The 244,367-nt window shown below is 43.5% G+C and overlaps 6 protein-coding genes across 8 annotated transcripts; 3 read left to right on the top strand and 3 right to left on the bottom strand.

Moving 5' to 3' along the window:
• Positions 1-219: 219 nt before the first annotated feature.
• Positions 220-158,179, top strand: unc5b (unc-5 netrin receptor B). The gene is made up of 17 exons (XM_069659025.1): positions 220-397; positions 138,005-138,235; positions 138,515-138,658; positions 139,039-139,142; positions 141,053-141,233; positions 142,227-142,394; positions 142,852-143,016; positions 144,960-144,992; positions 149,728-149,922; positions 150,288-150,656; positions 151,185-151,272; positions 151,692-151,866; positions 151,946-152,185; positions 154,026-154,175; positions 154,648-154,812; positions 155,734-155,912; positions 156,508-158,179. The coding sequence occupies exons 1-17, from the start codon at positions 220-222 to the stop codon at positions 156,671-156,673; spliced, it is 2,931 nt and encodes a 976-aa protein (XP_069515126.1). The 3' UTR covers positions 156,674-158,179.
• A 5,401-nt stretch (positions 158,180-163,580) lies between these two features.
• Positions 163,581-169,716, top strand: slc29a3 (solute carrier family 29 member 3). Of its 2 annotated transcripts, XM_069658283.1 has the most exons (7): positions 163,581-163,667; positions 164,766-164,877; positions 164,969-165,389; positions 166,030-166,112; positions 166,985-167,211; positions 167,389-167,551; positions 168,053-169,716. In XM_069658283.1, the coding sequence occupies exons 3-7, from the start codon at positions 165,066-165,068 to the stop codon at positions 168,675-168,677; spliced, it is 1,422 nt and encodes a 473-aa protein (XP_069514384.1). In that variant the 5' UTR covers positions 163,581-163,667; positions 164,766-164,877; positions 164,969-165,065; the 3' UTR covers positions 168,678-169,716. The 2 variants fall into 2 exon arrangements, with proteins under 2 accessions (XP_069514384.1, XP_069514385.1); XM_069658284.1 differs by lacking the exons at positions 163,581-163,667; positions 164,766-164,877 and having other exon boundaries at positions 164,964-165,389.
• A 237-nt stretch (positions 169,717-169,953) lies between these two features.
• psap (prosaposin) lies at positions 169,954-180,025 on the bottom strand. Its single transcript, XM_069658286.1, has 14 exons — positions 179,928-180,025; positions 176,473-176,606; positions 175,932-176,006; positions 175,696-175,821; positions 174,303-174,524; positions 174,069-174,212; positions 173,930-173,986; positions 172,820-173,008; positions 172,610-172,699; positions 171,828-172,011; positions 171,344-171,507; positions 171,177-171,257; positions 170,894-171,001; positions 169,954-170,754 (listed from the first exon to the last, which is right to left on the bottom strand). Exons 1-14 carry the CDS (start codon positions 179,959-179,961, stop codon positions 170,719-170,721), a joined length of 1,644 nt encoding a protein of 547 aa, XP_069514387.1. The 5' UTR covers positions 179,962-180,025; the 3' UTR covers positions 169,954-170,718.
• A 1,290-nt stretch (positions 180,026-181,315) lies between these two features.
• Positions 181,316-183,303, bottom strand: mrps6 (mitochondrial ribosomal protein S6). The gene is made up of 2 exons (XM_069658287.1): positions 182,862-183,303; positions 181,316-181,431 (listed from the first exon to the last, which is right to left on the bottom strand). Exon 1 carries the CDS (start codon positions 183,198-183,200, stop codon positions 182,868-182,870), a length of 333 nt encoding a protein of 110 aa, XP_069514388.1. The 5' UTR covers positions 183,201-183,303; the 3' UTR covers positions 181,316-181,431; positions 182,862-182,867.
• Positions 183,304-183,870: 567 nt separating this feature from the next.
• nolc1 (nucleolar and coiled-body phosphoprotein 1) lies at positions 183,871-191,145 on the top strand. 2 transcript variants are annotated; one of them, XM_069658504.1, is made up of 15 exons: positions 183,876-183,987; positions 184,326-184,381; positions 185,134-185,291; positions 185,403-185,515; positions 185,621-185,744; positions 185,850-185,965; positions 186,120-186,234; positions 186,858-186,995; positions 187,107-187,181; positions 187,271-187,590; positions 187,621-187,672; positions 188,101-189,540; positions 189,751-189,881; positions 189,975-190,058; positions 190,155-191,145. In XM_069658504.1, exons 1-15 carry the CDS (start codon positions 183,877-183,879, stop codon positions 190,311-190,313), a joined length of 3,192 nt encoding a protein of 1,063 aa, XP_069514605.1. In that variant the 5' UTR covers position 183,876; the 3' UTR covers positions 190,314-191,145. The 2 variants fall into 2 exon arrangements, with proteins under 2 accessions (XP_069514606.1, XP_069514605.1); XM_069658505.1 differs by having other exon boundaries at positions 183,871-183,987; positions 187,271-187,672.
• Positions 191,146-195,554: 4,409 nt separating this feature from the next.
• Positions 195,555-238,467, bottom strand: micu1 (mitochondrial calcium uptake 1). The gene is made up of 12 exons (XM_069658455.1): positions 238,360-238,467; positions 232,887-233,051; positions 230,600-230,792; positions 227,808-227,970; positions 225,212-225,255; positions 211,262-211,376; positions 208,562-208,644; positions 207,573-207,773; positions 204,430-204,567; positions 201,469-201,577; positions 197,629-197,718; positions 195,555-196,425 (listed from the first exon to the last, which is right to left on the bottom strand). Coding segments are annotated over exons 1-12 (1,467 nt in total). The 5' UTR covers positions 238,362-238,467; the 3' UTR covers positions 195,555-196,261.
• Positions 238,468-244,367: the final 5,900 nt, after the last annotated feature.

Genomic DNA, 244,367 nt, shown 5'->3' on the forward strand with positions numbered 1-244,367 from the left:
TTGTGCCTGTGCCCTTAAAGGCTGGAGTTACAAGTCGGACTAAAAGTAGGTCTGTCCTTTCAGAAGTGAGTTCGTGCCTGTGCGTGCGCTTATTTCTGCATTCATGTGTCTGCTGTGTGTGTCCAAGTGTGTAACAGATACAGAGGGAGATATTTTATTTATATATTTAAGAGTGGAAGGAGTGAACAAAAGGCCTGGCTAGCTTTGCCCGAGGTAACCATGGATCTCCATATGCAGCATGCCCATCTCCTGGCCCTGCGTCCCCGGATCACCTCCACCAGCAGCCTCTTGGGTCCAACTGACCCACCTCCCTCCATCCTCAGTCCCTCCATCTCCGTCCACAGCAACGCTACGCGCAGCACACTCCTGCCCGAGGCCACGGCTGACTTTCTCTGCAGTTTGCCGTGATATAGCACGCAGTGCAGACAAGCCATCTCCTCCTCTCCTCCGTCCCCTCGGAGAGGGGGGTGTGCTAAGGTTGACCGATTTAACAGCTGCTGGGTAATACACAGAAAGTCATTTGTTAAAATCTAATTGATCGCTCCATTTCCACCTCTACACTCTGTGGATGTTCTATCTGCTGTGTGAGCCTGGCTGAACAACAGATGCTGTCTGTCCTATGGAGGCAGGAAAAAAAGAGCGCAGAGGTGGTAGGGAAGCAGGCTGAGATGAGATGAGACACTGTGTATATTGTAATCCTGCGTGGCTTCATAATATGCAGAACCCAAAGTATGAATAGTTTTTATGAATGCAATAATAAAGCTGATGTTGAACAGCGCGCAACAAAAGGCTTGTAGAAGCCAGTCGATGTAGAAAACAATAAAACAAAGAAAAGACAGAAAATTGCAGCGATTGCACTTACCTCTGAAGTTTGCTTTTTCAGCCCAGAGCTCTGCTGTTTCTTGTACCAGTTAATTTGATCTTATCATGTTTCCTACAGTCGCTCTGTGCTCTTTTCACTCACAGTGGAGGGACATTTCCTTCAGGGGCTGAAGAAGTGCCCTTGCTAACCCTTGTCAGGGAGACAGGAGACCTTTTCTCCCCATTTTCATTTCTTCTTCGCCGTTTCATTTTCACCTCCTTGCCAGGACCAGGCTCTTTTATCTCGGGGCATTACCTGCAGCTGAGATCTCACTCCCCTTAACAAACATATGTACCAACAGCTTCACCTGCCCCTTGGGAGTCAGTGGGCTGCAGCAGCACTGGCTAACCTAACCCTGCCTGACCACGTGACAACGAGGCCAGAGCCACACCTGTGGTCTGTGCACCTCAGAGCCATGCAATTATTTGATATCAAAGCAATCAGCCACCGGCCCCGGGTTCCATTCTCACCTGCTGAGCAGTGACATGGCGAGCGGTATCTGCACACAATCCCAACACCGCCCACCTCCGTCTCTCACCTTGCTCCATCCTGTCACCGTGACCTCACTCAACATATACCACACAACACCTACATATCATCATCAGCGGTGGCTTACACATGTTGAGTGCCTGGCAACCATACACACTCAAAAGGAGGCTCCTGCTCCCCGAACATTAGTGGCGGAGAGCAAGTAGCTAATTATAAAACCACTCTGGGTGCCTGGTTGTTCCTCGGCATGGCTGCTGTGCAGCTCCATGCAGAGTGGGGAAAATGAGCCTGTCAGCCCAGTCCCAGGTTGCTGTGATGAGTGCAAATGAGGTAAGGCCCTGGAAGCCTCTGGGGGAGCTCCATGAGGGAGGGTGGCGCTGGAGGGTGTAAATACACACACACACACACACACACACACGCACACACACACACAGACAGAGCTCATAGACCGACGGCTCTGATTTGTAAGCTGTCAGGCAAAGTGGGTCGATATGTGACAAACAAGAGGGACTTTCAGATCCTCGTGCCAGCCTGCACAGTGTGATCACCCAACAGGTCTGTGGCACGCTGGGGGCTGAGTTCAGTCACCCAAATACCCACAAAACATCGAGAGTTTTCGGGCAGAAATGAGAAATGAACGTCCCTGCTGAATGCCTCTGCTGTGCTACTGTTGATACAAAAGAAAGGAGCGTCTGCGGGATCTGATTAAAAAAGTGCAGCACTTTGAGTTCCTGTGTGAACAGTGCTGTGTAATGATGGTCAGGGGCAGCTTGTCATTATGGAAACACACAGGAAGTCCCAACACTGTACCGAGAGGACACACTGGTGACAGGAGACAGCAACATGCCTCTGACGACGAGGAGCACGGGGCCCTTCCTGTCATTAACTCACGTCAGTGTCGGAGCTCATTTCACACAGACTGCCCGCCATGATCACAGCCTCACATGAGCGCAGGCCGGCCGCCTTTGATTCCACACTGCTTTCATTGCTCCTCTCTATACCTCTCTTTTCCCTCTCTCTCTGCATCTGCATACCCCCGCCCCCTCCCTCCCTCTGGCGAGGTATTATTAGCGGCCTTACAGAATTTTTTATTTCATTTTGGTGATTGACAGCCAAGGTGATACCTTCCCTTCATTTGCATATTGTGCCGTTTATTCTCCATACCTGCCACTAATGGTGGTGATTCCCAGACTGCCGCTCCTGAATTAGTATGCTCCAGCCTGGGAGTCAGGGCTGCTAATCAGACGCTGCGGTGAGACGAGAAGGACGGCTTCAAATTACATCCTTCACAGTCAACAGGAGGTGCACATGAAAGTGCGACATCCCGCCGTTTTTCTCCGAGCTGAGGAAGTTTGCAGATCGACAGTGACAGCACCCCGCTTACCTCTGAGACACCCACTAGAGCATCTCCAATTAAAAGCCTCCTATGATTTCCTCCATTAATAATAAATGCCTGTGAGCTCGGCGGAGCTGTGATTGGTATGTGTCTGTGAGGCTTTTTAGCACACGTACACATTTGTGTGAGCCGTATGTTAGCTCCAGTCTTATCTGTGGTTGAAATTGCACACATGCTTTTTTCTTTCAGGACAGCGTACGTGTGCTGTGTCTCTTTGATGTGCATTCACTGCGGTGTTTAGTTTCATGTGGTCTCCACCTCCTCTCTGTGGTGGTGGTTACCTAATAATCACGACTGAAAAGCCATAACGCGCCTCTCTGGAAACTGAAGATGCCACATTGGATTTCAGCAGGAAATCCGAAGAGGTGCCTCTCTCCTCGCTGCTGATGTAGATGCCAGGAAGCCAGAGACAGATTTCCAGGAAAAATGTGTTGTTGCGAACACTGTCTGTCCCTGTGACTTCTGCACAAACATTGGTCCGCTTCCAGAACACCTGGAGCGCTGAGGATCTTTATTAAAGCCATGACTTTGCTATTGTAAGCATGATTACAGATTATGGGGTTTGTAACCAACTCAGACTTGAATAAAAAAAGGCATCATACTGTAGATGGAAGCTGCAGAACAGCACTGCACATCATAATAACAATAATTGAAGAGACACTGACATCTAAGTGGAGGGCAAGCCTTTTGTTCAGGGTAATTTGCACAGAAGAAGGGAGCCGATGGAATAAAAAGGAAGTTCTCTTTAAATAAGTCTTGCAAATGTTTTCACAGAGGACAATGAGGCCGTCTGCGAGGGCACGGCGTCAAAATGACTCATCTACCTGGTTGCACTGTTTCTCATTTAACAATCACAGTCCATCACAGTGGTGTATCGTAGCTGCTCAGGCTGAAGCTAATGCATCCTGATTGCTGGTTTATTTACGTCTCCTATCACTACAGCACAGCCCTTTATATTCAAATGTCTCTAAGTGTCTTTCACTCACTCCTCCACCTCTCCATTCTGCAGATTCAACTGATTTCACTAATGCCTCCAGGACTTGATCAATATGCATGACTTAAGGTGTCAGTTATCAACACGCGAGTGGTTTTTCAGGCAACATTATCCTTCCCCGGCTGCTGATTTGTACCTGAATAATGTCGTCTATGGATCGGTGGCGAGTGCATGTGGCGGGTAATCAACAGACATTCACTGTGCCTTACATGCTAACGGAGAAATTCGTCCCAGAGGCACAGGGGGCAAGATGCACATTGGTGACCATAGCATGCTGCAGGACATGGGGGCTGCTGTGACAAACACTGGTGATAAATGGAGAGGGTGTGACCTTGGAGGAGATCTTTGTGTTTTGCCCTTCTCCTCCTCTCTATGTTTGACAGCTCCCCCTTTTATTCTGTATTCCTAACATTCTCCTTTTCCAGCTCCAGCCGGGAGAAAATATCCTTACCTTTCCTTGCATCATTTGTCACTTTCATCAGATGAATATCATAGTTAGCTCCAGCCAAGTGCAGGGCAAAGACACATTATGCAGCTACAACACAAACAAAAATCTACCAAGAAAAATTCGACCTTCTTTCCTGCCGACATTCACTCTTACAGATGCACCACGAGGAAATGTGACTTCCAGACCTCAATTACAGAGTCGGATACGGGCAGAGAAGTGTAGATATTGCAGATCAGGATATTGCTGCTTGCGTTCATTACCAGACGGTGTGTTTACAGACGGTGGACAGGTTGAATTCTGAGTGTCACTGCTGATCTGCACTAACAGGAAAACACTCTAAGCACTGCGACGCTGCAGTCAGCTGGGATCTTTGTCAGTGCTGTGCCAGACCATGTGGGTCAAACTGCCGTATGTAGACTTAAATCAGTGCACATTGCACAGTAGGATTGCACAATGAATTGCCCAAACAGAGGAAACTGCAGCAACTGAGCTGAAGCAAAATGTGTGATCAAGTATTTCCTCGACAGATTAAGATTTTACAGTTTAGAAATAAAACTATCCTGTATCATAAAATTTAACATATTTGAATGCGTTTTATGCGTTATGCAGCCTGACACACATCTCCAGTTAAAGGAGCATCATTCATTAATGTCACACCTTAAAATATCCCTTTCACTGATGACAAATGTCCTGCTGCAGCTGTCAATGACAAATTAGGCTACGCCCTACTTTAATATCTTCAAGGAAAGTGAGCTTGAAGTCTCCGCGGTTCTGTCCAAGAGTAAAGTCTGCACACGCCAAATATTCTGTATTAACACAAGATGTTGAGGCTAAGAAAGCTGCCAACCTGCAGTTTGGACGTATTTACTGACCACTAATTTCTAAACTGATGTTGTCCCCAGTGACCACACAAAATACATCACGCTCACATTCCCAAATGTCAGCTCAACATTAGCAAACCAGCGAAGCCACAACATTTTAAACGCACACCTTTGGAATAAAGGCTTTTCTTCTCTTTTGAAAAAGCCCCAGAGCAAGAATGAAAGTGATAAATGGAGCCAGTTCTGGTGGATTATTTGCACGTGGAGAGACAGGCCCTGGTATTAAAATGATGTTAAAAAGACGTGTACAAACATATCTTGATCAATCCTGCCTTCACTCTTGCTCTGAAGGAGCTCTCTGGACATATGTTATACAAGACCAGGTCAAAACCTCGTATGTGGCTGACCGCATCAGGTCGATGTGCGCTTTTGTGGGCAATGTGATACAAGTACTGTCCTCCTGAGGCTGATGACAACGTGTTGGAAAACAGGTGCGCGCTGCGGACGTAGGTGAGGACAGCAGAGGAGCAGCGGAGGAGCAGCCCCGCCTACTCCCCAAAAAAAAAATTCAGAGCCATATAGACAGAGAGAGAGTCGCGTCAGTGGAGGTCCAATATGCTCCATGATCAGCCATTGCGATGTTGCAACTCTCAATGGCTGTGAAAGTACCGTCAGTCGCTCATTCACTCGCTCACTCAGTCTCATGCAGACCTGTGTGTGGGGCTGACCCCGGCGGTCAGCAAACAACAGAGCATTTAACTCCTCCTGAAATTTGGCTTGAAATAGTAAAAATGCATTCATGATATCTAGGTTGAGAGTCTCATTATCCTCACAAATCTCAGTAAAAATCACAGTGCAGCTCAACGGTCTGTCTGAATTATCTGATTAAGAACCAAATAAGGGCCTGTGTCTACTAACTTGGATGCAGGTTTTTGCGCTGGCAGTGTCCACAACCTCAATTTTAAAGCGCTTCTGTTGCTAGGTTACGAAAGCTGTCGGGCGGCACTTCCGCTTCCCTCAGTAGCGACCGTTAAGTCTGTTTCATTGCTCTGTATGCTTAATATTTGCTGTTATTTAAGGAAATTTTACAAAGAAAACATAAAAACTAAGGAAAGGAATCGTATCCTGGTGTTAGCAGCAGATCTAAACCTGGAAATTGTACCCTAGAAAAAAACGAAAGGATTAGCTTCTCTTCCACCACTGTTGTTGACAAACTTGATATTGTAAGTCCCGCCCCTTCTTGATTTTGATTGGTCAACGAGGGACAAGTGACATTGACGAGTGTGGTTGTGTTCCAAAAGTTCACATATTTCTAACTGAGAGCGCGAGTTGAAATGCGAGTTACAAAATGCTTTGCCATCCATATCACAGCAGTTAGCACACACCTGTAATGTTAGCTGAGACGCCCCTATTTGTCTAAAAGCTATAAATGCAATGCTAAATGATTGCTCTGTTGCATTACAGTGTGCTTTACTGTTCCAGAGCTAAACTTCCCCACGCTAACTCAACACCCAGTGCTGTAAATGGATCAGCAACGACACACACGGTTGACATTCAACAACTGTGACACTCGGCCGTCTTTGCCATCGCTGGGTGTAAACAGCTGAATAGCAGCCGTGTGACTAAATGACCGTAACAAAGCCCATTCCAAACCCAATATCAGTACATTTTACAGAAACTTAAATGACAATATTTCAATTTAGGGCTGAAACAAATGTACTATTATTTTCACAAGGCCCAAAGTTAGTTAAGTCATTAGTTAGAAGGCAATCAGAAGGTGGATCAGGAAGCTCTCATAGCTGTGTGTGGATCTTGGATGATGTTGTGGTTGTGAAATAGTAACATGCAGATAACAGAAGGGGAGGAGGATTGACGTATACGCTCAGTCTACATCCTGTGAGTCAGACTCATTGCCTGCACTCACATTGTATTGTGCAGAGGAATCATTCATTAATGGACAAATATCACACATAAAGTCTGAACACTTCTAGCAATGTTCTTAACCGACAAAGTGAGACAGGACGTTTGTCATTCATAGATGATGTAACATCACATTAAGTTATTCCCAGAAAACCCGTATTCAGGTTAACATTAGAACAGCGTGAGAGCAGGAGGGTTTGATGACTGTGCCTGAGAATAAAAGCTGCTGCACTTTGCACTAATTTTCAACAGCGAAAGTCTACTGTGGAACAAGCAGGGATACATTTTCTGAGCTGACAGGAGCCTCGACAGAGCCGAGCCACAGGACATGAGTGAGGGCCGCGGCTCTCACAGCTGCTCTACCGCTGAAAAAATGTCTTTCCACCTTCAGTAGATGTGCTGAATACACAAGGTTCACCCTCCAACGTCGGGGGATTACTGATTTACTTTGTCCAACACTAGTTTGAGGGGAAGAGGGTACTCCAGAGAACTTAATAACAACACTCATCATAAAAAGCCTCCTGGAATGAACCCAGCAGACAACACTGATAACAAGGATCGTTACTAGGACACGTTTATAATGAAAGTCTGTCCTAAAACTTCCTTAAACTCCTGTTTCAGCTCTAAAAAAGAATTAAAAACGTCAGAGCTTTATCTTTTCTGTCCTCAACATAATAAAGACAGAAAAACAGCAGTGACGTTGGAAAGCTAGAGGTCAGTTTGCTGTTTTTCAGCGCTCAACTACACAAATACGTTGCGTTAATTGGTTGTCTGAGCCTTCACAATGCTGCCGAGTTCCCACAAGCTACAATAGATTAATTAAATTTGTTTCATTTCTTAATTAGCTCCTTTTTCTCCCTGCAACAAAATGTAAATGTCAAAAATAAAAGCTTTAAGATTTATCTGATTCCATCCTATAAAATAACATGTTCCGGACAACTGTATTTATATTAACATCATGAAATGTCTGCCTTTATATACACTTAACATCTATTTACACAAAAATGATATAGTATGTCCTGTACACAACAATACTAACAAGTGAGCAGCAAAAACAATGGAACAGATAAAAAGTATTCTGTTGTCAGCATGTTATGACACATTTAAATAGACTATTATCAGCTGTTAATTAAGGGCCTGTGTCCACTGACACTAATTACATAAAACCAATGCACTCCAGCGTCCTCAGCATAATAACGCCCTCGGTGTCAACTGTTTTTGGTCGTGCGCTCACTGTTGAAAATAGCTCAACTTTTGAAACACCGGCATGCTCATCAATGTCACTGACCAATCAAAATAAAGCAGAGGCGGGACTTCCGAGGGTACAAGTGTAGGTACAGGTGTAGAGTTCCTGCTAATGCCAGGACATGATTCCTTTTCATCGTTTTTATGTTTTTCTTTGTAAAAAGTGCATAATAAAACAATATAAAACAGACTCACTGGGCACTACCAGAGAAGTACCGTGAGGTAGCGTAACCTAGCAACTGTTAATTATGCGCCTGTGTCCACTAACTACATTTTCAGTGCTCAGCATCCTCAGCACAATAACGCCCTCAGCGTCAGAAAATAGTTTTGGAACACCGCCGAGCTCGTCAATGTCATATTTCCCTTACCGACCAATCAAAATCAAGAAGGGGCAGGATATCAACTTTGTCAACAACAATGGCGGAGGAGAAGCTAATCCTTTTGTTTTTCGAGGGTCCAACTTCCAGAGCTGCTGCTAATGCCAGGACACGATTCCTCTCCATTGTTTTGTCTGTAAAATGTCTTAAAATAAAATACTGAGCTCACAGAGCGATTTAAAACAGACCTAAAGGTCACTACCAAGGGAAGCTTAAGTGCCTCGCAGACAACTTTTGTAACCTAGCAACAGTAAATGCCGGTGAGAAACGCTCTGAAATTAAGGATGTGGGCGCTGCCAGCACAACAATTGCTGACACAGACCCTTATTATTGGAAACAATTCATCAAGAACTGAGCTACAAACTAAATGTGGACGCCGCTTTAATTTAAATAGTTTAAAAGGCTCTAGGGGATGGTAGCTTCCTTTTCCTGAAATACCTCAGACGCCCCACGTAAGGCCACAGTCTTAGATGCATTAATTGCAGGTTCGACTCCTGTTCTGACGATCTTTTGGTGCGTGTCATGCCCCACTCTCCACTCCTTACATTTCCTGTGTCTCTTCAGCTGTCCTATCAAATAAAGGCAAAAGCCAAAAAATAATCCAAAAAAAGAAAGAAAAATACATCTTTGGTTTCAAGTGTTGATAGAGATGTACTCTTATTACCTCAGTAAACATTTACTTAATGGGTGTATGGTCTCAGTTGCTTGTTTAAAGTTTTCTTCAATACAGCACGATGTTCATTTTGTAAATTATGGTCCCATTAATGATAAAATAGACGATAAAGCAGCAGCAGATGTAACAATGTCCATCTGGATGTACAAATATGATCACTTTTGGTTAAGAAAAACAAGATGGCGACGGCCATGAGGTCCCAAAAGGAGTGAATAATGGCTACGACCACTATGCTCTAAACATGATGTACCTAAGAAATAATTATCTTGTACAGGTTTTTAAAACAAAAACTAGCTTGATTTTTTTCATTGTAGCTGAAGTTATTTACTTCCTGGAAAAATTTAAAGGCATGGCTGCAAATTGATTTCATTGATTAGTTACCTCTTGAGCTTTAATCATCTTCGTGGCTGTAGGATAAACCTTTATATCAGCAGAACTCGCTGTGAGCTCGCTGTGAATTTGACAGCATGGAGTAGAATAGAAGTGTCCGCTCTTGTGGCCCTTGTTAGATAAAGAATGGTCCCCTCCACACCGAGCCCTTTGCCGTCTTTCTGTCGGCTGGAGAGTGGTATGATGTGACCTTTAATGGCTGGCAGGCCAGAGCAGAGCACAGGACTTATAAGAAATGGCAGAACTGCAGCTGACCTTTAAAAAACCCTCATATTGCATTAAGACCCTTTGATCACTTGGATCATCCACTTCTGTCTGGGACCAGCCAGTCTTTGTCTAGGTGCTAATAAAAAGAACATTACACTCATCATAAAAAGGACATGTATGTTTGTAAGAAAATACTTTTCTAACTGTTTTTTGTGTCTTTGTGTCTTTGTTCTTGTGAGGGAGCTGACAGATGACCCAGTCTGATCACTCTATAAAAAAGTCCTGTCAGAGTGACGGAGATTATACAAGATTATCACAGAAAAACAAAGATAAAGGTCACTGTTTATGATGTTTTTGTCAAACACTTAACATGTATTCTGCCAGTTTTAACGTAGATGAGAGGAAAATATGTCAACTCGTCAGCAGCCCCGCTTTCCGTACTGACATTTATGTTAAAGACTAATACATTGTTATTTCAAATGTACAGAACATTATATTATTGTCTATCATGAGGGTAATTAATCTAAGTGCATGATAACAGTTTAATTAAATATAAAGTCTAATCGGAGAATAAAGAATGTTTTACTCAGTGTCCCAGTTTAGATCAAGAAAGTTCAATGACCCTAACTTGTGTTCGCTTTATGTGGCAGCTGCAGGCTATCAGGATGTGTGCATTCATGGACCTTGGATTATGTGCATGCAGCCTACAATGAAATGCAGAGGACACTCAGGTCTGACCTGTTTTTAATATCTCACATGACATACAGTACGTGTTGACTTTGGGAAATACTGCGTGAAAGGCGAGCCAATGTGTTGTTACCTCAAGATTTTGGTGGGACAGTGTCCATGTGTGTTTTCTGCACAAATATCATAGGCTGTATAAAAAGATGGACAACATGACAGCTCCCTAAAAGTGAAGCCAAACCCTCTCTATCGCCCCCTGCTGACTGGCTGCAGTATAGGTCATAAAGCCCGCCTCCTCCATGTTAACAGACGGGACATGAGTCAAACTCTAAAATTAAAAATGCACCTCAAATAAATTTTTCTCAAACAAGGTTTCTGTCATTATAGTTATTTCTTATCATGCTGATTTATGTCCAAGTGTTCATTTTTCTGACAAGTTTACTTTTAATAAGTTATTTGATGCTGTAAAAAGGGGGTGTGACCTCATGATTGACAGCTCTGTAGACAAATGGGGCTCCTGCAGCGTTCTGTTCCTGAGTAGCAGAGTAGAGGAGGAACGGCGAGAGGATACGTAACTAACACTAACACAACAGTCATTGAACTTTCCATAAGCGTGAATATCTGCTTCAGACGGCACAAGAAGCTGTTCTGCTGCTAAATACGCTGACATGAGGGATCTTTGCCGTTTTTACTACCCACTGTGCACCGAGGGTCATACTTTCAGGACTGATCTGTGAGCAGGAGGGACACATATTAAGAGCTTAGAGGTAGCTTTATTCTACCGTGTTTGCCAGAATCTTGCAGGTGGGGGGTCAGCATAAACATCACAAGTTAGAGGACTGTCAGACTGTCCTTTTCTTCTTGAGCGTTGACTCCCACATTGTTACCGCGGCTCCACCTGCCGATCTTTACTGCACAGACTCCGGCTCCAAGAACACGCCACCATCACAAGATGGCAATGCCCGTCTGGGGGGTCTTTTGGCTTCCCTTTTGTACAATGAGAACAGATGGAGATGCGTCGTCCATCTTTGTATTGACAAATATCTCCTCTGGCATTTTGTTAGCAAAAAAGCGTGATAAACTTTTCAGAACCTAAAAATGTAGCAAACAAGGAGCATTTAACAGCAACTATTAACAGCACATATTGCCCTTTGAGTTTGCTCGAAACAACAACGGACCCAAAACAGAATGATTCCAAACAATGAGCTGAAAGAAGACAAAATGCTCTCACTTTAAGAGAGATCTCATTCACGTTGATTAAAGGAACTTCAAATGAACCTTTGAAGAGTTAAAATGATATCAAACATTTGGAATTGAACAGTTAAATTTCAGTTGCACAAAAATATATTCTTGGTTCCTAGAAGATGAGATATGATGAGATAAAGCAACACACTCTTACTCCTGACTCATCAAATAAAATGTGCAATGTCCACTTAGATTTTCAAAACAAAACTTTCCCTTTCTATGACTTTTCGACATGAACGAATCATTAACAATGTTGCACTTTGGTTATGTTTAGACACCAAATGTTCTGGGTCAGGTTTAGGAAAAAGATCCTGGTTCAGGTTTGAATTATTTTACATAAAGTATGTTGCATAATGATGTAATAAACATTTCTTATGTACGATGTGAGAATCGAGCCCAGTTTCCTGGATAAAAGGCTTGTGTTTGTTTGACCCATCCATCCCCTCTGACTGCCACCTCAAGACTTCAGCGCCACATCAAAACAAGATGACAGCGTCCATTATTATGCCTGAGGGATGCCTACAGCATCATATTTTGACGCATTCTGCCAAAGACTTGAAAGTAAGAAGGGGTTGGATAGGTATGTACTTTCCTGTGGATATCTATAGGCAATATATACCTATGTATATTTCTAACGTGACTAAGGAGTACACTGGAAACACTGGTTTCCCCATGCACATTTTTTTGTATCCTTATGTTGATCCTTAAAGACCGGCTCCAGTCATGTTTTAAAACATATAAAAATGCTCTGCTTTATATAATAAATTGTGTCTGATAAGTTTTTTCTGCAAAATACATTTAATTACTGTTTTAAAATTCTCCCAAGGCATCTCCTCCTTCTCCCTCATTAAAAAATCCTCAATCTGTATAGGCCCCGCCCACTACGCAAATTTACAACCGCCCACTACTACTACTAGTAGCCCTAGTAATTAGTAGTAGTAACATTACCGTTAGTAGTCAGTCATGAGTTTGCAAAAGTTATGATGACGGTTACATCTGGCTCGAGCATCGCCGAAGCGGTTGCCATAGGTACGTTATGATATGCATAGCATCACTCCTTCCATTAATGGGATTGTCTCCTTAGGTTTGTGACATCACAAACTCTGTCAATCTGAAAACGTGTTGTTCAGCCTGTCCTTGGTACACTGCAGTTTAAAAGCAGACATGTAGATGACTGCTTATGTTGTTCTTGATATGTCTTGTAGAACATGAGAAACACCACATGGAGATGTTTACAACGTTAAACACTGAATTTTCACTGGAGGGGGGCTTTAAAAATAACCTATCCTACTAGTTATGGACACAATATTTCTAACACTTCAGACGTGCATATAAATATTAGACATTGGTGTCATTTTGCTGCCAGACACAACTGAATCCAAAGCTAATTATGAGAGTCCCTGGAGATGTCATTGGTTGTTGCTGGACCAGGTGCTCCTTCTTCCATCTCATTGCAGCCTGATGTTGCTGCCAAAGCTATCAGAACCAGGGCAGCCCGAATCAGAGTCAGTCAGGTGTTCATAAGTACGGCCTTAAGGGACTTAAGATAGACCCCTTTGATACAGCCCCTTCGCTCTCAACTCCTCCCGTCTCTAATATACAAATCACCGCTGTCCCATATGGACGAGGTAATTGACTCGGTGATTTAAAGGCAACCTGTCCACCTCTATTCTGTGTGTGCGTCCCGGAGATAAAACATAAAAGATTGTTCTGTTAATCTGTGCACGGACCTCTTCACTCTCTCCGTAGAAATCCAGCGACCCGTCAGCAATTCTAGGTGAGTGTAATGTGAAAATCTTCCCATGTGCCATAATTACCATGTTACAAAGGCCTGTCTTAAATTACAACAGGAATAATGGCTTTGTGCAATGGGAGTTAGAGTGTGTGTGTGTGTGTGTGTGTGCTGATGTGGACACAGACAAAGATAGAGTATATACGGAGACGCACACAGTGCTGATTTAAATGATGAGCCAATTTTACTGCAATAAGTTCAGATTTTAAACGCTGAAAAACACCAGAAGGGACATTTATGTCTTCACGTTTTGCTATTAAAAGCTGATGGATAGAATCTGTCAGGATGATGTGCAAAAAGACCTGTTTTGTAAAGCTCAGAAAACCCCTGCATTAATAATAACAGTGTCATTAGACTGAAATGGGTGACATCTGACACTAACGTCTGTCTGACTTTAACACAAATCAATTCTTCTAAAGCTAAAGGCCTGTGATTACAGAGTCTCTGTCCGTCGTTCGTCCTCCACCAGTGATTTACGTGCTCCTTGTTTAATTGCAGGTTTGGGAGATGCCCGGTGCTCGTGGCAATCGGCATATTCTGACCTGGACAGAAATTACAGCCACTTACAGCCATTCAAAGGAATGCATTTCATTTGATTGATTAATTGAGTCCTCGTGAACGATGTCAACACCCACTTTTTGTGGAATGTTTGGGTGAGCCTAATGACAGTTTGACACAGAGCCAATCATTCCATACAAGGTCAAACTGGAAGAGGAGATACATATACAGACACGATGCTCAGTGGAAGACGTGCACAAGAACCATTATACAGAAGTGTGAGGGTATGCTTGTATGTGCCTAAATGCATGTAATTAAAATGCAATTGTAGCATATATTGTGTTTTAAATGACTGGTTTAAGTGTTGAAGCAAAATGATGCTATAAAAAGATGCTTTTGAAATGACACAAGTCCCAAATAACTGCTGAACATGATAAACAAATAGAGGCTGTACTTTGAGCTCAACATCGGCACATTCACAAGCTCAAAATTAAGCAACATCACGACCTCGACTGTGATATTGCTTTAATACAACAAGCGACAAACAGTAGTAAACAGTAATAATCAACAAGAGACTTTTTGCTCTGCCAACTCAACTAGTTCCACAACTTAACTGAAACTGCACTCTTGTTGCCTAGCAACCCAAACATTCTCCTGCACTCTGTGTCTCCAGGTTACCAAAGATCAGCTGTTTTTTATCACATACATTTATCTGTAGGTTTTAATTTATCATCAACCAGTGAAATAAGAGTCCGCTGTGTGATTCAGAGGAAGCAGCTTGATCAGTGTAGACATACACGGTCTGCTGTAATGTCAAATAACATTATGCAGAACACTTGGATGAGACGGAGTGATACACAAGCTGTGTCCCAATCCACGGGCTGCAGCCTTCGAAGGAGGCGGTCTACTGAGGAGGTGCCATTCAGAGCCTGCGTAGACGCTAAAGCTCAACTAAAATGAGACGGTCTGCCTAACATTTGTATCACCAGCTATTTGATTGAGTTGAACCCAAAAATGTTTACACTTAAAGTGTATTCCTCGGCCACATAAGATTCTGCCATATCGTATGAGTTGGCAAGCAATGAATCTCCGGAAACGTTAGGCCGCGAAGGATGCCCCTGATGGATCCTTCGCGGCCACATCTGAAGGAGCCTGCGAAATGGGACAGCCTTCGACGTGCCGCTGTGACGCAAACAGCCTTCAAATACATCCTTCGAAGGAAGCAACCCCTGGATTGGGACACAGCTTTGATCCCGACTCATGGAATGCCTATTATACAATCAGATTACTTGGTCGGAACTAACTGTTGTATGATGAAATTTTTAATATGCTTCTTATTCTTTTGTTTTCCAAGTTGCTGCCTAACATGCTAACAAGATAGTTAGCACAAAACAAAGTACAGAAGAGAACACAATATCAATAGAAACACAGTTATTTACTTATAGACCAAAGTACTGGACACATTAAAACTTTGTTGTCAGGGTATTACCAAATTCATGAGGGTTCTTCCTTTAGGAACAATGAATATTGATGCCAAGTTCCATTATAATTCATGTAATGGTGGTCAAAGTATTTAGTGATAAATGAGAGCCAAGGGACAGTCAGGGCCTGCTAAAGGGGTAAACTTGTTTGCTCTAAAGTTAACGGCTTCCATCATGAAGTAGTTTAGATATTTCTCGCCAACAAACTGAGATTGCCACTGCAAAGGCCGTGCTGCCAGCATGGCCAAACATGTTTTTTAAAAAAGTAGTAAAAAAAGTATAAAGGAAACAGCTGCAGACAATGCACATCATCACCTTAGTTTAAATCAGTTGGTGGTCTGATGCTCTCATGTCTGCTTCCAGCAGCTACAACACAGTTTACTTCAGCAACTTACAAATTCAATTATCTAAAGCAATGAAGAAGTTTTTAATAGAGTCATAATTATGTACCAATGTTCAAGAATCATTAAAGTCTGTCGTAAAAGAAACGGTTTGTACTTCACTTTGATAGTATTAATGATAACAGCACCGTGCAGCCACCAGACATGCTGCGTGCTGATTCAGGTAAAGTCACTTCAGCTTGACTCTCTTCTTTGCCCTTGCTGTGTTTTATCACTGCAGATATCATTCTTTCTACATAAACATGAAGTACAAACTTCTTTAACTATATCAGGATTAAGAAAAATGTGCCCGCTCCTCGAGGAACTCCAGCTTTGAGGATCATTTTTTTTTATCTTTCCTTAAAGAGAGAAGGGAATCCTCAGCTCCAACTTCAAAACGCAGATCCTTCTTCATACAGACGGGGAGATTTTGCAGAAAGAGTCTTAATTTGAATCACAAAGCAGCATCCTTCAGTGAATGTATACTGTGTGCAGAATCTGCAATGCAGTATGTTGCACATGCTGAAAAAAGCAACAGATCTATAATGGCTGTGGACTACTGTCGCATTTAAAGCTTTACTTTTGTGTCCGCTGTGCATCTGCACAGCTGGGAGTCGACGCTCAAGAAGAAAAGGACAGTCTGACAGTCCTCTAACTTGTGATGTTTATGCTGACCCCCCACCTGCAAGATTCTGGCAAACACGGTAGAATAAAGCTACCTCTAAGCTCTTAATATGTGTCCCTCCTGCTCACAGATCAGTCCTGAAAGTATGACCCTCGGTGCACAGTGGGTAGTAAAGCCAGGAGGAAATCTCTGCCTCGACTGTTAATGACACTGCTTAACAATCCCCTGTGGAGCTCTGTATGTTCCTCAGTCTGTCCATCTTCTCTTTCTATCCCTGCCTTGCTTGATTCCTTGTCTACGTGCGACACACTACAAAAATGTGTTCCTCCTGAACATGTCGACCTGCTCTGTCCTTTTTGCTGTTTGCAGTTCCTTTAAATTACAGCGGGTCTGTCTGCAGACAAATCGAATCGGCCAGCTTGTCTCTCTGACTGTGTGCAGTGCTGATCGATCGATGGGCATCACAGTTAATACCCTCTCTTGTTTTTGTCGAGTTGTGGAATGTTTGTCTCTGATGGACACGCCCATCGGCTGCTTTTCTCATCGCCAGATCAAGACTTTGCTCCGCCTGGGGACGGCTCGTCGATCCCAGGCTGTTCAAAGTGATCAGAGTCACTGTCCACAAAATCAATAGGCTTCTCATACTGGCCCTGCTTCCCCGTTTACTACCGCCTTGCAGGAGGGAACAAAGTTTTCCTGTACGTCTTAATGGAAAGAACATTGGTTGGATCAATAAATCAAATAATCAATGAGCTCGGGGGAGCGGGCAGGATAGAGTCCCAAGGAGGAACAACCAACACGGATCAGGTTCTGTGTCTGGAAAGTCCTCAGGATGGCAGGTCATTAGAGATAACAAGATCATTATTGGCAAACGAAAGGAGTGTTTTCGGAAGTGATTCACGTCTGCTGGGGGAAAATTTACATTTGATTTGTCTGATAATTTTAATAACTCAAAAAGAAAACCGAAACCATGCTGCAGGCTGTAAAACTTTCCCCTTCGGACATTTTAAACATGTATCGTCAGCCTCTCGCAGTATGGATTTAATCACTCCTAACGCAGACATTATCAGTTTTGATGAAACAACAGCAGCATGTCCACTGCCCAGTTTAATATCTATATTTGACAAATCATCCTTCCCAGTTTCTAATTAATTTTTTGAAAGATAATCCATTAGCTCGTGTTGATGTCGACAATATTTAAGGCATGCATTATCTTGCCAACCACACAAACACACACACATTAATCTGTAAAGAACAGGGCCAGAGAGGCTGCGAGGGAGAAATAGAACTGTTGATACCAAAGTGATAATGAATGTAATCGTGAAGTAAAGCAGAACAGGTTCATTATGTCGTGCTATTTATCGACACTGCTATTCAAACACAACAACACCTTACATGTTAATTGTGTTTATTTCTTGTGAAATCTTAACACAAGGTGACTCATGAATTTTCTAACAAGGGGGGGAGGGTCCAACGGGTGCACCTGACCCCAAACCACGACGTCTGCCAGAGTCGATCCATCCCAGCTGCCCGCTCCGTTCTGCACATGCACGTGCTTATTCCTGCCTGATTTGTTCCTCACATGTTTGAACATTTGACGACAGCGAGTTTTTTTTTTTTAACTTTATTACCAACACAATATTAGACAAATACACTACAATACAATACAAATAACATTAGTGGTCGTTATTAGCCAACATAAAAGTTCGTGCTCGTTTTATTAAAATTGATTGTTAAAAGTTTTACTAAAATTACGTGGTGATCAAAAGACATTTGTGATGGACTTTACTGTTCTGGGGCCCGACTGTCACTCTGTCGCCGAGCCCTGTCACTCATAAGTCATATATAAGTAAGCTGTGTAAATACATAGCTCTCGAGTTGTGAGTGTATTTAGATCCGAAAACGCACCATGAAACTTTCTAGGCAACCAAGCAACATTTCATGGAGTATTTTCAGTGGTCTGTGGTGCACATTTAATGAAAGCAATCAAGACTCATTTCACCAGATTTACTATATATTAACATATAAAACAGACAATACTTACTCTCTAATCAATTTGACCGCAAACACAACGTAACAAGTCGAGCGATGCATGCGTGGAAACAATCGGGCAGTGTCATAAGACAGGTACAATTCTGCGCATGCGCCGACTTATGCGCATGCGCAGAACGAATCAGGCAGCGCGACGGATCGGGTACTGACAAAATCTACATCTCTTTTATTATGTTTCAATCGAGCAAACTACAGCCCTCTGCCCCTGCACCGTCTCTGCTAGTATAAGGACGGGGGTGCAGGATTTCCAGAAGTACATTAGCCAGTGAGAAAAAAGTAGCTAGCAAGAGGAAGAGCTACGAAAAAACTAGCTGTTAAAGGCCAAACTTGGCGGCTCCATTTTTTTGCCACTTTTCCATCACAAACACTGATCTCTGTTATTGCTTGTGTTATCAGTTTGCCTACCTGATTGTATGAATGTAGAGAATTATAATAAAGCCCACACCGCCTGTAAATAGCTGCTAATATTTGCAACCGTGCCGTTTCCTGACTGATCTAAACCTTTACTTTTATACAACAAAGCCTGTATAATTGTGTTTGCAATATGTTGTAGAGATCACTCTGCTGTTAAAAGCACGGTGTACATTTGTATTTGTATTTATTTATTTTTCATCTGTAGTTTCCAGGCAGGCAACAGTTAAAAAGCACACACATTTAGAGTTAGAGTGTGAAAATACAATCAACGATAAAAGCAACGAAAATATGCAGACACGAACAAAGCCTGCGCGACAAAAGATCAAGAAAGACAGCTATTAGGACGCACAGCTAAGCAAAGTAATGACAAGCAAGACATAAAACATCGCCAGAACACCTCACTGTTCCAGTGTTCACAAGTCTGATGACTTATAAACCATGCTTTTAGTGTCGAGACATACAGGTCATTATAAGTTTGTTTATTTAGCAGTTTGAGTCCCCCTGGTGTCAGATGAGAAAAAAAAAAGAGCCATGTTTAAATCTGTACTCTCGGTTTAAAAATCCGCGCGCACAGATCAATAATCCGTTCCCGCTGATTTGCAATCTGTAGGCACAGATTTGTAAACACTTCTTTCTTCAGAGAACAAGAGAATTTCCACGGCAACCGCATCCGCCAAGTGAACTGAAAGGTCGGTTTTGGAGGGAAAAAGAACAATAAATAAAACGTTACACAGTGAACGCTGTGAAAAGTCAAATGCAAAATACAATATAGATTAAATTACCCTTAACTCCAGATAAATTGGACTTAGTAGCAGATGCGGTCGCCGTGGAAAAGGTCCATTCCTTGTTCTCTGGAGAAAGAAATGTGGTTTAAATTTGTGCCCGGATTGCAAATCAGCGGGCACAGATTATAAACCGTGGGCATGGAGTTGTAAACCGAGGGCACAGATTTACACGTTTTCTCGGCTGACACCAGCGGTGTAACTTTATCGTTTAGTCATCAGTTATTTTAAAATGAATTGCGATACACTGACGATGACTCTTCACTTCTCTCCGGGATGTTTCTTCATCATGATGCTTGAAATATTTTCACGCAAATGCTAGTGATCATAAAAAAATGTAAACGTAACAGGGATCAAAAGTTTTACCAACTTTTTAAACAACTTTCATGTTTTTATTTATTAGATAAACAAATTAATACAATCAATCAGCTGGATTTAAATGAGATGTCGGCTGTTTAGCTGGAGGCCCGCACTTATGTCAGGTTAACGAGGGGGACGCATTTTGTAATTATTAAAATAAAAACATCAGGGAGGAATGTTTTTAATTAAATTAGTCAATTAAGTTTGTTCTCATCTTATTTTTGTCTATTTGGACAAAACATCAAACAACAACTGTCTGTGCATCCCTAACACAAGGCATTAACAAGGTGACCTTTCACGTTTAACTACCTTTAATGAAGCACTTATAAAGAGCCCCATTAGGAACTGAAAGCTTCCTAATCAATACATCTACACATTTAGGCCTTTGGTGAAACACTCAGCAGTCATCACGGGGGGCCGGCGACAGCTCAGCACACAACAGAGGCTATTTTTACTCTGAGGAAAGAAAGTATTGTCTTACGCTGAAACTGCCCACAAACTTAAAAGTCTCTTTGAGCTCTGCAGGTTAAACCATCAGAAGGTATGTGGGGCGAACTCCTGCAGACCTACTGAATGGTAAGTCACTGTTCATTTAAGGTGTGAATCATGATTATCAGATTAATGGCAAGTTATTTGTGTGAATGTTTTTGCTTCTATGTTATGTTTCTTTATTTGAGCAGAGACAATTAAGGACATTAACCATAAAACAAGGGAAGATGTGTTGCACTGGGTTTTAGCCCCTGGGCAGGTAAGTCAAATAAAAGAATGGTAAGACGACACAGACATTATAAGAGGACTAGACACTGAAATGGTATAAAATACGTAATCCACCCTCCAAACACACATGAGATTACACGCAAAACTAGACATTAAAAGAGCACCCTCACCCATACCCACACAGAACTAGACATTATAGTGCAATCATAAGCCTGATGATGATGTTTGAGAAATGGTCCACAGCATCAGCATCTTTGGTTTATCAGTACTCCAAGTAAATTCTAAGGAAACCAGGTGATGAGATATTTTGGAATAATATGTTGGCATGACAAACACACTGAAAAATACAGTTTTTTACCTTGATGCAAAAAACCTTCCCAGCTTGTTCTCGGGAAGTAACAAAGTACGAATAGTTTGTTTCCGGTCTCTAATAAATACTTTGTTGAATCACAAGCAGCGCCCAGTTAGTGACGCGTTTTCCATCAGCCAGCAGTGGTTGGTCTGCCAGAGAGGGTAGGCGGAGCTAAGCGGCTGCTTTTCCGCTCTCTGCAAGTGTTACGAGTAAACAGTAATCTACTATGGCTGAACAAACAAAGAAAAGATGGATGACTACAGATACAAGTTCAACAAGAAGTGAAAATCCAAAGAAAAAGAAACAAACTCGACGCTCAGGTGAAGCAAACAGTCTGAAAAGGAAAGCGACCGTCAGCCAGGAAAATCAAGAGTTACAACCGGAGCCAACCGTGGACGTCACACATGCAGCACTGTCTGGATATCTGGGAAGTGTGCTCCTGCAATTACCGTTTAGATCTTTGAGATCTTTGAGATTATCACTTTAAATGAAGTATTCTGGTATCTATACTTTATTGAAGTATTTTTCTGGAACCCTTTACCCTTTACTTTTTAATACAAATATCTGTACTTTCTACTCCTTAAATTTCCAAAACAGGCTCCTTACTTTGGTACTTTGCCAAGCTGCCTTCCTCAAATCAAGACAGATTTCAGCCTAAATAGATGGAACAATAACACCAGGAAAAGACAGTTAATTTGCGTTTCCATCGGAGCAAATCAAGCACTACATAAGTGTCATGACAGAAAAGACAGGAAGACTCCACGCAGTGCAGACGTCTGGTGACTGTGATGTCTGTGACCGAGAGTGAGACCGTCTAACGACATGGCTGGAAGTAAAAATAACATCATCCACCATATGGTGATAGAGTTAGAGCAGCAAGTGAGGCCCCACCCAGCTGATTGTGACATTGGAACAAAGTTAATGTTTGTTATTTTCTGTATGTTTTAACTTCTTACTTTTATACGTGAAGACATTTCAGAGCTGGGTTCAGAGGGCTTTATCAGAGTCGGAATCAGAATCAGAAATACTTTATCTGTCCCCTGTAGTTCAATCAGTACGTTTTCCACAAGTATTTCAACTGAGCTAAAGATTTTTATGTTCTTTTGCCACCATCTGCGAAGAATTTCTGGAAGCTTGTGGGCATAAATATGATTGCCTTAATGGAAGCGACCCAGCCGGCTACATATCCAACACCTTCCTCTTCAGGCCGCGACTGGTGGGGCAAATAATCGAGACAATACGAGGAACAGTTGTAAAACAAATACACAGGATGTCTGCTGAAAGGGCCTCATTAAAGTGATCAATATCTCGGCCATTTCCATACGCCATAAAACAGACAGTCTTTAAATTCCTCATCTCACTGATTGTGCTGCCTTCTGTCTACAGGCTGCTCTGCTCTCTGTCTCTGGCTGCGCTCTGTGCAGGCGTGCAGATTGGTACGTCGCCGCAAGAGTAAAGAAATCAAGTTAAATGGAGAGGAGTGACAGGAATGAAGGTCAAACTCTATCAGCTGATAATTAAACAGCAGCCGGTGGAAGAAATACTCACACAGATCATCTTCTATTTGGATTCATAAGTGTTAAGTCTGTTTACAGTGCTGTTGGTACATGTGGTAGTTTGTTGACTTGCTGTGAGTGATGTGTGCAGTGTGTAATGGAGTAAACACGGTTGGGTTTTGGAGCTTTGAAGCCCTCGATGAAGGTGCATGTAAATGAACGAGTGAAAACTGTAAGTATTAAACTTCACTTTTCTTATTCATTTTTGCTAAACTCCTGTTGTGCCAATACAACAACATGTCCCAGTCAGGGGTGCAACTACCCATTTTTTGGGGGGTAGGCAACATCAACACTGGTGCCCCTCTTTGCATAGCGCCCATATGTGCTGCATAATTTGCATACCCCCTTTTTGCGCCACTGGTCCCAGTAGATGTACGGGTACAACCAGGTGGCAGGATCACCTACGGATTATAATATTACCGAGATGCATAAACACATTCACACCGACGCTCTGTCACGTCCCCTTTGTGTCTCATACAGATGCCCGAGGTGGTGTCTGTTTGTCATACAGAAGCACATGGAAGTGTCGTCCTGGCTGATTTATGTTCAACATCAATCGGTGTTTTTGGATAAAACAAAACATGGTTTAAGTTAAATCATGGAGATAGGTTTAAACTAAAACACAATGTCTTCAAACGGTTACACGTGGGACTTGATCTCCAGTCTTTTTGGTGAAGGTTCTGTGTGTAGGTCATCCATCATCCCCCAACCTCTGCCCAATAAGACTTTAAAAGTCTTTCGACTGCATCACTTGCGGCAGTATCTCTGAACGTCTTAAGCCAGAGATAAACTTGCCTTTAACTTCTCGTAGACGAGCACATGATGGCAGCCCCGCGTTTCCTGCATTTGTTTGGAGCATCGGCTGTGCACGTCATCGAAAATGAACGCTACATGTGTGCGAGATGCAGTCTGCACATGAACAGTAGGGGCAGTGAAGAGGCAGAGGGGATGTGACAGAGTGGACACAGCAGCAGGGACAACAATGGCCGAAAGTTCTGAAGACAAGACAAGACTGCACAGAGACGAACAGGCCAGTCAGAACAACTGGAGACAGATAAGTTCCATTCCAAGTCGAAGTGGAAACCTGCAGGAGTAAATGGAAACAAGCCCGGGACCGTTACGTCTGTGCACAGTGTAAACTGTGGGGGCGGTGCCGACGGTGTGTTCTGGCCTGATCTCAGAATGAACATAACAGTATCCTCCTCGAGTGTCGCCATGTCTGTTACATCCTGCACATACAGTAGTTGCATAGCCAAGTAAGTGAACAATTACGTTCATGATGCAGACGGTTGTGTACACAAATGCAAGGTTAAAAAGGAAGTACATCTCCGGCCTTATAATGCTGGACATGAGTTTGCATTACAGTTGAAAGCCTGGTGTGTCTCGTACAGAAGATGAAGGGTACCTTGTGCGACTGTGTGAGAGGCAGAGCGCCGTGACGAAGCCTTCTGTCTGCAGCTTTCCTGCTGCAAAGAAGATCTGCAAAGAGTCTCCATAACCTGTAAGTTCATTTACATTTTAGGTCAATTCTGTCCTTGTTAGAGTTTTGTTAAGAGCTCAGCTACAATTACAAAGTCTGTTGTGACACTGAGCTCATTGAAAGACTCACAACAATTAGCTGAAAAGACTGAATAAAGTAAAACCAATGACTTTGCTCTACAGTATGTGAAAATGTGAGTGACACTTTATGTTGTTCTCTGTTTGCTGAATCACAAGCTTACGTGTCACTGATGACTGACACCTTCCTGTGACAGACGACTTGCTTCCTCACCTTTGACATGACGGAGAGTGTTAATGGTGTTGACATGGAAAATGATACTCCAACAGATGTTGAGTTAATTATTCATCAGTACACATGTTCTGCAGAGTAAATCTACACACTGCTTTGCTCTACTTTTCTCTTTACTTGATCTGCAAATTGCATAAAGTGAACGGAGGTGCGGTGATATAAAGGGCAGGATTTAAAAAGTCTTATAAGCCTGAGAGGTTTGACAATAACACGGGACCTCTATGTCCTTATTAGAAGGAAGTAAGGGCCGCTAATGCATCAGATTAAAGAAAGCAGCGGAGCCTGCGAATGCTAAGGGATTTAGGGCACACACTGAACTTTACTCTGCAAAAACACATTATACCTCCACAAACAAACAGCAGACACAACATCATTCCCATCAGCTTCTTTCCCACAGGCTTTACTCTTTAATTCTTTCATCCGTTATTGGACTTTAACATCTCAGCAGCTTCATTGTTGGTGTAAAAAGAGAATCCATCTTTGGTGTTTTGGATGTGAAAAGCAACACGGCTCATGCTCGTGCAGCTTACCTTGCCGCTACCTTTCTCCACAGTCAAACATTACTCACGCTAAAAGCAGCTTAGAGAAATTAAATCACCATGTGTTCTGACAGCTCAATAGATTTGCGTCTCCACTTGGATACACAAGAAGACGCGATTAATCCTCGGGTGTTTGGGCACCGCGAAGAACTCTAAATCACAGTAATTACTATCATCTATGCCAATTTGCACATGACAATAGAATTCCCCCAAAATTAAACAAGTCAAGGAATTACAGCACACAAGTATTCAGAGTCATTTTGTGTAAATGCTCGAGCCTGTTAGCCGTTCTAGTGTTGCTGTTATTTTAGGGTTTGTGTGTTATGTGTTCATTGTGCGGTCAGTCGCCCTCCCTCAGATTCATTCTCAGTGTCAGCGCTGTAGTCATTCTGGCTACAGGCATCCTGTCGCTGCGGTGGATTTACTGGCAACATCCCCCCTCCCTGCGCGGCCAGCTCTTTAATTACCCTGGCCTATTGATCGTCCCAGGGACACGGCACTCTGGAGCTGAAGCTGGGCCTGCACCAGTTAATGACTGATTATTCTTCCGTGGGCCCTCGGGAGCAGGCAGCCGGTGTGGGGACAGAGGGAGCCTGAGAGCACCGGGCCTGTCCTGCTCTGCAGCAACATTCGCACTTTTCACCGCCTCACGTGATGCAGAAGAGGCTCGAAATAGCATTTTGTTCTTCTTGTGCTCACAACTTTAAGATTTTGCCAAAGTGGACAATAAATTATTTTTGTGTAAGTTTTGATACCTCGACATAACGGAAGTGTAGACTAATCTTTTTTTTTCCTTAAGCAGGTTTAAAAAGAAAAAACTTCAAAATGCAAAATTTATCTCAAACTCTTCTTTAAAAGTCTTTAGTAAAGTTACAAGAATCTTGTTATCATTATAAAGGTTAATAATACACATTACAGCAATTATACACTTGGCAGCCAGCGAGCCAAACCCAGTCTGTTAACGACTTCAATGTGGCTCTTTTAGTTTGTATTAAAATATAAATAATAATAAAAAAATACCTAAAAATATCTTAATAGAGTATGTTAAAAAAAATACAAGGCAAAAAGATGGCAAATTTGAGATTTCAAAGGAAGATTTAAAACTTTCAAAGGAAATGTTCGAACTCACATACATGGAGAGAGTTTTTTATCACCCCCAAACAGAAATCACACCACAGGAGACGATCCAAAGTGCGGAGACAATTTGGATGCCAGTCACTGACACATATTTCAGGAAGGCTGAGCAATAAGACATTTTTGGTCAAAAATGCACAAAATACTGGAAGAAATATTCAATTAGAAAATACCCTTTGAGATTTGCACACATAGTTTTGGAAACGTTGACTTCCACGCACGTCAGTGTTTATCTATGTGGCATCCTGATAGCTGGTAAGAGAGCTATCACTAGACACTGGCTGCATCATGAAGCTCCACAATAGAGGAAGTGAAATATACATTTTATTCTTATTGCCTATTTTCTTTATCAAATTCTACTTTCTTATTTTTATTCTAGTTCTGTTTTAATTGTTCTGCACCAAAATCACCAAAACAAATTCCTTGTATGTGCAAACCTGGCAATAAACCTGATTCTGATACATTATGTAAAAAATTACCTTCTCACTTCACCTTTGGACACATTTTCTCACTTATGGTCTCATACGTTGCTCAGTCACCGACACATTATTTGAATTGACAAATTAACAGATGCTTTAACGTTTTGGGTGTTGCTGTTCTTTTTAATAATTTGAATCACGGCGTTATCGCAGAAGGATTTGGCACATGTGTGTGCATGTATATATAAGGACCTGTATCTGTGATTTACTCGTTACAGCAGCTCACCAAACAGCAAATTAAATAAAGTACTCAATAAAAAAAGACAAAAAGTATGTAATAACATTTTTTTTTTAAATGACAAAATAATAAATAACAGGAACAAAATAATTATAAAAGAGTTTGTTTCTTTGATTGACTTATCTTTGCCCTTTTTTGATCTTCTGCTTTGAAATGTAGAAAACGTATTCAACTCCCTCCCAACATGTTGATGTACATTTTTAAAACTACACATCCCTCTTTACGGAGAGTAAAAAGTAATTGAGCATTTAATAAGAATCATATTGTTTAAAAAAAAGAAGAGAAGACCGTGGATATTGAGATGGAAAGGCTTTAAGAAACAGTTTATTTGCAGCAAAGCGTTACTTATTGCAGACCCTTTGTGCTCTCTGTAACCACGCAGATATTTCTCTGTAAAATGTTCTCAACTATCCTCCAAATAAAGAACTGGGGAAAAAAGAAACATCTTAATAAAAGACCCTACCTCTCGTGATGTTGACACATCTATACTGAGCTAATGTCAGTTTATTAATCAGTGCATTTTTTATTATTAGTTCATTCACTAGTTGTGTCAGTCGTTCAGAAGGAATCATGTAAAAATGAGTTTTATTGATGGTATAAAGCAAAGTTTCAGGAGCATGGCCACACCTCAACCATGCCTCTTCCAGCATTCCCATAAATTTAAACCTCTTCTTTCGCCCCTGCATTCTGTATCCCTCTCTCCCACCCCGGCTCTTTGTCGGCCCTGAGGGGGTTCGTCATGCCCGGGTGGTACGAAGGATCCCCAGTGAAGCTTCCCCAAAACGCTGACTGTAAGAAGTTTGTCCTCTTAAAGTCCAAGCAGAGCAGATTTAGGAGAGTAAAACTGCATGAAGAAATATGTTAAATGCAACATTTTGTTTATAAAACAACAAACCATAACTCGTCAGACATGTGAAATGTAAATCTCCGGCCCCTTGGCATTTTTCTCAAATCCTTCCTAATAAAAGTAGTTGAATAGACCGGGTATATAGCCGAGTGAAATGCATCGGAATAATGCTGGTAAATAAGCAAATAAATGTAAGACATAATAAGCGGCAATCTCTTGGAAAAAGGTGCACAAACAAACACTCTTGTTTCTGTTGCTGCAACTCTACAGGGACACAAGTGAGACAGAGAGACATGTCAGCTAATCTGATGACAGGAAATCATGTGAAAGAAGGAGAGAAGGCTGTCAGACAGAGAGGTGTGGATGTAAATTTAAAGCGCCCTCAGAGGCCATAATGTTAATTTACTTTTTCCTGATAATCATCTAACACTGTTCACACCCCAAACATCGTCATTCTGCTCTTGTCGACGCACCGAGACGCACAGGCTGCATTTGAAACCAGAGAGAGCGCTAATCGTTGGCTGCATCTTTAATGTCCGGCAATATTAAAGGCCATTGCTTTATGTTCTCTTCCTCGCTCATTTTCTCCTCTCGACGACTCATATCAGACTGATGTGTCCAGAAAAGAGAATGAATTGGAGTTGTAAAATTAAAGGAAGCAGTATTGCTCATCAGAGGAAACTGAAAGACGTCCGTCTAACAGAATGGGCGATAAAGTCCATCCCTTCTTCCCCTCTTCCTCATCTCTCACTCATTCTTGTCCATTTCTTTTTTCCTCTTTCGGACATCGGCCATCTTTATTCTGCAACTAAGTCCTTTCTTCCCCTCTGAGAGCTGACCCGAGGGGACATATGCAAGTGTTCTTGAGGAGTGATCTTTACCCCTCCCTCCTTTGGGACTGACAGGAGTCAGAAGGACGAAGGGACGAGTGCTGAATATTTCAGAGAAGAAGGAGGAAGCAACATAGGAGAGATAGAGGAAGGGCAAGATGAGCCTCTGAGCTGACCTGATCCCATTCTCTGTAATCCCATACACTGTTATGAAAGCAGGGACTTTATTCAGAAGCTGCGTCACATCATGTTTGTGTTACATCCAGAAATATGACTTTTAATGTTTTCTCTATATAAAATGTTAAAATGGAATCTCTCTATTCTTAAATGTTTGTTTTAAACCCTTTTATGTCAGCAGTGAATAAAAATGTTCTTTATTTTTCTTTATGTTTCTTTTCTAAGCTGAGAAACTGTTTGTTTTCTCCACCGAAAATATATGAATGTTTGCTGCAAAATCTCTATCTCTGGTGTTTGTTTTGACTAGTGTACAAATCAATTTATGACCAAAGAGAAAAACGTTTGATTATCATTATTTTTCTGTATAAACAGCTTCAACATTAACGCTCTCCAGTGGGTGGGAATAATTAGTAGGATACGTGACTCTATCAAAACAGGAAATTTGAATATGTCAAAGATCTTAATACAACTAACAATCTAACAGCATGTTCCTAACAGGAGTCAACCAACAGGGCTGAGAAATAAAGCCAAAGCCTAAGTGCCAAAAAACGCAGTTCCTCTAGTGGCCACTTGGGGCTGGCTCCAAAAGTGAGCCAATCCCCATTAGGTCCCATGTTAAAATGTAAAACTTTACAGCAGAAGCTAATTTCTCTCTTCATGACAACTGTGCTGGAGGTGAACTTTTACATGTCACCTCTTTCATTTAATGAAGGTTTAAATTTATTTATGTATAATTCAGGTCGTCTTTCCTTTGATTGAAAGGTTCGATGCTAGCTGTCTGCAGGGTGTCACCTCCATGAATTCACTGAATACACTGAACTGCACTTCAGGATTCAGGATTTTTTTCATGCAAATATCATACAAATAATCTGTCTTGCTGTGTGGTTTAGTGTAGCCTACTAACCAAACGTCCAAGATGTCTGTGCTCCAGTTTATTCAGGATGAAATTCCAGTTTAATTCCTTTACATTTTAGCTATAATTATCAGGTATAATTAGCTGCGTCTCAGTTCGGGGGCTGCATCCTTTGAAGTACGTGGCCTATGAAGTCATTCGTAGCCGGCGTAGACCGCTATAGCTGTAGCTATCATAACTAACGACCAAAAACCAAAAGCTTTTGCATTTAAAGTGTTATTCCTCAGCCACTTGAGAGTCCGCCATCTCGTTTGAACTGGTGCGCAATGAATCTCGAAGCACAGACTGTATAGTTTAGATAACTTAGCGTTTCCCAAACCCCTCCCTCCTCTCCAGCGACACCCTCTCGTCCTAATAAAAAAAAAACATGGCGGCGGACAACATGCCGAACTTGAGGCTTCAACATCTCATTCGACATACATGTGGGCTACGTCCATTTTTCATGAAGTCTAAGCTGCACTCCACCGTTTTGTCTTTGGACTGTGAGGAAACCAGGACACAGAAACCAACAAGATATCACAGAGGTATTGATCATGGGAGCTTCTTGCTGAGAGGCTACAGTGCGTCATATGTAAGAGGCATCAGTTAGAAACCACAGCGATGGTCTCCTGGGGTTTGGATGACATGAAGACGTCAAATGAACCCGGGTCAGCGTCTTAATGTAGGCAGGGAGCCAGATCACTGCGACTGTTCCCAGCATGGGTGAGAAGTCAGAGGGACAGCTGTGGACTTCCATTCATGCGACATATCTATTTAGAGACAGAATCATGAGCAAAGTGAAGGTAAGATTTATGGATATATCATTCCCAATATAAAACAAGGTCGAAAAGGCAGAAGCTCTTATCATTGCTTTGAGGCATTCCTGCTTCATTGTCGTGTTTGTTCTCTTCATTTCATGCTGAAAAATGATGCAAATCACGTCAGAATGTAAGTGTGAACATCTGAGGGTTCATTTGGCGAGCTAGCTGCTGACTTAAGTACCGTGCTGCCCTTGTTTCGTTGCACCTCTGCTTGCCTTTGACTAAGAAGCAAAAGTAAAGCAGGCTTAGCAGCCCCGCGGCACAAACAAAAGGAGAACATTTTGCAAACACATGCATATGATTAATGTTCCCACACATATCATCCATCCCTGCTTCCTGCTGCTGGATGCTATATTACCAGAAAACCAAGGCCTCACAAGATGGAGCATTCTGTGGAGGAAATACATCTGAGTCACACACCAGGAGAATATCATTAAAGTAAAGAATTAACCAGCTTTAAACAATTACTTAAACACTCAACTTTTTCATTTAGTCATAACGCAGGAGACTATGAAGTGCACGTTCTTTTCATCTGCTGGCGCAGTCTGTTAGCAGCGCGTTGGGCAGCGCTGTGAATTATGTGATAAGCAAACAGTGGTTCGCTGTGCTGCTAATTGTTGATTACAAGATATACACTGCTGTGTTCATACGGTTTGTTTTCTCCCATGTCTATGAATTTGTAATTATTGTACGCTATTCCTCATCATCATTAGCTGCAAACAACAATAGAGATTAAATAATTGGCTGTCTAATCTTGCTTTTCTTCTCCATCTCTCTTTTTCAAATCCCTCTCCTTTTATACTCACGCTCTTCTTTGTCTCCCGATTGTGTAAAATATTCATCAAAATAATTAATCTACTATCAATTCAGACAAATATTTTCAATGTTTAGTTTTACGACCTCCTGAATAGAGCAACAGTTTAATTCAGCTGTGAGAGCAAAGTGGATAAACGAGCCGCTGAATGAAACACTTTGCAGATCAACTTGACGTGTTTGGCAAAGTGACTCATAAAATCTATTTTGCCTTCTCTTTTATTTGTAGACCATCTGACAAACCTATAATCAGTTTGACAGATTGATTATAAAGAAAACAATTTGTCATTGTATATATACGTGTAGCTTTATCATACACAAGGATGCAGCAGTGACTTTCTGCAAACATGAAAACAACAGCAGGAATCCAAACTGAGTGAAAATATGAATCCAAGAGCAGACGACTGTCAACAGAATACATGTAAAGTCTATTTCAATTTTCAAATTAATTTACAGAATTACAGGAGTATGAGGATTTAAAAAATTATATTAAATGATCACAGAAAACTTTGCTCCCCTGAGGTCTGCAATGTTTTATATATCGGAGGGCATTTTTTGGCTGACTGCCGGGGTCAGCCCTACACATGGGTCTGTATGTGACTGAGTAACTGACTGACTGAGTGAGTGACGCTACTTTCAGAGCCGTTGAAAGAGAGAATTGCGACATCGCAATGGCTGATAATGAAGCATGTTTGACCTCCACTGACTATACGGCTCTGGATACTTTGTTCGGGGAGTAGGCGGGGCTGCTCCTTCGCTTCTCGTCCGCTGTCCTCACCTACGTCCGCAGCACGCATCTGCTTTCTAACACGTTGCCATCAGCCACATACGGATAGTGCCTCCTCTTCACTCATTTCCTTTTAAAGGTTTTTCACGCTGTGGATGGATATCCAACTTTTTGTGAATAATACAACTCAAGAGCAAGGTTATTTTGCTGCTCACAGCTGCAGACTTCGTGACTGCACAGCGACTCTCTGTCTATACGGCTCTGGATACTTTGTTCGGGGAGTAGACGGGGCTGCTCCTCCTCTGCTCGTCCACTGTCCTCACCTATGTCTGCAGCGCGCACCTGCTTTCAAACACGTTGTCATCGGCCTCATAAGGACAGTCCTTGTAACACATTGCCCGCAAAAGTGCACATTTACCTGATGCGGTCAGCTACATACGAGGTTTTGACCTAGTCTTGTTACTGTATCATTAATATCTCTGGAACGCTGCATGCTAAAGACGTTCTTTGTTTTTGCCGTTTTTATTCTACACTGTACAAAGACTGTTAACTTATTCATTCACTTTGGCTAACACTGTTTACATATAATTTATCTGCCGTAAAAAATAAAGGCTGATCCGAAATGAACGCAGAGTCCCTTTTACTCGCCTGGTGTGGCTGCACGTTTGACTAATTAAGTGTTCGGTCTCAATTAGAAGCCAGTTTACATTAATTGTTTGTGCCGTGACACACTGTTTTTTTCCCCTTCACTGAATCGCCACACGTCGCATTTACAGGTCGCTGTGGCGGCAAGGAGAAAACAGTCGGACCTGAATACTGTCGGGTGTCAAGTTTGCAGAACAAAAACCAGGAGAAGCAGCAGTAAGACTTTTCTCCATTGATCCCAAGAGAGAGACAGAAAAAGTAAAGCTGAACCTTTGTCCGAAAAAGACGGTAAAATGGCCGATATGCGTAGTGGCGGGAGGAAGAAGGTGCACGATCAGCACTAATACGTGATCGTGAATCCACAGCACGCCAGCACCTCAGAGTCTCTGTCAGATTATCAGGATGAAGCATAAAGATTTACACCACAGTGAGTGACAGGAGGGACAGGAAGGACTGTGCTGCTTGGGCTGCTTTATAGAAGGTAATAAAGTTTGAAATAATGATGATAACCAACGTATTTTCCCCGTCTCTCCAGCGACGTTTTTATAGTAAGCAGAGCACTCCTAAGTCCTGATTTAGAGTCTCTCCCTGTCTGTCAGTGCAGCACGAAGGGTTAGACGCGCTGTCACGCAGAGCAGGATCAAAGTAGTGATTTGCAATTGATATGTTTGTCGAAAGCCTGATTTTGTATTCAGGTTAACATTCTTACTGGTTTGAATCAACATTTTTTGAAGCCTGGGCTATTAATTGAAGTTTTACGGTGACTCAGATGGTTTCGTAATGCTGCTGCGCAGGATTGCCACTAAACAAAGCTTTGTTGTATTCTTTAATGCAATGACAATAAAGTTCCTGTCTTATCCTAATCCAGCCTGGAACTACAGTGGATCTAGGAGAGGCTGTAAGGAGACTCTATACAGTGCTTCCATAATGAGAAATCAAACACTTGATGTCTTCTTGTGGTAATTTTTCCATGTTTCTGTGCTGAAAACTGTTAACTGCCCAAAAAAACAGTAGAAGTAGAGTAGAACAGCGTAAATGTAATAACTTTATAATGTAGTTTCTCCTTTGCGCATATGGACAGCACTGAATCTGCACATGCAGCGCAACATAAGCATTTTGTAGTTATTGACTTAAAGGTGTAATGAGTAGGATTTTTTCCTTGCACTTTGTCAACAACATAATCAAACTGGGCCCCTCCTCCTGGGCCCTTCGTCACCAGAAGCTCACTCTCACTCACTCGTGCGAGAACACGGCCAGAAAACAGAAATAAGCCTCAAAACAAAAATCAGGCATTTTCAGAAATCAGAAAATGCTCGTTAAATCCTGGAGGGACTCTTTTGTACTTTCTTTCACCAGACAGTAAAAGCTTATTAACAAATCAGTGGATTTCTTCTGTAATAATAATAATAACAATAAAGTTTGTTTGTATAGCACTTGTGAAAACATAGGTTACAAAGTGCTTTACAAAATATAAAATTAAATATTAAAATACATAACAATGAAGGCGTAAGGAGTCTGTATATATAAAGCTTTGTAAAGGGAAATTATTGCTGTGTTGCCTGATAAGATGAAGAATTGCACTTTTGTTGAGTCAACAGTAGAAACGGGTTAGCTCAGTCCAAGGTGATTCAGCGTTTTCATCACTCTAAGGTCAATTTACATGAATGTTATCCCTCTGTGACCTGTGGTGAATGTTAATCAAGTGTTGCAACATTTTTTGGGGGGGTCAGCGCAGCACTCTCTCTCTCCTGACAGGGCCCTGAGTCTTTCTGGATGCTCAGAGGATTCTTATTTTTAAGCAGTTTTGTTGATGATATACTTGCAAAGAAAATGTACTCCCAAAGACACCAACTTAGAAACAGGTTGCATGAACTTGTTTCGGTTATTCACATGAAGAAACTCACCTTAAATTGTCAGAATAAAAAAGGTAATTTTGGGGTCTCTTCTTGAAGTATTTGGACTCAATTTTGACCCTGACCCCAGCATCTTTTTGTCTTTGTTTTACTCCCATGTATGCCTATTCTTGGCAGGAAATATTAGCAATTACATGTTGATGATGTGTTCTGCTATTGTGTCTTTTTTCCAGTAACTTCAGTCCCTTTCCCCTGAGTGCATAAGATTGTCTGCGTGAGTGTGCGTGTGTGTTTAAGTAAAGTTTTTCCTGTGCAGGGATTTTTGTTCGGTTTATATGTTGTTAAAAAATGATAAATCGATGCAAAATGTCCATTTAATTCTTTAACCTATTGAGCTCTATTTTGAGCTCTCGGCAGACAGCTTAACAGCAGTATGTAAAACCTTTACAGTCTGTCTGCCTCTCTCTGCGGCCTCTGTGATTCACAATGACCCGTGGGGGAAGCGATGCAGACAGTCGGTGCAGATGGATGGACTTTTAACGATGCTGTGTGTCTGCACTCTGAAGAGTGATGTGCTGCTTGACAGTGTGTGCCGGCGACCTTACTGAGGCTAACTGGAGCGTCCTGGGCCACAATATGTGTCAGTGCTCAATAACAGCCCTCAGCCTGAAGTAGTCACAGAGTGAAGTACAAATACAGCACCAGTGAAGTAGATTGTGGATGTTTTTCTGAAAGTAGTGCTTGGATATCTGTAGCTGATGGATTACACATGAATTGTTGGACACTATTCGTCTTTACGCCACGTTACCACAATGTCAGGATGTCCTAATGTCTGTAATACATGAGGAGAAATATTAATAAGTGGAGGATATTGTATTGTCAGGAGAACCTCTTTGTTCTGTCGCTTCTCTCTCACCTTGTTGAGATGATAAACAAGGACAAACGGATACAATAAAAGAAATGTCACGTCAAAAGTTAAATGATCATTTCAAAGACAGTGAGCTACATAAGAGTCAGTAAACAGTAAGTGCTGCTTTCAAAGACGAATAAGTTGTCAGGTGGCTGAATAAGCTGTTAAAGGGCCAGTTCGACGATTTTCAACCTCAGTCCGATCATGCTATAAAGGGGAGCTAATGCCATTATGGTAGAAAGAACTGCATTTTCACTCTGTGCCTTTGGAGGACGCTATCCGCTTCTCCAACAGGCCCTGGAAAATCTCCACCTGACTACGTAAAACACGCCATCTGGCGGAGGCCAGGGAGCTCGCTAAACTACACTTCCTCAATCTAGGACGCCGCCTCCGATGTCATGTCTCGTTCAAAAGCGTCAGGTTTGAAATGTAGACTGCAGACCTGGAGATTCATTAGACGATCCACCGGTATGTTCTCGTCTTATTTCAGATTCTGTTCCGCTCTGAGCCGTTGCCTGCAGGGAAACAGTAGTATTTCACTTTAGCATCTCTCGCTGGGCCATTCCTTTCACAGGGAGGGGTGCAATGCATGCTGGGTGTTGTAGGAATATAGAATGGGTGAAACCACAAGCTGTTTTTACAACTTTCTCCACAGCTATGGCTCCAATTTCAAATATTATTGCTTCTATCGATTACAGAGAACACCAGCTTTGACTGACAGCGGCTTTTTCCGGGGCGAACTGCACCTTTAATGAAAAGAAATCTGCTCAATAGTTGTTTGTGTCTGATGAAGCCGTCTTTAAAAACAACATTCTCCCAAATAAACTGTAAGAAGAAAGGTGAATGTGGATTAGTGTGGCCAGTTCAGGCAGGCAACTCGAGCTGCACTGATTTCACACTTGACATGCGTCATCCTCCACAATCACCTGATAAACACTTCCTCCCAAATTGGCGTCTATTTGAGCTGCAACATTTCCGCTCTCTCTCTCTGCTCTGTCATTGCCGCTGCTGCCCTGCACCAGCACTGCGCTCAGCCCCACCACCATCCCTGCATCCACCTGCAGGCTCCGGCTGGGGGGGTTTAAGATATCATCTCAACACATTTACACTGCATGTAAAATAAATCTGTGAGGAGAGATGAGGTTGGAGCCCAGACACCAAACACAAGCTGTGTTCTGCTGCTGCAATAAACATTTCAAACTATCACAAACTTCAGTTGTCTGACTGAAATGAGATAGTTGCTAAATACTCGGGCTGTCACTTTTCAATAGAAATTTGTTATATCGTTCGAACCTGGAGAAATATTAACAGTTTGAACTGCAGATCGAATTCAAAATTAAAGCACAGCAGAAAACGCTTGCAAGTGAAAAAATGAGTGATCTGCTTTCCAGAGTCGCAGAATGCTTCACGTTTAAAGTTGTGTGCCTTGTATTCCAACAGATGGCGATAACACGCTGCCTGCCACAAACCAATGGAGGAAGCTAATGATTCCTTTCCTGCCTCAGCGCCCCAACCGTAGTCAGAAAGCACAGGGGAGACTTATTGTTGTTCTGCTCCAGGGCCGAAGTGGTAGCTAGCTTTGGGGCTTTGGGGCTAACTCCCGTCACTTTAATACGCCAGCAGCATGGAGCAAGCGAGACACGGGAGCACCGCTTGACTCGTAGACTTTATTATGCACATAACAGCCTGCTCCGGCTCCCTGACACTTCACGTAACTTGTGCACACACCCTTCCTTTGTCTCTCACTCGCTCTATCACCCCCGTTCTGTCCTACGTAGAACAAGGTCATTTTGAACTGTGGAGTTACGTTTTGTTTTTATACTGCCCCCTCCTGGTCATTTTTAAGCACGAGCTTTGAGTAGAGGATTTCACTCAGTATCAGTTCAGTGCGGTAGAGAACAGGCTGCTTCTGCTTCTCCTGCCGCATTATTGTCGTCAAGTAGTGTGGTTTTGATTTCTTTCATGTAAATAAGAGTCTTTGAGTTTGTTAATGTGAACGTAGTCATTTAGTAGCAGGCAGAGCTGTAAGCTAGCAGTGTGACTCAGCATTTTTAGTTCTGAAGATTTGTGGCCTTACATTGTGCCTTATTGTTTGTAATCTTTACTTTTATAAATTAAGTATGCAATTTGTGTTTTGCTGCAGAAAAGTTACGCCTTGTGCTTTTTGGAGGACTCACAGCTGTACGCTAACTGTCTCGCTTTGAATACCAGCAAGTCAAACGCAAGTACAGACAGTATGAACCCACTCTCACGCACTTAGCTCTTCCCAAAACAGAGCTACACTTCTGTATAAGACCGTGCTACAGCACAAACACCAACAAACCTCAGAAGGGCTGCATGTCCCACTACATACCTAAAAAGTTACTGTGGGGGGGTTGACGTTAGTGTTCGATATAATTCGAAGGAATTCCATATCACGTTGAGTTTGTTCGAACTTGATTTTTGGAAAAGTAACAGCCCTACTAAATACTGCTGAGCTGCAGCCTCAAGTATGACCTCAGTATTCAGACACAGTCTGTAAAAACTGAATCAGAGTCTTTGGAAGCAGGTGTTTAGTTTTTGTTGATGCAGGGATGTATCAAGTCCAACAAATTAAGGTTTATAACCTGCTGTACACCTGGACCCTGAGCAGCAGTGAGCAGCTATATCATCTAATGACTCATCTTTCATCCTCTTTACATTCTGAGGAGAGCTAAACGATGCTTCCAACCCACAACGTCTGCTGTCGACTGTTAAACATGGCAACAGAGCTGTAATAGTAGAGGCAGCATTCTTCTGGGGATCATTAGGTCTGATGATTGCTTTGCATGATTGCATAACAGCCAAAGGATATGAAGCTATTTTACAGGAGCAAGTGCACCCTGTGGTGCAAACGCTCCTCCCTCGTGACGTTCCCGTATACACCGAGATGATAACGGCAGGATGCATGCTGCTAAATAAATTTAAAAAGGGCTTTAATGAAAACTAGCAGGAAGTCACACATCTTTTAATTTTAAAGATCTCAACATCATCGGACCGGTGGGGTTTGTTGTTGAAGTGCAGAGTGTGAAGCGCGTTTTCTTCCATCCTTCAACGGCTGGATCCTGTCGTTGTTGAAGTATGGTTTAATATCACAATGTACAGTCAACGTGACACAACTGTAAGGAGGTGTTAGGCTGCTCTGACGTCCAGCTGCCCTCTTTAAAAGGTCCTGTGTTTCCTTTCCTAACTTCTATATGTCTGAGGCATGTTATAAGTCCCCGTCTGTTATTGAGTCTTTCTTCCCCCAGAGTCTGGATATGAGTAGGTACCTGTCTGCTATAGGTGCATGATTTATGATGGTGAAGTCTCGTTTCTGCTCTCCATGCAGAACAGGTGCGCTTTGTTTGTAGCTCTATACTTCCCTGGACTTGTCACTTGGCAGTTCTATTCTTTCCTCTTTTTTCCAATAAGTGTATGAAAAGCTGCGAGTCGCCCGGCAGATTTATATTTCTGTCTGCGTCTCTGTGGAAGAAAGCTCGAGGTTACCCAGAGCGAGAACTCTCAACCTGTGGGTGTTACTATAAACTCCAGTACTTCTTTATTCCTTTTATTTAAAGACATTACTAACTGGAACCTGTCGTTTTCATCTCTATAGATAATTGTTTAACAGTGATCTAAACATTTTATCACTTATGGAAGTTAAATGCATGTCTCAGAAACTGCAGGAGCTCATTTCTCCCGCTGTTTTCAGGCGGAACTGAGTTACTGGAAAACCCCATTCAGCCAATGAGGCTCAAGGTGTGACTGCTGATATCCATCACCCCCGGCCAGATGTGTTCAGGGATGGAGCCATAGGAGGAAGAATCATTACTTTGAATTTCAGATAACTTTATACAAGTTCCATTTATTTCCACTGATGACCCAAGTCTTACAACACATTTGCAAATGCAAAGTTTCAGCTTTAAAAAAAAGCTGAGAAAATGTTTCTAATAATAATGCTTCTCATGGGGACTACTTTCAGCCGCGGACTAATACACATTTAGGGGGGAATTCACTCGGAATGAATTACGGCCGGTGATGATGATGATGCTCCGTCTGAAGGTGTGATTCACAAAGCAAATTGCACTGAAACTGATAGAGCTCAACTCAAGATCGATGATGCGCAGAGAGAGGAGGGGACGGCTCTTTAACAGTTTATTGTAAAGTCCAGACTCGACAGGAGTTTTACTAGTTTCACTGTCAGTAACGCAGCTTCATTTCTCGAGCAGCTCGTCCATATGATAATCCCCATCCTGCGTAACGGCTCTAGACTGTCTCCACATGTGGACAAAGTGTGCCCGTGTGCCGGGGTTGAGCCTCGGACTGATTGATCTCCCGATTAATTTAATAAAGATAAAATATATTTTACTGATTGTATTTACAGACATTTTAGTTTAGTTTAGTTTTTTTTATCTCACAAAAGTGGAATTGTCGTCATGATCATAATAATAATAATAATAATAACTTTATTTATTTAGCACCTTTAAAAACAAGAGTTTACAAAGTGCTTTGACAACCAAGCAAGCAAAGTAAAGCAGAGAACAGGCAGAAAACCAGGAACTCACAAAACAAGCAAAGCACAAAACACAATACCCAATAGGCAACAGGAGATCAGTGTAAACTCAGAGCGTAGCAGCCCTTATAATGCTGCGCCGCACCACCAGCTCTCTGCATGTTGCGCGACCGTTTGTGAATAGACGCTTTTTGCCACGAGGTTCATTTGCATGGAAAGGGGGCGAATTTGACTCATTTAAATACATGCAAACAGCACCGGCGCACAGAGACGCTGTTTGCTCTGCAGCGCAGTTTGGGGTGCAGTTAACCCTCTGCGTGTGCTTCGAGTATTAGGCGACAGTCTTTTTGTGTCATTTGCAGGTTTAGCGAGCGCAAAAGCCGCACAATACTGAAGTAAATCAGGCCCTCAGTGTTCTTGTGAGTATTAAAGCGGTACACGTGGTAAAGCTATCACAGGGCACATAAAGCTATCACAGGGCACATGTTCATAATGATAAAAGAACGTGTTGACAGCCGCAACAGAGGGTTGATTCACAACAAGGACATTTAAAGAAGTAAGCTAATGGCTACACCGACAACGAAGTGCAATCAATGTATTGGGTTTTTTTTGTATTCATGGAAATCGTTGATGATAAGAAGAATATTTAAAGTCTCACTGGTTCACGCTCTTGATTGATATGTTATTGTCATAACTGGAGCACAGTAACAAACTCCTCAATCCTGAATGTTGAGTCGTTATTCTGCAGAATTTTGATAATGTGATAGATGGAGCTACTTTTTGGAGGTCTCTGCTGCTGTTCATTGCAGGGGGCATGCGCTGTACCATGGCAGCATTGCCTCTTAACAGGAACTTATCATGTTCAGACAAAGTGCCGCTGACAGGCAGTTCAGGGTTTAGCTGCAGCCTTGCTGTGCCAGGTCTCCCCTGGGGTATTTCATCAATGCCTCCCATAGAGACACCCAGCGCCACACAGCCGATCCCATTCTCTAATGATGCCACACACTGCGCTCTGATTGGCTGCAAGGAGGCTGAGGTGAGCTTGCCAAGGTCCAAGATAGAGCAGCGTGGGCGCGGTGAAGGGTTTGGAGGAGGGGAGGGGGGTGACGTTGGGAGTGGGCATAATTAGACTGTTGGGAGCCATGGTGATAATGGCCGTGCTCAGAGCGAGGGAGCACAGGGAAAGCACTTTAATTGAGATATAAAAGACTTGGTTCCAAGGGCACTTCACAGGGAAAGAGATGCCAGCTCCAAATGCTTGCTCTGTGTAAACAGCAAACAATGACGCACGGCCCTTTGCTCTGCATTTAGAACACTGTTTACAAGACTCTTTGTAATTAATTCCTAATTGATGCTAACGACTAATGATAACTTTCTTAATGTCTCAAGAGGAGACGGAAGCAAATAAAAGATGATTCATTGAAGCTTGTTCGCATAATTTTCCTGCATTCTTAATCAAAACATTTGTTGCCCATGGTGCATCAGCAGCCTCTCAAGCCCGCTCTGGATTTGACTGAGAAAGTCATAAACGTCTCCGGTGAACGAGTACGAAAGGTGAACCAATAAACGAGTGTGTCCAGGTAGCAGAGGGTGGGGTGTACTTCCTGGGCTTCCAATTCCTCCTCCTAAACAGCTTCAGTCTGTCAGAGAGTCATGACATGATCGAGTAGGTACACCTGCAATTTCAGTCTGTAATTCAAAATACATCCAAATCAAAGGATTTTGCGAACACTAATGAGAGAAGTTTGCTTGTGTAGCTTCAGATATTTGCATCTGTCTCCAGGATGAGTGAAAACAATCATTACTGCGACCTTGTTTAACATCTCCAGGCAGTGACGTTTTGTTTTTCTGCATTTGCATACACATATTGCGTTGCCCTGCCTTGGCACAATTTTTGGTAATCAAAGCACAATATTACTTAATTTCTGAAATAAATGTTTGCCGTCTGTATTCCAGCTGAGCTGATTTGTAATTCAAAACACAGGAGACGAATGCAGCCGAGTATCGGAGAGTGCACAAAGCTGTTCTCAAATGTTGTCAAATAAGGCAGCTTGGTCGGTGGCCAAATTCAGCAAAATATGACCCATAGGTACGGAACTGATCGATCTTTGGAACAATGACGGTTAAAAGTAAAAACCTCTGACAACAAAACATTAAAGTCCTCGATTGTTGAGTGTGATTGATCAGTGTGCTCTCTCTCTTTGTTTACTTCAGGGAGTTTTCCCACGGGGTAATTCTGACCAATCAGAGAGCAGTTTCCTCACGCATCAAAACTTTTGGTCCGCTGGTAAAAGCTGTCGGTGAACTCGAGGCAAAATGCAACAGTGTAATAATTTGGTCTTTGATTCGGATCAGACATATGGACTTTAGGTGTGAACGCGCCCCCAGAGTCTGCCAAAGGTAGTACATGACATGTCAGACGACGCAGTTAAAACAAGTCAGTAGATTTGATGAGGAGAAATAATTTTTTTACATAAGGATGTGATGGCAGTTTTGATGGGTGTTGGTTCTGGGACATCAGAGCTAAGTACTGAGCCTCCCCGAGGTGTTGTGGGCCTAACTTGACTAAACACTGGTGAAGGGAGGCGCCCACTTGATAACCTGTTGATGTGCTGCCTCTTGGCTCCTGGGTCTGTTGAAGTTGGCAATGCTGCATGCGTAGCAGTGGTAGATGAGGTTTATTATAAGTAGGGATGCGCGATATTATTGACATATTGGCATCGGCAGATATGTTATTTTTCTGCCGATATTTTCCACTGATAAAACACTTTAAATCTGCCTAAATGCTCGATGATTCCCGAAAAAGCTTGACGTAATGCTACGACATTAACTCTGCACGAGTGTGTGCACTCTGCGTGCACCACGCCTCTTCCCTCAAGCATGAGGAAGGGCGCAAGATGTCGGCGGTACGGCAGTTTGTCAAAGTTTCATAAATGGACAGCAAAGTTGCTATTTGCAATGGTTGCTCAGCATCGGTCATGCGAGGAGGGGCCAAATCTCATTCATTCAACACTTCAAATTTAATCGCCCATCTCAAGAATCTGCCAGCGGGCCACTACAATAAGAGTAGGCATGATATCAATTACACTACAGGGGAGACTCGATGTTCTAGCTGGAGACTCGATGTTCTAGCTGGCTGAACGAAACGTGCCTAATATATCGGTATCGAAATCTCCAAAAAAGGGTTGAAAAATATCAGCATATCGGCAAAAAAATCCAAAAACGAGCACAAGGGGAGGGGTTTCTTCGCTTATCATTAGGGCACAAGTATATTGTGTTTAATCCAACGTTTTTTGGTGCCTAAACTGAACCAAACTGTTACCGTGTGTTCATGATTTCTGCAAAAGCCAGCTTTATTTTCAAACAAAAACTAGATGATTCTTAGAAATTTGGCTTTATTTTGAAAGCGTATCCACAGACTTACATTTATTTATAAGCTAACTTGGCCCTGAAGCCCCTCGTGTGCCATATTGAGTTTCGAGTGGAACCTCGATCGTCATGTTTTGAAGCTTAGGGCCACAGGCCGAGAAGTGGAAACGTCTTGATGCTAATGTTGCTTAGATACAAACATGGAGGTTTGGTACGTTTCCAAGCCAATATTAGAAGATCAAGTCTCAGAGGTGTTCTCGGTTTCTTTCTGTCTTCCTGCACACACACACACACACACACAGACTTTAAACACCCCTAAAACACATGCCCTTTTAAACGAGCATTAACACAAAGCAATCACTAGCTCCTTCTTTTTCTCCTCCGTCTTTCCTTCACACACGCACTCACACTTACCCTCACTTTCCTCTGAGTCACTTTGGTTCAGGACTTTGTTGTTCCATTGATTGAACAAGGCCATCAATAGCTTTCAAATACAGCTACCTGTCTGAAGAGGAGCTATGGAGCATGAACAGCGGCACCTCAAAAGATTTCCTGCTAATACTCTCTTTCCCCAGGTAGCCAAGGCGCCCTGCTATTATTTCCAGCCTTTTGCCTCTGGCGCTTTCTCTCTGTTCAGAGGTGAGAGGGCTTTGTCGCCACACGAACCAGAGCCACCAAGACACCTTGCAAAGTGATGGGAGAAATTTTCCATGGTACCTGGCTCAAGGTCATCCGGACAACAATATAAAATTAGCCCTCCCGGGACCGAGCCTCCTCTGACACCTCCACTTACGAGCCCCATTTTGCCACCAGTGCTCCTTCACATCTCTGTTCCTCTCTCTCTCACACACACACAGGAGGACGGGGTTGACTGGATAGATTTTTTCAGTTTGCTCCTGTGGGATCTGGCTGAGCAGAAGAGTTGGCACCTGCAGGGGAAAGAGAAGAGGAGTAGTCTGAAGCTTGAAGGAGAGTGGAGCAGCTTGGCAGTGGTGGCTGCACGGGTCTCCCAGGCTTGGTCTAATGGCCCCACTTGGCCCAACCTACTGCTGGTGGTCAGATGGCCTGCTCCGCTACTAGGCGACAAGGCCAGGGGCTCGCTTTCACATTCACTTCAACCTGTCTTTGTCAAAGACTCTCAATGACTTTCCAAAAATAGGCAAGTGGGAATTGAACAGAGGGGGAGAAGAGCGTGCAAGAGTGGAGAAAAGGGTGAAATAAAAGCAAGCCGCGAGTGCGGAGGTGCGAGGGAGCAGCATATGTTGTTTTAATGTTCTCATTACAGACCCCCTTTTCTCTCCCCAATGCCCTCAGAAGGGTCCTTCAATTTACAACAAGCTCCAGAATGACAAAGAGGCCTGCTTTTGTGTGGGCGGCAAAAGGGAGCATTTACCTACTACACTTTCAGCAGCAGCAGCATCAGTGACCGGCGCCGCGGCCAAGGATGCAGAATGAAACAGAAGGAGATAAGCAGCAGGATATCCTTAAGCCAGTCACATGAAACAAAACAGTCTGAATGCTGCGTCTCAAACTGTGCTTTTTAACTGTGCATTTGAGACATCTGATATTTAGTATTACATTTGCCTGGCAGGCACTGTTTATCTCAATGTGGCAGGCCGGCGTTCTAAATGAAGACATTACCCTGGTGATGTGCCCCCCTCCTCCGCCTCAGGACTCCCTGTCCCCCACCGGGCCCACATCCCTGGAGCACGAGGCTGATAATTGTTAGAATTCCCAGCAGGTGATGGTGCTGGTTTAATCTAGTGTGGGTGTAATCCTCGTGGCCTATCTGGTACTGAAAGGTCCTCACTACACCTGCAGCACCCGAGAGCTTTGGCAGAGAACAGCAGGAGGGAGAAGGCTTTCAGATAAAATGGATCCAGAGTTTTAGTGAGTAAACAAGATGAAGAGACATAAGTTGATATAACGGTCATAACGGAAAACGATGGTTATATATGCAAAGGTTGAAAAAGTATGCACATATTTTACTAAAGTAGAGATATTTCTGGACAGGAAGGACAGAAGGTAAAAGTAGAAGTGCTGAGAAAGTGGAATAAGTACAGGCTAGTAAAAAGGGTCCCTTTTTCTGTGCGAAAATAACTGAATCTTACTTCATATTTGGGAGGCTATTGGAATTAAATCATTCTAACTTCAAATTAAATACAAATAAACTTAAGAAAAGAAACATTAACTTTGCTTAAATGTGCCAATCAACTGGATGGGGAACATCGTGCTGCTCTGAGACTCTTCCGATGTCGTCTACAACTCTGGCTGGTTCCCAAACATCCCGTTCACTAGAATCCTCTCCTCTGCAGTCGAGTTTACGTTGTTACATTGTTCTCCTCATGCATGCTTCATTTGTTGTGTGTAAATATGCACTTATGGATACACCAAGGAACTTTCCTATGTGCCAATGTCCCATCCATTTGGGTTGAAAGCTGTCTATATGTTGGGAAGGTGGCGTGGATTGATGCAAAATAAAGATGATCAGTTCCCCTCAAAAGTGTGCCGCAAAGAAACATGACTAACTTGTTGAAGCAGCTGAAAGAACAGCAAGAAGTGCAGCATGATGAGTGTGTGAAGGCCGAGAGGAAGAACGGGCTGCTCCCCGTCCTCCAGCATCAAGTCAGACAGAACAGAGATGCTGTCCACCCAACTCCCAAAGACACACTAAAATTACCCATGATGCACCACATTCTGATTTTAGGTTTTAGTTTGATAAAAAAAAATTGAGCATGAGCGGATTGTAGCACAAAATCGATCTGAAAGTGTTGCTTTGTTTATTTAAATGTGAAATTGTGTTTCTAAAATTAATAAATAACCGTCATGATCATTTTGGACATAATCGTGCAGTCCAAGCAGAAATTATAGATATTTCTTAAAAATTAAATGGTTAGAAAAATCAACCCAAATAAAATACAGATACCGGAAAACTCTACTTCCTCTTCTTTCAGCAAAGACAGGAGTGTGAATCCACTCCAGCAAACCAGAGAAGAAGGCGCTTGTCATGTCGGGAACAGTTGGAGACGAGGTGCATATTTTGCCTACGGATACGATGGGATGTGACCTGTGTTAACTCCATATTCCATCCGGCTTGGAGCCAACCCCCCTCCAGGCTCGGCCCTGAGGGCTGGATAAATGTTGGCTTTTGAGGGCTCAGTGGATAGAATTATTGTCAGTATCACCAGATAATAAATGACTTGTTAGAAGAGCTTCACTTTTTCTAATCTATGTCAAATATTCAACACTTTTTGTGTGCGTGCTACAGAGCACGGCCCCACACTGTGTGGAGAAATTGACTGCTGGCATGGAAATCACACAGGCTTCAGTTGGATACACATGCATACACAGTCACCTCAATCAGCGTGTCGGTTTCCTTCTGCAGTCACAAGCAGTTAGTGTTAACAAGCACGAGGGAACACATCTCCACTCCCCTTAAGATATTCTGTTTAACTGGCCACAGTTTGCTATCTGTTACAACCCGTTTTTCTTGTTGACCTTCAAATCTCCTGTGGAGACCCTGCACCGTCATTGTGTCAGTGTGGGCAAGCATTAGCTGGACTCTTTCCTGGAGCCTGCTTTTCTAATGAGGGATATCAGCACTTTGGCACAGCTTACTGGCAGCGTGCATAAAAATGGACGGGGATGGGGTGCAGCTCAACAGAACTGTCCCACAGTCTTGGTCCAAGAAAATGGTGCCCAGAGGGATTGTGTTGCATTATCAAATTTTAAAATATGCCCATTATTTCACAGTTATATTTAATCCAAAAGCACCTTCGGGATTCTGGGTATTTGTAGATAATAGGGGCCACATTGTTTGCAGAGAGGTATTTTTTCCAATGTCACGGTATGCACTGGGTATCATTTTCTGTTCAGTTTTTTCTCCCCCTGTGTCAGACGGCAGCATATTCACAAATAGCCTCTCTTGGTTTTGGACATCATCACAGCTAAAATAGAGGTGCCTTTAAATGGACGTTGGTGACATTGTTCATGGTGAATCTTAAGAGAGAATACACTCCTCCACAGAAGAAATACACAGGGATAATACACCCATGGGGGATATTTTCAGGGGTGCTACAGAGACTCATTATCTTGTCACGTATCATAAAAAAGACAGCAAAGGCCGGCATCAGGGGGCCTCTGTGAGTGTGTGTCCACACTCCCCCGGCTCTTCCTCAGCCTGTGTAGGCAGCAGCCTCCCTCGACGCGCATAACGAGAGAGCGCTGCAGCCGCACACCTTGGTGAGCCGTATCGATTCTTCCCCCAGCATCGTCTGCAGAGAGGTCTCATTCTGTCTGTCACACCCCCACACAGCACGCAAACAAACCTGCACATACACAAAGATGCACACACATAACTTAGGCAACATATGCCACCCTGGAGGGCTCTGCTGTTTGACATCTCGCTCACCGGGTGCTCAATTAAAGTGTGAAGGTGTGACGTTAAGGCCTTAAACCATTAACAACACTAGATTCTGTCAGTGAGCGATCACTCTGTGAACCCGCACACTCTGTCCTGGATGACTTTGGGCCTTCCTGGCAGGCCTCTCCGGCGCCCAATCTTTGTCAACACCGAGCTGAGAGGCCGTAAAACACAGCGGCTTTATTGGTCTCTGCCACTCAGAGCGAGTGCAAAATATCCCCCTGTTAAATAGGGAAGAATGGAGATGATGGAAAGTTTACCACCCATTCTCTCTCACTCTCATTTCATTGGTCATGGCTCTGCGCATATGCATAGAGGTGCTCTCATCTAATGACAACTGAATCACTGGAATATATTTTTTTTAGATCCTCATCGAGCTTCCTTAGCTTTCACTGTAACCTCTCAAATTAAGCTTTTACTGCTTTTGCGGCCTCATAATTCCGCAGCACGTCAGGCTGAATGAGTATGTAACACACACTGCTCCCTTTGTCTGATGCACTAATATCCCGCCATGTGATTTGCATTTCTCTGATGCGTGCGGAGGAAATCGTGCAAAGGAAAGAAATTAACACCTTTCTGAACCGCTATATAAAGGTACAACGTAAACATGTGCATGCAGATCCAAACACGTGTGGGGGGAAAAGTGTTAATTGACCAACCTGCCAGGCAATTATTGTCGGTTGACCTCATAACCAAAATGTGTTTCTGATTATCATGCTTCAGAGGGCCTGTTGTCAAGGAAGCCGTGTTTTAAACTGTTAGGACAGCACCTTCCACAGACCGCGGGGGACTGTTCTCAATCAGGCGAGAATGTAATCTAAGCTACAAACTAATGGAAAATAAAAATGAATATTTTTTTATATTTGAATTTGACTACAGAAAACTAATTATATAAAGCGCAGGGAATAAAAAGATGATTACCAGTAACAAAATCATCGCCCAGTGGACCACGGACCTCTGCAGGACGCTCACACTTCATATCCAGATTCTTATGCAGAACATTTCCCCTACTGACAATCATTTTTTCACAAGTCTGTGTAAATGTCTAAACAACTGTGTGTTAAAATTGAATGAGCTACGACTCAATCAAGTAATGAAACTGACGGCTCGGTCTGTATTCTTTCACTCCCAGTGGAGAGGGGTTTTTTAGGGCGGTGGCTCCGCAGCACGAGCCGAGCTGTCAGCGGGCGGACGGGCAGGGGTTGAGCTTTGTGAGATGAAGATAGCTCGGGCAGAGCAGGGGGGTGAGGTTACAGTTTGTTTGTCCAGGAGATTATTATCCACACACACACACACATCGCCCAGGGATAAACACAGGCGTGACAGCCTTCTAATAATGTTTCACCTTTATCAGGACGCACAAATGTGCACTTTGTGTCCGTTTGCTTTCCGAAGCTCAAGTCATACCACAAACGAAGACAAACATCAAGTGGTGCAGTAAATTGGAAATTCCTTTTTTCCCGTATCTAAATCCTTTGAATTCTCCAGGTCCCCAAAGTAATTAGAGTCTCAGGCGAGTGGGGCTCATAGGGGGTGCCCAGAGTCCCTCTACTCAAATAGAGGGAATGCCCTACGCCTGGCCATAAGAAAATGATGTCCCGGCCCTTTTCCATCAATTACCCCCTCACAAGTCAAATTTACATTAGGAGCTACTCGCCGCAGCACAAATTTGCCTTCAGGCGCTCAACCAACTCAACTAAATGCATGCTTGTATATTCTAGATTAACCTTACTTTGCAGATAGTTTATATTTTCTGAGTAAGTAATATTCCCATCTTGTACACACGCTGGTGACAAGGTGTGAACGACTGTGGCCAAAGCCGAGATGCCCTGCAGGGTGAGTGTTATCTGCTGGGCAGACGACGGGTGTTTAACAGGACCCAGATAGCCTCTGCTCACCCGGCCTGAGGCGCAGATCAAACTTCCTGTCAAAGGAAGATGAAGTCAACACAGGCAGTTTGATTGGGGGTTAATAGCACTAAAAGGAAGGGTCAGGACTTCTATTACGGACTAGGGCCTTATCAAACTCAAACAAGTCACCTGTCAATCAGCTGACTTACCTGGTACCCATCTGAGCGAGTCTTCAATTAAGAATGACACGCGTGTACAAAGGAACGGCGTATCTGCGAAGCGCAGCCGGTCATTTTTCACTTTTCTTTGTGACAATTTGAAGATGCAACGTGTCGAGGGGAGCTGACAGATGAAATTAACAAACGTCTATCAGACAAAGATTTTCAAAGGAAAATAATAAGGTAGAAAAAACAGTAAAGAAAGGATGTTGACCTTTAATAGCACTATTTTATGCTGCATTGTTCCCTTCTCTGGACCCGGCCACTTCACCCCTCTCTTCAGCCCGTTGTTTCTCCATAGATCGGCACGTTATCAACTCATCGTGACTTCCTTTTGGTCTCTCACACCCTCCTGCCTCTTATTATCCCCATCTGCTTCTCTTTCAATAAGAAAAAGCTCAATGTACATTCAAGTGGACCATGAGCATATTTGCTTTCTTCCACCTCTTTCATCCCTCCTGTGCTCTCTTCACCCACCCCTCACTCCTTCGCCTCTTTGTTCTTGTTTTCAATTCTTTCCTGGCCCCATCCCTCTTTTCCTATTTTTCCTGTCAATGGACTGATTTCTTTTTATCCAGGAGCGCAGCAGATTAACAGATATTGTATCATGGCCAAGACAGGCAAAGCCCCTCTCTGTCCCTGACATCTAATTAATGGTAATCCTTTAATCTGCTGCTTGTAGTGCAGACCCCTTGGTCGCCGTCCCATTTGCAGCAACAGAAGTGAGTCTGAAGAAGGGACAGAGATGGAGTGGGGAGAGAGTGGGTTTGCTCACTCAGCACGTCGAACTCCTGGGCTGCTTTGGACAAAGACACATGAAACACAATGAGGGACGATGTCTTTTTCATTATTAGGGATTACTCATATTTCATTATTCTGTATACCTCAGTTACTTTGTGTCCAGGCTGCTGCAGAAATATTCATTATACACCATGCAATCTTGCACCATACACCTGTATGACATTTAAACCTGTGCTTGCACACACACACATGCATGCTAACATGCACATGCAAACACATGCTGAGCTTAATCTCCAACATTGGCAGCGCAGAGATGACATCTGTATTTACGGCATCAACCTTGCGCTGTAGACACAGATATAATTAACAACGGGGGCGAGGGAAGCAAATCCTCCCATCTTAATTAACGTAATTAATAGATATAAATAATCACCTTCAGCCTGTCTTCATTTGTCAAGCAATAAAACTGGGTATTAAAAACCTCATCTTGGTTCTGTCATAAACAATATGCAGCCTCTCTCTCTGACAGTGACACCGCAGATGGTGTTTGGATGTCATCTAACGAATTTGTAGTGTAGCCTTAATGCGGCAGCACCGTCTTGGACTTCCAAAAGAGACGCTGCGGCTAACAGCCAAGTCGCTGTGACAAACTTATGTACAACCAGTCTGCAGTGAGTAATCCGCCAGAGAAAGTCTCTAACTGAAATAAATATATAACACTTGTACCATCTGCATTGTTTTATTTCTGTGCTGAGCAGACAGGCCAAGCCCTTCCAAGATGGAACACAGTTTTCAGTCTCTCGTGTTTGCTCATTATCAGACAGGTTTGATTAATCAATTAACACCAAAAGTTAATGAGCAGTAGGAGAACAGCTTCTTGTATACATGCCAAGTCCAAGCCGAGTGTCTTTTACTGGCAGAGATGCAAAGGTGGTGGACCGCATCCAAGGGCAAACACAGAAAGGACAGTAGCACCTTCTGGATGCCGCAGGTATTTCCCTAACAAATACGCATCCAGTCATAAAGACCGGCCTGTGGGTGCGTGTGTATCCACAAACACTCACACACGCCCAGGCATGCACAACAGGCATGTTTGCACACATACACACACACACAGCAACAGAGCGGGTTCAGATACCCGCAGACAGCGGCTGTGATTAATGTGTCAGGCTGGGGGCCCTGCTGTAGTAGGTGTCTGTGTCTTAATCACTCTCTCAGTGTGTTTCATTAGCTCCTGATGGTCTCTGATGAATGGACTTGCCCTGGGTGTCCCGCCGTCTCTGGTGGTGTTGTCACCCAACAATCGATCCCGCCACCCGTTAAACAACCCTCCTCCCCCTGCAGAGCCCCCCGCCGCAGATTGGCAGGTGTGTCTGTCAGGTTGTTAAAGATATGATGATCATGAGCACAGCCTGCGCCTGAATTCATTAACCTACATTTGAAGGATAATTCAGGCACCAGTCGACGGCCATATGTGCTTTCATTGCTGGATTCTGTCCCACTGTTGGGATTTATGTGAGGCGATGGGCAGTTTAATAACACGTGCAGATGGCCTCTGGTGTTTCTTCATTCTTACTACTAGTCTCTTATCCTCTACTCATCTGGGAATGCTGAACTCATGTTGCACTCTTAAGTTGCTGCTCTTGCTTCTTCTGTAATATACTGTAATCCCCACAAATATTCTAATGAAGCTGTGCTTCCAATTATACTGCACGGCTCACATTCCTCCGCAGCTCCTACGCATTATGTTGTTATGTAATAGGAGTAAAACACAATTGCTAATCTGCTTGATGTGCATAACGTTAGAAGAAAATAGTTCAGGGGGAGGAAATAAAAACACACTATGCCGCCTTCTTTCCACCTGACGGGCTGCATCGTTGTTCGATGCCTTCTTCCCTTCACTATTTGATTGTAAACATGGCACCTGAGGAGTTTACAGGCTGTGTCAGCAATAAAAGCATACGGACCCGAGGGCCGCGCAATGACTTAGAAATCTGGGAAAAGACAGAAAGAGATGTCATTGTGTTGCTGTTTCATTGCAATGTGCCGACATTATGTGATTAAATGCACTGTCAGGGTATGTTGTGGGCTATTACCTCCTGTTCTAAATGCTGTTGCAGAGATTGTTGCTGAGGCAGGCAGTGCAGGGTTGGGGCTCGGCGTTGGCACATGTGCAGAAGAGTTTGCCAACTCTTTCTCTCTCAGCGCTCTCAGCGCATCGTGACGATGTGGGCAGCCAGAGCGGGGATGGAGGGAAAACGGAAGCGGCTGGTTGGGCCGAAGAGAGGCTGTCTGGACTCTCTGGACGCCTGCAACATGTTTCAAATGAACCCTGTGCGGCACCCAGCTCCGCCCTCAACAACGGCCTCACAAGCTGCCACGATCCATAACTCAAGGCTGGGACGAAATGAGGACAAATAGTTGATGTATAATACCACACACGACTGTAGTGTAGTGCGTTTTTCTAGTGATGTCGCTCTCAACCAAAGCAGATTTGTCCGTTGGATAATCAAATCACGGAGTCACCACAGACTGTATTAATAAATGACATAGTTGGTTTGTCTACTGCAGTTTTGAATAATCTTGTTCAGCATTTTGGCCGTCACCATGTTGTTTTTCTGGAGCCGGAAGTGACCATATTTGGGTGAGAGGGTGGAGCTAGAGAGGAGCAAGGGGTTGTCAAACTTATACACTATCCATCTGGGCCTGTTGCTAATTCATCAGCAGGCTAACAGGCTAGATAACGGTTGAACTTGTGGTGGTAGCTGAACACAGTTTTATTTATTAGAACAAAGGAGCTATGAGAGCAGAAGAGAAGTTGCCGCTCGCTTGCCTAGGAGAGCAGGCAGGTGGTGAACAAACACGAAGCTGGTCAATTAAATCAACAGGTCTTCTCATCATCATGACCGGCCATCATCTCTGCAGGGGAAAGCCAATCTGCATGACCCCACAGTACCTACATCCACACACTCTACAGCTCCGGGAAAAATTAAGAGACCACTGCAAAAATCTGTTTTTCTCTGGTTCTACTAGTTATAGGTTTGTGTTTGTGTAAAATGAACTTTTGTTTCATTGTAAACAACATTTATCCTCCTTCCAAATCAAATATTCTCATTGAGATCTTTTATTTGCAGAAAATGACGATCAAAGGATGCAAAAGAGACGTTTTTCAGACCTGAAATAATACAAAGAAAACAAGTTCATGTTCATTAAAGTGCCAGTCTCAAACATCTCAGTTTCGTTCTCTTTGGCGGCACCTTTGGTGACACACAGTAATTGCGGGAGCACACTTCCCAGATATCCAGACAGTGCTGCATGTGTGACGTCCACGGTTGGCTCCGGTTGTAACTCTTGATTTTCCTGGCTGACGGTCGCTTTCCTTTTCAGACTGTTTGCTTCATCTGAGCGGCGAGTTTGTTTCTTCTTCTTTGGATTTTCACTTCTTGTTGAAGTTGTATCTGTAGTCATCCATCTTTTCTTTGTTTGTTCAGCCATAGTAGATTACTGTTTACTCGCAACACTTGCAGAGAGCGGAAAAGCAGCCGCTTAGCTCCGCCTACCCTCTCTGGCAGACCAACCACTGCTGGCTGATGGAAAACGCGTCACTAACTGGGCGACGCTTGTGATTTTTTCCATGAAAGTCGCCACAGACACCCAGTCTGTAATAAAATGCAAAGGCTTTCATCAGTGGGCCATAGGCTCAATCACCATTGTGTGACCTCATTCGGCGATAGAGACTTAACAGACATTTACTTAAATGAAAATCTTCAAGATTACATCTTTAACTCAGGAAGAGTTCAGAGATCAGTGTTTGGTGGAATAACCTGGTTTTTAATCACAGCCTTCATGCATCTCTGCATGCTCTCCTCCAGTCTGTCACAGCGCTGTTGGGTGACGTTAGGCCGCTCTTGGAGCAGCTCGTCTTTGTTAGACGGCTTGTGTGCGTCCATCTTCCTCTTGATCACATTCAGGAGGTTTTGAATGGGGTTCAGATCTGGACTGGGCTGGACATGACATGAAGAGAGAGATGCTGATTCATTCGGAGTGGTCTCTTATTTTCTTTTGGCTGTATGTGATGCACCAACAAAAGCAATGAAGAAGAAAAGTGCTTGGTAGAAAACTATAAAAGTGTTTTTGTGAGAAACACTGAATGTAAACATCACTTGTTTGCTGCAGTAAAACTCCACCTTTAGGAGGCTTTCAAAGCACCAGGCTGTGAGGTTCAAAACATGTCACCTTAGAACACTGACGTGCAGTGATCACGTGTGAACAAAAGTTATGGGTTGATGTGAGTCAAGATTTAACATCAGAATGTGTTTTAATTCAGTTTCATATGAAATGTTTAGAGCTGCACAGTTGGCTTTTTTTGGCTGTGCTTTCTCGCGCATTAGTGTTAATCTATCATTTTGCAGCTGACCCAATAATTACATCAGAATACTGTTGGATGCATTTGATTTCAGAGCCATTAAAATGTTAGAAGATCTTTGAATGAGACACTTAAAAGATTATCTAGTTTACAAGACGGACAGAGTCGTACATTAGAAGGAAAGGCTGCGGAAACAAAGTCATGTAAAATGCTCTCCGTGCGTCCCTGTCTTCTCCCCCCTTCATGTTCTCTCCCGCTTCCTCACCCCCGTCCTCTCGGCTCGTTTGTTTTCTCCGTCTCTTCCTTCCCTCCCCTTCTGTGCGCGCTCTGCTTCTTGGAGTCTCACCAATCCCTCGTGTTGTTTCACACCAGACTGTGTAGAAAAGACTAAAAATATATGTGTTTGGTCCTGGGCGTCCCAAAAGGCAACTTTATAGAGAACAAAGGAGATAGCAGGGCAGCTCAAATAACTCATGAAGAGAGAGCGGATGCTGCTCTTGGGGCTCTGTTGCCCCACTGAAGAACATTATTACTGGATTATTGATTTACAGCACGAAATGGATGGAACATAAGTAGCGTTAAGCTCATTAATCCCTCTGCCGCCTCTTTTATGAAAATGGACTTGTTATCGGTGATTATTCTAATGGATTGTTATGATCGAACACTTACTGTGCTGCGCGCCGGATGCCTTAGCACAAACTCAGAGCGCAGGGACAGCAGAGGTGAGGTTCAGGGACGTGCTGACAGGATGAGACGGGGAACACAGGTATCTGCTCAAGTGAATGCACCAAAATAAAAGCTCAAACAGCAGACGGTGGAATTGCTGACATTCTGGTGACATTTGGTGCATCAGTGGCATTTCGCAAGATATACGAGCAGGTAGCTCAGTCCACATCACTTCTAGCATGAGATGGTAGCATGCACTTTGTGAAATGTTCAAGCTGCCACACGGAATTACTTATTAACACATTTAAAATGACTTTTTTACCTCACGTTAAATGTAAGTGCGATAAAATGATCGCCATGATCTTTTGTTTTGATGACTTTTCCTCTTATGGAGCTCAATGAGGACTCTAATTTACTGTAATGGAAACTGTAAGACCTCTATCTTTTCTCTTCCTCCCCCTCTCTCTCTCTCCGCTCTCCATCCATCAGGGAGTGCTCCAATGGAGCGCGGCGGGCCCGACGATTGTCCTCATAAATTGTGTGTGTGTCGGGGTGCACGGGGGCTAAGTGAGCAGTAAATAACAAAGGGTCCTGCCGCCATCCGCTCGCCATCGCCACGTTTCCGGCCACGCAAGATTACCCAGGATGCCCCTGGAGGAGTGTCGTCTTCCTCTTGCGTGATGAATGGACAAGAGGCGGGAGCGACCCGCCTTCGCCACCCGGCGCCTGACAGAGAAAAGGTGAGGTCCAGGAACCCTGCCGATTTAAATTGATGAGTGTCTTTATTTCACCGTAAAAAAAAGAAAGAAGCTGTTTGTCTCCCTCCTTCTGTAATAACAGATCGCTCGGCAGATATCTTTAACTGCCTCCATTCTTCACTGTCAGTCTCTTTTCTCTCTATCCCACTCACTTTCTGCTGCTCTCCTGTGCCCTTTTCGATTTTTCCTCTCTCGCCCATTCTCTGCCTCTCTATTGACTATGAATTCATAACAGCCTCTGGTCACTTATTTCTACTCTGGGTGTCTGGACTTTTTCTGCGAACCCAAATGACTTTACATACCTGCTACTTCCTGTAAATGTTCCTCCGAACTTCTCCAGGGGGTCGAAAAGGCTATCAAAAACTCGCCTAACATGGAGTGCCACTCACAGTGCTTCTATCGAAAAAACTCTGTGATTGACGTAAGTGTGTATCAGGTTCTAGTTCGGTCTATAATTTCTCACACTTTACAGTGAAGCTATATATTATCCCGAGTAATAACACTTTACTCCGGTTCATCTGAAACCTCCTGCTGACTTTTTCTGGCACCTGCTTCTTGACTTTCTGCCTCGCCTTGCATTTTCCTCCGAGCTCCTGCGTGCTGTACCATTCACCTTGATACTCAATGTCACTCCATCCATCTATCTTTGTCGCCCCTTCCTCTCCCGTTCGCCACATTTACACCCGGCAGACTCAAACCCCCGTCCTCAACAACACCTGCTTTTGTCTTTTAAACTCCCATTTCCCAGCTAATACAGACTGTGACAGGTTTATTGTGCATTTTGTGATTTCTCTGCAGCTGCTGCGTTTAGTTGAATGACATGTGGCTGGCGTAGGGGAAAAAAAGTTAATGTAGGGTTTGAGATCGTTAGGTTTGATGAGAGAGACGCTGTATGGCTGTCTCTCAGCTAGAGGAGTTCTCTCTGCAAACGTTGACAGCCGTAAGAAAAGAGATGAATAGGTTCAAAATGGGATGTTCAGCCTGTTTTGGGAGATATTCTTAACATAGCTTATGTAAGGGATGAGTTATAGGTTGCCCTGTTAAATGTTGCCTTGCCTTTTTTCTGTTTTGTATGAGAGAGAACATCTTGTCAAAACAAGTGCCGGAAACATTAAACTGTCAAATTTTGGCATTGAGTTTGATGTTCCCAGGGAGAGAGAGAGCAGCAGATATCACGGCATGTGGCCAAGTGAAGCAGAATTATTTGCCTCCCTCCCACACCTTCTTTGTTAAATGATACTGTAAGAAACAGGAATAACGAGAGATCATTTTTACCTCGTAGGACGGGGATAACATACCTATAGATTTCTATATGTGCTCTACATATTGCATACGGATCGATAAAGTATTTAATAGTTTGACGTGCAACCTTTTTAAGAATATCGACTTGTGCAGCGTTCTGCATGAGGGCTCAATTTGGAGAGTATTGACTGTGGTGGTGTTGTGATACGGCGGGGGAGGGCCTCGGGCTCCGGGCAGACGCTCGCTACGCCACAGATATTGACCCTCTTGACCTTCTCCCTACAAAGACAATGTAGGAATGTGTGGAGCGGTCCCAGTATATTGTATCAACACTGCAGAGTTATATACAGAACCACTCAGTCTGCACTTATAACTAAAAACATGTTTCTGCTAATAACCAGTCAATAGTGTTACTGGTGGAGCTGTGTATCTAATCGCAGCACTTGCCATTTCATGTACCGTTCCACAAACTATTGCGATCATATTGTTTCACCAAATACAGCCTGATTTATAGAAATCATCGTCCTAATTGACCAGATTTTCACAGATTCTCCTGACGTCGAGCTCAGGTAAGTTAAAATGCCATCATCATGATGTCCGACTGTGTTCCAGTTTTCAAGAAGATTTGATGAGCAACTGAAAAGACAATGAACTGAAAATCAGGAGGGATCTTTCGAATTAAAACAACATACTTGATCACCTATTCAGTTATCTACAGTGACTGTATATATAGATGGACGACGCGTCTCCATCTGCTCTCATTGTACAGAAGTGATGCCAAAACAGCTCCTGTGATAGGCGCTGCCATCTTGCGATGGTGTTGCATATGGAGCCAGAGTCTGCGTCTTGCCGGCGTGTTTAACAGCAGAACAGCTTCTCTGTGTTGGTCTGAGGTTAACGTTCACAGGTATGGAAACTTCAATGACTGTAGTGATTGTTTTTGTTACGTCTCCTCTCGCCGTTCGTCCTCCACTCTGCTTATCCGGAACTGATCGACTGCAGGAGCCGTATTGGTCAACAGAGCTGTCAATCATGAGGTCACACCCCCTTTTTAGAGCATCAAATCACTAATTAAAAGTAAACTTGTCAGGAACATGAACACTTTGACATAAATCCGCATGATAAGAACTAACTATAATGACAGAAAGCATGTTTGATAAAAATGTATTTGACGTGTATTTTGATTTTATAGTTTGACTCGTGTCCCATCTGTATATACAGTCTTTGGATCTGATGTTGGTTGGCTAATGTTTGCATTCAGCAACTTACTTGCTCATCTTACCGTGAGCTAGGAAGTGGCTGAAATGTGATAATTCTATTTGGTAGTGTCACATGATACAATAGGAAAGGTGTGAATTCCTAGCAAAGCTCCTGTGAGGAGTTTTTCGCTGGTATGAAACAGACTGACATTAATTCTGATGACTCTACAAAAGCAAACCAGACCATCAGCAACAAGACAGATTATTTCTATACAGTTATTTTTAATGGCTGAAACTGCTGGCGGGGGGGGTAGGTGTCACACTAAGCGATTAACTGCACGCTGCCTTTGTTTACATTTTACAGGGCAAACATTTGAAGTGAGTGATACATGTGACTGTTAAAGAAAGCAGGATGAGATTGCTTGTTAAAAACCACACACTTAAGCATGTACAGGACAGAATCAGGAAAGAGATAGGAGGTACTGCTTTGTCCACAGGGGGCGCCAACATCGACACATACCGAAAGTTCCTCGCAGGAGCTTTAATGCTAGCTAGGAAATGGTTAAATGCTAATCTTAGCTTTGTCAAACGGTCAATTATGAAATGAAAATATGACATGATGTCCGTCCAGATTTTCACTTTCAGTTACTAAGTTCTTTGATGAATCGAGAGGCAGTCAAACGAATGAGGCTGCCGTTAAATATGTTGGTTTTTATGCTACACTCAGTCAAAGCGCTTGTTGGCTGCAACCTATTACTTCCATATTACTACTATATATTACTGTTTGTTTTACCTTCAGTAATTCTACAGATTATCACTTGTAGTAATATGTGCTGTTTGAATAAGATGATTAAAATATTTGAGATCTGTGTCAGGTTTGTTATTCACTGACACATTGTGCATTCCACAGTTAAACGCAGTAGCAACTTTTCATCATCATGAAGCACTGATGGACTCTTAAAAAACTCCCCAGTGTGATATATCACTGTACTTAAGGGGGCAAAAAAGACTAACTAATGATTAGATAATTAGAAATTAATGAGTCGTTGCTCGTCTGTGCCATTTAGTGACTGATTTATAATAAGGTGCAACTCATGAAGAAAATGGTCTTTATGCAGATTCAGATACTTCACATCAAAATGTGTTTAAATCACAATTGAGTACAGATGATTAACAGTTTTACTGCATTTTACATTGAAAGGACGTTTGTCTTAATGATGTAGACTGCAGGGGCCAGGGATCAATTAGCTGAAACTCCAATTAGAGGACAAACCGCTCTACCTCTGAGCCACAACCTCCTGCAATTGATGACGTTTTTTTGGTGGACCACTACAAACGTAACTTACAAGGTGAGGCAGTGACATTCTTTTACACTATTTATGTCCTTGTACAAGAAGACAAGCTAGTAAGGGTGCAGAAAATGTGTCACTTTGTCCTTTACTTTGCAGGTCGTAGCATTCAAGGGGCTGACCTGGTTAAAGCTCACGAGATGAACATATTACCATCACAAACAAAGAAGCTATGCTATTTAACTTAGCTGGATTCTGAGGTGCTGGTGCATAAGACCTTAAAGTACAAGGCCTTTGGGCGGAGCCAGGCTAACTGTTTCCAGTCTTTATGCTAAGCTAAGATAGTTGTTGATGCCTCCCGTGTCTAGCTTCATTCTTAACAAGCAGAAATGAGAGCGGTATTGATCTTCTAGTCCAACTTCCTGAAGCGAAAAACACGGATATTTCCAAAAACGTCAAACCATTCCTTTTAAACACTTTGAGAAAACCTTGACTGCCGTCTTATATGAAGCGGGGAGCTGGAGATGTCTTGTACGTTATCAGAGGCACATTTTCCTGTAATTTAAACCGACATTTTTGATATCTTTAGAGACCTCAACAATACAATTTAAAATAAAGCTCTGTGGATTTGAAAAGTGCTGGTCCACACAATATTGGGTTGTAATAATAATAATGGACCCACCAAGATGGTTGAAGAGGCAAATGTTCTACTTTTATTTCACTGGCGTACCCTGTTGAAACTGTACAGCTGTGAAACCACATAACAATTACTTTTAAGAGATGACCTGCTGGACTGGGTGGGATGGGTGAGCAATATCATATCTCTTCAACTCTCTTATCCCCTCGCCTCCCATCTCTCTCCCTCCCTCCGTCTGTCAGCTTTCATGTTCGCCCCTCCGTCCTCTCACTGCTGACTTGGGCATCGGCGCGGCGGTAAGCAGCCTCCCTCGGCTAGAGGTGACCCCCTGGACCCTATTAACATCGCACACATTTTGAGTGGCCAAAACACACTCCCTAAATGAACTCTCCTCTCCCCCTCAGCCACCGTCGCTGCCAGAGCCCACCGCTGGGTGAATTAGATTGCAGGCTTTTTAATACGGCTCTTAATGGTTTATAAATTGCACGTAATGATTCCTCCTTTCCTCTCTCTTGCGGTGCTTTTTATGGCCCCTTGGCTTTCCAAGGGAGTGGGTGGGATTTAATATATGGTGGAGGAGGCAGAATGAGGAGGTGAAACTAGCCCTGCATGGCTTTCTGCCTGCCCTTAACGCTTCCCCTGACTACGGAGAAGGGAGTCTCGAAAATAACGCTGGACACTGATACTATCTGGCTGTAGCATATAACGGCTGGGACATGACAGCACTGCATGACGAAGGGGTCACCAGAGAAGTGCAAATAATCAGCCGTAGTGTTTGGTGGAAGGCAGAGACGATGATGAGAGGTGCGATTTGTGGGGGAGGCCTCACCTTAGGGGAAGACAAAAATATGCTCATCCCGACGTGGTGCAGAACCAAAATATGAACGAGAAAGGAGAAGCAAACTCCTGCTTAGATGTGAATGTATTTTACACCGTGCTGCGCCCAGCATCGCACCTGAAGTCTGAATAAAGTCATCCGGTGGTGCAAACTCATATTTCTTTGTGTACCGTCTCTCTTTAGTGATGTAACCAGCAAACCTGAACTCCCCCCTGTGCTGAGATGGGACAGCGGACGCACTCAAGCTTCACTTTCTTTCCAACATTTTATTTGCGGGTCAATATTTTTCTATTGCAGCGATGGAAAGGTCAGTGAGTACTGTTTCTGTAACTCCAGAGAAAAGAAGGCATATGCACCTGAAACTCATTGGTGCAGTTTGTTTCTGGGAATGGACGGGTTCCTAAAAAATAAAACAACTAACACAAAGCGCACAACAGAGGGTTTGTTCATCTATAATTTAGATACCAGCAATTGCATTTAAAGAGAGACATATACGCTCAATTAGTGATGGTATATTGCAAGAACTTGCATGCATTCACACAAACCAACAAACAGGCCTGGGCAGTCACGGGATACAAGTAACGGCGTTAGAAAAAAAGAGGTAATTAGATTACAGATACAAAACGGGGATTACAAGCAGGATTACAATTTTAAGACATTTTAAAATGAAGACGATATAAAACCAAAGATGCTCTACAACATCGGCGTCTCATTTCTAATCCGTCCTTCTGACTGTCTCTGATAATACCGTGCACCTGCACGCACACGTTACGACACTTCATGACACAAACGTCTCATTGGATCTCTCTCCTCAAAATAGCCGTCAGTGGTTGAAGAAATGCTTCACTGGGTGGAAATTTGGGCATCACTGTCTTCAAAGGAGAAAATGGGAGCAAGTTATGCCTTATGATAATACTATCATTATCCAAGGACTCTAGGAAACATTTACAGGTAAGACCAACGGCTAACATTAGCTGCACAGAATTCCTGTTAAACATGTTAGCTAACCTGTCGAGTGAATGCACAAAATATCGTTATCGCAATATATTGTCCCGACTGGTGTGTTACAATTATCGTATCGCTGGCACCAAATATCGATATTTTAATTTTTTTTAAATTCAGCGCTCTAAACAGATCTCCCTGCCAATTTGAGTCACCGCATCATTGTTTATTTGTGTCAAAATCACCCAGTTGCAGTGAAATATACATTAATTCTGCACTTTACCTTTTTAGGGGCATTTTGTATTCTTCATTTAATCCGATATTGTGATGTTTCATTATATGAGTGACTTGCAACTCATAAATTATCACAGAATCGCTGTATCGTGATGTTATCGTTATCGTGGTCCACGTATCGTATCCTGAGTTACCCTGTGATTCACACCCCTAGTACAAACTACATGCGTACAGTAAACATGTATAATTACCGCTATTTATTTAAAGAGGCGTTTACGCATTACAAAAGTATTATAATTTCTTTTCTCTTCATTTGCAGATTTAGTATTAAAGTAATCCAAAAGTAAATGAAAGGAATCAGCAACACCTGGATCCCACAAGATCCGTGTCGTCTGCGCCGTGGTTCTGGTCCATCAGACGGCGCGAGCCCTCGCCCACAGGAAGCGTGTCTGATCCGTAGTGCAGCGGAGCGCTGGCCCAAGCAGCTGGATTCACGAGATCACAAGATCGCGGGAGAATTGCGAAATCACGCAATAACATCAACGTTAAACAGAGCAACACACAAACAACAGCTCAGTTTGCACCTCCGACGTTGATTATCTGCTCATTTTGAGATCCTTCCCTGATTTTTGTGCTTCTACCATGGATCAGTACACTACTTAATTAAAAGTGTTCTTTGTGAGCGTATCTTTAGCAGAGCAGAGCAGAGCAGAGAGACGCTTCTGTGACGCGCCAGAGACGAGCACTGACTTGAATGGGCGCGATCGACTCCAGAGGTCGCGGCGCACACGGAACGCGCCGGAGACGTATCCTGTGGAATTTGAGGGTTACATTACATTACGTTAAAATTGTGATACTTGGATTAGGTTACTGATTACATTTTTTAACAGGTAATTAGTAACTGTATTGGAATACATTTTTAAAGTAACCCTCCCAACACTGCCAACGAAACAGTGAACTCGGCATGGTAGCAGATAATTATTTTACCACATCAAAATGTCTTCTTTCGAGGCATCGAGGTGAGCTGAAGAGGTGTGCAACCATTCCCTCTTTGCCTGTCAATCATATAAGACCATGGGATGCAGGCTGGCACACCACAGAATGAGAACAGAACCCACAAAAATAACCTGCCAGACAAGTTGTTTACACTCTGTAAAAAATACAGATACATGCTTTTTGCTTGCAGCCACATGGGGGTTCAGTGAGTCATGAAGTAACGCCTCTGTGCTAAAACGTATGAGCTCTGACCAACTGCAGTGATCACAGCGCTCTCTTATGTATAAGTCTAATACATTTATATTAATTAAATATGCATCATGTTTATTAAAACAGACAGTTCTTCTAATTGTTAATTCATCCCAACACTTTGTTTCCTCACCCTGCCTCGCATACTGTCTGGAGACTGGTAATTAGAGCAGTGTGGGAGGTTTTCAATCCTTCACGCAGCACCATATGAACGGCGGCCAGCGCAAACCCAGTGCCTTACTTGATGGTTCGCTGGCACTAAGAGAAATTCCAATTAACTGACCCGAATGTCTGCAGGGAGTGTTTGTCTGAGAGTGTGGTAAGAAAGCAATTATGTTTTCCATCTTGTGTTTGGGCGTCGTCTGTGTAGTGACCAGCAGCGGCGTCTTGTAGTGGGTCATCGTGTTCAAAAGGCTTTTCATTTCTCAACTCTGCCACTGTGGAAGTTAAAAGATAATACACACAATAATATACACAGAGTCTGTTACAAGTTAAAGAGCGAAGTCAGGTCAAGTCTAAAATGATGGTAAAACCTGTGAAAAGGTTATTTCCTCATGAGGACTGACAAATCATAAAATACTTAAAAAACTGCAAAGACCCTTATATGCTTAAAATAGTTTAAATACTAGAAAGATGTTTTAAAGATGATTTTTTGGCCTTTACTGAATGAGAGGATGGAGTATAGTGTCAGAAACAGGGGAGGAGAGATGGGGAATGGCACACGGCAGAGGGCCGAGGCTGGGAGCTGAACCCGGGGCCGCCCCATCGAGGACTGTTGCTTCTGTGGGACGCAGGATTTAACCGCAGAGCTAAACCTGCGCCCCAATAAAAAGATGTTTAATAAATCAATAAAGCAAGTGAACGATGTAAATTAAACTGCAATAGAGTCAATAAATTCTGTCTCCAGCCAAGTACCTCAGGAAACAGATGTGGCTGTGGAAATATCCCACTATCAATTTCACAGTTTGAAGAAGAAGAAGAAGAAGCGATACTTTATTTATCCCTGAGGGGAAATTCAACGTTTTCACTCTGTTTTTACAAACATGCCCGAAATACACACGTGCACAAACAGGACTCCCTGGACATGCATTAATGAGAGAGAGATGTCAGAGTGAGGGGGCTGCACGTGGACATGCGCCCCGAGCGGTGGGGGATTCGGTGCCTTGCTCAAGGACACCTTGAGCCCAGGAAGGGAGCTGGCACCTCTCCAGGTACCAGCCCAATTCCACGCTTGGTCCATGTGAAGGAAATTTTTATGTTAACCTGTTTGCTCATATGTTTAAATGTCTTTAATATTATAGAGCTAATAATCACGGTATAATCAGCTAAGGTTAATTTTAAGGATATGTATTGTCTCCTCCTCTCCAGGGTCTTGTGCATGATTTACTGTTGCTCCTTCTGTCTTAGAGAGATAGTTGGTGGCCTTGTCTGGGCTGAGAGCTCCAGGGCAAGGGGTAAACTTTAGATAGTCAGGCGCCTCAGCTAAAGTCATAACAATAACACCTTACTTTGTCTCTGTGAGAGGAGTTCTTTCTCTAATGTATAACATACACTGTGAACCTTGTTTCTGTGTCAGTCAGCTAGACAGCTGCGTTCTGTGTAGTACTGGTCTGACCCAGCTCGAGTTGTTCATTGCTTTTACTCATCTTTTAATATTCTTCAATTAAATGACATCAAAAAACATCTTTGTTTCCCAAAGAACTTTATTGGTCTCGTCATTAGAAATTGCCACCACAGTCCATATCGGGGCTTGAACTGGCCACTCTCTGGTTCACAAGCCAAGTCCCGACAGGCTGAGCTACCGTCTACACCAAAGTTAACATTTAGCAGATGCTTTTGTCCAAAGCAAGGTGCATCTGAGGGCGGGTTCACACCAGCCTTTAGTCCTTTAGTTTAGTCCAATTGAACCGAACCCTGGGGCGTTTGTTCCCTCAGTGCGGTTCGTTTAGGTGGTGTGAACGCTGCAATGCGGACCAAACAACCGGACCATGGTCCGCTAGAAAATACATTTTTTGGTCTGGTATATTAGTCGCACCGGTAAATAGGACGCAGCCCACTTTTTAGATGAAAAAAAGTTGATTAAAAATGCTTATTTACCAAATTTTATGGTAGTTAAAGTTAAATTTAGCAGATAGTACTAGTACAGTAAGCTTACATCAATAATAAACCTGTGCCACTGAGCGCCCCCTACAGGCCTGGAGCACTTCCGTTGTGTGGATTTGCAGCGTTTTTCTTTTGCATGCGTTTTCTGGGTTCGTGTGTTTTGACTTTGCATCGTTTGTTTCTGCCTTTTGCAGCATGTTTTCTTCATCTGAAGCCCGTTTCTGTCGTTGCATGTGTTTTTTAATTTGTATTGTTTCTGAGTTTGCAGCGTGTTTCTTCTGTTTGGGCAGCTGCAGCACGATTGACCTTGTCGGCCACCGTATACTGGAGCACGTGTGTGCAAGTGGAGCTCCTGCTGAGAAGAACCTGCAGCTGTGTCGAGTGCAGCCCCGCTCTGTATTGACTGTAAATTCACATTAACACGTGTTAACATATTGTTTTACACTGTTATCTGTTGAGTGTGTGACATGCATTTTTTTTGTGCAATTACTCTAAGCTTCTTTGTGCTTTACAGAAATAACACGAACACTCGGATTATTTCTCCCCATTTTTCAGGGCTGTAACACAGAAGCGTAAAATCCGGCTCATTATGTGCTTCCAATGGTCCACTGGACAACAGGGAGCACAAGAGAGAATCATTTACATGGGGCACAATGAAGCCCTTAAAGGTAGCAAGGCTCAGCGAGACTCCCTGTAATGCAGCCATTGTCATTGTGAGGTGCAAAGACGTAAACAATGACTTCTACCCACCTAAGAGTATCTTAGGAAACAAGACACCGCGGGTAGTGATGAAAAAATACCGGCTCCCAAACTCCTCCATCCAACCGAGAACAGGTGGAGAAGCAATGTGCTGTTACTGCCCCACGCTGTGCTTTAAAGAAAGGTTCAAACAATTTAGTTTGTCAAAGGGGGACTCCTGTCCTACTTTCCTGCTCTGTGAAAACCTGCTATTTTAGCTGCCTCCAGACCTTTGCGAGGATGTGAACATCCCAAAAGACAGAAATTTGTCTTTATAAATAAATACCTTGGTGCTTAAATCCCCTGTTGGTTGGCTGATTAGGTAAAAAAAAAAACTCAACTAAGAGAGAGTCTCAGGTGCAGCTTGGCAGAAATGTGCCAGACCTGAAAGGAGGGACAGGAAGAGGAGAAGGATTAAGTAATGGCAAAGAGGATGTGGTTTCCAAAGGGCAGACAGAGTGAGGAAAGGTCACGTAAAGTAAGAAAGACATAGACACAAACAGCAGACACACAGAAACACGAAGAGATAAGGAGTGGTGAAAGAAAATGCTGATCCATGTTCCCTGTCTGGAAAAGCAAAAACAGAACATTGATTCTGCGAGATCCACAAATGAAAAATCCATGGGGGTAAGGAGCTCTTCGGCCCTGCGGCAGAGACAGGGCACCGCGGTCAGGCTCTCGTATAGCAAGTGACACAGCGCCCGGGCTGCTCACTGGGTGGGCAGTGCTGGATCAGCTGGACAAGGGCCAAAACCAACCCAACCAGCAGGAAGCTCACCGGGAACAGGACAGAAAAGAGAACATTCAGTTTGGGCTTAGGAAAGAAATACGAAAGCTTGTCTTTTTGTTGGAGGAAAAGTATCCCACGATACGGCTAAAATACGACCAAAGCCACAAAGAAACTTTTAGCCTGCAATTTTCTATTCCTCCTTTGGTTGCCTGGCACTTTAATCGCATTAATCCCCGGCTGTGCATCTGACCATTGTGCCTAAAAATGAAGAAAACATGGTCACTCTGTGTACCTGTAAGGAGCAGATAAAGAGGCCCTGCGTCTCTATCTGCGCTTCCATTTGAACTCCTCCTGTCAAAGCCATGGGATGGGATTCAGGCGGGGGGAGGGAGGTCCTTTTTTCTCATTACCACCCTCTGTCAGTACATGTACACACCACAAACGCACTAATCTGCACCCCTGATATGCTAATCTCTCCCTCTCCCCTACTCCTTTTACATGGCAGCCACACCTAAATGCAGGGAGGGGAAGGCGAGAGGAAGTCATTAAAGCGTGCCCTGCAGGAGCCTGCCTGGGCCGAGGCTGGATGAGATGGGACGACAGCAGCACTCTGGGTGTGTATGCACAGGGGGGAAGAGAAAAAGGGTCTCCAGGGAGATGTAGATCGGTTTAGTCACCGGCTCTACTCTGGTTCCCCCTGGGGTAGCCCCGGTCCCCAGCAGACAGGATAGCAATCAGACATTCAGGGCGTGGAGCAGAAAAAATAAGTATTGTAGTGCCGGTGGTGTTGGGAGTATTTGTGTGTGCGTGCGTGTGGATTTGGGAGATTAAAGGTGACAGTCATCACTTTGCTCAGACCTGCTCACCTGCCACAAATCTGTCAGTAACCAAAGCTGCTCAGTGATGCGTTCTGCAGCTGTCACCAGTGAGTGCGCTCATACTTTGCGCGTGCATGTCTCACTCTCTCTCACTTTTACCTGCATTTGTACCAATAGAAATATATGCTCACTGCAGAGGGAGTTCCTGCAGCACAATCCTCAATCAGCTGAACTCATTTTTTTGTATTACAACAGCGAAAAGGGGGTCACTCTGTTACCATTACCATTTCAGTTGATGTTGTGTTTTGTGGCTCTTCAGAACCTGCAGATTAACATGCTTTTGAGGAACACAGTCTGACTGCTGATGTGGAGGAGAGAGGAGAGAACAACTGATGATATTGTTTGCAGAATTCTTTCCGTCCAACTTCAAAAAAGTGCAGATTAACATACCTGGAAATATATAAATATATCGATGTTTTGCTGCAGAGAGAGAGATCGAGAATAAAAGGAAGAAATAGGCAGACAGAAGAGAGCATTTCTCCGCCTGAAGCATCTTAACTGATCATATATGTCTCCTATCAAAAGCTATGAGCTGTTTAATAGTTTGAATATAACCTCTTCATTTGTCACAGGCAATAATCACATTGTAACTCAGCTTTAATGGCTATGTGCAAAACCATAATGTGAAATCATACTGATTACTGGGCGTGCGTGTGTGCGTGCGTGCGTGGGTGGGTGGATTTCTGTGAGACGGAGACCTTTGCACATCCCTTATTAAAGTTGCATATTATGACAACTCAGTTTGACACATATTAAAGGCTGTATCTCATGTTTAAAAGCCCTCCGTGTTTTAGGCTGTTTTCTCTCTCTGGAACGAAGCTGCTGTTTCTGACAATCTTAATCTAAGAGAGGATCCTGGGAGGGTCAGAAATTGCCGTTGTGAAGACAAAAAAAATGTGCAGATAAAAGCTGTGCAATACATTCTAATGAGCTAACAGGAGATGAGCGCTGCATTTATATGCCCAGTGCATTCACATCCCAACCTCATCACTGCATGCGTTGTAAATAAATATGAGCAATCAGCTAAGAACGGCAATAAAGGGCCCATAAAGAGCTGCAAACAGTGAGATGGGAGGAAATTGCATTTCTGCACAGACAGACAGACAGACAGACAGACAGCCGACTGGCAGACAAAGACAGAAAAGGCAGATAAAAATACAAAAGAAAAGAGCTTCAATCTTTTCTCTGACCTCAATATCTGAAGACGGGGTGGAAGGTCAGAAAAAAAGAAAAGTTCATGGATTCAGACCGTTTGAGCAGAAGTCCGGTAACAAAGAGGAAACAACAGGCAGCAGCAGCGGTCCAGGAAGGAGAGAGAAAGGGAGTCAGGGAGAGGTTAAAACGAAGTGCTGTATCCTCGGCTCCCTCAGCCCTGCGGCGTGGGGTCACCTCAGAGACTGGAGACTGAATTACCCAGCAGCCCCGGCCGCTCGCAGGATCAGGCGGACAAGGGGAGAGGACGAGAGGAGTTAATGAAGGGAAGAGACAGTTCAGGTCCCCCGAGGGCCTCTAGGCACCTGCTTGGCAAGCTCCCGCCGCCAGACCTGCTCTGATTGGCTAATTATCAACATGGATTTAGCCTAGAGTCAAATCACTGATTGATTGGAGTGTTTTAAATCTGCCTTCGGTCTCCTGCTGCCTCTCCTTCCTGTCGCACTCTCTATCTCTCGGTCGCCGGTGTCCCGCTGCACGGCGGCGGCACAGTAGCAGCAGGTGACCGCTACTTCTGCTCAATGTGGACACACGGCTTCAACTGTGATGATTCTGCCTCTCAGCGGACACATCATTTATAGGGAAAGTGCTGAAAAAGAAATTACCGGTATTTCAATGTACAGATAATTACTAATTACAGGCTAAGAAAGCACAGAACATTATTCAAACTGGAGCAGGGGAGGAAAGGCCGCGCTCTCACTCATGTAGGGTCAACATAATACCAGTAATAGATGCTGTTTGCTTTGACCACGGAGGCTCCAGTAGTGTGATTAAATAAGCGTTGCTATATTTGCTGATATTCATTCATCAGCCATTAAGTAGCTCCTGGTCCAGTAGGAATCTCATGCCTGGTTCATTAGACTTTACATTAAAAGCCAAAGGGAACGAATGCCGTGCAGCTTATGGCTGTTAGTATTAGTCATGCCTGTTAACATCAAGCAGCAACCTCCGCTGTTGAAAAATGAAGCCAAGGCGGATGTGTATAAAAACTGCAGTTCCTCGAGTGTCCACTTGAGGCTCCAGAAAACAAGAAATAACATTAACAGGTGGGGAAAGTAGCAGGTATACTGTGCTTTATACTGGGCTTGTTAGCCTGTTCAGTGTTTATCAATCATTTATTTAATCATCGGCCAGTAAACAGGAGTCAGGAGTTGTTGGCTTTTCCCCGGAGAGATTGCAGCGGACCGTAGTGATGAGAAGATCGGGTATTCTAAGTTTACCATTACATCTCGGCTCGCCGCTCTCTCACCGGGTCAGCAAGCAGCAAATCAGCTACTTCTTTAGTCTGAAAACTAAACACCTGCAGTCAGTCACCGACACAAACAGAACCTTCTCTGTGGGAAACATGAAGTTTCACTAGCTCGCCCATAGTCCTCAGCCAAAGGCTTCAGCTCGGTTGCCCTCCGCTTCCGGATTAGCCGGCTCTGCCATTTCCAAAATGGCGACCGCCAGCAGTGGCGCAATTCAGGCTTCAAAACACTTCTTCAGAAACCAGTGGGTGACGTCACTGAGACTACGTCCATTATTTATACAGTCTATGGTTAACATGAGGGCTGGTTTCCTGTAAGATGTTCTTTCCCTGAGATCCAGGGGAACTTGTTGGATTCAGTTAGTCACAGCTGAGATGGCTTACAGCACTTCCTCCTCCGTTTGAGTTGTAAGTAATTAATTCCTACAACTTCAGCCGACACAGTTTGACTCAAAGCAGGCTGGAAAAGCGAGAAAACAAGTTCAAATTTACTGGATTTTGAAGAAGTATTGAAACACCGAATAAAATAAGAAAGCTTCTCTTTCGTTTCTTTATCTGCTTCAAGTTCAGACTGAGTGCATGAGACGTCGTACTACACTGAAAGAATGAGAGATGAAAACAGGCTGAGCACATGTTGCTTGTAAAAGTATGCAAGTAGGTAACGTCTCCCCTACTTCTCCGTGCATCAGATCAGTCTCTGGGACGAGACACGAGGGGTGCAGGCGCTGGATGTCTCTCTCAGCGGGACGTCACACTTTGCCTGCACACAACCCCAGCCGAGAGCGTCACATTCCCAACCTACATTTGCAAAAACAAGGCGAACGAAGACAGGCCTCCTAAGAGAGCAGATTTAGCTCCGTGGTTTCAGTCCGCACAACTGTTCAGGATGTCTCCGTCTATTTTGCTGCAGTGCATCCTGGGACAGGACATCTATAGCAGTCCCGGGAAGCCCCAGGGGAGGCTGGGGGATTAGCGTTGGCCTATCTCTTTAGAGCTGGGAATTAATTAAGTAATTATGAAAGCCAGGCGGGGGGGGGGGATGAAATATGCATGAGCCCTGATTGGGACGTTTGTGATTGTGTAATCTAATTTCAACCGGCGGACCGTCCCCGTCAGCCAGGTAGAACACACACCACAGAGCAGCACACACACATGCATGTACGCACACAACCACGATGCTTTCAGGGTGCACAAAACATAACCAAAGATCACACTCACTGTTGGCAGAATGGATATTTAGAGTGTCTCATTATGATAATTAAAATGAGGTAATCAGTGTGGATTAATCACCATAGTAATGAGGATTGAACAGCAGATTATGTCTTCTTACCTAATCCATATAATTGTATTTGTAGAAGCATGAGACTAATACGCCAGCATCCAATTAATGATGAAGTGATTGATTAATCACGTGTGTCACTTTGAGATTCAGTTGGAGTGTAAAGGTAGACTTGTGTCTTTTATTTGTCTCTAACATCATCTTTGTTGTTTGGACTCCAGTCGGGCTTCCTGCGTCTCTGCTGTGTCTCTCTCTTTCTCTTTATTGACGGACTTAAAGGCAGCAAAGAGCTCCTGTTCTCCTGAAAAATACTTCCTGTGGCAGACTCAAACACAGTCGATACCGAACCAGAGATCACTGCAGCCATGAGATACGACACAAGAAACACTGTCAAGTTCTTCCACACACATGAGCAGCACAACCATGCAATATGTGTCGCATGCGTAGCCACAAATGTACACACAATGTAAACACACACACACACACACACACACACAGGCACAGGCACAACAAGACTCCAATTTCCACTCAATCACCTGCAAGATTATCGACCCAGGTGCATCCTCCTTCCTTTCATTTATTTTTCTTTTTTTCATGTATTGATTTGAATATTGGTGTATTTGGAAGCTGCATCACATTATGCTGGAATATCATGTTCTAGGTTTGACCATTCGTGTCCTTTTGCATCCATCCACGGTACCTTCATGCTTTTAAATCTTACGTTTGTCTATGTTTAAGGTACCTTTCCCCAACTGTTAACACAGCAACACACCTACATTAGACTTTCCTTAAAAGAAACACTGTACTTTACAAAAAGCACAAAAAACTGCATCATCAAAGGCAAATATGACTAAATATAGAATCATCCTTTCAAAACAAAAGCATGTTTTCTTTCCAAGATGACAGTAAATCGTACCTTTTAAATTACTAAGAGTTGATGCGATTACTAAAAGTGCCATGAAATATAAAGCTTCATCTATTCATTCCTTTTTTCAGTTGAGCCCCACACAACACCAAAACTGCAATATCCGCCTACATGAGTCACATTGAACCACGCCAGCTGTCGACTTTTAAGTCTTTTTTTTTATTGTATCATTTACCGGATGAAGTTGGCAAATGAGGTGTCCCTTCAAAGACAGTCGGAGACACGCAGATTTTTGCAGGAAGTCAGGTTTGGGTTACAACCTTGTGAACGATTAACACTGAAGGAGTCAGCTCCGACTCACAGACCCTCCTGACCTCCTGTATCAGGCGAAGAAGTGCATCAGAGAAACACTGAATTTAAAGGTATAACCTCGAAGATCTCAGTCTCGTTCTGTTTGGCGGCACCTGTGGCGATAGATGGTAATTGTGGGAGCACACTTCCTGGTTGACTCCGGTTGTAACTTGATCTTCCTGGCTGATGGTCGTTAGCCGAATTTGTTTCTTTTTCTTTGGATTTTCACTTCTTATTGAAGTTGTATCTGTAGTCATCCATCTTTTCTTTGTTTGTTCAGCCATAGTAGATTACTGTTTACTCGCAACACTTGCAAAGAGCGGAAAAGCAGCCGCTTAGCTCCGCCTACCCTCTCTGGCAGACCAACCACTGCTGGATGATGGAAAACGCGTCACTAACTGGGCGCCGCTTGTGATTTTTTTCCACAAAAGTCTCCACACTCAGTCCAAATGTAAAGGCCTTCATCAGTGGGTCATAGGTTCAATCACCATTGTGTTACCCTCAAATTCCACAGGATCCGTCTGCAGCGCGTTCTGTGTTTGCCGCGTCCTCCAGAGTCGATCGCGCTCATTCAAGTCAATGCTCGTGATTCCACAGCACGCGCCGCGGTCCGTCTCCGGGTCTATTTTTGACGGAGGCCGCATCAAGCACGCGTCAAGCTGAACAGAGCAGATCGTTCCAAACAGGAAGTCACACACGAAAACAGCATACAGCATCCGGTCATTTCAAAATAAAACACCATGTACAGACCGGTACAGACTCCCATTTTTTTTCTGTTTTCATAACAACAACACACTGAAATCTGGAAAAAAACCTCACTGCATTGTTTCACTTCTACCTGCACACAATAGACAACATGTGACCCCTTGTTTTTCATCATTCAGTTTCCATTCGCTGTTACTTGTTTTTCCTTGTTGAGTGTTTAATGTGAATATTTTTGGCAACATACTAAAAGTGAATGAGTCACCTAAACTGAAGGAGAGGACAAAAAACAGTTGCTCTGCTCGTCCACTCCTGAGTTTGTAATGAAAACTAGTTACAAACTACAGGCAGGAATGCACCTCAAAGTGCGCTGCAGAGCAAACAGCGTCTCTCCGGTGCCGTTTGCACATATTTAAATATCATCAGTCATTATGCAGACATTCGGGGCAATTTTGGCCTCTTTCTATGCAAATGAACCTCGTGGCAAAAAGCATCTAACGGCAGCGCTAACAGCACCAAGCAGATAGAGTGAAAATATTACCGTCTGCAGAGAGCTGGTGGGAACTGTGGCGCAGCATTTTAAGAGCTTTCACGCTCCGAGTTTCCACAGATCAGGATGACAATTAAAATGTAAAAACAGTCTGTTAATAATATATTGTCATTATTATTATAACCGGGAGATCAATCACATGGGCACAGACACGGGCAGACGGTCTGGAGCCGTTAAGCATGACGGGGATTATTATATGGACGAGCTGCTGTTGTGCGCTGGTTTAAAAGAGTAAAGCTGCCTCACAGAGAGTTAAACTAGTAAACACCTGTTGAGTCTGGACTTTACAATAAACTGTTAAAAGAGCCCCCTTCCTCTCCCTGCTCATCATCGATCTGCGCGTGGAGTTGAGCTCCATCAGTGTGCGCTCAACTAATGCCTGAGAGCGCAGCACGGCGCAGCAGAGAGTGGAGGTTCAGACGGCTCCTCTTCACAAGCAGACGCAAAACAAGAGCAAACTGCATGAGCTGCGAAACTTTATGGGCGTGTTTGTGCTTGAATATCATCAGAGCAATTCGCTTTGTGAATGGGACCTTGAGACGGAGCAGATAGCGGGCGCAAATGATGCGCAGTTATGGTGCAGCAGTGGCCGCAATTCAGACTTAGTGAATTCCCCCCTGGTTCTTATTTCTGACTTTGTCTCTGCTGCGAGCATTTTTAATTAATAGCAATTACTTTAATATTGGACAGGCTTTTAGTAAGAGAATTTCAGTGTTTTGAAAGGTGTTAATTAATTAAACATTCTGTAGAAACAGCTTGAATTATGGCGACAGTTTGGTCTAAAACCGACAGATGTGCTTATTGTGTTCAGAGTTTTGAAAATGTGATGACAGATTGGACAGAAATTGTTGTTAGAAACTTCTTTCTCAGTAAGAACACTGTTTCTAATTTGCTTTAATTAAAAGAAAGGAGGTCATTTTCATAAATATGAAACTAACAACCTAAAAAAACCTGAGCTTTTCCTGTTTCACTGCGTGCTCTAGTTCAGCGAGCACTGCAGTGGGATCCTCCAGTATTTAAACTGGTCCCCAGTGTTTGAACTCTGCTCAGAAAGCAGAACATAAAGCAGAGATGAGAGGATAGACGCAGAGTGGGGAGCAGAGATGAAAGGCTGCGGTGTGCCCTCCAAAGGGAATGTGGGAGCCCGGGAGCACGCTCACTCACAGTGTCTGATTGTTCCTTTGTCTCTTTTAGTCGCAGAAGGAGCCGTTTTAAAGCCTGAACACAGGAAATGTGGCAGCTGAAGGACCGCAGCGGCTCTGATGTTTCAAGTTTACTTCCTTTGCTGCTGCGCACATCGAGGGATTACTTTCTATAGGCATCTTTGAACTGTGTAAGATTGCATCACACAAGGAGGTCAAAATCCATAGAGATGGAGTTTTTGTCTGCTCTGTGGTTCTTCAAATAATCATGTAGAAGACGACAGGAGCAGGTGTGTCTCCAGCATCACATGTCCACCTCTCCAACCTCTGACTGTGTCCTCTAAGCAGGAGCTCATTAATTCCATCTCAGGTTATGACCTCCCTTACAGTACAGCGGTGCCATATCTGTTCTCCTGTCTGTCACCGACACCATTTCTTAACAGCACAAAAAAGACAAAACTAGAATCCATTTTTGCGAGGTAATATATCATGTCAGACTCCTTATGCAACAGCATCTTCTCTTTGTGAATCTCCACATTTGGCTTCAGATTCAGCTCATATTTCATGCTTTCATTTGTCAATAAAACCCTGCGTCTAAATCTGCACTGTGTGGTTTAGCCCTTTTTTAAAGGCTGCTTTGTTGCTCCTTTGTTTTGTGTTTTAGCTGCAATAAAAGAAAAGCTGTAGGCATGCTGATATTTCAGTTAAATCACTTGTAAAATTGTTTTATATGTGTGAATATGTGTTTTTATTTCCCTCTGGGTGTTTATAACTTATCATCTCAACAATGTGACCTTCTTCCGTGCAGCGTAAGCTCCGCTTCCTGATTTGAGGCTTCTGTGGATTCAACCTCAACAAGCTGCTTTGCATAGATTTGACTGGAAACTAAAAAAGGATTTGCATCCTCTTGAAAAGAAAAAGCGCCTCAACTGCCGGAGCACAAAGGTCAGAGATAAAAACTAATACACGGAAACAAGATAAACTCATGATTGTTCTTCTAGCCTCTGGATACTCCCGTAGTATTGATTAACCCCATTTATGCATGTCCAATACGATCTGTGGAAAGGCCACTGAGCCTCGAGTGCATATGAGAACTTCAATTCAGCTTTAACATGATTTAATTTCATTTAATCACTAAGACATGTATTTTCATTTGAGTGTAATCATATTAATCAGAGATGTTACACACCGTCGTTCAGCGCTGTAAAGTGCTTCTCCCCCTCTAATAATATCCGTGCCTCCCCCTCCTCACGCCCGTCTCCCCCTCCCTGCCACTGTTGGCTCTCACCTCCAGAAATGAGGTGATATTGGTATGATGGGAGACCATGTCTAGGCAAACAAAGCTCGCCCACACCTGAGCTTTTTATAGGCTAATAAGATGACCGCTGGCTGGCTGCGCTGCAGGGTCAGCTCCTTTCTCTGCAGAAATCCAACCCATTACTATCGGCTTGATTGGCCGTCTAGTCAGACACCTAATAATAGTGTCAATTCAGCCAGCGTGCAGAATGTAGAGAAATTGTCACTCAGCTCTATTGACTCGTCTTTCTGCCTGGAAAGGTAAATTGTGATATTAACTCCTTTTGACTTGCTGAGGTTGTGCTTTAAGCCCTGATGCCACCGTGCATCGCTGTGTTGCATCATGGGATGCCACCGAGTCCTGTCAGAGCTGAAAGCACAGGGGTGGAGATTGGAACAATGCACCAAGCATTTGGTAGAACAAAGTTAGCAATGCATTGCTGTGAGATTTCAGCAGAGGCGATGTTTCCTGTTTTTGTCACCACTGTTATTTTCTTCCAAAGTGTGAAGCTCTGCTTTGTTTTGTTTGTGCAGCTGCTGAGCAACCACTCAAATGTGTTACAGAAAACTTGTCTCATTTTAAATTCACAGAGAAAGCTTCATGAATCTGAATGTTACTGAAAACATGTGCCGTTAGTCTGTCCTTATTCCTGTTTTACTGAAAACTAGGGCTGTGCCAGACTCTGCCAGATTTCGTCAGGGCAATCAGATTTGCTATTAAATGCTTCAACTATTCATTCCTTTTTTCAGTTCCGCTCCGAAACCCTGATATCAGCCTACATGAGTCACATTTTCAGGCGCCGATTTTCTTTGCGTTTCAAGTCTTTCTTCTCTGCATGATTTAACCAGATAAAGTTATCTGGCAGCTGAGCGAGCCCCTTTCAAAGAGCATAGATGAGACGTTGACTTTTAACATCAAAGCGCTTTATTCCGTGTGCATACCTGTTTTAATTACTTGTCTGTTTGTTTTGAAGAGGTGGAGACTTGCAGAAATTCAGCTTTGGGTTAAAACCATAGACTGCATAAAAAGATGGACGACGCGTCTCCACCGACTCTTCTTGAACTTATTTGAAGCCAGAATACCCCGAGGCGGGCGCTGCCATCTTGTGCTGGTGATGTCCCGCCCCTTCTTATGGAAAGTTCAATGACTGTAGTTACGTCTCCTCTCGCCGTTCCTCCTCTACTCTGCTACTCGGGAACAGAACGCTGCAGGAGCCCCATTTGTCAACAAAGCTGTCAATCATGAGGCCACGCCTCCTTTTTATAGCATCAAATAACTAATTAAAAGTTAATAAATTAATTAATAAAAACGTTTCAGAAAAATTAACACTTGGACATAAATCAGCCTGATAAGAACTAACTATAATAACAGAAAAATGTATTTGACGTGTATTTTGATTTTATAGTTTGACTCATGTCCCATCTGTTAACATGGAGGAGGCGGGCTTTATGAGCTAAACTGCAGCCAGTCAGCAGGGAGGATAGAGAGGCTTTGGCTTCACTTTTAGGGAGCTGTCATGTCGACCATCTTTTTATACAGTTTACGGTTAAAACCCTGTGAACGATGAGCACTGAAGGAATCCTTACTTAAAAACAAGCTAAGCATCGTCTGTTGCTGATCACAAATGCACACATATCAAGCCAATAGTGGTTTTGCCTGCTTGGCCTCCGTCTCCCTCCATCCTCGGTGGCAATAAGAAGTGCAGTGTCGGCGACTCTTGAGCATCCAGAGCTGTCAGCGTCCCCCACTAGATCAGGGCTGTGATTAATAAAATGGGCCTCCTGGTCCCCTCCAGCCTATTCTCACCTTCTCCCTTTACACTGCCTTTGCACCACATGCTTGTCTCCTCGTGTCTGCACCTGTCAGTTCCTCTCCAATTCTGACTATTGCTCCCTTTCAGCCTCCCCGCCTGCTTGAATTTCTTTCTTTTGCTCCCATTTTCTCTTTTTTTTTTTTACATCTCTCTCTGTGTCTGCCTCTGTGGAGCTCCTGGTAAATGATGCATGGTAGACTCACAGCCACTGAGCAATCATTAGCGAGGTGGCACAGGTGAACAGGAGCGATGGATGATGAAGAGAGCGAGGGACGGAGGGAGTAACAGAGGACAGCAGAAGTCGTGTTTCCACCCGGAGGCGTTCCCTACATCGTCACAAAACTAGAAGTTGTTTGTGTAAAACGCTAGTCAGTGGCACTTCTTATGCCAGTGGTCATTAATCTAGACACAAACACACACCCTCACACACAAGTACAGACAGAAATGAAGCCATAATGTTGCTCTCACAGATGAAACCCTGACTTCCAGTGTCCAAAAGCCCACTGCCGCCATAAAACACACGCCTGGACTGGACCAGCGTAGTGGATGTGCTGCGCAGCCAATATTATGAAGTGTACATAATGCTTCCCTCATGAAATATCATCACTCTACAGCGCCCAGACGCCCTTCATCGTAAACAAAATTTGGGTTTATAGATCATATCAGGGCTAATAAACTGAGACATTACCTGACAAAGGCCCACAGTGGGTAGAAACCTCCCACATGTGGAGCTGACTGGAGGCAGGATGCAGCGGGCGGGATGTTCCTTTCCCCCTCTGATCTGTCGTCTAAAAGCAGTCTGTCTGATAGAAGATGACAGTCACATTATGGTTTCTGATGGCAGATGATTTGATTGTCGGCTACATAGCTGCCAGTGTCTCTTCCTCCAACAGATGTTATGTTTAATTAGTGCTCACACCCACTCGTCACAGCTCTGAGTCTCAGCACCTCACAACAACACTTTAATTTACACGCACCCCCCCTTCTGTTTCTCACAACTCGTGGTGTATAAACACTTTATCCTTTCTGTTTGTCTCAATATGAAAGACGTGTAAATTAATATACGTATATATGTAGAGCCCAGAAAGAGGAGTATTTATATAAAAAGATTCACAGATACAAACTTTCCTCAGGTCCTAGACGTAATGACAGACTGAAATATACATTAAAACACTATATTAACAAACTCTGCATAATAATAGACAGACCTACAGTGATGTCACACATTGGTTTATTAACTGTCTTGTTGAAGCCTCGAGTTCTGCATTTTGTCCATTACCATGTTGTGTTTCCTTCAACCAGGAGTGACCATGTGTGGACGAGAATAGCGTTCGCGAATGATCTGATTCTTCTGAACGGCTCTTTGGTGCGAACGACGGGAACCGAGTTGTAGGTGAGTTGCGCCCGCCCTCGATCCGCTCCCCTTTATGCCAAATTACCACCGGCAGCTTTTTTCAACTATACGCCACCTTCAGCTCAACCTATCCCAGACTGAGCTCCTTGTCGTCCCAGCCAGTCCCTCTCTGCAACCACAGATCAATATCCAGCTCGGACAAACTGAACTCATGCCCACTGAGTCTGACGGGAACCTGGGCGTCATGATTGACGACCAGCTAACCTTTAAGGTTCATGTGGCCTCGATTGCTCGGTCATGTCGATTTGCCCTGACAACATCAGAAAGATCAGACCCCACCTTTCAGAGCATGCAGTACAACTGCTGGTACAGGCTCAGGTGATATCACACATTGATTACTGCAACTCCCAACTGGCAGGCCGTCCTGCATGCACATTCAAACCTCTGCAGATGATCCTGAACGCAGCAGCGCGACTGGTCTTCAATCAACCCAAAACGCCACATGTCACTCCACTGCTCATATCCCTCCACTGGCTCCCAGCTGCCGCTCGCATCAAATTCAAACCCTGTCGCTCGCTTACAAAACAGCAACAAAACCGTCTCCTGCCTACCTGAACGCCCTCATCCAGGTCTACACTCCGTCCCGCCCACTACGCTCTGCCAATGAAAGGCGCCTGGTACTCCCATCACAACAGGGCCCTAAGTCTCTAACTAGACTCTTCTCCTCAGTAGTCCCCCGGTGGTGGAACGAGCTACCAAACTCCATTTGGTCCGCAGAGTCCCTTTCACCTTGAAGAAGAAGCTAAAGACCCAGCTCTTTATGAACACCTCTGACCTTAATGATATTGATGCTATTGCTGATGACATTGAGGATGTAGTTTACGCTGACTAGGATTTTCATGATGATGATGATGACTATACTGATCTTGTTGATGTTGCTGATGATGATTGTTACACTGCCTGTCAGCAGCAGTGTCCGATCGCACTTGAAGCTGTTTGTTGGCTCTTATTGACTTCGTTCCCTCCCGTCTCGATCGTTGCTTGTGTTGTATTAACTCTCAGATGTCCGTCGCTTTGGACAAAAGCGTCTGCTCAATGAAACTGTAACATTGTAACATTGTATACGAGGTCACGTGCAGTGGAATCATGCCACCACAACATAGTGCTGACGGTGAGCAACATTATAACCATCCTCCAAGTTTGTTGTTTTTTTGTTGACGTCTCTGTAGTCATGCGGAGTTGTATCATAAATTATAAATTGTTCCTTTTAAATTTTTAAAAGTGCAGAATTTTAAATATGCGTGTTGACACGGGAGAATATTGTGCAAGCACGTTCGCGAGTCCAACCACTCTCTACCTCGAGAGCGAGCTTGAGTGATTAAAAAAGGAAGGAAAAAAAAAAAGAACGATGAGCCGACTCTCGGAAAGGAACAGATCCATAAGATCCAGCTCCCTTCAAAGAGCCGTAATTCCCAGCACTTGACGAGAAGGTGGAGCTGGAGAGGAGCAAGAGTTTGGCAAACGCCAAGTTATCAAAGCTTCACAGTCTGCACCCGTGGCTGATTCACTGGCTGGTGACTGAGCTGCTTACCCGTGATGTTTCCCTCATTTTTTTTTGAGAGAGTAGCTGACTGGAGTTCTTTATTTACTTGACTAAAGAAGCTAAGAGGCCTGTGGAAAGTTGCAGACTCACTGCTAAAGGGCCCACAGCTCTGTGGAGCGAGTGAGCAGCAGGTGAACAACATGAAGAGGTTCACATCAAATAATAGCTTCTCATCACTACGACCCTCCGTCTTCTCTTTGGTTAAAAGCCAAAAACAATCCTGTATCTTTTGCAAACAAATGAGTGTATGAGAAACACTAAACGAGCTAACAAGCTGGCTGAATGCAAACACAGATACCTGCTAATTACAGGTAACATATCAAGAAGATAATACAATTATGTAACATTAGAGGACTGGGGATCAGTCTGTACTAAGGTCCACACTCAAACAATTATTACTTGACTAACATCACTACAGTATAAATGGATACTAAGAACACACATTAAACCTGTAAAATAAAAAAAAGTAGGATTTTTCTTTGCATTTTGTCAACAACACATTCAAACTGGGCCCCTCCTCCTGGGCTCTTCGTCACCAGAAGCTCACTCTCACTCTCTCGTGCGAGAACACGCCCACCCCGCCGAGCTAACACCGACCGCATCACGGTGACCTTTGTACTTGCATGCTAACCGCCGGTTAGCTTGTCCTACCCGGTTTTTAGGCACCTACCTGTCCAACAGTCCAACTCTGCATCACTCTTTCACCATGTTCGCCGGTCTGAATGGGCCCCAGCTGCTAATTTGAATCACTCCCACACTCACCTGTACGCTGTGATTGGCTCAGGGAACCACGACAGCGCCCCTCCTGAAAACGAACCGTGCTTTAGTAAAGAACAGAATAGATGCAGATTGAAGGGTCTCACAAGGCTCTGCACACACACTCACCAACACACATGTATTGAGGCCCTTAAGTGATGATTTATATTATATTATATACTTTATTTTTCTAGGAAAATCCTACTTATTATACCTTTAAGTCAATACAATAGCAATATTTCAGACTTGGATCCAAAAAGCACTGAGGAGAAGAGGACACTGTCATTGTGTTTGCCAGTGCAGTTAGAGGTTAAAAAAGCAACAGAAAAGATTGTTCCAAAAGATTCTGAGCTTTATATTTTAGGGGATATAAGTTTACCAGAAGGGTACAGATAATGATAGATATGTGTCTCCTGCACGCCAAAAAAGCAATTGAAATATATTGGAAAAAGACCAACAGACCAAGTGTTACACACCGGGTCAGGCGAGTGTTAACTTTTCCTTTAGAGAAAGTGTGATATAAGAAAAGGACAATAGGATACGTTTGAAAATATGTGAGGACTGTTTACTGCCTTTGTGAAATGTCTTATCAGATGATGAAGAAGAATGAGTTCCTTAAATGGAAAAAACGTAACTTTGTAAAGATAATGAAACATCATTAATTTGTCGTGTTCTGGATTTATGTTTGTACAAAAGATGGCTTCATGTCTGAGAGTAGTTTGTTTTAATGTTTATGTATGTTTCACTGGGTCCTTTTGGTAAGTGACACCTATTATCTGTCGTTTTAGTTATTAAAATATGTATAAAAAAGCAATAAATACATTGATGAAAAAATAAATAAATACTAGAATTTCACTCAATGACAAAAACGGACGGCAGACTTCTTGGACGGCCTTTTAGCGGAATAAAAATGCACAATTCTTCAATTGCAATTCTTATCTTCTAAAGATTCTAAATCGATTCATAACTTCCAAAAAACGATATTTACAAACACTTTTTCCCGTCTCACCGTGCGCACTTTGCGACTTCCGTAGAACACAAGGTATGTTACCTTTGGTCTTAGATTTGCCTTTAAAAAAAAGAGAAAATTATATAATGTTAAGCTTTCATGTCATTATTTGCCGCCCCGCCTTTATTAGCTCACAGAGGACTGGAGTAGATCCTGAAGATTCTGAATCAAATCGTGACCCCAAGAATCGGAATCGAATCGAATTGTGAGGCACCCGAAGATTCCCACCCCTAACAACAAGCCATTTGATTTTCCTGATAGTTGCATGAAAACACCCAACAAGCAGCGTTAGCGGCATCTACCTGTCACTCGGCCACGCCTCTGATTATGCATCACTTTAAACCTGAATATAACTTCAACAGGTGAATGATATAAAAATTCAGCTACCATAGAGCGTGTCTCTATTTCTGATAGAAATAGAGACATGAGCCATAAAGACTGTAAGCATGTTTAATTCTGCTGTAAAGTTGGGGATTTTAAAATGCAGCCTAATGGGGATTGACTCACTTTTGGAGCCAGCCTCCAGTGGCCACTCGCGGTACTGCATGTGCTTCAGCCCAGGAGAAAGCTGCCTGTTTATCAGTCACAGAGAACTTTTACTTTGTCAGAACATTAAGCTGATAACACTCCTGTGCTTTTGTGTTCTTACATAATCAAAGGAACTGAATACTTCTTTCGCCACTGGCTGGGTCTCGACTACTAAATGATTCATACTCGAACATCACTCGATGAACATCTCACTCTCTGCTGTAGCTTCCTCCAGCTGTGCACATTTTAGTAACCGTTCTTATTTTAACAGAGACGAGATATAAAATAATCTCTTCTGGAAAACGTACTGCCCAGATATTCAGCTCAAACAACCTTCATGTTGCTTCTCGAGCTGCAGTTTACTAATGATGTCTGTGAGCTCCGTCTGATTGTGGCCATGACAGGATAAGATGAGCAGTTTGGACTTGAAGGTAAATTTAACACAGTAATCAGATCAAATGCAGCATGATGTTTCTTTACTCAGAGATATGATTTAAGGCCCTTTATGAGGATGTGAGAACAGATTTAAATCAGCTCTTTATTTGAATCATGTCGGGTTTAAATTTGAATTTGCTCAGCTGTAACAGAATGTGTTTGTCCAGGTGTTGTTTCTGTAACGGCACACAAGAGTTAGATATTAAAAGCAGCTTGTGGACAAACGCTCTCATTCTGCACATTGTTTGTGTCACCTTTCAGCAGAGCGAGCGCAGAGTTTCTAGGGCGACAATCAGTGTAATTGTCCTAAGTCTGACACATGCAATCTGCTAAAAGCCCCGAAGCCCCAGCGCCCAGGTGTACCCAGGGATTACAACGGTCGAGGACAGGTGAAGTCAACGCACGCTGACAGGGACACACACGCCAACTGTGCCTTACTCTCAAACACTCACACACACTCAAACAAACACGCAGAGATGACATGCACACTATTATAATCTGCATAACCAGTCTGCCTGCATGTGGCCACACTTTTGTTCTGACAGGCTGAAAGCTCCCAGTACAGAGCTTTTGGAGGGGACTATTTTCTGGAGGAAAGTAGTTCCATTGTAAACATGTCGTAGTTCGGTTTGTAGATTATCCAGAGCAGTGGAGGAAGAATTATTCAGTACCTTGTGTAGTGAAAGTGAAAAATGACCCCAAAAATATCTTTAAAAATATGTGTGCAGACAATAAAAAAGTTTAAAGTAAGGTCCTGAAACAGAATCCTCCTAAAAGTGAATGTAGAGAAATATGATCATGTCTGTCGCCTCACAGCTAGAAGGTTCCTGGTTCGAGTCCCGGTTCAGATGAAGTGGGTCATTCTGTGTGGAGTTTGCATGTCCCTCCTGTGCATGCGTGGGATCCCTCCAGGTTCATAGTGACTCTAAATTGCCTGTAGATGTGAATGTGAGCGTGAAAGGTTGTCTGTCCCTGTGTGTCAGCCCTGTGATTGGCTGGCGATCAGTCTAGTGCTGTTTTCGAAATACCATACTATACTTGCAGTACGCACTGATTTGGCCAAAATGTAGTATGCAAAAAATACCCGGATGTCGTACTGATTTGGAGAAAATCTCCAGTACGCATTGGACCAGTCTACCTCGCCTACGGTATCCCACAATGCAAAGTGCTGAAACGTCACAACAGCAGTTGAAATGACGGACAGTAGCAGAATTGCAGCAGAAGGGGGCGCTATAGCTAAAGAAGCAGCAGTTATTGTTTACTTCCACCTGGCGTAGCATACTGCAAACTACATTTGAAAAGCTTCTCCATGCTACAGACTACCGCCGAACGCAGAATGCAGTATATAGTATGTAGTATATAGTTTATAGTATGTAGTATATAGTATATAGTACGGCATTTCGAACACAGCCCAGGTGAAACCCCGCCTCTCGCCCAATGACAGCTGGGATAGGCTCCAGCCGCCCCGCGATGCTAAGCAGTATAAATAAGGGATGGAAGGATGGATTATTGTTGCTGATGAATCGTGTGTGAACATCTTAGTGAGTTAAAAACCAATTCATTTATTTTACAGTTTATTTAGAGTTTAATCCGTTTCAACTGTTAATCATGTGTTTTGAATGTAATATTTTAATCTGTAAACCGATAACTACATAAATATTTATCCCCAATAGATCCCTCAGGTCCTCTGGGTCTCTTTGTTGTTCCTCATGTACGACTGAGGACAAAAGGTGGTCGCGCCTTTGAATGTGTTGCTCCGACACTTTGTGTATAAATTGGAAAAATGTTCCAGTTTGTGGTTTCAACTGTTGCTTTTAAAAAGCAATTTAAGACATTTGGCTTTTGACTAGTAACATCATTTTGTACAATTGCAATAATTGTTATTGAACTGTGACTTTTTGTGAAGCCCTTGCTGCTCTGTGAAAGGTGCTATGACAAATAAACTTTCCTGACTTACTAAATATTGTGAAGAAGAAGAAGAGGAGAAGTCAGTTAAATGGAAATAATGAAGTTAATAATAATCAGTTATTGTTAATAATACCTTTCCACGAGTAACGGAGAGTTGGACATTGGTTCTTAAAAAGACCTGTTTGCTGTTGAGTTTCAAACATAATGTTTTACACTTCAGCAGCAGAAATAAATCATTCACTGTTCTTATATTTAGATGGAGGACGACGTCTTTGTTGCATGAAACTTTCTGCTCGGCTTAATTAAGAAAACGGTGAGAAAATATGACCTGATAAACTTTACACAACGTCGGAGGACACCGCTCTAAAACACTGCGAGATAAATCTGTGAACATCGCTGAAGCCAAACCATAATGACGGGCATTATTCATTTATCCACAGACGATGTTTTCTTGGTCAGCAGTAAGCTGCAGATTGGCTGCTTTATTTTTCTTTATTCACTGCTACCCAAATCCATTAAACAAGTCCACCACTGGCCTGCAAGAAATAATTAGTCTACTGGATAGGTCAACTTAATCATTCCTGAAAATAATATTCAATTATCTCCTCGGCAACTTCTAGAGCATGTCTCCTATTTTTAGCCCCCCTCTGTTTAACAGAGATAGGCAGCTTGATCCTTTTTATGTCAAGCCTGCAACACAAAGCAACAGAGAGTCTGCGCTGCTAAACAGTCCTCGTGGATAACCTATTATGCTTCTATAATAGCCCAGCTTTCTCATTGTCTCTTCCTCTGTATGATGCCCCGCATACGAGCTTCATCCCACTCCATTATGGCTCCTGTTTCCCCCCAGCTTCCCCCCCCCATTTCTCCATTAGATGCCCTTGACTTGTATCTCCAATTAGTCTCAGCAAAGGTCAGAACAAGGCTGCCCCTGAAAAGTCCAGGATTCGAATCATCAGTCGAGAAAAACCCAAAGTCCACTAATATTTGTACCAAGAACATTGCAGAAGAAACAGCACAGCAGACTGTAAACTTTACAGAAAGCTGCTCGGCCGGTCTTTAGGTTCAGATTCCTTCAGTATTCATAATCAATAAGGCTGTTAAAAACACAGAATTACAAAGTCTCAAGTTAAAGTTCATCATCTCCTCCAGTTTAATATGGTGCACAAACACGAAGAAAGTAGTTGTCGGGAAATACAGGAATGTCAGCAGGGTCTAAAAGATGAGCTCTTTTTACTGACACTGGAGTCACGAGTCCTCCTCTCCACTAACTCGTTCACTTTATTATCAGAAATAAGGGATGCATGATGCAGATATCCGATATGCTGATATTTTCCAACCCTTTTTGCCGATTTTACTTATGAACATTCAACCGCAGACAGGCGTGGTGCGGGCAGTGCGCGCACACTCGTACCGAGTTAATGTCGTAGCATTACGTCAAGCTTTTTTAGGGAATCATCGAGCATTTAGGCAGAATTAAAGCGTTTTATTGGCGCAAATTGACATATCAGAATTAAACAATTATATCCAAAGCAATCAGAAGGTCTACGGTCAAGTTTAATCTCCATTAATGTTAGCAGAGTGCTGAACCAGAAGCCTGATCGGGTGATGGAAGTCTCTCGTGCGTGTGCTCTATGGGCTCTATAGGGCCGGTGGGGGATTCAAGCTCTGGGTAACAGACTCAAGTAAAGACTCGACTCGAAAACCCGACTCGCTTTAGTGAGCGACTCATACAAACTTGAGTTAGTAAAAAGAGTCAAACCTCCCATCTCTAGCTTGTATCCAAGTGCTCAGCTAAACTTTAGGCTAGGATTCTTTCAGTGTTTACAAGGTTTTTTGCCAAAAGCCAAATCATCCACAGAGGTCTCAAACACTCTGTAACAAACAGACCAGCTCATTAATTCAGTTAAAACACTGAATAAAGCAGTTTAATGCGAAACCTCAATGACTCTCTGGGCTTTGGATGCTGCGAGCCGAGAAGCTGCAAACTTTAACTCAATAAAGCTGACTGAAATAAATTAACTGTCACTGCACTTATATCGCACATTTGTGGTCTTTTACACTACAGGTCACGTTCACCCTTTCACACGGTACTGTGTGAAGTGCCAATCTCCAATCAGGATTCACGCCACGCCTTCAGGAGCAACTTGGGGTTCAGTGTTTTGCCCAAGGACACACGCACTTGTAAACCTGTTAATTTCAGGAGCTGGGGATCAAACTGGTAACCTTCCCATTGGGAGACGACCGACTCTTCCACTGAGCCACGGCCGCCCCGGCTTCATCTACAAAAGGATTTAGTCAGAAAACAACAGTGACCTTAAAGCAGGAAGTTTATAACAAATAGACGAACTTCTCATTGAACTGACAAATCCATTTCTGGACTGACATAATTCTGAGTCACTACATCCCTTCAGGTTCATCACACGAGTAATAATTGCGGATATGTGTTGCAGAGAAGGATGATTGCTTGTAAATAGTTGTCATCCTGCATGACCTCATCAAGGCAGGAAATGTGTCACCAAAGTCAGTCACATAAAAACACCCTGAAGTGCCTCCGTACACACAGAAAGAATGGCTGCTAAGTGACGAGGTCTGAAGAAGATTGTGGATAATGTCATATACAGCCTCAATGTATTCATTATGCAGAGCAAGGAGCTATTATATGAGAGAACAGGCTGGTAAAACAGGCACAGAAGCACAATCACAAACTACAGCATGCACAGACATGTAAACACAAAATGCATTTGCAGCTGTGCGAGGAAAATCTTTCTCGAACACAACCTGCAAAGTCCATTTCACGCATAACCTCTCTCGCTCTCCCCGCCTCCGTCAGCGTCTCCTCTCCGTCCACGTCTCCATCGCTCTGCCTCCCTCGCCCTCGCTCTCTCACCACTCACAATAAAGACTTAGAGAATAAATAAATAATCCAGAGTATATTCTGTGCTCCAGGAAACAGCATAATTGTCATCGGAGGAGGGAGGCAGTGGGAGTCATCACTTGTCCGGACGATTTATAACCTTTGAAGTTGGATTTAGGCGAAGCGCAGCATTGCCGTTGTGTTGCCAGATACTGTCACATCTCAGAGGAGGGCCTCGCTGTAGGCATGCGTGCACACAAACTCTCTCTGTGTCTGCCTCAAACTCCGGGCTTCACTCTGTTTTACTCTTAAGTATCTCATTTGGTCTTGAGCTTTTTACACAACAATGTTAATCCAATCTCAAGGTACAAGTCATGCAAGGATAAACCCTCCCCGCACTGACCGTCAATGTGAGTCAGCAAAACAAGGAATTAATGTTGGACTTAGTGCGAGCCACAGAGTGATACTGCCCATGGAGAGTAATGCTGGAGAGACGATCTAATTCATGGAATCTAATTAATGGATTTATTCTCTTGATCATCAATTCATAAAGTAAGCGGGTTAAAAATTAAAGGACAAACCAACATTTTCCAGGAAAGCTTCAAAGCTCCGTCACAGATTCTCAGAGTTTCTGGATCACTTCTGGAGGGATTCTTCCTGAACACAATCCCTCCTGGTGGTTTCAGGATAGTGGTGGTGAGTCCTGCTCTCAAATCTCCCATTGGTGTTCAACTGGGTTGAAACATCTGGCTTCATCAGAATCAGGTTTTTAGCGAAGGTTTAGTGAATGTCTGTTTTGCGTTGAGTTAGTGGAGTCTGCAAACCATGTGTGGGACAAAATATTGATAAGACAATATATCGTCATCCTGATTCATGCAATACAATAATCGATAGGCCGGCGCCAAATATCCATATTTTAACCCACAGGCGCTCTGAACAGATTTCCCTGTGAGTTGAGACTCACCGCGTCGCTACTGTATGACTTCTTGCGGTGGTGCCTACGACATGAATGAGGGTAACGTGAACGGAAAATAATTGGCGGAAAAATAAGCTGACAGCAGGATATGGTCCCGATCAGACAGAACGCGTTTCAGCAGCTGGGGGATATTTTGTCATTGTTTTCAATGAGAGGGACGATTTTTGCGTGCTGCCTTTGCGTCGCAGAGCGCCTCACGTTTTTGAGAAAAGCGCCTCAAGTTGAAAAAGCTTCGACTCAAAGCAGAAAAGCACCCGACGTCATTGCCATTTTTTGTCATTGTCCATTTGAATGCAGAGGCGGGTCTTCTGTCTTACTCTCAGTTTACAATATAACGGTTAGGTTACTGACAGCTAATGATTTGGTGGTTGCCTTGGCAACAGTAGAAAAAAAGGCGCACAGAGCTGCTCTTCTCAAAAGAAGTTAAGAGATGAGCCACTTTCAAATCAAAAACACGTAACTAAATGTAACTACATGTAACTAAACACGTTCATTGTTTCATCTCAGTTTGTGACACCCAATGCAGTAAATAAATACATCAATCCTGCACTTAGGGGCACCTTGTATTCTTCAGTTAATCAGATATCGTGATGTGTCTTATATGATTGTCTTGTAATGTATCAATTATCACAGATTCGCTGTATCGTGACGTTATCGCTATCGTGGGCCACGTATCCCATATCGTATCATTAGCTCCCCTGCGGTTCCCACCCCGACTGCAAACTTGCGACAGTTTTCCGATCCTGCAGATGAGCCGGATCTGAATCTCACAGTGAGAGCAGCGTTTACATCCTCACGACCGCACGGTGCACAAAAACAAGTCACAGGAGATTGAACTGAAAGTCTGCGCCCTTCCAGACAGACACCAGCTGTGTCATGGAAATAAAGCTTAAGTTCTTATATATAGCACGATCTCTGAGACTGATTGCTTTGTTAATATGAAAAATGCATCATTGTAAAAATGTTTAAGGAAGCGTAACTTATTTTAATTTTAAAGTGTAGTCGTAGATGAGTTCAGAGAAATAGGATACTTGAGGACTTAGCTACACAATGTGGAGAAAGGTGAGATTGTCAGAACATCGGATGTTCCCCAAAATAGCTTCTGATTAATTTCATTTGCACAACACAAAGTTAAAAGCCTGTAGTCCGGCTGAATGAAAAGAACGCAGGTACAACAGCCGAGAACAACCGCTACACACCCTCACCTCCGCCCAAGGCCGTTCCAGGCCTGGCCCTGAACGCCCCTCTGCTTCTGAAGATAGTAACTTCTGATTCACATCATTTTCATCCTCATCAAACCATCCACGGGACGGAAGCACTTGTTATGTTCTCTTTCATTTTATCTGTCACCCGTTTGTACAGCACATTTCTACCTAATTAAAGTGATTTTCAGTTGTGTAGGTGCCCAGAAAGTGATGCATTTGAAGCATTCAGAAGCAGCAGCAACAACAACAGCGATTTCTTTGTAATACATTTAAAGGAACAAAGAGCAAAGAGGAAGCAACTGTTGGACATGGAAGTTGACTTAAGAAAAAGTGCACCGATTGTTTCCAGTATTACTCCTCACCACCAACACCAAACAGGTAGGCCTCTGTGAAGCTGAATTTAGTTGTTCCTTACCTGCACTACCACTATGCAGCTTGCAGTCAGATTAACGCTCACCACTTCCTGGTGCCCCCTGTAGCTTCTGTCCACCCATCACACACCTGCAGCACCATCTAGTCCCACCGGAAACGGCTCTCATAATGAAGAGTTCCGCGGATGATCCGACCTGGCGTCTTCCTCATTGGACATCCTGCAGGCTCATTTATGAAAGGGTGCTCTCTTGTGGCCAGCGGGAGTAAAATATGACTCCAGGATGGATTGACAGGTTGATATGCTCTCATAAACCCAGAGCGGTGCTGCTGGACTTGTGTTATAGACTCAAGGTGCAGCTTTCCACTGAATATTTGTTAGGGCCGCAGATTTAGGTGGATTTACCCTTATTTAATTTAGATTAATTTTAGATTTGGAAATAAGCGTACAGATAGATAGATAGATAGATAGATAGATAGATAGAGAGAGAGAGAGAGAGAGAAAGAGAGAGAGAGAGAGAGAAATAGATAGAGAGAAATAAAGTCATCCTTTGTGAATCCTGAGCGTCTCGCTGTGCGCTCTAGGGTCCGGGTTTTCTATCTCTCCCCTCCCATCTATTTCCTCCTCGGTCGCTACTAGTTTACCTTCACTTGTTCAGCCTTCACTCTGAGAGGAGGAGGAGGATGGTATGTGATTGGCCAGGCGGGGACTGGTAGTCCGGAGGCTGGCATTGTGCTCCGCGTTGATCCCCGTGTTCTTGTTTACACCTTTCGGACCGGGGACGAGACAAGACGCCCAGGGGGAACGGAACAGACTCGGGAGTCCAGTGTGCAGTGGACGTGCCTATCCGACAGCATCTCCCCGCGGTACTTATTCTGCAAGTTTGTCTTTGCTGGGAGTGGGACTCTCTCGTCTAATTTAATTTCTCCATTCAGAGCAGAAATGCGTCAAACTTTTTGGTGACTTTTTGCGGCAGCTCTGTGCTCATGGCTGCCAGTGAAGCCGGGTTCAAGCGCGGCTGGAAATGAAATTTTTCAGGAGTAGTCGCGAGAAATTGTTCTTTTATATCGACAAGGTGTGATATCTACGGACCTCTTCAAACTTTGATTACGCACGGAAATTACACCCCTTCAATCTCTCTCAGACGCTGACGCGCTGCTCGGTGATGGATGTTTTGAGTGTTGCAATCTGTTTGCGCCAAGAGTGAACTATTTACAAAAACAACGACGTCCAACATCAGTTACTGGTTTGTGTTTCACTCTTACCTGAGAAATCTGTCTGTTGGACGAGAGCCGCTCGTGTCTCAAGCACCGCAGGTTACTCTGCGTGGACAACCAGGGACTTTTCGCAACGGCGTAGCCGGAAAAGATGCTCTCTGCTCGGATGCAGCGTGACCAAGGTCTCGCTCTTCTGGTTCTTCTCCTCCTGGTCGGGGGACATGTGGTGTCTGGCACCGGTGAGTGTTTGATTTGACTTAAATCTTTGTTAAGTATGTGCTTTTTAAAAAACAAACACATGTTTGACACACAGAAAGCTGGTCTTTTTATTTATGAACTTCAGCAGATCAAGTCAGACAATCACAAAGGACTCAGACTTTTTACTTTAAAGATACACCAGACCCTCACTTGGATTATAGCATACCTATAACTGTGCTGGGCTCTGAGGTTGCCGGCTGATCTGCACTTTTTCACCCACAGCAGTCTCCAGTCTTACAGTAGCTGGATCCGAGCTCAGAGCTCTCGTTTCTACTTGGAGCGGAAAAATCAAACTCCCCCGGTGCGCAGGGAGTAATTAAGGTTTTGCTCCATGCCTTCTTGGCCTCTCCAGAAAGAAAAAAGCTTTGTGAAAAGTAAGACAGAGCGCTGGAGGTGCTCCGGGAAAGAGATTCTTTTAAAGAAAAATATCTTTATGCGAGATAGAGAATCTAAATTTAGTGACACTTGTTCTGAGTTTGGTTGTTCAACTTGTTAGAGAAACACTGAATAGACTCAGCTGAGCATAACGCAGTTATACTTCTCTAATGGTTATTTTATCAGATATATTTTCTCAGTGTGAACACAGCAGGCTTTGATCAGTGAGCGGGTGCCTTCAAAGACTCTAATGGAGATGAAATCACTTGGTACTCAGGGCAGGTCACTGTGGGTGAGCTAATGGGACTAAAACCTGGACACCAAGGTGACACTGCTCATCTCCTGAGTTATTCTAATGATTGAAGTCAGTTTGGCCTGCTGGTAGTCGAGCCTGGAGTTTCCTCCCCTCCCTCTGCAGATCAGATTTAAACACAAGCAGAAATCTGAGGGTTTAGTGGATTGTGGATTAAGCTCCATTTACAGTAGAAAAAAAGAACAATGCAGACGACAATGAGAGCGACCACTGTAAGAAACACATCTTTCATTCTCTGAAGGAGTCATTGTTTTACTTTGTGACGAGAGGTCACAGTGAAGGGCTGTCCAGTGCTGTGGTAATGTCTTTGAATGCCAATAAGAACCCCCTCCATACCTCCCAAGGTCCTCGTGTATGTGTGTGTGTGTGTATTATTCTCAGAACAGGCGGAGCAGAAAAGCAGCTTACGTTTATTAAAATTGTGGACCATTCTGAAATCCTTGCATGAGAAATGAGAAACGTTGATATAAAACAGTCGAGGATTGAAGTGAGGTCCAGTTCGGGGAGCAGAGCCAAGAGGAGGGGGGACACCAGGGGGGACAATGGCTCAGTGTGCCCCAGTAAAGTTTGTGTCTGGGGGAGAGCAAGGCAGAGATATATTTAGAGAATGCATGATGAGACAGACAGATTGCATTTATCTTCTTTCCCATTGTGTGTGTACCTTTCCTCCTGCGCCGCCTCCCCTAAGATCCCTCCTGTCTCGGGCTCCGGCTGCGTTGTGGATGTGCTGAGCTCACATTTCTGCTGGTGTGCTCCTCTTTCTGTGTTGACATACACATTAATTACCCAGACTGCCAGGAACACTTGTCTGGAGTAACTACCCTGCTGTCCACTGCTGCTCGGTGTCATTATTAATGACTTCATCAGAGTCAGAAAACAGACATATGAGAAGTGTTTGTGACACTTCAGGATTCAATTTAAGGACCAGTTCAGAGTTGCATGTTGTAGCGTGTCAGACACTCCCATAAAGAGCTGGATGAACAGTGACATTCTTCTCGGATGTGCTGTCTAATGTGTGTTAAGTGTGGGAATAACAGAGCGGCGACTGCAGGGAGACATACATTCTTTAATATCATATATGAGCGAGTGAAGGGAAATATTTGTTGCTCTGCTCAGCGGTTTGGTTTCGGGGGGGGCTCTGTAATTTTCCCACAGCTAACGTATGAATTTTGGATGCTTGAAAAGAAAGGAATGTGACAACAAAGCGCACCTCAAACAAACACCAAAGCAGATCTGGCTTCAAAGACGCTCGACAGATTGAGACGTCAGATTAGATTAAAGTGTCTCTGAAACACGTAGTCATAACAAGAATGCTGCCAGGCTGTTGCATCTGCAGAGACGTGGACAGGTGGTTGGACACTAGGATAAATAAGCAGACAGGCAGAGAGCTCTCTTTGGGCCAGGCCACAGGCCAGACGAGCTCCTCGGGCGAGTCCTGCTGGCAGACCGGAGCAGGCCACATTCTGTCCCGGAGCAGTGCATTAGTTTTATGGCCGTCAGGCGGCAGGGGATGGTATCGCTGGCCAGCCACTGCCCTCTCTGCTGTATTATTCATACGTGCAAAGTGGTCTTTGTTAATATTTAAAATGTGCTTATGATGCTCAAAATCTTGACATCAGAGACAGCAGAGGAGAAAGAAGTGGGAGGGGAACAGCTGCTTGGCTCTCATTGGTGTAACTGACCCGGATGGCTGCGGTGGGTAGTGAAGGATTTTAGGGTACCAATGGGCATTTATATACTAGATAAAAGAGTGGCAGTTAGAGCAAGTGTGCCAATTGCAGCCGGGGGGCCGCTGCAGAGGATGTGGCCGAACCAAACAAGGAGAGGGGTTACGCAGGGTAATACTATCCATCTGAAAGTCAAGAGGAAGAAACAGAAAGAGGAGATGGAAGAGGAATGAATCTGAGAGAGACGCATTGAGATAGATTGATCTCAGGGCACGGCTTTTAAATATCCTTTATGAGAAAAGAGCAGAGAAGAAAACTCCATAGCTGTGGCATTCAAGCGTCATTAAACCTCTGGCAGAGGCTAGAGACTGTGGCGGTGAGTGAGAGGAGAAATAGGTGGAAAGGAATCAGGACGGCGAGTGATGTGCAGGAGGATTGGCTGAAAGCTAGCAAAGAAGAAGCAGAAAAAGACGCGTTTAAGAGGGAAGGATGTTGTCGAGGAGGGAGGCAGAGGACCGAAAGTGAAAAAGAGACACACAAATCCACCAGGGGGATGTTTTTATTAAGGCTCTTATCGATGGAGAGAGCTCACAGTATTAAGAGTAGACATGTTTAATGCTTTGCCAATACTGTGCATGTTTGACCGGACCATAAATCTGCAGCAAACAGCGAGGGCTCTGTAGGAGGGCAGCACGGCAGCGAGGTAAATGGAAGAGGGAGCTGACGATAAAGAACGGAAAGAGGAATTAGCAGCAGAGGAAGTTTGGGCAGAGATCGGCAGACTGGAGATGAATACAGTTTTAAGCACAGGTCTTTATTTTCCTGTGCGAAGACGATCTGCTCCGAGTATTTAGAGTGTGTGGTAGTAATGCTTTAATCAATACAGCTGAGCCTGCTAACGCATTCATACTGCAGGTCATTTAAAACGTGTGCAAAAAAACTGTTGATGATAATCGAGTGTAGCTATTTAAATATTACATTTAATCCTCTCCTGTTTGTCTCACACCAGATGGTCTCTCCTACCTGTGCGTGCACCTGTGTGTGTGTGTGTGTGTGTGTGTTCAGTAAAATGCTTCAATTCAATCCTAAAGAAATTCAGGTTTAAAACTTCAGAAATGTTTCTGAGCAAACTGTTTATCTCAAGGACAAACAGGTTTTTTTAATAGAAATCTTAAAATGTTTTTTTGGCGATGACCCTCAAAGGCCAAATCACTAAATAAAACTAAAGTGATGACAAGCAAGTGGAGGAAAAGAAAAGTAAAAGCTGGAGTGAGACTGGGGGATGGATGGATGGGTGGATGGACCGGGGGCGGAGGAGGGAGAGTTTCGGTGCCAGATGGGAGCTGAGTTGCCGCTGGGCCGGCAGGACAGGGTACCCCCTACCCCTCCATCCTGCCCCTGTGGGGGGAGATGGGTGGGGCAGACAGGGAAACAGGAAGAAAACCTCTGTGGGGTTCCATTGTGCTTTAGATGAATAGGAGACTCCAGAGAGCCTTTTTTCTGCCCCCTTTGTGTGGGGTAAATGGGGGGGGGGGGGGGGCAGCAGGAGAACACACACACACTCTGAACTCATTCACAACTTCACAGGAGCTACACTCACATGAGTGTGTGTGTGTGAGTGTGTGTCGGGGCTTTCTTTAGAGGTGTGCTGGTGTTGCGTGAGCACAGGTAACGCTCACACTCGCTTTATTTCTTCTTTGGAAGCTTTGCAAGGTTTTAATCACTTTAGACAGGAAGAAGACGAACGACAGCAGAGGTAGTTTGGTTAACTGAAGCTACTCAGAAAGAGTAGTTCAAGTCAAGTCAAGGGTTCTTTATTGGATGGATGGATGGATGGATGAGATGTTTCTCTAGGACTATGATGCTTTTAAGAGGCATAAAAACAAGGTTACATTCAGCTCTAACCACTTTGTTAGAATCACTGAATGATGATGTGCACGTCTAGATTAAACAAGATAATAAAATACCCCACTATTAAAGGGAAAGTCAGTTTCGGTTGTGTATACATATCAATCATTAAACCTTTCAGAAGTCCAGGTGGAGGCTTCACAGCAAGCAGGGTGACTGTTTGCTTTTTAATTTACTGAACTTTTACACATTCAGATTGATAACTTTAAGAACTGCAGACAAATATTGTTCAGAGGAACACCTCATTCCCACCGAAATTAGCACGTTGACGCTGGTTTTTCAGACCCGCTTATAAATGTGGATTGTCTCTTTTCCCATTGCCAGTGAAGTATCCTCCTGTCGGTCTCTTTTCTGCTGCGTCACCGTCTGACGTCACAAACGCGCCGGAGACAGGGTTAGTAACCAGTGAAGATGTTACGGTGGTTAGGTCTTTATTGTATCTATTAGTCATTCAGTCTGTTTATCAAACTCGGCACCGACAAATGTGGAAAGATGTTCGAGCGCTGCTCGGGCGGAGACGGGCGGAATTTGTAGCTGAGATGACGAGGAGTCGCAGAAGTTACCAACGGAGCGTAGCATCATGCCGGACAGGGGGCGGAGATTAGCGTGTCGACATGGGTTTTGTGTTCCCATCAATGCCGATCGGAGCCGAGGCGACAATTACTGATAATGTCTGAATGCAGATTGTAACCTTTCACACTAAGCAAGAAGCTGGGTGTTAGCGAGTGTTCTCAGGTTTCCTGACCTGTGGGAAAAGGGATTAAGAAAACAGTCCTGTGCTTTGCTCAGGGACAAAATAGCATAAATATTTTAGTTGTAAAAAAAAGTTGTTTTATCTGCCTGCAGCTAAAACAACAAAGAAAACATATTTAACATTCATCTCTCTTTTCATTTATGGCCCAAAGTTGTTTAAAGTTTCAGCAGTTAACAGTAGAAAACAGTAGTTAGAAGAGAGCTAAACTAGTTAGCTAACAATGCTGCTTGTTTCACTAAAAGATCTCTGATTCTCTTAATGATTGATGTGCTAAGACATGCTCGCTGACATCTGACATCAAGAATACAGCACCCACTCACCCTCTCACACACACACACACACACACACACACACACACACACACACACACACGCACACGTGAAACTGAGCCACATCCTCTTATGAAGAGGTAGCATTAAATGGCGGAAGACCTGCTGGGTTACTCTGGAGCAGAGAGTGAGTGAGTGCAGGAATTTTCATTTAAGATCTCAGCAGCACTCTGAGCATCGTGACCAATAGGATCAGGATTCACTACAGGGGGTCACGCCAGACCCCGAACAACCCCCTTACCCTAAGATAAACACACACACACATGGTAAACGTGGTTGCACTGAGGTCCGTGGATCGGAGCTTGATTGGCTGTGCTGTGGTCCAGCGCTCTGCGTGAGTCCTGCTCTGAAAAATGGTTTTTCAGGCCATGTAGATTCCCCTCATCTTCTTAGCTGAGGCTTTTTTTCTTGTCTTGAAATCACAGTTGAGCCAAGTCCACTCAGAGCTTAGACCACAGCCAATCTGTTAATGCTTGTGTTTGCGTCTGCCATGCCGGCTTGGCTGGAGGAAGCGGGAGGGAAATTCTGCTTAAAGTGTGCTTAATAATACACTTTCCATCAGGAGAGGAAATGTGCGGCATTAGAGACGGCAGTTTGTGTTATTCTCACTCCTTTTCATGCATTTGTCACACAAAGCAACATTCTGCCACATCCACATTAATAGGTTTCCTTCACTTGTCCCCATTTCCCCTTCCTCTTCCTTCATTCTCCTGATAGTCTCATCAGGCGTATTTATAGCTTTATACTCGCACATATACCAACCTCTGTCATCCATATCTCTCTCGCTCCATCATTTTTTTTTTTCAATCCAGCGCTCTGGCGGAGTTTGGGGATTGCTCTTTAGAAGGCACTGTGAAGAATCCCATTTCTCTGAGTGTAACGCTTATTAGGGTCCCATCTGCCCTCGGGGTACGCATGAATGTGGGGGGTGTTTGGGTTGTCATGGGTAGGTAAAGGAGGGGAGCGAGGGGAGCTTTGTCATGCCTGTGTGTAAGTGGATGTGGGTGCCACTGGGAGCTTGTGCGAGATGGGAAGGGGCTTTAACGCTGCGGAGCACACACACGCAGCAGCTGGTGTGTCTAAAGTAGGGGAATGACACACAGACCTCCCCGGAGAGACGGGCGTATTGAGCGAACGTGTGCATATCTCCGGCTGAGAGAGAGGGAGCGGAAATGATCCCGCGTCCTTCTGTCTGCGTGGCACGCAGCTAGGCAACAGCAGGACTTTCAAACAACTTACAATATTTCCTCTCCCCCTCCCTTATGTTTCAAATCAAGGCGAATGATGCTTAATGAGTGTGTTTGTAAGTGTGTAGAGGCGGGGGGAGGAGTGATGGATTGGTGTGTGATTGGCTGCGTGTCAGCAGTGAGTCGCTGTGTTATTTAATGTGGTGACTGACAGTTAAAGCAGCATGTCCGTCTCTTAAGCTCATTGCTTCTGTTGGTGACGGAGCTGTGATTGGCACTTAATCAAGGGTCAACAAAGGGCACATCCAGATCCCTCCTTGTCTCCTCTTCCTCTCCTCTCTCCTTCTTAGAGGAAAATGCCCGCTTTGCAGTAACTCCCTTTATCCTCAAAACATATGCAGACACATACAAACACGCACAGTAGGGGCAGTAATCCCTTTTTCTGCTCAGATACTCTTGGATCACAACCACAGCAAAGAGCAGAGTGAAAGACTGAGATCTGGCCTCATCCACCCTTTAATTCCTCCGCCCGTCTTTAGCTCCAAGACTTAATTCTTACTTCTCCTCCGGAGTCTGTGACTGGGCGCCTCCACACACTCACAGATTCTGTTCTCGCCTTGGATGCAGGTCTTAATCAAGCGCTGACGGCTCCTCTTGGCCCGGTTTGTGAGTGTGTGTGATGGGTGCACTCTGATGGGAAGCCAGCCGTATTACTAAGGTATTACTCCCTTTTCTGCATGGGTCACAGTGGGGTCGCACTCCCAGTCCCAATCAGCGCTCTGCTCTCACACACACCCATCTCTCTCGCCCTGGCAGCCGCTCTGATTGCACAGGAGGAAACCTGGTTTATCCTCCTGGTTCACTCGACGTGCCAGGTGTACGCCGAGCATGCCACAAAACGCCACCAGGCATCAGCCGCTGAAGAGTTGCGAGTCATTTTAAATGAGCGCCTTGTGCGAAGCAGCGACGACGTCTGCTCTAATGTGGCAGATGTACCTGCGTGTAATTAAGGTTACATTTAAGTGTGTGAGCTTACACACGCATCAAGTGAGTCAGCGGGTGTGTGTTTCAAGCTTCTTACCTGCTGCTGACCAGATGGGCTCGACTGCCGACCTCAGGATCACCTCTCCCCGCCACTCCGCTTAGATTAGCTGAGCTGAGCTAAGGCGCGCAGGCATTATAATGGACACATCAGCCCCCCCTGTCCCTCCCCCCGCAACACCAATCCTGCACAAACAGCATATCGTCATCCTAAATATCCGACTTGAAGAATGAAGGCCGAACATGTGCTTCATGTGTGTGTGTGTGTGTGTGTGTGTGTGTGAGTGTGTAGCTGGTTTGGCCTGCTGTTTAAAGGGATTATGAAAGCAGATGGACAGCCATGCTGACTGGTGAGGGTTCATTAACTCTGGGTGTCTCTGCTCTGCTGCTGCTGTTGCTCAGCTTCACTTGCCTCCAATCCTCTCAGCCACAAGAGGAGGTGTGTGTGTTTCTGTGTGTGTGTGTGTGTGAGGGTAGAGAAAGAACCTGACACAAGCAAAGGACAGCCATATAGCTGATTATTGATCCGGTATACGGTACAGAAGACGTGAGCTTGAACTTTCTGCTTGATTAGTTCATATGGCAGCGGTGCCGCGGCTCTCTGACATCGTTACGCCAAACTCCTTCCAGATTGACGCAATTTGTACGGAAGCCTTCGAAGTGTCGTTTTGTGTCAAAGGAAGGTTTAAGACATGAAAAGCAGCAGGAGAAGCTTGTTTCATGTGATCCTTCTCGTGCCGGCTGGAGAGTTATGATTTAGCATGATGCAATATGTTCGGCAGAGGAGCATTTCCATGGCGTTTCACTGCTCTGCCGGGGGAGATGAATAGGTATAGTTATAGTGGGTCATTAAACACAGAGCAGTGTCTCTCTGTCTATAGCTTCACCTTCACGCTGCAGCCAGCCTCTGCCCTCTGCTTGCACAGCTTAATAAAAGAAACACGGATCACACAGGGACAGACAGACATACCTGCAGAGAGCCGCGCAGACAGACAGACAGACGGAGCGGCAGATTCCTGGGCAGATGGGTAGTTTGGCGCACCTCAGGGGCCTCTGCACCATCAGACAGACACACAGTCAGAGGGGCAGTCCATTACCCCGTGTCACACAGACAGAAGATGTGACCAGGAGGGAGAAAAGACGGGAAAAAGCTCAACTTAAAACTCAATTATGATTATTATAATTATAATTGTAGTCTATTGAATGTCAGCAGATAGTGAAAAGCGCTCATTACAAGTTCCCAGAGCCCAAGGTGTTGTCTTTAAATTGCTTGTTTTGTCAAAGCAGCAGCCCAAAGCCAGAGATAATTACCGCAGAGTCACATTAAACAAACAGAAGCAGAGAGAAGTTTCACATTTGTGTTGATAAATGAGAACAAGGAATATTTCAACATTCAGATAATATGTCTATTTGCTCTCTTGGCATTATCACGTCGGTGTTGGTACTGATTAAACAAAAGATATTACATGTTAGTGAGCTTAACAGGTGCAGGTTGGTGGACCTTTGCAGTGAGATAGAGCTAGCTGTTTCCTCCCATCGCCAAGCTTAACCTGTGTCCCAATCCAGGGGCTGCAGCCTCGAAGGACATATTTGAAGGCTGATTGCATCACAGCGGCGCGTCGAAGGCAGTCCCATTTTGAAGGCTCCTGCAGATGCGGCCGGCAAATGCGTCCTCCTTTGCCCGGGCCACAAAGGATCCATTGGGAACATCCTTTGGCTCCTTCTTGCGGCTTTAACAGTCTATGCAGGCTATAGCCGCTTTCTCACTGGTCAAAAAACACACTAACACCTGGCTCCTTTTTCTGTGTAGGAAAGGCTACAATCAGCATTCAGACCCCAGTCAAATGACTCTGCAGGAGACCTGGGTAATTATCACCTCAGCTCCGATCGCCATTGATGGGAACACATAACCTGTGTCGACACGCATCTACACGGCATCTATAAGCGGGTCTTCCCGGATCTGAAAATCTGCGTCAACATGCTAATTTCGGTGGGAAAGGGGTAAAATGAACTTTAAAATAATAGGCTAAGTTACATGACGTTAGTTGTGCTCACTAGTTCGCCTGCTAACTACCTGTTGCTAGGCGACAGGAGCAGCATTTGGTGACGCAAGGGTAAGGGCACGAACAGCCGGTGACGCAAACAGGAAATCCTCCGCAGACCAGACCGTTTCATTTCCGTTCGGCTCCAACGTCTACGCTGTCTATGAACGGCGTAGACCGCCTCCTTCGAAGGCTGCAGCACCAGGATTGGGACACAGCTTTTGTGCTAAGCTAAGCTAACCAACCGCTGGGTGTAGCTTTAACATAGAGAGAGGAGAGATGTATCGATCTTCTCCTCTAACTCTCGGCTTGTCGTTGTTTAATTCTCTGTTCGTAATCATTTTCATTCATGAAGTCAAACCCTTACGTTTCCCTCTGTGTAACTGGTATGTTTCACATAATCCTTATTCTCAGCTGTGCGATGACTTTGTGCTTTTCAAACAACAGATGTTGCCGAACGATTAAAAACAACATGAAGATCCCTCAGACTCTCACCTCAGCTTCACCTCAGAGGCAAAGGGAGATCATTACAGGCACCTGTCGCGTGTTTTACCCCACGTGCCCTTTAGAGTAAATAATACCTGCAATGGAAAATATCGTATTGTTACAGTGAAACAGCGACAGATTGGAGCTGCTCTTAAGCCGTTTGTGATGAGGTGAGGGAGACTTTTTTTAGATTGGGGCTGGGAGACTGTGAATGGCAGGAGGGAATAGAGCATTTACGTGTGCATGTCAACATCCTCCCACGGTCCTGTCAGCAGCAGAGTGTGTGTGTGTGTGTGTGCGTGCATGCCTGCATACGTGCACATGGTCGAGTGAGTGTGTGTGCTGAGAGGCTGTCGCTAACGGCCTCCTTCTTTATGCTCTTGTGAGCTCGAGTTTGTGAGTGACAGTTATACAGTGGTGAGGAGTGTGTAAATCTCCGTCCCTCAAAAGCTCTCAGCAGTGGGCCTTACATTAGCACAACAATTTACACATCTGTCCTGAGGGCGAGGAACAGGCAAGTCTGAGAATAATGAAGATAGCCAGTGTGTGTGTGTGTGTGTGTGTGTGTGTGTGTGAGAGAGAGAGAGGAAGCAGGAGAGGAGGGAGAGTCTCTGTAAACAACAGACAGAGGAGGTTTATTAAAACCCCACCACCACTCACCATCCTTTTGTCCTTCCATTCTCCGCGTCCCTCACCTCCTCTCCCCCTCTCTCAGTCAGAGGAGCGATTACATGCCTCTGTCTCTCTCGTCTTTCATCTCTCCCTGTGAAGAGGAGAGGAATGAAGGTCCTCGGTGGCGTGTAATTACAAAGAGAGATCCTGGATGAGGGCGTCTGTCTCCATAAACAAAAAAGCAGCCCCCCCCTCTTCCCCCCTAAATACCTCTTGATAGGTGGAGATCTAAAAACGAGACATTTAACTGCCTTTGATCCACCGCAGGGCCCTTGTCTTTACCTGCCACTTATGCCGGCCTAATAAGTACCATCACAGGTCTATTTATTTCATTAGAAGCACTGACACTAACATATGCGTGGCGCAGCTCCAGCACCGTGGGAATGAAATACACGGCTCCTCCATTCATTTTAAGCACGGACTCGTAATCGTGACACATTTACAGGCCGGTGTTCCAATCTTACCCATGAGTCATATTGCTGAATGATTGTGGAAGGGTGGATTTTTATGGGCTTACATTGGTATTGGCTCTACCTCTAATTGGCCCAAAGCACATTTGCATTCTGGGAAGGTAATAATGGGAGCTCTTTGGAGGCACTTTAAACCAGAAAGTCATTGCACTCTGACTTAATTCTGCCCGTAGAAGTGCTGATGCCTCCAGATGGCTTTTTTACGGAGTGTGATATGGTCGTTTTGTGTGCATGATCCTACACTTTCCCGATACTTTGGGAATAGCTAACTTGCTAGCAATGCCACTGGTCTCTCGTTGCTCGTTTGTGTATTAGAATGTTTTTATTGCCTCTTATTTCCTTCCTGCAACAGATGAGAAATGCAAAACAAAGCAAGCTAATATTAGATGCTCACAAAATACTGAACAGGTGTTGATGCTAATAGGAGGCTGTGAATCTAGTGGAGAAGTTTTCTAGGATAGTCAAGATTATTTCCCTCGTGCAACACCTGACATATTTGGATCTGTACGAGCCATTATCAAGGTAGCTGTCACTTCCTGGGGTCCTCACGTTGCATAAAAAGGTACAACAATAATATTATTAAAAATCGAAGGAAGATAGAGACAGAAAGTAGCAAAAATGGGGATGCAAACTCCTCACCTTACGGCGAAATTTGCCGTTTTGAGATCAAAGTAGCTCACCTACGAGATTCGTGTAGATCCGAGGAGAATTTTATTTGAGGGGGGGTCCGGCAGGTTGATCGGGTTAGATGCAGTGTTGGTTAGGAGCACAGATTTGCCAGGACCGTTCGAGGTGATCCACAGAATTCTAACTATGTTGTTTGGAGCCTTCTGCTAATGTAAACCCCGAGAACCGTCGTGAAGGGCGTCTCGTGCCTGACGGCGGGGACACATGGGAGTCGGACACGCTGTGACGTGCCCCAAAGCGCTGCCTGCTCCCTTTCGGCGCCCATGTTAACCAATCTGTTGGTAGAGAGAGTGCCCGGGCGATCTGCAGTGATGGTTTCTGCGTAGGGCAGTTATTGAAATTTAATCGAAATCGCAATATGGCAAGAGGCACAGTATTTCTTGGGGGCTAAATGTGTTAAAATACCATTTTAATTTAAATATGTTAAGTATGAGACGCTCTGTCGTACACATCATACACAGACAAAAGTATCAAATATCTTCACTTGGTACAGATCCCTGTAAAAATGACACCAGAATCACTAATTCATGGAAAATTGGGAATAATGATGTAAAAATGATAATTCCCTTTAATATCGCAGATCATATCGAAATCGCAAAATAATCTCAATTACATATGTTTTCTAAATCGTTCAGCCCTGTTTCTTTGTGTGTTCCATTGTGAGCGAATCTGGCAAGAAAACACAGATAACTGGATACAAACAAATGAACAAACCAAAGACCTAACTCCACAGCACTGGTAACAAACACTGTCTGAGCTGTGGCCATTCATTCAGTGTTTACTCTGATAGAAGTAAACATACATTCAGCTCCCACATCTATTGATTCCTTTTATGTGCTTTTTGTCGGCCTGTTTGGCCCCATAATGCTGCTAGAATGAGTTTTCAGGCAGATGCAAAGATACTTAAAAGTAACTAAGAATGAGCATGTGACGCAAAATCTTTCCCGGGGGAGCATGGCCCCCGGACCCCCCCTGGTTCTCTATCCACACAATGTTCTCATCTTTGTTACCCCTTACCTGTTTGCCTCCCTGTAAAAATCAAACAAATCAAAATGAATACAACAAACAATCAGCATTCATTTAAGTGTCAGTAACCAAAATAACAATTAATGTTAAGTTCCAAAACTGTATCTATACAGCTTTAAAAACCTTAAAAGCTACAGAAGTGCGACTTAAAACAGTTTGTAAACCAACGAGAGGAAAAAAAAATACATTAAATAAGAAATAAAAATGAAAAATGACCAAGTTTGTTCTTGAGTAATGATCATAAACTCACATATTTTGTGGCAAAGCGTGTCTTATTTGAGTGTTGTGTTGAGGGAAACACACGGGGGTCATACAGTGTGGTTTGACATTCTGCAAAGGTCACAGAGGTCAAGCTTCTCTCTGTTTGCGAGCTGCGGTCGGCCTGAATGTGTTTAACGTGTCTTTTTACTCGTGTAAATCCGCCCCCATTGGACGAGACTTAAGTGTTTCTCTGAACTCTCTGGGAGATGAAGTGAGCATTCTGGTGCAGCTCAAACAGACTTGGCATCAGACAAAAGGCTGAGGTCTTCTGTTGCACTTAGCTGAGGCTGCTGAATAGACTGTGAATAGACCTGGAGTGGTGCGGCCATGCAGCTGCTGGACAATAGCCGGCTCAGCAGAAAGGCGGACGCTGACCTCGAGGTCCGCTCCGGCCTTGTCCTCTCTGATCCTTGAACCCTCGCAGCACAGAGTCAGCAGCAGGCACGCCTCAGCGGAGATGCTGCAGTGATTCGAGCAAATCAAGTCAAATCACAGAGTGTTCGCATTGAAGCTTCTAGTGGCTGAAAAGGAGTGATTACATTCATGCCTTTATTAGAGAGAGAGAGAGAGAGAGAGGACAGGGGATGGTGTCGGAAACGGGAAGAGAGAGCGGGGCAACATGCAGCACCTTTCATTTTGTCCTAAAACTTTCTTTAACGCACAAACAAACAGAAATATTATGATTGTATTTAGGCCTGATATCTGTGAAGGACATTTTTATGTTAACCTGTTTGCTCATATGTTTAAATGTCTTTAATATTATAGAGTTAATAATCATGGTATAATCAGCTAAGGTTAATTTTAAGGATATGTATTGTCTCCTCCTCTCCAGGGTCTTGTGCATGATTTACTGTTGCTCCTTCTGTCTTAGAGAGATAGTTGGTGGCCTTGTCTGGGCTGAGAGCTCCAGGGCAAGGGGTAAAATAGTCAGGTGCCTCAGCTAAAGTCATAACAATAACACCTTACTTTGTCTCTGTGAGAGGGAGTTCTTTCTGTAATGTATAACATACACTGTGAACCTTGATTCTGTGTCAGTCGGCTAGACAGCTGCGTTCTGTGTCGTACTGGTCTGACCCAGCTCGACATCAAAAGACATCTTTGTTTCCCAAAGAACCTTATTGGTCGCGTCATCAGAAATCGCCACCACAATATCCCGTCTTCCTTGAGTTCTGGCGTCACCGTGAAGCAAATCAAGTCAAGCTGTCTTCAATACTGACGTAGCAAAGTTCTGCATCCTCTCCCAGGGGCATAACATCAGTGTGACACAGCTGCATGAGCTAAACCTTGCCCTGAAATAAATCACTGATGGGAAATGTTTATTAATACTACTCTTATCAATAGACGATGATTTTAATGTGGTTTTTTTTACCACGTGATGTCGCTGTGACGCGTCTTATCAGCTGTTTATGCAGATTTGATCGATCACGCCCGCTGCTGTCCGACCGTTTCCTGAGAACGGCATCCTCTCGTCCCGGTTCAACGTCCTTCAGGACGGGTTTCCGGACAAAAGGACAGTGAACCGGGATGAGGGGGGGGGGGGGCGATCAAATCTGCATAAACAACAGCTGATAAGACGCATCATAGCAGCATCACGTGACTGCTCTGAGGACGACTGCAGGAAGACAGCAGTCAGTTCAGCGAAGACAAGATGAACCTTTTTGGAGTGATGGGGAAGTCCTTGTTTTTGTGCAAGCAGAGTTAAATAACTGAAACATGACACGCTGCCCTTTTCACCCTCATCTTTCTTTTTAGTCCTGTTTACTCTTTAATCTATTTATTTGAACCCAACATGGATAATGGGTTTGTTGGGTTATCTGGTGCTCTGCCTAACTGGATGCTGACGTGTTTTAATAAATCTGGACGTACTCCATTTGGCTTTGAGACTGACATGTTCAGGAATCCAGCACCCTGAGGGAATCTCTCTTTGTTTGAGCAGACAATAGGAAGCATTTTATTCCCCTTTAATAATAGCAGCCCTCTGAGCCTCAGACACACTCTCATTCCCCAAAATAAACACCATCTTACACAAAATCAAACACAACTTCACACAAATCCCACCATCAGGAATAAAAACATCCATGCACAGGCGATGCTGCGCCCATCCCTGCGTTTGATCACAAGCGGCCTCCCCTCCTCCCCGCTTGTGTTTATTCTGGGGATTATTCTGACCTAATCTCTTTAGAGCATAATTCAGATTAGATTTTGTGTTATTATTATTGCTACGTCCATTCCCTACTGTCCTGCTGTGATTTCCTTGCCTGCCGTGGAGCTCCTGTGTTTGGAAAATTGATTAAAACTGCTGACCGCTGCCCTAGATAGAGCAGGCTGTGGAAAGAGGATGGAAAATAAAAGCAAACACAAGTGATACCATGCTGCGGAGCCTAAAAACATGCATTTTCTAAGAGCTCTGTGGGGGGAATCATGCTCAGCGGCAAATGTGGAAATCCTCCTCTCATGCACTCATCCTGCATTGATCCTGCATTAGAACAGCAGCGTTTCGTCTCATTAATGTTAAACAGTAAACAGAAAAAAGGAAAAGTTACAGTTTGCTTTTAACCCCCAACAGTTATGAAGAAAACATGAAGCCTGATTCTCTGCTTATTACCTGAACCAAAGTCTGTATGGGCAGTTAAAGCTGCAGCTCCATCTGCATCGGAGCGGCCATATTGGTCATATCGGTATCTGCTGACAATGGCTTGAAAATGACGGCATCGGCAGATATACTATATACAAATAAACAATATATAAATAAACAATATATAAATAAAGACTAACAAGACTAGCATCAGGGCGCTTTTGTGGGCAATGTGTTACAAGGACTGTTTGAAAGCAGGTGCGTGTTGCAGATGTAGGTGAGGACAGCGGACGAGCAGCGGAGGAGCAGCCACACCTACTCCCCGAACAAAGTATCCAGAGCCGTATAGACAGAGAGTCGTACCTCTCTCTCTCTCTACGGCTCTGAAAGTACCGTCAATCACTCAGTCACTCAGTCACTCAGTCACATACAGACCCGTGTGCAGGGCTGACCCGGGTGGTCAGCCAAAAAGTCACAGAAACTCGAGCCAATGAATAGTTAAACAACTTTCACAACTCTTAACTAGCTTACAGTTAGCTTACCATCAGTGCAAAAATCACATTGGAAAAAAATCCAATATCGTGCATCCCTACTTTTAACCCCCAACAGTTACAAACAAAACATAAAGCCTGATTCTCTGCCTGAACCAAAAGTCTGTACGTGCAGTTAAAGCTGCAGCTCCATCTGCATCGGAGCCGCCGTATTGCTCCAAAAGTTACTCCACGATTATTTGATATGCAGACGTCATGTTTGGTCTGCATTTCAAGACAGTGTTTACACCATCTGCCTCTTACTCCTGTGTCTGAGCTCGGGAATCTGAACCAGAGAGCCCTTGAATAAATTACAGTATATGCAAGAAAATCAAGCGAGTGCAGAAATAAAAGCAATCTCGTCTCCTTCAATACGTTTGTAGCACGGAGTCCAAATGATTATGTTTTTCTCTCCATTTTCTTGCCCAAATTACTTTATCAAAATATTGTCTCAGTTTGTTCAGTCGTTGTGACAATTGAGCCACATGATAGAGTCAGTGCAAAGTCGACTCCTTTATGTTGCTCTTTCTTGCACGATGTTTCCCTGCTTAGTTTTCAACCTCATTACAGAAAATTACCTGCAAACGAGTGGATATGCAGAAAAAGGTGAAAACCATTTTGCATCTGTAAGCAGCCACGTTCACCTTTCACCGACACAAAACATACACCGCGTCCCTCAGTCCCAGAAATGCATGACCTGCACTTCACATCCTTCCTGTGCTCCCTTTAGCTTGCTTGTTTTTCTCAATTAAGATGAATTATAGAATTGCATTGGGGAGCCGGGACAAGGAGCGCTTATTGTGCTGCTACCCTGAGGCACTCAGTCAATGAGTTGGAGAGAGAAACAGAGTGCTGTGGATATTTTTGGTCCCTGTGCCTCACACCCCTCAGTCTCCTAATGGACCACACGATATGCAACTTAAGCCACACGCATGTGCACGTGCATGTGCACGCGGTAAGAAGAGGAGAAGAAGGAGGGCAGAGGAGGTGAAGCTTGGGTTTGTTGTTTATATGAGGAGGTGGAGGAGATGAAGGAAGCGAGACAGAGGAGGCATACGGGTCTGTGTTTGTGCTAGCTGCTGGAAACCTGAAGATAGAGCCGGCTGCAGTGTACATTTCATTACTCTGCTCTCCTCCAGAGGCCCAGGTGTGTGTCGCAGCTCCTTCTCAGAGCGCCCGATGATTAGATGAGCTGTTCCTCTGTAAATGGATGCTATTGATCTCCACTTCTTGTTATGTGGACCACCTCAGAACATGATGAGTCCAAGACAAGACAGCATGATGAATCTAACGCTGCCCAAAAATTGCCTCTTCTGCTCAGCTAACTTTCTCCCTGTTTCATCTTCACACTCATTAGGTGCACAGGTAGCTTCACTTCGCTCGGTCCACTTTGCTGCCCTGTGTCTCTCTGGCCCCCGTCCTTGTTTTTTATTTGCTCCGCTGAGCGCTCGCAGTGTCTCCACAGCCGTTAAAATGATTGGAGATTGTGCAATGTATATTAATGTGCTGGTACATTTAGTAGTTTAGTAGTTGCGCTGTGAATGCGATAATAATTCATGAAGAGAAAACACTGAAGTGAGCGCCCGTGTCTGGTAATTAAATTCAGATGTGCTCTGTTGTTTTTCTACATGCGTATGCAGAATAGGCGCTCTCTCTGGAGTGAGGAGCAGGTGGAGGTGAGATCAAAGGTCACAGAAATGTGAGACCATTTCAAAGGTTAAGTGACCTTTCATAGGCGTGTGCATTCAGCCTTGATTACTGTGCATGTTTTAACAGTGTAGCGTGAGGTCTTAGTGCAGCACAACCATGATGGTATTATAATATTAAGCAGTGAAGCCTGGGATGTGGAGTTAACAGAGGGCTCTGACCTTTGACCTACAGATGCGCACTGGATATTTTCCAATGTTACATTGATGTAATGAGGGCACGAGTGTGAGCTGTGATGACAGAAACCTCAACATGAACACTGAATGTTGTTAACACTTTAACTACCAGAACATATCAATATAGTGTCGCTCTGATTGTTTATACATCATGTGCTCATAATTTCCATAATCAGAATAAAATTGAAGAATAAATTGATCTATAATTTTAGGATAGGCAACATTTATATTCTAATGAATGTGACATGTTTTAGTTACCACAGAACCTGCAGATATGACACCTGTGAGCCAGTTCAGGCAGGAAACTCGAGCTGCACTGATTTCACACCCGACAAACACTTCCTCCCAATGTGGCGTCTATTTAAGCTGCAAGATTTCCGGTCTCTCCCTCTGCTCTGTCGTTGCCACCGCTGCCCTGCACCAGCACTGCGCTCAGCCGCACCACCACCCCAGCATCCACCTGCAGGCTCCGTCCAGGGGGGGGTTTAAGATATTATATCATCACTCCCCCAAAAAACTAAATCTGTGAGGAGTGATGAGGTCGGAGCCTAGACGCTAAATTAGATCATATTAGTCACTTTTTACTTTTTAAGATAAATGAGGATTGGATCTGATCTTCAGGACAGCTGAAGAGAGACAGGAAATGTGGGGAGGAGAGAGTGGGAGATGACATGCACCAAATGATCGGCAGACCGGGAGTCGAACCTGCAATCAGTGCGTAGAGGACTGCAGCCTCTGTATACGGGGCGCCTGCTCTACCTATTCTCTCTACATATTCATTGTAAAACTTTTTTTGACATGTATGAAAAGCACACACACTGAAATGGCCAAAACAGTTTATATGACCAGTAAAAGATCATCAGGAAACAATCATATTTAGAGAGCGGTATTTGTTTTAGTAATCATAAACATGCTAAAAACTGATACTGAAAATATAATGCGTGAAATATGAAATCAGAATGAAAGTCTTCCCTTTAAAGTTTCTTGGGGAGACATTGTCCTCCTTGGTTTGAGCTCAACATCTTCCTCTTCCTCTGTAATGCATGCTGTCGTTGTGACATTATGAGCTCTTTGTGTTTGTAAATGTAAAAACAACAATGCTAGAATAAAATATACCCACACTTTGGAAGAGTCCGACTCCTACAGTCACATGGCTTTTCTCTCAACAAACTTATTCCACTGTGTCATTTAAAAAACGGCCCAAATAAGCACCTTGGTAGTTGTAGTGTTTACTAGCTTCAGCGTGCTGCAGAGTTGATAATGCTGTTGTGTCTGGCATAAAGTGAGTGTATTTGCTGAGAAGCTGCACACACACACTTTCTCATTTTATTCACATCAATCATTTTCTGTTTGCTTTTTGGTCTGCTGCTCGCCTGTTAACTATTCAAACAGCTCCAGTCTTATTGTTGTGCATATGATGTAGTTCATAATGCTAACAGGATAGCTTTGTGTATCTCACAGGGCTTCTGTATTATAGTCGCCGCTCGCCTGCATGTTATCCTGCGCACACACTCGCACACTCTGAACGCGGCTTCTTTGTTGTGGTGGAAAATGGAAGCTGTGAAGTCAGTCATGCTGAATAGATTGTAAATTGTGGGAAAGATATAAACACCTTTGTGTTTGCAGACGGCCATTGTGCTTCACAGATGAACTAAGTGACCGCAGCCATGTGAGGGTCAAGCGGTTCTATTCTTACAGTGTGAGGCTAATCAAGACCTGCACTGTTGCTGCTCTGTGGGCCACACCTGCCTACTATACACTCTATAAGACTGCGTAATCAGCAGGTTTGTATTAACAATAAACCAATTGAGAATGTGTGAGGTGAAAGGGGTGGCATGTAAAGGCCGTGTTAATTGATCAATCAAAGCATCAAAACATGCCACTGTGCTGATATTTATGATGTCATGGCAACATCATTTCAGTCGCCTACATCATGCTGCGAAAAAAGAACGAGTAAAATTAAGAATTATCGCTAATGTCGAATGCCAACTATCTAAAACTTCCTGTGAATATTTACCGCTGTAACCCGTGTGAGTCTGTGTGTGTTACGCCTGCGTTGTGGCTTCTGGTTCTTTCCTCTCAGCTGCTGAGGCAACAGACAGAAATACAGACATCCGTGAGCTGTGTTTGTCGTGGGTCTGCTACAATCATCTCCCCTGATAAAAGAGCAAACGTGCACCATTAACAAGGGACGATGGAGCTTTTTGCCTAGCAACAAAGCTAACTTAGCATGCTAGCATTAGCTTTTTATCTTCAAACCCAAATCTCTGCAGGACTGACGCAGGACAGGTCTGATATTACAGCAGAGCACAGCAGTTTGGCCGCATCCAAATCACAAATACAACTTTTCTAAACATTTATCAGCAGAGTGTGACTTACCTACACACCACTCACACACACAGACTCCAAAACACACAGGCAGGAGGGTAAAGGAAAACCCAAAATAAGGAACATAATGAAAAATAAATTTAAACGCTTTGTGTTAGCGTCTCCTCGAAAGGTGAGCCCAAACGATGAGCAGGATTATAGCAAACAAGGGAGTGAATCCAGCCTCTCTGTGAGTTGCTGCGGGTAGGTATCATGTGCAGGAGAGTGGAAGGAAGGATGGTTAAGTCTGGCCCACACTAAAAGATGTTTAAACTCTTAACAGATGTTGAAAATGTGAGAGAGCCCACACATGACGACAGATAGTGACAGATTGAATAGTTTTGTTCCTGTAGTGTGTGCAGAGCAACGATGTGACCAAACAGCACACCACACACTGACAGATTCATTCACCAACAACCAGAGTCCGACTCTCACAGCTGGATGTCTCACTAAATCTCTCGCGGTCAAACGAGCAAACATGGTGGACGACGGGCAGGAAGAACTGGTGATGATAGTTTTTGGGCTCAAAAATTCAGGAAGAAAAAAGAACAATCTGTGGATGAAGTGGTGGAGACGGCGTGAACACGGGCTGAACATGCGTCATGGCTGCGGTTGTTTTGCTTCCTTCTTCAGTCCGCTTGCTTCCTGATTGGCTATCGTTTGGTTGCACGAGACGATCCACAGAGTGCATGCTCAGCTGTCCAACAGGATGTCAGATCGTAAATATTGAACATGTTTAATATTTATGATTTGAAATCTGTGCAGCTACGACGTTCTTCAGAGCTGAGTAGGGGAAGTAAAATCACTCTTAACATCCCTCACACCACAGGAACATCTGGAGAGATCTTTAGAACCATCAGAAAATCAGGACTCGGCTTACTTTTGTCTGAAGGGAGGAATCTGGCCCAAAATCAGCTTGATTACCCTGTAGTGTGTACCCACCTTGTGCTGTTGCATTCCTGCAGTGGCATTGCCATTATGTTTGTAAAAAAAGTTAACAGTGTCCCACTTCCAATAGGTGAGAGAGACGCTGCCACACCTGTAGCCTCAACCTTTCAAAGGTTGTACCTCACGTCTCCTACTGTCAGCACACGCAACCTGCTGATGAAGCCGCTTAAAGTAAACGCTCAGTGGCACCACTGCTCTGTGAACGGTCCATTTATGTGGCCACAGCATTAACCAGCACCGTGATGAGGTTCCGCTAATAACAGGAACACTTAAACTGAAAAGCAGCCTCGCGTAACTGCGTCTGCCTCAGTCATCCCGCAGATATTATGTATGACAAACAGGTGATGCACAGACTCTTCATGCACAGCGTCAGGTCTCTGTGTGCTCTGCTTAAGAGCTACACTAACGTGATGTCAGGTGGACTAATGACTGTATTGCAAAATCCATGACGTGGCAGAACGTGACACCGCCCACAGCTGGAGCATTCAGCAGCTGTAAAGCCACAAATATGTCTCCAAATCTGTGCTAAAGTTGATATATTGATGCTTAAAATGTAAACAAGCAAGTGTTTATTAACAATATCTCCATATGCATTTAGAAAGTGATTGTCAGCGTCGTGTTTACAGCTTACTGCTGCTCCCAAACAACCAAAACAAATCAGTTGCATGTTCAGTCATCACGGTGATTTTCTTCTTCTTCTGTCCTTAAAAGTTTCTGTAATTCCCCAAAGCAGCTTTAGTCTTACAGCATAAACTCGTGTACTGTAGGGTTCTGGGGATAAATGCCTTCTGATGAGAGTTCCCTGCTCATGTGCTACCTGTGTTTCCTCATATTGTCCTGTGAGTCTTTTGTGGCGCATCTTTGGGCGGCCTCGGTGCTTTAAGCTCTGAATTCTCGGAGCGATTATGCAAAGTTAATCTACGCGAGGCAGAGTAATCCAGACTAAAAACGGGGAGATGGGCCGCAGACTTTTCTGCGTGCATGTGTGTGTGGTTCAAACCCACATACATTATCCATACACATTCCATAGATTGGCCCATAAATCCCACAGAGACTACAATCTAATCAGATCATGCGGTCTCCCATATGCTGCATGTGCGCTCTTGTTAAAGCTGTTTGTGTGTGGATGCAGCGTACACACAAACAGATCCGGTCCATACCTGTCATACTCCGAGTGTATTATCCGTCAGAGCGATGGATTATGCAGCCGCCTTGCTTCCACCTTGTCAGATTCAAAGCAGGGCAGCTACAATAGTCAGATTCTGAGTGTGTGCATTTTGTTGTCACCTACTTCTGTCTTTCCAGGTCTCTGCGTGTGAGCTCATTTATCCAGTCTCTTAGCAGAGCTCTGTCTCTGGCTTTTCATCCTCAAGTAATCAATACTGGTCCTATGAATCCAGGTCATCCCGGCTCCTGTGGCTTCTCCGTCTACCGTTCTCTCTCCCGCTCTGTCTTTATCAATCTATGTCTACCTCACTCCTTTTTTTCTCCCTCTCTCGCTTGTTCTCTCTCTCCATCTTTGTCTTCTTCATCTCTATTCCTGTCTCCTTTTTTTCCTCACGTACTGTCTTCTTCCTCCCGCTCTCCCCCTCCTGAAAAATTACTTTGCCCATCTGGACAGAGCCCTGCACGGCCGCTCCACTATTAGTCCTCGTGTGGTACTGATTAAAAATAGATCAGAGTACCGAGTCAGAGTTAGTCAAGTCTTCCTCTCCAGCCTCCTCTTCTCTTCCATCCTCGTACACTGAACTCTATTGGCTAATGTTGGCAATGATTTAAGATTGAAAGTGAAAAGTTTGCAACAAAATGTTCCAGTCTTCTCCTCTTCTTCTGTGTCTCTCTGTGTGTGTGTGAGAAGCAGTGTTTGTCAGTGAGTGTGTGTACCGCCCGCGGACCTCTTCGCTGGGTGCTGTCTCATGTCGAGCGGTGCGTTTGAGAGGCTTGTCGAGGTAAAGCTCCTGTCAGCGCCTGGCCGGAGGGAGTGTACTGATGAAAGGCCTCTTCATCATCCTAATGGGATACACAAACCTCTTAACCAGCACTGCTGCCATGGCTTTGGCTGGGTGAAGCCGAAGTGGGAGAGACTGAGAGAGAGGAAGAGAGAGCACTGAGGGACTAGCCGGGGCCACACACACCAAAGACCACACTGTAAACATACACAGAGGCGCAGGTCAGAAAAATGTCCAGTGTAAACAAAGCAATGCTGATGGGAGGCTTGACTCTGCGCTGCCTCGGGTTTCTAAGGTTCAGTGGGCCAGGACTGTTAGGATCTGGGACAGGAAGTTAATGCCCTGCTGTCCGCTGGAGCCAGAGCCATATGACCCCTCTCCGCTGGCACAGACCCAGAGTAAGGGGATGTGAAATATGTCAAATCAGCCGGTTCTCGTTCAAAAAACAGCTCGCAGTGCTGTGGTTGAAAGACATCTGCTTTGGGTGGCAGTCGGGAGCGATGGACGGGCCAGACAACACGGGACCTTTCCCCGGGAGACATGGGATTCCAATCTGGCACAAATCACAACTTCAAATCGCATTACTGTTGTAACCTACCCCGTGATGGTTTCACTAATCGTATCAATGTTGTTTTTTTTGCCTAAACTTACCAAAGAGCCCATTTGATGTGACATAGGGAGACAACAGACTCTACTATGTGCGTCTATAGGATGCAGAAGGCCTACGTTGTGTGTCTGCAAAAGATATAAAGGATCCCTTGAACGTGTCGCTTAAATTGCACTTTTAATCATATATAAGGGGGGGGGGGGTATTATGATCATTTCAAGCTTCATATTTCACTCTGTGTTACCTGTGGAGGAGCTTAGCAAAATTTACAGTTAAAAAAACTCATTTTTCTCACCCTGGTGCTCTGTGCAGACCCTCACCCTCCGCCTGAGACGACTCAGTCAGCTCTGTCACTTTAAGACACCCCGCCCCTACAAGCCCGCTTTCCTCTGATTGGCCAGCTCTCCGAAGCCTGCTGAGGCTGCACTGTGTGACATCACAGAGTGCAGCGTGTAGAAAAAACGGTGTGAAACTTGCAATCACAGCAGCCTGCAGACTGAGCTGAGAAGCCCACATTTTCCAGATGATTTCAGTTTCAGCAGCTCTTTTCACCAAATTCACACCTGGCTGCGACCTTATAAAACAACATTACCATCCACTGACCACTGAGCAGTTGGGGGTAAAGGACTTTTCTCAAGGGAAGTGAGGGCGGGGTAACCTCTGCTCTTTCATGTGTCCCCACCCTGATACCACTTCCTGCTCCACTGAAACTAATTTTTCTGACTGGCAGTCCCGTCCTTTGAAATGTGACAATAAAATGGCTGTTGGTTTGGTTCTAAACCAAATCGCCTCGTTTCAAAGGATGGTGCTGCCTGTCAGTGTGTCGGCTAGATGGTCAAGACTGAAATATTTCAAACTCTTGAATGAATTCTTTCTCTAAAATTCATCAGAATCAGAATCTTTCTCACACAGGCAACCTTTGATTTGTCCTCTAGTGTCATCAATAAATACACATCGTTAAAAAGAGAGGATTAAAGTCGTTACAACCTGTATGAACTTTGATTATCCCCTGACCTAATTCAGAATCATCGTTAGCTCCAATTTGCATGTTTCTGATCACTTTAGAGGAGAAACTTCAGACAGTCCCATCAAAAGCTGCACTTTAGTTTATGCATAATTACTAGCAAATACTAGCATGCTAGGCTATAAGATGGTGAAACTCTTATCTGTCTGCCTTGTCATTGTGAGCGTGTTAGCATGCTCTTGTTAGCACTTAGCTGGAGCACTGTTGTGCGTCAGCACAGCCTCACAGAGTCACAATCATGGCTGTGTACTCTTAGTCTTGTTAAATAAATGATAAAGTGCTGGAAGCTGTTTACACTCCTGCTGTTTCTGACAGTCTACTCACAGCATCGACGCACCAGAAGCACATAAAGCTTCCTCACTTATTTCTTCACGTTTTGGATTTAAGTTCTCGTCTGAAACTTTAAATATTCCACATTTTCTATCGATGACTTCTTGAATTCTTGCACTGTAGAATGGAAAACTTTGTGGAGTGTTTTCCGTGTCAGTAGGGCTCTGAGGATCACAACACTTAACTTGCCAATGCGATTTGACCCAGGCCAGAGGAGGACACACAGTCAGGGCTTGGATCAAAGCACCAGCCCCGCTGCGGGGGGTGACACAAGGAGAGTGGGTGAAGAGAAGAAGAAGCCAGAGAGAGAGAGAGAGAGAGAGAGGGAGATCAGGAAAGAGTCGCTCATCATTATTGTCACAGTGTCACACACTCTGTCCACTCAGTCTGCGTTGGCCCTGGGCGTCTGGCGGGTGACACTCTGCCTCTCCTTCCATCCATCCATCTCTCCCTGTTTTGGCTTACACACACAAACACGAGCACGTTTTCTCTCTCATTCTCAGCCCCCTGTTTTATTTGTGTGTGCCGAGGGGATTTTAGTCATGCTCTCTTCATCACCGCTCTCCATCACCAACCAATCCTGCCAGTCCAGTCATACTGGTCCCCGCCCGAGGCTATGTCCTCTTTTTTCCCCCTTTCCAGCACAGTCCGGATTCTGTCTCCAGGTCAAGGACAAGTTCCCGTAGCTTCAGTGAAGAGCAGCAAAGTCTCATGAATGATTGATGTGCAAGTGCTGACTCACCACGCAGGAGAAGGAAGCCAATATTTTGACCTAAAACATAACAACATTTACATTCGCAAAGTGGAGCAGAAACGCACAAAGGTTGTCCAAGTTGCAGGAAACTTTGCAGCAATGCTACCAGTCCCTTTGTGCAATGCAGCGTTATCAGTTCTCACTGTTTCACAATCTGTTAGCGGCTGAGATTGCCGGATATGGAATGGCTGTCCTGGCCTAAAGTGATAGTCTGTGAGATGCTGGTGCTTTAGTTATTACTTTTATGTTCTGCTGGTGCTCTGCACTGAGATTACGTGGCAGTCAAACAGTGTTGTGTGCTTTTCCCTTCCTATCTTGAGCTGCACATTTCCTTCTGAAGTTTGTCTTCCTTTGGGTCTCGATTTTTTTGTTGCTTTCTGTTGAATGGAAGAGAAAAAAGTACTTCTTATCTATTATGAAATTGCAAAAGGAGCCCCTGTTTCTAAAAAATGACAGGAAAAATGACTTAAAATCAAATTAGGACGGCAAACAAAGCCGAGTTGATCCGGTTTTCTCTCGCTGAAACGAGAGGTCTGGATCGTCTCTCTCCTCTGGCCTGATTTGAGCGAGTGTGTCCGAGCCGAGGCAGGAAGGTAAATTTATTTTTGAGAGAATGATGAAGTGAGGTATAAAGCGAGTGAAGGTAAAAGATCAAAAGGATAAAGCAGCCATTAGCTTCTGCGCAGGACTACTTTTGCTTACAAGACCCCGACATTCAGCAGGGCGAGGAGATTGAATCTCCCCTCTATTTTCTGCCTCTCCATTTGTCCTCCTCTGCTATCACCACATCACCTCTCGTCATCTATCTCCTCCAACATGGATTTTCTGCCTATTAGTGGCCTAATCTTTTCTGTTCGCTGTCTACCTCTCTGTCTCTCATCGCTATCCGTCTATTTCTGTCTCCATCGCTCTCATTTTTATTTTATAATGGCTCGTTAAAATCAGATTTGTTATTAAAGAGGTCCCAGGGTTATGTAAGCCTTCATTTAACAAACAATTAAATATCGTTGTTAATATTTAATTATGTGCAAATGTTTTTGCTTTAAGCATGTTTTTGTAATATTAATGCAGGTTTGACGCGTTTTTGGTCCTTGAATTTCAAGGTTTGTTTTGTTTTTTACCCTACCTACAAAGCTTACTAAACAAATCTCCCTCTCACACACACACACACACACACACACACACACACACACACACACACACACACACACACACACACACACACACGCAGGCTGGCCTCCTGCATGTTGCTTGTTGTGTACTGCACATCTAGGGATTTCTCTGATGCAAGGGGACGCAATGAAGGCACAGAGTGACGCCAACCCCGCTGCGTGTGTGTGTGTGTGTGTGTGTGGGGTGTGATCATGCCTGTGTGCACGCATGTGTGTTTTCTTTTCTCTCCATCTTACTCTGTTTGTCCGTGTGTCGCCACTTCTGTCGCACTGACTTGGAAACTAGTTATTTGTGAGTGGATGTGTCTGCTTCAGTGTGTCATGTGCTGTACACAGCTATGACAGCGAGGTCTGCTCGTGTCTTCCTACATACCAACCCTCTGCTTTCTGTGTGTGTGTGTGTGTGTGTGTGTGTGTGTGTGTGAGTGTGTGAGGAGTCATGTGCGTGGCCCGTCGATCCGCTGTCAATCCGGCTCATCTCCTCATCTGTTCATTAGCATGACAGAGGAGCTCTCCTGCCAAAGCAGTTAGTCACAAGAATCAGCCCCTGTCACAACACATTACGGCAGCAGGCATCTCTAATAGCAGTGGCAATCGTGGCAACCATAGCCAATGCCCACAAAACACACACGCATGCGCACACACACACACACACACACACACACACACACTCGGACCAATCAAGAGTTGCACTTGATCTGCACCCAGGGAGTGTTTCTGCGCCGCTCTCTCTCCGTCCTTTGCCTCTGGCGTGGCCACCAGCGTACAGCCATGCTTACAGTCTTGTCATTAACCTCCTTCCTCCCTCCCCCACATTAGCCAGGTTACCTGCCCTTACCCCTCCACCTCTCAAATGTTCTTGTCCTCTCCCTGAAGTTGTAGCTCTATTTCTGTCCCCCTTCCTGTTCTCTGTCTTCATAATGCTCCAAGACACTGAGACTTTTCATTTTTAATCCATCTGTCTTCCCCCGTGTGATGTTTTAGTTCCCTCTCGCTCTCCGGCTCTTTAAACCTCCCCTCCATCCAACACTCTCCTCTTTCTTCGTTATCACCTGCTCAGGGTGTCTGATGTGATTTGTATAGGAAGTTTGATCCACCCGTCTTCCCGTCACCGGGGAGCGGACTTGTCATATCGGATGATACAAAACACATATGTTGTGACGTCTTTTGCCAAGGCTTCTCACACAGTTCAGGCCTCGCGCCTTCACACATTGTCACGTGTGAGTCACCACGAGATAATATCCTCGACCGGATCTAAAACATTTAGAGGAGGGAGTTTTAATCAGGGCTGGTTCAGAGCAGAGGGTGTACAGTTATTGCCTTGGGCTTTACATCATCAATACATTTATGGTTTACAACTCTAGTTGATATGTGTTATTTATAACAGTTTTAGAGTAGGTGTGTGTTTTCAGACATGCGCTTCAATCATTAACGAGTGCATTCAAAGATGCTCCGATACCAAGAGAGTACGCGCGAGGACGGCCGGTAGTGCTGATTTCTTTTTTTTACATCGAATATAAATTTTAATAATCACAAATTAATTTTTTATCACAATTCGGTTAATTATTCAAATTTAGAATATTTCTCGACAGCACTAATGCACCTTGAGTGTAAATAAGGTGCCCACAGTGCATAAAGAAGCATCAGAATGACCTTCATGATAAAAAAAAAATCCCTACCGAGGTCCGAAGCCCCCCGCTGTCCTCAAACCCAACCACTCTGTATAGGCTAGATCTACATAGAGGGGTCACCAACAGGTAGCTCGCGAGCTAACAGTAGCTCACGGCCTGGATTTTAGTAGTTTGCCAAGAGGTTCACAGACCGTACAAAAAATCTGAGGACAGTAAATGCACCTTGAAAGCCTCTTCCCACTTCAATTCAATCAAATACACAGATGTCCCGCCCCCTTTAATGTAAAATAATAGGATGGGACAATGCTGATCATAACCATTCACAGCAATGTTGCAGCAACCTCCATCGACAGGTCGGGCCAGTTATGCTGTACGCTAGCTGAGCTAAAGTGAGGAGTTTGGTGCTGTTGGCCTGCGAGCCAGATTTATGATGGACAATGAAGGTGGTTTGTGAAGGACAAGTGTGTGTGTGTGTGTGTGTGTGTGTGTGTGTGTGTGTGTGCCTCGTCTATGGTTTCAGTCGACAAAGGAATCAACATGGGGCGCCACCAGCAGTTACAGCGATATGATGCAAGTTGCAGATGCAAAGGTTGAAGACATAACAAATCAATAAATTAGGTCTGTATGATGACTTCAAAATGGCATGCAATATATGGATATCATTTTGTGACATTTTATGATTTAAACCAAACATGTGACACCATTAAGAAGTGACTTAGAGTTTTGTAGGGGAGACAACAACCAATCCTAATCTTGCCAAGGCCACGACGATGGCTCGACGTGGCCCTGGTCCTGATACTCTCACAGCAAACTGAACAAACTGTAAATGAGTTCCAGGCTGAATCTGAGCTGGAACACAAATGAAAGGCTAAAGGCACTCGGATTGTTGTTTGGTGCAACAATTGAGGGTGTTCGGGTGAAGGACATGTAATTTGACTGTCTGTGTGTCTCCAGAATCCCTGAGTGGGGGTGTGGAGGTTTATGTTTGTGTGAGGTCAACCCCACCCTTACTTAGTGTGTGTGCATGTGTGTGTGTGTGTGTGTGAGGGAGACAGAAAGTGGGGTGAGAAAGAGCAGGGATTTACCTGCAGGGCTGGAGCTGTCATGTCTCGTCTGAAGGAGTGGCCGTCAGTGTTGAGCGACATTTCACAGAAACCCCCTACCTGCAAACATTTACACGAGCATATACTGTAAACACACCTGCAGCAGGGGGAAGCATCAATAGTCATCAAGAGCTGACCTATATGGCTTCTGAATAATAAAGCAGAATCCTGCGTGATACATATAATCATATGTATGCAGAAATTAAAGCAGCATGGACAGTTTGCATGATGAAACATCTGCTGTTTGTCCTCTGAGTTGTCTCCATAAGTGTGTGCGTGAGTGAGTTGCAATCAGCTCGAGGAGCAATAAGAGGGGACAGAGGAGTGACCTGGTGAGGCGGAGGGGAGGCGGGATGTTGCACAAGTTAGGAGAGAGGTGGATCAGAGGACATACAGGGGAGGGGGGTGGGGTGGGGACTCGTCTGTAGTGCGCCGAAACAGAGCAGAGCAAGTACAGTGGGACGGAGGGTGAGGCGCGGGGGTGAGGAAGGGGGGAGGGCAGGGTAGAGTGGGTAATTACAGGGGCCCAGAGAGGAGAGGCCTGTAATCAGCCTGCCCTCAGGAAGGAATGCAGCTCATCTTCTCATGTAATTACTGCCATTTAAACGGCCCCAGCTTCCAAACACTCATCCCACTGTACTGCTCACCTATTCACTATATGTACTTGCACGCACAAACACACCCACAAACACACACACACACACACACACTGAGACATTCAATGACAGAGAAGGACAGATTTTCAACACGACTTCCAAATGGAGGAAGTGAGGTGGCAAAGACAGACCTACTGAGACGGACTACAGACAATATGTGTGTGTGTGTGTGTGTGTGTGTGTGTGCTTCATAGTTAATGGCTGTGTAGACTGCAGGCCTCTAGAGGAGCCGGCTCCATGTGAATACCCACCATGGCAACCAGCCACTCTGGGCAGATTTGCGTAACGCTCATCAAGCAGCTGCACAGACAAGCAGTGGCGCCTCACACTCAACACACACAGCTACACACACACGCAGGAAGGGGAAGAGTCTCACTCTGCCGTATGAGTTTGACCTCCAAGTAATAGTTGTGACATTGGTCTGTAATTTCGAGAGGATAATAGGAAAACAACATAGTCTCACCCACTCTGTCTCCTCCCTCCCTCCCTCTGTCCTCACCCCTCTCTCTCTGCACCTCTGATAGTGATTGATAGCGCTGCTTGTGTACGCCTGTGTTCCCATGCAGTAGGTGGTCGTCGGGGCACACACAAACAGCACAGGGCCACTTTTTGATGGGCTATGATTAATGAGCTCTGTGGGGGGTGGCGCCCCCTAGCTGTGACAGAGCACACTTTCAGCCACGACATAGCTGCCCCCCTCTTGTCTATTCAAATGCATCAGCAGCAGCAGCAGCAGTGGGCTCACAGCTACAACACAAGCACAAATCCTCTTAGCGCACCCACTCTCGCAGTCACACTCACCCACACATTCGACAACACAGTCACAGAATCTCACTTAGAGTGGGCTGTCCCTCACATACACACCGCGGGTAAATGTAATCCATGGTCTGTCACAAACACGCCCGCCCTACCTCTCGCACACGCAGTTTGAATGTCGTGTGGGTCCTTGTGAAACAGGCACAAAATCCTGCAACATTCACCCAGTTATCAGGAAGAAACACGGGCTGTCACCCTGTCATCGGGCCTTATTTACTGTCTGGAACCGTGTAGTTAGATAACATGTTTACACGTGTGTGCGTTTCTGTTTGTCTCCCTCTTGGCATGCCCTCCAACAGGGCTGATTATTTGTCATTATAAGACCAAGGGCTTGAGGGGTAAAAAGAGGCAGAAGGTGAGTCCTTTGAAAAAGAGTAGGTCACGCTTAATTTACAATTAGAGGTTGTCGGGTTACACACCTCGCAGCTAAAAGTGTCACTTTATTTAAGCAGATCTGTAAGTTAAGTCCTGGGAGCCGCTGTGTTTTGAGTGTGTGTTTGTGTGTTTCTGCATATGTGTATGTGTGTCAACATGTCCTCAGGCTTGCGCGCTCTCCTCCTGCCACCAGGACATGCTGGATGGACAAGCGAAGCATTTCTGTCACTCTGCATCTCCATCACCTGCTCGGCCTTCCCCCTCTGCCAATCTGCTTTCCAGCCTCCTGTCACCTCCCTCTCCTCTCTCTCTCTCTCGGTCTTACACACACACACACACACACACACACACACACACACACACACACACACACAAACAACTTTTCCATCCCTCTCTCGGTCTTTTTTCTCACTCACACTGATTCCATCTTTCTTGCTCACTTCTACACGCCTTGCAATCAATTACATGTGCATGCTCGTATCTTGATAAAACAGGAGAGGCTTCACACTCCACATATAGCAGCTCTGCAGGTTTCCTCATTCACATGTTGGAACCAATCAAAGGTGTAATTTTTCCACTGCTGTGCTGAACTACGCTGAACAGTTGTCAAGTTCCTGTAAACATGATCTGTATTATTTGCTTCTTTGTTAACAATATTTGGTTTGGACTTTTTGTTTTCAACCCTAATCTTGTTCTGTTTTTGTTCAGGGACGATATAGGTGTACAAATAGCTTATTAATACACACTGAAGATGTATGTACAACAACTGTTAGGGGGGAAAAAAGCAACACTGTGTTTGTGTCCAAAGTAACAAAAGCAACAGGTTAAATCCAATGACTGTATATATAGATGCGTCTCCATCTGCTCTCATTGTACGAAATTGAAGCCAAAAAAGCCCCCGTGAAGGATGCTGGTGACAAAGCTGCGCAGTAGAGATCGGCGGGTGGAGAACTCACACTTACATTACCGCAAAAATGGCAAAGATCCGGCACGTCGGCGCGTTTAACAGCAGAACAGCTTCTTTGTGTTAGTGGGAAGCAGACGTTCACAGATATGGAAATTTCAGTGACTGTAGTTATTGTTTTAGTTACGTCTCCTCTCGCCGTTCGTCCTCCACTCTGCTAATCCGGAACAGATCGGCTGCAGGAGCCCTATTTGTCAACAGAGCTGTCAATCATGAGGTCACACCCCCTTTTTACAGCATCCAATAACTAATAAAAGTAAACTTATCAGAAAAATGAACACTTGGACATAAATCAGCATGATAAGAACTAACTATAATGACAGAAACCATGTTTGAGAAAAATGTATTTGACGTGTATTTTGATTTTATAGTTTGACTCATGTTCCATCTGTTAACATGGAGGAGGCGGGCTTTATGACCTATACTGCAGCCAGTCAGCAGGGGGCGATAGAGAGGGTTTGGCTTCACTTTCAGGGAGCTGTCATGTCGTCCGTCTTTTTATACAGTCTATAGTTCAACCATGTTGCCAATGTTAGCCTAGCATAGCAGCATACGCACTGAAGAGAAGTATTACAGCTAGCATAGCACAGTCAAGAGTTGTGCAGATGGAGTTCTGTTTTGACAAGCGCTAGCTACCGTTAGCTTGAGTTGTCTTATAAAAAGAAAGATGGAAGAACTTCCACTATGAGGGATTTTGTAACTGTAGCAATGGCTCTTAGGATTTTACATAATAGCTGTACAATATAATGTGTTTTTTTTGGAGCTATCCTAGCTGCTCTGTCTTGTTGTTTTAAGCTAGGCCTGCTGCTGTACTGCACACTGGCATGGAACTCATGATCACTTTATATCTAACGACTGTGTTTGTCACACATCAGACTGCTCTTTGGTCTTATCCTTCTGCAACTCTTCTTCCTGCCTGTGCAAGAGATGAAGTCTGTTAGTTAAAGAGCAACCATGGTGAGTACAAAGGAACAGGCTGCAGCAGAGCCATGTGGAGCCGCCGCAGGTGCACGTCTTGGTGGTACTAGTATCAAAATGTCCAAACAAGAACTTTCAAGGCAAGCATAACAAGAGAGCGCTAACGGATGGATCAGTGTTGCTCTTAGCGGGACGGCAAATTCGTGCCTCCTGTTGCCTCTCAGCTACCATGATGAAATGAAAATAATGGCTGTTAGTGTGTTAGTCACAAGTGAATTAATGACATTTCCTATTAAAAGATGACCAATTTCCCCCTGTCAGCGCTCAGAAGGGCTGCTTATGCTGTGAGTGTTTGTGTGAGTGTGTGCGTGTTCAGTCAGATGGGTGAACTGCATGACTCCTCACACCCCGTCTGGCTTTGTTGATGTGAGAAGTGATGCTGTGTCGCTCCAACCTGCGCTCATGTCGCCTCATGCCCTGCCTGATGCCGACACACACACAAGAACACACACCGGGGCTGTCCCGCTCACACATTTGCTGAATTTTCCATCAAATCCTTCTTCTATAGCCTGACACTTGCTTTTTCCAGCCTCGTCTCTTCACTTCATCTTTTCCCCCGTTGTGCGCTTCTTATTCCTCCTCCTGCGGTGAGTTGTTGTCAGGGTAATAAAGATGAGGTCAATTTGAATATCAATCACTCAATGTAATTGTCCTTTAAGGAAGGCAAGGAGACACTCACTCCCCCATCCATCTCTGTCTCTTTTCAACCTGCCTCTGTGTGTGTGCGGCTCTACCTCGGGGCTTTCTTGCAAGAACGATGATAATGAGGTAGATTGGGTGAGGATGATGGATATGGTCAGCCCATCAATGTTACATAATGACTGCTGATCACTCTATTCATTGGCCTTGTTTCCTCTGTCAGCGGCAGTGTTTTCATATTTGACTGTCTGTCCTCACAGCTGTTTGTCCTTAGCGGGCTCAGCGAACCGGTTGAGCTTCATAGCTGAGGGCTGTAGTTGTTTTCTCCATGCGTGTGTGTGTTTGTGTTTAAGGCTGAAGGATGTCATTTGAAGTGTACTGGAGCTGCGCAAAGTGCTTTGAATGCAGCAGGCAGGAAGAAAAGAGGACTGGAGTCAGGGGAGGGCAAGGAGAAGAAAAGCACTCCTGTGTCAGACACAAGCAGAAACCTTCAGGGCCGAGACATGAAGCAGACGCAGAGCTGCAAATAAAAACTGTAGTTCCTCAAGTGGCCACTTGGAGCTGGCTCCAACAGTAGATAGTAGAGTAGAAGTAGAAGTAGGTCCATAGAGCCTCATGTTAAATTGGCCAACCTGACAGGAGAATTAAATGTTTGTTTAAACGTAAATGTTTACTCTTCTGTTCATGACAGCTGTACTGGGGTTTAACATTTATACAGATCACCTATTTGAACTCTAGAAAGGCTTAGAGTTATGCATACTTAGGGGCGGTTTGAGTGACACGTGGGAGCTGCTAACTGTCACCTCAGTGGAGCCTTTTGGAGATTTTTTCATTCACAAATCAGACGAATAATCTGTCTTGCCGTGCACTTTATTGTACGAACAGATCATTTAAGAACTCTGCGCTCCAGTTGTTTTGTTTGGGACCACAAAGAGAAGCTGTGTCTCAATTCACGAGCTGCATCCTTCGAAGGACGCGGGCTACGAAGGATGCGCCTGTGAAGACAGCGAAGGCCGAACTGAAATGAGACAGTCTGGTCTACGGAGGACTTCCTGTTTGTGTCACCTGCTTTTCCGGCCCTTAACCTTGCGTCACATAGTGCTGCTCCTGTCGCCTAGCAACAGGTAGCTAAACCTAGCTAGCTTAACATAGCTTAACCTGTTATTTTTAAAGATAATTTATAGTTTCAAATCCCCTTTTGTTTTTTTAACATTAGTATCATGAGCTGTTTGATTGAGTTGAAATGAATCATATTGATTTGAATCAGATCCAATGTCTATTCTGCCTCCAGAAAACCAACATGGCGACCCCAAAATAGCAAACTAGAGGCTTCAAAAAGGCAGCCGACAAACAAATGGGCGACGTCACGGTGGCTTTGTCCATTATTCATACAGTCTATCATGAGAAACCAAACAGCGACGCGGAAGCGAGGAGGTGTGATGGTTTGCTGTTGTTTGTTTTTGACCTCACAGGACTCCCGAGGAAGAAAAAGATTCCTGATCTTGCCAAAACACATAATGTCGTTCTGTTGTTTGGCTTCTCAAAAGTATACGTCTTCCTATATGCTCTCTTTCCCCCCCTCCTCTGAGTGCTATAGCGAGGGCACTGGAGGGGACAGTAATGACTAACTGTAGAGGTAATGATAAAGCACATATGTTTTAGACTCCACTCTGGCTAGAGGCGCTGGGGCTAAGAAAATTACAGTTGTCCTCTTGTGTGTGTGTGTGTGTGTGCGTGTGTGTGTGAGAGAATGAGAGGGAAGAAAAGAAAGAGAGGGTGGAGACAGACAGACGGAGGGCAGAAAGAACAACAGAGACAGCTCCACAGTCAGACAAAGACAGACGTTGCTGTGATTCATTTTTCTCGCCGGTTATTATAGCGTTCAGTTTTGTGTGTGTGTGTGTGTGTTAGGTCGCCTTTCTCTCCTCCACTTCTATTACTGTCTCTTGACCTGTCTTTGGCCAGCCTTCCCGTCTTCCCGTCTTGTCACCTCTGCCCACTATCTCTCTCCCACGCCGCTCCACCACTGTCGCTCCCCCTCTCGGTTACTGTACTGAAGCTCTGCACTCGGCCACACGGCCCCGGGGGAGGGGGCTCCGATTCATTTGTGCTATTTGAGTTTAGCATACATGCATGCGAGTGAGAATGCAGTGTATAAGCATAGGTTGTCATTTAGTGTCTGCGCCTTCGTGTGTGTGTTTGTCGATGTAGAGAAGAATACCCAGAAGCCCGTGTTTGCTCTCTAGCTGTCTGCTGTCTGTCATTAGAGTAATAAAAGACTTGCTGTGCTGCACGACGAGGAGTTATTGTCTTTAAGGTTCCTCCATTCCCCGCAAATTGCCGGCTGCTGAGCTCTGATGGATGTTTGTATGCTGGCCTGAAAACACAGGTTCCACTTTAAACCCCCTGCTCTATTATCCCAGAGAGAGACGGGAGAGAGAGGAGCTGTCTGTCTGTCTCCTACCTCTGTCATCCAAAAGTGTTTTAATTAAACTGTGCCTCTCCGCAGGCCCCAGAACACACACACACACACGTACACATTTCACAGAGTGAGAGAGAGATTTATCCAAATACACAAGGCTGTTCCTCCCCTTCTGTCTCCGTCTCTCTCTCTGTTTGTCTGTCTTCCCCTCTCTCTCTCCGTGCCCCCTCTCACCGCGCCTGAAGAGTGACAGGCTGTGTTTTTCAGCCGATGTTTGAACACCGAGCGATCAATGCCGGACAAAAGGAAAGAGTGCGGGTGAGGGGGAGCGGGGAGGGGCGACACAATTGGTTATTGACAGTGGATTCAAAGTCTGAAAGACTGGAGGCGACAGCTGAGTAAGAGGAGAGCAGGAGGATGTGAGGAGGGGAAACAGACAGAGGGGAGAGGGTTGTGTGATTCATGATCATGGTTGAGCAGCACTTTGAGTTGTGTTAACTTTCATCATTCAGATTGATTTGTGTTTACCTGCATGTGTACCTACTTGCAGTATTTTACCTGCTTAATTGAGCGTGTATAAGTGACACAGTGTGGACCCCTGCCAAGGTGTAACCTGGGAGTGGGAGCAGAAACAAGAGTTTCTGTTTGTTTGTGCGCCTTGGGAGGGTTTCTCTGTTTGTTGTTGTTCTTCTGTAATACCCTTTAAAGTGAGAGCCACCTCACACATCTGGTCGAGTAAGAGAATTCAGAAGTGTCACTAAAGAAATAGTTTAAAGCCCAGCAAACTCTGCTGTGTTGTTGTTTCGGAAAGGTTCTCAAATAAGTTTCAGATTTTGAGAACGAGAAATGTCAAAGGAAGTTACAGAGCCAAATAGTTTCGCCCTGATTGGTCAGTTTAGCTTCCTCTGATTGGATGGTCAGTGGACATCGTGGAGGCGAGCTGATTGGCTGGTTGAGGCGTAAAGAAACGGTCAAAACTCATGCTTGTAACTCGTAGCTCGCAACTTTAGGGTCGTGGGAAATTTGTGTGTCTGTATCTCAGACTTTGGGAAATCTCCAAGTTGAAAATATTGTTGCACAAATTCCAGTCCACATACACAAATCGTTTCTACAGCCACACAAACTCTTAACACAATCTTTTCTGTGAGCACAAAATATTTCTACACCTGCAGAACTTCAAATTCACAAACTTCAATTTGTTTTGTTTTTTACACATTCACAGATTAAGATGTCACATGCACACAAAACGTGGAATACAGCTACAGGCTGTGAAATTATTTGTGAACTATTTTTTGCGAGCTCAAAATCTTTTTGACCTTTATTTGACTCCATAGAGTCATTAGATGGAAAAGGTCACAATCGGCATTCAGACCCGGGTCAAACGACTCTGCTGTAGACCCGGGTAATTATCTTGAATGAGTAATAGATACAATAAAGACCTAACCACCGTAACATCTTCACTGTTTACTGACCCTGTCTCCGGCGCGTTTGTGACGTCAGACGGTGACGCAGCAGAAAAGAGACCGACAGGAGGATACTCCACTGGCAATGGGAACAGAGACAATCGGCATATATCTCCCATCTTCCCGTGTCTGAAAAACCTGCGTCAATATTAGAGAGCCTTGCAGAAGTATTCAGCCCACCTGGACTTTTGTATTCTTACAGTGTTTAAACCTGAAATTCAAAGAGACGTTTTGGTTTGATTTCTAATGTTTGATTAAAGAACATGAGCAGTCTTAAAAGCAGACATCTGTTGGATGCACAAGTTAAGCTTAAAGCAAATGGTTGCACCTGATGTTAGTGTGCAGTTCCACAGCAAAACACACTTTAAATGATGGACTATAATGTGTTGGTCCGTTATTTACAACCCCAATAAAACCGTTTTCATTTGCAGTTGTAAAATACAAAATATTGAAAAGTTTAAAGGGGTGAAAACGTATGCAAATGTACTGTCATTTGTTATTATTTTGTGGCATATATATATATTAGTATTATCACATTAAGAAAACTGAATTATCGGGGCGCCAGTTTAACTCGGCAGTTAAGCACGCACCCCATGCTTAGAGGCACAGTCGTTGATGCAGCAGCCCTGGTTTATCTCCGACCCTCGGCCCTTTGCTGCTCATCATCCCCTCCCTCTCTCTTCCCTCATATCCGGCTCTATCCACTGTCCTCTCCTTTAAAGGCAAAAGCCCCCAAAAAATCTTACAAAAACAGAGATATTGCAGCGCAAGAAAGATTTTCTTTGCAAAAACGTACACATCATGGATTCAATATTTGTGCTCACACTGTACTGCACTAGATAGGTGATGTAAAGCACTCAGCGCGCTGCAGTGAGGTTCGCTCGAGAGTCACAGTGAATAAATGTAGTCGCCTGTGGAAAGTCTTTGTAGAAGAAGTCACTGGAGAAGAACAAGGATGTGTTTTGCAGTAGAGACAGTCTGGAGAGAGGCAGAGACAGATTAAGGATGACGGGTCCGTCCTGGATGTCTGCTGGGCCTGGAGCAGCTGTTGCCCTTTCTGCCTGTCCTGTGGCCACAGCACTGCCAGCCTGAGCTGTGGGAAGTGCTGCTCCAGCCTCCTTTGCCCCGACTGGCCCTTTCAAGGTGGAGGAAATTTGGGTCAAAATATGCTACTGTCGTCCCTGTACACCTGAGGATGGAGCAGCCTCCTGAATCCCTGCTGGCATTGGTTTGAATGGTGTCACAACTTTCCCTCCCACTCCCATCATGCTCTGTGCTCCTCTGTGCTCCTCTGTGCTCCTCTGTGCTCCCCCCTGATGTCTCAGACAGTCTGTCGAGGGGAACAGTGGGACGGGGGCGGGGAGGCGCTCTCTTTCCTAAAATAGGAAATCTTTCTAAGTAGATTCCCTTGTTCCCGGGTTGTGGAATATCTGATCCGGTCGGGCTTGATACTTTTTGAAAACTCAACACAGCAGATTTGTCCGTTTAAAGTCTCATTGTGGAGAAGCAGCTGTGTCTAACCCTTCCACCTCAAACTGTGCCGCTGTGCAGAGGTGGGATGTGATGAAGTCACAAAACTACTTTGAAACTGTACTTAAGGAGAGTTTTCAAGTATCTGAACTTTACTTGAGTATTCATTTTTCTGACATCTTTTATTTTTTCTACATTTTTACACAAATATCTGTAATTCCTGCTCCTTACGTTTCAAAACAGGCTCATTGCTTTACCCTAATTAGGGTATCAGCGCATGCTGCCTTTCCGACACCAACAGAGTTTTTCCCTCCTTCGTTTCCAAAAAACCCGTCCACACAAGCACCCCCGTCCAAACGAAAACGCAAGAACACAACAGAAACGCTGTCATGAGAATGGTGATATAAGCCCGCCATGCGAAGAAGCAAAAAGACAACCACAGCCGCATCGAGGAATATGCACACCGACGCATGTGGACGTGAAACTGTACGTATATGTGACAACATGTAAGAAGTCCTGTTAGCAAAGTTAGAAGCATCACTGTTTTTGTTATGTCCAAATGGATCGGCAGATCGGGACTCGAACCTACGATCAGTGCAATGAGGACTGCAGCCTCCGCACATGGGGCGCCCCCCGGGAACAGAGTTTCTAAAAGTCTTCACCCTGGCCGGAGTTTTACAAAAGATCCATTTTCAGTGACCTAAAACGGCGTTTGTGTGGACGAAAGGACAAAACGCTGAGAAAAAGCTACGTTTTGAAAAATACCCATGAACGTGTAGACACGGTCTGTGATTGAGCCACATCGATCAAAGTGAACCAAACGACATCGCTGAAGACGCGAGAGCAACAAGACAATTCCCATCCAGTTGTTTTGCAAATGAGTGAAAACTTAATGTTCATTATTTTTATTTTCTTTTAGTTAATGTGAAATAATTCAGGTTTAATCTGGGGTGAGGTTCAGCTCGCTTAGCACAGAAACACCTGGTAGAAACGTCCTTTTTACTTGTACTTTTCCACTTAAACTTACTTAAATCAATGCTTCTACTTTTTATACACCTGTATAAGAACATGTGTACTCTTGCCACCTCTGCGACTGTGAGACTACTGCATAAGAACAAGCACTTTTGCCCATGAGCTCCTCCTGCATGTGTGTGTGTGTGTGTGTGTGTGTGTGTGTGTGTGTGTGTGTGCGTGTGTGTGTGTGTGTGTGTGTGTGTGTGTGTGTGTGTGTGTGTGTGTGTGTGTGTGTGTGTGTGTGCGCGTGTGCGTGCGTCTCAAGTGAAGAAGAGAAGTGCACTGGGCTGGGTGTACTCGTACCTTTTTGGCATCTCCTGAGTGGAGCCGACCCTCTCAATCCTGCACTCCTCTCCAGTCTTCCGTCTAATGCTTATTGAATTTATATCATTTTCGTAAGCAGAACAAAGTTTTCTTTTGGACGGTCAAACCCATTAACAATTTATAAGAACCTGAATAACCAGACAGGAGGAGACAGAAAGTGATGATGATGTTTGATCGGAGATGAAAAGAGAGCCTGCTTTTGAAACACACCTTAACAAAGTGAATTCATCGTGCGCCGTGTGTGCAGGGTGTCAGGTCGATCACAGCCTTAGCTCTGCTCTGTTAAGGATATTCGTCATGGCAGAGGATACTGCAGTCGTGTTGTTTTGCAAGTGTTATGTCATAGGCTCTTCTCCAGTTCGCCTGCGCTTCAGTATTTTGTTCAAGTACGAAAAAAACACAATCCAGTTGATGGGCACTCATGAGCTTTGACACGATTGCATCATAGTCTGCAGCCCTGCAGCCCTGTAAACAGGAAAAGTCTGACTGATGCTGAATTTTAGAGTCCGATGTCGGAGCAAACAGCAGGAGAAAAAGATTTTAAAACATGATGTCGTGTGTTTGACAACTGATGTCAAATCAGATTTATTTAAATCACAAGTGTGCTTTAAAGGGCTTTATTATCTGTACAGTAAATGTGCTTCTTAATACTGTGAGGCGTTTTTAACTCACAATGAAGCAGACTGAAATTAATACTGATGCCTCGATGTGACACAAGAAGCAAACGAGACCATCGGGAGTTATTTCTGTAGAGTCATTTCAATGCTTGCAGTGTTAATTTTGGCAGTTATGTTAGATTTAGTCTTCAGACGAAAATGCTGATTAGTTTTAGTCACATTATTAATTTTTACTCTTTATAGCTTTTGTCTCATTTTAGTCAATGACAACTCACAACACCAAATTTGTAGCCACAGGGCGTCTCTCCGTGTCCCGTTACAGTGCACTGCGTTTAAAAATAAGGTGTGGGGCGCCGGTTTAGCACAGCGGTTAAATCGGCGAGCATATACAGAGGCTATAGTCGTCGATGCAGCGGCCCCGGATTTAATTCCCGCCCTCGGCCCCCTGCCGCCTGTCATCCCCCACCCTCTCCCTTCCCCTGCCTCCAACACTATCCACTGTCCTCTCTGTCAATAAAGGCATAAAAAAATTAAAAAAAGGTGTATCCATCTGTTGTTTTGCGTGGATGAGTTCATGTTGTACTTGTATCACTGGGTCAGATTCAGGGGGATCTGCACGCCCCTCAACCAATTCAACCGGTTACAGGAATGCAATGCTTGTAGTTTGACAGGTTAGACGCACAGTGGGAGAAAATATGCATTTTTAGTGCCATCTCGTCTCGTTAAGAAAAACAAAACGTATGTCAGTTTTTATCATCAAAGATCTTTTTTTAGCTCATCAACCTCTCGTCTTCGTCATGGAAAAAGATTGTTGACGAATATTTCGTCATAATTTTCTTTAACGAAATGAACACTGAAGTTTTGTCACCACCTTCAGTGGGTCGGTATCAAACGAAGAGATTTAAAGCATAAAGACCGGACGTGCCTTTGTTTACCTTTTCCACGGCAAAGATTCACAATGAGTGATACGTTTGATGGTTAAAGAAAGCTGGCTTTTTCGCAATTGCTCTTACACAAAGGACAAGATCACCATGGCGTATCGCTTTGTCCACAGGCGCCACCAAAATCGCCATAAACCGAAACTTCCTCACAGTATCTTTAAGAAAAGCAATGCAGTATAAAGCAAAGTAATCAGTACATAAACCTAAATCCATCATCTGCACTAAAAACTAGCACAGTAGCTAATAGCATAGCAGCACTGATGTACTGCCCGGGATCTACCGTACACTTTTAAAGTAACAAGTCTGAGTGGAGAGGTCAGAAATACTACGTCCTTCCTGTCAGGAGAAGCTCTTGGCAGCACTGCCAGGAGGAATGTGTCACGTCGAAAATGTCAGGGGATAATGTGCGATCAACAGGACCTGTCTGCGGAAGGTCAGCAGTCTCGTCCCCCCGCTGAGAGGCACGGACTCTTCCAGAGAGACCAGAGCAGGAGGCCTGCATTCACCAGATTACTGGTCAGACAAGGAGGCGAAAATGTCACCGTGCCCCTCGATTTACAGTACAAACTGTCAACACCTTAAATGTCTTCCCGAAATACACAAACAGGGTGGCTGTAATGTGTACAGTAAAACGCTGCTGACAGATACGGGTACACATGCCCTAAAGCTGGATTGTGGCAACGAGCACGAGATGTCACACAAACGAATACTCCCTCTGGACGTGTTTGTAACCTTTTGAGATGTACCACCTTGTTTTCAAGAGGACCGTAAACAACAGCAATGCAATATTACAGCAATACAATTCGACAAAACATTAGTTACGTGCATAATGCCAAATGTGTGTTATGTGAAAGCTTATTGATGCTCACACGACACATTTTGGACCCAGCAGCTGCACGAGGGAACTATGATCGGAGGAGCTTTGGAAGGGGCTGGATTGTTTATAGCTGGTGCTAATGATTCCTGATGCTACAAACATGAAAAAATGATATTAAAACAGAAAAATGCAACAAAAAATTCAGTAAATTAAGAATGTACCAGTCAAATGCATTCATAATAAACAATAAACCATGAACAATTGCACCACAAAAATAACTGTTACTCTGGCTAGATTTAAAGATTGGGAGATTTGGATTAAGCAAATTCATCCAAGCGCGATTAACAGCTCCATCTAGCTAGCAGCTGCCTCCCAGCTGTAGCTAACATCAGCCCGAGGCGAACAGAACATCACAAGAGTAGCATACGATGAGCTAATGACGCTAACTTACAATAATTAATGCAGCGCGTTCAGACTTTCCTCTTCTTCATCCGCCTCCTCGTGCTCATTATCCTCCATCTGTAGCATCACAATGTCTCCACAACATTAGCGTCCTCATTGCTGGAATTAGCATTTGTCGCTATTGACATCCTCCAAATGTAAAGCGGATCATAATTAGCTCATTAGCTTTAACGCAAGAACACATTAACTCACTGAACCAATCTGAACCTTGTAGGAACTTCTAGATTGAAGTGCATTAACGTTATCTCACAACAGACACGGACGCGTTCACACAACACACAGCAAAGGTCAAAGGTCATAATCTCTTGCATATATAATATAAGCTGGTTTGATGTCTCTGCATGTGTGTATTATACTTTTTCAATGGGCTCAGCCTTTTTCAGTAGAAGCTTAAGACCTTCCTCTTGCGCCATCGTTTGTAAGTCCTCAACAGTAGGGTCAAAGGTCACAACAGCCTCAGCGCAGCCATCCGAACTCTGATGCAGACTCACTGCGCTGCTCGAGTGCGTCTCCAGCAGTCACTTTAGCTCAGGCTTCTCCGTTGAAAGACAGTCATCCTAATCTGTTCTGCATTCTGTGTCCTCAGAGAGCACCGACTACAGCGAGGCCGAGGTTCTCCCTGACTCCTTCCCGTCGGCGCCGGCAGAACCCCTCCCAGAATTCCTGCTAGAGCCGGAGGACGCTTTCATTGTGAAGAACAGGCCGGTCCAGCTCCGGTGCCGAGCGTCCCCGGCCACTCAGATCTACTTTAAATGTAACGGAGAATGGGTCAATCAGAACGACCACGTCACCAGAGAGAGCCTGGACCAAGTCACAGGTAATATTTACACACACAAACAGAGGTGCACAATAAACACGACTACACACACGTAGTAATGTCACCTTGTATTTCACACACATAAACATCATACTCAATTACAAACATCATTTTCAACTACATAATCCATTAGCTCCCATAGGATTTTATGTGCACGCTAACTGCATTTGGCCTGCAGCCAATGCATTATTTATATGCACTGTGAAAAATACACCCCTCTAATCTCTCCCCTGCTCCCTCTCCCTCCCTCTCTCTCTCTCTCTCTCTCGCCCTGCACAGGTCTGGTGGTGAGGGAGGTGGACATCTCTGTGTCGAGGACCCAGGTGGAGGAGTTGTTTGGTTTGGAGGACTACTGGTGCCAGTGTGTGGCCTGGAGCTCTGCTGGCACCACCAAGAGCAACCGAGCCTACGTTCGCATTGCATGTCAGTACCAAGGCTGTGTGTGTGTGTGTGTGTGTGTGTGTGTTTGTGTGTGAGGAGAGACAGCAGAAGGGCAAATGTCTCAGACTTTTTGCTTGTCATATGTGTCAGCTTAAGTATATATGCAAATAGATTGGGTGTAGCGCTCCATCATAGTCCCCCGTGGTAATGTGTGCCGTAGTGTGATTGACACTCTGCATGTTTATGAGGGAATGAAGCTGAAAAACCACGACACAGTGACAGAGGCTTTTGGGGGCTTTGCCTGGTGTGTGTGTGTGTGTATGTGTGTGTGACAGCAAATGTCACTGAGATAAACAGGGTGTCGGTGCTGTCGCGGGGCAGCCTTCACAAACTGCTGACTACATCTGTGTCGCCCCCTGCAGACCTGAGGAAGAACTTCGAGCAGGAGCCGCTGGGGAGGGAGGTGCGGCTCGAGCAGGAGGTGCTGCTGCAGTGTCGCCCCCCGGAGGGCATGCCCGCTGCAGAGGTACGTCTCACACTCCTCGTCCTCGTTTTCATTGCTTTATTTTTATCACTGTGGAGTTTGTGTTTTTTACACTGAAGGGCAATAGATTCGAAAAACATTGAAGAAAGCATTTTATAATTTTATTGCTGGATCATCCGTACACAATCTTATTTTAGCTTAAGTTAAAAGTGGACGTAGCCTCTTGGTTTGATACATAAACAACTGAGGAAGTGCTTTAAACCTGCAGTTTTCTAATAGCCAGCAGGGGACGACTCCACTGGTTGCAAAAAGAAGTCTAAGTCTGACTTGATTTAATACCTTGGTAAACATTTTCCTAATGAGTTTATACTCTCAGTCTCTTGTTTCAAGTCTTCTCTTGTGCAGCATGATCTTATTTTTTTTATTATGGTCCCGATTTAGAGTAAAATCCAATCCAAAGCAGGGTATGTTTTAGGGTGTGATTTCGAACAACGGCAGCCTGTCAACCAGGATAAAGATGTAAGAATGTGTATCCACCAACGACTGTATATAAAGATGGACGACGTGTCCACATCTGCTCTCATTGTACAAAATTGAAGCCAAAAAAGCCCCTGTGACTGGCGCTGCCATTGTGTGCTGGTTACGTCATTCGGAGTTGCGCAGTAGAGATCGGTGGGTGGAGCCACCGTTGCCACCTCCGCAAACCAAAACACACACTTTACTTAACCTCGTGTTTAACAGCAGAGCAGCTTCTTGTGTTGGTCTGAAGGAAACGTTCGCAGTTATGGAAACTTCAATGACTGTAGTGTTAGTGTTGGTTATGTCTCCTCTTACCGCTCCTCCTCTACTCTGCTGCTCGGGAACAGACCGGCAGCAGGAGCCAGAATTGTCAACAGAGACACTTTCAGGGAGCTGTCATGCCCTCCATCTTTTTATACAGTCTATGGTATCCACGTCCACATTCTTTTGAATGAAGATCATTTATTTATGAAGCAGAGGAAGCAAAGATCTAAATAATCAGTGATGGAAACACATAAACACAATGTTCGAGGACGCTTAGCAAAGGGCAAGACACTGAAATCTGTGAGATTTAAGTCTGCCCAGCCACCCTCATGAAACCATCCAAAATAATTTGCTGTTATTTAATAAATAAAGCAAAAAAAGCTGCGTTTAAATCCACTGTGTGTCATGTTTTAACACTAAGCTGTTTTAAATGCACGGCGATATATCCAACCGTTTTATTTCCCTCATAAAAAGAGCAGCACAACAATATATTTAAAAGAAAACAAAATATTCATAAATGTAGATTTTTATTACTCAAATAAATATTCATGTTTCGCTAAGATGATTTTTTAGTGGCTCAATAACATGAGGCAGAAAAAGCAGATCACATGAAAGGCTCATGTGATGAGGTTGCTGGAGAGCAGTTAACTGGAGTTTCACGATGTGTTACGTTATGATATTATTTTGTTTTGTTGTCGTTGTCGGCTTTGATATTAGTAATGAGGATGAGTCAGAAATAAAGGAGAGTTTGGCCGGAAAGAAGCCTTTCCTGAACAAATTATAAATAATCAAATATTGGCAGTGTTTGATCAACACCACATGTAGCATTGAAGCGTGTTGTGATGGCTCAATACCCTGCAGGTTTATACTGTTTACTGAATGAGTCTGTGTGTGTTCGGCTGACTCATGTTTATGCATACACACCTGCTAATTTGTCAAATGATTTATGTGTGGAGATATCTGCCAAAACGATTAAAGCGAATCATTGAAAATTGCTCGAACAAAAAAGTTTAAGAGTCCGGATGCTTTTCAAGATCTCCAACCAAAATCTTGGCTCCTGTTACTTTTTTTTAAACACACTTTTCTTTTTTTAATCTGAATTAATTTACACACTTTTCTGAACGTTCTGAGCAGTGTGTATTTGTGTGTGTGTGTGTGCCTCTCTGTAGGTGGACTGGCTGAAGAATGAGGACCTCATAGATCCGTCGCAGGACTCCAACTTCCTGATCACCATCGATCATGATCTGATCATCAAACAGGCCAGACTGTCAGACACGGCTAACTACACCTGTGTGGCCCGTAACGTGGTGGCCAAAAGACGCAGCAGCACGGCCACTCTTATTGTTTATGGTAACACAGGCGCACACACACACACACACACACAAGCTTGTAATCTTTCTATCTTTAACAAATATAAATGTTTCCCTACCTTGAATAGTACCATTTTTTTGTGCTTATTGATCAAAATCATGCATGTGTCCTGGTCAGACTGGTTGTGCAATGTAGATGCATTATGTTGAGGGATAATAGGTGACTTTCATATTTTAGCATCTGTTCACCAACATGAAAAACTTTTTACTGAGTTTTGCACTTTAATGTAAGACGGAGGTCATATTTGAAAGGAAATTATTTTAAAACTTGTCTGTTTTAAAGGAACTCATTTCTATGGCGGAGTATTACGGCCACATAAAAGAAAAAACAATCAGAGATTACGAGAATAAAGTCGTAATAATGCCATAAAAAAGTCGTAACATTGCAAGAATAAAGTCATAATTTGATGAGAATAAAGTTGTTTAGGTTATTGTTAGCCTGTGTGTTTTTATGAAGGGGAATATCAGCAGAGCAGCCGGCCGCCTGCGCAAAAATGGACAAAGTGTGAAGCATAACTTCACAGTGAGCATCTTGTGAAGCTAAAATGGAAATGATCGCACAGGAGGCTTAATGCAACTTCAGCCGGAGCTATATTTATTGAACACACCAGGCAGCATGGAAGCGTAGCATACATGTACCTCGCTAGTCCGTCATACATTTCTGTATTTACGAGGCATAAAAAATGATCCCCCATTGTTGGAAATTCACTTGTTACAACAGTTCAAGGGGTAAAACAAGTGCTGGTTAAAACAAGGCAAGACAAAAAGACACTAAAATACAATCATATTAATAAATATATACACTTTGTACACCAAGTGACAGAATAAGTAGCAATTGCACATGAGAAGTGATTGCACAGACATAATTGCACGGTATGGATGAGCTAATAAAAATGCAGAAGTCTATGTACCAAAGAGTATCACCTGCAAGACTCGCTCACGTTTCCCATCTGCATGTGTGTTTCTCTGTCAGTGAGCGGCGGCTGGTCCTCTTGGACTGAGTGGTCGGAGTGTAACGCTCGCTGTGGGCGGGGCTGGCAGCGACGAACACGCAGCTGCACCAATCCTGCTCCTCTGAATGGAGGAGCCTTCTGTGAGGGCCCGCCCTTCCAGAGGGTCACCTGCACCACACTGTGCCCAGGTGAGGATGACACAGGAATGCATGCTCTGCTTTATTTAATACCTTGTTATGCACTGAACTATCAAGGACATTTCCCCAATTGGACATTTTTAGGGAAGTGGCAGGATGAGTTTAACATTTGATTCTGATTTGCAAAGTATAACTTTAGGTTAAACCAGGCTTTTTACCTGTTTAGATGAGTTTCAACTCCAATCATCCAATCAGAGAAGCATTTGGTTGTATAAGTGCTCTGATTTTGCAAAGAGACTCTTCTACATCAGGAATATAGAGTTATCTAAATTACCGTCACACACCTTCTGCTTGTTATTGCTTCGCTCTGTGTGCCAGACCCCCCTGACTCCTGAGTCATTTCAAACAAACACCAGAATATATTGCAAAATTTTAAGCCATAAAATAAGCATCCTGCCTCATTAAAACTTCATGTTTAATTCTCCATCTACCTGCTGTGTCATTCCAGTGGACGGAGGCTGGACGGAGTGGGCGAAGTGGTCCGCCTGTGGGACTGAATGCACCCACTGGCGCAGCCGTGAGTGCCAGGCCCCCCCACCCAGGAACGGAGGAAAGCATTGCAGCGGCAGCATGATGGAGAGCAAGAACTGCACTGAGGGGCTGTGTGCGCGCAGTAAGTCACCTGTGTTTGACCTGGGATGGATGTTAAATGTCAGAAGAGGGTTAATATTTGGCTCATATGACGCTATGGATCCTAATTCTTCAGCTGGCCTTTTAATACACGTCTGCATATATTGAATTTAGTGCTCTGTTGCAGCTCTCTGGTATCTGAAAGGACGGGGTGTTTCTGAGGCATCAGCAGGGGTCATCTCCCATGTAGCATATTATCCGCTTCAGGTTGCTGTTGAATTGATGATAAAAAGTCCCGCAGGCGTCGATTTCCGTGCTCATGGTTCAGTTTTATAAGGTGCATTGCATTTCAAAGATTTTTTTATACATAAATGTATTCCCAGGGTATTTAGCCATAGCAGCGTGGTGAGAGCGGAAATGATATGTGGAGAGAGATGAAAGGAATAACAGCTCAATCGCAGACAGATGTTTCATGGGGCAAAATTTAGGTTCACAAAGAGAGAAGGCAAGTGATCCACATCTAAAAGGCACAGATGGAGAGAGAGCGAGAGGTAGAGCAAATGCAGACCAGGGGAGTTCGTGGAGAGGGATGCGAGCATGACACGGCCAAGTCGAAAAATTAGCACAGAGAAGAGCATATGAGAGTGAGTCAGACTCGCGCTGACACCCAATGTGCAGCCCGTGATGAGCTGGGAGGAATCCAGCTGACAGCGCATTAGAATCTCAGAGACGCACATCCACAGAGGCAGCGAGATACATTCAAGTGCACACTCCAGAACACTCACACACACACTCGAGACAACACAATCATGCATACTGAAGAGCCTCGTAAAATGCACGTGCAACCTAGGGATCATACGCAACGCTGTGCTTCGACTCTTTGAGACGTACACGCTAGTCCTGACATAAACAGGCTTCCATGTAGCAGCCAGATTAGACAAATACTCTGTCTGATTTGACTGCGCAGTACTGAGCGTTCTCAGGGGGCTGTCAGGGAAACATGCACTCAAGTGCTTCTGTCAAAGGGGGAGGATGAGGAGCACTGTGCTGGAGAAAATCTGTAAATGTGCCACTTGGCAAACTACATGTTGCTGGCTGATTTATTTATTTTCCAAGCACTTTAATTTGATTAATCTGCGGACAAATTGTCCTGATGACTTTGCGTGTTTCCGACAAACATCAGAAGCTCACTAATGACTCAATCATTGTTATTCCCTTCGAGGAGCGGCTAAATACCCCAGTCATAAATGTGAAATGCTCTGAGACACCACAAACCATCATCTTCACTGCCCCCTTGTAGATTCTAATTGCTCTTGCGTGAATGTGAAAGTCGGGGAATCCATTTGGTGTTTTGATGATGCTGATGGGAGACGAGGTTATTTGCTTTGAGCTCGAGTAAGTGACACGATCCTGAAAGATGGTTTCGACATTCATCAAACCACTCAGGGATGATTTGCATCGGTGTTATTTTGGAAAAGATTGTTCCCGTCAGGAGAAGGTTGTTTTTTTTCACAGGATGGAGGCGATAACGTACCCTGCGGGGTGTGTAAAGACACGTTTTCAATCTGCATCGTACTCCCTGATGCACCACACACAACACTACTGCCCTTGTTCATTTTCAAAACTGTCTTAACTTTAGCACTCTCATCCAGACAGTCCTTATCTCTTCCTCAGTCATTTTCAAATAAGCTGTTATTCCCTTGTACATTATGTAAACAATTATGCTGAATCTCATTCCACAAAGACGCTCATTTCTGGAAGTAGAGGTTATTATTTTTTTCAGATGTAGAATATGTTTTCTATCCGGCAGTGGGCCTTTTATGTTAGCATTTCTATTTTCATATTGATGAGTTATTGTTTACTTTCCTGTTTTCTGCTTTATGTTATGTTGTTTATTTCATTTGCATAACAACGAGTCCATCCATTTTTATGTTCTTGTGTTTTTTTTCTTTTCTTCTTCTCTTGTTTTTTCTCTTGATCAAACAGATAAAAAGATTTCTATTGAACATGCAAGCCATCGTAAGTTCACCTTCCCATGACTTCACACTTTCACCGCCTCATGCTGTCTCTGTCTCTGTGTGTGTGTGTGTGTGTGTGTGTGTGTGTGTGTGTGCTCATATGAGTCCTAACATCTGTGTAAGTGCGTGCAGCGCTTTGTGTCGACTCGTCTCTCCACACTGTGTTGTCATCTCAGATGGAGTTCAGTGGAGACACACCTCACCTTCCTGTCCCGCCTGCTTATGAGTGTTGTTATCCTGTCTTGTCTCGTATGTTGACTAAGCCTAACATAAGTTTCTGAGCTGGCGCATTGTTAGCACTTTTCATTATTTATATAACAGCTTGCTGCAACTTTAGATTGAAAGAAACAAGATAGAAACATCACAACTATGGCCTTGTTTACGCGTGCTATTAACATGCGTGATGCGTAACATCAGTGGGCTGATCCGCCACCCAAGGCTCATTGAAGGCATATTGGGACTCGATCGATCAGGCCACATTTGGAGGTGGTCCGGGGTGCGTTTATCCACATTAGTTTGGCAGTGTGTTGGCTAATGTGTTCTGGGCCACATTGTAGGACCCCCTAACCTCCATATCCAGACTCTCTTGTCGTTCTTTGCTAGTTGAATACTTCTATGCTGTGTCTTCTGGCTTTCTTATTTCTCTTGTCATTTCAAGCATGTGCGAGTACAGAAGCCCTGAGCGGTAATGCATCAATACTTTTTATTTGATTGTCCCGCGATAACGAGCAATTTACGGTTGTTTTCTCGAGATCTCGAGACAACAAAGCTGCACCATCGTAACGTCAGATAATCATAACTCGTATCCTATCCTACGTTCTCTATATTATCTTACATCTGCTCCTGTTGTACGCTTGGTGTCAGCGTCTAACATGTACGCTTTAAGTTTTTCTGACATCATGCTGGCCTCTAATTCTCTCAGTTGAGTGTCTTGAGAATGAATGCAGTTGGGGCTTTAAAGATGACTGGCTGTTTTCCCTAAGTTACACTGACTTTATGTCAGCCTTTAAAATTATAGCCAGCAAGTTTTATGCACTGTAGCCTTTGCTCTCTTGCTCTCTTGCTTTTGATTTAATAAACATGTGCGTATAAGTTTGAACAATGTAAACTCACTGTGTAGCTTGTTGCTCACAACTTATAATATGAGTTTATTAATTAATGGATTATTATCTGATTTGTTAACAAGAGAGAAGAGAATGATGTTTGATTACATCTTGGAGTGTTACTCATTTATGTTGACTTTTTATAACCCAAGTTATTGGTGAATTGTGGATTGCAAGGAATTATTTTAACCTTGACTTTAAATCAATGATTTGTGCTACTATTCTCCTTCTAGTAGTTACTTTAGTCTTTTCATCAATCTGCATGGCTGATTTTTCTGTCAATGTACTTTTATGTACTCATGTAACCATGTCATATATCCATTTATTGGACATTTGGCTATGTGTTGTTAATCATTTATCATTTATACTTACATTTATTAAGTTGTTATAGAACTTCTCTTTGAAAACTTATTTGTGGGTCAGAGAGTCGCAGAAACTGGTCTTGTCTGTGAAAAGATTTATGATTGGGTCCCGGCCTGCAGCTGGACCACGTGGGGTAGGGCTCTTGTCGGCCAATAGTCATGGGTCCACTGGACATGTGTCCCTCACCTCAAGTGGATGGGCCTCGTGAACCAACTGCAGGTGCAGGGGTGCAAATTCCAGCTTTTGCGCAGAGGTCTACATAAAGGCAAATGTCTGGAGATCGGGGCTCACTCTTCGCTGCATTCTGCTCAGGACATGCCTTCCCGCCTCTCAGAGATCAAATAGCCTGAAAAACTTTTACATTTGAATCTAGTCCGTTTGTGACTTGAACTTCTTGCGTTATTTAGATTTGAAGCAAGGCATCGATGACTGTTGGGCCTGCCATATGGGGATGCTCGTAAGCTCCTGGCGACAAATACGCCTATTGAGGGTTTGCATGGTATCTCTTGGTAGACAAACCTAAACAGGACTCGAGGTTTTGTGAATAATGACCACCAGAGACCCCAAAATGGAGCTGACAGATACATAGAATGTAATTTAAGGTTTCTTAAATTGCATCCAAATTGTCCAACTTCTACATTTTCAGCCTCATTTAAAGGCATCTGAAAACAGAACCAGACCAGTTCTGACAAATTTGAGTTTTTAACTTTTTTTATTTTTTATATTTTGTATCATTTATAACTGAGTGAACAAATAAAAGGCAATGTAAAACTTTAAGAAGGAGGGAGTTTTTGTTCTGGAGTGAGTGGTATAAAATCAAAAGTGAGAAGCGTTTTCTTCAAAGGACTCCGCCACGCCCCCGAGGTAAGCTCATGAGATTCACACTACAGCGACATTACTAATTTATAGCCACACACACACACCACACAGAGGAAGATAAAATCATACGCGTGTTTAGTCCAGTGATTAAAGTCAAAGTAAGTAAAGGCAGTATTAGGCACAGCTGTTTCCATGACAACAACACAACACAGGCTCTTAGTCCCACCAGTGTTGTGGAGCTGTGTTTAGCTGCAGATGCTTCTTCACATTTGTCAAGCTCTTCACAGCTGACGAGCACTTCTCCTCCAGACACAGCTTACATTTCACCGTCATGTTGTTCTCGTCCCTTTCGCCCAAACATTCAGAATAATGTGAATATTTCCACAAAGTAAACGCTGTCCTTTTTGACGTCTCGCTAGTTGAGTTAGCTAGCTACACATGCGCACTGACACAGCTTTGTTAACCTTCTGCTGATACTTAGCGACCTGCTGCACGGTGGTGCAGTGGTTAGCGCTGTTGCCTCACAGCTAGAAGGTTCAAACCCCGGTTTGGGCAAGGTGGGCCTTTATGTACGGAGTTTGCATGTTCTCCTCGTGCATGTGTTCCCTCGGGGGTCTCCGGCTTCCTCCCACAGTCCAAAGACATGCTTGTAAGGTTAATTGATGACTCTAAATTGCCCATAGGTGTGGATGTGAGTGCGAAAGGTTGTCTGTCTCTATGTGTCAGCCCTGTGATTGACTGCCGACCAGTCCAGGGTGTACCCCGCCCATCGCCCAATGACAGCTGCAATAGGTTCCAGCCCCCCGCGACCCTGACCCCTGAACATGGATGGATGGTACGCAGCGACCTGCCAAGAAGGAGGAGAGAAACAGAAACAGCTTCAGGGATTTTCTGTTTTGTTTTCAACAAAAGTTAAAGAGAAATACGCCGATTTATTTTGTCCAGTAACAGATTGCTTATTTATGAATTGCCGAACTAACGTGTTACGTTACTCGTTACAACTGAAAAGTAATCAGAGTACTCTAACGGATTTCTTTGGAACCCCAACACTGGTTAACTCTGAAAAACTGAGAAAATGAAATGTATGGATGCATGTCCACTCAGGGCTTCCGTATACAAGTATGTAGTGTATGCATCAAAAGGGGTATTTGTATTTATTATAGTCCAATACGAGGCGATGCTGTACAGATGAAGTAAGCAAGTGAGGCGGCGCCTGGACGAAAACTCTGCACAGTCCTGTACGAAGGGTGCAAAATGACAGGCCTCTAAGCTGAGACTCTTTGATCCACAGGCTGTGACACGTAAGCAGAGAACTTTCTGGAGAAAAACAGTTGATTTCCGTCTGACTCTCAGTTACTCTGTGATATAGTTTACATTTGAAGTGATGGTAATTCCTGTAGCTCAATGTGACGTGGGCTCAGGGGAGAGCAGCCGCGGTAATGCACCTAATTCGCCATTGTTCCGTTTCTGGTAATAAGTGCGGACGGCTGTCGGATTCGCTTCCATCGCGCCACGTGAGCACCGGAGCTCTCCTCTGCCAGCCCGTCTGCCTCCGGCTTCCCTCTCCTCCGCCCTTTCTTCCACTCTCTGTAGTGTCTGCGCCTTCCTCCAACTTCTCCCCTGCTCTTTAAACACAGGCCTTTTCCTCAAGCACAGCCCTCCTTATCTCCTCTCTCCTCCTCACCACACTCCTAATCCGTCTGTCCTCTCAACAAATCACAACCTTATCTAACTCCTTCCTATCACTTTTGCCAAATTGCCTCTCCTCTCGCTCTCTCCTCCTCTGTTTATCCAGCCCGTCTACTGCTTCTTTCTGTTTTTTTTTTTGCTCTTCATTGTCTCCCGCCAACCTCGCTCCTCGTCTGCTCCTCTCTTCTGCTGTGGTGTGACTGGCTCACGTGTCCGGGCTGGGTACGGCTCTAGCTAGTGTTGGGGAGTCGGGGCTGAGAACGCTGCGGTGGGCTCGCTGACCAATCATCCAGGAGAGAGGAGCGAGGAGTCGGGCGAGGAGGAGATGTTTATGCTTTGCAGGAAGATGATCAAGTTCGGCATTAAGTTAGAATAGGTTCACAAAAAAAAATCAATAAGCAAGCACTGTTATTCAATAATCTATTGACTAAATCTTTATGAATTTTTTGTTTGAAAAGTCAAAAGTGCAATCCAAATTTCCCAGAGCCCAAGGCGACTCAACAAACACGGTGCTTTGGCCAATTAAAACCAAACGTTATTGACTTTCTGGTGGAAAAGCTGCAAAAACGAATAATTTCAGCTCTAACTTTGTCTACAACTAATTTATAATTCTCTCTGCTCCAGTGGATTTCTAGAAAATCAGATGTTGTCTGTTAACTTGTCTTCTCTCCCCTCTCGTGTTTCCCTTACGTTGCTATCTGTTTCTCTCACATGTGTATCTCGATGATGTCTTGACCATCTGCCTCTCTATCCCCCGTTCAGCGCTGGCCCCGGGTGTGGGTGTCGCGGTCTACGGCGGCCTGGTGGGGGCCCTGCTGCTGTGTGTGATCCTGGTGTTGTGCGTGGGAGTGCTCGCATATCGCCGCAGATGCCGCCATCTCCATGGAGACATCACCGACTCTTCTTCTGCTCTCACCGCCGCCTTCCACCCTGGCAACTACAAGCCTCCCAGACAGGGTAAATTCACACACACACATCAACCAGTACACATTCACACACTTCTTTCTCTCTTTATTAGTGTTTGTCCCTGATTTTCCTGTTTTAACTCATCTTCATACAGCACTCTGCTATTTATAACATCCCATAAATTAATTCTCTGTACACCATTATCTCCTCTCACTTAGTCAATTCTCCGTTCTTTACTGCATTACATTTTTTACATTTAAAGCATTCGTCATGGTTTCCCTCCTCTTGTTCCTGCCATCAAATATTAATTAGCGACATTAATCCATTTCTCTCGCGTCACTTTTAGCGCTCTCAGCGGCGCCGTTGTCATTTCTGGTGATGAAAGAACGGCTCCTCTTCTTCTCCTGTGTCTGCAGATAACCCTCACCCTCTGCATCCCTCAGCTCCCCCCGATCTGACGGCCACAGCTGGGGCTTTCCGCGGCCCGCTCTTCTCCCTGCAGCAAGGAGTCAACGATAGCCCCCACAAGATCCCCATGACCACCTCTCCCCTGCTGGACCCCCTGCCCAGCCTCAAAATCAAGGTGTACAACGCCTCCACGCTGTCCTCCCTGGAGCTCCCTGCAGACATGTACTCTGGTGATGGGGAGATCCTCAGCCTGAAGTCTGTGGGCACAGTGGGGAGAGAGCGAGACTACCACAGCCACACCCTGTCCAGAGAGCCGGGACTGAGCACCAGCGCCACCCTGGGTAACCTGGGAGGACGCCTTACCATCCCAAATACAGGTCAGAGGAGTGCAATAAAGCTGCTTTCCCACTGGTCAAAAAACCCACTAACACCCGGCTTTTTTGCTTAATGGGAAAAGTTACAATCAGCATTCAGACCCGGGTCAAATGACTCTGCAGTAGACCCGGTCAATTATTGCTTCGGCTCCGATTGCCATTGATGGGAACACAAAACCGGCATTGACACGCTAATCTCCTTTCCGATACGATGCTATGCTCCGTCGGTGACTTCTACAAGAAATTCCGCCTGTCTCCGTCCGAGCAGTGCTTGAACATTGTTCCCAACCGATCAGCATCAATACGCGGGTCTTCCCGGGTCTGAAAAACTCACGTCAATGGCATAATTTTGGTTGGAAAGGGGTATGACATAGCATTTGTACTTTACTGTTTTATAGTAACAAAGAAACACTTCTTATACAGGTATTATCACATCTTTACACATTCACAAGGAACCAGAATTTAAATGCAGCCATTATAAATCAGTTAATTACTTTACTACAAAATTAGTAACAACACCTTCTCCCTCAGGTGTGAGCCTCCTCATCCCTCCCGGCACGATCCCCCAGGGGAAGTTCTACGAGATGTACCTCATCATCAACAAGTGGGACAAAACGACGTGAGTGCTCTTCATCGTCGCTCCTCTATTTCACTTGTCTCCTTTGCAAACACGAGGCAGAATAGACCTCATTCTCACCTCAATCAGAAATGTTCCACTGCACGGATCACCCACTGTGAGCCACTTGAGTTCTATCACTTTTTCTGAGGATAAAAAAAATGATCAACTTCTTTCAACTTCTGCACCAAAGGAGCGGATTCATTTCCTGCCATTTTCTGGTTCGATATTCAGCGTGCCTCAAACACGTCAATACCAGCGTGTTCCTGCGCTGTGTTGTGGCCATGATGTTCTTTTATAAATGAAGCGTGATGTTTTGGCAACTGTTGGCAAACACCCGGTGTTCTAACTGCCTATGTGTGTGTGTGTGTGTGTGTGTGTGTGTGTGTGTGTGTGTGTGTGTGTGTGTGTGACATTGACAGGCTACCCTCAGAGGGCAGTCAGACTGTACTGAGTCCTGTGGTGAGCTGCGGCCCGTCCGGTATGCTGCTGAATCGTCCTGTGGTTCTTACTTTGCCGCACTGTGCCCAGCTCGACACACCGACGCCTGATTGGACCCTCACACTGAAGACGCAGACGCACCAGGGGGCCTGGGAGGTGAGACAGCCTCTCTCTGGTACCAAATGATGGATATCTCATTGGCTTCAATTAACCTTTATTCAATCTATTTTTTCAGGAGGTGCTGACAGTCGGAGAGGAGACTCTGTCGTCTCCGTGCTACCTGCAGCTGGAGGAGGAGTGCTGTCATGTTCTCATGGAGCAGCTGGGAACGTATGGCCTGGTGGGTCAGTCCTGCCCTCCGCAACCCGCCTGCAAGCGCCTGCAGCTGGCTCTGTTCGCCCCAAGAGCCCCCTGCCTGTCCCTGGACTACAGCCTCCGTATCTACTGCATCCACGACACCCCACATGCGCTGAAGGTGCTGATCGTGTGTTTCTTTGTCACTGTTTGTCTGTTTAAACATGGATTTGGGTGGAATAAGCCTTTAAAACTACACACTCTAGGAGATAAAGTAGTATTTAGGTGGAAGAACCGTAATATCCAGAATATAAGTTGCAATCTGTTTTTGGGGGTATCCCATGGGAAAAAAAGATATTCTATTGCTATAATTAATTAAAAATGTGTACACTGGTTGTTATAACACTATTAAACTCAGCCTACGTTAACGTTGATTGTTGTGAGGATGGCGGCTGCACTGGTGTTCATGACGGCACACGTCGTGATGAAGCTTTAGCTAGATTAAAGCAACATTGTCTGCGTAAAATACTGTAACACAATAAACTGCCTCTGTCTGCATTTTATACTGGTATATAGGTCGCACCGGTATATAGGACACAGCCCACTTTAGAGGTGAAAACAAATGTAGTAAAAGTGAGTGATCAGACAGAATGTGTTTTAGCAGCTGGGGTCTTTTTTGTCATTGTTTTCAATGAGAGGCTTTTAGCGCGCTGCTTTTCGTTGCAGAGCGCCTCACATTTTTCCGCTCTGTGCGCCTCACGTTTTTGAGGAAACGCTCTGAGCGCCTTGATTTGAAAAAACTTGCCCGACGTCATTGGCGTTTTTTCTGATTGTCCAGTCGGATGAATGGAGAGGCGGGCCTTCTGTCATTTTACAATGTAACGGTTAGGTTAATGACAGCTAATGATTCAGTGGTTGCCATAACAACAGTAGAAAAAAAAGCGCAGCAAGCTGCTCTTTTTTAACTGTAGGCTTCAACAGAAAAGGCAGTGCGGTGCGCCTCACTCTGTCTGATCAGGCCCTTATACACGGAATTTAACGGTACTTGAACACTCTCAAATATTTTGGTGCCATAAACCTTTAAGAATAAAAGTACCTGAGCAGGAAGTTATACTTGGGGATTATAGGGTCCTTGGAATGAAATCCTGAAACTGCTGCCGTCTTTACTACAGGAATATTGTTGTGTTTTGACCTTCAGGGCCACCATACAATAAGTTAAGCACAACACATCAAGTGTTATTTAGTGTGAATGCTTCCTATGCATTACGATAACTTGCTTATAGCAAAAAAGCTGTTTAAAAATAGAAATAGATCTTTCATTTCACCTGTAGTTGTAAAGTTTGATACGTTTTATAAATGAGACACTTGTTCAATATATATATATAAGTTTTTGTTTGTTTGTGCTGTTTCGTGTCCATCTTTGTGCACTTTATCTCCTCTTCCAGAGTTGTTTTGTTCTGTTTTTTTCACCACTAAAAAAAATTTAAAAAATGGATGTGCAAAGACAAAAAAGTTAGTATGAAATAAAACAAAGGATAACAACATTAAAAGTTCATATCTCTTATTTGCATGGTAGTCCTGGGTAATAGAGGAGTCCCATTCGCTCTAAACGGAGCCCCTGCAGGTCCAACCTACTCACCCAAATCACATTCTGATTTCACAAATTGAATCATCGACTCAAAATAGCAGCACAATACACACCCACCCTAATAAACAAAAAGTGAGCACTCCACCCAGAGAAATTTGGACCCGCTGAAGTCAAATATTTTCCCTCTTTTAGTCTCTTTCTGTGTGAAGTGTTAACAGAGCAGCCAGGGTGGTAAACACGAGCGTGCTGTGTGAAGTTTACTGGCACGACTTGACATGATTTCTGGCTGCTGAAGTTCAAACAGCTTTCCAACTGTCAGCCCTCCCACATTTACACCAGCTTAGAGAATGCATGATTCAGAAAGAACGTGGTGAAATGTGTTTTAATTGATGACCCACACTGATGCCAGTCGTGTCCGTGTGTGTCCCCGCAGGAGGTGCTGGACTTGGAGAGGAGCTTAGGTGGAGTTCTGTTGGAGGATCCCAAGCCGCTGCTCTTCAAAGACAGCTACCACAACCTGCGCCTGTCCATCCACGACATCCCTCACACGCACTGGAGAAGCAAACTACTGGCAAAGTATCAGGTGAGATACCCAGAAAGCAGCAGCTTTCAGCCTGTTGATATCAGTTTTGTTTACAAAAATGGTGAGAACCAAATAAATCCCCACAAAAAAATTGCTGTTGTTGTGCAAACTCTTGATTTCCCTTTCCATTTTCTCCGAGAATACAGCTTGTGGACTTTACACTTCACTGCTGGTGTAAACATCCAAACTTTCTGCTGCATCCTCTTTGCTGCAGCGCTGAGAGTGCAGTCTGAATCATCTCTGAAAAAACAAACAGGAAATCTGATAGTGATCCTAATTCATGGACAGAGAGCTTAAGAAATAAATTATCCCCCGACACACGGTGGAGACCGGAGTACAAAAACACACATCGCACTCTCCATGACTGGAAAATGTGTTCTAGATCCTTCCTGATTGTGCAGCTCAGGACAAAAGCACTTTAATCACAGTAGAGATATTTTTTGTTAACTGGATCATTGTTTTTTGTTTCCAGGAGATCCCCTTCTATCACATCTGGAGCGGCAGTCAGAGACCTCTGCACTGCACCTTCAGCCTGGAGAGAGGCAGCCTGGCTGTGTCGCAGCTCAGCTGTAAGATCTGCGTCCGGCAGGTGGAGGGGGAGGGACAGATATTCCAGCTGCACACGGATATTCAGGAGGTAATGATGACAACACTTAATTAAAGCTGCGTTTCCACCTTAGGAACTATACCCAGGAACTTTTGGAGGTGTTCAGTGTTCAGTCATGAGACCCTCTGATTCATGGGTAATACTTTACAAAAGTGCAGAGACTTTTGGGGTGAGCCCTGCAGCGCTGAAAATTTCTGATTAGCCGAGCAGTCACAGCATCTAGAAGACCAAAAGAACAGCAAGTAGTTTGACTGTCTGGATGTGTTTCCATAACATGCTTCAATATTTTCAACACTCTGAGGAAGAAGTGGCTGTCTATGGTTGATCCTTAAACTGGGCTGCAAGGTGGAAGGTCCCTAGTTCGAACGCTGGTTCAGACGTTCGAACATGCTCGTTAGGTTCATTGGTGATTCTAAATTGCAGCTTAATGTGAGCGTGAACGTTTGTTTGTCTCTGTGTGTCAGCTGTGTGATTGACTGCCGATCAGTCCAGGTGTAATCCCGCCTCTCGCCCAATGACAGCTGGGATAGGCTCCGGCCCCCCTGCAGCCCTGAAGAGGATAACCGGTACAGATAATGAATGGATCCTTAAACTCAGTATTCAAACCGGGGAGAGTGCAAAGGATAATATGAAAAAAAGGACTTCATGCTGAGTTGCAGCCGTTGTTATTGATTAAAAACCGTATGGGTGTTACCTCTGTAAACCTGTGTAAAACAATTGCATCTTTTGCACAAATCAGCAGATTAATTTGCTGTATCATCCTCGGTCTTTAGTCGTCGGTGGAAACTCAGACAACAATGGGCTGGAGGAACATTTTGTAAAAAGCCCCTGGTGCTGAGAATCCTGGGTACTTTTAGTGCAAAGGCAGCATAATTTGCTTAAAAAAAACACACACACAAATATGAAACACAAAAGTGGTCTAAATGCTCCTCGTCCTCTCTTTCCATGTAGACCCTACCGCCGCACTCGCCCCTCCCCTCAGGAGGCACCTGCCTGCCTTCCTCTCAAGTGGGACCCTATGCCTTTCGCTTGCCTGACTCCATCCGCCAGAAGATCTGCGCCAGTCTGGACGCACCCAGCGCTCGAGGATGTGACTGGAGACTACTGGCCCGCAGTCTGGGCTTTGACAGGTCAGATCTGCCTCTCAGGTTTCTGCATCTTTGTCCTCCTTTAAAGCTTTATTAAACACGCACTTCTTCAGATACCCTTTTATTACTTAAGTTGTTGTGTAACGTTAATTAATCCTGCTTTTTTTAATAGTTTTTTAAACTTTCAGAGTACTCCATTTTAGTGTATTATCACCATAATGTTCTTTGTAATGCTTCTATCTTATCTCTTAATTGAATTCTGTTTTCATTCTGCTGTTATGAAGCAATTTGTAACTTTGTTTTGAAAGGTGTTAAACAAATAAAGTTAATTATTATTATATATTAGAACTCAGGCTTAACAAACACATCTGAAGTGTAGAAATTAAGAGTGTTCTATCCTGGTCGCACCTAATGAATAGGATGCAGTCATGCGTGTGTTTGTTTAAGAAGACGTTTAATCTTGCTAATAAGATCATCTCGCTCAGTGAAGTATGATCGTTAGCTGAGCATCTATAAAAGGACTTTCAAAATAAAGTTGTACTACCATTATTTGCACCGTACGGTATTAATGACTTCAACTTTTGTAATCAGTGAAGTATCTCTTCCTGTTCTCACCTCTCGTCTTTGTCCTCTTCAGGTACTTGAACTACTTCGCCACAAAGCCGAGCCCCACAGGTGTTCTGCTGGACTTATGGGAAGCCTGTCACCAGGCTGACGCAGACCTGGTCTCTCTGGCGACCGCGCTGGAAGAGATGGGCAAAAGTGAGGTGCTTGTTGTCATGACAACAGATGGGGATTGTTGATTGGTCAAGAATCAAGAGAGCGAGCAAGACTTTTATTTTTTTTTTTATTCACCGCCGTGATGAAAATAAGAATATGCACACCCTGGCACAAATCACAAGCCCACAGAGCATTTTGTCTCCTTCACATGAACTGTATTACCTCTGCCTCATCTTCCTTTCACTGCCCCCAGATCAGCCACTGTAGCTACATACCAACCATAACCCATCCCCATGCGGGCCATCCTAGGATAACTGCTAACCTGATTCAGCTTGAATCCTCCAAAGCAATGTAGCATCTGCAAGATGTGAAAGCAATTTGAGGGTAGGAAGGCGTAAAATGGGCGTTAAGTAATCTGTCAGATGTGATGTTGTCCGTCTTCTTGAAAGATTGAAAATGACACTTTTGTTGTATATAAATGATACAGCTTTGGGACAAACAAAAAGATCCATGTTTTCAACACAATAAGGCACACAAATACGCAAACGCTAACACAGGATTAGCCATGTTTTGGTAGCAGCATGAAAGCGCATGATTGAAATCCATCTCACCTCCTGGCAGGGGCTTTTGTTTTCTCCATCGTCGTTCTGCGTGTGCAGAGAATGACAGACAGCACCGATCTGTCTGCAACGTCCTCAGGCTACAGACACACTCCAACACACACACACACACAAACTGGTCATTCACCGGCTCAGACAGGATTTCTTGTCTTACTGCTTCGACTGTCCACATATCATACGACGGGGACTGAAACCCTCAAAGTTTGAGGGCTCGAGCATTTCGCTGTGGGCGGAGAAACAAAAAAAAGCTGCCTCTTCTTTCTGTGTGGTAGGCGGATGTATTGTGAAGTCCGTTAAAGAATTGGCGGATAACGAGACCGATTGACTCTTTATATTGTACCAACAAATGCCTCAAAGCCTTGGCATATCATTGCGACTCACAGGGGTGTTCTCTTTCATCTCTCCTCGCGCTCCTCTATCGCTCTGCCACACTCCTCCGATCTGTCGAGAACAAGCTGCAGGAGAGCTTTCCAGTCATCCCTTAAAAGTTTCCTTTGGGGAACGCTCTTTAAGTTATTATCCATATTTGTGGATTGTTTTTTTTTTTCACTGTCATTGCTGTTAACGATCACATGGAAACTGTTCCATCATCTCGGCTTGTTTAGACTCGTGAGCTGCTGTGTTTGAGTTTTGAGAGGGGTGTACTACGAAGCGAGATCAATGAGTTAGCGAGGTTTGTTGAGCCGAGTTTTGATGGCTCTCTTTTAGCTACGGTAAGAGTTTTAGATTGATATATTGACTGTAAAGCGCTGTCCTTCCATTAATTAATTTCCTAAAGATACACTCCATGAAAGATATATCAGCTGAGGGGAAGCGTTATATGTGAAAACGTGTTATGTTAGTAATGCTACAGAAAGAAGCTGCAGCATTGCATGACAGGAACGTGCCTGCAGTCAGTTAGTGATGCAGGAAATCCCCCCCCCCCGGTCCTTCTCCTCTCACTGTTTCAGGTGATATTAGCACCTTAAATTTCACACAGCAGATCATCCAAACACTAAAGAATGATGAAGGCGCAGCTGCTGCAGAACTCTTTATTTTATGTTAAATTGTAAAGGATGTCTTTTTATCTGTCGTTATCGGACAGTTTCAGACCTAAATGCAATTCTTGTTCATACTGTTGATGTCATGGTCAAAGTTGAAGAGCTCTATTAGGAGCAGTTGCAAAGTTGCATATGAACAGGAGGCACTGAGAGTGCATTGGTTCTATAAATATAACACGCAGCATTCCTCTTTTGCCTTATTTGCAGCAGCAGTGTTCGTTTTAACTATTTCATATTCTTCATCGCTGTTCATGTTGACAGCCTCACTGATGTCAGCGGCCCGCGATCGTTTCTTTTTTGTGCAAATTCAAGTGACGTGTCACACTCACTAATTTATAGGCGTGTGCACAAAGCCTGATGCAGAAAACCTGGTTAAAGTGGTAAACTCAAAAATCAGCATCAAGCATCTTATGGCGATAACCTGTAATTGTGGGAGTTCACTTCCCACATAACCAGACGTCTACAGTTGGCTCCCTTTGTTCCGGTTGTAACTCCTGATTTTCCTGGCTGACGGTCGCTTTCCTTTTCAGACTGTTTGCTTCATCTGAGCGTCGAGTTTGTTTTTGTTTTTTTCGGATTTTTACTTCTTGTTGAAGTTGTATCTGTAGTCATCCATCTTTCATTTGTTTGTTCAGCCATAGTAGATTACTGTTTACTCGCAACACTTGCAGAGAGCGGAAAAGCCGCCGCTTAGCTCCGCCTACCCTCTCTGGCAGACCAAGCACTGCCGGCTGATGGGAAAATGCGTCACTAACTGGGCGCCGCTTGGGATTTTTTCCACGAAAGTCGCACAGACAGCCAGTCTGTAATACTGCACATGCAAAGGCTTTCATCAGTGGGACGTAGGCTCAATCACCATTGTGTTACCTCATTCAGCGATAGAGAGAGACTTAGCAGACATTTATTTAAATGAAAATCTTCAAGATTATTACTTTAATTTCATAAAGATACACTCTATGAAAGGTACAGAATCTCAGCTGAGGGAAAACGTTATATTTAAAAAAGAGGCAGAAAGAAGCTGTGCAGTTTCAATAGCAAAAACTGTAGCATTGCATCACAGGAACGTACCTGCGTACCTTCTAATCCTTCTCCTCTCACTGTTTCCTGTTTTATTCAGGTGATGTTTAACACCTTAGATTTCACACCGCAGATCATCATTAGACTGAAAAAGCCAGATGAAGGCACAGCTGCTACAGAACTCTTTAATTTATGCCAAAAACTAAAAATATTTCTTCTTATCTGTCGTTATTGGACAGTTTCAGACCTAAATGCAAATCGTGTTCATACTGTTGAAATCAATTCATGAGGTGTTTTCTGCAGCATTCCTAGTTTGCCTTATTTGCAGCAGCAGGAGCTTTTTTATATTCTTCTTTGCTGTTCATAATGACAGCCTCGCTGATGTACGTGGTCTGTAATCATTCCTTTATTTGCAGAAGAGTCAAGTGACACGTCAAACTCCCCCTTCTATGTGAGCGTGCACAGAGCCTGAAACAAAACCTGGTTAACAGGGAAATCAAAAACACACCTTCATAAAGAGTACCTCTTTATCTCTGACGGGGTGTCAGGTCTCGCTGAGCTTGCTTCGTCGTACACCTCTCAGGTCACATTGGACGTCTCAGTTGTGAATAACGAAATCATGTTTATTTGTTATGTTTTGATTCTGTGTATCTTTTCAAAATGTAAAATATAACCTGTTGAACATGGTTCGATGTGGTCAAACGTCCAGGTGAATATGATGTAGGCATTTTGCTTTGCTGGGGTTCACTGTTCACAGATTGCAGGATAGATTAGCCTAGCCATGAATCAACCAGGCAGCAAGGGACCATAAAATTTACCTCAACACTAACTGCATTATGTTTCTATTCTCTGTCTGACATTCATCTATGCGTCCTTGTATCGCCCTGTTTTTTTTATTTTATAACATTTTTCAACCTTTTAATAAGCCACCTGCTTTGTGGTCAGGGTCCTCAAGCTATTCTGCATTATCAATATTGTTCTGTCCGTTATTGTTAGACGGGAATTGAAATGCTGTCATCTGTGACTTTGTCATTGCAAAACTTTTATTATTTTTCTCCCTCAAAGCAAAAAAAAAAAAGTGTTCATATCTTTGAAAACCACAAAAACCAAAACACAGGCAGTATCCCTCCTCTTCGGCAGTGAGTCATGTCACTGTTTCGTGTGAATGAACTGAAAACATACTGTAAGCGTGTGTGAGTGTGAGCTGAATGAGTGGGTATGTGTGGGCAGGTGGGTGTGCACATGCAGTGTGTGCGCACGCTTCAGATCTGTCATTTCTCTTTGTAAGTGCTATGCAAGTACAAAAGGAAAGCGAAGCATTTTGACTTCTTTTGTTTCCTGGAAGAGTTTCTATTTTTTCAGATCAGGGCATTGACAGGGTTTTGATTTTGTATCCCAAAGTGGTTTAAGAGTGGTGGGAGATGGTAGTGTGTGTGGCAAATCCCCATCTGGATCAGAAGAAATGGATCACTGAGCAAGGAAGCCAGAAGTGAAAAAGCACGTTTGGGAGAAAAGAGCAAAATATGGTGCAACGGCTGCAAAACAAGTTGTGACGACACCATGAACTCATGCCCAGCAGGTCTTTGCCCGAGAGGAGACATCTGAACACGACCAGTTCAGTACTTTGGATCCCTGAAAACTGCAGGACTCTTTTCTTGTTGCAGAGACTGGCTAGCTGTAGACTACAGTGTTTATTCGTCCAGATTTCCTGAGTATCTGTCGGATCTTTGGCCATCGCTCCGGGTAGCTAACGCTGGAGCTGGACTGGATTCCTCCCTGCTCCCATCTAAGAGAAAAATATCGCCTTTGTTCAAAGAGACAGACATTTTTACGTAAAAACAAAATGGATTCAGTGACATTATTTTATGTCTGTAAAGTACAAATTGTAAATAAACGTCTAGCCTTCTTACCTGTAACTAAATATAATTTTTATGCAATAAATTATATTTCTTAGTTTAACAACAGAGTGTGTTTTGTGCTTATTGGATTAAAGCTTGCAGGTGTGGTTGGACCTCCTTGGAAGGACAGAATCACTGTTAAATGGCATCTGTGTTTTTTATCAATTACACCCCATTTTCACCTCAAATATAGAGCAGCTCTAGCTATCCTCCTCTCCCTCACACCTCACTGGGAAATTCCCTTTAGGTCCATTTAGCTTTTAAAGCTTTTAACAGGCAGGCTGTCCAGCCTTCGAATTAACAAGGTTTTAGAGACACTAATAGTGCCCTTCAAGGATTGACTCTGGGTGTTTAGATCGAGCTTTCTAACCTCAGGTTTTTTACGAGCGCAGGAGGTGTTGGGATTCATCAGATTAAGCTCTTACATTGGGAATAAATATCCCAGTGAGTCATCTACGGTGAGTGTGCACGGCAGTATGGTCTTAAAGGTCGGAAACTCTTTGCACCCGTTTCATTAAATGAAAAGCTAATTGAGGACTGATGTGCCACCCTTCAGTGCATGAGTTAATTGAACCTTTTTATAATACATATATTGGTGGTGCAGTATAAAGCTGACTGCAGCCTCACTTCTACACAGGACGGTATTGTTACTTTTTAGTCAATAGATCGGTAGTGGCAATAATATTATTTTCAAGGGATGAAAACTATTTTGAGAACAAACTGCATGTGGTGCATAGATATGACACCGTCATACATATGTCATTTCTGAGCTTGAAAAGAGATTAATACAAAATTTCAGCTTTCTAAAGAAAATAGTCTAAAATTGGAAACTTATCACTGCTTAGGAATATAATCAGCAGAAAAAGTACAAGAAGATTTGAATGTTTTAAAGGGGAAAACATTTTGGTGTAGCCTACATTAGACGTGCAGATTGTTCCTGCACAATTAGATGTGTCGTTGCCAGGGGGAAACAGCCGTCGAGCAGCTGTGACTTGGATAAGCTCAACATTTGGACAGTGATTCATTCGATAATGATCAGTTTGGTCCAATTGTGTCTGCTCAAGAGTCACGCACAGCTGTCTGCAGGTTTTCACTCAAGGACACAAAATCCCCTGGCATCATGTTCGAATACAAAAATAATTTTAGCGTTTGTTTTTGAGTTTTTTTGTTCTTACTGGTTATGTTCTTTTCAGATCCTAGTGAGATGCAATAAGGCACTACTAAATAAGCTGTCCTATAGTGCCCTCCCCTGGTAGATATGATTACTAGCTCACAATAGTACAAAATCATCAGAATCCATTACTTTTTAATAAACAGGAAATATTTACAAAATGAGAGGTGTTTTAATAAACCATGAATAATAAGCTTTTATGTATCGATTAATAAATATAATACTTGTCAAAAGGCACTGAAGAATGCAGCGTGATTACTAGAATACTACTGCTGTTCTATCCATCATTTCAAAGCAGATTTTTACAAAGCAATTTTAGTTCATCTTTGTTTTGTATTTTGTGTTATTTCAGTTTGTTTGTTTGTTTGTTTGTTTTTTAATAAGTACATTATTGTGTTATAAGTTAGTTGCATTAGTATATATCTTATAATACTATATTATTTGAGCAAGTTATGATTCCAAATCTACTATATTAATTTAATTTTCTAAATACGTGTTTATATTTTAGAAAAGTTGCACCGGAGAAAAATGTCATGTACTCTGCAAAGGAAGAATAAGACTTCTGTGTGGATATTGCTGATTTATGTTAAAAATGTTAAATTAAATTGCTAAATACTTTTTAATTAGACTCTTACTTGGTCTAGAATAAGTATTTAGTAAATATGCAACGTTTTTATGATTGAAAATATAAGTTTTAAGTCCGTTGGTTTCAGATTAGTATATTAAAGTCTTTTATTTTTAAGGATTCCAAGCGGAAGTGTCATTGTTGTTGCTGCTGGTGGTGCATTTACGTGTTTAAACAATGATCGGGAAAATTAAGTACCGACTGGGAAAATTCACGCGAATGCCTCCACAACTTGAAACAACTGGGGAAAGTCGGACAAAATCGTGGTGCCTGACCTGCCAAGATGACAAAATTTACTTCATATTAGGATCAAACATGTCGGACCAAAGTAAATGTTTTCTTGATGATCTAAACGTCTACTTAATGTACGTGTTGAACATTAACAACATAAACATTTTTAACCAATTTGTCAGTCGGAAAATGGTGTTGAGTTGTAACCGTTACTTAATCTCCACATAAGTTATCTCGTTTAGTTCTGAACCGACAACTACATGAAATATGTGTTTTTGTTGTGTCAATGTAGGATTTAAACCTCGCCGGAAGAACGACTTTTTAAATTGAGATCTCCGAGCATCTGAGGAGCACGTGAATGCAATGTTGTTTGTCAGCTGACCAGAAATGCAGTTTGCTGTGAAATGGATTTCTGTGTCGTTTTAGCACTTTTAGAAAAGACAGAAGCAACAGCCAGGGAGTCTCCAACAGTGAGGTACGTTTATTTTTATTTAATGCGCCCTACGTTTAGCACGGGTCGTCTAGGTTAACGTTAGCTGCGTTTGTGGGTACTTTATGCAACCGTTTAGCTAGCCCCTAATGTTAGTTTAGTTGTTTACTGTACAAAGCGGTGTCCAGACAAAAAAATAGAACTTGACATGCCTATTCTACCTTTAGACCCTCATAATGAGTAAAGAATAAGCATACGAATATTGCAATAAATTGAGAAAAAAAACTTCTGTAAACCGTCTGTGTGGTGTGATCAGTGCCATGTGTCTGGGATTAGTCTCTAAAAATCGAGCCCGTGTAATCTCTTTTACTTTGGTAAGCATCATGTGAATGCTGGTTCCTCATTAGTAGCACACATGATGCTTTAAGATGCAAGGTCAGCTTTGTTCCGTCATGTCAGTCTCTCCCTTTAACCTCCTTAAATAGTTAAAGTAAGAACCTCATATTGTGCAAGTAAGTGGTGCTGGGGAAAGACAGTTTTTCTATTTCTGTCAGTAGCAGAAGTAGAGGCAGGGATGTGCATCAGTCACTTTCTGAGGTTGTAGTTTTTAGGACGCGTGCATGTGTGAATGCTGAAAGTCAGTATAATGAGTCAAACAATCACATGCCTGAAGAAAATGCTGAGTGGCTGATCTGATTGGACATTTAACTTTAACTTATTTGTTGTCTTAGGTAAGTGGGATAATTATAAATAATTATCCCACTTACCTAAGACAACAAACAACTTGCTCTGACAGTCTAGTTTGTCGTGTCAACATGCAGCTGCCACATAGCAGGTTTTCTAATGTCCACATTAAAGTTTTTGGTGCAGCGATGGCATAGCGTGACAATGTGTACGTGTCACATTCCTCATCCACTGAATCAGGATAATCAGACCTTGTTTAATTTATTTACCATTCTTATTTTATTGAGGTAGAAGTTTGACAAATTCCCTGTTTTGTTTTGAACAGAGGACAGCTACTCCATTTTGGGTCTTACAGTATCTTACATGGGGGTTTATAGAGGGATACATTTGGTAGAATATATTATGGCCATTTTGACCAGAATTGGGTGATACCTTTTAATATGACTTCTTACACTGCAGCATCACAGGATCTGGATTACTGGGCTGATTTGTAACAGCTGCAGCACAAGGATCTCTCCAGACTATGGCTTCAGAGGAAACCGCCTCTCTTTTCCTCTCTGGGCAAGAACAAGTAAGCATCATTCAAACGTCGCTTATTGCAATAACATTGTTATTCCCCGCTGATTATTCATAGCGTATATTTTTCTTCTTCTCCTTCACAGCTCTCTGTTTAACACTTCCCCTCTCGGTTTTCTTTCACTACCTTCTCTTTCCACTCCCGTCTTTACTTTGTGAGCGTCCTGCATTCTGTGTGTGAAAATGGACGCCTCTGAGCCTGTGCAGCCCAGTCTCAACTCCTCCTACATCCCATCTGGTCTTGGTAACCATCATGTATCTGAAGATGAGGAGAGCGAGGACACGAGTCCCTCGGCCTCCCTCCTGCCCAAACATTCGTCAGTGCCTCTGGCGGTGCGCTACAGCCCAGAAGACTCGTACTGTTTGGTGTACATCATCTTCTTTCTGATGGGCATCGGCTCCCTGCTGCCCTGGAACTTCTTTATAACAGCCAAACACTACTGGCTCTACAAGCTGAGTAACAACACTAATGAAAGCGGCGAAGAGGAGCAACGTTCAGACCTCAGTGTGAGTGCGAGGGAAACACAATCTCTACAGTGTTCACAGGAAGGTGCGCATTAGTGCCATTCTGCATGCTTATAATGAAACCGTGACGATCCTGTCTGAGGACTGAGTGTCCTTTCACATCTGACAGGAATTCATAACAACACAATTAGAAATACCAAAAGGCTCATTTAGGGCAACTAAGGTGAAGGTGGAGAGGGTCCAACAGATCCATCTTATTTATTTGTTTGTTTCGAGAATATGTGTTTTAATAGATTCACTCTGTTACTGTGGAAAACTGTTCTTTGTGGTGATCATCCACCAAAGAGTCTTTCCACAGAACTTTAAGAGATAAGATAATCCTTTATTGATCTCCAGAGGAGAAACTCGAGTGTTGCAGCAACACAAAGACAAAATAGCAAGTCGCCAATTTAAAGAAAAACCTGTTTTTGTAAGAACACCAACAATCTTTTTTAACAGTCTACAGATTTCTGCTACTCTGAATATGATTTGAACAAGAAACCAAAGCAGACGAGGAAGAAAAGACTGATTTTTATCGCCTCTACTTTCGCTTCCTCTTATGTTATGTGAGACACAGTGAGTTCATGAGTGTGTTTTTATAGGAGAGAATTTAAATGCTTCTACTTTCTGTGACTATTCACAGGACTACTTTGAAAGCTATCTGACCATTGCCTCCACGGTGCCATCCGTGCTGTGTCTGGTGCTCAACTATGTTTTAGTAAACAGGTAATCCCCCGTTCACACACACACACACACACACACACACACACACACACACAGCACAATCCTCGTAGATGTATTTCTTCCTCTCACTCTGTTCACCTTCACCGTAATAGAATGTAATAAAGAACCTGTAAAGGATGTTTGGATGTTACGTCACTTCGGTCCTATTTTGGTGCTTTCGATTACAGTAATATAAATCATCCTGCTGCATTTCTGTTTTTATTTTCTCTGGACTTTGATCAGACTGAGATAACGCATCGTCATTTGGACCGCACCACCTCTGCAGCGCAACACATTTTCTGTGTGTTATTTGTGTGGATTAATACTTTGCTCAGGTGGTGCAGTGGTTAGCGCTGTCGCCTCACAGCTAGAAGGTTCCGAGCTCGAATCCCAGTTGTGGTAGAGATCAGTTTTTCTCACCTGGTCTCACCTCGGGACCCACCACCACCTCCTTGGTGACCAATTGCGACCCAATTTTTTTAACCAGTCAAATTTATTTAATTCAAATCTGTGCAGTTTGCATAGACTAACATATTCCAATTAACAGTGCAAAAAGTGCAACATAAATGCAACTATTGTGGGGCTCAACGAGTTTCAAAGTAACTGTAGCTGTGATGACCCGATCAGTGGATTCATGGAGTGTGAATAAACAACACTTCTACTGCATGCATGTCATAGGAAACCCATGTCCTTCAAAATAAAAGCGCAGCACAGACTTTTTTCTGCTCCTTTGGCACCTGAATTGGCCTGATGTACACAAACTGTACTCAATCAAACCAAACGGTTTCTGCCTTGTTTCCGTGTTTATGTTGGCCAACTGCTTCTTGTTAAACTCCTACCTAACCTGCCTAACTGTGTGTGTGCACTGTGTGTAGGTTGTCTTCACACGTGCGGATCCTGTCGTCTCTTTTCGTGATCCTCTTGGTGTTCGTGGTGACCACGGTGCTGGTGAAGGTGGATGTGTCCGACTGCAGGATGGAGTTCTTTACTGGTACTCTGGTCAGTGTGGCCATAGTCAGCGGAGCCTCCAACCTCTTCTCCGGCAGCGTGTTCGGGATGAGCGGACATTTCCCCATGAGGATTTCCCAGGCCCTCATATCAGGTACGGTTTTCATCCAGATCAGGAACGTCTCTTATAAGCGGCCTTTCTTTCCCTGACAGCTACTGTACTCTTGAATGAGGGCACAATGAAGTTTGGTATTTGCATTATTATAGAATGTAATTATGGTGGCCCTTGGTAAGTGACTGCACATCACTGAGGTCCTTTTTTGTCTCTCAGGCCAGGCCATGGGGGGGACGCTGAGTGCTGTTGCATCAATAGTTGACCTGGCAGTGGCGAAGGACGTGACAGACAGCGCTCTGGCTTACTTCCTGACAGCTGACGTCTTCATCCTGCTCTGCATCATCACATATTTGCTGCTGCCAAAGCTGGCATACTCAAGGTTGGTTGCAGAAATACAGATGCAAACACTGCCTATTAAAATATTGGTGATACTCATATTTTATTTTTGTGGTAAAAAAACAAACTTTAATGTGAATCGGGACACTAAAGAGTACAGAGAGTTAACAGTGTGAATTTTCTGACACAGTGTCATTCTTCATACGGCCACAGGATGGCGCCGACGGTTATTTACTTCAGAATAAATGCAATAAATTAGCTACATTTACCTTTTCCTGTTATGTTGTTTGTGCATTTAAAATACTAAGCAGCTGTTTGATTCTGGTCAAAAGTAAAAGTGCACATGATTAACAAATCATCAATTTATTCTTGACTAAATGATGCATAAAAAAAGTTATTTTAAAGCTTAAAGTGACCTTTAAGACTTTTTGACAATCCTATGACGTATGTGGATTCAACAGATTAAATTCAGAACAGGTCAAACTGTTGAAAGATCTTTAGAGATAATGTCTTAAAAAATGCTTTCTCATTTCCTTCTCTGCAGACACTACATGCTTGCAGCATCATGCAGCAGTCCAGCCGTGATGAGTGAGGGGGGAGCACCAGCAGGGAGCAGTGTCTCCGTCCCCCCACTGCAGCCCATCCTGAGGAAGACGTGGGTGCTCGGCCTGAGCGTCTTCTACGTCTTCTTCGTCTCCATCATGGTGTTCCCTGCGATATCCTCAGGGATCCAGTCCGTCCACAAAGACAGCGGCAGCCCCTGGACCACCACTTATTTTGTGCCCCTCACCAGTTTCCTCTTGTACAACGTAGCAGACTTCTGCGGCCGGCAGGCCACAGCCTGGCTGCAGCTGCCCGGTCCCACCAGCAGAGTCCTGCCTGTGCTGGTGCTGTGTCGCACCATAATGGTACCACTTATCATGTTCTGTAACTACCAGCCGAGAGACCACATCCACACCGTGCTTTTCACCCATGACATTTACCCTGTGGTCTTTAACTGCCTGCTAGGCCTCACCAATGGCTACCTGGGCACTCTGCCGATGATCTACGGCCCTAAGGTGGTACCTCGAGAGCTGGCGGAGGCCACAGGAGTGGTCATGTCCTTCTTCCTCACTCTTGGACTAGCTGTGGGGTCTGCGTTCGCCGTGCTCCTTGTGCACTGCATCTGACCAGGCTGTTAATCAATAACCTTGTTATTTACAGTACTAAACTTGAACTATGTAGCAGACAGAGCTGGACAGAGTCAGCGGCCTGGCTGACGTATACAAGAACCAGCACCAGGAGCCAGTCGTCTGCCATGAGGGAAAAGTGCCGCTGATAAGCTTCTCATCAACATTTTACCAGAAGGCCTTAACTCCTTTATACCTCACATTAACGCTGCATTCACTTCCTCCTCTGAAGCTCGGAGTTCCAAAGTTGGGAAGTTATTGATTGTACTTAGTCGTGTTCACAGGCTTTAAGTGTGGAAACAAAATGGACGGTACGAAGTTAATGTTTTATGACCAGAACTAATTAAGACACCTCTGTGTGCAGCAGCTAAGGGTTACAAGCTAACACCATATGACACATTATATGTGGATACAAGTTGGAATGCAAAACAGAGTTATAAAGAGGTTTCTTGCCATCAGCACGTTTCACTTTCAGCTTCTTTGACGTCAAGTTTGTCAACTGGGCGAGTTTCTGGTGAACTCTCCATGTCTGGAATATTTTCCAATTCTTCCGACACCAAATGAACACAGGGTAGTAAAGTGTTGTTTACGTTGATGTGAACATGGTTCTCCAAACATTAGCAATCAGTGCAGTCCATCAGGGACTCAAGTTTTAGACTTTACATGCTGCAAAACATTTTGCACTTTTACTTTATTCAAGGGGTCAATATTTTTGTGAAAACAGTGTTAAGGGGAGGGATGTGTTCAATCTTAATATACAAAGGCCAAAGAAGCATCACATCCTGAGGGACAGCTGAGAACAATGTGGCTAATTCTCATTGATTCATGTCTGTCGTCTGTAAACCTGTTAATCTTGATCAGACTTTATACTGAACATTTAATGTTATAACTCTTTAGCCTCTGTTATAATAGTGCACTTGATAAAATAGGCCTACTTAGAGAAGATGTATCATCTGCAGATTGTATGTAACTGAACAGATTTCAAATGACAGTTTTCTACTTAAAACCATTGCATAATAAAAGTTCTTTTTAAAGATGATTTTTTGGCTTTTGTTTTTATTTATCAGACAGCTGAAGAGAGACAGGAAATGTTGGGAGGAGAGAGAGAGGGGGACGACATGCTCCAAATGATCGGGAGTCAAACCTGCGATCAGTGCTTTAAGTTCTTTAAATGTCACAGAAGTGAATGGCTGCTGAGGTTGCAGTTTCTTTGCCCTAAACACCCGCCTTGTAATAAACAAGGAGCCAGTCGCAGTCAGTCAAAAAATAAAAGTGGTTGGATTGGGATCACTTTTATTGTTAAAAATGTACAGATCAACAGACAGTTGGCTCTGGCTTCGAAGCAGACAATCAAATTCGAGATGCTTTCCGTACGTTAGAAAGACAGTGATTTACAAACAGTAGGAAGAGTGCAAACAACGGGAGGCGAGAGAGAGCTAAACTCTCAGATTTAGTTCCTCCATGAGCTTCTTAAAACAAAAACACACTTTGTCTACAAAATATAAATGTAAGGATCAGACTGCTAAAAGAAAAGCCTGTCAAACACTTTAAGTCGTCTCCTCTGTTAGCAGTCAGTTCATCCAGAGAGAGGGAATCAAATACAGGTCTGAAAACCCTTCACAACAGGAGCCATCGGATGCCGTGTCAACATTATACAACATGTGAAACTGTGTTCTGACAGACACCACAACCAGCTAGCTATGTAGGCAAGTTCAACCCAAATGATGCAAATCTGCAAAAGCCTACAGTAGAGCTTTGTGACTTCTGCTCAGCGAAGCAGCAACAGGTTGAGCTGCTGGCAACTTAATCACTCCATCCAAGCCCCCCCCACCCACCCACCCACTCGGAGAAAAAAAAAAAAACATCCAGTCCCTTTCCACCATGACATCATTCAAAATATCGAAGTTAATTTACACAAACTGCAGTCATGTAAGTCCATTAAAAAGAAAAAAACAGGACACAAATTAAAAGTGGAAAGCAGCACTCGAATTTTTTTCATTTAATTCCCTACAGGTCAGTTTGTGCTGGTCCTCCTCTTCGTCTATACCCACACGTGGCGTTTGCAGTGAGCCACAGCCTATAAGACAGGAACAACTGGTTAGAAAGGAAACTTGTAGGTAAAGAATACACACAATCATTGTTAGGGAAACTAAAGGCTCCAGAATCACACTCTGGGGACACATATTAGGTTGTCAACATAAGATTTAACTACTCACATTGCACCGAGTCGCCGTCTCCATGTTCTTGCACCAGAATGCAGGTCCCCAGCTGCACTGCTCTGTCCCTAGCAGCCTGCGCACAGCTTCAGGGCAGGCTCCCACTTTCTGTCACACAACCACAAACACACACAGCTCAGATACTAAACTGGGCTGTGACCTGTAGTGCAAGCCAAATATTACTGAGTACCGTTTATTACCAATAATTTATAAAGACAAATATTAACATTAACAAAATTACTTAATTTCTTCCTGCAAAAAAACAAACAAAAAACAAGTTTACCATGCACACGAAGTCTGGGTCCAGCGCCTGGAGCAGCAGCTCGATAAGCAATGGCTCATACTGTTCCACCATTTGGTCACACTGTTGGCACAGACACAAAGGGTTAATGTAAGGCTGTCACATGACAGGTAAACGTTTCTCAAGCTAAGAAAGATGCGACAGCTCACCTCAGTCTTGAAAGCGTCTGGCAGGAAATTGCACACTTTCCTCACAGCCTCCTCGATCTGCTTCTCTGTGGCGTTCTTCTCCAGAATGCCGTCGATGTATTGGACGGCCATCTTGCACACGTCGCAGTAGCCACCGGCCTTAAAGCGAGTCTGGTCCAGTGCAGCTGGAAGGAAGAAAACACAACAAAGATGTTTATTCATTTGTAACAGGCAAAAATCATGCATTCACGACGTCCTGCCTTTTATGAAGCCAAAAATACTGAAAAGAAGCAGCTGACATTTTACAGAACCATTATGTTGCCAGATTATGTCATAAAAAAACCCATCATTCATAATCATTTCCTGTGTAATTTTGTTCTTGTACTTCCAGTTGCGGTATGGCAGTCAACTGCAAATTCGTTCCACATCTAATAATACTTTTGCACATCACTTCCCTCAGAAAAGCTAACATTGGCATTCAGTGTGCTGCGAAGAGAGAACTTACGGACAAATGCACGACTGGCACCGTTGCAGAGTCCCAACACTGTGCAGACAGTCTTGGGGTCAGCCTGCTGCACCAGAAGCTGAATGATGGCCGAACCGTAGGTCTCAATCAGGTCCTTACACTGGGCACTCAGAGTGGATGGCAGGAGTGTGCACACCTTCTCCACAGCTTTCACGACCTCCTCCTGAAAAAACAGAGCGATGGCACAGATTGAAATCAGATTTTTGTCTGAAATAAAATGTTTTAAATTTTGTTGCCATAATTCATACATATGGTCGCACATAATCTCCATTTACATAGAAATTTAGAATCCCATCAGCGGCTATCTGGCGATGATTTAGCTTCTTATTAATCTCTATAAACAGATATCTGCAGCAAGTTTAGCTAACAATCTGTTCTAGATCTAAAATTCAACTTGAGGTAAATTCCTGACAGGGTGTCACGAAAGCCGCTCAGTGTTCAGATTTCCCGACTTCCTCGAATGCATCAGAAATTATGGCTCCGACCTCCGTTCAAAAAACTTTTAAAGCGTTCTAAAAGTAGCTTTCTTCTCCTCTTGTGGACAGACCTGACAAACCTTCATTTTTACTTTTTACAAATCTGCATCATGATGTTGAAATTTCGCCAAAAGGTAAGACCCGTTAATTAAAGTCAATCACAAGAAGAACTGATTATTTTCCTGTATACAATGCAGCACACGGAAAAGGAAGTCTGTGCCCAGAGGCTATATCGTCGTCAGAGTGTAGCCGATGGGATCCGAGATTTAGTCGCACATGACCCACCTCTGTTGTCTGATCCTCCAGCGTTTCCTCCAGCTCTTTCATCACAAACTCACAGATGCTACACTTTGGGGAATCATGGACACGCACCATCTGCTCGAAGACAAAGACAGATCTCATGTAAATGTGGAAAACTGTTCAAGAAAACACACTTCCATCTTGTTTTAATGAGTTCTGATGAGAGTGAGCAGCCAGGTGCCCGCCATGTATTACCTTAGCAGACTCAACCTTGGTAGCAGGAACGAGCTTAAGAGCAGGAACAGTCTTGAGAGCAGGTACAGTCTTGAGAGCAGATACAGTCTTGAGAGCAGGTACAGTCTTGGCAGCCTTCAGCGTCATCATGGGAACAGACTTCTTCATAGCATCACAGAAACCAGCGTTGGCACAGATATCCTTCGGTTGCTGAGGACAGAAACAGAGAAAGAACTTTAAGGATACACATCTAACCGTCTACAACACTGGCTTCTTTGCATGCTGTTAGCGTAAACCACATGCTTGTCATCTGCATACCATTCCACAGCATAACCACCCATGTAATATGCACAAGTCTGACAAAACACAGCCCCCTTTACCAGATATAAAGACTCATACTGGTAAAAAATGTTGGCATCCAACAAAATGAGCCGGTGTTAAAATAAAAAACCACAATACACAACAAAAAAAGATGCTGCCTCGATGGGGATTGCAGCTTTAATGTTAGTAAAAACCAGTGCATCTTTTAGGTGATACGCTTGAGCAAACAAAGTTACAAGATCCAAGCATACCTTAAATAAAAGCTCTGTATGCTCATTTTGTCAAGGAACAGGAGAGGATCTTTTTGTGCTCCTTTGCTGCAGTGTTCAAACCGTGTCAAGTCAATCAAGCAAAGTGTTCAGGTTAATCAAGTAGTCTCACTCATAAATCGGTTAATTAACATCACTACGGTACAAGGTGATTAGCGCTAGGAGTGGACAGCACAAGAAGCAAGAGCTACGGGTTAATAGGCTACAGGATGAACACAGAAAGACCTACCTGTTCCTGGGGAGCAGCACACAAAACCCAGAGCAGGAGAAAACAGAGCAAGACAAAATGAATGAAGGGGAGAAACGTAAAAATAAGCACAACAGAAATGAGGGGAAAACGGGGGAAAAGGATAGAAAGCGATTCAAAGATGTGAATAAATTCAAGTCAGCAGGCCAGATGGAGCTGCAAGACTGGGCTCAAAACATACAAAACAATTAGACTTATTAGTTTGATGACTTCATTAAGCTTATCACTAAATATTAGAGTAAATAACCATTCATGTTATAGTTAGGCATGAAGAGGGAGGGTTGGAGGACTTACCATGGACATGAGCTGCTGGACCACAACGGCACCATACTGGCTGACATACTGCTTGCACTGCAAGGAGGAGAAAGAGTTTAATATGCAGCTTTTTTAGGGGGAAAATACAACAAAAAAAGTATGAAAACTTGGTTCAAACCATTTCAGACAGGCCTTGTCCCAGCAGGTCGCACTCGTTCTCAATCCTCTCAATGAGAGCGTCAACAAATGAGGAGTTTTCCTTGGCTTCCTTTTGAGCATCAGTCAGGAACTTGATGCAGTCCTCGCACACAACGTCACCTCCCTACAATGAAGGCAAGAATCAGGGCAAAATGAAGTCAGCTTTCGGGCAGAGAGCATACTGCGTTTCATGATGGTTAGGTAAAGACTGTACCTGCTTTGGAGTCTCTTGTTTAGGGGCCTCCTGTTCCTTTTTGGGGGTCTCCTGAGGATAGAGGAGCCCGGGCACATTGAGGAGGAAGGGGGCCACTCGCTGGGAAAGGTCGACCTGAGGGATTTCGTTGGACACGAGCTGCTCCTCTGCCTGAACCTTAGCGAGGGCTACCTGCTCAGACTGGCACAGCCCCATGGCTCCACACACCACAGCGGGATCCTCCTAAAAAACAAAACAAAGTGACTTTTAAAATGTGTTTTTTATTGAAGTGTTTTCCTTAAAATCTGTGGACATGTTAGCTGAAGTAAATGACCCACATATAGCCGTTTCCCCACCGAAATTAGTACGTTGATGCAGGTTTTTAAGACCCGGGAAGACCCGCTTATAGATGCAGATTGTCTTATTTCCCCATTGCCAGTGAAGTATACTCCTTATGGCTTCTTTTCTGCTGCGTCACCGTTTGACGTCACAAACGCGCACAAATCAGGGTTAGTAAACAGTGAAGACGTTACAGTGGTGAGGGCTTTATTGTATCTATTGCTCATTCAGTCTCTTTATCAAACTCGGCAGCGACAAATTAGGAACGATGTTCGAGCGCTGCTCGGACGGAGACGGAATTTGTAGCTGAGATGACAAGGAGTCGCAGAAGTTACCGACGGAGCATAGCATCACGTCGGAAAGGGGGCGGAGATTAGCGTGTTGACACAGGTTTTGTGTTCTCATCAATGCAGGAGCAGAGGCGTTAATAACCCGGGTCTACAGCAGAGTCATTTGACCCGCGTCTGAATGCCGATTGTAGCCTTTCACACAAAGCAAAAAAGCTGGGTATTAGTGGAGGTTTTTGAACAGTGGGAAAGCGGCTTCATAAGTAAATTTAAAGGATACTGTATTTTAAAAATTCAAGTTCTCTACATACTTTCTTTTTAAGTATCTCAAAGAACTGTCTCCTTTGTTTCCAAAGTCGCAGTAGCAGGTGAGAGCAGAAACAGAGACGTCTACACCCAGTGCTTCCAGTCATGAGGATCAGCGTTACACAATGACTTCTCTGTTCCCATTTAGACATGGACTCACTTCCCCATCAATAGTCCTTATTCAGCTCGCTGCACTTTGCTCCCAGCAACTTGCTTTCCTTTTTTCTTGAGGGGCAGATGGACCATTTACTCAGGAGTCTTAGATGAAGCTGCACAATAAACTGGCTAACTAAACTAAACTCTAATAAGCTTATTGGCATTTGATAGTATTTAATGCAAATCTTGTACGGGCACTATAACAAAGCTAACTTGTGGTGAGCTTAAACTGTTCTGACAAACCTGGACCTTGCACCAAATGTTTTCCTTCTATATATTAACTGTAAACAGTCTAAAACCTGGACAAACAGGCTGATTATGCTCACCAGTTCTCCAGTAATGATTCCAATAAGGATTGGGTAGTAGCTGTCCACCATCTCTTTGCACTCTGCAGTCAGACTTTGATCAGGGATGAGCTGGCAGGCCTTCTCCAGGTACCCAAGAATCTCAGCCTGCAAACATAGATTTTACCTGGATATCAGTCTTTGAAGAGACTTTCTATGTTTTTGTTTGCTTGTTATGAAAGGTTGTTTTAACAAACGGGGAATGTTTTTAACTCTACCTCAGTGGCATTGTCCTTCAGGAGCTGTCCAACCACCATCAAAACCTCTTTGCACAAGTCACATGGCACTGATTTCTGAAAGCAGAAAAATGAGTTTGTAAACACTTCACATGTTTTGAAGTGTGCAGAATACCTGTTGGGGCCACAAGGTACACAAGGTAACACAGACTGTTGTGCGTCTCAAACACTGATCAAATAGAAACAAATAAAACCATTTTGGTTCCATAACAATAAATAAGTGTAAGAAAAGCACATGCCTTCCATTAGTGATGCCTCAACGAATTTAATACTAGTGTTCAGGTAACAAGTATTTTCCTTATCGATTAATCTGCAGATTATTTATGTTAATGTGTTTATCATATTGTCTTTAAAACGACAAAGTCATTAACAAAAAATAAAAATTAGCAAAAAATCATTTATTTATTTACATTTATGTCATTGGGACCAAAAAAAACTTGAACCTGAAATAATTTATTGATTATCACAACATTTGCTTTATTTAATCCCATTTTCAGAACCAGCCAAATGATTTGGGTCTCACCATCTGTGGCTTGTTCCACACGTTCTCCTGGCAGTGAGGCACAGCTCCACACAGAGACGCCGTCTTTACATTCTGACACCAGTAGGGGGGGCCACGAGCACACTGCTCGGTACCGAGCAGAGGGGTCGCAACCGCTGCAAAGAAGACAGTCACAATTCAGACAACGTACAGAGATCAAAAAGCAGACACATAAGAACATATTCCTGCACGTTATTAAAGTTACCAGAGGAATAAGTGAAAATAAAAATGTTCTTTAATATTCAGCACCTCTTAACTTTAAAGGTTTAAACAGTAAGTTTAACTTGTTCTCCACCTACTTCAATAAGACAAGTCTAGAACTTGTCTTATTGAAGTAAGAGTAGATGTTTCACCACACATTTTGTTTAATCTGACTAGTGAGCCAAGAAACCACCAGATGGGGGATTTCAAGGCTGAGATACTTCCTCAAACATTGACACAGGAGGAAGTAGATAAAGAATAGACTTTCAACAATGTGACCGATTGACAGGGTTTATTTCTTAAAAAAAAAAAAAACTAAACTAAATGCTGTTAGATGAGTTTAAAGATGCTTTTCTGATGACAGTGCTGCATATTTTATATTAACTGAACTTACAATCTACCAAGTCCGATCAACACAAACTACCTTAGTTTTGCATTGAAAATCTCACATATACTGAACAGACACTGCATAATCGAGGTTAAATAGTATGCTATTCAAATTGTCAGGCGTGTCTTTCCAGTTTAGGGAAGGTTCAATTAAGAAGTGCACATGTCAGTTAGTTAAACACAGATTCAATCATGTTCAATGACAGTTGTCCCTGAAGGGAACGTTGTCCTGGGCACACAGGGGGAAAAAAATCTGTGGGCCTGCTTCTGAAGCATAAACTACATCTAACACTGCAGATACTGTGGGTAAATACTCCTACTATTCAGTAAGTACTATAGTACTTAGTAGTACTAAGTACTATTAAGAAAGAACACACCAAATCCTTTTAGCTCAAATTTGCAAAGTATCATACCAGTCAGAAAGTAACGGACCTCGAGTTGACACCACAGAGGGAACTTAAACATTTGCATTTGTATCACAGCTGCAGAATTGAGGTATTACTGATGTGGTTTCATAATAAAAACTGCAAAAAAAGGGAGTTGTTCACAGTTCTCCATTTCCCATGATTAGAAAAAGTGATATGGGGAATAACCTATTTACAGTTTCTCATTTCCTCAATCAACTCTTAAAAACTTGCTTGATAAATACAGACACATTCAGATCATGTGCACGTCTCTCTTAAGTCAGAAAACTATATTTGGAATACTGACTAAAATGCTTTCAATATATAAAAGTCAAAGAAAACCATTCAAACAGAATGTAAGCTGATTAGTATGAGGAAGGAGTTCTCCAAGTCCAGTGAGCTTCCTTCTTAGATAACAGCAAAGAATTGGCAATGCAGGTCAAGCTGCACTGACAACCTTCAAACACTCAGTTACACCGCTGCGAGACCCCTCCGGCTATCACCCATACCAACAGTGTTACAGTGCATGCAGGGCACTCCCACCCTCCACTTGAGTCACATGAGCAGTCAACAAAATACCAAGCTGTTTTCAAAAGGACAGACTGTACCAATGAGGAGGAAACCTCTGCACAAGAGTTTAGCAGTGCAATAAACCATTTACAGCTAACAAGGTGACACAGCAGCAGAAAATCTGACTCACTTTCTGTGACCATTATTCTGAAACAGAAACTCTTTACAATGGGAGTGAATCATCATCACATGACAAAGTGATGTGCAAAAAGGCTTTATATAGATTCCCACTGCATTGTTAAACAACAGCAAGTACCCTATAACACCATTTCAGTGTAGCAGGCTACACATCGGTGTTACCCAAGAACCAAAGATAGCAGAAAGCTTTTGCAAAACTTGTTTAACAATGATATTGAGTCCCAAACTTAGAAAATATCACGCACACTGTAGGAATGTCTGCAGAAAGCACAATAACAATGTGGGAAGTACAAAAAACATTACAGAAATGTATTTTTTAACCAAAGGTCATACTGGAGATAAGCACTAAAACACACAAGCACAAATAAGAGCCAATATGGACTGCAAGAAACCACAGCTTGTGCTGAGGAAGGAAAAAAGGACACTCATTCCAGGTCCATATTTCTAATGCCACAAGACCAAGGCATTTGTGTATGTATGTAGTCTAAATTACTGGTATAACTAGCCTTGTTGGTAAGTTATGCACAGGTTTATTGCAGCAATAACTTATATGTTGCCTTCACTGACCCAGTTTTGTCTGAATATAAAGATAAGCGAGCTAACAGTCTAACCTTTTTCAGAAAACAAAGAAGAGGAACGATGAGTACAGAGGAACAAAAACTGAAAATAACTCACTGGTAAGATGAAATGAAAGTTGCTGGTTTTGGTGACCTTATTTAGACTTCCTCGTGGAACCAAACCAGAGGTAAACGAAACTGTCTCACCAACAGTAATGTTAAATAACCTTAAATTCAAGTACTTGTCGAATGCTCGGAATTCTGAAGTTTTGAATACAAAGCATAAAATGTGGACAAATGAACGCAATATAAAGAAGACATATTTTTATTGTTCAGAACAAAACTAGGTTACCCTACGTGGAAAGCAACTAACGGTTTCGACACTGGGCCATATTATCATAGTCAAATAAGCCAAAAAAAAGTTTGTTGTCCGTGAATTAATAAATGTATTTTGACCAAGCCAACGTTTACTTTGGTCGGCAAGTCGGGTTGCAGAATTTTCTCCGCCTTCCCCGTTGTTCTTTTGACTTAATAGAGCATTCAGGTGAAATGTCCCTGCCAGAAACTAATTTTTCGGATTATTTCGACACCACGTGAACGCAGGTTTAGTTTGTCAAAACAGTAGGGCGGATTAGCCCTTATCGAAAGCTCTGTTCCAAAGAGAAAACATACCAATACACAAACGTAAAACACGATGCACAGTATCTCTCAATTGTTGGTTAGCTACCTGTTTAGCTTCATTGTAATGTTTAAATAAAAAGACGACAAATACCTTCTTAAGTCCATTTAGCATATTCATTTTAGACTCGGAAGGAACATTTAGCTAACCGATTAGCTTTAGCTGGAATGCTAATGTTAGCCGAGCCGTACGGGCCAACAACAACGTCTTTTAACCTCAAAGGCAAACGGCCAAGAATCATAAAAAGAACTTGTTAAACCAATAAACAAATTAATCGAAACGGTAACAAGGCATGATTTATGTATATAAGGAATATTTAGTAGCGTTCTAACATATCGTTCGCTGTTTAAGTTAGCTAATTTGTTCATGTTTACAAAAGCTAACGCTTCAAATCAGCTTCCGTGTTTCATGTTGAAACGCACTGTTTCACAACCAAAGAGCTTTTATTGTGTGTTGACAACTATCTGACAGACAAAAACAGTGTCTGAATGTTGAAATTACCTGAGGAGACGAAGAGTAGAGTTAGAAGCAGCATGACTCAGCTGTTTCCCGGCTAATCTGTGTTTATTTCTCGGTGTTGAAGCTGACTCTAGAATGGTGAACACTGCAATGCAGGCGGAGAGTCTTGTTGATGGCTTTATGATGTCTCACTGTCAGCTGACTTCTGAGCGAGACATGTGACTCTACCTCGGCCCTGCTGTGTCTGAAGTTATTATTCAGCTTCTAGGAACAAAAGTCATAAAACTTTTCTCTGGGTATTTTCTTACAAAGGCTATGTTTTTTATACATTAAGAGAAAAATAAATAAATAAATGAGAAGGGGGGTCTAATAGTAAAAAAAAAGTTGGGAAAGGTTTGGTTCAAAACTATTTTTAATTTTAAGTGAAATATTAAAGAGTCCAACAGAGGTTGGTGACGTTTGAAGGAAACCTATGGCTTTATAATTATACAGCTTTATGTTTCTACACTAGGGGAGACCTATTGAACTGGCAGCCAGTGGGCCAAATCAGGCCCTTAAACGACTTTAATTCGACCCTTTAATCATTAAAAAAAAGCTAACAAGTATGAAAACAATTATTAAAAAAAATACACTTTTAAAATTCTTCTAAAAAGAGACATCACCAGTCATGCTGCTCATGCAATACAGATATTGTCTGCTCGCATTTCTGATTATTACTTTCAGAGTCCAACTTAATATGCCAATTATATAAAACTAACATGGAACTGGGTTTTATTTAAATAAACTGCAAAAACTTCAGAGTTTGTAATGGTTGCATTATTCCTTATAAGACGATCATCACTACAAGGCTAATTAGCCCATTAATTGCTGGTAGTTATGTCTTAAATGCATATTTTATCAAAGGGTTTAAGCTCAGGCTGTTTATGCAGAGGGTATATATGAGAGTCAACATAAATAAAAAACATTTAAAAGCTGTATCCTTAAAACATTTAAATTCCTAGCTGTAGACTGGCATAGCAAATATACTGTATGTGCGCTGCTTATTCCTTCAAATATAATTTTTTTCTTACTATCTGAATATAAATACACTTGAAATATACAAGAAATGTAACCATTTCCAATCTGGAAATTAATTATGTGTGTATGTACTGTATGCTTGGATTACATTCCAGCTAACTTAAATGATTAACAAGCTGAGAAAGTTCCTAAAAAACACTTGATGTCTCATTTACCTGATGAGGATCAAGTTTGAAAGTTCAGTGGCAGTGTCCTTATTGTTTATTATTTTCAGAATATTCGGTCTGGATGGCTACTCTACCACATAAAATGTCAGAACTCAATTAACCACACTTAGGTCGGGATAAAAAATAAGAACAAATGTTGCCTATGTTCAAAGTATTTTAAAAAGAAGTCAAGAAAAACTTGCAACCTAGGTAGAAAAAAGTAGTTTATTACAACACAACATCCAAATGCAGATCAGCAACTATGGAAGAGGTCAAAGAGGGAAGCGTGACACTGTAGATCTCTGGGACATGAGCCGTGAACCCTGTAAAACAAAAGGGAACAACGATTACATGGGGTTCGGTTACAGCAGAGTCAGCACAGCATGATCTCCATAAAGAGAAGGAAGGTGACTGTGTGAACTCGTTAAATGAAGTCATGTATAGTTGCAATAACCTATTTTAAGAGCCTGCCTTATACTTAATTTCTGAGGGAGAAACAAATATTCAGAGTTTATATAAATATAAATAATGATATATCAGTTGTTTTTATCATAAATACATTACATTATCTTTTTGATGAAGATCACAGCAGATGTTGCTTTAAGAGCTGTGGTAAAGATATGTACTCAACATGAGATTTTAGCGATGGAAACATGTAGACAAGAAATATAATTACATAATAGCAATATATCCTCTATGCTAACTATATACATTTTATATTTACATATATTTTTTGACATTATTGTACCTAAACATTTTGTTAATAAGCCTATACTGATATATACCAATTGGTTGATAAGACTCCACTACACTTGCCACATGATCAGACATATTGGCCTTGGCAAAGAAATATATCCCCAGTATTGATGGGTGCAGTCAGGAATTAATAGCCAACATCTCTGACATGTCAGCTTTTTAGATTCTAGTTCGGTTCCTCTTATCAGTTCAGCCATTATGAGTTGACCCATGTGATCCTGTGGTGGAGTGTACCTTTGGCCTTACATGTTTTTGCTCTCTCTCTCTCTCTCTCTCTCTCTCTCTGTGTTGTCATCACTGTGTAAAGATTGTAATATTGTAAACCATGTAAGAAGGTTTGCAGGTCTTTATAATCCATAAAATAGTTTTCACCTGTGTTTAACCACAACACATTTTAAGTGTTTTTTACATCACTTATTTGCTTATTGCTTCCCAAAGAAGAGGTAAAGAGACAAAATTATATCTTTCACACTCTTAAGTCCAAGCTGTCAGAACACAAAACACCAATAAAAGCAATACAAGTTTGTGTATAGCGTATAACGTTTATAAAGGGTGTCAAGCTGCCTGTACCACAACATTTAAAATAAATATTTGATGAGTCTAATCCCAGGAAATTAATGAAATCAATTCTTCTTTTTGCTTAAAAATTACTAAATTAAAACTAAATTAATTTATCCAAACAGAAAGAATATCTTTTACAAATGCATTGAGTTGTTTGACCTTTTTGGTCTTTTATGTTGAACACTGTAGCTTTTAGACACTAGGAATCACTTTGAGCCTTATCTTAACCCATGATGAACATTTATCATTCTGCTCATTTAGTTAAGACAACTGTAGTTCTCTTTTAGAAATGTTGTAGTTTGCAGCCTCAAATTCATGCATGATTACCGGTGGGTGAAAACAAACTGTTCATACACCAGCTTTAGGGTTTTATTTCTAAACAGCTGCATGGTGAGTACTGATGCACTAAGCTTCATCCTCAACAGCCATTCCTTACATTTAATCACTGTTTGGGACCACAACAGCTGCTGCTAGAAACCGGGGCGTCGTTCTTCAGCACAGTGGGCCTCACCACGTCCACATCCCGGTGTAGATGATCCAATAATCCTGTGAGGATGCTCGGGGCTGCGTAGAAATCGACCAGAAAGTATGTCCCTCTAACATGTCTGTGGTTGTGCTTATTTATCTTGAAGGGCAACAATTTCTCTCCCATGTTCTCCAGGTCCCTCACCACGGCGCCCCGCTCCATCAAAGTCTCCACTGTCCGCCGAAGAGCAGCCGCTGTCTCCGGCCGCTGCATCACCTTCAGGATCAGGGACAGCTCGTAGCGAGGCATGGCTTCGGTGAAGAAATCCTCGGTTCACACTTTTAATTCAGCCGACAAGGGGTTAGTGTCATTGCCAGAAAACTCAGTGCAAAGACGACCATGTTATGACACGAGGGACAGGAAGGTCTTTGGTGATGACGTATAAAGCTTGCGCCATAAAAAATATAGATACCTTTACCTACTTAAACACAATACTAAAAAAAACAAAAAAACCCCATCTTGAATTATATTTGTATTTATTGTATACCAACAAAAATGATGATGGCTTTTTAGTCTTCCTCATACAGTCATTGGGCTACCTCGATATTCGGTTGAGAACTATCCGTTAGAAATATTGCTCTAAATACAAAGCAGTATAATTTGTACACATATAACTGAAAAATAATGCAAAATAGTTGGTGGAATTGGATTCGGTAAATTAATTTCTTATGCATTTAACCGACAGGAGCTTACTTTGTATTTCCTAAAGTGTATTTTGGAAGGGGGAAAAAAGAGGAAGTAAATAAAAATAATTAACAATAACAAAATTAAACTGGACAACAAAAATAAATAAAAATAAAAGGGTGAAAAAATTAAGAATGAATAAAAAAAGGCGTCCATGAACGTCATCATTATGCGCCTGTGCACATGCCCACAAGTGACGGTCCGGTTCACTTCCTTCCCTTCCATAAGGAGCGTGGTGAAGATGGCGGCGCAAAACTCAACGCCGAGTGATCTTTACAAATGCGTGTATTCTTTTCTGCTGGAGAACAAGTTCACCAAAGCGGCTCAGCAGTTTATGAAACAGACTAAAGTGGTAAGCGGCTTAACGTGTGTGATTTACAAACAGCTGGGCGAGCTGTCCGTCTCCAGGTGCCTTGACGTGATGTACAGACTGTACGTAGCTAACGTTTTAGGTTACCCCTCGTGCAGAGACACAGTCCCCTGTAAAGTTGCACGTGTAGGAGAAGACGAAGACGTTTTTGATTTAGCTGCGACCTGTTTACCCTGATCTTATTAACGTTCTTATGTATTAGATTTCGTTTGGAATCTTCCAGTTTATTGCGTTGTGGGGTTATTGTAATCGATTGTTGGATTTTATAAACTTTGATGGAAGTTTAAAGCTAAGTCAGATCCTCATGTGCTTCTCTGCAGGCTCCACAAGATGAAAATGAAGAGAGCCTCACCGACATCTACAACTTCTGGGTGAAGTGAGTTGATGATTGTCTTTTTCTTTTCTATTAAGATGATTTTCTTTAAAAATTCATACTTATATCAATAAACTCGAACAATTTTTTTGGGCCAAGCCAGATTTGTGGCCCCTCCTTTCCCCTAGCAAATGCTGTCTCTGCTTACATGTAGATACTTTGTATTCTCTTAATATTGCTTTAAATTGTAAAACAAATGTCTGTTTACAAAAATAGATGCTGTCCTCCTTAACGGTTGACCAGTGCATGAATTAGAGACCTTATCAGGTGACACATGCTTCATCCTCAAACCTGAAAAGTACCTGAAAAACTCTGTTGTGAAACTGAAATTATCTCCATTCTTTAAAGGACATTTAACATCTGGCCCAGAGACACAAGTGCCTAACATGAGTATGCTGCAGTGTGTATTGTATATTGTTCATATTGTACAAAAATAAAACCATCCCTACTGCTGCCTTAAGACGGCTCCAAAAATTGCCTCCAGTTGATATATATACGCTCTGTCCACTCTGTTCAGCTTGAGGAGAGAGAGTCATATTTAAAAATATAATCCCTGCAATTTATTTTTTGAACAAACTACAGGGGAATTGTATTAAATGGTAACATGTCTGTGGAGGTTCTTGGTCATTCAGGTCTTAGTTGTTGAAAGTTAAATCCAAATGGCAACTTGACTTGGTTGAAGTTTCACCTCTCATCCGTGAGGTTCTTTGGTTCAGGGTAGAGTCTACCTTTGACAACACTGTGGGTCTTTTTAGGTCTCCTGAAGCCAAGAAACGAAAAGCACCTGCCAACACGGCTGAAGCTACAAATGGCCCTTCAGCCAAGAAAGCAAAACCCAGTAAGGAGAGCTCCAGCAGTGAGGAGTCGAGCAGCGAGGATGAAGAAGCAAAACCAACTAAGGCAGCCCCAGCAGGTAACAATATTATATCTGACACATAAAACTGATAATGCCTTTTGAACTCAGTATTTTGGCATTTTGAAGCCTTGTGCAGTATGATCAGATTTTTTAAAATGTTTATAATAGCAGCCAAGGTGGTGCCGGCTAAAGCAGCAGCAGCTGCTAAAGCTGCATCCAGCAGCAGTGAGGACTCCAGTGACTCTGAGGAGGAGCAGGCACCTGCAAAGCCTCCAGCAAAGGTAGGAGACGAACCACTTTTAAAGGATTCATCCCAGATCCAGTCATTCATGCAAGGCTATGTTTTGGGGTTTATGCTATTATTAAAATGTAGTTTCTGCACACAGAAGGCTGCTGTGAAGCCAGCTGCTGCTGCTCCTGCTGCAGGCAGCACCAGGAAGAAAGACAGCAGCTCTAGTAGTGAAGAATCTGACTCTGAGGATGAGCAGCCTGCCAAAGCTCCTGCAGCAAGTGAGTTCATAGGCGAAAGTTATTTATACTGTGTACAACTGTCTATAATTGTGAACTAAATTGAGCTGACAAAAATAACTCATTTTATCTATCTTTGAATAATAGAACCCAAGGCAGCTGCAGCCAAACCAGCCGTCCCTGCTAAAGGTGCAGCTCAGAAAAAGCAGGAGAGCAGCAGCAGTGAAGATTCCTCAGATTCTGAAGATGAAGCACCAGCCAAGGTACGCTAAAGAATCCGGCCATATCTTCATATTTAACCTTTTTGATCATCTTTATCTTAAAGCTTAGAATAATGCAGAGCAGGTCAATGAAATACAGACTGTGGCAGGTAAATGTATACAGCAGACTAACTGCTTATTCTGCATGTATTGATAGGCTCCAGTCAAACCCGCGCCGGCAAAGCCTGCAGCTGCTGCTGCTGCTGCTGAGTCGAGCAGTGAAGACTCTTCATCTGAAGATGAGGCTCCACCCAGCAAGAAACCCAAAGCAGGTGAGTTTATACCTTTTTTATTTACCACTGCTCAGTGGCTTCCACAAACTGCACACTAAAAACCTGACGATGTCCTGACAACGGAAAAGCATCAGAGAAGGATTGACTGCTCTTCCCATTAATGCAGTGATGTCCACCAATCAGAACAGCTTTCATAACTTTTAACATGAACTGGCACGCTGAAGACAAACAGTGCTGCATTTCTTATGAAGGGTATGTTCCCATCATCCTCTGGAAACTGCGCCAGGCTTACTTTGTTTTCTCATTTTGTCCTTTTTAGAAATAAGAAACTTGTTAGCGGCATCTTAGAGACGATGATTGTTTTGGCACATAGTAGTCCCTCCTCCCCGACACTGCTTATTCCTCCCCATGCACATTTCAAGTATTCCTATCCATGGCCCTGACAGTCCACTGTTCATGTAGTGAGGAAAACCAAGAGTTACAACCCTGACAAAGGGAGACAACTGTAGACATCTGGTTAAATTGGGAAGCGTCCTCCCGCAATTACCATAAATCACCATTAGGTGGTGCCCAAGAGAGCAATACTGAAATCTTTGGGATTGTCAGTTTAAAGTGTTGTTATTGTACCGAGGCTCTGTGTTGAATGTCTTCTGTTGTTGCAGGAGCGTACAGTGCAGTCCCACCTCCTGCTTCAGTGCAGAAAGCTCCTGCTGCACCCGCAGCCAGCAAGGCCAAGGACAGCGACTCCTCCGACAGCAGCGATGACAGCAGTGACGAGGAAGAAGAGAAGAAAAAAGCTGGTATGAGCTGCCCATCTTTCCTTTCTTGGCTGTCATTCAGACGTAGATAAATGAAAACTGCATGAAATGTATTTTTAACCGCATTGCATCTTCACAAAAATCCTGCTTCAGTAAAGACGCCTGCTGCCAAACCTGATGTTCCCAAACCCGCTGCAAAGAAGCCAGAGTCCAGCTCTGACAGCTCAGGTAACAATCAGAATCCCGCTCAATGTCTTTCCCCTCGGTGTGATCTGATGCGTGTGTGAATATTTTTCTTAATTCCAATGTCTTTCCAGATTCAAGCTCGGATGAAGAAGAGGCAAAGAAGCCTGCAGCCAAAGCAGCCAAAGCAGCCCCTGCTAAGACCACCCCAGCTAAACCGGCTCCGGCCAAGGCTGCGCCTGCTAAAAAGGAAGACTCGGACTCATCGAGTTCAGAGGATGAAGAGGAGGAGAAGAAACCTGCAGCGAAGGTGACTCCCGCTAAGGCTGCTCCTGCTAAGCCTGTCGCAGCTAAAGAAGACTCCTCAGATGAGGACTCCAGTTCAGAAGAAGAGGAGGAGACGGCAAAGAAGACTCCAGCTAAACCTGCACCTGCCAAGGCTACACCCGCCAAGGCTACACCCGCCAAGGCTACACCTGCCAAGGCTACACCTGCCAAGGCTACCCCCGCAAAGAAAGATGAGTCCTCGAGCTCAGGTAAGAGACACCAGATTTTCTAAACGTGAGCTCAGCATTGCAGTAATAGTGTCCTTCATAAAAACAGACTTGGATATGATTTGTACTCTTAACTCTGCTCTTATCTTAACTGAGTTACTAAACAGTTGAGCTGTTGGTGATGTTGCATTGCCTTTTACAGAGAGATTTCTGTTCGTCAGCCGATCCTCATCGATCAAAATGGCTTAATAAAAATATCAAACTGCTAAATGTGATGCAGTTCAACAGCCCCACAAATCACAGCCTACACAATAATCACACAGGCTAATCAAGACCTCTGTAAAACAGCGCTAAAGTCTTGAGAAGCTTCATGACTGTTGTATAACACTATATTAGTTCTAGTTAGGTGTAACTTATAAACTGGCAGCTGCCTTGCTACAAATATTCTAAATATGTGTTGCTCATCCCAGATTCAGATAGCAGCTCTGAAGATGAGGCTCCTGCAAAACCTGCCACTAAAACTACAGCCCCACCAAAAGCTGCTGCTGCTCCTAAGCCTCCAGCCAAGGCTGCAGAGAGCAGCTCTGACTCAGAGGACTCCTCTGAGGAGGAGGAAGAACCAGTGAAAGCCAAGCCAGCCACTAAAGCTGCTACCCCAGCTTCAAAGCCTGCTACTCCTGCAGCAAAGCCTCCTGCAGCAGCAGAGAGCAGCTCAGACTCTGACTCCTCCTCTGATGAGGAGGAACCAGTCAAGCCTAAACCTGCAGGTAAACAAGCTACGCCAGCTTCAAAGCCTGCTACTCCTGCAGCGAAGCCTCCTGCAGCGGCAGAGAGCAGCTCAGACTCCGATTCTTCCTCTGACGAGGAGGAAACGGTCAAGGCTAAACCTGCTGCAGCGAAACCTGCAACACCGGCTTCAAAGCCTGCAACTCCTGCAGCGAAGCCTCCTGCAGCAGCAGAGAGCAGCTCAGACTCCTCCTCAGAGGACGAGGAAGAAGCACCTAAGGCAAAGCCAACAGCAGCTAAACCATCTACCCCGGCTTCAAAGCCTGCAACCCCTGCAGCAAAGCCTGCTGCTGCAGCAGAGAGCAGCTCAGACTCTGACTCCTCTTCTGACGAGGAAGCAGTCAAGGCTAAACCTGTGGCAGCTAAACCAGCTACTCCAGCCTCAAAGCCGGCTACCCCTGTTGCAAAGCCTGCTGCAGCAGCAGAGAGCAGTTCTGACTCTGATTCCTCTTCTGATGAGGAGGAACCAGTGAAGCCTAAACCTGCAGCTACGCCAGCCTCAAAGCCTGCTACACCTGCAGCCAAGCCTGCTGCAGCAGCAGAGAGCAGTTCTGACTCTGACAGCTCTGACTCTGAGGATGAGGCAGCCAAGCCTGCAGCAAAGAAACAAACTCCTGCAGCAGCAAAGAAACAAACTCCTGCAGCAGCAAAGAAACCTGCTCCTGCTGTCACCAAGGCTCCTGCAGACTCTAGTGACGACAGCTCCAGTGAGGAAGAGGAGGCGGCACCCAAGAAGGCAACACCGGCACCAAAGCCTGCAGCCACAAAGGCAGCTCCAACAAAGAAGGCAGAGGAGAGCAGCTCAGACTCCTCAGACAGCTCGGATTCAGAGACGGAGACAAAGTCCACCCCTGCTAAACCTGCAGTTACAAACGGTAAGGCTGCTACACCTAAGGCAGCCACTCCAGCAGCCAAGACTCCTGCAAAGCCAGCAGAGTCCTCATCCAGTGACAGCAGCTCAGAAGAGGAAGAGGAGGCCAGTAAAAGTGCAGTGAAACCTGCTGCAACGGCCAAGACAACCCCAGCAGCTAAACCTAAAGAGAGCAGCTCATCGGACAGTTCATCAGAGGAGGAGGAAGCACCACGCAAAGCAGCCACAGCACCCACCACCCCCACAACAAATGGTACGTCCCTGACAAATATTGAATGTGATAACCATTTAAAAGAGACGTTGAACAGACTGGATCCCTCAGCTGACTTTAATAGGAAGGTTATACCTACAGCTTCATTGGTCTTTTTAATGTTGAGTAATTTCAAGCACCTTTTAAGTTATTGGAACATTTACAGTGTTGACTGCTACACAGTTGTTCTCTAATGTGAGCTTTCTTCTTCAGGTACTAGTGCAAAGAGGAAAAGAGATGAAGAATCATCAGAAAGTGAAGAAGAAGACGAGACAGAAGTGAAGACGCCGAACAACAAGAAAGTAACAAAGACACCACAGACGTTTCCTAAAGCCAACAAGAAGGTAAGTGCGACTGGGACCTCATCATAAGAAAGTTAGAAATGAGTGTTGTGTTAGTGAAAGAGCCTTAACTTGATGAATGTTCTTGTCTTTCAGTCTTCCAACGTACCGTTCCGTAGAATAAGAGAGGAAGAAGTAAGTGTGGACCCTCGTCTTGCAGACAACTCTTTTCATGCAAAGGTGAGTTTAAAAACAACTGAACTGTGAGCCTGACACAAACGATTGCTCAGGTGAACCAATAATAATAAGCATGTTCGTTTCTCTTTGATATTCCAGTTCGGAGCGAAGGGAGACTGGGGCGAGAAAGCCAACGATGTGCTCAAGTTCACAAAAGGCAAATCATTCCGCCACGAGAAGACGAAGAAGAAGAGGGGAAGCTACCGCGGCGGCGCCATCTCTACGACTATTAACTCTATCAAGTTTGACAGTGACTGAGGGACCTCCTCACTCTGATCCCTCCCACCTGGGCTGTACTGTACCTGTGTGACCAGGACCATCAGTCGCCTGCTTTCTCCCCGTGTTCACAGTCCCTTCATCATCATCCCCGAGCAGCACACTGACAGAGGAATGTGACCTGTAGACCGACATTCATTTAGATATCCGTTTGTCTCTTGTGGCTGCAGGAGTGAGATGTTCCCAGCTGTGACTTCAGACATGTGACATTACCACTTATAGCCACTAGGTGGCTGCAGGCCGCCTGTTAATGGTAAAAAATCAATGTGTGTTGGGCCCCTTTTGTTGCTCGTTTTGACTTTAACTGTACTCTCTCATTTCTTCTAGTTTTCATTTATCTGTGTCTGACAGCGGACCATCCCAACAGGTCTTAAGTACGTGTTTAAAATAGGCTGATATTGATTTTTAATGGATCATCTGGATTCCTAAAGTTTCTTTGGTTGTTTGTCGATTTTTTATTTGGCCTCATTTCATGGGAAGAGGGTGTGTACCCGGGTGTTTTCTCTTTACGTCACATGAACATTTAGAGAGTAGAACTGAGTTTTATACTGTGTATTTATTACGTTTTATTCCAGTTCAACTTTAAGGACCTTTCAAGCCATCTGAAGCTATTCTCCATTTAGCTGAAACTATTCTTTGTTCCGTCAAACCCTCCCTAGTCTGTTCAACAGTAGTCTGGAATTGATTATAAGCCAACATAACGGAGAGCCATGTTAGTTTGGAATACCTGAATTGACTGTATGAACTTTTGTGTACCTCTTTTTTTTTTTATTGTCAATTCTTGTGGCGTTAATTAAAGACCTAACAGACTGAACGTTTGTGGTTGAAGTCGTTATTTTAAGGCTGTTTTCTCACTAATAATATGAACGTTATTTTATTGCACTGGTATCAGATGTGTAATCGGCATCAGCCATTACTCACGTCTAGGTATCCGAATCCGTATCGGGAAGGAAAGGCGGGTATCTGAAAATATCTAGTATTTCACCGTATTGTTGTGAAACAGGAATTATAAGTAGGTCAATGTTTTAGTAGGCATCTATAACTAATAAACAGATGTTAGCCATATATTAGCTCTGTAATGAAGTACTAGTCCTGGAAAGACTGTGGCCCAATCTGCACCCTAAAGCCTAAACACTGAACCTTCACGGACTTGAATGACGTCAGTGCATTGCGTGAGTCCAGGAGGGTTTGAGAACTACATAAAAATCAGGGATGGCGTCACGCGTTGCCTTGGAAACAAGATGCGCCATTAAAAAAATAGAAAAAAAGCCGACTTCCAGTAATGGGTGTGTCTTGCTTTACAGTTTGTTAATTTTAGCAAACTATGGAAAGTCAGGCATTATTTTTAATCCTTAACGAATATTTATCTTTAAAAACGTCAATAAATAACCACAAAAGTGATCATGATTGTCATTTACAGATAGGCGTATTTGCGGTCACCTCCGTGCTCGCTTTGTTTACATTTAGTTTGAACAATCACGTTTGTATACGTCACCAAGTTGGCTATGAACTCTGGGTAACTCCGAAAGGAAAGTCTGCAGATATGCGCCCTCACGGAAAGTCCGCACTTTGGCGTTGTGAAATCCGCATCAGAGCCATCACGTACTCGGTGGTTTGACAGTGGGTCAGCACCAAGCGCTCACACACTAACCGGGAACGCGCCTCAAAGTCTGTGAGTGATGAGATTGGGATTTGGCCTATATATCCATTGTGTATCTGTTTTCTCTAAATTGAAATAGATGATCCAGACTGGATAATGAGCCACTGCAATTTTCATTAAAGCCACTAGATGGCAGTGCGCTCCCTCTTTTCGTCAGCACTCCACGTTACAGTATGTGAGTTGACACCTCACTGGACAGTTCGAACTGGGGCTGCCATGCCCAGGTATCTCACTCTGCCCGTTGTGATTCTGTTTCACAATAGATGAGGCTGACAGGAATAAAGGATAGAAGGCTTAGCCCTTCCATAATATTACCAAATGGGATGTGAAACATAAAAAATGGTAAGCAGATGCAAAAATATCCTGACAGTGAGTCCTTGATGTGGGTCAAGCTCCTAAAAGTCTGGATCCTTTACCTCCATTATCCAAGCCCAAGGAGAGATAACCCCGATTACATCAAGAGGGTTGTTTTCTCCGGCTTCAGAAAGCTTGGAACTACAAAAACTGATACTCGTGTAAAATGGGTTGAGCGCCCTTTTAATTAACACTTTTCTTCCAGGCCTTACCCCATTCATGCTCTTATGCTCTGAATTTTCAGGCAACTATGGAGGCTGATGTGCTAACGTGTTTGCTTATATTTGGGAATAGTTGTTTCAGTCTGTATAGCCACTTTTACACATTAGTCAACATTAATAATTACACCCTTTAAATACCATTAGAATATTTGTGCCAACTGTACACGTTAATTTGGATTATGCTGTGAATGTGTTTTGTTTTCAGGGTTATGTCGGCTCTGCCTCCCACTAAACTAGTCTAACCAGCTTCGCCTCGGGGATGTTGAACCTTGGATGTCTTAAAACACTGTACAGCACAAACCTGAAATTATTTCATTCCTGCCTGGCACTTGCTTATCTCTCAAAGCAAAGATTGGTTTGTTTTCTTCCTATTTTGTCACTAAAAACGAGCTGTTCTTGATGACTTTTCCCTTCGATTTCTCCTCTTTTTTTTTTTACAGGCCTTGGTAGAAAGTCTGTCTCCTACTTTTAAGTGGGAGACAGCAGTAGAAGCTGGACTGGTTTGGGCACATTAGTTAACTTAAATATAATTAACATTTAATTGCGCCCTTGCTGTTTCAAACCCTTCCTTTGACTCCTTACAGAGAAGTGAAACACAAATTAAGCATTAACTGATATCAGTGCAATAATAATACTGATAAATAAGTTTTATTATGTTTGAATTAAATTATAATAAATGACAGATGGCACAATATATTTGGCCTAATGAAGCATACACTCATGCCTTCAGCTTAATCCTACATGCACGCTTGATGAACAGCACATGTAGTGCCCGTACACTTCATGTGTCTACACACTGAGCGAATGTTGTGTACATTTCTGTTCCTACACATAAAGAAGTGTTAGTAGGGGGGTCTGCACTCACTCCAAACATAGCCCCCCTCCCTGTATCTGACAACAGTTAACCACTAAGCGATGCTTGGCTGCTCAGCGAGCAGAGAAACCTGACAGAGCGTGGCTGCCTGAGCCGCTGAGAGGAGGAGGCTGCAGTGAAGCCGCCGTGGAGCCGCGTCAGGGCGATCCTGTGCTACAGATAGACCATTTTTTGAGATGCACAGTGCAGATACAGGCGATGTTGCTGGCAACATGTTGCCACTACTGCAGGCCTTTTCAGGTTCTGAGGGGGCTGAGGATAACATCTCATTTGTCAGACGTGTAAAGCTGCTGTGAGTTTCAGTTCATAACAGAGCAGCTTTTTAATCTTAGAGGGAAATGCTTTTTTAATAATTAACAAAATGTTGCATCTGTCGTGGATGTTTATGCAGGTAGACTCACCTAAATCCCCTCTGCTTAAACAGAGTTTAAACTTTCTATGATCAGTAACATACATGACTAACGAATGGGCTTAATAAGGGCTTCATGCTGCTTAAATGATGAGCTGTAATCAAACAATGTAGTGACAAATTAAATAATAACTGTGGCATACATTTTTATTTTTTTCAAATTTAGAATTTTTTTTAAAGGGCCAAATTTAGGGGGCTGCATGGTGGTGTAGTGGTTAGCACTGTCGCCTAACGGCTAGAAGGTTTGAATCCCGGTTCGGACGAAGAGGACCTTTCTTGGTGGAGTTTGCATGTTCCCCCTGTGCTTGCGTGGGTTCCCTTCAGGTACTCGGGGTTCCTCCCACAGTCCAAAGACATGCTTGTTAGGTTCATTGGTGACTCTTAAGAAAGGTTGTCTGTCTCTGTGTGTCAGCCCTGTGATTGACTGGCGATCAGTCCAGGTGTAACCCCGCCCCTCGCCCAATGATGGCTGGAATAGGCTCCAGCCCCCCCGCGACCCTGAACAGGATAAGCAGTGTAGATAATGGATGCATATTAAAGCAAAAACATTCCTAATTCAAATCAGTATCAGGAACATTTATTGACAATAGCAGTGTCGAGGCTTTCAATCAAACCCGACTGCATGTCACTCAGCATCCAGCAGGTTTTCAGTCTGACTCACGCGCTCTGCGTACAGCTGTTGTAATATCAGATTAATGATGATGCATGCCATGTCTGACCCTACTGAGAGACTCTCACGTCCTTCATGACCTCACACCGACAGTTTCAGAAGGAATAGATATTGAACAACAGTATATGTGTGTAGATGCTGTCCCTGCAAACGGATATATCAGCCCTGTGATTGACTGGCGATCAGTCCAGGTGTAACCCCGCCTCTCGCCCAATGACAGCTGGGATAGGCTCTGGCCCCCCACGACCATGAACAGGATGTAAGTGGTATAGATAACGGATGTATGGGCCAAATTTAGGGCGTTTAAGATTTGGCCCAATTGAACCAGTCTGCACTGATTAATTCTCCTGAAGCTAAATAAGCTTAATTAAAAAACCCATTCTGACTAAAGCGAGGCTGCTTCCCTCAACTTGTGAAAAGTTAATGTTTCAAAGATATACATGATAGCAACTTAATGGTTTGAGGAGAGTGTAAGTGTGATACGACAGCGAGCATAATTTCAGTTCCATGTTGTTGTGATGCCAGATTTAAGCTCTGAAAGAACGTAGAGAAGGCATACTGATGAGAAGCCCTTCAACCCAATCCCCTGCTCTGCAATCACTCCCGAGTACCACTTCCGTCTGTCAGTCGCAATGTGTGCTAGAGAGCAGGCCGGTTCCTTTCAGGCCAGCGCAGCGCGGTGTGTGTACGCAGGAGCTGCAGGACAATCTTTTAATGGGCGGCAGAGGCCGAGGACTGCCCATCCTGTCCATTTCAATTAGACTAAACTGCTGACCGCTCTCGCACACGCACTCACATTAGCATCTTTTTCTTCCTTTGGCACACTCTCAGAGCCGCTGCATACAATCAGCAATGTGCCTAAGAAATGTTACACCCAATTTCATTACACATGACAAATGACTGCCTTAGTGGCCCATAGATTAGTCCCGCTAATCCTGCTCTGTGCTTTTGTCAGAGTGAAAATGAGAACATGGCAGGGCAACAATCACACTCACAAGTCAGGCAGAAGAGTTGATAAACAAAGCTTAATCAGTGTTTATATTATTAAAAACATCTTTAATAGAGCAGTTCTGTTACCATCCATCTTATATAAAGTGTTTCTGTGAGTTATAATAATAATGAGAAGAATGCAGGCTTTGAGCAGAACATGAGCGAGCGAGACGAGCTGCACTGATCTCTTATTGGATACAATAATAGGAGGAAAAGATGCAGCTGGAGCTCTCAGACTGAGTGAAGAGCTGCTAACAAGATTAGCTTTTGCTCTTTGTCCCACTGAAGGAATAACTAAGGGTCTGCTGTCAGAATAGAACAGACGTACTGCAGTTTATACACAGTTGAGGATCAGATTAGACTGACGCTGTCTTGTCTTGGCTTTAGCAGTAAGACGTGTTAAATAGGGAAGTAAAAGTGATGTTTTAGCGTTTCACACAGTCACCTGCTGAAGCTGCATTCCTCTACAGAACAAACATACAAACTTAGTATACTTTCAAATATACAATTACCCATGATGCCTCACACAGGCAGGCCAGAGAAGCCTTTCAGGACACAGTGCGCTGCATCAGCATGCTTCAGTCACTATATTGATAGCTTGAACTACAGCGACATGCGCTAATGATGGATGACGCCCCTCAGAGCTGCAGCCCTGATGAGTTCAATGTCTTGTTAAATTCAGCGACCTGTTGAAGGAGGATGCCTGTCAGGCCCCTGGTGTTGTTGCTGTATTCACACCCTGTCTCCTGTCTCTATTGTGTCTTTGGTGTGGCGAAGTCCCAGGCAGTATCCTGGGCGCACTTCCACATGGCGCGCACCAGCCGAGTGAAGCCCATGTCCTTGGGTTTCTCCAGCCCCCGCATCAGCCGCTGCTTCATAATGGCTATGAACTCCTTATTGCTGAGCTCGCCGTTCCCTGAGGGAGACAGACAGGAGGAGGGCGAGGAGGGGAGGAGGGTGATGGACAGGCGAGGGATGATGAAATAACAGAAGGAGAATACGTAAGAGCAGGAGACGACTTCCATCATACATCAATCTTTAAATCAGACTGGAGAGTACTTTTCATACAAGCTAACACACACACACACACACACACACACACACACACACACACACACACACACAAACAAATACACACATACTAGGGCTGCACAATATTGGAAAAAAGTGACATGTCATATAATTTCTAACGGTGTTCAAATGTATGTTTAACCAGCGTGATCCGCCCAGAGACGGTAACTGTTTGAAACGAAAGCTCAGAGTATCCTGCTTCCTGTCGGCACGCACATCCTCACACCGTGTGTGCGCTGCAGGTGTAGCTGCTAAAAGTAAACACTCTGTGGAACATCACCAGCCCGTTTGTGTAGCCACAGTGTTAACCAGCATCGGAACAAGGTGCCGCTGATAACGGGAATGCACTCACTTATAAGCCACCTTGTGTAACGGAGCGTGCCTTGATCATCCTGCTGACATGATCTGTGACGGCAGCAGCGTCGTGTGCATGTTAACAGTTTGCAGGCAGGTGACACTCAGACTCTGCAGCTCAGCGGTCAGCTCACTCTGTGCTCTGTTGAAAAGCTGCACTAATGTGATATCGGACAACTTTTCCAGTAGATTAGTGATGGATAAGAAGAAACTGGAGAGTTTTCGTTTTGCACTGAGCAACAATAAAGTAGCAGCTTGATTTGTTTCACTTAATTTGCTTCAATCGCACGTCCTGCGATGTGACTACTGCACATGCGTACATCGCAACTGCGGTTGTTAAACGACATATCGCACAGCCCTAACACATACAAAGGTAGGTAAATGGTTTTGTAAATAATAAAGCACTTAAAATAGCACCAATATAAATTTAAAAAAAAAACAGAAGAAATGCTATAAAATGATAAGTCAGAGACAGAGTGAGACAGAATTCAAAACTAACTTGGGATATATCTGCATAAACACTAACAAAAACGGGAGACTAATAAAATATATAACAATTACAATTAAATATAAACAGGTTTAGGCCAGACTAAAAAGGGAAAATGCATGCAATAATTTAACAGATCCTTACTGAAAAGACAGGTCTAAAGTTTACGTCTGCAATCATCAGTTTACATAAAGATTTTCTGCTTACCATCACAGTCGAACAGAGCGAACACCACGTCACACACGTGATCTGACAGCTCCACTTTGGCCACGGTGCGCGCCACCTGCTTCATGGTGACTGAGAGACAGACAGAGACAGACAGAGAGACAGACAGAGACAGACAGAGACAGAGAGAGAGATTCATTGTTTGTAGAACAGAGTAATAGAGGGGCGAGTCACACAAGCCAGCTCATAAATGGCCAAAAGTGGAGGACATTGTGTGCAAGTCGAATCAATAGCAGGCAGGGGAGTGTATCTGATAGAGAGGGGAAAGAGACAGGAGCAGGTGGGAGGAGGAGGAGGAGGAGGAGGAAGAGGAGCAGACAGTATCAGGACGTCCAGCTGAGAGTGAGACTAGCTGAGAGCGATGGGAAATAGATTGAAGACGGGAGAGGATGAACGTGTAAAACAGAAGGAAATTAGAGCAGGGAGATAAAAATCCTCAGGGTCATTTCAGAAAAACAAATAGAAGATAAAAATGATGAAAAGCTGAGCCGTCTTAATCAAAACTATCGATTATGAGACTTCAAAGGGCACAGAAAGAAAGTATGAGACGGAGGGCTGCGATGAACAAAATCTTCCTGTAAATGGAAATACAAAAGAAAAGCAGCTGAATCACTCGACCATGAATCTAATAAGTGGCCTTCTTTTTTTACCTTTACAAAAGATAACGTGCAGCTCCAGATAACGCCCCCACATACCAGAGACACTCTACTAAAAGAGTGCCAAATTACAGCCTCTGAGAGCGAGATGAGAGGAATGAAAGAAAGAGAGAAAGTGATGTAAAAGAAGAAGTGCTCCTTCAGGCTCGGAGAGCTGCTTCTCTGCGTGGACGACGGGGGGGACAGGGATCATTTGCAGACGCATGCCTGGCAGCTCTACACAAAACAACAGCAGTGTGATTTTCTCGCTACGCTAAGACAACAAACTCACGAACAATAACATACTGACACAGACACACGTGCTGCTTGTTACTGTGCTGACATGCAGCTGAAACCATCCACTGGAAACGAGCACCTCGGGGCAGACCCTGCGCTCCCTTAAAGCAGCAGCTGTTTCCTCAGTGAATCAGAACTAATGGATGAGCTGACAGGAAACATATGGAGGCCTATTGAAGGCCTGAATCACCGCAGTAAATGAAGAAACGATTGACTCATCAAACAGTTGCCATATCATAAAAGCTACAGGTCCTCGCTGCCGGTGCTGCTCTCAAATTAAACCGGCTCTCATTGTTTGAATCTGACATGGGAATGAATTAAGTTAGATGAATGTGTTGAGGAAGATAAAAGACACAAGGCTAATTTAATGACTGATTTGACACTCAGTAATTGGGCTTCTTGAATAATCATCACAGAAACATACTTCAGGGAGAGAAGTCGGCATCAGTCAGATATTTAAAGTCGTCTTTCAGATTTCCATCGAATTAAAACCCCAATTATGATTAATGATTCTATTTATCTTGTCTTAGTTTTACTGCAAAGACATTCAAAGCATTTACAGTCAGTAATTATACATCTTCTAATAGTGGTTTTCATTCAACAGCAGATTTAAGGATTGCACTGTAAACAATGCATGCATCTAATCCAACAAATCCAGCATAGATTAAGAAAACTGACACCAGCCTCACTGTTTTTTCCCTCTCTTGACACTTTGTCACTTTGCTGCGTTAAATTACTGCTGATGCAAAAGGAACAGCCGACTGCAGCTGCCTCACATTAAAAGTTAAACAGCAAGCAGCTTTTATTGTGAAGAACATCTTGCTTCGTGCCAAGCGGGGGCACATGTTGTGTTTGTTTTTACTCCAACCCTGCTTTTCTTTCTCTCGTCACCCTCTGCATTCTCTTCAGGTGCTTCCACACTGATTAGTTTCCACCTGTGCTTTTTGTCATGCTGCTGATTGCCCTCAATAGAAGGAGCACACCTGAACAGGCTTCCTGAACTCTTCGTGTTTGGATTCAGACTTGTTAGGCCGGAGATATTTTTGCTTTTTAACCTTGCGTTCGTGTACACAACCGTCTGTGTCCTGAACGTAATGGTTCACATACTTGTCTATGCACTACACGTGTTACTGGAGGATTCCTCTAAAGGGCACACCAGAGAGCTCAGGCCGAATGCAACTACTGTAGGTGTGGGATGTAAACAACAGACATGGCGACACTCAAGGATGTTACTGTGATGTTAATTCCGAGATCACGGCTGGAACAGTGACAGCTTTTGTGTGTTTGTTGGACAGAACACACCGTCTGCACGTCTGCACCGTCCGCCCTCTGTTTCTCCGACATGTTCCTCTGACGTAACGCTCCCAGACTTGTTTCCATTTAGTTTTGCAGGTTTACACGTCCAGCTGTTTTGACAGCCATGTTTGTTGCTGTGCTGTGGCAATGACACGTCGTACAGATAGGGCTGGGCAGTATGACAATATAAATCATTAAAACAATATGAAAATGTCTATCGTATGTGTTTTTCATAACGTTTCTAGTGTGATGTCATAAACCAGCAGCTGAGCTGCTTTACGGCAATTTTTTCATTCTGACAATGAATGCTTTACGTGCTAATCCTTGCACATGGAAGTGGACCTGGAGCGAACCATAGAGGGAGGCGCTGTTTATTAACATGGACATTAACATGCAGAAAAGGACTCAGCCCAAGTGAAAACAGAAAGTATTTAACTCACACAGGATTATCCAAAAGTAGGCTTTACCATGTGGTTACTTCATATGGACTAATTATTTGAAAATCATTATATCATGATGTAGGATTTTGGCCATATCGCCCAGCCCTATGTTCAGATGTGGATAATTGCAGACTCGGTCTATCAGCTAGTCTTCAGAACTTTCTGCCCTTGTTGTCCCTGCTGCTGTGCTGACCCTGTCACATCCTCTCTGCCTCTACAGCTCCATAGCGTTAATTAATGGGGACGTGCACAACTGACGCTCCAAACCGAGGCAGGGACGCAGCCATCATGCGAACACGTAGTTAAAAGCAAGTACATCTCTGGCCTTAAGCTTACCCTTTACATTTTTGCACACACAGTTATTTGTTTGTCTAGAAACACTTTTGGTTGGTGCCACGATTGTATTTGTAATAATTAAGCGCTCTTTGTAGATGAGAAAGGCAGGTCTTTTGTTTGCGTTCTTGGTTTTGCAGAGATAAGTTCAGGCCTTGTTTTGTTGGATTGATTTTCCATTTAGTTTGGCACAAACTGCTCCCGTCCGCCCCCACATTTTTAAGAACCTTTTGTTATATTTTTGAGCTTCCAATAAATCCTTTCATTTCATATTCACTTCCTCTTTTACTCTGCTAAGTCTTCGGTTGTTGTGCTATCTTTTCCATTTCATAAGAGAGGTTACAACCTTGAGGATTTCATTGTATCGTTTTGCTTTAGAGCGCTTCAGAGGAGTTAGTTTAAGTATCGAGGCGCCAGATGAAATACACCCTCCAGATACACATGAGGGAAAGAGCAACCATGTACTAACGGGTCATCCTAGCCCCACCCTCCGCTCCCTCCTCCTGTGATGATGCCGGCATGTGTCAGTAGGCATTACAAGCCTGTGATGGCTACTATAGAGCATTCTGTCATGTGTGCATGTTCTTGAATTGGCGTCCTTTTGCAGGCCTGAAGGAAGAGGAGAAGATAAACCGACGGATGGACGGACAGACGGATGACGAATGGCTGAATCAGGCTAAAAGAGATGTGGGAAGCAAATCCGGGCGGCTGAGTGTTTGCGGCTCAGAGAGACGGAGCATGAAAGTGACAACAGTTGAGTCTAAAAGGGAGTAATTAGAAGGAGAGAGAATGTCGCATGAAAAGGGCAGATGTGGGTGTACCTTTATCTATAGAGGCTCCCGCCATGTGGTAGAAACTCAGCGCTGTGTCCACGTCGTTCACGTTCTTCAGGAAGGTAAAGAAGTTCTCCACCTCCTCAAATGTGATGCCCTGCACAAAAAAGAAAAACATATGTTGAAAAAAGAGAAACCCTTTGACAAATAAGCAACAAATCCTTCCTACAGCTTTACCTGAGCTCTGAGAGCGCCGCAATCCTGTGAAAAATCAGCCAAATATTTTCCTGACAAGCGCTGCCACTGCACAAAGCCGTTTTGGGGCGAAGCAGTGTCACACAAATGACGCGAGGAAGTGGGAAGAAGCAGCGGACACGCATGGATGAACAGTGTGCCGCGGATTGAAAGGGGAACACACGTACGCACACGTGTACGCACAAAAACAGACGCACCGTCACACAGCTGCCACGGTGCTGATGAGCTCATTTGCAAAGAAAAGCGAGCAGCTGGTGTTAGGCAGTAAATAACACCGTGCTCATTTACAGTACAGGTTATGCCAACGCTGAGAGACGGATAGAGAGGTAGAAAAGAAGCGGAAAGAGAGAAAGAAAGAGAGAGAGATTCTAACTGCAGTTTAATTCAGCACCCAGCCTCATCATCTCTCATGCTGCTGCTATACCTTCTGCTAATCACTCAATTTAACCATCAAACCTGCCTCACCGTAGCTCATTCTGACAGCACTGGTGCTTTAATGTTTATCAAACAGCTTCTATTTGTTTGTATGTTTACTGTCTTCAGGGTAAAAAAGCAAACTGGAAGTATTTTGCTGCGACATCTCAGGGGATAAGATGTGCATTGGTGTGACTTTAGTGAATTGACTCATGGGGTTTGTTACAGTGAGGCAGAACCAGCAGGAAGCCAAAGTTCAGGCAAAACACTGGAAATAGAAGTGATAAGTATAAACTGAAGTTGGCTGCCTCTTAATGTTGAATATTATGAAATTCTGCTCCTTTTGGTCACACGAGATCAGTGTTCATTTTGGACGCTATCCGCTTCTCCAATGAACCCTGGAAAACCTCCACCAGATGTTTTACGCCAGGGAGCTCGCTAAACTACACTTCCTCACTCTAGGATGCTGCCTCCGATGTCATGTCTCGTTCAAAAGCATCAGGTTTGAAATGTAGACTGCAGACCTGAAGATTTTTTAGACGATCCACCGGTATATTCTCATCGTATTTCAGATTCTGTCCCGCTCTGAGCCGCTGCCTGCAGCGAAAACGGTAGTATTTCACTCCAGCGTCTCTCGCTGGGCCGTTCCTTTCAGAGGGAGGGGCGCAATGTACGCTGGGTGTTGTAGGAATGAAGAATGGGCGAAACCACGAGCTGTTTGTACAACTTTCTCCACAGCTATGGCGCCACGTTCAAATATTATTGCTTCTATCGATTACAGAGAACACCAGCTTTGACTGACAGCGGCTTTTTCCAGGGGTCAATTGCTCCTAAAACATTTTAGTCTAATTTTAGTCAATGAAAAGTCATCACATTTTAGTCATTACTTTTAGTCAAAACGTTTTCTCTAGTGTTGAGCATATACGACCCCACTGATGGCCCACTGATGGCCCACTGATGAAAGCCTTTGCATTTGCAGAATTAAGGACTGGGTGTCAACAAAGAAAAGATGGATGACTACAGATGCAACTTCAACAAGAAGTGAAAATCCAAAGAAGAAGAAACAAATTCGACGCTCAGATGAAGCAAACAGTCTGAAAAGGAAAGCGACCGTCAGCCAGATAAATCAAGAGTTACAACCGGAGCCAACCGTGGACGTCACACATGCAGCACTGTCTGGATATCTGGGAAGTGTGCTCCTGCAATTACCGTTTATCATCAAAGGTGCCGCCAAAGAGAACAAAGCTGAAAGCTTCAAGATTAGCACTTTAACGAAAATAAAACATACATGTCATCAGAGTTATTGTTATCAACGATCTATTTTTAGCTCGTCAACGTCTCGTCTTCATCGTGGTAACAAGATTGTGGACGAACATTTTTCCTCATTATTTTCGTTAACGAAATGAACACTTCGAGCAATGAGTTCGGTAAAAGACTTTCTAGGCCATAGATAAGAAATGGACATCGCCATGGGGACATTATCTATGTGTTTGTGAAGCCCCCTTCTGAAGCCTAAGTTTGACATTTTGGCCGTGACCATATTTGGACTACGAGGTGGATACGCGTTGCCCCGCCTCTATCCTGGTTGAGCCTCTCCATAAAGCATACCCTGCTTTATCTTCTGTTTTACTCTAAATGGGAACATAATTTACCAAATGAACATCATGCTGTTTTGAGGAGGACTTAAAACTAGAGATTTAATCCATAAGCTCATTAGAAAAATGATTAATGATGGATTAAATGAAGTCGGCTAATTTTCCCTTCTGGTTTCATACGATCGGCCTCCTTTTACCTGTGGAGACTCCCCCTGCTGGCCATTAGAAAGAATGCAGGCACTTCTGCATTGGCCTCACTTTTGAAACATCCACTTCTTATACACAGTCTATGGACAAAGCAAAAGCCTATTTTTGTCAGAAACCTTGCACGGCTCTTCTCAGTCCGAGGTAAACTAAACGGTGTTAGGGGTTGTTGATTGAAAGAATCAATAAGTGAGTGTGAGTTGTGCAGAAAATGTGCAGAAAAGGCTTAAAAAGAAGCACAAAGAGAGATGGAGGACTAATTTTGCACTTGTGCTGAGCGCTGGCTGCTCTGTATTTGATCAGCACAAACAGAGATAGTGAGAGGCAGAGGAGCTGGAGGGAGAGAGTGTCCGTCAGGTGGATAAGGCCAGGCTCTGAATGTACTGTCCTCTCCCTGTGATGTTTTATCTCTCATTCAGTCCCTCTCACACTCTCACAATGTCCCAGCATTCTTCCCTCTGGCACACACCGTCTGTCCAGCATGCTCACATATGGGCCAATTAGTTAAAACACTCACACCACCAAATATAGCACCAAATACCTGTGCATCCTTGAACATCTTCTTCAAGCCCTTCTGCATCTGCTTGAGTTTGCGAGATTGGACGCCGCTGTAGGCCAGCAGCATCCCGCCAAACTGTCTCTCTGTGATTCGGCCGTTCACGGGATCGTTCCTCTCGAACTGGAGGGAGAAAAAAGATGAAGATGAAGTGCTATGCAGAGGGACAAACAAATTAATAGGAGGGAGGAGGGTATGTAGAGATGGGAAACAGTAAATACTGGTGTCAGGCTTCCAGTTGAATCATGCTTGAAGCACTGGTGACATTAAATCTGCATGTGCATCTTTTTTACAATGTCCCACTGGTGCATGGCTTTACAGCAGTGGGCCGCAACTGTGTCAGGTCAATCCGGTCGATTTATGTCGGAGACTGTTCCGACAGCAGAACGGCTCCCTCCCTCATTCCTCTCTGAACCCGCAGACCGTTCAAAATGTTAATTTGTCGCACTTGTAAGAGGCAGCTCATGACTAAGGCAAAACGAGCCTGGAGCGACTATTTCAGGGGTGACCTGATAATTCATGCACCTGTGGAATATCAACTTTTATGTGAGGTGAAGTCACATTAAACATGCAATAAATTATTTTTATTTCTGGTTCCCTGGAGGCGAGAGGAACCAGATGTGGACACAGATTAACAACTGAAACCTGTTAGGTTGATAGGGTGACTTTTGTGGCAAACAGCTGCTTAAATGCGCCATAATAGACCCGAAACACGGTTTCTCGACCATATTAGGACGAGAGGGTTGAGCTGGCAAGGTGTAAATCAATCTCGGATCCAATCGGCGATAGCCTGAGACAATATAGCCTGTTGGGACACCAGTAAACGTGCCCGGGCGGTAAGCGATAAACGGCTTCCAGTCAAGACTTTGTTTTCCGCGTGCTGCATTGTTGCAAAAAGAGAAACCGTTTTCTTGTGATTTACTTATTAACAGGTCTTACCTTTGCCGAAATTTCAACATCATCATGCAGATTTATAAAAAGTAAAAATTCAAGCTTTGTCAGGTCTGTCCTCAAGAGGAGAAGAAAACGTTTAAAATGCTCGTTTGTTGAACGGAGGTCGGATAGAGCTGATGCATTCTGGGAAGTTGGGAAATCTGAACGCTCAACGGCTTTCGTGACACAGCGTCAAGGGAATTCATCAAGTTAAATTTTAGATCTAGAACAGATTGTTAGCTGTTAGCATGCAGATGTCTGTTTATAGAGATTAATAAGAAGCTAAATCGTTGTCAGATCACGCTGATGGGAGTCAGGGTGGCATTACGGCGGATTACATTCCACCTGCTTTTGCTCTCCTCCTGCCGCTTGTCATCCCAACTCTCTGTTCCCCTGTTTCCGACACGATTCTCTCTCTCTCTCTCTCTCTCTCTCTCTCTCTCTCTCTCTCTCTCTCTCTCTCTCTCTCTCTCTCTCTCTCTCTCTCTCTCTCTCTCTCTCTCTCTCTCTCTCTCTCTCTCTCTCTCTCTCTCTCTCTCTCTCTCTCTCTCTCTCTCTCTCTCTCTCTCTCTCTCTCTCAATAAAGGCATAAAAAGGGCAAAATCAATGTAAAAAACAAAGCCCAAACAATTAGTTAAAAGATCAGTAAAGCCGTGCTGCAGATCCAGGTGATAACTCTGCGTTTCATCCATACAAGCCCCACCTGTCACAATGTCATACTTTGACATAATCATTTGATATATTCTTATTATATAGATAAAAGTTCTTCTCTTCGTGCATCCCTGGGTTTAGAAAATGTATACATTGTGCTTGGAAGACTGTATAAAGGCTGCTGAAAAGACCGTTTATCCCGCTTTAAATGTGTATTCATCAAAAAGCGATATTATCAGCGCGACAAAAACAAGAACAAGGGAGAACGAGTAAAAGAAGGAGTTCAGCACTCTGCAAAAAAAAACAGCTACAGCTGGTGAAATATGGCCCAGTGTGAGCTGCAGCCTCAGCAAACGCAGAGCCGAGTGAGGGCGAGGATGTGAGACTCAGACTTCAGAAACCCGATTGGATTACATGTTAGTGTCGACCTTATCTGGGCTGTTATGATTTCCCTCTCTGAGCATTGTGGTATCATTAAGACCTGACAGATAGCGCTCTTTTTCAGGCTCGGGTGCTATTCTTGGAGCTTCATATGAGGGCGCCCATTACGCTTCAGTGAGACACGACGCTACACCACACTTATGAGATGGATTAGAATAACAACATGCTTAACAGCACTGATCAGCTGCTGTTACTGTGGAGGCAGGGGAGGGGGGTTGAGTCACTCTGAGGAGGCTGAAGATGGCTTTTATATTTGACTGTCACAGCCTTGAGGGAGTGACACTGACCAGCGCTGACAGACACTCACAAACAGCGCTTCTTATCATCCTTGCTGTGCATAAAGCTCACCTGTCACTTCCTCCTTACTTCACCCCTGACTCAGGGACACTTTTTGGTTTATTTGGACAAATTGTAACAGTAAAGGACAGTAATACGAACTTCCTCTGAGTTAGGAAGCTGTCAATCTCAGAGCCCATCAGCTATCGTCTGACAAGGATATAGCCTCTGAGAGCAACGGCCAATTTTTTCAGGGGCTTCAGTGTAGACAGCTGATAAGCAATAAAGGATTTCCGAGCCAAGACTTTCTTTTCTTGTGATTGTTTGCAGTCTGACTAGCAACGTGAGACCCGAGAGTAGAGTTGGAGTTGAGAGGCGCAGCTATGAAGGTCATAGAGCTGCACTGATGGTTAGCTTCCCCAAAACAGTTGTCTCTTACCTACAGATGGTGTATTAATATGCAGAAAGTGTTTGTAGAGCTGAGGGAGCTGTCAATTTCAATTTTCCTAAATGGGTGGCAAGACTAAAATTTAAGACTACTGCAAATACTTTAAGTGATCATCTCAAAGTGACCGTCAGCGGGGAACATCAAGAGTTACAACCGGAGCCAACCGCGGACGTCACACATGCAGCACTGTCTGGATATCTGGGAAGTGTGCTCCTGCAATTACTGTTCACCGCCATAGGTGCCGCCAAAGAGAACGAAACGGAGATCTTCGAGATTATAATTTTAATACTAAAATTATTTCATACTGTAAACAACAGTACAGTAAACCTTCAGATGAATATTATCAAACTGAACCCCTCCTCTCACTCTTCTTCTTTACCTCTAGTTTGAGCACATCGTGCTGCAGTTTCCTCTGAAACTCCAGAAAGCTGCCGATGGTGAGTTTTCCCTTCAGGTCTTCTCCGAAGAAGTAGGTGGTGAGAGCGGAGCTGCAGCCGGCCGTCTTCAGGGTGTTTCCTGTGGTGGAGCGGTCGCGGTGTCGCATCCCCATACTCGTCTGAGATCGAATGATGCTCTGGACCTGAGGACGCCAACATGGGTAAAAGTGAAGTTATGACGACTGTCTGGAGTTTATAAAGTCTCATAATAATTGTTTTAATATTCATGTAAGTGTTCATGATAAAAAGCCTATGAGGTTTGTGTTGGATAAGCTTGATTTAAAAAGCAAAGTTGATTCATAGGATGTGCTTTCATTTATTCCCTTACATTATTATTTCTAATATACTTTATTTATAAACCACCTTTCATACAAACATGCAGCACAGAATGTTTCCACAGCGTCAATTTACATAGCACAGAAAAAAAAAGGGAATAAAGACTTATAATTATACTTGAAACTTTTGCAAAACCTCTAAAACTACAACAATAAATAAAAAAGTTTGACATTTATTTTTAATCACTGGTGTTAATTAAGTCTTATTTTAAGGAGTTTTATTGATAATGTAAAAAACAATAATAAAAACTTGGAATTAGGCTATAAAATTACTCCAAATAAAAAGCCTGACTAAAAAGATAACCTCCTTAAAGAAATGAGGTGTTTTATTATAATAAGACAGATATATCGCAGGGTGCACAGCACTCTGGGAAAACGTCACAGTGGTGCAAAGCAATGCAGGGGTGTGCTTTTATTGCCTGTCAGTGTATGTTACTGGTTACTGTAATTCAATCAGAAGCTACTGCAGATCGTAAAGCACAGTCCCAACATACGGTCCGCCTGTTTTAACCTTGTGCATCCTTTAACATGTTTATACTGTGCAGGGTTGTTGTGTGACTGATGTATGAGAGACATGCAGCTGTTTACAGTCTAACCTGATCAAACTCCTCCAGATCCACCTCTCCATCGCCGTTCAGATCAAACATCTTGAAGGCGATCTCAAAGTTCCTCTGGGGAGCTGGACACAAAACAAAATCACAAATCAATACAGCAGAATATGAAAGGAACATGTAAGTGGATCGAGCCAGGCAACACACATATACAATTATACAGCTTTCATCTTACTCCTCAGTGGAGTACATGGGGTAATTTAAATGCTCTGTTTGATGCAATAGTCAGCAGGCTGCAGGATGATGGCTAAACGATCAGCCCCACTCTCTGCTGGAACAGACCCTGCACTGTCTATATGAGCTATTTAGGCTTACTAAATTTGCACTGTTTCTACATCTGCACTGTTACATCTGCTGCTAACAGCCTTTAATGACCACACAAGCAGAGTCAGTGAGGTTTGTTTTCTGAACAGCAGGATAACTGAGTTTTTGCGTACAATGGTTATATTTCTTACACTGTTCATCTGATGAAACGCAGAGCAAAAGCAGAAATATTTACGCAATATATTGCGTAATTTGTCAGATTATTTTCAAAGCTTCCTCTTTTACAACTGCATATTAGTATAATCATTTACTTCTTTCACAACCCTTCTCTTTTCAGGGAGATTTTAAAGATGACTCCTGTCAGACTTTATAAAAGCAATAAATATGTACAACCATGAGGCCTGTGTGAGAAATACGTCCTCCTTTGTACTATTTTTGTGGCCGTGTTAAATGGATTGAAACCAACCATAAGGCATCCTGCCCTGTCTGCTTAAAAACGACTTGTCCTTGAAAGCGTCCCCAGAGACTTCCTCCATATGAATGGATTATAATAAATGGTTGAGCTAAGCTGGGGATAAAAGTTTACCAGAGAAACGAGTCAGAGAATCATTTTCATTACCACAAACTCTAAACACGTTCAGAAAGGAGGCCTTAATGTGAAGTTGGCTCCCTGCGTGCACAGCGATCGTGGATCCATCTAAAACGGATTCTGAGAAACACAACAGCTCCGAGGCTGCTAGCTTGGTCGACACACATTAATAACTTTGACAGAACCGCCGATCATACTGAACAGGCAGCCGGCTTTGTAAACTGGCAAATAATATCACATTGGAAAACCTGTTTCCTTTTTACTGTCTGTCTTAACAGAAGCGGTAAGAAAGCAGAGAGCCGAGAACACACCGAGAAATCATGGTCAGTTTGAGTGACAGATGGGCAGTGCTGTCACATCATCCACTGCGTTCTGTAAACCGTCATGGCTTCTTTTGTGTCATAAATCAGTACCTCCGGGATATCACAGGTATTTTCTGTGATTGTTGCAGCAAAAAGTGCCAGATTTTTGGCCTTTTTTTTCTGTGTAACACATTTAAATTATAATCTCAAAGATCTCAGTTTCGTTCTCTTTGACAGCACCTATGGCGATAAACGGTAATTGCGGGAGAACACTTCCCAGATATCCAGACAGTGCTGCATGTGTGACGTCCACGGTCGGCTCCGGTTGTAACTCTTGATTTTCCTGGCTGACGGTCGCTTTCCTTTTCAGACTGTTTGCTTCATCTGAGCGTCGAGTTTGTTTCTTTTTCTTTGGATTTTCACTTCTTGTTGAAGTTGTATCTGTAGTCATCCATCTTTTCTTTGTGTGTTCAGCCATAGTAGATTACTGTGTACTCGCAACACTTGCAGGGACCAGAAAAGCAGCCGCTTAGCTCCGCCTACCCTCTCTGGCAGACCAACCACTGCTGGCTGATGGAAAATGCGTCACTAACTGGGCGCCGCTTGTGATTTTTTCCCTGAATGTTTCACCAGACACCCAGTCTGTAATACTGCAAATGCAAAGGCTTTCATCAGTGGGCCATAGGCTCAATCACCATTGTGTTACCTCATTCAGCGATAGATAGTGACTTAACAGACATTTACTTAAATGAAAATCTTTGAGATTATTATAAACGTCCACGGTGAGCAGCTGGGACAAATGCTTCAATAAAGCATCTATTGGTTGAGCAAATTGTTTGTCTTCTGACATCACTTCTGTTCCATTTCTGTGACAAGACGCCAAATAAACCGTGTAAAAACTAATTTCTCACTGCACGTGCACATTCAATGCTATCCATATGTGCAAAGGTGAATCTACACATTATTTAATTCATTTACAGTATTAAACAACTGATAAGGGACAATACAATGACTATTTGAGATCAGTGCTGACAAAAACATAAGTAATACAGTAAGAGTTGCCATTTAAGAAGTGAGTTTGTGACATAAATGACTTCACGCTTGCAGGGAAATATGATGATCGAGCAAATTTACCAGGAGTTGCGGCAATTGGTTGAATTTGCAGGAATGCGACTTTGCAACTTCCTGGAGGGACTGATAAATAAACAACTTCAGCTACCAACACAAATATAATCTCATTCTGTGGGAAACAAAAGGGTTATTAAGCTTGTTAGCCGGCTAATGAACTAGCCAAGAGCTCAGACTATATAGCTTTGATAACGTTTGACAACTCCTCGATCCTCTCCAGCTCCACCCTCTCGTCTGAATACGGTCACCAACATGGCTAAGGCAATTTGACACTTAAGGCTTCAAAAATGTAGTCTCCAAACCAATGGGTGATGTCATGGTGGTTACATTAAATATCTGTAAAGTGATCTGATTTGGATTTTAAGGACGTAGGAAGTCTGTACAGTTCAGGTGTATACTTACTGGACAGCACAGTGGTGAGGAAGATGTAGTCAGAGAAGGAGATAAGGCCACATTCTCCCAGTGTGAAAAAGATGCTGTCCTCATCTGCAAACTTCTCCCTCTCCTGGGCGATCTTCTGCTCATCCAGGCGCGGACATAAAAAGAGGAAGTTATATTAAAAACAATTCACATGATTCAGCAGAAGCCTTAAAGCTTTGCAGCTGTCCCAGGTGTGACTTTGTGTGTGCGTGCAAGCAAGTGTGTGTGTGTGTCCGAGAGTGAAGCTCAAACACAGAAACGTACACACATACTGTACTTCCACAAACACATTAACAATAGTCCTGGGGCACGAGGATGACAATGAGTGAGACGGTTTTTCACAATAAAAGTCATGCAAATGCTGCATACACACGAAGCCGTTCAGGCAGGTGAGAGTGGAAGTGACGGAGAATTAGTCTGTGGTCAGTTTGAGTACAAAACACATCATCCACCAGAGGTTGTACTCACAGTGAGAAATTGACACAAAGAGAGGGAAAACATCACGAGAGACTGTCGCACAAACACACACTATTGATTAACCATATCTGTAACACAACCCAAATGTATTAATCATTAAAATCAGAGTGGCTGTAGCTCGCTTTCACAAACACGCAGTTAAAGGAAGTTGTTCTGTTAGCATGTGTATACTTACAGCATTGCATGAAAACAGAGACTACATCACATGCACACTACACACTCAGTGAGAGAGACTTGGAAAACAGTGTCCACCAAACATAGTAGACAGAGACAGAGCATGCCTTAGCAGGGAGGGGAGGTGGGGGGTAGTGGGCCACGCTGAGCCCGCGTGGAGTTACCTCCGTCTGTAAGAGGTCCAATTCAGAGGAGGAGGAAGGAGGAGAAACAACTGTTAGCGAACAGCGTGGCCTCTGCTGTCTTTAGCAGGGCCTTCAACAACAAAGACAAGCATGTGCATTCATATTGTCACACACACACACACACACACAGAAAACATCTTGCTCAGAACAAGATAATTGGGGATTCCACTCAAGTTTAGAAATCAAATACGCCGTGCGGTCGCTGGAGTCTGTAATTAACGTGTGCATGCGTGAAAATAGAAAACGATGCAGCTTCACTGACAACGCTGTTATTAAGACGTCGTAAGTTGTCATATTTCTGCAGTGTTGTCTCTGGTGATCACTGCAAATTAAAGCTAGGCCAATATTCTTATTTGAAATTAACTTAGACTCACTTACAAAAGCATATATGAGTACTGAAACTTGGTGGCATCCCCCTTAAAACCATAACATGACAAAATTCAAATTCTTCCCCCATGAACCGACTCCCTCCTCATGAGATACAAACAGTGTAAATAACATCTGGCAACAGCAGATCATTTAAAACACTATCGCCAAATCATATCTTGCATGACAGTGATGCAAATATAGAAAATAGTGGTTTCTACGGAAACATTTATTATTAATGATATCCACACACAGTATAAAGGGGAGAAGGGAGTGGGAGAGAGAAGTTATTTTTGGACGATTGCCTCCAGGTTGAGAGAAACAGACGGACAGAAACAGCAACATTTTAACAACTAGAGCCTTAAGTTGCAGGCTATCAGGTGTGTGCAGGTGTTTATGAGTGAGAGGATACTAAAGAGGGAAAGGCTTGCACATAATAGACAGAAGAAAGAGTAAAAAGAGAGAGACTAAGAGTAAAAGAGGTCGGTATTGGGCCCCCCACAGAAAAGCCCTCAGGGCCTGAGGTGAACCAGAGTCCTAATGCCGGTCCACAAAACACACCACTGCATAAGTGTGTATTTCAATGGGCAAGCACAGACTCATGCCCACACTGGCAGATACACAACTACACACATGAGAGACATAACCACACTGGGCCTCATTATAATGATCAGAGCGGAGGCACAGAGCACATTAGGCGTAATAACTCACTTTTTTCAGTGGACTGAGTCAAGGACAAAAACACCCCCGCAGAATAGCCACAGTGACATTCAAGGGAAGACGTCTAAATATAATGGCGAAAGAGTGGAACCAAACAGCATATTCAGCTTATAAAAGGAGAGTTTGTACGGACATATGAACGGATAGGCTACAAACTTTTAGATGTTTCTGATGCAGCCTGTGAGCGCAGTCAGGAGAGCACGGGTCTCTCTTTCAGGATGCACGAAAGATATTGTTTTCAATCTCTTGCTCGATCTCACAAACATAATGTGCTATCAAACAGTACATCTATCCAACAAATGTAGGATGAAACACCGCGAGCGCTCTCAAGCAGACACACCGGTATAACAGCAGTGTGTATATCAATCTGTGCTGTTGGTTTCTTTGTGGATTTAAAGCTTCCTCTGCGGATTTTGTGGCTCTGCTGAGAGATGATGTCCTATCTTTCCCTTCATCCTCCATCTTTCTGTCAGTTGTGAACACCTCAGCTTCCCCCTGAAGTTTGGTGTTCCAGCAACAAGGCAATCAACAGCACAAAATGTATTCAGAGCCTTGCAGAAGTATTCATCCCCCTTGAACTTTGAATATGTTATGTTACCAGTGCAAAGTTTTGTTTAAAGGACCAACACAAAAAGTCAATCACTTTTAAGTGCACGAGAAACTTAACCTCGTACTTAAAATAATTTACATAAAAAAATAAAAAAAGCTTCGAGTGCTTTTCTGCAAAATGACTTAATAAGATCAGGTGCAAATACTTTTCTTCAGGTTAATTCTTGAGCACGTCGGCTCTTTTTGTTAATCAAACTGTAAAAAGCCTAAATGAGCCACTTTGAATTCCAGGTTGCAACGCTAATATGTCAAACCTGGTAGAGTCTGTTGCACACAGTAGTGCAGTGTGTTATAGTATGTCTTTGTGTGTGTCTCTCTCTCCTGTGCTCTTCAGCTGCAGCTCTCGCTCTCGGTGCAGCTGGTGATTGAGCTCACCTGGATCCACTTAGAAATCAAGGCCAGAGTCTAAAGAGCAGGAGAGGGTAGGCAGCCAGTGCCAGTGGGCCATCCGGCTGTGTCAAAGGTCACCGGTGCTTGCTGCTTCTTAAGGAGGAGGGAGTCTTTTTCTCTGCTGTAGTGTTCCTTTGTTTTTTAAAGTGTTGTGCTTCTATACCTGCTTCTTTATCTTCGGTTTTTGTTGTTACAAAAAAAGAGATTGTCTTAGTTTGTTAATAAATTACATTATTTTGCTCAGGCCTTTTCCTTTCTTCTTTTTCCCTGGGTTTAATTGTATAGTTACTCCCCTCGTTCCCTAGCCATTTCCAGGTAATGTGCAAAGTCCAAGGTTGTTGAAAACTTATGCAAGGCACTGTATATAATTGAGATGAAAAGCTTTATATGCTAGAGACACCTATTAGGTTACTTATTTCCCCAGACGGACATAGTCTGTGTGTCTTATCAGGTTAGTATTCCAGCGTTTTGATTCATCCACCCAGAGGACAAAATGTCAATAAAACAGGCTGCGGCAGTCACTAAAAGGATCCCAACTACATCGGAGTCCATTTTTAACATTGTTTGATTTCTCCCAAAGCACTGGTCGTTGAATGACTGTAATCTGAATGCTGCAGCTTTCAAGTTAATTAACAGCTCGAGCCTCGTCTGTCAGCGTGCGTGTCTGTTGATCAGTGTCAACTCCACAGCATACCGTGTGGATCTGACCAAATCTCTGCCCTGAGCCTGCTCATGTGCTCATACATGTCTGCGTGTGTCAGCTACAATATGGCCAATTCCACAGGCTCTGTCCAGATGACGGACTGAACGAACCAACTCGCCTGTGAGCTGAGGCAGAAACACGATGCTGACAGAGCTGCTGGCAGGGCGGCACTGGCAGCGGGGCACTCAAATGCACTGCTGTCATATACACACACAGCCGGGGTTAAGGGTTCAGTCGGGGCTAATCTCTCCAGAGCACCAGGCTATAGAGCTGCCCGGATAGCTGCCCTGGCCAAATTTCAACTAACCCAATCTTTGCACACACCAGGCCCCTACAAGTAACGCACAGCCAGAGGGGCGCCTGCAAAGAGGCTGAATCTCTTTCTCCTCATTTCACATGAGTGGCTAAGAAACACTTTCTAAGAACACCAGTGAAAAGTGACACTTAGACTTGGACTGCAAGAAAATCTTTCTAGGATTCACACAAAATGTTTTTTAAATCCCACACAGAGGAATTATACGATTGCAGCAAAGCATTGTTATATAATCAGCTTTAAAACAAAACAACGTTACATGATCAAATAGACCGCATAGCGCTGTTGCTCTTATGGTTTCACTTATAGCTGGGCTGATGAGAAGGCACACATTTCTTTCTGATCTCCAGCATCCTTATCCATCCATTATCTATACCGCTTATCCTGTTAAGGGTCGCAGGGGGCTGGAGCCTATCCCAGCTGTCATTGGGCCAGAGGCGGGGTTACACCCTGGACTGATCGGCAGTCAATCACAGGGCTGACACAACAACCTTCATACTCACATTCACCACTACGGGCAATTTAGAGTCACCAACGAAGCCAACAAGCAAGTCTTTTGAATCTGGGAGGAGGCCGGAGTACCTGGAGAGAATCCATGCATGCACAGGGAAAACTCCACACAGAAAGGCCCCCAAACCGGGATTCAACTGGGAACCTTCTAGCTGTGAGGCGACACCGCTAACCTCTGCACCAGTGTGCAGCCCTCCAGCATCCTTATGTCACAGTAAAAATAAAATATGCAGCTGTTGAAGTGACAGTGATTGAGATGATACATGATTCACCACATTACACTGCAGTCTCCTTGCATGTACATTGGGAAACTACAAGTATGTTAGGCACCACCTGCCTTACTTTTGTCCTTGACAGAGCTCCTTCTAATCCCATCCTCTTGTGCTGTGATTGGCAAAGAAAGCCATTCAGTCAAACACGGGACTTCAACCCTTGAGATCGCCGTTTGTGTCTTTTGTGAAATCAAACCGTGATCGTTTCCTGAAGCTTACCAAGCGTGTGGTTAACTTTGTGAAAATGTAGCAGTTTGGTTGGTTTTATGCACCAATTCTACTTGGTTAGGTTTAGGAAAAGATTCTGGTTTGGGCTAAAACAAAGTCCAACTTTTATGCCAATCACAGCACAGGAGGGTGGTAGTAGACAAAGTGCTACAAAGCGTGCCAACCATCCATTTTCTGCTAGCTGTCCTCTTGTTCTTCAAACTGCCCCAACAGCACTTTGTGTGGCCGTGCACTTGGCCTAGGAGCTGAATGCAGCATAGTCTTGGCCCTCTCTAATACCATAGTACAGACTGCAGTGCTTTGTTACTGATTAGATCAGTGAGCCTGTCCAACACTGCAGCTGCAGACACCCCGATAACAGTAAGGGGATGATGAAAGAAATGAATTTAAGTCACGGAGTCTGTGTTAAAGCTTTAAAATATTAATCATCACGCTAAAACACACAATAACTCTTCTCAGATTATGTCACAGGACTCTGTTTTCTGGGCAGTGTCCTCTGGGCACCACAACAAAGGGATGAATTAAGGAGTCCAGCCTGAGACCTGCTGCTGAAGATGAAAAGCAAAAGCTGCCAAGAGCTGCCCGCACTCTCCGTCTATACATCGATGTGTGGAGAGTGATGTCTGTCCCTGAGCAACCTCTCATCTTTTGCACAGGTGAGTCCCAGCAGAACATGGTGCACTGGAGCACTACTACACCACTCAGGGTTTAAAAAAAAGAGTGGCATGTATAGTGCGACAGACGGACAGCGCTGAGTGTGTGCAAGAGAGAAGGGGAAGGGCAGCCAGACAAATGCATTAAAAATGGATCTGCACCTTCATGCCGCTCTGTGTGATGTGGCAGCTCCAGGGTTATCATCACTTTGGCAGGTACAAAGAAAGACGTGAGTTTCAGGGGAAAGGGAATTCAGAATGACCCACTTCAGGGTAAAGTCAACCCAGGTCTGAGCCTGGCATTTCTGAATGGTGGCTGGAAGCTCTCACAGTGTGTCGGTGCAAATGTCCATCGCTGCAACACATACAGCTAGGCCATCATCTCTATTCAAGACACAACGCAAACCTGAAACAAAGTGTGATCTGTGCGCAGTACTCGACCTTTAACACCATTAAAAACATACAGTGCATTGCATAGGGGACCTCAGACTTGCATCTCTGCATTTTGCAGATGATGTGGTTCGGTTGGCTTCATCAAACTGTGACCTCCAGCAGCCACTGTGGTGGTTTGCAGCCGAATGCGAGGCTGTTGGGGTGAGAGTCAGCACCCCCAAGTCTGAGGCCGTGGTTCTCTGCTGGAAAACGGTGGATTGCTCCCTTCGGGAGGGGAGTGAGTCTCTGCGCCAAGCGAAGGAGTTCAAGTATCTCAGGGTCTTGTTCACGAGTGAGGTTAAAATGGATTGTGAGATTGACAGGCAGGTTGGTGCAGCTTCAGCAGTAACGCAGGCATTGGACCAGACTGTCGTGGGAAGAAAGAGCTGACCCGTAAGGCAAAGCTCTCAATTTACCAGTGGGTCTACGTTTCAACCCTCACTTGTGGTCATGAGCTTTGACCGCAAAGGAAGAGATGGAGGATACAAGCAGTCGTAATGAGTTTACTCATCAGGGTGTCTGGGCTCAGCCTGAGAGACAGGGTAAGGAGCTCAGACATCCGGAGGAAGCTCGGAGTAGAGCTGGTACTCCTTCGCATCGAAAGGAGCCAGTTGAGGTGGTTCGGGCATCTGATTAGGATGCCTCCTGAGCGCCTCCCTGTGGAGGTTTTCCGGGCACTCACAACTGGGAGGAGGCCCCGTGGTAGACCCAGAGCCCGCTGGAGGGATTATAGCCTATCCCGTCTGGCCTGGGAACGCCTCGGGATCCCCCAGGAGGAGCTGGAAAATGTTGCTAGAGAGAGGGACGCCTGGGCTAACTTGCTCAGCCTGCTGCCACTATGACCCGACCCCAGATAAGGAGAAGAAAATGGATGGATGGATTTTAACATGACAGCATTTGGAAAAGCTCAAGGGGGTGAATACTTATGCAAGGCACTGTAAAAGCATCGCCATAATCCATCCTTGACCCTCAGAGACATCAGGAGTGAATACTTCATTCCTATATGTAATGATTCAGTCAGACCAAAGCACCACAGTCTGCAGCTGGACGGGCAGAGAACAGTAATGTATTAGCTTCCCACCTACTAGTCCCAGGGGTAACTGCAGAGCAGGTGTACTGTTAATAACTCCTAATTATTGTGGGAGCAAAATCAGAATAATGGACCCTGATGTGGAACGCTTAATAAACAAATTTGAGGCGCTGAGGAATAGCAGCTGTCTCACGAGAGGAGGGAGGGACTTGAATTAGCTGACCAGGTGTACCGACAACCGAACCTCTATTACAATAGATCAGGAGACGAAAGAGAGGTGCAGAAAAAAAGAGAGAAAATGTAGTGTGTGACTATTAAAGCTTTTATAGAGAGGGCAAAGGGAGCAGGTAAAAATTGAAGACAGTGAGAAAAGATAGAGGAATAGAGAGGCAACAGTCCAAACAGCGGCCCCTGGGAGCTTCCTGTGAAATCAGAAAGAGGGAACATGACAACAGTTGGTGACAAGAGGCTTGTTTCCATTGGAGCGGCCACGTCCGCACTCCCTCTGAGTGACAGGTGTCCGCTCGCAGTCGTAGCGGGTCTCACTTCAAACGCTGTGGCTTTACATACAGAGAGGGCTACAGCATGTAGGAACACTTTGGATACATTTTAAATGAACAGACCAAGTCCTGCCTAAACCATGCTCTACAGAAACCATGCAGACAATCCAGAGGATGGATTTGTGGAGGTTAAATATCAAGCACATCAATACAGCCTTGCTGTTAGCTAACAGAGCCATTTCCCAGGTCCAAAACCACCCTGTGATGCCACCATGCGCAGAGAGGGGGCGCCACCACCAGCTACTTTCTCTTTGAGACACAGGCAAAAGAGCAGGGCATGCTGGGAGGAAAGGCTAGAGTGCCAAAGCATGTGGAAAGCTAGAGCTGACACTTCTTGGAAGAGATGACAGGAGGAGGAGAAAAGGTGAGTTTTTAAAGCAGAACAGAGGGAGTGCAGGGGAACAGCATGGCTATGATTTGGCATTGATCAATACAAGTTCCTAATAACTGACTCATTTTAGCTGCTCTTTGCATCTCAGCTTTGCAAGACCTGACGTTCTCCTAAAATCTGCCTATAAATGTATGTGAACTTTACCTTGGGGCCCTGAGTAGTGCGTAAATTATGTAGCAGTGCTGCAGTGTTTAATAATCCCTTTAGAGGTAAAGTCCTCACTTTGAATAATTCAGCAGGGAAGGCACGGTACACAGCTGTCCCCAAAAGCTATACAACGGTCACCTGGGAGGCCTCCAACACAACGTCCGATACAATACACAGTTTGTCTATTTGATACGAGCACACACACGATATGTTGTGTGCCTACTCCAGTTTCTGACACTCCCCGTCATTATAACACAGGTTGTAACCTGCCCTTTGCTACGCTTGGCTTACCTTCACATCATCCTGACTGACAGAGGCATTCAGACCTGCTTAAAGGCCAAATCATTCAGTAGATAAAACCTATAGGTCAAGGCTCATTTATCTGCACTTACTGACATAAATGTGTATATCAGAGCATTTGAATTGCAATAGGTTCTCAAGTAAATGCTTAAATGAACAGACTTATACACATTTATGTGAGCGATAGCAACTTAGCATCCGGGTGGACAGATACGGCAGAGGAAAGAGAGTGGCCTTCCCTCCACCAAATGTGTTCCATCCACATTAGGGCATCTTTGAGTGTATTATGTGCTTATACCATGGTCATTTACACAGGCAATCAGGGAAGGTTTACAACCATCTTTTAACTTCCTTTAAAAATGGTTGACAGTGGATCAAAAGAACATTAAAGCACAGTAAGTTATCTGCAGGTAATGTACTTTTGCACTGCAGCCTCTCAGACACCTGTACTTTACAGGGCATTGCATAAGTTTACACCCCCCAACATGGATTTTATTGGGTTTTTTAAAACAAAATGTCCAGAATTGCAGACTACTGCCTTCAGGCTGCACCCAACAGATACCTGCACTGCTCTTTTTTGATATTCAAACAGTTAAAAGTTTGAGTAAGTCACTAAAATGTCAGATTTTAATGAGGAAAAATGTGGAAAACTCCAAGGGAGATGAATACTTATGCAAGGCCGGATATGTGACCATGATATAACCCTGTTTAGTATATAAGAAAATAGTTAAGAATGCTTTAATCTGCATCCTTCCTCGTACTTCTTCACTTCCCCCTCAGGCTGTTTTCAACACCTACAGCACTTACATCCTGAGAGAGGAAAGCTTCATGTAAATTTAACATTCACCAGTCTTCTTGTCTCTTTTTAGAAAATATACACTTTAATGCACAGTTTGGATGCTGTCCTATTATCAGTGGTCGTAAACTTTAGCGAGGCCGTGACTGTTTTCACACTTGCTGAAGCTGAGATGTGTTAAATACAGTAAAAGTGCTTATTTAGCTGTTCCCCTGGACTAACATCAGTGAGTAGCTAAGCCCTTCACATTAACACAGAGGAGGGAAAGAGTGAGTTATAGAAAGGTAGAAAGAAAATAAGAAGGCATAAGAAGAAGTTTAGATGGAAAGAAGGGAGAAGGTAGTGACTACTAAGTTGCATTTTTTCATTCAGGTGCACACATGCTGCTCGGCACACACCCCATACCTGCCAGAAGTCCTGCAGAGAGGGAGGGGCAGAACGGGAAGGAGATGAGGAAGGAGGGAGGGAGACAGAAGAGGAGGAGAGCAGGGGGGACGGGGAGTGTGTGGGTGGAGAATGGGGATCCGTAGATGGGATGATTGGGGGGAGGAGACAGAGAAAAATTAGGGATTTTTTTTTTTTTTTTGGGTCGTTGAGGATGATTCGTTATTCACGAGGAAGGGAAGAGAGAGAGAAAATGGAGGGATTACTTGTTATGTGAATGAGAGAGGACGGCTGAGAAGAGCACGAGAGAATCATCAACAGTAAACAACGACAACGTCAGGTCACATCAACATAAGATTACAGCAGCTTAAAAGCACACCCACATGATCAGGGGAGGAGGAAGCACGGAGATGGAGTGAATTAAGGGCAGAGAAAGGTGCGATGAAACAATTTAGAGAAGACAGGAAATCCCATTTAAAGTCATGGAGCTCCTAAAAAATAAGACTTTTATTCTGAAACTCTACATGTTGCATGATTCATAGGGTGTTACGTGCCTTTTTCCCCTATTAATTGCATTGGGAGGCCTGTTATATGGAGAGGCACAGACTCAGGTGTAGGAATGGGAGGGGCTCAAGAAATCAAGTCCTGGATGCATTAACGGAACTTTTTCTACCTTTTGTTTATGTGGCGGAGGTTTGACCTGGTGTTAATTACTGTGTTTTTGCTGCACTTCCATGCACATGCACCTGAAGCGGAATAAATAGTATCTGCTGCAGTTCTGCTTGTGGTTTTCTGTTGTTGTCAGAAAGTCAATAAAACGTTAATCATTAAAAATAATCTTTCTCTGGACAGGAAAATAGAAACCAACAGGGTGAGTCAATATGAGCAGCAGTTGTTTAACAGCCATATAGGGCATATAATGTTTACATACCCACCAGCCTGGAACTCATTAACGTGAACAGGAGGGGGTGTAGTGAGACTCTTTTAGACACTTAACCGTGGCCAAACAGTACGTATGTGACAAGTCTCTCAGTGGGCTTCGCTATTTCTAAATAAAAACACGGGAAGTGTGACACAGAGAGCTTTAAAGAGAGCTCTCATGTTACTCTCACACAATACTGTTCACCTCTCTGCCATTGACCTTCATCACCACCCAACCCCCCATCTGAAACGCTCCCTTTGTACGCCACCACACCCTCCATCAACTTCATGATATATACTCTATAGATACTGCGCCACAACACTCGCCGTGTCCATTTCATCTGGCTCTAAATCTATCCAGTTTTAAGTTTCATGTGAACTAGATTTCATGGCTTCTTGGAAGGAACCAGTAATGGTTTATTCCTCCAACTAGCTAGGGGGGACCATTAACCCAATGAGGAGAAGGCACATGCTTCCTGAAAAAAAGAAAGAGGGAGGGGAGCTCTCAGGCTGCTCGGGCCAGGGCAGTAAAATCTCAGGGCACAACTGAAGCTAAATGCAGAACCTGACGAATCACATGCACATAGATTTGCCTGGCAAATAAAAAAAACATGAGGCCTGGAGACAGGGATGACATTTACATAAGCAGATAAGGCTCATAAATGAAAGGTGCTACATTTTGATTAAAGGCCAGCGCAGAATTTCACATTCATTTCTGATTAATGTACAACCCAGCTCTTTGGGTGACATGCTTTTGGAATAGGGGTGAATCAAAGTTCTGGGAACTCGTTCAGATAACATCAAGCTTAGTCACTCCTGAGTTGCAGAACAGAAAAGTTCGCCTCACGGTGTCGGTGTGGCTCATCTGACTACATGAAGAAGGGGTACGGAGCCGGGGGGCTGATGGCTTTTATAATGAGGTTAGAAACTACAATCACCACCAAACTGATGATTAGCTAATGCTAAATGAATGAGGCTGGTTGGCTGCTGTGTGAGGGATGCTCCCTGGGATCAGTGTGAGGGCAGTAATGGTCACGAATCAATATCAAGGAAAGCAGTAATGAGAGTAATGATGTTGGTGATTTATATTGATGGCTTTTATTCTCCTGACTGGGAACAGAGAAATGTTTAGCACAGAGACGAGCTCCTTTTGAAGCCACTCTGTGGAAACGTGGGGGTTTGCCTGTCTAAAGTTCACCTGCTGTTATTGTCTTTAAATAGGTCATTACTCAGTGGGCAGGGCCGCTTTGCTTTGAACATGGTCCTCTTAATGATTAAGTTTGGAGCTGCTTCGTGAAACAGAAGGCTTTTATGATGGTTTAAAAAGCACTGAATACTTTAAGATAGCCCGCAGATAGTTATAGAATCCCTGTATAGGTGTAAACCAAGAGTTCTTTACTGCCCTGAAATGCAAAATATCTCTAACAATATTTTGAAAGCCGTTTTAGACGAGTGATTTGGGAACAATAAAAGGTTTAGAGGAAGTTAGCAGAGCAGGAGTTAATGCAAAGATATAAACAAAGTAGTATGATTTGTGAAAACAACATCAAAACATTTACATTCTTTCATTCATCTTTTCTCTTTAAAAGGTTGCACCTGAAATTAAAGCATCTCAGTGAGACACCAGCTTGAGCACATTGTGCCAGATAAACAGAAGTAAGTAAAATACATCAACAAAGTTTACTCAGAAATAACATTTTACACTCGGCTGTTTTTCTCTATCCATTTCTGCACGCTTTGCTTACAGATTGTAACTGTGTTTTTTATTTTATCTATTAAACATCTGCTGTAACCCAGCTGCCCTCAATAAGTAAGAGTTTATTTCTAAGACATTGAGTTATCGCCTTAATTTGTGCATCATTACAGTTATTTATATTCACTTTTTTCAACGTAATTTCGGCTACGGAAGATAAAATAAATTTATATTCTTTTATTTTTCATTCCATGGAAGGATTTTGTTATTTTGTAATATCAAAATCAAAGTCAGTGGATTTTAAAATAAACTAGAAGAAATACTGCATATAAATACCACATTATATCTTGGTATTCACAATAAGTTTCTTTTTTAGAGATAATATCTTTGACTTTCATTTTTCTCTTTATTTCATAAACAGCTCCCACACTTCAGTGCTGAGTTAGAGCGTACTTTCCTCCTCTCTCTCTCTGGGTTTGCATATTTAAAATCCAAAGCATGAACAGATAAAAGCCTTTCTGTATTCTGGTGGGCTATGGAGCCTGATTATACGGCGCACAAGTCATTTGCTTAATTTTTTATGTATGAAAATAAGATTTGGTTATTTAAGGGTTAATGGACACCTCTGAAAAGATGACTTTATAAAAAAGTTTGACTACATTATCAGCTTTTCGTTTGAACAACTTTCTTCTAAAAAACCTCCAAACAGCTCCGGAAAAAAATAAGAGACCACTGCAGAAATCTGTTTTTCTCTGGTTCTACTATTTACAGGCTTGTGTCAAATGAACTTTTGTTTTATTGTAAACAACATTTCTCCTCCTTCAAAATAAAATATTCTCATTTCGGTCTTTTATTTGAAGAAAATAACGACTGGTCAAGAAAACCAAAAGATGCAAAACATGTTTTTCAGAGCTTGAATAAAGCAAAGAAAACAAGTTCATGTTCAAATGACAGAATACGAATGTTTTAACTCAGGAAGAGTTCACAGATCAATATCTGGTGAATAACCTGGTTTTTAATCACAGCCTTCATGCATCTCTGCACGCTCTCCTCCAGTCACAGGGCTGCTGGGTGACGTTAGGCCGCTCTTGGAGCAGCTCGGCTTTATTCGATGGCTTGTGAACATCCATCTTCCTCTTGATCACATTCAGGAGGTTTTCAATGCCATGACATGAAGAGAGAGATGCTGATTTGAGGAACATTTAGAGAGGTCTCTTGTTTTATTCCGGAGCTGTATTTCAGTTGCTGAAATGGGTTGCTAACTTTTTTTCTTTCACTTTCGTTGTGTTGCATTAGTCGCTGAAGATTTGGAGGTAGATATCTTAAAACCCTGGCACTAAAATGATCTTAATGGCTGGATACAATCAGGAATAATTGGGGTAATGCTATATTTTGTATTTTGCATGAATGATTATGTGCGGCATTATGCACATTGGCCATTTTGGGGAATGAAGATTGGTTGGCAAGTTGTCCAGTGGGAAAAGAAATAATAATCTGTTGTAAGAACACAGCTTTCTGGAGAAATTCATTACTCATAAAGTTAACAGTGATTTAGGAAAGCTAACAACAGTTACTTTAAACTTAATTTATGAACCAGAGATGTTTAAGACATAATAAATAAACCTCCCTGCTGACTCTCCCTTTTTTCCTCTTAACCACCAAGACGCCCACTTCTTACCTTCCCATCATAGCGCTTCGTGATGAACTGATCGAGGCCGAGGCCTGAAAAAGAGACACAAACAGAAAATTAAAAGACTAAGAGACAAATATTATAACAAAGGAGATGTGAGGCTGACGAGTTAAACAGCAGGAGCATCAAGATTTATGCCTGGCATGAGGCAGAGTAAATGTATTTAGTCTGTGTCATTACTGAACGTCTGGAAAACACTGACATGTACTCGAGATTAATAAGAGTCATTAACAAGACATTTTTATTCAGCAAATCATTTTAAATAAACAGTGATTAGGATTCAGCTTTGACTTGACTTATCATCTGTTCGGATAAAGTTCTCAACCTGGGTTTGTTTTATACAATCCTGTTCAGGAGCGAACACAGTACGCAGTGTTTAGATTTGTATATTAAATATATTTATGCATCTCAAGGTGTTTGGGTTTATCGTAAATGAATGTCACTCAGGTCCTCAATGAATAATGAGTTCAGGCGTGTTTATGAATCATTTGAAAATGACTCATCTCCACTGTAGGTTTATTTCTGTGTCATGTCTTCCTTTGCAGAGGCATCAATCCATTCAGAAGCTGAGAGTAATTCTGCTCCCTGCTGTGGAGGATGATGTGAAATGTGATTTTCAACGCTTATTTTTTTTTCAACATAATCAAATGTACTTCAAACATGACTTATGAATTTGTCCATGAAAAGACAATCCTACCACTCAGCTAATGTAATTCAAACAAATAAACCTGGCTGAGGTGATTATTTTCTCACTTGTGCGGGGCAGCAGCGAGGGAGCATTCAGTAGGCCGTCAGATATGGGGATTCTGTGTGTGAACGTGTTCCTTTGAGGATCCAGCTTATAAAGAGGGATGCATCAATAGCTGTATCTCAATTCATCGGCTGCATCCTTCGAAGGACACGGTCTACAAAGGATGCATCATCCGTAGGCTGTGCAGACGCTAAGGATGAACTGAAATGAGACGGTCTGCTCTACGGAGGATTTCCTGTTCGCCTCACCAGCTGTTCCTGCGCTCACCTTTGCATCACCAAACGCCGCTCCTGTCGCCTAGCAGTTAGCTAGCTGGCTAACCAGCTATCATAAGTAACGTCACGTAAATCAACCTATTATTTTAGAGATCATTTGTTTCAGTGGCCCTTTTGTTTTTATAACATTTGAATCTCTAGCTATTTGATGGAGTTGTAGATGAAGTTTTTTCCTCGGGGCGCTAGTTTAGCTCAGTTGGTAGAGCAGGCGCTCCGTATACAGAGGCTACAGTACTCATCGCACTGATCGCAGGTTCAACTCCTGGTCTGTGGATCATTTGGTGCATGTCATCCCCCAATCTACTCCCACATTTCCTGTCCAGCGTCAGCTGTCCAATAAAAAAAGGCAAAAAGCCCAAACAATAATTCAAAACTAAATCTTAATGTTTTTGACCTTCAGGGACACCATAGAAGACCCTGACTAAAGGAATAATTCAGAATAAAATGGGTGCAAAAAAAAAAGCAGACCTATTTACCTGAATGTCATAGGAAAGTTTCAGCATTGTGTTTTAAATTGAACAGGATGCGTGGTTAATCTCAGTTGGGTTGGAGGCTTTGAGAAGAATGTGATGGCTGCTTTACTGAACCTTCTTTTATTTAACATCTCATCACTACTTAAATTTGAGTTTGGAAGGTCTGAAGACAGGGCAGAAGAAAGTAGGAGCTAGGTATCATCATGTGGGGACTGTGGAGGAGGGATACTGGGTCTAAGAATGGACGGCCAATGGGGGTTGAGTTAGGCCAACAGATGGAAGTGCTGAGGTTAGCAGGAAAGGCAGCGAGGACGTGACAAGCCCAGCTAAGTCTTTATTAAGCGCTAAATGCAGGCTTGCCTCCTCCACTGTGGATGAATGGTCGGATGTAATAGTCCTCAAACAGAGAGAATTGAACCACAAGTCTGTGATGGAGGTTAATAAACTCATATACAATCAAGTGACACAGAAACCTAACTGGATTTCAGTGCTGGATTACAGGTTAATGGCAAATAAAGACGAGGGCAGTGTTGAGACATCCATGCCAAGTTAAGCCTGCCGCCTTCCCGTCCCTCCCGTCCCTCCCATGGCTGAAGATCAAATATCTCACACTGGCTGCATGTGTGACGCCCGAGATCTGCTCTGGTTTAAACCCGTTAATTGATGCACCAACTGCTGTGCTGCGATTCCCTCAACTCAGCGTGATCCGACAGCGATGTCACTTTGCCCCCGCTCCCCGCCTCGCTCCATACTTGTTAACATGGGCAGTGAGATTATTATACCATGAACTGTCGTAGGTTCTGGGCTGCCAAGTGTCCCTGCAGCAGGATGGAGGGGGCTGTGAGCTGGTAAAGCTCTACCAGTGGAGTGATACGATCTCACACTGGATAGCGACGGCTATTTATATACCTACATTTATGTACAGGGGGTGTTTTAAAATCCTGAATGAGGGGCAGAAACAGTTAAATATTTATTTGAATCTAAAGAGAAAGACACAAGGAATTCAAAGAAGAAAAATGATGGAAAAGAAGAAGTGCATCTCAGCTGGTGTGAAGCAAATGTGGAGAGAAAGAGAGGAGACTCACTCTCAGGCTGCTTCTCGTTGGGTGTGATGGAGCGTATGAAGTCCTGGGGCGTCATGTAAACCTCAGCATCTCCATGCTCGCCGATGACCTTCAGCGTTGCAAAGTAGCGGAAAATCTTGTCCGGGGTCGAGTAGGCTCTAATCCTGTTCTCATATTCCATCACCTGTGAAACAGACAGGAAGTGCCAACTCATTAGACACACTTAATCTAAACAACAACCAAATAAAGGAAATATTCTAAAACGGTTTGAAGCAAGGTGTATTATCTGAGAGAGAGTTAAGAGAGGGTGAAGGATTGGGCTGTGATGGTAAGTGAACGTCATCACCGCTTTTTAAAAAATTTAAATCTAAAGGGATGCAATAAACTCATTATCCATACATCCCAGGGACACACCTCATCTGGTTTCACCTCGTCTCGTTTTAAAAATAACAGTAATCAGCAAAGGAAACCTTGCTGTCAGAGCACTGCTGTTTCATCCCTCTGCGCAGACAAGCCAGTATGCAGTCTTGCGACATGCTTGTTCAGCTGCTGCTACAACAACAACAACAACAACTAGCCCGTCACCACGGATTTCATTTCAACAAATAAGGATACGAACTTAGTAGTTGTGAAGTCCTGCCCTCTGTCTGCTATTGGTTTGGTTGACTTCCTGCTTCAGGAGCCAATAGGCAGAGTCGGGGAAGGACATCAGGAAACTGCCTGCACCTGAGTTAATCGGGCCTCAGCTTATTTAAGTGGCTTCCACTCTCATGTCCGTCTCTCCTCTCTTCCTCCCAGGCCTCCACCAGCTGGTTTGGTTTGTTCTGTTTTGTTTGCATTCAACACGACGCTCATCCATACACTGCATTCATGACTGACCCAGCTAACTAACATAATTATATTTATTATATCTAGTCTTACAGTAAATGAATATTATTTCATGTGTGATTCCCTTCTTGACTACAGATACAACTTCAAAAATAAGTGAAAATCCAAAGAAAAAGAAATAAATTTGACGATCAGATGAAGGCAAACAGCCTAAACAGGAAACAACCGTCAGCGAGGAAAATCAAGAGTTACAACCGTAACAAAGGTGGCCAAATGTAGACGTCTGGTAATGTGGGAAGCATAATAACCGTTTATCGCCAGAAGGTGCCCCCAAAGGGAACAAAACTGAAATCTTCCACATATCTACCACATGATCAAAACAGGAAATAGTTTCACATGTAAATAAAGAGACATAGCAGGGCTATCACAACCACACAAAGCAGCAACAACCACACATAAAACAATGCCTTACTAACAAAGTCCAATATTTTGTTGTTAAACATAAAAACACCAATTTATTCAGCTCTGATACGCGCATTAGCCACGTCAATGTTTGCTTTGACACTGCCATCTGCTTTTCAGCCGACAGTTTCAAAGAGAAAGTGACAGAGCAGCGTCTGTTTGGGAGCCGTATTCCACACAGGCGGTTATTTTATGTGACGCTGAATGATTGTGTACCCCGGACAAACTCCCTGTAGACGAAGTAAAATACATTTTACAGCTTCAACTTTCTGGGGCTGTTATCCACTTCAGTTTGATGACAGAAAAAGTGAGACAGATCCACAGACAAACTAAGACTCTTTCTTGAGGCTGTAGCTAGGAATACGTGGCTCTCCCTCTTTAGCACACATTATTGCTCTTCAGGGAAATCACCGTCAGCATGTCCCCCAGAAGAGGCAACCATCACTGTATGGATGAGAGGTTATAGGACAGTCGTGTGGAAAAGCCCGGGAGTCTGACTGGCACGCTGTCATCCCTCTCTGGTTTTCATCTCCTCAGATTTACAGCCTACTGATCTCGGCATCATCCAGACCGATGGAGAGTTGAGCCTGCTCTTTTCAGCTTTCAGCCATTTATGCTCTCACTTTCCATTACAAAAAATGCACATCCACAACTAGAGGGATCAAATTCAAGTCACGACATTCATTTATTCTTTTGTTTTTTCCTTTAGATTGTTGTGCAACATCTGAAGCAAGAGTGCTAAATCAGTTTAAAAGTAAGGAGGAGAAATCTCTGAACTTTAAACACACATTGGAGGGAAAATTCCCTCCTGCTGAATAATTTTGCATTTTACTCTTCAGACCTTTGAAAAGTAAAAGAAATATAGATATAGGAAGACCGAAAACTCCAAATACATTTCCGTAAGACGTGCATTAGTGATTCCCAGCACACATTCAGATTCAAGGGCGCTGATGGACTCACAAACACACAGAATGTACTTCAGACAACAGGCCTTCCTATACCAAACTTTTTACGTGACGTTGTGAGTGGGTTGGCACAAACAACCTATTTTTACCAACACACTAGTGAATCCTGCGGTGCTATGATTCACAGTTTGCTCCCTCGACATCTATATGCTTTCAGCAGACTTTGGCTGCAGCTGAGGCAAGAGTGATTGCACAATCTTTACATCTGGACCCATAAGTCGGAAAGATTGCATCTATTGTTCAAAGCTCTTCCACTGTTCTTTCCCTTGGTTCTCGGCAAGCTACAAACTGTGTTTATTTGGCATCGTTTGTTGTGTTTCAGCCTTTCTTTGATCAAACGCTGCCAAATTAACAGCAATAAAATCTTAAGTGTGGTACATTTCTCTTTATTTACGACAGCAGCAAGGCCTGCTGATTACACTCTGTAAAATATTCTGTCAGAATGTACTGCAGTTTGCATATTGAACATTGATCGGGAGCCTTTTCAAAACACCATTCCAGAGCTGAATTAAAAACCGGACTGACTGAACGGCTGATTGTTTATTGTTTATTGATTACCTTGCGGTCACGGAATCCAGAGCGTGGCTTCTTCTTTTTCCCGTCACCGTCATCCTTTGATTCCTCGTCTCCGCTGCTGGCCTCCACCGATTTCTCCGACTCTGTCTCAGATTCTGAATCCCTCACGAACTCAGCTCCCTCTGCGTCCGGATGCTCTGAGTGTTGAACGGACGGCCCGGCCTCTGCGTACGCTCTAGATTTCAGAAAAGAAACTAATTAGAAACAGATTAACACCTGAGGGTTTTTTTCTATGACATCTATCAAGGTTAAAGTAATAATCTTGAATATTTCCATTTAAATAAATGTCTGCTAAGTCTCTATCTATCGCTGAATGAGGTAACACAGTGGTGATTGAGCCTATGGCCCACTGATGAAAGCCTTTGCATTTGCAGTATTACAGACTGGGTGTCTGGTGCGACCTTCGCAGAAAAAAATCATAGTGACGCGTTTTCCATCAGCCAGCAGTGGTTGGTCTGCCAGAGAGGGTAGGCGGAGCTAAGCGGCTGCTTTTCCGCTCTCTGCAAGTGTTGCGAGTAAACAGTAATCTACTATGGCTGAACAAACAAAGAAAAGATGGATGACTACAGATACAACTTCAACAAGAAGTGAAAATCCAAAGAAAAAGAAACAAACTCGACGCTCAGATGAAGCAAACAGTCTGAAAAGGAAAGCGACCGTCAGCCAGGAAAATCAAGAGTTACAACCGGAGCCAACCGTGGACGTCACACATGAAACACTGTCTGGATATCTGGGAAGTGTGCTCCCACAATTACCGTTTATTACCATAGGTGTCGCCAAAGAGAACGAAACTGAGATCTTCGAGATTAGCACTTTAAGTATGGATGTATCTGTTTGTGTTGTGCTGTGGTAGAAGACGAATGTGGGATTTATGTAAGTGTTAATGTTATACAGTGAAAAAAAAGAGGGACTGAGAGAGATTATGTGCTGCACTGTGTTCTGCCTGCTGTGCAATGCAGAGAGGTTTACTAGGGCAAACTCCCACTTGACCGTTTTTCTGACTAAATTGAAAATTGGAATAATAATAATAAATAGCTGAGTCTGTGTGGGACAGGCAGAATAATTCAGTTTAATGAGACACAGGGAGAATGAAGCCCGGGGTGAGGGCCTGGAACAGTTTCGTCCCATCAGTCTCAAATGCCCCGAGGCACCATCCATCACTCTGCCTCCTGCAGCAGCCTCTCTGTCCCCGAAGAGCTCTCACGTCAACACCATCTCCACTGTTTCGCCTTAACTAAACACAACGCTCCTTAGTAATGGATAGCCATAAAAACATTGTGACACCCTTGGGGTGGTGGCTTGGAATGTCAAGAGAAATGCAGGTAAGTGACTTAATGTGTTGTGTTGTGACTTAATGTGATGCGTAATGATGGAGAATCGAATTTGGCATCTGCTCAAAATTCAGCCTGCCTTGAAAGAGTGCAAGTCAAGCAAATTCTTGTTCAGTCAATGTAGATCACGGTCTGCTCAATAAATGGGAGCATGGCCAGACAGGGGAGCTTGCAAGAAACAATTGTTGGTACTAAAACCAGAAAAATATGACTTTGTTTTGTTTTATCATATTTTGTAATTGTGGTAATTTCTATGTTTATATTATTTGCCAACCATCTTGCCTTAAAAGTAATCCTAGGGGGACAAATAAAGTACTTTTAAATGAAGTAGCAATGAAGGAGCAATTAGCCCCTGGAAAAAGCCACCGTCAGGCAAAGCTGTTCTCTGTAATCAATAGAAGCAATAATATTTGAAATTGGCGCCATAGCTGTGGAGAAAGTTGTACAAACAGCTCGTGGTTTCGCCCATTCTACATTCCTACAACACCCAACGTGCATTGCGCCCCTCCCTGTGAAAGGAATGGCCCAGCGAGAGACACTGGAGTGAAGTACTACCGTTTTCGCTGCAGGCAACGACTCAGAGCGGGACAGAATCCGAAATACGATGAGAATATACCAGTGGATCGTCTAAAAATCTTCAGGTCTGCAGTCTACATATCAAACCTGACGATTTTGAATGAGACATGACATCGGAGGCAGCGTCCCAGATTAAGGAAGTGTAGTTTAGCGAGCTCCCTGGCCTTCGCCAGATGACGCGTTTTACATAGTCTAGTGGAGGTTTTCCAGCCAAATTGCATTTCTTTCTACCATAATGACATGAGCTCCTCATAATAGCATGATAGGACCGAGTTTGAAAATCGGCAAACTGTCCCTTTTTGGACATTGTTTTATCTCAGTAGTACCAAGAAGCATACAGGTGTTACTCTGCCCTGTCTTACCTTTTCCAGAGCAGCCCAGCACTAGCAGACACACCAGTTACCCCGGCAAGGGCAGCCAGCATCAGCCTCCTCCGGCCAGACCCACGCACTGCCCCGCTGTGGTAGCGCCGGGACAGCTGCACAAGCCCCACCGAAACTGCGGACAACGCCCGCAAGCGGAACATCCTGCAGAAAGAAAAGAATACGGGTATGATTTTAACAGGGCCTATAAAGTACATTTAGAAGATGCTTGACAATTTATTTTTAGAAAATTTTCTCCAGCATGTGATGACAGAAAATGAGTAGTAATAGATGACATAGATCATCTTCTGTTCTTGCAATAACTGACAAATAAGAAGATTCAAACAACTGAACTTAGATATTATTTTAATGTCTCTAAGAAGTTTGAACACTTTGCTTATCGCGTCCCTGCTACAGCCATAAGCCACAGAAGTCTAAGGAAGGGATTTGAAGAATTTGACCACAAACTAATTAACAGTCATCTCAAGAGGCAACGCCAAGAACAAAAGCAGTGAACTCGTGGGATCTTCATATGGCACTGAAGGCAAAACTGTTCCTTCCACAGTCAATGAATTAATGTCCTGGAATCCTCACACACCTAAATTATTAAACAACAGAAAGCAGTGATAAAACTAATTGCAGCCGGTGCAGCTAAGCTTAAGAACTTCTTTTTCGACCAGGCGGTTGCTTAATTCATCAGTGTCACGCAAAGATGATTAACAATTAAGCAAGTGGCTACTGGTGTGTATCTGTAGCTCCCGTGTGTGCTCACAGGATGGGACACAGGACTTCATCCCTTTGAGGCCTGAAGCGGCCACCTGTCGATATCCTATTAACCATTCAGACGACGATTGTCAAACCGATTCTGAAGACAAAAAAAAAACATGGCATATGCTAATTGGAGTGTTAAGCAGCCTGTGACGACTGAGGAGAACTGAAGGAAACAAGCAAGCACTTATACACATCATTTTTTTGTCTGCTAAATGACTGGTGCCAAAGATTTTATAGTCACAAATGAGACTGAAAGCTGTTCAGTGCAACTAAACAACCTGAATGAGAGTCAATGATACAACAATAGATGTTTAAGCAATGCACAGGCTCTGTTTGAAACGGATACACACCCAATTTGGATGATATTGATCTTTTGCTCCGAGGTAGTTTGAATGTACTGTAATCCCAGCCATACCTTTTTTTTTAAACTAAATTAAGGATTGAGGACAAACATTTAAAGGACGGTGATGTGTGAGAATTTGTTGGCATCTACGCATATCAGATCTGGTTGATTTGTATTTAAAGGTTTAATCGTCTCATCCTGATTTAAAGCATGACAAAAATATACACACAGAAATACCTGACAATCAGAAATATGGGAGGAAGCAGACAGACGGAGACAAAACACAAAGCTGCTTTTTCTTGATATCTTTGACCCTGAGCTGCCAGCTGAGGACCGCCTACTTAGTTCAGTGTAATTTATGTCTTCCTGGGCCTTTGAAACTTGTCAACTGAGTTGAATTTAATCATTTTCAAAGTGAGAGTTACCCATGATCTGTTAAATCCCCAGTTGGCAGGCTTGGAGCTCGCACAGAAAATAGATTTCTACAGCTGAGACACAGTGATGCTCACTTTGTTCTCATCAGACTGTCAGAACTTTTTGGTCAGGAAGACAGTAAAAGGAATGTGAAAGCTAGCTTTAACAACAAGCAGCGAGCCACACTTCAGCTACAAACTCCTCATCTGTACTATCCATCTTTGCAGAGCACTCAGGATGACCTGGTTATAAAAAGTGTGGGAAATATGATAAGCTAGAACCTTTGGTCAAATACAGAAACCTGCAATGGGCAGTGAAGATTTTGGACCGATCTTTAGCCACTACAAAAACAAAAAGCAAGAAAAAACAAGTCATACATCTAAATGTATTAGAGCCCTCGACCATTGACTGTGATTTTAGGACACAAACATAGAACATACAAAATTTTCACCACTGGGAGATAAACAGGAAAATATCAAAAGTGATTTTAAGAGTCACTGATAGGGGTCAATTTAAGGGTCAACATCTATGAAGTGCAAGATTTTAAGTGCTTTCAAAACTGCTGAAAGTTACTATAGTTTAAATAAAATGTTTTCAAGCAGCTAGAATTAAACATGGGACCTTATGTCAGAGGTTGCATCCTTCAACTGTGAGCCAAGACTTTGAAGACATTGATTTTCCTTATTCAAAAAGCAGTCAGTCCAGCGCGTTGCAAACACATTCAGCCCTTTCAATCTTGTGACAAGGCACACTGGGACCTGGAGCTGACCTGGGACCTGGAGCTGACCTGGGACCTGCTAAATCAATATCATCCTTGGTCATCAACATTTCAAGCCACTTGACAGTTACACATTGAACTGCCCACAAGATAAATATAACTATTTACTGTGTGTATGATTGCATTATAAAACACAAAAATGGACATGAAGTAGAGGGCAGTGTCAACTCACCAAAGCAGGGGCACTAAACGTTATGTTTTATGCCCTCAGGACAAACTACTGATGCTTTCCTCTCAAACAATTGTAAACCTGGCGTTTTTAAGACACTAAACTGAAGTCTCGCTGTTGCTCAGGGATGGTTTTGTTTGCCTCCGAGCAGTAAATACAGGCAGCCGGAGGGGACTATTGTCAGGATTACCAGCAGCACATATGAGAAAGGTTTACAGGTCTACCTACACTATCTCGATTGTACCCCTCTTACACATTTTAAAGATCTTAAAGCGGGTCTGTGACTTGCTCATGACCTTTGGTAACTTCCTTAGGTTGACAGAATTATTTCTAAAGATTTTGGCAACTGTGAGGGATTGTTACCTGCAGGGTTATCACAACACACGCCAATACACTGGACAGATAGGCAAAAGGCAATTCAAGTTGGGTGATATTGACAGTGTAGTGACCCACCATTTCTGACTGCCCAACTAGAATATCAAGTTTATAAACACAAGAGTTAATACTGTGATCTGCAATTGGACATACAAAAGGGGTTCAGGCTGGTGCACAACTTAACCAAAGGTGACCCAAATTTCTAAAGAGCTTTGGTCCAGAGGGAGCCAGTTATTCAGATGCAATGTTGATGAGGTTTGAAAGTGAAATGAGGAAACGTTTAGTCTACTTTCAGCAGATGTAGGCAAAGTACTGCCCTTATGGCAAGCCCTTTTAACATTCAATCAGCAGGGCTGACTAGAAGCAGTTTAGTTTTCACTAGTCAAAATGTCATTTTTCAGATATCTGAAATGCAGTTGTAGATATCTGAAATTACAATCTTACTAGATACAATTCCACTCCGACATATCAGTAATTTAATTTTGACAAGTCAGAATTAAATTTTAGATCTCTCGTATTCCATTTATGATATCTGTAATGTAAGAACAATTGTAGAAATCTACGAGGAACATTGCTACTAGTAAGAATGTAATTGTTGATATCAATAATTAACATTTGGACTAGTGAGAATGGAGTTATAGAGGTCATGCTAAAAACAAAACAATGGGGTACCTGTGCATCATTTGAACAACTTTGGGGTTTCCTTGTTTACATTCAAACACAACACCAGTGTTACCATCAACACTGTGGTGTTTCAAAACATGTTTATTTATAATTAATTTCAGCCAGCCGTTGACGACAGTGTACTGTGTTAAATGTAACCATAACAATAATAACAATAACTTTACTGATCCCCAAAGGGAAATTCACTTGTCTGGCAGCTCATCTACCATTTACTGAAGAATTAAAAAGTCTGATGGCTGTGGGCACAAAAGATCTTCTATATCTCTCCGTCCTGCAGCGAAGAGAGAGGAGCCGTCCACCACCGTTGTTTCTTTGGTCCATCAAGGTGTTATGAAGTGGATGATTTGTGTTGTTTAGAATGGCCTCAGCCTTCTTCAGTGTGCATCTCTCAGCCACATCCCCCAGTGAGTCCAACCTGGCTCCAATCACAGAGCTTTTTTCACCAGTTTGTCCATTCACCTTGCATCCTTGTGTCTTACACTGCCTCCCCAGCAGACTGCAGCATAAAACAGAACACTGCCACCACAGACTGATAAAACATCTGCAGCATCTTACTGCAGATGTCTAGAGATCTGAGCCTCCTTAAGAAAAAGAGGCAGCTCTGCCCCTTTTTGTAGAGTGCGTCTGTGGTAAGGGACCAGTCTAACTTGTTATTAAAGTGTACACCTATAGGTTGGTACCACCTCGATTTACACCCCACAAGATACCTCTACTAGAAACCCCTACTCACATGTGGGGCCAATATAGATGGCCATATTAACCACACCCACTTTACAAAGTAATTTCTTTGCCCTGTGTGCTCCGGGGGTACACGGTAGCTCAGTCTGTAGGGGCTTGGCTTGGAAAGCCCGACATGGACCAAGCGTGGAATTGGGCTGGTAGCTGTTGAGGTGCCAGCTCCTTACTGATCTCCGTCAAGGTGTCATGAGCAAGGCACCGAATCCCCCACCGCTCGGGGCACATGTCCATGTGTAGCCCCCTCACTCTGACATCTCTCCCGTAGTGCATGTCCATGGAGTCCTGTTTGTGCATGTGTGTATTTCGGGCCTATGTGTGTAGCATGTTTGTAAAAACAGAGTGAAAAATTACATTTACCCTTGGTGATTAATAAAGAATCGCTGCTTCTTCTTCATAACATTTTTACTAGTAAAAAAATAATTGTTGATATCAAGACTACATTTTGACTCGTGAGAACTGAGGTGTAGATATCTGTAATTACAGTTGCAACAAGTCAAAATTGCATCATAGATATGTTTGCTTGGAATTCAAACTAGTCAAAAAAGCAATTGTTGATATCTACAATTGTTATTGCATACCAGCCTACCTGAAAGAATCATAAGCTTTAATCACATCCCTGAAACGTTAACAAAAACCTTCAGAAGAGCACACAGGGCAAATAAATTACTCAGTAAAGCGGGTGTGGTTGATATAACTACGTTGTCCCCACATGAGTAGGGGTATCTACATTTAACACAGTACACTGTCGTCAACGGCTAAAGTTAATTTATAAATAAACATGTTTTGAAACACCGCAGTGTTGGTGGTAACGCTGGTGTTATGTTTGAATGTAAACAAGGAAACCCCAAAGTTGTTCAAATGATGCACAAGTACCCCAATGTTTTGTTTTTAGCATTAAGTTAACCTCCTTAACAGTAGCTTAGAGTAATATAGCTGTTAGCTGAGTGCTAACCGGTATAACAGGTCTTTAACATCAGTCCTAATGCTGTGTCTTTTGTTACTGTTAATGTGAAATACTAAGCATCGAGTCCAACTGTCAAATATTCTTTCGTAGGGCAGCTAACGCTAAGTACCTAGCTTGCTAACTAACGTTAACGTTAGGATAAACGTCTACTGTTAGCACAGGAAGCTTTCAACGGTTTACGTCACACACTGCTTCGTTAGAGAGCTGTTTTAGCAAATAAAAGACACTGAGACTTACATTAAGGACGACACAAACACCACTCAGTCAAAAATGTTGGTGTCTTCAGCGCTTCGACTCCGTCTTTCCCCTCTTCTGTCTGCAGAGATGGAGCGCAGCGCAAACAGCAGTTCCGCGTTCACCAAGAACCGTGCAGACCGACGGGGTGGGGCGACATGTCCTCTCCCCGCCCCGTGCAGCTCCGACGGGCTCCGTCCCACCACAGCTGCGGATGCGGCTACTGTGTTAGTAGAACAAAATGTAATGTCTATCAGGCATTTCATGTCATGTACAAGATCAGCCAAATTAGTTGTTTCTATTGTCCTTCTCCTTGTCTTTTTTAACTGTACCTTGTAATATACATTGTCTTGATTAGTATGTAATATTACGTTCAATATCATGCACTATCTTTAAATTCATAATCGTGTGCAATAAAAGTTCTTCCTACGTTATAACTGTCAATACCACGGTCAATTTAAGTGCCACCATTACTTCCTGCTAACGTTTGTAGATAATTGTTGTTTTTTCTATCAGGCACTATCTTTTGCATTAGATTTTCACTTATATTTCAGTTGTCTTTTGTATTTCTCTAATTTTGTACTGTATTTTTGGAGCTATCTGGAACTATAATTTCCTTTGGAAATGATATTATCTTATTTCCGGTTATTTTTTATTATGCTCTTGTCTTAAAGGGCTTGTAACTTTAATAGTGTGCTATCTTGGCCAGATAATAAAAATGAACAAAAATAAATAACATATCTAAATTAGACATCATAAAAAGGCAAAATAGCTGCAAATATGAAGAGAATAACTAATTTAATGCATTTTTCCATAAAGGTACATTTAAATCAATCCAATATGTTAGCTTTGCCTACATGAATGAATAAACCCAACCACACTTAAAGAGAAGATAATGATAACAGACCCTTATATGATTAGCCTTATAAAAGCAATGTAATGTGATCATATTTAATCAATAAGTATGATTAGAAATTGAGGGTTTATATCACAGGTTTACATAAAAAAAATCTCATATGGTTTGAATTAATACCCCAGAGCCAAGATTTTGAAATACAGGCATAGGAATTTCTATTTCTGACTATGAAAAAACATTAATTTCAATAACAGAACTGAATTGAACTGGGAGATTGGGAGTCTCTGCTGTCAGTCGTGCATGCCCTGACAGAGCTCTGGCATAAAAATGTATTAGAACTAAACGACTTGCCTCTTCGCCGTGTGCCAGTTTTAATTTTCGGCCTAAAACATATCCGCTCTATTGAATGCATAATGTGAAAGGGAAACGTGGGGAGCTGCTGAGTCGACTGGACGTTTCATAAAAGAGTTGCAGGACCTTGTCACATCTCATGAAAGCACAGGTCCAATTATTGCTTGATGCATCTGTACATTGGTGTAAATGAAGCTATGAATTAGGTAAACGTAGACAGAATACAGATAAGTTGAGCTCCTCTAAGAAATGCCTAGACCTTTGGACAACCTTCAAACCTTTAGACATCAACACAATGTTATCCATATGCATGTTTATGTTTGTTATATCACTTACACTTATGTCTCTTATGTGCAAGATGGAGGCACCATTATTACATTTTCAATTTAAAAATAATTAACATACAGTTGCTGAAGGGAAAGTGTCACTGTTTTTGTACTACAAAGCAAGTTGCATTGTTCAAAAGACCTGTTAAAGTGCCTGTAACATCAGTATCTGATCATCACTTGAGATAAAATCCTATAAGACAAAACAGACTTTGTACATGATGTTGCAGTTGAATCAGAATCAGAAATACTTTATTAATCCCTAGTGGGGAGGGGGGATTCGGGCGTTGCAGTTGCTCTGACACAGAGAAAAGTTAAAAGATAAGATAAAGTTAAATGCAAAATAAGAGTTACGATTCAAAAGAGTTAAATATATATGACTTATTTACAAATGAACAGTTAGGCAGTATTTATGTCTAAACATATTGCACAGTCAAATTATTGCACAATTATCCAGCTTATATACAGTAAGAGTTCAGTGCACAGTTTGAAATAGGTGTGTGTGTGTGTGTGTGTGTGTGTGTGTGTGTCAGACACTCAGAGGGATGAGTTGTAGAGTCTGATGGCTACAGGCAGGAATGACCTCCTGTGGCGTTCTTTGGTGCATCTCGGGGGAATGAGTCCAACCAGCACATCATGGAGTTGGTGTGAGACATTGTCCAAGATAACATGTAATTTGGACAGCATCCTCCTGTCCGACACCACCGTCAGAGAGTCCAGCTCCACCCGCACAACGTCACTGCATGGCGTTGCAGATCAGTTTGTTCAGTCTGTTGGCATCAGCCACCCTCAGCCTGCTGCCCCAGCACACAAGACCGAACCAAAATAATAAACCATTACATATATATATATAGATATATATATCTATATATATAGATATATATGTTTTGCATTATTATTATATCACAAAGGTTAAAAACAACGTTTTAACATTGTTTTTGTTGCTATTTTTGCCTTTTAGGGCAGCTGAAGAGAGACAGGAAATATTGGGAGGTGTCGAAAGGTGTGGCCACTCCATCACAGACTGCAGCCTCTGTATATGGGGCACCTGCTCTACCCACTGAGCTAAACAAGGAACCGGACAAAGGCTAAAAATAACTAAATAATATTGTATTGTGACTAAAGTATGATAATGATTATATAATACCATCAGGCCCTTGGTGATTTCAAGGACGGGACACACACCTTGGCTGGAACATAAACAAATCTCAGGTAAAAAGTCAACAAATGCAATCAGACCAGTAAATGCACATTTCTGTCCTAAAGGCCTGAGGCGCCCGTGTGTCTGCGACTCCTCTACCGCACTCTGTTTAGCATTCCGTTTATAACCATGCATTTCTAATGTTATCTCACTCTGGAAGATTAATCACTCATAATGCAAATTCACCAATCGTGCATGACTCCGCTGTATCAGTTCATCAGAATCTGCTCACATTTTAATGGGTGCGATGCATAATACCAGGGGGAACAACAGATTGATTCATAAGCGATAAATGAGTAAAAATGGACCCAGATGTTTTTCCTCTGAGGTTTCGTGATAAAGTAAGAGAACATGGTTTGATGCTTTGATAGATGGAGAACTTCCTGACAGGTGAATCTGCACATGTTGTCGATATATTGCTTAAACACTAAATCCATTACACCAACAAATGGACTTATATGCTCAGAAAGGTCAGGGGTCATCTGCGGTTCATGTGAATGTTTTCTGTAAATTGATTTGCTATTTTATTCTTGCTCAGCCAGTACACAGACGTTACAGTCCGCAGTATGCTCCAGTAACGCTGAGGTAATTATTGATAGAACAGCACTAATATCAAATACACATATTGCAGCTTATGTCTATGGTCACCCTTTCTATTACAGATTGTTATCCATACTAATCTCTTGTGTCTTTTCACAACATCTTTTGTTAAAGCAATTTTAATTCCCCCTTCCCCTCACACTCCCCCTCTTTATCTCGTCCTCCCTTTTTAATAAAGGAGGCTACTTAACTGTGCCCGCCGCCCTCCAGTGCAGGGTTCATTAATGCAGGCAATTTATCACAAAAACCCACAATGTGTAATTGTCAGCTATTGAAATTTCTTATTAGATTTGAATAGCTGCAAACAGTAATAACACAAGCATGGCCTAGGTACAATAATTGCACTGAGTCATTTATCTTCTTCACAAAGAATATGCTACACTCTTATTATGATTATAAACATGCAAAACACAAAGGTCTTCAGATTGACCACAAGACAAACCAGTGAAGAAATTGGAAACGGCCCCAAAATACACACAATGTGCACATGATACATCTGCATATCACTCTGAATATGTTGGATAGGAAAAGCTGCTAATTAGGTCGAGGATGTTTTTAGATCTGTCACCATGTCAGAGTGTTTAGTCATGGTGCAGGCTTAATGTCCTGTTACTTAAGGATCAAGTAACGGTCAGGTTAACCTGAACTGAAAAACATGTCTTCCTCTTACTCAACTTCCCACTTCGGACTTTTGCTCAGACTTATTTAGGTGGAAGGTTAAGCAGCATCACTGTTAACCTGCAGCATCCATGTTGCTCAACAATCTACACATTAGCATTGCATGCTCACATCCACCCTGGCATTGTGGCAGTGCAAAGGTGGAGCCGGAGATAAGACAGGCCTGCAGAATAGCCTTCTCAGCCTTACTGTTTTCATTACAAACTACAGTGTTGCTAACCCTGTGACTTGTGTTTAGTTTAAGAGGTTGTCTCACTCCAGAGTGCTACATTAAGAACACACTTGTAAATCTCTAGGGGAGGGCTGGCTTTACAGGGACTACAGCAGTTTCTGTGCAGCGGTGACAAGTCCCAGCTGAGCTGCTTGCAGAATGAAAACCACAGTGAAACTTGATCCACAAGCTGTATCTCTGAATAATGCTGAGCGATGGCTCAGGTGCAGACCTGCACACAAAAGCAGGCTCCAGTTTCAGTAGTCATGTTGCTGTGTGGTGTCTGTGAGCTGATATGTGTATGCAAGAAAAGAAAGGCAGCATACACTGCCTAATTAGGTCTGTGTTTACATTAGGTTGTACTTGATGTGTGGTGTGATGAAATAGAAGCTACACACCCACGCCTGCTCGCTCTGAGCATTACCTTTTTCAAAGAGCCATGGGAGGGGCTCTTTAATGCTGCGAGGAGACATTTCAGTCATGCACAGACTTGCACGCACACACACATATGCACACAGGCATGCATACACACCTTTTTTGTACTTTTAAAAAGTCATGCTTCTCTGACCTTGAAATATGGGTGCAGAGTGTTTTAAAGCAGTTCTGTCCTGCTTTAAGACTTATTTTTTAAGTTGGTGGACAACTGTGAAAAAAGATTAGCGTCAGCAGAGAGAAATTCTATTTGAATTACTTCAAGATTTGTTTGAATTTTTCATGCTCATACTGAATTCTGAACATTAATGAAACTGGAATTTATGAGGCGCAATTTTAAATTAAAAATCAGCGGCCTAAAACATATTTGCTGGTGCCAACAGTTCTTAATGTCATGTTTTAGGTTTCCAACAAATAATTATTGTGCATTTGGCACTGCTGATTGTTTGTATATTAACTTTTTAAATAAGTATAAATATATATAATAAAAAGTGTTTTTACTGTTAAGTCCTTGTACTGTTATTTTGTAGCTTATCCTGCACCTCAGATATACACACTTTGGTGCTTGTTGGTAACCTCCATGTATCTTCTTTTTATGAGCTGATAACTCTGATTTAACTCTGTGAACACAATGCACAGGACAAACAAAATCTCACATAACTTAGTGGACTAAAGGCTTTTTTCACTTTACTGCGGCTACCATTGTTTACACTGCTGACACACCATGTGCAAACACGCACATACAGTCAATGTACAGATACAGCAGCACTGTCAAAACCACTGCTTGGTAGTATTTGGCTCCACACAAAGATTCGCTTTGTGAATCGATGCAGCCTGGAGGCCTTGAGCAGGTCCTTGTCCATGGCTGAGAATTTGCATTTAAATTGCATCGCCCACACAGCCTGATGCTCCGCACCTGGAGGAGTACAGAAGGAACCGGGATAAGTCCTGGAGCGATGACATATTACGACTATACTTCACAAACAAACAGAAGACAACAGATCTGTGTTTGCTTTTGTCTTATTTCTTATTTATCTTTTCTTTATTCTCTAAGGTTTGAGCTACGTATTGAAGCCATGCTATCTTATGAACTACTTCAGGAAAAGTTCCTTCTTTATATTAACAATTCAAGACTTCTTCATTATCTGGTTTCTCCTTTAACCAATACAGGTGTGGCAGGCGGCATTATATGACAGGCTTGGTCAAAGATTAAGAAAAACATGTTACTGTGCATTCCCCTGAAGGGAGTCTCCTTGACATTCATTGACCAAACAGACCCATTAGCACTCCCATTACCTGCATTTGCAGTGGCTGAGTGATTCTGCTAAAAACAAAACACCTCACTCTTGACTGCTT

Source organism: Semicossyphus pulcher, unplaced genomic scaffold, assembly GCF_022749685.1.
Source record: "Semicossyphus pulcher isolate SPU_LCO1_2020_fin unplaced genomic scaffold, fSemPul1.0.p SCAF_12, whole genome shotgun sequence".
NCBI classification, from domain to species: Eukaryota; Metazoa; Chordata; class Actinopteri; order Labriformes; family Labridae; genus Semicossyphus; species Semicossyphus pulcher.

What these genes read in the sequence shown, in the direction of transcription:
- micu1 (XM_069658455.1), bottom strand. An exon ending in AGATGTTCAAGGATGCACAG is followed by an intron (nt 201,578 to 204,429) that starts GTATTTGGTGCT and finishes TTTTTTGTGCAG; the next exon opens with GGCATCACATTTGAGGAGGT. An exon ending in GGGAGCCTCTATAGATAAAG is followed by an intron (nt 197,719 to 201,468) that starts GTACACCCACAT and finishes TCTGTCTCTCAG; the next exon opens with TCACCATGAAGCAGGTGGCG.
- mrps6 (XM_069658287.1), bottom strand. Translation starts at nt 183,200, where the DNA reads ATGCCTCGCTACGAGCTGTCCCTGATCCTGAAGGTGATGCAGCGGCCG.
- unc5b (XM_069659025.1), top strand. Translation starts at nt 220, where the DNA reads ATGGATCTCCATATGCAGCATGCCCATCTCCTGGCCCTGCGTCCCCGG. An exon ending in CTGCACCACACTGTGCCCAG is followed by an intron (nt 142,395 to 142,851) that starts GTGAGGATGACA and finishes GTGTCATTCCAG; the next exon opens with TGGACGGAGGCTGGACGGAG. An exon ending in AACTACTGGCAAAGTATCAG is followed by an intron (nt 154,176 to 154,647) that starts GTGAGATACCCA and finishes TTTTGTTTCCAG; the next exon opens with GAGATCCCCTTCTATCACAT.
- psap (XM_069658286.1), bottom strand. Translation starts at nt 179,961, where the DNA reads ATGCTGCTTCTAACTCTACTCTTCGTCTCCTCAG. An exon ending in TGTGGAACAAGCCACAGATG is followed by an intron (nt 176,007 to 176,472) that starts GTGAGACCCAAA and finishes TTCTGCTTTCAG; the next exon opens with AAATCAGTGCCATGTGACTT. An exon ending in CCAAGGTTGAGTCTGCTAAG is followed by an intron (nt 172,700 to 172,819) that starts GTAATACATGGC and finishes GTCTTCGAGCAG; the next exon opens with ATGGTGCGTGTCCATGATTC.
- nolc1 (XM_069658505.1), top strand. Translation starts at nt 183,877, where the DNA reads ATGGCGGCGCAAAACTCAACGCCGAGTGATCTTTACAAATGCGTGTAT. An exon ending in AACTAAGGCAGCCCCAGCAG is followed by an intron (nt 185,292 to 185,402) that starts GTAACAATATTA and finishes TGTTTATAATAG; the next exon opens with CAGCCAAGGTGGTGCCGGCT. An exon ending in AGAAGAGAAGAAAAAAGCTG is followed by an intron (nt 186,996 to 187,106) that starts GTATGAGCTGCC and finishes ATCCTGCTTCAG; the next exon opens with TAAAGACGCCTGCTGCCAAA.
- slc29a3 (XM_069658283.1), top strand. Translation starts at nt 165,066, where the DNA reads ATGGACGCCTCTGAGCCTGTGCAGCCCAGTCTCAACTCCTCCTACATC. An exon ending in AGCAACGTTCAGACCTCAGT is followed by an intron (nt 165,390 to 166,029) that starts GTGAGTGCGAGG and finishes GACTATTCACAG; the next exon opens with GACTACTTTGAAAGCTATCT. An exon ending in TTCCCAGGCCCTCATATCAG is followed by an intron (nt 167,212 to 167,388) that starts GTACGGTTTTCA and finishes TTTGTCTCTCAG; the next exon opens with GCCAGGCCATGGGGGGGACG.